General features: G+C 53.2%; 2 protein-coding genes, 1 long non-coding RNA gene, 1 other non-coding gene and 1 pseudogene across 4 annotated transcripts; all 5 read left to right on the top strand.

Moving 5' to 3' along the window:
* The first annotated feature begins 85,634 nt into the window (after positions 1-85,634).
* LOC136115646 (dynein axonemal heavy chain 9-like) lies at positions 85,635-194,544 on the top strand (annotated as a pseudogene).
* Positions 194,545-216,329: 21,785 nt separating this feature from the next.
* On the top strand, positions 216,330-229,469 carry LOC136111824 (uncharacterized). Its single transcript, XR_011742204.1, has 4 exons — positions 216,330-216,739; positions 228,038-228,104; positions 228,176-228,336; positions 228,719-229,469. It is a non-coding gene; the product is annotated as an uncharacterized lncRNA (long non-coding RNA).
* Positions 229,470-251,505: 22,036 nt separating this feature from the next.
* Positions 251,506-260,877, top strand: LOC136111748 (E3 ubiquitin-protein ligase RBBP6-like). The gene is given in 13 exon segments (XM_071818121.1): positions 251,506-251,531; positions 253,395-253,431; positions 254,336-254,380; positions 255,660-255,748; positions 255,861-255,945; positions 256,484-256,623; positions 256,857-257,029; positions 257,558-257,661; positions 258,123-258,284; positions 258,365-258,443; positions 258,778-258,898; positions 259,857-260,643; positions 260,645-260,877. Coding segments are annotated over 13 exon segments (1,917 nt in total). The 3' UTR covers positions 260,714-260,877.
* Positions 260,878-263,879: 3,002 nt separating this feature from the next.
* LOC136111747 (olfactory receptor 6B1-like) lies at positions 263,880-272,123 on the top strand. Its single transcript, XM_071818120.1, has 2 exons — positions 263,880-263,963; positions 271,470-272,123. Exons 1-2 carry the CDS (start codon positions 263,880-263,882, stop codon positions 272,121-272,123), a joined length of 738 nt encoding a protein of 245 aa, XP_071674221.1.
* Positions 266,755-266,836, top strand: TRNAS-GCU (transfer RNA serine (anticodon GCU)). The gene has a single exon. It is a non-coding gene; the product is annotated as a tRNA-Ser (tRNA).
* Positions 272,124-286,631: the final 14,508 nt, after the last annotated feature.

Raw genomic sequence — 286,631 nt, 5'->3', positions numbered from 1 at the left:
GTCGGGTTTGCTCGGGCCCTGTCAGGCTTTGTCAAGCCCTGTCGGGTTTGCTAGGGCCCTGTCGGGCTCCGTCGGGCCCTGTCTGGTTTCCTCAGGCCCTGTCGGGCTCCGTCGGGCCCTGTCGGGTTTGCTCAGGCCCTGTCGGGTTTGCTAGGGCCCTGTCGGGCTCCGTCGGGCCCTGTCTGGTTTCCTCACGCCCTGTCGGGCTCCGTCGAGCCCTGTCGGGTTTGCTCGGGCCCTGTCAGGCTCCGTCGCGCCCTGTCGGGTTTCCTCGGGCTCTGTCGGGCTCCATCGAGCCCTGTCGGGTTTGCTCGGGCCCTGTCGGGCTCCATCGGACCCTGTCAGGCTTTGTCGGGTCCTGTCGGGTTTGCTCAGGCCCTGTCGGGCCTTGTCAGGCCCTGTCGGGTTTGCTCAGGCCCTGTCGGGCTCCGTCGGGCCCTGTCGGGTTCGCTCGGGCCCTGTCGGGTTTGCTCGGGCCCTGTCAGGCTCCGTCAGGCCCTGTCGGGTTTGCTCGGGCCCTGTCAGGCTCCCCTTGTCCTCAGGACTCATTCTCACATCCTGGGCACCCCCCATTGTCCCCAGAGTGCAACTTGTGGGGGTCAGGATTTGGGGTACAGGGTTTGGGGGTGCAGGGTTTAGTGGTGTAGGGTTTGGGGGTGCAGGTCTTGGGGAGGCAGAATTGGGGGTTCAGGTTTTTAGAGTTCAGGGATTTGGGGGTGCAGATTTTGGGTGTTCAGGACCTGGGGGTGCAGGATTTGGGGATGTGGGTTTGGGGTGCAGGGCTTAGGGTTTCAGTACCTTGGGTTGAAGAGGTTTGGGGGGAAGGGTTGTGTACGGCAGGATTTGGGGGTGCAGGGCTTTGGGCTGAATGTTTGGGGGTGCAGGGTTCGCATGTTTAGGAACTGGGGGTGCAGAATTTGGGTTTGCAGGTTTGGGGAATTTTGCGGTAAAGGATTTGGGGTGCAGGGTTGGGGGACGCAGGATCTGAGGGTGCAGCGTTTGGGGTGCAGAGTTAGGGGCTGCAGGATGTGGGGTGCAGGGTTTGGGGGGCACTGTTTTGGGGGGAAGGATTTGCGAGATGCAGGGTTTAAGGGTTTAGAATTGGAGGTGTCGAATTTTGGGGTGCAGGAGGTGTGGGGTTTGGGGTTGCAGGATTTCGGGGAGAATGGTTTGGGGGTGCAAGACTTGAGGGTGCAGGGTTTGGGGGTTTGGGACATGGGGCTGGAGGATTTGGGGATGCAGGATTTGGGGTGCAGTGTGTGGGGGTGCAAGATCTTGGGGTGTACGAGCGTTGGGTGTGGGATTTGAAGGACAATGATTTGGGGCTGCAGGGATTGGGGGTGTAGGGTTTTGGGGTTGCTGCGTTTGGAGATTCGGGATGTGGAGGTCAAGGATTTAGGGGTACAAGGGCTGGTTGCAGGATTTGGGGTGCAGGGTTTGGTTGCAGGATTTGGGGTGCAGGGTTTGAAGTGCAGGGCTAAAGGGGGCAGGATTTGGAGGTGCAAGATTTGGTGGTCTGGGGTACTGGGCTGCAGGGTTTTGGGGTGCGGGATTTGGGGGTGCAGGTTCCATGTCTTTAGGAACTGGGCAGGGAGGGTTTCTTGGTGCGGACTTTTGAGTGCAAGTTTGAGGGGCCTTGATTTTGGGGTGCATGGTTTGGGGGGCAGGATTCCGGGTGTAAGGTTTTGAGGTGCAGGACTTGGGGGTGCAATTTCACGCGTTAAGGAACTGGGGCTGCAGAGGTTGGGGGTGCAGCGTTGTGGGCTGCAGGGTTGAAGGGTGCAGGATTTAGGGGTACAGGTTTTGGGGGTGCAGGAGCTGGGGGTGCAGGCTGTAGGGATCAGAATATGGGGGTGCAGGGTTCTGGGGTGCAGGATCTGGGTGAGCAGGCTGTTAGGGTACAGAACCTTGTAGTTCAGCGTTTAGAGGCAGGATTTGGGGGTGCAGGGCTTTGGGGTGAGGGGTCTGGGGTGAGGGGTTCAGGTGTTCAGCACCTGGGGGTGCAGGACCTGAGGGTTGGAGGATTTGGGGGTGCAGGGATTTGGGGGTGCAGGGATATGGGGTGCAACTTGTGGGGTGCAGGGTTTTGGGTATAGGGTTTTGGGGTGCAGAGTTTTGGGGGAGGTATTGGGGGAGCAGGGTTTCAGGGTGCAAGGTTCAGTGGTGCAGGGTTCTGGGGGTGCAGGGTTTAGCGCCAGAATTGGGGGTGCAGGGTTTGGGATTGCAGGGTGTTGGGGGAAGGATCTGGGGGTACAAGATGTGGGGTAGCAGGGTTTTGGGGTGCAACTTGTGGGGGCAGGATTTGGGGTCCAGGAGGTTGGGGGTGCAGGGTTTGGGGTGTAGGATTTAGTGGAGCAGGGACTGGGGGTGAAGGTCTTGGGGAGGCAGAATTGGGGGTGCAGGTCTTGGGGAGGCAGAATTGGGGGTGCAGATTTTGGCTGTTCAGGACCTGGGGGTGCAGGATTTGGGGATGTAGGTTTTGGGGGGTAGATTTTGGGGTGCTGGGTTCGGCACATGGGTCTGGAGGATTTGGGGGTGCAGGGTTAAGGGGTTTAGGATTTTGGGGTGCACAGTTTAGGGTGCACGTTCTGGGCATGTATGATTTGAGAGTGCAGGGCTTTGGGGTACAGGATTTGGGGTGCAGGGTTTTGGGGTCAGGATCTGGGGGTGCAGGGTGTTGGGGAGAAGGATTTGGGGGTGCAGCATTTTGAAGTGCAGGGTTTGGAGGAGGGAGGTTTTGGGGGTGAAAGATTTGGTGGTTCAGGTTTTGGGGGTGCAGTGTTAAAAGGGTGGAGGATTAGGGGTGCAGGATTTGGGGGTGCACTGTTTGGGGGTGCAGGGTTTAGAAGTCAGGTCTAAGAGTGCAGCGTTTGGGGTGCAGGGGCTTGGGGGGAAATTTAAGGTTGCAGAGTGTGGGGTGCATAGGACTGGGGCACAGGATTTGGGGGTGCAGGGTTTCAGGGTTCAAGATTTGGAGGTGTGGAGTTTTGGGGTGCAGGGACTGGGGGTGAAGGATTTGAGGCTGCAGGGTGGTGGGGGGAGGATTTGGGGGTGAGAGATGTGGGGTGCAGGATGTGGGGGTGCAGAGTTTTGGGAGGCAAGGATCTGGGGCTGCAGGATTTGGGGGTTCAGTGTTTAGGGCAGCACAACCTCGGGGTGCAGGGGTTTGCAGTGAAAGGTTTGGTAGGCAGGATTTGGGGTGCAGGATTCTGGGGTGCTGGGTTTGGGGTACAGGATTTGGTGTTGCAGGGATGGGGTTGAAGGGCTTGGGTTTCCAGGCCTTTGAGGTGCAAGGTTTGGGAGGGAATTCTTTGGGGTGCAGGGTTTGGGGTTCCAGGAGGTGGGGGAAGGACCTTGGGGTGTAGGGTTTGGGGGGGCAGGGTTTTGGGGGAAGGATTTAGGGGTGCAGGGTTTTGAAGTGCAGCGTTTCAGGGGGGCATGGTTTTGGGGGTGCACATGTGGGGGTCCAGGTTTGGGGGATGCAGAGTTTGTGAATGGAGGATTTTGGGGTGCTGGGTTTGGGGCTGCCTAATTTGGGGGTGCAGTGTTTGGGTGTTCAGGACCTGGGGTTGCTGCGTTTGGGAATGCAGGCTTTGGGGGTGCAGGGCTCAGGATTTGGGAGGGCAGGATCAGGGGGTGTAAGATTTCAGGGTTTAGGGGTGCAAAGTATGGTAGGGCTGAATTATAGGGGTGCAAAGTATGGTAGGGCTGAATTTAGGGGTGCAGGATTTGGTATTACAGGTTTTGGGGAATCATGGCTTGGGAGGAAGGATTTAGGGGTGCAGGGTTTCAAGATGCAGGATTTGGGGTGCAGTATTTGGGGTTGCAGGTTTGGGGGTGCAAGTTGTGGGGCGGCAGGATATCGGGTACAGGGTTCTGGGCTGCAGGGTTTGGGGGTGCAGGATTTCAACGTGCAGGGTTCTGGGGTGCAGTATCTGGGGGTCCAGGGTTTGGCAGTGCATTGGCTTTGGGGGTTGAAGGATTTGGGGGTGCAGGGTTTAGGGATGCAGGATTTGGGGGTGCAGGATTTGGAAGTGCAGAGTTAGGGGGCAGGATTTTCAGTGCAGGGTTTCAGGGTACAGAACTTGGTGGTGCAGGATCTGGGGGTGCAGGTTTTCGGTGGGGAATTTGGGGGTGCAGGGTGTTGAGGAAGGATCTGAGGGTACAATATTTGGGCTTTAAGGGTTTAGGGGGGCAGGATCTGGCAGTGCAGAGTTTGGGGACAGGACCTGGGGGTGCAGCGTTTGGGGTTACAGGTTCTGGGGGTGCAGGGTCGAGGGAATTATTTGAGGTGCAGGGTTATGAGAGTGCAGGATTTCTGGGTGCAGAGTTTGGGGTGCTGGGTATGGGGCAGCAGCATCTGGGGGTGTAGGTTTTGGGGGTTCATTCATTTGGGGGGAGGATCTGGGGGTGCAGGGTTTAAGGGTTCAGGATTTGGAGGTGTAGGGTTTTGGGGTAAAGGGTTCTGGGTTGAGGTTTTGGGGTGAAAGATTTGGGGATGCAGTGTTAAGGGGTGGAGGCTTAGAGGTGCAAGATTTGGGGGTGCAGAGTTTTCGTGTGTCTGATTTGGGGGTGCAGGGTCTGGGGGTGCAAGATCCTGGAATTCAGGATCTGGGGGTTCAGGATTTGGGGGTGCACAGTATGGGAGGGAAGGATCTGGGGCTTCAGGATTTGGGGGTGCACTGTTTGGGGGTGCAGGGTTTAGAAGTCAGGTCTAAGAGTGCAGCGTTTGGGGTGCAGGGGCTTGGGGGGAAATTTAAGGTTGCAGAGTGTGGGGTGCACAGGACTGGGGCACAGGATTTGGGGGTGCGGGGTTTCAGGGTTCAGGATTTGGAGGTGTGGAGTTTTGGGGTGCAGGGGTTGGGACTGCAGGGTGGTGGGGGTGAGAGATTTGGGTGCAGGATTTGGGGGTGCAGAGTTTTGGGAGGCAAGGATCCGGGTCTGCAGGATTTGGGGGTTCAGTGTTTAGGGCAGCACAATCTTGGGGTGCAGGGGTTTGCAGTGAAAGGTTTGGCAGGCAGGATTTGGGGTGCAGGATTCTGGGGTGCTGGGTTTGGGGTACAGGATTTGGTGTTGCAGGGATGGGGTTGAAGGGCTTGGGTTGCCAGGCCTTTGAGGTGCAGGATTTGGAGGTGCAAGGTTTGGGAGGGAATTCTTTGGGGTGCAGGGTTTGGGGGCAGGGTTTAGGGGTGGAGGGTATAGGACGGAAAGATTTGGGAATGCAGGGTTTGGGGTGCAGGTTTCGGGGTTCAGGAAGGTAGGGAGGGCAGGATTAGGGGGTGCAAGGTTTCAGTTGTAGGGTTTAGGGGTGCAGAGTTTGGTAGGGCCGAATTTGGGGGTGCAGGATCTGGGGTGCAGGGTTTGGGAAGACAGGATCGGGGGTGGAGGATTTGGGGGTGCAGGATTGAGGGGCAGGGTTTTGGTGCAGGGCTTGGGGTCAGGATCTGGGGTGCAGGTTTGGGAAGAGTATTTTGGGGTGCAGGATTTTGGGTGCCGTGTCTGCGGGGCAGGTTTGGGGTGATCACTGCTGATCCGCACACACTCGCTCTCTCTGGTATTCACCTCCACTCCTGCTCCTCCACCTCCCCACTGTTCTCTCCACCTCCTCTCTTCTCATTCCCACCACACTCTGCACACAGACGCAAGCACTGAGAATGTTCCAGAACACGCTGATCCAAACCCCGCTGGGACCTCCAGGCTCCATGGCAATGTGAAAATGGAGTGTGCCACAGAATCCCTTTGGGTGTCAAACACCTTGAAGGTGCTGGAGTCCAAGCACAACCCCCCGGCGCTGCCCACGGCCCTCAGGAGCTCCTGTGGAAACCCCTCCAGGGATGGCGGCTCCAGCCCTGCCCTGGGCAGCCCGTTCAGTGCCCGACAGCCCTCGCTGGGAGGAACAGCTCCCAGGCTCTAGCCAGAAGCTCACCCAGTACCGCTGGGGCCATCTCCTCTCCTCCTGCCGCTCGTTCCCGGGCAGAGTCCCCGAAGCCCGCTCTCCGGGCGCTCTGCGGGCGGCTCCTGGCCCGGCCGCCCCCCGCACTCCCGCTCTGGCTCCGCCCCAAGGCTCAGGCGGGAACGGCCGCTGCGGCCCGGCCGGTCAATCGCAGCTCGCCGCCTCAGCCCCGCCCCCTCAAACCAGCCCTTGGCCCCGCCCCCTCCCCCCAGCCCCTCAGGAGGAGCCGCACCCGCTGGTGCTGAGTGCGGAGCTCAGCGCACAAAGAGCTGCACAGGGTGAGAGGGGCAGGGGGATTCGAGCTGGGATGGGCGCTGTTTGCAGACGGAACCAAGTGAGGCACGGGCTCTGCACCTGGAGAAAGGAAAAGGTGCAGTGATCACCCCAAACCTGCCCCGCAGACACGGCACCCAAAATCCTGCACCCCAAAATACTCTTCCCAAACCCTGCACCCCAGATCCTGACCCCAAGCCCTGCACCAAAACCCTGCCCCTCAATCCTGCACCCCCAAATCCTCCACCCCGATCCTGTCTTCCCAAACCCTGCACCCCAAACCCTGCACCCCCAAATTCGGCCCTACCAAACTCTGCACCCCTAAACCCTACAACTGAAACCTTGCACCCCCTAATCCTGCCCTCCCTACCTTCCTGAACCCCGAAACCTGCACCCCAAACCCTGCATTCCCAAATCCTTCCGTCCTATACCCTCCACCCCTAAACCTGCCCCCAAACCCTGCACCCCAAAGAATTCCCTCCCAAACCTTGCACCTCCAAATCCTGCACCTCAAAGGCCTGGCAACCCAAGCCCTTCAACCCCATCCCTGCAACACCAAATCCTGTACCCCAAACCCAGCACCCCAGAATCCTGCACCCCAAATCCTGCCTGCCAAACCTTTCACTGCAAACCCCTGCACCCCAAGATTGTGCTGCCCTAAACACTGAACCCCCAAATCCTGCAGACCCGGATCCTTGCCTCCCAAAACTCTGCACCCCCAAATCCTGCACCCCAAATCTCTCACCCCCACCACCCTGCACTCCCAACCCCTGCACCCCAAAACTCCACACCTCCAAATCCTGAACCCTGAAACCTCGCACCCCCAAATCCTGAGCCCCAGTCCTGTGCACCCCACACTCTGCAACCTTAAATTTCCCCCCAAGCCCCTGCACCCCAAACGCTGCACTCTGAGACCTGACTTCTAAACCCTGCACCCCCAGACAGTGCACCCCCAAATCCTGAAGCCCCAGATCCTTCCCTCCCATACTGTGCACCCCCAAATCCTGAACCCTCAGATCCTGAATTCCAGGATCTTGCACCCCCAGACCCTGCACCCCCAAATCAGACACACGAAAACTCTCCACCCCCAAATCTTGCACCTCTAAGCCTCCACCCCTTAACACTGCACCCCCAAATCTTTCACCCCAAAACCTCAACCCAGAACCCTTTACCCCAAAACCCTACACCTCCAAATCCTGAACCCTTAAACCCTGCACCCCCAGATCCTCCCCCCAAATGAATGAACCCCCAAAACCTACACCCCCAGATCCTGCTGCCCCATACCCAGCACCCCAAACTCTGCACCCAGAAATCCTGCACTCTCATAACCCTGCACCTCAAACAATTCCCTCGACCCTGCACCCCCAGAACCTGTAACCCCAATCGCTGCACCCCCAGGTCCTGTCCCCAAACTCTGCACTGCCAGATCCTGCCCCCCTAAACCCTTAAAGCCCAAATATTGTACCCTCAGATCCTTCCTCAACACCCTGCACCCCCAAATTCCCCACCGAAAACCTGCACCCCCAGATCCTGCACCACCAAGTTCTGTGCCCTGAAACCCTGCACTGAAAATCCTGCCCCCTAACTCTGCACCCCCGAATCCTGCACCCCCAAATCCTGCATCCCTAAACCCTACACCCCCAAATCCTTCAACCCCCAAAGCCAATGCACTGCCAAACCCTGGACCCCCAGATACTGCACCCCAGAACCCTGCACGTTGAAATCCTGCACCCCCAAACCCTGCAGCCCAGAACCCTGTACCCGATATCCTGCCGCCCCACAACTTGCACCCCCCAAACCTGCAACCCCAAATACTGCACCCCAAATCCTGCATCTTGAAACCCTGCACCCCTAAATCCTTCCTCCAAAGCCATGATTCCCCAAAACCTGTAATACCAAATCCTGCACCCCTAAATTCAGCCCTACCATACTTTGCACCCCTGTAATTCAGCCCTACCATACTTTGCACCCCTAAACCCTGAAAACTTACACCCCCTGATCCTGCCCTCCCAAATCCTGAGCCCTGCACCCCCAAAGCCTGCATTCCCAAACGCAGCAACCCCAGGTCCTGAACACCCAAACACTGCACCCCCAAATTAGGCAGCCCCAAACCCAGCACCCCAAAATCCTCCATTCACAAACTCTGCATCCCCCAAACCTGGACCCCCACATGTGCACCCCCAAAACCATGCCCCCCTGAAACGCTGCACTTCAAAACCCTGCACCCCTAAATCCTTCCCCCAAAACCCTGCCCCCCCAAACCCTACACCCCAAGGTCCTTCCCCCACCTCCTGGTACCCCAAACCCTGCACCCCAAAGAATTCCCTCCCAAACCTTGCACCTCAAAGGCCTGGAAACCCAAGCCCTTCAACCCCATCCCTGCAACACCAAATCCTGTACCCCAAACCCAGCACCCCAGAATCCTGCACCCCAAATCCTGCCCTACCAAACCTTTCACTGCAAACCCCTGCACCCCGAGGTTGTGCTGCCCTAAACACTGAACCCCCAAATCCTGCAGCCCCAGATCCTTGCCTCCCAAAACTCTGCACCCCCACATCCTGCACCCCAAATCTCTCACCCCCAAATCCTCCCCCCACCACCCTGCAGCCTCAAATCCTTCACCCCCAGTCCCTGCACCCCAAAACTCCACACCTCCAAATCTTGAACCCTGAAACCCCGCACCCCCAAATCCTGTGCCCCAGTCCTGTGCACCCCACACTCTGCAACCTTAAATTTCCCCCCAAGCCCCTGCACCCCAAACGCTGCACTCTTAGACCTGACTTCTAAACCCTGCACCCCCAAACAGTGCACCCCCAAATCCTGCACCCCTAATCCTCCACCCTTTTAACACTGCACCCCCAAAACCTGAACCACCAAATCTTTCACCCCCAAAACCTCCCTCCTCCAAACCCTGCACTTCAAAATGCTGCACCCCCAAATCCTTCTCCCCAACACCCTGCACCCCCAGATCCTGACCCCAAAACCCTGCACCCCAAATCCTGTACCCCAAAGCCCTGCACTCTCAAATCATACATGCCCAGAACGTGCACCCTAAACTGTGCACCCCAAAATCCTAAACCCCTTAACCCTGCACCCCCAAATCCTCCAGACCCATGTGCCGAACCCAGCACCCCAAAATCTGCCCCCCAAAACCTACATCCCCAAATCCTGCACCCCCAGGTCCTGAACAGCCAAAATCTGCACCCCCAATTCTGCCTCCCCAAGACCTGCACCCCCAATTCTGCCTCCACAAGACCTTCACCCCCAGTCCCTGCTCCACTAAATCCTACACCCCAAACCCTGCACCCCCAACCTCCTGTACCCCAAATCCTGCCCACACAAGTTGCACCCCAAAACCCTGCTACCCCAAATCTTGTACCCCCAGATCCTTCCCCCAACACCCTGCAATCCCAAACCCTGCACCCCCAATTCTGGCGCTAAACCCTGCACCCCCAGAACGCTGCACCACTGAACCTTGCACCCCAAAACCCTGCTCCCCCAATCCTCCCCCCCAAAACTCTGCACCCCAAAACCCTATACCCAAAACCCTGCACCCCACAAGTTGCACCCCATATCCCTGCACCCCCAAATCCCTGCACCCCCAAATCCTCCAACCCCCAAGTCCTGCACCCCTAGGTGCTGAACACCTGAACCCCTCACCCCAGACCCCTCACCCCAAAGCCCTGCACCCCCAAATCCTGCCTCTAAACGCTGAACTACAAGGTTCTGTACCCTAACAGCCTGCTCACCCAGATCCTGCACCCCAGAACCCTGCACCCCCATATTCTGATCCCTACAGCCTGCACCCCCAGCTCCTGCACCCCCAAAACCTGTACCCCTAAATCCTGCACCCTTCAACCCTGCAGCCCACAACGCTGCACCCCCAACCTCTGCAGCCCCATTTCCTTAACGTGTGAAACCTGCACCCCCAAGTCCTGCACCCCAAAACCTTACACCCGGAATCCTGCCCCCCAAACCATGCACCCCAAAATCAAGGCCCCTCAAACTTGCACTCAAAAGTCCGCACCACAAAATCCTGCCCCTCCAGTTCCTAAAGACATGGAACCTGCACCCCCAAGGCCTCACCCTAAAGCCCTGCACCCCAAATCTGGCCCTACCAAACCCTTCAGCCCCGCACCCCACGATCCTCCTACCCTAAACCCCAAAAGCCTGCACCCATAAATCCTGGAGCCCCAGATCCTGCACCCGACACCCTGCACCCCAGAACTCTGCACCTCCAGATCTAAACCCTTCAACCCTGCACCCCAAATCCTCCCCAAAACACTCCACCCCCAACGCCTACAGCCCTGAATCCTGCCCCACAAACCCTGCACCCCCAGATCTGTCCCCGAAACTCTGTGCCCCAACAGCATGCACGCTCAAATCCTCCACCCCACATCCTGTCCCCCAAATCCCTCACCCCAAAACCCTGCACCCCAATACCCCAGACCACCAAATCTTGCACCTCCATATCCTGCCCCCTTTAGACCTGCACTTCAAACCCTGCACCCCCAAATCCTGCAACCAAACATTGTACCCCCAAATCCTTGACCTCCACATCCCGAATCTCCAAACGCAGCAACCCCAATACCCTACACCCCCAATCCCTGCAGCCCCAAATCATTGTCCTTCAAATCCCACACCCAACGCTCGTACACCCCCAGATCTTGCACCCCCACACACTGCACCCCAAATCCTGCACCCCCAAATCCTCCAGCCCCACGTCCCAAACCCCCAAACCCTGCACCCCCAGTTCCTGAACATGCGAACCCTGCACCCCCAAACCCGAAGCCCGAAGTCCTGCACCCCCAAATCCTGTCCTACCCAACCCTTCACCCCAAACCACTTCACCCCAAGATCCTGCTGCCCTAAACCCTGCACCCCAAAATCATCCCTCCCAACCCTGCCCCCCAAACCCTGTCCCCGTAAAGCCTGACCCCGAAACCCTGCTCCCCAAAACCCTGCTACCCCCAATCTTGCACCCCCCAACTCTGCACCCCCAGATCCTGCTGCTCCAAACCCTGCACCCCAAATCCTCCAGCCCCATGTACCAATCTCCCAAACCCTGCACCCCAGAACCCTGCACCCAACAACCCCTTCACCCCCAAATCCTGCACCCCCAGCCCTACCCCCTAAACTTTCCACCCGCAAATCCTGCCCTACCAAGCCCTCCACCCCAAACCCCTGCACCCCAAGATCCTGCACCCTAAACCCTGCACCTCCATATCCTCCTTCCCCAAATCCTGCACCCCAAAACACTGCACTCCAAACCACTGCACCCCTAAACCCTGAACCCCCAAATCCTGGCCCCCAAACCCGGCACCCCAAACTCCTGCACCCAAAGATCCTACTGCCCTAAACCCTGAACCCCCAAATCCTGCACCCCTGGAACCTGCAACCCCAGACCCTGTAGCCCCAAATCAGGCCCCGCAAAATCCTGCTCCCCCAGCCTTGCACCCCCAAATCCTGCACCACCTAATCCTCCAACCCCCTAACACAACCCCCTAACCCCTTGTCCCCAGGGTCCATTGTGACACCCTGGGGATCCCCCTTGTCCCCAGGGCCCATTGTGACACCATGGCGGACCCCCTTCTCACTGAGGACCCATTGTGACACCATGGGGTCCTCCCCTTGTCCTCAGGGCCCATTGTGACATCCTGGGGACTCCCCTTTGTCCCCAGGGCCCATTGTGGCACCATGGGGACCCCCTTTGTCCCCAGGGCCCATTGTGACAGGGTGGAGATCCCCCTTGTCCCCAGGCCTGTTGTGATGTCCCAGGACCCCCCATTGTCCCCAGGGCCCATTGTGACACCTTGGGGACCCCCCTTGTCACTGGGGACCCATTGTGACACCATGGGGACCACCCGTTGTCCTAAGGGCCCATTGTGACATCCTGGGGACTCCCTTGTCCCCAGGGCCCATAGTGAAGTCCCAGGACCCCCTTTGTCCCCAGGGCCCATTGTGACATCCTGGGGACCCCCTTGTCCCCAGGACCCATTGTGACATCTTGGGACCCCCCCCTTGTCCCCAGGGCCCATAGTGAAGTCCCAGGACCCCCTTTGTCCCCAGGGCCCATTGTGACATCCTGGGGACCCCCCTTGTCACTGGGGACCCATTGTAAGACTATGGGGACCTCTTCTTGTACCCAGAGCCCATTGTGACATCCTGGGGACCCCTTTTTTCCCCAGGACCCATTGTGGCACCATTGGGACCCCCTTTGTCACTGGGGCCCATTGTGACGTCCTGGGGACCCCCTTTGTCCCCAGGGCCCATTGTGACGTCCCCGGATCCCCCATTGTCCACAGGGCCCATTGTGACATTCAGGGGACAGCCTTTGTCCCTAGGGCCCATTGTGACACCGTCGGGACCCCCGTTGTCCCCAGGGGGCCCATTGTGACATCCCAGGACCCCGCATTGTCCCCAGGGCCCATTGTGACATACTGGGGACTCCCCTTTGTCCCCAGAGCCCATTGTGACACCGTGGGGACCCCCTTTGTCCCCAGGGCCCATTGTGGCATCTAAGGACCCCCCAATTGTGCCCAGGGTTCATTGTAACATATCAGGACGCCCCATTGTCCCCAGGGCCCATTGTGACGTCCCAGGACCTCCTTTGTCCCCAGAGCCCATTGTGACATCCTGGGGAACCCTTTGTCCCCAGGGTCCATTGTGAAATCCTGGGGACCCCTCTTTGTCCCCACGGCCCACTGTGAGATCCTGGGGACCCCCTTGTCCCCAGGGCCCATTTTGAAACCGTGGGTATCCCCCTAGTCCCCAGGGCCCACTGTGACATCCTGAGGACCCCCTTTGTCCCCAGGGCCTATTGTGACACCGTGGGGACCCCCTTTGTCCCCAGGGCCCATTGTGACAACCTGGGGACCCCCTTTGTCCCCAGGACCCATTGTGACATCCCAGGACCCCCTTTGTCCCCAGCCCCATTGTGACATCCAAGGGACCCCCCTTTGTCCCTAGGGCTCATTGTGACATTCCAGGACCTCCCATTGTCCCCAGAGCCCATTGTAACATCCAGGGCACCATCCTTGATCCGCAGGGCCCATTGTGACGTCCCAGGACCCCCCTTTGTCCCCAGGGCCCATTGTGACATCCCAGGACTCCACTTTATACTGAAGGCCCATTGTGACATCCTGGGGACCCCCTTTGCCCCAGGGCCCATTGTGACGTCCCCGGACCCCCCATTGTCCCCAGGGCCCATTGTGACATTCAGGGGACAGCCTTTGTCCCAAGGGCCCATTGTGACACCGTCGGGACCCCTGTTGTCCCCAGAGCCCATTGTGACATCCTGGGTACCCCTTTTATCCCCGGGGCCCATTGTGACATCCTGGGGACTCCCCTTGTCACTGGTGACCCATTGTGACACCATGGGGACCACCCCTTTCTCCCCAGTGCCCATTGTGACATCCTGGGGACCTCTTTGTCCCCAGAGCCCATTGTGACATTCTGGTGAGCCCCCTTTGTCCCCAGGGCCCATTGTGACATCCCAGGACCCCCTTTGTCACCAGGGCCCATTGTGACGTCCCAGGACCCCTCTTTGTCCCCAGGGCCCATTGTGACATCCCCGGACCCCCCATTGTCCCCAGAGCCCATTGTGACATCCTTGGGACCCCCATTGTCCCCAGGGCCCATTGTGACATTCAGGGGACAGCCTTTTTCCCAAGGGCCCATTGTGACACCATTGGGACCCCCGTTGTCCCCAGGGCCAATTGTGACACCATGGGGACCCTCCTCGTCACTGCGGACCCATTGTGACACCATGGGGACCTGCCCTTGTCCTCAGGGCCCATTGTGACATCCTGGGGACCCTCTTGTCCCCAGGGCCCATAGTTGCACCCTGGGGACCCCCTCTTTATTCCCAGTGCCCATTGTGACATCCCAGGACCCCCCTATGTCCCCAGGGCCCATTGTGACACCATGGGGACACCCCTTTGACTCCAGGGCCCATTGTCACATCCCAGGACCCCCCAATTGTCCCCAGGGCCCATTGTGACATCCTGGGGACCCGCCCTTGTCCGCAGGGCCCATTGTGAAGTCCCAGGACCCCCTTTGTCCCCAGGGCCCATTGTGACATCCTGGGGACCCCCCTTGTCACTGGGGACCCATTGTATACACCATGGGGACCCCTCTTTGTCCCCAGGGCCCATTGTGACATCCTGGGGACCCCCGTTTGTCCCCAGGGCTCATTGTGACATCCCAGGACCTCCCATTGTCCCCAGGGCCCATTGTGACATCATGGGGACCGCCTTGTCCCTCTGGCCCGTTGTGGCACCGTGGGGACCTCCTTTGTCCCCAGGGCCCGTTGTGACACCATGGGGACCCCTTTTGTCACTGTGGCCCAATGTGACATCCCAGGACCCCACTTTGTACCCAAGGCCCATTGTGACACCGTGGGGACCCCCCTTGTCCCCAGAGCCCATTGTGACATCCTGGGGACCCCCCTTGTCTCCAGGGCCCACCGTGGCACCGTGGGGACCACCCTTGTCACTGGGCCCCATTGTAACACTATGGGGATCCCCCCTTGTCCCCAGAGCCCATTGTGACATCCTGGGGACCCCCTTGTTCCCCAGGGCCCACTGTGATGTCCCAGGACCCCCCCTTGTCCCCAGAGCCCATTGTGACATCCTGGGGACGCCCTTTTTCCCCAGGACCCATTGTGGCACCATTGGGACCCCCTTTGTCACTGGGGCCCATTGTGACTTCCCAGGACCTCACTTTGTCCCCAGGGCCCATTGTGACTTCCGGGGGACCCCCTTTGTCACCAGGGCCCATTGTGACGTCCCAGGACCCCCCTTTGTCCCCAGGGCCCATTTTGACGTCCCCGGACCTCCCATTGTCCCCAGAGCCCATTGTGACATCCTGGGGACCCCCTTTGTCCCCAGGGCCCATTGTGACATTCAGGGGACAGGCTTTGTCCCAAGGGCCCATTGTGACACCGTTGGAATCCCCGTTGTCCCCAGAGCCCATTGTGACATCCTGGAGACGCCCTTTGTCCCCAGAGCCCGTTGTGACATCTAAGGACCCCCCAATTGTGCCCAGGGCTCATTGTGACATCCCAGGACCCCCCATTGTCCCCAGGGCCAATTGTGACGTCCCAGGCCCCCCCTTTGTCCCCAGGGTCCATTTTGAGATCCTGGGGACCCCCTTGTCTCCAGGGCCCATTGTGACATCCTGGGGACCCCGTTTGTCACTAGGGTCCATTGTGGCACCATGGGGATGCCCTTTGTCCCCAGGACCCATTGTGACATCCTGGGCACCCCCTTTGTCCCCAGGGCCTATTGTGACAGGGTGGGGACTCCCTTTGTCCCTAGGGCCCATTGTGACATCCTGGGGACCTCGTTTGTCCCCAGGGTCCATTGTGGCACCATGGGGACCCCCTTTGTCCCCAGGGCCCATTGTGACATCACAGGACCCCCTTTGTCCCCAGGACCCATTGTGACATCCTGGGCACCCCCTGTATCCCCAGGGCCTATTGTGACAGTGTGGGGACTCCCTTTGTCCCCAAGGCCCATTGTGAAATCCTGGGGACCCCCTTTGTCCCCAGGGCCCATTGTGACATCTCAGGACCCCCCAATTGTTTCCAGGGTTATTGTGACATCCTGGGGACCCCCCTTTGTCCCCAGGGCCCATTGTGACATTCAGGGGACCCCTCTTTGTCCCCAGGGCCTATTGTGACATCCTGGGGACCCCACTTTGTTCCCAGGACCCATTGTGATGTCCACAATGGCCCCGTTGTCCCAAGGGGTCATTGTGACATCCTGGGGACCTCCTTTGTCCCCAGGGCCCATTGTGACGTCCCAGGACCCTCCATTTTTCCAAGAGCCCATTGTGACATCCTGGCAACCCCGCTTTTTCCTCAGGGCCCATTGTGGCACCATGGGGAGCCCCTCTGTCTCCAGGGCCCATTGTGACATTTAGGGGACTCATCTTTGTCCCCAGGGCCCATTGTGACATCCCAGGATCCCCCAATTGTCCCCAGGGCCCATTGTGACATCCTCGGGACCCCCCTTTGTCCCCAGGGCCCATTGTGACACCGTGGGTACCCTGCTTGTCCCCAGGGCTCATTGTGGCATCCTGGGGACCCCCCGTTGTCCCAGGTCCCATTGTGATATCCCAGGACCCCCCTTTGTTCCCAGGGCCCATTGTGACTTCCTGGGGATCCCCTTTGTCCCCAGGGCCCATTTTGGCACCATAGGGACGCCCTTTGTCACTGGGGCCCATTGTGACATCCCAGGACACCCCTTGTCTCCAGGGCCCATTGTGATATTCAGGGAACTGCTATTTGTCCCCAGGGTCCATTGTGACATCCCAGGACACCCCCTTGTCCACAGGGCCCTTTGTGACATTCAGGGGACCCCTCTTTGTCCCCAGGGCCCGTTGTTGCATCCTGGGGTCCCCCCTTGTCCCCAGGGCCCATTTTGACATTCAGGAGAGCCCTCTTTGTCCCCAGGGCCTGTTGTGACATCCTGGGGACCCCCTTTGTCACTGGGGCCCATTGTGGCATCCCAGGACCCCCCTTTGTCTGCTGGTCCCAATGTGACATTCAGGGGACCCCACTTTGTCCCCAGGGCCCACTGTGACGTCCTAGGACCTCCCTTTGTCCCCAGGGCCCATTGTGACACCATGGGGACCCCCTGTTTTCCCCAGGGCCCATTGTGACATCTGGTGGACCCCCTTGTCCCCAGGGCCCATCGTGGAACTGTGGGGACCCTCTTTGTCACTAGGGCCCATTGTGACACCATGGGGACCACCCCTTTCTCCCCAGTGCCCATTGTGACATCCTGGGGACCCCACTTGTCCCCAGAGCCCATTATCACATCCTTGGGACCCCTGTGTCCCCAGGGCCCATTGTGACGTCCCAGGACCCCCCATTGTCCCCAGGGTGCATTGTGACACCGTGGGGACCCCCTTTGTCCCCAGAGCCCATTGTGACATCCTGGGGAGCCCCCTTTGTCCTCAGGGCCCATTGTGACATTTCTGGACCCCCCACTGTCTCCAGGGCCCATTGTGAACATCCTGGGGACCCCTCTTTGTCCCCAGGGCCCATTGTGACATCCTGGGCTGCCCCGTATGTCACCAGGGCCCATTTTGACACCGTGGGGACCCCCTGTTGTCCTCAGGGCCCATTGTGACATCCCAGGACCCCCAATTGTCCCCAGGGCCCATTGTGACACCATGGGGAACCCTCTTGTCACTGGGGATGCATTGTGACACAATGGGGACCCCACCTTTGTCTCAAGTGCCCATTGTGACATCCTGGGGACCCCCTTTATCCCCAGGACCCATTGTGACGTCCCAGGACCCCGTTTGTCCCCAGGGCCCATTGTGACATCCCAGGGCCCCACTTTGTCCCCAGGGCCCATTGTTACAGGGTGGGACCCCCCTTGTCCCCAGGGCCCATTGTGACATCCTGGTGACTCCCTTTGTCCCCAGGGCCCATTGTGGCACCATGGGGACCCTCTTTGTCACTGGGGCCCATTGTGACATCCCAGGACCCCACTTTGTCTTAGAAGGTCACTGATCGGACTACTGGTACATCCTGACTCTGCTTTCTCAATAAACATTGAAGAACACCTGGGGTTTGTTTGCTCCAAGGGAAAACTTCCCTGCCACGGTTCCTGGTTCCCGGTCCTGTTTCCCGGTCCGGTTTGGCTTCGCTATCAGAACAGCTGCTGCCTCCACAGCCGCGCTCAAAGTCCCCGTTGTGACACCGGGATGGCGGGAGAAGGGGGGTGGCGGGGGCGGCAGCGGCGGCGATTGGGGGGGGGGCAGTCGGGGCTGGGCGGAGAAGCGGCGGCTGCTGCGGCTCCTCAGGCAGCGACAGCAGCAGCGATCGGGGGGACGTGGGGGGCGGACAAGCGGCGGCTGCTGCGGCTCCTCAGGCAGCGACAGCAGCAGCGATCGGGGGGACGTGGGGGGCGGACAAGCGGCGGCTGCTGCGGCTCCTCAGGCAGCGACAGCAGCAGCGATCGGGGGGACGTGGGGGGGCGGACAAGCGGCGGCTGCTGCGGCTCCTCAGGCAGCGACAGCAGCAGCGATCGGGGGGACGTGGGGGGCGGACAAGCGGCGGCTGCTGCGGCTCCTCAGGCAGCGACAGCAGCAGCGATCGGGGGGACGTGGGAGGGCGGACAAGCGGCGGCTGCTGCGGCTCCTCAGGCAGCGACAGCAGCAGCGATCGGGGGGACGTGGGGGGCGGACAAGCGGCGGCTGCTGCGGCTCCTCAGGCAGCGACAGCAGCAGCGATCGGGGGGACGTGGGGGGCGGACAAGCGGCGGCTGCTGCGGCTCCTCAGGCAGCGACAGCAGCAGCGATCGGGGGGACGTGGGGGGCGGACAAGCGGCGGCTGCTGCGGCTCCTCAGGCAGCGACAGCAGCAGCGATCGCGGGGACGTGGGGGGCGGACAAGCGGCGGCTCCTCCGGCCGCGGCCAGGACGTGGCTTCGCCGGCACCGGGGCCCGAGACCGCGCGCTGTGGGGCTGCGGGGCGGCTGTGGGGCCGGGGGTCTCCGGGGGTCCCGCAGCGGCCGCTGTGGGGCGGGATGGGGCGGCTGTGGAATTACCTGTGGGGCACTCATGGGGCTGCTGTAGGGGTCTTAAGAGGCATGTCTGGAGCACTTATGGGGCGACTATGGGGCAGGTGCTGGGCTGCTACAGCGGGACCTGTGGGGCACCCAGGTATGTGCACCCAGCACCGCGTGCACGCACACGCAGCTACACACTGATGTGTAAGCAAACACGTGGCCACACACACGCACACTTCCACAAGCGTGCCCAGTCCCATCTATTCACAGAAAGACGTACGTGAAATGTACTGACATGCTTGAGGGTAAACACGTGCGTGGATGTTTGGCACACTGCACACACGCACACTTCTGAACGATGATGCTCCAGCTTTAGCATAAATGGAGCTGACATCAAGGCACTCACATGTGGACAGACCAACGTTTATAGGCACTAAGGCTTTCGCGCACAGGTTCGTCCAAGAACAGGCACATACCTGCAGGCACCCTCCGAACGTGTGTTCTGTGCATTCTCTTAAGGGACGCTAGATGGCAGCAAAGACCATGAAATTATTAACCTCAGTCTAACCCTAGGTTTATGACATTTTTTCTTACTATAGATGCGTTTGATGCTAAAAATTCCCCCAAATTGTAATGAATATGCGATAATTGTGTGAATACAAGCATCGCAAGAGCATCCAGTTTTTGGAGCACTTATGGAACATGATAAAGCCAGGCAGAGCCTGACAAAGCGCGACAGAGCCCAACAGGGCTTGACAGAGCCTGATAGAACTCAACAGGGGCCGACAAATCCCGACAGCGCCTGACAGCGAACAGTGGAGTCTGGCAGGGCCTGACAGAGGCTGTCACAGCACGACAGAGCCAGAGGAGCCTGACAGAGCCCAGCAAACCCGACAGGAATAGACAAGGCCTGGGTGCACAGACCTGGGTGCGTGTGGAAAGGTTTCTGCCTGTTTTCCAGTGAGGAATGGTGTGTGTGCACGTGGACAAACAGAAGGCGAAGCAGCTCGGTTCCAACACTGAAGAAGGCTGCACAGTCACGTAGACACGGGGGCTGCTCCGCTCCTGCTCTCCTGCTCTCTTGCAGGACACAGAGGCCTCAGAGCCCTGTTCAGTTCAGTTCAGTTCCATACAATGTTCACTGACTGCAAGAAAATCCCTCAAATCCCCCACAATGTGGGGCTCAAAAGGGAGTCCCCCTGAAAAGAGGGGGTCACAGTCCAAAAATGCCTGAAAATTCCTGGGGGAGGATAAAACTTATTAAACCCTGTAAATATGAGCGTGAGAATTTCAAACAGAGAGAAGTCTGTCGTTTGTATTTATATATTGCAGAATGGTATTCATGTAGATATAAAATGATTTTAAAATAAAACCCCTTTTCTACTCTGTTATATAAAGGATTTTAGAATGTAAAAAATTTCTGTTGATGGTTTTAAGAATACAAACATCTTATCTATTTGTAGATTAAAAAGTGAAGGACTTGAAAAAGAAAAAAAAATCTAGATAGGAACTTAAAATAGAAAAAAGTGTGAGTAGGCAGAGCTATGTATAATTACTACGTGTTACATAGTCTAAATAGGTAATAAATATCATCTATATATATCCACTCACACCCGTATACATACCTTTAATTTATTAATAAATGTAAATCGATATCCCAGTCTAAATATATATAATTGTAAATATGTCAAAATCTGTAAATTTGAAAAGATACCTGAGTGTTAAAATGGAAGTTTAAATGTATTTAAGTGTAAATAGACACTGGATCAGAGCGCAGCGCGGGAGAAACGGGGACGGGTGATGATAGGCGGAGAGAATGGAAATTGACGTGCTTAGCTGGCCAATCAGATTGCGGAGAGGGAAGAGAAGGGGCGGGCCGCGGGGGAAGGGTTGTCTCGAGGGCTTCCCAATGCGCATGCGCAGAAATGGGCGCTGCGAGGTGCACGGGGCGCTCTCGGCGGCCACGTGCGCGCACCGTTGGAACCCGGAGCGGACTCGCTGCGCCGCTGTTTCTGCGAGGCCCCGGGGAGTGCCCGGCCCGGCCCCGCCCGGCCCGCTCCGCTCCGTCTCAGAGCCGCCTGGAGAGCCGGGTCGGGCAGCCCCTTCTCGGCTCCACCTCTTCCCGAGCTAAGCCACGCCCCCTTGGGGCCGTGCCATGTTGACCGCACCCTCTCCCTACCCCAAGAGGCTCCTCCCATGGGGGCGTGCCCCAGAGAATGCCCGCCCCCAGACCACCTCCCATGGGGCGTGACACAGAGGCTCCGCCCCCCGAGGGGCTCCCCGTGGGCGTGCCCTCTCAGTACCCGCCCCTCGGCACTGACCCCACCCCATGTAGGCGGGGCCACACCCAGCTGCCCCCTCCCATCTGTGACCCATAACCAACCCCATAGCAGCCCTATGGCTGCCCCACAGGTCCCGCTGTAGCAGCCCAGCACCTGCCCCATAGTCGCCCCATAAGTGCTCCAGACATGCCTCTTAAGAGCCCCTACAGCAGCCCCATGAGTGCCCCACAGGTAATTCCACAGCCGCCCCATCCCGCCCCACAGCGGCCGCTGCGGGACCCCCGGAGACCCCCGGCCCCACACCCGCCCCGCAGCCCCACAGCGCGCGGTCTCGGGCCCCGGTGCCGGCGAAGCCACGTCCTGGCCGCGGCCGGAGGAGCCGCCGCTTGTCCGCCCCCCACGTCCCCGCGATCGCTGCTGCTGTCGCTGCCTGAGGAGCCGCAGCAGCCGCCGCTTGTCCGCCCAGCCCCGACTGCCCCCCTCCAATCGCCGCCGCTGCCGCCCCCGCCACCCCCCTTCTCCCGCCATCCCGGTGTCACAACGGGGACTTTGAGCGCGGCTGTGGAGGCAGCAGCTGTTCTGATAGCGAAGCCAAACCGGACCGGGAAACAGGACCGGGAACCAGGAACCGTGGCAGGGAAGTTTTCCCTTGGAGCAAACAAACCCCAGGTGTTCTTCAATGTTTATTGAGAAAGCAGAGTCAGGATGCACCAGTAGTCCGATCAGTGACCTTCTAAGACAAAGTGGGGTCCTGGGATGTCACAATGGGCCCCAGTGACAAAGAGGGTCCCCATGGTGCCACAATGGGCCCTGGGGACAAAGGGAGTCACCAGGATGTCACAATGGGCCCTGGGGACAAGGGGGGTCCCACCCTGTAACAATGGGCCCTGGGGACAAAGTGGGGCCCTGGGATGTCACAATGGGCCCTGGGGACAAACGGGGTCCTGGGACGTCACAATGGGTCCTGGGGATAAAGGGGGTCCCCAGGATGTCACAATGGGCACTTGAGACAAAGGTGGGGTCCCCATTGTGTCACAATGCGTCCCCAGTGACAAGAGGGTTCCCCATGGTGTCACAATGGGCCCTGGGGACAATTGGGGGTCCTGGGATGTCACAATGGGCCCTGAGGACAACAGGGGGTCCCCACGGTGTCAAAATGGGCCCTGGTGACATACGGGGCAGCCCAGGATGTCACAATGGGCCCTGGGGACAAAGAGGGGTCCCCAGGATGTTCACAATGGGCCCTGGAGACAGTGGGGGGTCCAGAAATGTCACAATGGGCCCTGGGGACAAAGGGGGCTCCCCAGGATGTCACAATGGGCTCTGGGGACACAGGGGGTCCCCACGGTGTCACAATGCACCCTGGGGACAATGGGCGGTCCTGGGACGTCACAATGAGCTCTGGGGACAAAGTGAGGTCCTGGGAAGTCACAATGGGCCCCAGTGACAAAGGGGGTCCCAATGGTGCCACAATGGGTCCTGGGGAAAAAGGGCGTCCCCAGGATGTCACAATGGGCCCTGGGGACAAGGGGGGTTCCTGGGACATCACAGTGGGCCCTGGGGAACAAGGGGGTCCCCAGGATGTCACAATGGGCTCTGGGGACAAGGGGTGATCACCATAGTGTTACAATGGGTCCCAGTGACAACGGTGGTCCCCACGGTGCCACGGTGGGCCCTGGAGACAAGGGGGGTCCCCACGGTGTCACAATGGGCCTTGGGTACAAAGTGGGGTCCTGGGATGTCACATTGGACCACAGTGACAAAAGGGGTCCCCATGGTGTCACAATGGGCCCTGGGGACAAAGGAGGTCCCCACGGTGCCACAACGGGCCAGAGGGACAAGGCGGTCCCCATGATGTCACAATGGGCCCTGGGGACAATGGGAGGTCCTGGGATGTCACAATGAGCACTGGGGACAAACGGGGGTCCCTATGGTGTCACAATGAGTCCCCAGTGACAAGTGGGGTCCTGGGATGTCACAATGAGCCCTGGGGACAAACGGGGGTCCCCATGGTGTCACAATGGGTCACCAGTGACAAGGGGGGGTCCCCAGGATGTCACAATGGGCCCTGGGGACAATGGGGGTCCCCATGGTGTATACAATGGGTCCCCAGTGACAAGGGGGCTCCCCAGGATGTCACAATGGGCTCTGGGGACACAGGGGGTCCCCACGGTGTCACAATGCACCCTGGGGACAATGGGCGGTCCTGGGACGTCACAATGAGCTCTGGGGACAAAGTGAGGTCCTGGGAAGTCACAATGGGCCCCAGTGACAAAGGGGGTCCCAATGGTGCCACAATGGGTCCTGGGGAAAAAGGGCGTCCCCAGGATGTCACAATGGGCCCTGGGGACAAGGGGGGTCCCACCCTGTAACAATGGGCCCTGGGGACAAAGTGGGGCCCTGGGATGTCACAATGGGCCCTGGGGACAAACGGGGTCCTGGGACGTCACAATGGGTCCTGGGGATAAAGGGGGTCCCCAGGATGTCACAATGGGCACTTGAGACAAAGGTGGGGTCCCCATTGTGTCACAATGCGTCCCCAGTGACAAGAGGGTTCCCCATGGTGTCACAATGGGCCCTGGGGACAATTGGGGGTCCTGGGATGTCACAATGGGCCCTGAGGACAACAGGGGGTCCCCACGGTGTCAAAATGGGCCCTGGTGACATACGGGGCAGCCCAGGATGTCACAATGGGCCCTGGGGACAAAGAGGGGTCCCCAGGATGTTCACAATGGGCCCTGGAGACAGTGGGGGGTCCAGAAATGTCACAATGGGCCCTGGGGACAAAGGGGGCTCCCCAGGATGTCACAATGGGCTCTGGGGACACAGGGGGTCCCCACGGTGTCACAATGCACCCTGGGGACAATGGGCGGTCCTGGGACGTCACAATGAGCTCTGGGGACAAAGTGAGGTCCTGGGAAGTCACAATGGGCCCCAGTGACAAAGGGGGTCCCAATGGTGCCACAATGGGTCCTGGGGAAAAAGGGCGTCCCCAGGATGTCACAATGGGCCCTGGGGACAAGGGGGGTTCCTGGGACATCACAGTGGGCCCTGGGGAACAAGGGGGTCCCCAGGATGTCACAATGGGCTCTGGGGACAAGGGGTGATCACCATAGTGTTACAATGGGTCCCAGTGACAACGGTGGTCCCCACGGTGCCACGGTGGGCCCTGGAGACAAGGGGGGTCCCCACGGTGTCACAATGGGCCTTGGGTACAAAGTGGGGTCCTGGGATGTCACATTGGACCACAGTGACAAAAGGGGTCCCCATGGTGTCACAATGGGCCCTGGGGACAAAGGAGGTCCCCACGGTGCCACAACGGGCCAGAGGGACAAGGCGGTCCCCATGATGTCACAATGGGCCCTGGGGACAATGGGAGGTCCTGGGATGTCACAATGAGCACTGGGGACAAACGGGGGTCCCTATGGTGTCACAATGAGTCCCCAGTGACAAGTGGGGTCCTGGGATGTCACAATGAGCCCTGGGGACAAACGGGGGTCCCCATGGTGTCACAATGGGTCACCAGTGACAAGGGGGGGTCCCCAGGATGTCACAATGGGCCCTGGGGACAATGGGGGTCCCCATGGTGTATACAATGGGTCCCCAGTGACAAGGGGGGTCCCCAGGATGTCACAATGGGCCCTGGGGACAAAGGGGGTCCTGGGACTTCACAATGGGCCCTGCGGACAAGGGCGGGTCCCCAGGATGTCACAATGGGCCCTGGGGACAATTGGGAGGTCCTGGGATGTGACAATGGGCCCTGGAGTCAAAGGGGTGTCCCCATGGTGTCACAATGGGCCCTGGGGACATAGGGGGGTCCTGAGATGTCACAATGGGCACTGGGAATAAAGAGGGGGTCCCCAGGGTGCAACTATGGGCCCTGGGGACAAGAGGGTCCCCAGGATGTCACAATGGGCCCTGGGGACAAGAGGGTCCCCAGGATGTCACAATTGGCCCTGAGGACAAGGGCAGGTCCCCATGGTGTCACAATGGGTCCGCAGTGACGAGGAGGGTCCCCATGGTGTCACAATTGGCCCTGGGGACAACGGGGGTCCCGATGGTGTCACAATGGGCCCTTGGGAAAAAGGCTGTCCCCTGAATGTCACAATGGGCCCTGGGGACAATGGGGGTCCCAAGGATGTCACAATGGGCTCTGGGGACAATGAGGGGTCCGGGGATGTCACAATGGGCCCTGGGGACAAAGAGGGGTCCTGGGACATCACAATGGGCCCTGGTGACAAAGGGGGGTCCTGGGATGTCACAATGGGCCCTGGGGACAAAGGGGGCTCACCAGGATGTCACAATGGGCTCTGGGGACAAAGGGGTCCCCAGGATGTCACAATGGGCACTGGGGAGAAAGGGGTGGTCCCCATGGTGTCACAATGGGTCACCAGTGACAAGGGGAGTCCCCAGGATGTCACAATGGGCCCCGGGGATAAAAGGGGTACCCAGGATGCCACAATGGGCCCTGGGGACAACTGGGCGGTCCCCAGGATGTCACAATGGGCTCTGGGGACAAAGGAGGTCCCCAGGATGACACAATGGGCCCTGGGGATGACGGGGGGTCCTGGGACGTCACAATGGGCCCTGGGGACAATGGGACGTCCTGATATGTTACAATGAACCCTGGGCACAATTGGGGGGTCCTTAGATACCACAATGGGCCCTGTGGACAAAGGGGGTCCCCACGGTGTCACAATGGGCTCTGGGGACAAAGGGGAGTCCCCAGTATGTCACAATGGGCCCTGGAGACAACGAGGGGTCCTGGGATGTCACAATGGGCCCTGGGGACAACGGGGGTCCCGACGGTGTCACAATGGGCCCTAGGGACAAAGGCTGTCCCCTGAATGTCACAATGGGCCCTGTGGACAATGGGGGTCCCCAGGATGTCACAATGGGCTCTGGGGACAATGGGGGATCCGGGGACGTCACAATGGGCCCTGGGGACAAAGGGGGTCCCCAGGACGTCACAATGGGCCCCAGTGATAAAGGGGGTCCCAATGGTGCCACAATGGGTCCTGGGGAAAAAGGGGGTCCCCAGGATGTCACAATGGGCTCTGGGGACAAGGGGGGGTCCCCAGGATGTCACAATGGGCTCTGGGGACAAGGGGGGGTCCCCATAGTGTTACAATGGGTCCCCAGTGACAAGGGTGGTCCCCAGGATGTCACAATGGGCCCTGGGGACAAAGGGGGTCCTGGGACTTCACTATGGGCCCTGGGGACAAGGGGGTCCCCAGGATGTCACAATGGGCCCTGGGGACAAAGGGGGTCCTGGGACTTCACTATGGGCCCTGGGGACAAGGGGGTCCCCAGGATGTCACAATGGGCCCTTAGGACAAGGGGGGTCCCCAAGGTGTCACAATGGGCCCTGGGGACAATGGGGAGTCCTGGGACATCACAACAGGCCTGGGGACAAGGGGGATCTCCACCCTGTCACAATGGGCCCTGGGGACAAAGGGGGGTCCTGGGATGTCACAATTGGCCCTGGGGACAAAGGGGGTCCCCATGGTGCCACAATGGGCCCTGGGGACAAAGGGGAGTCCCCAGGATGTCACAATGGGCCCTGAGGACAAGGGGAGGTCCCCATGGTGTCACAATGGGTCCTCAGTGAGAAGGGGGTCCCCCATGGTGTCACAATGGGCCCTGGGGACAAGGGGGATCCCCAGGGTGTCACAATGGACCCTGGGGAGAAGGCTTTAGGGGGTTGTGTTAGGGGGTTGGAGGATTAGGTGGTGCAGGATTTGGGGGTGCAAGGATTTTGCGGGGCCTGATTTGTGGCTGCAGAGTCTGGGGTTGCAGGTTCCAGGGGTGCAGGATTTGGGGGTTCAGGGTTTAGGGCAGTAGGATATTTGGGTGCAGGAGTTTGGGGTGCCGGGTTTGGGGGCCAGGATTTGGGGTTGCAGGATTTAGGGGTGCAGTGGTTTGGAGTGCAGTGTTTTGGGGTGCAGGGTTTGGGGAAGGAGGATATGGGGGTGCAGGGTATAGGAGAGCAGGATCTTGGGGTGCAGGGGTTTGGGGTGGGGGGCTTGGTAGGGCAGGGTTTGGGGGTGGAAATTTTATAGGGTAGGGCTGGGGGTGCAGGATTTGGGGGTGAAGGGGTTGTGGGGTGCAGGGTTGTGGGGTGCAGGGTTTGGGAGATCGGTACGTGGGGCTGGAGGATTTGGGGGTGCAGGGTTTGGAGCAGCAGAATCTGGGGGTGCAGAGTTGGGGGGTGCAAGATTGGGGGTAGCAGGGTTTTGGGGAGCAGGGTTTCGGGGTCAGGCTTTAGGGGGACAGGGTTTGGGGGCCAGGGCTGGGAGGGATGATTTTGGGGTGCAGGGTTTAGGTCAGCAGGATCTTGGGGTGAAGGGGTTTGGTGTGAAGGGTTGGGTAGGACAAGATTTGGGGTGCAGGTTTTTAGGGTGCAACTTGTGGGGGTCAGGATTTGGGGTACAGGGTTTGGGGGTGCAGGGTTTAGTGGTGCAGGGTTTGGGGGTGCAGGTCTTGGGGAGGCAGAATTAGGGTGCAAGACTTGAGGGTGCAGGGTTTGGGGGTTTGGGACATGGGGCTGGAGGATTTGGGGGTGCAGGATTTGGGGTGCAGTGTGTGGGGGTGTGTCCTGGTTTTGTTAAAAACAAGTTTCTTTTTTAGTGAATTTGCCTGTCAGCCAAAGCCTTCATGTCAGCTGCATTTTCCTGGAGAACCCAACACATGTTTTGGCAAACCCAGCAAGGGAATGCAAACTTATTGATAAGCACGGATGGACATCTCGCGAGAGGGGCAACGAGAAAACTGATGACTGAGAGACTGACCAACGGTGAATAACATTCCATTCACGTGAATACTTCATATAAAAGCGGGAGATCGCGAGGATCTCGGCCCTTTTCTCCTCATGGCCGACATCAGGAGAGGACCTTGCTGGTCGTCCCTGCGAACGGAGGCCAGTGAGAGACTGAATCCAGCTCTGGTTGGCTGCAGAGTCTGATCCAGGACTTTGGGTGCTGGCTCTGCAGTTGCTGAGACTTACAAGATGGGTTTTGTATATTTGTATCATTTTCTCTGTTCTTATCAGTAGCATCAGTAAAACATCTTGAACTTTTCCAACTCTCTCCCCTCTGTCCTTCTTTCCCTCCCGATCGCCTGTGCTGAGTGGGAAGGGGGGAGAGGGAGGGGCAAAAGGGGGAAGTGGGGGGGAGAGGAGGTTGACAACACATCTGCCAGGGTTTGATTGTCACCCCGCAATCCTAACCCTCGACAGATAATTGGCGCCCAATGTGGGGCCAGAGAACGGGGTAAATTTGGAGATTTTTGGCTTTTCTACTGCTCTGACGTACCTTCCAATTTTCTTGGCACAGTGCTAGCTCATAGAGTTGTGATACTCGCGCGTCTGTTTGATTCGGATATTATTTAGTCGTGATGATGATCCTGTGTGGTTTGGCACTGGTTTATTTCATTATACTGCAGCCGCTAATGAATTTCTACTCGATTTTGCTTTACCTTGAAAAACCTCCAGGAGAGATTAAAGAGCAGAATGGCTCTATATTTGCTAATTGGTCAAGCGAATCTTTAGAAAGGCTGACTAACAATACTTTTGTGTTTTCGCTAGGACAGTTTGCAAATGTTTTAGAGAACTTTGAATATCCTTGGAGCTTTGATAGAACTGTGATGGTGTTATCTGGTTTGCTGAATGTGTGTCAGTTTGTGTTACTGTTAAGAGAAATGAGGTTCAATAGGAGGTTTGCGTCTCTTCTTAGTCCTGAGATTTGCGGTGCGCCTTCGGAAGCTTTAGCAAAAAGCACTCCTGGCCGCTCGAGAAAAGGCAAAACAGCCAAAGCTGCTGCTGCAGCCACTGCCCCCCAACCGCGGCTTCGCAGGCTGAAGCTCCAGCTCCTCCGCATTGCTCCTCTGCCAAGGGCGCTGCAGATAACGTTACTTCTCCAGCCTCAAAGGCTGACAAGGCAGCCCCCCCGCCTTCACACACTGGGCACTGTTGCTGCTGTAACCACAGCAATCACTGTGACAGTCATTCAGACTCTGGAAATGAATCAAATGATGGTGAACCCATATCAGCATCAGTTGCTGGTTGTAAGAAAGTCACTAGAAAGACCACCCGTGCAGCAGGTGATGGCACAGGGCCAACATCAACCCAAGGGGCATCATCAGGGCAGGGAGGAGATGAAGTGACCACCACTCGGTCCTTTTCTCCAGGTGAGCTGAGAGATCTGCGAAAAGACTTCAGTCGTCGTGAAGGCGAGAATATTTTAACCTGGCTGCTGCGATGCTGGGACAACGGGGCAGAAACAATTGAATTAGAAGGTGGTGAAGCCAGGCAGCTGGGATCTCTGTCAAAAGATTCCACCATTGATAGGGCAATTTCAAGAGAGTCTAATGCCGCTACTCTCTGGACCCGACTCCTGCAGCTATGAAAGTCAGATTTCCCTACAAGGAAGATTGTATATCCAAGTTAGGGAAATGGAATACTATGGAGAGAGGTATCCAGTTCCTGAGAGAATGAGCTGTGCGAGAGATCATCTATCTAGGACCAAACAGCCAAGAGGGGACAGACCCAGATAGAATCAATTGTACAAAATCTATGTGGCGCAGATTTGTACAAAGTGCACCACCTGCATATGCTAAGTCATTGGCAGGAATGGTCTGGTCAGCTAGAGGTGCACAAGAAATTAATGAAGTGATTGAGCAGCTCCGGTACTTTGAGGACAGCCTTGCTGGTTCTCTACGGGCTTGTGTCTCCGCTGTGGAGAAACTGTGTGAAAAATCTGATGACCGGTTTGAAAAGCTGTTGCAAGAAATCCAAGAGCTCAGAGCAGACTCGTACCGTTCACGACCTGCACAAACCTATGTTTCAGCTGTTAGGAGAAGGCGTTTCCAATCTCGAGAGAGAGGGCAGAGACAGCCCACAAAAAGAGGTTCACTGTGGTTCTTCCTACATGAGCAGGGAGAAAACATGAACAAGTGGCATGGAAGGCCGACCTCAGAACTTCAGGAACGAGTACGTGAGATAAAAGGAAAAACTCCTAGGAAGGTGGCTGCTCCAGTTTACAAAAGGAGCAGAAGAGATTCTGATGCTCTTGAAGGAACCTCTAATTCACACCCAGAGACTGTGCAAAACAGGAATTAGAGGTGCCCTGCCTCCAACCAGGTGGAGGAAAGGGATAACAGAGTTTATTGGACTGTACAAATACTATGGCCTGGTACAACACAACCCCAGGAGTACAAAGCTTTAGTGGACACTGGTGCTCAGTGCACAATAATTCCTTCTGATTATAAAGGAACGCAATCCATCAATATTGTTGGAGTGACTGGGGGATCCCAGGAACTGACTGTTGTAGAGGCTGAAATGAGCCTAACTGGAAAGAACTGGCAAAAGCATCCCATTGTGACTGGTCCAGATGCTCCGTGCATCCTTGGTATAGACCACCTCAGGAGAGGGTATTTTAAGGACCCAAAAGGGTATAGGTGGGCATTTGGTATAGCAGCTGTGGACACTGAGAAAATTGAACAACTGTCTCATTTGCCGGGTCTTTCAGATGACCCTTCTGTTGTAGGACTGCTGATGGTTGACGATCAGCAGGTGCCAATTGCTACCACGACGGTGCATCGCCGGCAATATCGCACCAGTCGAGACTCTTGGATTCCTATCCAGAAGCCGATCCGTCAATTGGAAAGCCAGGGTGTGATCAGTAAGACCCGCTCACCTTTTAACAGCCCAATCTGGCCAGTGCGTTAGTCTGGTGACGAGTGGAGACCAACTGTAGGCTATCGTGGCCTGAATGAAGTTACAGCACACTGAATGCTGCTGTGCCTGACATGCTAGAACTGCAATTTGAACTGGAGTCAAAGGCAGTGAAGTGCGATGCTACAATTGACATTGCTCATGCATTTTTCTCTATTCCTGCAGCAGCAGAGTGCAGGCCGCAGTTTGCTTTCACCTGGAGGGGCATCCAGTATACATGGAATCGCTTGCCCCAGGGGTGGAAACACAGTGCTACCATCTGCCATGGGCTGATCCAGACCACGCTGGAGCAAGGTGAAGCTCCAGAACACTTGCAATATATTGATGACATCATCGTATGGGGCGACACAGCGAAAGAAGTCTTCGAGAAAGGTGAGAGAATAATTCCTATTCTTTTGGATGCTGGTTTTGCCATAAAACGGAGCAAGGTCAAGGGACCTGCACGAGAGATCCAGTTTTTAGGAGTAAAATGGCAAGATGGCCGTCGTCAGATCCCAATGGAGGTGATCAACAAAACTGCAGCAATGTCTCCACCTACTAATAAAAAGGAGACACAGACTTTCTTGGGCGTTGTAGGTTTTTGGAGAATGCACATTCCTGACTACAGCCACATTGTGAGCCTCTCTATCGAGTGACTCGTAAAAAGAACCAATTTGAGTGGGGCCCTGAACGCCAAGCCTTTGAACAAATGAAGCGTGAGATAACTCATGCGGTGGCCCTTGGACCAGTCCGAACTGGACCAGATGTTAAAAATGTGCTCTACACCGCAGCCGGAGATAATGGACTTACCTGGAGCCTCTGGCAGAAAGCACCAGGAGAAACCCAAGGTCGACCCTTAGGTTTTTGGAGTCGAGGATACAAAGGATATGAGGCCAACTGTACTGCAACTGAAAAGGAGATACTGGCAGCATATGAAGGAGTTCGAGCTGCTTCAGAAGTGATGGGCACTGAAGCACAGCTCCTCCTGCACCTCGACTGCCGGTGCTGAGCTGGGTGTGCAAAGGGACGGTTCCCTCTCCACATCATGCAGCCGAAGTTACATGGAGTAAATGGATTGCACTGATCATGCAATGAGCTCGGATTGGAAGTCCCAACCGTCCAGGGATATTAGAAGTGATTACAGACTGGCCAGAAAGCAAAGACTTTGGGATGTCTGCAGATGAGGAGGAAGTAAAACGTGCTGAAGAAGCACCACCATATAATCCGCTTTCAGAGACTGATAAGCAGTGTGCACTGTTCACAGGTGGATCCTGTCGTCTGTAGGAAAACATCGACGGTGAAAGCTGCTGTGTGGAGTCCCACACGACAAGTTACAGAAGCCACTGAAGGACAAGGTGAATCCAGTCAGTTTGCAGCAGTGAAAGCCATCCAGCTGGCTTTGGACATTGCTGAACGAGAGAAGTGGCCAATGCTTTGTCTCTATACTGACTCATGGATGGGAGCAAATGCCTTGTGGGGGTGGCTACGGCAATGGAAGAAAAGCAACTGGCAGCGCAGAGGTGAAACCATTGGGAACCACGCTGTGGCAAGACATTGCTGCTCGGCTGGAGAGCCTGCCTGGGGAAGTTGGTCATGTAGATGCTCATGTGCCTGAAAGTCAAGCCACCGAGGAACATCGAAACAACCAACAAGCGGATCAAGCTGCTAAGATTAAAGTAGCTGAGGTGGACTTGGACTGGCAACATAAAGGTGAACTTTTCCTAGCTCGGTGGGCCCATGGTGCTTCAGGGCATCAAGGTAGAGATGCAACATGAAAATGGGCTCGTGATCGAGGGGTGGATTTAACTATGGACACTGTTTCACAGGTTATTCATGAATGTGAAACTTGCGCCGAAATCAAACAAGCAAAACAGTTAAAACCTGTATGGTATGGGGGGCGATGGTTAAAGTGTAAGTATGGAGAAGCTTGGCAGATTGATTATATTACACTTCCACAAACACGTCAAGGTAAGCGTTATGTACTTACAATGGTGGAAGCAACCACTGGATGGTTGGAAACATCTGCCGTACCTCATGCTACATCCCGAAATACCATCTTGGGCCTTGAGAAGCAAGTCCTTTGGAGGCACGGTACGCCAGAAAGAATTGAATCAGACAATGGTACTCATTTCAAAACCAGTATTATAGACAATTGGGCCAAAGAACATGGTATTGAGTGGGTGTATCATATTCCATATCATGCACCAGCCTCTGGGAAAACTGAAAGGTGCAATGGTTTGTTAAAAACTACACTAAAGGCACTTGGTGGTGGAGCCTTTAAAAACTGGGATTCACATTTAGCAAAAGCCACTTGGTTGGTCAACACCAGGGGATCAACCAATGGAGCCGGGCCTGCCCAATCAGAAATTCTATGGACTGTAGAAGGAGATAAAGTCCCTGTAGTACACATGAAAAATATCTTAGGAAAGGCAGTCTGGGTTCCTCCTGCCTCAGGCACAGGCAAACCTATTCGTGGGATTGTTTTTGCCCAGGGACCTGGCAGCACCTGGTGGGTGATGCTTAAGGATGGAGAAGTTCGGTGTGCACCTCAAGGGGATTTGATTTTAGGTGAAAATGTGCAATGCTGAACTGTACGATGTGAATTGCCGCACTAACAATGTTTAATAAGTGTCTTTCAGATCAAGACAATGGTGATGAAACCAGCGCTGGCTTCTTCGAGTGGCGCCCGACACCTTCTTGGAAGTTGGTGTCCTTAACCCACCAACAGGGGTCATGAGATGCACTTGGACCATTTTCCCTGCCCTGGGAGACTGTGGTGACAAAATGAACTTAATGAACTTTTCAAAGGATGGTCCACTGATTAATTACTCCTGTGTATATATGTACATATGTATATATATATATATATATATAGTAGTAGTGACTAATTAGATTGTATTGATAGATTGTATTGATAAGGTTTAAGTATTCAGTGAATGTCATATGATAAGGGGTGGAATGTCCTGGTTTTGTTAAAAACAAGTTTCTCTTTTAGTGAATTTGCCTGTCAGCTCAAGCTTCATATTAGCTGCATTTTCCTGGAGAACCCAACACATGTTTTGGCAAACCCAGCAATGGAATGAAAACTTATTGATAAGCACGGATGGACATCTCGCGAGAGGGGCAACGAGAAACCGGTGACCAACTGTGTATAACATTCCATTCACGTGAATACTTCATATAAAAGCGGGAGATCACGAGGATCTCGGCCCTTTTTTCCTCATGGCTGACATTAGGAGAGGACCTTGCTGGTCGTCCCTGCGAACGGAGGCCAGTGAGAGACTGAATCCAGCTCCAGTTGGCTGCAGAGTCCGATCCAGGACTTTGGGTGCTGGCTCCGCAGTTGCTCAGACTTACAAGATTGGTTTTGTATATTTGTATTATTTTCTCTGTTCTTATCAGTAGCATCAGTAAAACATCTTGAACTTTTCCAGCTCTCTCCCCTCTGTGCTTCTTCCCCTCCCAATCGCCTGTGCTGAGTGGGAAGGGGGGAGAGGGAGGGGAAAAAGGGGGAATTGGGGGGGAGAGGAGGTTGACAACACATCTGCCAGGGTTTGATTGTCACCCCGCAATCTTAACCCTCGACAGGGACAAAGGGGGACCCAGGATGTCACAATGGGCCCTGGGGACAAAGAGTGTCCCCAGGATATCAGAATGGGCCCGGGGGACAAGTTGGGGTCCCCCGAATTTCACAATGGGTCCTGGGGACAATGGGGGGTCCTGAAACGTCACAATGGGCCCTGGGGACAAGGAGGGATCCACAGAATGTCACAATGGGCCCTGGGGACAATGGGGGGTCCTGGGACGTCACAATGGGCCCTGGGGACAATGGGGGGTCCCCAGGATGTCACAATGGGCCCTGGGGACAAAGAGGGGTCCCCTGAATGTCACAATGGGCCCTGGGGACAAGGGGGTGCAGTGGATGTCACAATGGGCCCTGGGGACAATGGGGGGTGTCGAGGATGTGAGAATGAGTCCTGAGGACAAGGGGGGGTCCCCATGGTGTCACAATGGGTCCCCAGTGACAAGGAGGGGTCCCCATGGTGTCACAATAGGCCCTGGGGACAAAGTGGGGTCCAAGAATGTCACAATGGGCCCTGGGGACAAAAGGGGTTGCCATGGTGCCACAATGGGCCCTGGGGTCAAAGGGGGTCCCCATGGTGCCACAATGGGCCCTGGGGACAAAGCGGGTGTCCCCATGGTGCCACAACGGGCCCTGGGAGCAAGGGGGTGGCCAGGATGTCACAATGGGTCCTGGAGAAAATGGGGGGTGCCCAGGATGTCACAATGGACCCTGAGGACAAGCGGGGGTCTCCATGGTGTCACAATGGGCCCCAGTGACAAAGGGGGTCCCCTGAATGTCACAATAGGTCCTGGGGACAATGGGGGGTCCTGGGACGTCACAATGGGCCCTGGGGACAAGGACGGATCCCCAGGATGTCACAATGGGCCCTGGGGACAATGGTGGGTCCCCTGAATGTCAAAATGGGCCCTGGGGCAAAGGGGGGTCCGCAGGATGTCCAAATGGGCACTGGGGACAAAGGGGGGGTCCCCAGGATGTCACAATGGGCCCTGGGGACAATGTGGGGTCCTGGGATGTCACAATGGGCCCCAGTGACAAACGGGGGCCCCTGAATGTCACAATGGGCCCTGGGGACAATGGGGGGTCCTGGGACGTCACAATGGTCACTGGGGACAAAGAGGGATCCCCAGGATGTCACAATGGGCCCTGGGGACAATGGCGGGTCCTGGGACGTCACAATGGGCCCTGGGGACAAGGGGGGTCCCCAGGATGTCACAATGGGCCCTGGGGACAAAGAGGGGTCCCCTGAATGTCACAATGGGCCCTGGGGACAAGGGGGTGCCGAGGATGTTACAATGGGCCCAGGGGACAATGGGGGGTCCTGGGACCTCACAATGGGCCCTGAGGACAATTGTGGGTCCCCTGAATGTCACAATGCGCCCTGGGGACAAAGGGGGGTCCGCAGGATGTCACAATGGGCACTGGGGACAAAGGGGGGGTCCCCATGGTGTCACAATGGGCCCAAGTGACAAGGAGGGTCCCCACGGTGCCACAATGGGTCCTGGGGACAAGGGCGTCCCCCAGATGTCAAAATGGGCCCTGGGGACAATGGGAGTCCCCAAGGTGTCAGAACGAGCCCTGGGGACAAAGTGGAATCCTGGAATGTCACAATGGCCCCCAGTGACAAAGGGGTTCCCCATGGTGCCACAATGGGCCCTGGGGACAAAAGGGGTCCCCAGGATTTCACAATAGCACTGGGGACAAAGAGGGGTCATGGGATGTCACAATGGGCCCTGGGGACAAGGGAGATCCCCATGGTGTCACAATAAGCCCTGGGGACAAAGTGGGGTCCTGGGATGTCACAATGGGCCCCAGTGACAAACGGGGTCCCCATGGTGCCACAATGGGCCGTGGGGACAAATGGGGTCCCCAGGATGTCACAATGAACCCTGGGGACAAAGGGTGGTCCTGGGACATTTCAATGGGCGCTGGGGACAAAGGGGGGACCCCAGGATGTCACAATGGGCCCTGGGGACAAAGGGGGGTCCCCAGGATGTCACGATGGGCCCTGGGGAAAAGGGGGGTCCCCATGGTGTCAAAATGGGCCCTGGGGACAAGGGGGTCCCCCAGATATCGCAATGGGCCCTGGGGACAAAGTAAGGTCCTGGGCTGTCACAATGGACCATGAGGACAAGCGGGGTCCCCGGGATGTCACAATGGGCCCTGGGGACCAGGGGGGGTCCTGGGATGTCACAATGGGCCCCAGTGACAAAGGGGGTCCTCATGGTGCCACAATGGGCCCTGGGGACAAAGGGGGTCCCCTGGATGTCACAATGGGCTCTGGGGACAAGGGGGGTGTCGACGGTGTCAAAATGGGCCCTGGGGACAAAGGGCGTCCCCAGGATGTCACCATGGCCCCTGGAGACAATAGGGGGTCCTGGGATGTCACAATGAGCCCTGCGGACAAGGGTTGTACTCACGGTGTCACAATGGTCACTGGGCACAAGGGGGGGTCCCTATAGTGTCACAATGGGTCCTGGGGACAAGTGGGGTCCCCTGAAAGTCACAATGGGCCCTGGGGACAATGTGGGGTCCTGGGATGTCACAATGGGCCCCAGTGACAAACGGGGGCCCCTGAATGTCACAATGGGCCCCGGGGACAATGGGGGGTCCTGGGACGTCACAATGGGCCCTGGGGACAAGGAGGGCACCCCAGGATGTCACACAGGGCCCTGGGGACAATGGCGGGTCCTGGGACGTCACAATGGGCCCTGGGGACAAGGGGGGGTCCCCAGGATGTCACAATGGGCCCTGGGGACAAAGAGGGGTCCCCTGAACGTCACAATTGGCCCTGGGCACAAGGCGGTGCCGAGGATGTCACAATGGGCCCTGCGGACAATGGGGGGTCCTGGGACCTCACAATGGGCCTTGAGGACAATGGTGGGTCCCCTGAATGTCACAATGGGCCCTGGGGGCAAAGGGGGGTCCGCAGGATGTCACAATGGGCACTGGGGACAAAGGGGGGCATCCCCATGGTGTCACAATGGGCCCAAGTGACAAGGAGGGTCCCCACGGTGCCACGATGGGTCCTGGGGACAAGGGCGTCCCCCAGATGTCACAATGGGCCCTGGGGACAATGGGGTTGCCCAGGATGTCACAATGGGCCCTGGGGACAATGGGAGTCCCCAAGGTGTCAGAACGAGCCCTGGGGACAAAGTGGAATCCTGGAATGTCACAATGGCCCCCAGTGACAAAGGGGTTCCCCATGGTGTCATAATGGGCCCTGGGGACAAAAGGGGTCCCCAGGATTTCACAATAGCACTGGGGACAAAGGGGGGTCATGGGATGTCACAATGGGCTCCAGTGACAAAGAGGGTCCTCATGGTGCCACAATGGGCCCTGGGGACAAAGGGGGTCCCCTGGATGTCACAATGGGCTCTGCGGACAAGGAGGGTCCCCAGGATGTCACAATGGGCCCTGGGGACAAAGAGCGTCCCCAGCATGTCACAATGGGCCCTGGGGACAACGGAGGTCCCCACGGTATCAGAATGGGCCCTGGGGACAAAGGGGGGTCCCCTGAATGTCACAATGGGCCCTGGGGACAATGGGGGTCCTGGGACGTCACAATGGGCCCTGGGGACAAGGGGGTGCAGAGGATGTCACAATGGGCCCTGGGGACAATGTCGGGTCCTGGGACGTCACAATGGGCCCTGGAGACAAGGGGGGGTCCCCAGGATGTCACAATGGGCCCTGGGGACAAAGAGGGGTCCCCTGAATGTCACAATGGGCCCTGGGGACAAGGGGCTGCCGAGGATGTGACAATGGGCCCTGGGGACAATGGGGGGTCCTGGGACGTCACAATGGGCCCTGGGGACAAGGGGGGGTCCCCAGGATGTCACAATGGGCCCTGGGGACAAAGAGGGGTCCCCTGAATGTCACAATGGGCCCTGGGGACAAGGGGGTGCAGTGGATGTCAAAATGGGCCCTGGGGACAATGGGGGGTGTCCAGGATGTGAGAATGAGTCCTGAGGACAAGGGGGGGTCCCCATGGTGTCACAATGGGTCCCCAGTGACAAGGAGGGGTCCCCATGGTGTCACAATAGGCCCTGGGGACAAAGTGGGGTCCAAGAATGTCACAATGGGCCCTGGGGACAAAAGGGGTTGCCATGGTGCCACAATGGGCCCTGGGGTCAAAGGGGGTCCCCATGGTGCTACAATGGGCCCTGGGGACAAAGGGGGGTCCTGGGATGTCACAATGGGCCCTGGGGACAAAGGGGGAATCCCCATGGTGCCACAACAGGCCCTGGGAGCAAGGGCATGGCCAGGATGTCACAATGGGTCCTGGGGAAAATGGGGGGTGCCCAGGATGTCACAATGGACCCTGAGGACAAGCGGGGGTCTCCATGGTGTCACAATGGGCCCCAGTGACAAAGGGGATCCCCTGAATGTCACAATAGGTCCTGGGGACAATGGGGGGTCCTGGGACGTCACAATGGGCCCTGGGGACAAGGAGGGATCCCCTGGATGTCAGAATGGGCCCTGGGGACAAAGAGGGGTCCCCTGAATGTCACAATGGGCCCTGGGGACAAGGGGGTGCAGAGGATGTCACAATGGGCCCTGGGGACAATGGGGGGTCCTGGGACATCACAATGGGTCCTGGGGACAAGGGGGTGCAGAGGATGTCACAATGGGCCCTGGGGACAATGGGGGGTCCTGGGATGTCACAATGGGCCCTGGGAACAAGGGTGGGTCCCCAGGATGTCACGATGGGCCTTGGGAACAAGGGGGTCCCCCAGATATCACAATGGGACCTGGGGACAATGTAAGGTCCTGGGCTGTCACAATGGACCCTGAGGACAAGGGGGGTCCCCAGTATGTCACAATGAAGTCTTGGGACAAAGGGGGTCCCCAGGATGTCACAATGGGGCCTGGGGACCAGGGTGGGTCCTGGGATGTCACAATGGGTACCCAGTGACAAGGGAGGTCTCCACGGTGCCAGGATGGGTCCTGGGGACAAGGAGGTCCCCAGGATGTCACAATGGGCCCTGGGGACAAAGAGGCTCCCCAGGATGTCACAATGGGCCCTGGGGACAAAGAGGCTCCCCAGGATGTCACAATGGGACCTGGGGACAAGGGGGTCTCCAGGAACTCACAATGGGCTCTGGGGACAATGGAGGTTCCCCAGGATGTTCAAAATAGGCCCTGAGGACAAGGGGTGGTCCCCATGCTGTCACAATGGGTCTCCAGTGACAAGGGGGTCCCCAAGGTGTCACAATGGGCCCTGGGGACAATGGGGGGTCCTGGGACGAAACAATAGGCCCTGGGGACAAGGGGGTTCCCCACAGTGTCACAATGGGCCCTGGGGACAAAGGGGGTCCCCACGGTGTTACAATGGTCCCGGGGGACAAAGGGGGATGCCCAGGATGTCACAATGGGCCCTGAGGACAAGGGGGGGTCCCCATGGTGTCACAATGGGTCCCCAGTGCCAAGGAGGGTCCCCATGGTGTCATAATGGGTCCTGGGGACAAGGGGGTCCCAAGGATGTAACAATGGACCCTGGGGACAATGGGGGGTCCTGGGACGTCACAACGGGCCCTGGAGACAAAGGGGGTCTCCAGGATGTCACGATGGGCTCTGGGGACAATGCGGGGTCCTGGGACATCACAATGGGCCCCAGTGACATGGGGGTCCCCAGGATGTCACAATGGGCCCTGGGGACAATGGGGGGTCCTGGGACATCACAATAGGCCCCAGTGACATGGGGGTCCCCAGGATGTCACAATGGGCCCAGGGGACAATGGGGAGTCCTGGGATGTCACAATGGGCCCCAGTGACAAAGGGGGTCCCCTGAATGTCACAATGGGCCCTGGGGACAATGGGGGTTCCTGGGACGTCACAATGGGCCCTGGGGACAAGGAGGGATCCCCAGGATGTCACAATGGGCCCTGGGGACAATGGGGGGTCCTGGGACGTCACAATGGGCCCTGGGGACAAGAGGGGGTCCCCAGGATGTCACAATGGGCCCTGGGGACAAAGAGGGGTCCCCTGAATGTCACAATGGGCCCTGGTGACAAGGGGGTGCCGAGGATGTCACAATGGGCCCTGGGGACAATGGGGGTCCTGGGACGTCACAATGGGCCCTGGGGACACAGAGGGGCCCTAGGACGTCACAATCAGTCCTGGGGACAAGGTGGGGTCCCCTGAGAGTCACAATGAGCCCTGGGAAGAGAGGGGTCTCCCAAGGACATCACAATGGGCCCTGGGAACAATGGGGGGTCCTGGGACGTCACAATTGGCCCTGGGGACAAGGGGGGGTACCCATAGTGTCACAATGGGTCCTGGGGAAAATGGGGTCCCCAGGATGTCACAATGGGCCCTGGGGACAATGGGGGGTCCTGGGATGTCACAATGGGCCCCAGTGACAAAGGGGGTCCCCTGAATGTTACAATGGGTCCTGAGGACAGTGGGGAGTCCTGGGACGTCACAATGGGCCCTGGGGACAAGGAGGGATCCCCAGAATGTCACAATGGGCCCTGGGGACAAGGGGGGGTCCCCAGGATGTCACAATGGGCCCTGGGGACAACGGGGCATCCTAAGACGTCACAATGGGCCCTGGGGTCAAGCAGGGATCCCCAGGATGTCACAATGGGCCCTGGACACAATGGGGGGTCCTGGGACGTCACAATGGGTCCCGGTGACAAGGGGGCATCCCCAGGATGTCAAAATGCACCCTGGGGCCAATGGGGGTCCTGCGATGTCACAATTGGCCCTGGGGACAAGGGGGGGTACCCATAGTGTCACAATGGGTCCTGGGGAAAATGGGGTCCCCAGGATGTCACAATGGGCTCTGGGGACAAGGAGGGTCCCCAGGATGTCACAATGGGCCCTGGGGACAAAGGGGGTCCCCACGGTATCAGAATGGGCCCTGGGGACAAAGCGGGGTCCCCAGGATGTCACAATGGGCCCTGGGGACAAGGAGGGATCCACAGGATGTCACAATGGGCCCTGGGGACAATGGGGGGTCCTGGGACGTCACAATAGGCCCTGGGGAAAAGGGGGGGTCCCCAGGATGTCACAATGGGCCCTGGGGACAAGGGGGGGTCCCCTGAATGTCACAATGGGCCCTGGGGACAATGGGGGGTCCTGGGACATCACAATGGGCCCTGGGGACAAGGAGGGATCCCCAGGATGTCACAATGGGCCCTGGGGACAATGGGGGGTCCTGGGACGTCACAATGGGCCCTGGGGACAAGGGGGGGTCCCCAGGATGTCACAATGGGCCCTGGGGACAAGGGCGTGCCGAGGATGTCACAATGGGCCCTGGGGACAATGGGGGGTCCTGGGATGTCACAATGGGCCCTGGGGACAAGGGGGGGTCCCCAGGATGTCACAATGGGCCTTGGGAACAAGGGGGTCCCCCAGATATCACATGGGCCCCGGGGACAATGTAAGGTCCTGGGCTGTCACAATGGACCCTGAGGACAAGGGGGGACCCCAGGATGTCACAATGAAGTCTTGGGACAAAGGGGGTCCCCAGGATGTCACAATGGGCCCTGGGGACAAAGGGGGTCCCCACGGTGTCAGAATGGGCCCTGGGGACAAGGGGGGTCCCCTGAATGTCACAATGGGCCCTGGGGACAATGGGGGGTCCTGGGATGTCACAATGAGCCCTGGGGACAAGGGTGGTACCCACGGTGTCACAATGGGCCCTGGGCACAAGGGGGGGTCCCCATAGTGTCACAATGGACCCTGGGGACAAGGGGGTGCCGAGTATGTCACAATGGACCCTGGGGACAATGGGGGGTCCTGGGACCTCACAATGGGCCCTGAGGACAATGGTGGGTCCCCTGAATGTCAAAATGGGCCCTGGGGACAAAGGGGGGTCTGCAGCATGTCACAATGGGCACTGGGGACAAAGGGGGGCGTCCCCATGGTGTCACAATGGGCCCAAGTGACAAGGAGGGTCCCCGCGGTGCCACGATGGGTCCTGGGGACAAGGGCGTCCCCCAGATGTCACAATGGGCCCTGGGGACAATGGGGTTGCCCAGGATGTCACAATGGGCCCTGGGGACAATGGGAGTCCCCAAGGTGTCAGAACGAACCCTGGGGACAAAGTGGAATCCTGGAATGTCACAATGGCCCCCAGTGACAAAGGGGTTCCCCATGGTGTCACAAAGGGCCCTGGGGACAAAAGGGGTCCCCAGGATTTCACAATAGCACTGGGGACAAAGGGGGGTCGTGGGATGTCACAATGGGCCCTGGGGACAAGGGAGATCCCCATGGTGTCACAATAAGCCCTGGGGACAAAGGGTGGTCCTGGGACATTTCAATGGGCCCTGGGGACAAAGTGGGACCCCATGGTGTCACAATGGGCCCTGGGGACAAGGGGGTCCCCCGGATGTCACAATGGGCCCTGGGGACCAGGGCGGGTTGGGATGTCACAATGGGCCCCAGTGACAAAGAGGGTCCTCATGGTGCCACAATGGGCCCTGGGGACAAAGGGGGTCCCCTGGATGTCACAATGGGCTCTGGGGACAAAGGCGGGTGTCGACGGTGTCAAAATGGGCCCTGGGCACAAGGGGGGGTCCCCATAGTGTCACAATGGGTCCTGGGGACAAGTGGGGTCCCCAGGATGTCACAATAGGTCCTGGGGACAATGTGGGGTCCTGGGATGTCACAAAGGGCCCCAGTGACAAAGGGGGTCCCCTGAATGTCACAATGGGCCCCGGGGACACTGGGGGGTCCTGGGACGTCACAATGGGCCCTGGGGACAAGGAGGGATTCCCAGGATGTCACAATGGGCCCTGGGAACAAGGGTGGTACTCACGGTGTCACAATGGTCACTGGGCACAAGGGGGGGTCCCTATAGTGTCACAATGGTTCCTGGGGACAAGTGGGGTCCCCTGAAAGTCACAATGGGCCCTGGGGACAATGTGGGGTCCTGGGATGTCACAATGGGCCCCAGTGACAAACGGGGGCCCCTGAATGTCACAATGGGCCCCGGGGACAATGGGGGGTCCTGGGACGTCACAATGGGCCCTGGGGACAAGGAGGGCACCCCAGGATGTCACACAGGGCCCTGGGGACAATGGCGGGTCGTGGGACGTCACAGTGGGCCCTGGGAACAAGGGGGGGTCCCCTGAATGTCACAATGGGCCTTGGGGACAAGGGGGTGCCGAGGATGTCACAATGGGCCCTGGGGACAAGGGTGGTACTCACGGTGTCACAATGGTCACTGGGCACAAGGGGGGGTCCCTATAGTGTCACAATGGTTCCTGGGGACAAGTGGGGTCCCCTGAAAGTCACAATGGGCCCTGGGGACAATGTGGGGTCCTGGGATGTCACAATGGGCCCCAGTGACAAACGGGGGCCCCTGAATGTCACAATGGGCCCCGGGGACAATGGGGGGTCCTGGGACGTCACAATGGGCCCTGGGGACAAGGAGGGCACCACAGGATGTCACACAGGGCCCGGGGGACAATGGCGGGTCGTGGGACGTCACAGTGGGCCCTGGGAACAAGGGGGGGTCCCCAGGATGTCACAATGGGCCCTGGGGACAAAGAGGGGTCCCCTGAATGTCACAATTGGCCTTGGGGACAAGGGGGTGCCGAGGATGTCACAATGGGCCCTGGGGAAAACGGGGGACCTGGGACGTCACGATGGGCCCTGGGGACAAGGAGGGATTCCCAGGATGTCACAATGGGCCCTGGGGACAAGGGTGGTACCCACGGTGCCACAATGGTCACTGGGCACAAGGGGGGGTCCCTATAGTGTCACAATGGGTCCTGGGGACAAGTGGGGTCCTGGGATGTCACAATGGGCCCCAGTGACAAACGGGGGCCCCTGAATGTCACAACGGGCCCTGGGGACAATGGGGGGTCCTGGGACGTCACAATGGGCCCTGGGGACAAGGGGGGATCCCCAGGATGTCACAATGGGCCCTGGGGACAAGGGGGTGCAGAGGATGTCACAATGGGACCTGGGGACAATGGGGGGTCCTGGGATGTCACAATGGGCCCTGGGGACAAGGAGGGATCCCCAGGATGTCACAATGGGCCCTGGGGACAAAGGGGGGTCCTGGGACATCACAATGGGCCCTGGGGACAAGGGGGGGTCCCCAGGATGTCACAATGGGCCCTGGGGACAAAGTAAGGTCCTGGGATGTCACAATGGGCCCTGGGGACAAGGGGGGGTCCCCAGGATGTCACAATGGGCCTTGGGAACAAGGGGGTCCCCCAGATATCACAATGGGCCCTGGGGACAATGTAAGGTCCTGGGCTGTCACAATGGACCCTGAGGACAAGGGTGGTCCCCAGGATGTCACAATGAAGTCTTGGCACAAAGGGGGTCCCCAGGATGTCACAATGGGCCCTGGGGACCAGGGGGGGTCCTGGGATGTCACAATGGGCCCCATTGACAAAGGGGGTCCCTATGGTGCCACAATGGGCCCTGGGGACAAAGGGGGTCCCCTGGATGTCACAATGGGCTCTGGGGACAAGGAGGGTCCCCAGGATGTCACAATGGGCCCTGGGGACAAAGAGCGTCCCCAGCATGTCACAATGGGCTCTGGGGACAAAGGGGGTCCCCACGGTATCAGAATGGGCCCTGGGGACAAGGGGGGTCCCCTGAATGTCACAATGGGCCCTGGGGACAATGGGGGGTCCTGGGATGTCACAATGGGCCCTGCAGACAAGGGTGGTACCCACGGTGTCACAATGGGCCCTGGGCACAAGGGGGGGTCCCCATAGTGTCACAATGGACCCTGGGGACAAGGGGGTGCCGAGGATGTCACAATGGGCCCTGGGGACAATGGGGGGTCCTGGGACCTCACAATGGGCCCTGAGGACAATGGTGGGTCCCCTGAATGTCAAAATGGGCCCTGGGGACAAAGGGGGGTCCGTAGGATGTCACAATGGGCACTGGGGACAAAGGGGGGGTCCCCAGGATGTCACAATGGGCCCTGGGGACAATGTGGGGTCCTGGGATTTCACAATGGGCCCCAGTGACAAAGGGGGTCCCCTGAATGTCACAATGGGTCCTGGGGACAATGGGGGGTCCTGGGACGTCACAATGGGCCCTGGGGACAAGGAGGGATCCCCAGGATGTCACAATGGGCCCTGGGGACAAGGGGGTGTCCCCAGGATGTCACAATGGGCCCTGCGGACAAGGGTGGTACCCACGGTGTCACAATGGGCACTGGGCACAAGGGGGGGTCCCTATAGTGTCACAATGGGTCCTGGGGACAAGTGGAGTCTCCTGAAAGTCACAATGGGCCCTTGGGACAATGTGGGGTCCTGGGATCTCACAATGGGCCCCAATGACAAACGGGGGCCCCTGAATGTCACAATGGGCCCTGGGGACAATGGGGGGTCCTGGGACGTCACAATGGGCCCTGGGGACAAAGGGTGGTCGCCAGGATATCACAATGGGCTCTGGTGGCAATGGGGTCCCCAGGATGTCACAATGGGCCCTGGGGACCAGGGCGGGTTGGGATGTCACAATGGGCCCCAGTGACAAAGAGGGTCCTCATGGTGCCACAATGGGCCCTGGGGACAAAGGGGGTCCCCTGGATGTCACAATGGGCTCTGGGGACAAAGGCGGGTGTCGACGGTGTCAAAATGGGCCCTGGGCACAAGGGGGGGTCCCCATAGTGTCACAATGGGTCCTGGGGACAAGTGGGGTCCCCAGGATGTCACAATGGGTCCTGGGGACAATGTGGGGTCCTGGGATGTCACAAAGGGCCCCAGTGACAAAGGGGGTCCCCTGAATGTCACAATGGGCCCCGGGGACACTGGGGGGTCCTGGGACGTCACAATGGGCCCTGGGGACAAGGAGGGATTCCCGGGATGTCACAATGGGCCCTGGGAACAAGGGTGGTACTCACGGTGTCACAATGGTCACTGGGCACAAGGGGGGGTCCCTATAGTGTCACAATGGTTCCTGGGGACAAGTGGGGTCCCCTGAAAGTCACAATGGGCCCTGGGGACAATGTGGGGTCCTGGGATGTCACAATGGGCCCCAGTGACAAACGGGGGCCCCTGAATGTCACAATGGGCCCCGGGGACAATGGGGGGTCCTGGGACGTCACAATGGGCCCTGGGGACAAGGAGGGCACCCCAGGATGTCACACAGGGCCCTGGGGACAATGGCGGGTCGTGGGACGTCACAGTGGGCCCTGGGAACAAGGGGGGGTCCCCAGGATGTCACAATGGGCCCTGGGGACAAAGAGGGGTCCCCTGAATGTCACAATGGGCCTTGGGGACAAGGGGGTGCCGAGGATGTCACAATGGGCCCTGGGGACAAGGGTGGTACTCACGGTGTCACAATGGTCACTGGGCACAAGGGGGGGTCCCTATAGTGTCACAATGGTTCCTGGGGACAAGTGGGGTCCCCTGAAAGTCACAATGGGCCCTGGGGACAATGTGGGGTCCTGGGATGTCACAATGGGCCCCAGTGACAAACGGGGGCCCCTGAATGTCACAATGGGCCCCGGGGACAATGGGGGGTCCTGGGACGTCACAATGGGCCCTGGGGACAAGGAGGGCACCCCAGGATGTCACACAGGGCCCGGGGGACAATGGCGGGTCGTGGGACGTCACAGTGGGCCCTGGGAACAAGGGGGGGTCCCCAGGATGTCACAATGGGCCCTGGGGACAAAGAGGGGTCCCCTGAATGTCACAATTGGCCTTGGGGACAAGGGGGTGCCGAGGATGTCACAATGGGCCCTGGGGAAAACGGGGGACCTGGGACGTCACGATGGGCCCTGGGGACAAGGAGGGATTCCCAGGATGTCACAATGGGCCCTGGGGACAAGGGTGGTACCCACGGTGCCACAATGGTCACTGGGCACAAGGGGGGGTCCCTATAGTGTCACAATGGGTCCTGGGGACAAGTGGGGTCCTGGGATGTCACAATGGGCCCCAGTGACAAACGGGGGCCCCTGAATGTCACAACGGGCCCTGGGGACAATGGGGGGTCCTGGGACGTCACAATGGGCCCTGGGGACAAGGGGGGATCCCCAGGATGTCACAATGGGCCCTGGGGACAAGGGGGTGCAGAGGATGTCACAATGGGACCTGGGGACAATGGGGGGTCCTGGGATGTCACAATGGGCCCTGGGGACAAGGAGGGATCCCCAGGATGTCACAATGGGCCCTGGGGACAAAGGGGGGTCCTGGGACATCACAATGGGCCCTGGGGACAAGGGGGGGTCCCCAGGATGTCACAATGGGCCCTGGGGACAAAGTAAGGTCCTGGGATGTCACAATGGGCCCTGGGGACAAGGGGGGGTCCCCAGGATGTCACAATGGGCCTTGGGAACAAGGGGGTCCCCCAGATATCACAATGGGCCCTGGGGACAATGTAAGGTCCTGGGCTGTCACAATGGACCCTGAGGACAAGGGTGGTCCCCAGGATGTCACAATGAAGTCTTGGCACAAAGGGGGTCCCCAGGATGTCACAATGGGCCCTGGGGACCAGGGGGGGTCCTGGGATGTCACAATGGGCCCCATTGACAAAGGGGGTCCCTATGGTGCCACAATGGGCCCTGGGGACAAAGGGGGTCCCCTGGATGTCACAATGGGCTCTGGGGACAAGGAGGGTCCCCAGGATGTCACAATGGGCCCTGGGGACAAAGAGCGTCCCCAGCATGTCACAATGGGCTCTGGGGACAAAGGGGGTCCCCACGGTATCAGAATGGGCCCTGGGGACAAGGGGGGTCCCCTGAATGTCACAATGGGCCCTGGGGACAATGGGGGGTCCTGGGATGTCACAATGGGCCCTGCAGACAAGGGTGGTACCCACGGTGTCACAATGGGCCCTGGGCACAAGGGGGGGTCCCCATAGTGTCACAATGGACCCTGGGGACAAGGGGGTGCCGAGGATGTCACAATGGGCCCTGGGGACAATGGGGGGTCCTGGGACCTCACAATGGGCCCTGAGGACAATGGTGGGTCCCCTGAATGTCAAAATGGGCCCTGGGGACAAAGGGGGGTCCGTAGGATGTCACAATGGGCACTGGGGACAAAGGGGGGGTCCCCAGGATGTCACAATGGGCCCTGGGGACAATGTGGGGTCCTGGGATTTCACAATGGGCCCCAGTGACAAAGGGGGTCCCCTGAATGTCACAATGGGTCCTGGGGACAATGGGGGGTCCTGGGACGTCACAATGGGCCCTGGGGACAAGGAGGGATCCCCAGGATGTCACAATGGGCCCTGGGGACAAGGGGGTGTCCCCAGGATGTCACAATGGGCCCTGCGGACAAGGGTGGTACCCACGGTGTCACAATGGGCACTGGGCACAAGGGGGGGTCCCTATAGTGTCACAATGGGTCCTGGGGACAAGTGGAGTCTCCTGAAAGTCACAATGGGCCCTTGGGACAATGTGGGGTCCTGGGATCTCACAATGGGCCCCAATGACAAACGGGGGCCCCTGAATGTCACAATGGGCCCTGGGGACAATGGGGGGTCCTGGGACGTCACAATGGGCCCTGGGGACAAAGGGTGGTCGCCAGGATATCACAATGGGCTCTGGTGGCAATGGGGTCCCCAGGATGTCACAATGGGCCCTGGGGACAACAGGCGGTCCTGGGATGTCACAATGGGCCCTGGGGACAAAGAGTGTCCCCAGGATATCAGAATGGGCCCTGAGGACAAGTTGGGGTCCCCTGAATTTCAAAATGGGCCCTGGGGACAAAGAGGGCTCCCCAGCATATCACAATGGGCCCTGGGGACAATGGGGGGTCCTGGGACGTCACAATGGGCCCTGGGGACAAGGAGGGATCCACAGGATGTCACAATGGGCCCTGGGGACAATGGGGGGTCCTGGGACGTCACAATGGGCCCTGGGGACAAGGGGGAGTCCCCAGGATGTCACAATGGGCCCTGGGGACAAAGAGGGGTCCCCTGAATGTCAAAATGGGCCCTGGGGACAAGGGGGTGCAGTGGATGTCACAATGGGCCCTGGGGACAACGCGGGGTAGTCCAGGATGTGAGAATGAGTCCTGAGGACAAGGGGGGTCCCCATGGTGTCACAATGGGTCCCCAGTGACAAGGAGGGATCCCCATGGTGTCACAATAGGCCCTGGGGACAAAGTGGGGTCCAAGAATGTCACAATGGGCCCTGGGGACAAAAGGGGTTGCCATAGTGCCACAATGGGCCCTGGGGTCAAAGGGGGTCCCCATGGTGCTACAATGGGCCCTGGGGACAAAGGGGGGTCCTGGGATGTCACAATGGGCCCTGGGGACAAAGGGGGTGTCCCCATGGTGCCACAATGGGCCCTGGGAGGAAGGGGATGGCCAGGATGTCACAATGGGTCCTGGGGAAAATGGGGGGTGCCCAGGATGTCACAATGGACCCTGAGGACAAGCGGGGGTCTCCATGGTGTCACAATGGGCCCCAGTGACAAAGGGGGTCCCCTGAATGTCACAATAGGTCCTGGGGACAATGGGGGGTCCTGGGACGTCACAATGGGCCCTGCGGACAAGGAGGGATCCCCAGGATGTCACAATGGGCCCTGGGGACAATGGGGGGTCCTGGGACGTCACAATGGGCCCTGGGGACAAGGAGGGGTCCCCAGGATGTCACAATGGGCCCTGGGGACAAGGGGGGGTCCCCTGAATGTCACAATGGGCCCTGGGGACAAGGGGGTGCAGAGGATGTCACAATGGGCCCTGGGGACAATGGGGGGTCCTGGGACATCACAATGGGCCCTGCGGACAAGGAGGGATCCCCAGGATGTCACAATGGGCCCTGGGGACAATGGGGGGTCCTGGGACGTCACAATGGGCCCTGGGGACAAGGGGGGGTCCCCAGGATGTCACAATGGGCCCTGGGGACAAGGGCGTGCCGAGGATGTCACAATGGGCCCTGGGGACAATGGGGGGTCCTGGGATGTCACAATGGGCCGTGGGGACAAGGGGGGGTCCCCAGGATGTCACAATGGGCCTTGGGAACAAGGGGGTCCCCCAGATATCACAATGGGCCCTGGGGACAATGTAAGGTCCTGGGCTGTCACAATGGACCCTGAGGACAAGGGGGGACCCCAGGATGTCACAATGAAGTCTTGGGACAAAGGGGGTCCCCAGGATGTCACAATGGGCCCTGGGGACAAAGGGGGTCCCCACGGTGTCAGAATGGGCCCTGGGGACAAGGGGGGTCCCCTGAATGTCACAATGGGCCCTGGGGACAATAGGGGGTCCTGGGATGTCACAATGAGCCCTGGGGACAAGGGGGGGTCCCCATAGTGTCACAATGGACCCTGGGGACAAGGGGGTGCCGAGGATGTCACAATGGGCCCTGGGGACAATGGGGGGTCCTGGGACCTCACAATGGGCCCTGAGGACAATGGTGGGTCCCCTGAATGTCAAAATGGGCCCTGGGGACAAAGGGGGGTCCGCAGCATGTCACAATGGGCACTGGGGACAAAGGGGGGCGTCCCCATGGTGTCACAATGGGCCCAAGTGACAAGGAGGGTCCCCGCGGTGCCACGATGGGTCCTGGGGACAAGGGCGTCCCCCAGATGTCACAATGGGCCCTGAGGACAATGGGGTTGCCCAGGATGTCACAATGGGCCCTGGGGACAATGGGAGTCCCCAAGGTGTCAGAACGAACCCTGGGGACAAAGTGGAATCCTGGAATGTCACAATGGCCCCCAGTGACAAAGGGGTTCCCCATGGTGTCACAATGGGCCCTGGGGACAAAAGGGGTCCCCAGGATTTCACAATAGCACTGGGGACAAAGGGGGGTCGTGGGATGTCACAATGGGCCCTGGGGACAAGGGAGATCCCCATGGTGTCACAATAAGCCCTGGGGACAAAGGGTGGTCCTGGGACATTTCAATGGGCCCTGGGGACAAAGTGGGACCCCATGGTGTCACAATGGGCCCTGGGGACAAGGGGGTCCCCCGGATGTCACAATGGGCCCTGGGGACCAGGGGGGGTCCTGGAATGTCACAATGGGCCCCAGTGACAAAGAGGGTCCTCATGGTGCCACAATGGGCCCTGGGGACAAAGGGGGTCCCCTGGATGTCACAATGGGCTCTGGGGACAAAGGCGGGTGTCGACGGTGTCAAAATGGGCCCTGAGCACAAGGGGGGGTCCCCATAGTGTCACAATGGGTCCTGGGGACAAGTGGGGTCCCCAGGATGTCACAATAGGTCCTGGGGACAATGTGGGGTCCTGGGATGTCACAAAGGGCCCCAGTGACAAAGGGGGTCCCCTGAATGTCACAATGGGCCCCGGGGACACTGGGGGGTCCTGGGACGTCACAATGGGCCCTGGGGACAAGGAGGGATTCCCAGGATGTCACAATGGGCCCTGGGGACAAGGGTGGTACTCACGGTGTCACAATGGTCACTGGGCACAAGGGGGGGTCCCTATAGTGTCACAATGGTTCCTGGAGACAAGTGGGGTCCCCTGAAAGTCACAATGGGCCCTGGGGACAATGTGGGGTCCTGGGATGTCACAATGGGCCCCAGTGACAAACGGGGGCCCCTGAATGTCACAATGGGCCCCGGGGACAATGGGGGGTCCTGGGACGTCACAATGGGCCCTGGGGACAAGGAGGGCACCCCAGGATGTCACACAGGGCCCTGGGGACAATGGCGGGTCGTGGGACGTCACAGTGGGCCCTGGGAACAAGGGGGGGTCCCCAGGATGTCACAATGGGCCCTGGGGACAAAGAGGGGTCCCCTGAATGTCACAATGGGCCTTGGGGACAAGGGGGTGCCGAGGATGTCACAATGGGCCCTGGGGAAAACGGGGGACCTGGGACGTCACGATGGGCCCTGGGGACAAGGAGGGATTCCCAGGATGTCACAATAGGTCCTGGGGACAAGGGTGGTACCCACGGTGTCACAATGGTCACTGGGCACAAGGGGGGGTCCCTATAGTGTCACAATGGGTCCTGGGGACAAGTGGGGTCCTGGGATGTCACAATGGGCCCCAGTGACAAACGGGGGCCCCTGAATGTCACAATGGGTCCTGGGGACAAAGGGGGGTCCGCAGGATGTCACAATGGGCACTGGAGACAAAGGGGGGCGTCCCCATGGTGTCACAATGGGCCCAAGTGACAAGGAGGGTCACCACGGGGCCACGATGGGTCCTGGGGACAAGGGCGTCCCCCAGATGTCACAATGGGCCCTGGGGACAAAAGGGGTCCCCAGGATTTCACAATAGCACTGGGGACAAAGGGGGGTCATGGGATGTCACAATGGGCTCCAGTGACAAAGAGGGTCCTCATGGTGCCACAATGGGTCCTGGGGACAAAGGGGGTCCCCTGGATGTCACAATGGGCTCTGGGGACAAGGAGGGTCCCCAGGATGTCACAATGGGCCCTGGGGACAAAGAGCGTCCCCAGCATGTCACAATGGGCCCTGGGGACAAAGGGGGTCCCCACGGTATCAGAATGGGCCCTGGGGACAAAGGGGGGTCCCCTGAATGTCACAATGGGCCCTGGGGACAATGGGGGGTCCTGGGACGTCACAATGGGCCCTGGGGACAAGGGGGTGCAGAGGATGTCACAATAGGCCCTGGGGACAATGTCGGGTCCTGGGACGTCACAATGGGCCCTGGGGACAAGGGGGGGTCCCCAGGATGTCACAATGGGCCCTGGGGACAAAGAGGGGTCCCCTGAATGTCACAATGGGCCCTGGGGACAAGGGGGTGCATTGGATGTCACAATGGGCCCTGGGGACAATGGGGGGTGTCCAGGATGTGAGAATGAGTCCTGAGGACAAGGGGGGGTCCCCATGGTGTCACAATGGGTCCCCAGTGACAAGGAGGGGTCCCCATGGTGTCACAATAGGCCCTGGGGACAAAGTGGGGTCCAAGAATGTCACAATGGGCCCTGGGGACAAAAGGGGTTGCCATGGTGCCACAATGGGCCCTGGGGTCAAAGGGGGTCCCCATGGTGCTACAATGGGCCCTGGGGACAAAGGGGGGTCCTGGGATGTCACAATGGGCCCTGGGAACAAAGGGGGTGTCCCCATGGTGCCACAACAGGCCCTGGGAGCAAGGGGATGGCCAGGATGTCACAATGGGTCCTGGGGAAAATGGGGGGTGCCCAGGATGTCACAATGGACCCTGAGGACAAGCGGGGGTCTCCATGGTGTCACAATGGGCCCCAGTGACAAAGGGGATCCCCTGAATGTCACAATAGGTCCTGGGGACAATGGGGGGTCCTGGGACATCACAATGGGCCCAGGGGACAAGGAGGGATCCCCAGGATGTCAGAATGGGCCCTGGGGACAAAGAGGGGTCCCCTGAATGTCACAATGGGCCCTGGGGACAAGGGGGTGCCGAGGATGTCACAATGCGCCCTGGGGACAATGGTGGGTCCCCTGAATGTCACAATGGGCCCTGGGGACAAAGGGGTTTCCACAGAATGTCACAATGGGCACTGGGGACAAAGGGGGGGTCCCCATGGTGTCACAATGGGCCCAAGTGACAAGGAGGGTCACCATGGTGCAACGATGGGTCCTGGGGACACGGGCGTCCCCCAGATGTCACAATGGGCCCTGGGGACAATGGGGTTGCCCAGGATGTCACAATGGGCCCTGGGGACAATGGGAGTCCCCAAGGTGTCAGAACGAGCCCTGGGGTCAAAGTGGAATCCTGGAATGTCACAATGGCCCCCAGTGACAAAGGGGTTCCCCATGGTGCCACAATGGGCCCTGGGGACAAAAGGCGTCCCCAGGATTTCACAATAGCACTGGGGACAAAGAAGGGGCATGGGATGTCAAAATGGGCCCTGGGGACAAGGGAGATCCCCATGGTGTCACAATAAGCCCTGGGGACAAAGTGGGGTCCTGGAATGTCACAATGGGCCCTGGGGACAATGTGGGGTCCTGGGATTTCACAATGGGCCCCAGTGACAAAGGGGGTCCCCTGAATGTCACAATGGGTCCTGGGGACAATGGGGGGTCCTGGGACGTCACAATGGGCCCTGGGGACAAGGAGGGATCCCCAGGATGTCACAATGGGCCCTGGGGACAAGGGGGTGTCCCCAGGATGTCACAATGGGCCCTGAGGACAAGGGTGGTACCCACGGTGTCACAATGGGCACTGGGCACAAGGGGGGGTCCCTATAGTGTCACAATGGGTCCTGGGGACAAGTGGGGTCCCCTGAAAGTCACAATGGGCCCTGGGGACAAGTGGGGTCCCCAGGATGTCACAATGGGCCCTGGGGACAATGTGGGGTCCTGGGATGTCACAATGGGGCCCTGTGACAAACGGGGGCCCCTGAATGTCACAATGGGCCCTGGGGACAATGGGGGGTCCTGGGATGTCACAATGGGCCCTGGGGACAAGGAGGGATCCCGAGGATGTCACAATGGGCCCTGGGGACAATGGCGGGTCCTGGGACGTCACAATGGGCCCTGGGGACAAGGAGGGGTCCCCTGCATGTCACAATGGGCCCTGGGGACAAGGAGGGATTCCCAGGATGTCACAATGGGCCCTGGGGACAAGGGGGTGTCCCCAGGATGTCACAATGGGCCCTGGGGACAAGGGTGGTACCCACCGTGTCACAATGGGCTCTGGGCACAAGGGGGGGTCCCTATAGTGTCACAATGGGTCCTGGGGACAAGTGGGGTCCCCTGAAAGTCACAATGGGCCCTGGGGACAATGTGGGGTCCTGGGATGTCACAATGGGCCCCTGTGACAAACGGGGATCCCTGAATGTCACAATGGGCCCTGGGGACAATGGGGGGTCCTGGGATTTCACAATGGGCCCTAGTGACAAAGGGGGTCCCCTGAATGTCACAATGGGCCCTGGGGACAATGGGGGGTCCTGGGACGTCACAATGGGCCCTGGGGACAAGGAGGGATCCCCAGGATGTCACAATGGGTACTGGAGACAAAGGGGGGGTCCCCATGGTGTCACAATGGGCCCAAGTGACAAGGAGGGTCCCCACGGTGCCACGATGGGTCCTGGGGACAAGGGCGTCCCCCAGATCTCACAATGGTCCCTGGGGACAATGGGGTTACCCAGGATGTCACAATGGACCCTGGGGACAAAGGGGGGTGCACAGGATGTCACAATGGGCCCTGGGGACAAGTGGGGTCCCCAGGATGTCACAATAGGTCCTGGGGACAATGTGGGGTCCCCTGAATGTCACAATGGGCCCTGGGGACAATGTGGGGTCCTGGGATGTCACAATGGGCCCCCGTGACAAACGGGGGCCCCTGAATGTCACAATGGGCCCTGGGGACAATGGGGGGTCCTGGGACGTCACAATGGGCCCTGGGGACAAGGGGGGGTCCCCAGGATGTCACAATGGGCCCTGGGGACAAAGAGGGGTCCCCTGAATGTCACAATGGGCCCTGGGCACAAGGGGGTGCCGAGGATGTCACAATGGGCCCTGGGGACTATGGAGGGTCCTGGGACCTCACAATGGGCCCTGAGGAAAATGGTGGGTCCCCTGAAGGTCACAATGGGCCCTGGGGACAAAGGGGGGTCCGCAGGATGTCACAATGGTCCCCAGTGACAAAGGGGTTCCCCATGGTGCCACAATGGGCCCTGGGGACAAAAGGGGTCCCCAGGATTTCACAATAGCACTGGGGATAAAGGGGGGTCATGGGATGTCACAATGGGCCCTGGGGACAAGGGAGATCCCCATGGTGTCACAATAAGCCCTGGGGACAAAGTGGGGTCCTGGGATGTCACAATGGGCCCCGGTGACAAAGGGGTTCCCCATGGTGCCACAATGGGCCGTGGGGACAAATGGGGTCCCCAGGATGTCACAATGAACCCTGGGGACAAACGGTGGTCCTGGGACATTTCAATGGGCCCTGGGGACAAAGGGGGGACCCCAGGATGTCACAATGGGCCCTGGGGACAAAGGGGGTCCCCTGGATGTCACAATGGGCCCTGGGGACAATGGGGGGTCCTGGGACGTCACAATTGGCCCTGGGGACAAGGGCGGGTCTCCAGGATGTCACAATGGGCCCTGGGAACAAGGGGGGGTACCCATAGTGTCACAATGGGTCCTGGGGAAAATGGGGTCCCCAGGATGTCACAATGGGCCCTGGGGACAATGTGGGGTCCTGGGATGTCACAATGGGCCCCAGTGACAAAGGTGGTCCCCTGAATGTTACAATGGGTCCTGAGGACAGTGGGGGGTCCTGGGACGTCACAATGGGCCCTGGGGACAAGGGGGGGTCCCCAGGATGTCACAATGGGCCCTGGGGACAACGGGGGGTCCTAAGACGTCACAATGGGCCCTGGGGCCAAGCAGGGATCCCCAGGATGTCACAATGGGCCCTGGACACAATGGGGGGTCCTGGGACGTCACAATGGGCCCCGTTGACAAGGGGGCATCCCCAGGATGTCAAAATGCGCCCTGGGGCCCAGGGGGGTCCTGCGATGTCACAATGGGCCCTGGGGACAAAGGGGGTCCCCTGGATGTCACAATGGACTCTGGGGACAAAGGGGATCCCCACGGTATCAGAATGGGCCCTGGGGAAAAAGGGGGGTCCTGGGATGTCACAATGAGCCCTGCGGACAAGGGTGGTACCCACGGTGTCACAATGGGCCCTGGGCACAAGGGGGGGTCCCCATAGTGTCACAATGGGTCCTGGGGACAAGTGGGGTCCCCAGGATGTGACAATGTGTCCTGGGGACAATGTGGGGTCCTGGGATGTCACAATGGGCCCCAGTGACAAAGGGGCCCCCTGAATGTCACAATGGGTCCTGGGAACAATGGGGGGTCCTGGGATGTCACAATGGGCCCTGGGGACAAGGAGGGATCCCCAGGATGTCACAATGGGCCCTGAAGACAATGGGGGGTCCTGGGACATCACAATGGGCACTGGGGACAAGGGGGGGTCCCCAGGATGTCATAATGGGCTCTGGGGACAAGGAGGGTCCCCAGCATGTCACAATGGGCCCTGGGGACAAAGGGGGGGTCCCCAGGATGTCACAATGTGCGCTGGGGACAAAGAGAGTCCCCAGCATGTCACAATGGGCCCTGGGGACAAAGGGGGTCCCCACGGTATCAGAATGGGTCCTGGGGACAAGTGGAGTCCCCTGAAAGTCACAATGGGCCCTGGGGACAAAGGGGGGTCCTGGGATGTCACAATGGGCCCTGGGGACAAAGGCGGTGTCCCCATGGTGCCACAATGGGCCCTGGGAGCAAGGGGGTGGCCAGGATGTCACAATGGACCCTGAGGACAAGCGGGGGTCTCCATGGTGTCACAATGGGCCCCAGTGACAAAGGGGGTCCCCTGAATGTCACAATAGGTCCTGGGGACAATGGGGGGTCCTGGGACGCAACAATGGGCCCTGGGGAAAAGGAGGGATCCCCAGGATGTCACAATGGGCCCTGGGGACAATGGGGGGTCCTGGGACGTCACAATGGGCCCTGGAGAAAAGGGGGGGTCCCCAGGATGTCACAAGGGGCCCTGGGGACAAGGGGGGGTCCCGAGGATGTCACAATGGGCCCTGGGGACAAAGAGGGGTCCCCTGAATGTCACAATGGGCCCTGGGGACAAGGGGGTGCAGAGGATGTCACAATGGGCCCTGGGGACAATGGGGGGTCCTGGGACATCACAATGGGCCCTGGGGACAAGGAGGGATCCCCAGGATGTCACAATGGGCCCTGGGGACAATGGGGGGTCCTGGGACGTCACAATGGGCCCTGGGGACAAGGGGGGGTCCCCAGGATGTCACAATGGGCCCTGGGGACAAGGGCGTGCCGAGGATGTCACAATGGGCCCTGGGGACAATGGGGGGTCCTGGGATGTCACAATGGGCCCTGGGGACAAGGGGGGTCCCCAGGATGTCACAATGGGGCCTGGAAACCAGGGGGGGTCCTGGGATGTCACAATGGGCCCCAGTGACAAAAGGGGTCCCTATGGTGCCACAATGGGCCCTGGGGACAAAGGGGGTCCCCTGGATGTCACAATGGACTCTGGGGACAAGGAGGGTCCCCAGGATGTCACAATGGGCCCTGGGGACAAAGGGGGTCCCCACGGTATCAGAATGGGCCCTGGGGACAAGGGGGTGTCCCCAGGATGTCACAATGGGCCCTGCGGACAAGGGTGGTACCCACGGTGTCACAATGGGCCCTGGGCACAAGGGGGGGTCCCCATAGTGTCACAATGGGTCCTGGGGACAAGGGGGTGCCGAGGATGTCACAATGGGCCCTGGGGACAATGGGGGGTCCTTGGACCTCACAGTGGGCCCTAAGGACAATGGTGGGTCCCCTGAATGTCAAAATGGGCCCTGGGGACAAAGGGGGGTCCGCAGGATGTCACAATGGGCACTGGGGACAAAGGGGGTGTCCCCAGGATGTCACAGTGGGCCCTGGGGACAATGGCGGGTCCTGGGACGTCACAATGGGCCCTGGGGACAAGGGGGGGTCCCCTGGATGTCACAATGGGTCCTGGGGATAAGGAGGGATTCCCAGGATGTCACAATGGGCCCTGGGGACAAGGGGGGATTCCCAGGATGTCACAATGGGCCCTGGGGACAAGGGGGTGTCCCCAGGATGTCACAATGGGCCCTGCGGACAAGGGTGGTACCCACGGTGTCACAATGGGCACTGGGCACAAGGGGGGGTCCCTATAGTATCACAATGGGTCCTGGGGACAAGTGGGGTCCCCTGAGAGTCACAATGAGCCCTGGGAAGAGAGGGGGTTCCCACGGACATCACAATGGGCTCTGGGAACAATGGGGGGTCCTGGGACGTCACAATTGGCCCTAGAGACAAGGGCGGGTCTCCAGGATGTCACAATGGGCCCTGGGAACAAGGGGGGGTACCCATAGTGTCACAATGGGTCCTGGGGAAAATGGGGTCCCCAGGATGTCACAATGGGCCCTGGGGACAATGTGGGGTCCTGGGATGTCACAATGGGCCCCAGTGACAAAGGTGGTCCCCTGAATGTTACAATGGGTCCTGAGGACAGTGGGGGGTCCTGGGACGTCACAATGGGCCCTGGGGACAAGGAGGGATCCCCAGGATGTCACAATGGGCCCTGGGGACAAGGGGGGGTCCTGGGACGTCACAATGGGCCCTGGGGACAAGGGGGGGTCCCCAGGATGTCATAATGGGCCCTGGGGACAAGGGCGTGCCGAGGATGTCACAATGGGCCCTGGAGACAATGGGGGGTCCTGGGATGTCACAATGGGCCCTGGGGACAAGGGGGGGTCCCCAGGAAGTCACAATGGGCCTTGGGAACAAGGGGGTCCCCCAGATATCACAATGGGCCCTGGGGACAATGTAAGGTCCTGGCCTGTCACAATGGACCCTGAGGACAAGGCGGGACCCCTGGATGTCACAATGAAGTCTTGGGACAAAGGGGGTCCCCACGGTGTCAGAATGGGCCCTGGGGACAAGGGGGGTCCCCTGAATATCACAATGGGCCATGGGGACAATGGGGGGTCCTGGGATGTCACAATGAGCCCTGGGGACAAGGGTGGTACCCACAGTGTCACAATGGGCCCTGGGCAAAAGGGGAGGTCCCCATAGTGTCACAATGGACCCTGGGGACAAGGGGGTGCCGAGTATGTCACAATGGGCCCTGGGGACAATGGGGGGTCCTGGGACCTCACAATGGGCCCTGAGGACAATGGTGGGTCCCCTGAATGTCAAAATGGGCCCTGGGGACAAAGGGGGGTCCGCAGGATGTCACAATGGGCACTGGGGATAAAGGGGGGGTCCCCAATGTGTCACAATGGGCCCAAGTGACAAGGAGGGTCCCCACGGTTCCACGACGGGTCCTGGGGACAAGGGCGTCCCCCAGATGTCACAATGGGCCCTGGGGACAATGGGGTTGCCCAGGATGTCACAATGGGCCCTGGGGACAATGGGAGTCCCCAAGGTGTCAGAACGAGCCCTGGGGTCAAAGTGGAATCCTGGAATGTCACAATGGCCCCCAGTGACAAAGAGGTTGCCAATGGTGCCACAATGGGCCCTGGGGACAAAAGGGGTCCCCAGGATTTCACAATAGCACTGGGGACAAAGGGGGGTCATGAGATGTCACAATGGGCCCTGGGGACAAGGGAGATCCCCATGGTGTCACAATAAGCCCTGGGGACAAAGTGGGGTCCTGGGATGTCACAATGGGCTCTGGGGACAAGGAGGGTCCTGGGATGTCACAATGGGCCCTGGGGACAAAGGGGGGTCCTGGGATGTCACAATGGGCCCCAGTGACAAAGAGGGTCCTCATGGTGCCACAATGGGCCCTGGGGACAAAGGGGGTCGCCTGGATGTCACAATGGGCTCTGGGGACAAGGAGGGTCCCCAGGATGTCACAATGGGCCCTGGGGACAAAGAGCGTCCCCAGCATGTCACAATGGGCCCTGGGGACAAAGGGGGTCCCCACGGTATCAGAATGGGCCCTGGGGACAAAGGGGGGTCCCGTGAATGTCACAATGGGCCCTGGGGACAATGGGGGGTCCTGAGACGTCACAATGGGCCCTGGGGACAAGGGGGGATCCCCAGGATGTCACAATGGGCCCTGGGGACAAGGGGGTGCCGAGGATGTCACAATGGGCCCTGGAAACAATGGGGGGTCCTGGGACGTCACAATGGGCCCTGGGGACAAGGGGGGGTCCCCAGGATCTCACAATGGGCCCTGGGGACAAAGAGGGGTCCCCTGAATGTCACAATGGGCCCTGGGGACAAGGGGGTGCAGAGGATGTCACAATGGGCCCTGGGGACAATGGGGGGTCCTGGGACATCACAATAGGCCCTGCGGACAAGGAGGGATCCCCAGGATGTCACAATGGGCCCTGGAGACAATGGGGGGTCCTGGGACGTCACAATGGGCCCTGGGGACAAGGGTGGGTCCCCAGGATGTCACAATGGGCCTTGGGGACAAGGGGGTCCCGAGGATGTCACAATGGGCCCTGGGGACAATGGGGGGTCCTGGGATGTCACAATGGGCCCTGGGGACAATGTGGGGTCCCCAGGATGTCACAATGAAGTCTTGGGACAAAGGGGGTCCCCAGGATGTCACAATGGGGCCTGGAAACCACGGGGGGTCCTGGGATGTCACAATGGGCCCCAGTGACAAAAGGGGTCCCTATGGTGCCACAATGGGCCCTGGGGACAAAGGGGGTCCCCAGGATATCACAATGGGCCCTGGGGACAAAGGGGGTCCCCACGGTATCAGAATGGGCCCTGGGGACAAGGGGGTGTCCCCAGGATGTCACAATGGGCCCTGCGGACAAGGGTGGTACCCACGGTGTCACAATGGGCCCTGGGCACAAGGGGGGGTCCCCATAGTGTCACAATGGGTCCTGGGGACAAGTGGGGTCCCCAGGATGTCACAATGGGCCCTGGGGACAATGTGGGGTCCCCTGAATGTCACAATGGGCCCTGGGGACAAGGGGATGCCGAGGATGTCACAATGGGCCCTGGGGACAATGGGGGGTCCTTGGACCTCACAGTGGGCCCTGAGGACAATGGTGGGTCCCCTGAATGTCAAAATGGGCCCTGGGGACAAAGGGGGGTCCGCAGGATGTCACAATGGGCACTGGGGACAAAGGGGGTGTCCCCAGGATGTCACAGTGGGCCCTGGGGACAACGGCGGGTCCTGGGACGTCACAATGGGCCCTGGGGACAAGGGGGGGTCCCCTGGATGTCACAATGGGCCCTGGGGATAAGGAGGGATTCCCAGGATGTCACAACGGGCCCTGGGGACAAGGGGGGATTCCCAGGATGTCACAATGGGCCCTGCGGACAAGGGTGGTACCCACGGTGTCACAATGGGCACTGGGCACAAGGGGGGGTCCCTATAGTATCACAATGGGTCCTGGGGACAAGTGGGGTCCCCTGAAAGTCACAATGGGCCCTGGGGACAATGTGGGGTCCTGGGATGTCACAATGGGCCCCAGTGACAAACGGGGGCCCCTGAATGTCACAATGGGCCCTGGGGACAAGGGGGTGCAGAGGATGTCACAATGGGCCCTGGGGACAATGGGGGGTCCTGGGACATCACAATAGGCCCTGGGGACAAGGAGGGATCCCCAGGATGTCACAATGGGCCCTGGAGACAATGGGGGGTCCTGGGACGTCACAATGGGCCCTGGGGACAAGAGTGGGTCCCCAGGATGTCACAATGGACCTTGGGGACAAGGGGGTCCCGAGGATGTCACAATGGGCCCTGGGGACAATGGGGGGTCCTGGGATGTCACAATGGGCCCTGGGGACAATGTGGGGTCCCCAGGATGTCACAATGAAGTCTTGCGACAAAGGGGGTCCCCAGGATGTCACAATGGGGCCTGGAAACCAGGGGGGGTCCTGGGATGTCACAATGGGCCCCAGTGACAAAAGGGGTCCCTATGGTGCCACAATGAGCCCTGGGGACAAAGGGGGTCCCCTGGATGTCACAATGGACTCTGGGGACAAGGAGGGTCCCCAGGATGTCACAATGGGCCCTGGGGACAAAGGGGGTCCCCACGGTATCAGAATGGGCCCTGGGGACAAGGGGGGTCCCCAGGATGTCACAATGGGCCCTGGGGACAAAGAGCATCCCCAGCATGTCACAATGGGCCCTGCGGACAAGGGTGGTACCCACGGTGTCACAATGGGCCCTGGGCACAAGGGGGGGTCCCCATAGTGTCACAATGGGTCCTGGGGACAAGTGGGGTCCCCAGGATGTCACAATGGGCCCTGGGGATAATGTGGGGTCCCCTGAATGTCACAATGGGCCCTGGGGACAAGGGGGTGCCGAGGATGTCACAATGGGCCCTGGGGACAATGGGGGGTCCTGGGACCTCACAGTGGGCCCTGAGGACAATGGTGGGTCCCCTGAATGTCAAAATGGGCCCTGGGGACAAAGGGGGGTCCGCAGGATGTCACAATGTGCACTGGGGACAAAGGGGGTGTCCCCAGGATGTCACAGTGGGCCCTGGGGACAATGGCGGGTCCTGGGACGTCACAATGGGCCCTGGGGACAAGGGGGGGTCCCCTGGATGTCACAATGGGCCCTGGGGATAAGGAGGGATTCCCAGGATGTCACAATGGGCCCTGGGGACAAGGGGGGGTCCCCTGGATGTCACAATGGGCCCTGGGGACAAGGGGGGATTCCCAGGATGTCACAACGGGCCCTGGGGACAAGGGGGTGTCCCCAGGATGTCACAATGGGCCCTGCGGACAAGGGTGGTACCCACGGTGTCACAATGGGCACTGGGCACAAGGGGGGGTCCCTATAGTATCACAATGGGTCCTGGGGACAAGTGGGGTCCCCTGAAAGTCACAATGGGCCCTGGGGACAATGTGGGGTCCTGGGATGTCACAATGGGCCCCAGTGACAAACGGGGGCCCCTGAATGTCACAATGGGCCCTGGGGACAATGGGGGGTCCTGGGACGTCACAATGGGCCCTGGGGAGAAGGAGGGATCTCCAGGATGTCACAATGGGCCCTGGGGACAAAGAGGCGTCCCCTGAATGTCACAATGGGCCCTGGGGACAAGGGGGTGCCGAGGATGTCACAATGGGCCCTGGAGACAAGGGAGATCCCCATGGTGTCACAATAAGCCCTGGGGACAAAGTGGCGTCCTGGGATGTCACAATGGGCCCTGGGGACACAGGTGGTCCCCAGGATGTCACAATGGGCCCTGGGGACAAAGTGGGGTCCTAAGATGTCACAATGGGCACTGGGGACAAAGGGGGTCCCCATGGTGTCACAATGGGCCTTGAGGACAATGGGGTCTCCCCAGGATGTCACAATGGGCCCTGGGGACAAAGGGGTGTCCCCTGAATGTGCATAATGGGCCCTGGGGACAAAGGGTGGTCGCCAGGATGTCTCAGTGGGCCCTGGGGACAATGGGGTGTCCTGGGATGTCACAATGGGCCCCAGTGACAAATGGGGTCTCCACGGTGTCACAATGGGCCCTGCGGATAAAGGGGGTTCTCCAGGATGTCACAATGGGCCCAAGTGATGAGTCCCCACAGTGCCACTATGGGCCCTGGAGACAAGGGGGTCCCACGGATGTCACAATGGGCCCTGGGGACAAGGGGGGTCCCCAGGATGTCACGATGGGGCCTGGGGACAACGAGGGGTCCTGGGACGTCACAATGAGCCCTGGGGAAAAAGGGTGGTCCCCATGATGTCACAATGGGCACTGGAGACAGTGGGGGGTCCTGGGATGTCACAATGGGCCCTGGGGACAAAGTAAGGTCCTCGGCTGTCACAATGAGCCCTGAGGACAAGGGGGGTTCCCAGAATTTCACAATGAGCACTGGGGACAAAGTGGGGTCCTGGGATGTCAAAATGGGCCCTGGGGACAAAGGGGGTGCCCACGGTGTCACAGTGGGCCCTGGGGACAAGGGGGGTCCCTTAATTGTCACAATGGGCCCTGGGGACAAAGTGGGGTCCTGGAATGTCACAATGGGCCCAGAGGACAAAGGGGGTCCCCATGGTGCCACAGTGGGCCCTGGGGACAAAGGGGGTCCTGAGACGTCACAATGGGCCCTGGGGAAAAGGCGGGGTCCCCACGGTGTCACAATGGTCCCTGGGGACAATGGGGGGTCCTGGGATGTCACAATGGGCCCCAGTGACAAAGGGGGTCCCCATGGTGCGACAACGAGCTCTGGGGATAAAGGGGGTCTCCAGGATGTCACAATGGGCCCTGGGGACAAAGGAAGTCCCCAGAATGCCACAATGGGTCCTGGAAAGAAGTGGGGTCCCCACCGTGTCACAATGGGCCCCGGGGACAAAGGGGTCCCCAGGATGTCACAATGGGTACTGGGGACAAAGGTGGGGTCCCCATGGTGTCACAATGGACCCAAGTGACAGGACGAGTCCCCACGGTACCACTATGGGCCCTGGAGACCAGGGGGTTCCCCGGATTTCACAATGGGCCCTGGGGACTAGGGGGGGGGGGTTCCCTCGGTGCCACAATGGGCCCTGGGGACAAGGGGGTCCCCAGGATGTCACAATGGGCCCTGAGGACAAATTGGGGTTCTGGGATGTCACAATGGGCCCTCGGGACAAAGGGGGTGTCCATGGTGCCACAATGGGCCCTGGGGACAAAGAGGGGTCCCCAGAATGTCACAATGGGCCCTGGGGACATTTGGGGTCCCCAGAATGTCACAATGGGCCCTGGGAATAATAGGGGGTCCTGGGACGTCACAATGGGCCCTGGAGTAAAGGGGGGTCCCCAGGATGTCACAATAGGCCCTGGGGACAAAGAGGAGTCCCCTGAATGTCATAATGGGCCCTGAGGACAAGGAGGTTCTCCACGGTGTCACAATGGGCCCTGGGGACAATGGGGGGTCCTGGGATGTCACAATAGGCCCTGGGGACAAAGGGGGTCCCCACGATTTCACAATGGGCCCAGGGGACAATGGGGCATCCTGGGACGTCACAATGGGCCCTGGGGACAAAGGGGGTCCCCATGGTGTCACAATGGCCCTGGGGATAAAGGGGGACCCCAGGATGTGTATAATGGGGCCTGGGGACAATGGGGGGTCCTGGGATGTCACAATGGGCTCTGGGGACAATAGGGGGTCCTGGGACGTCACAATGGGCCCTGGAGAAAAGGGGGGGTCCTGGCATGTCACAATAGGCCCTGGGGACAAAGGGGGTCTTCAGGATGTCACAATGGGCCCGGGGGACAAAGGGGGTCCCCAGGATGTCACAATAGGCCCTGGGGAAAAAGAGGGCTCCCCAGGATATCACAATGGGCCCTGGGGACAAAGAGGGGTCCACAGGATGTGCACAATGGGCCCTGGGGACAAAGGGGGCTCCCCAGGATATCACAATGGGCTCTGGTGACACAGGGGTCCCCAAGATGTCACAACGGGTCCTGGGGACAAGGGGGGTCCCAAGGATGTCACAATGGGCACTGGAGACAAAGGGGGGGTCCCTACGGTGCCACGATGGGCCCTGGGGACAAGGGGGTCCCCAGGATGTAACAATGTGCCCTTGGGACAATGGGGGCTCCTGCGATGTCACAATGGGCCCTGGGGACAAAGGGAGGCCCCAGGATATCACAATGGACCCTGGGGACAAAAGGGGTCCCCGGGATGTCACAATGGGCCCAGGGGACAACGAAGCATCCTGGGACGCCACAATGGGCCCGGGGAAAAAGGGGGGTCCCCAGGTTGTTCACAATGGGACCTGGGGACAATGGGGGTCCTGGGATGTCACAATGAATCCTAGGGACAAAGGGGGTCCCCAGGATGTCACAATGGGCCCTGGGGATAAAGGGGACTCCCCAGGATGTCACAATAGGCCCTGGGGACAAAGGGGGTCCCCAGGATGTCACAACGGGCCCTGGGTACAAGGGGGGTCCCACCCTGTCACAATGAGCACTGGGGACAAAGGGGGTCCCCAGGATGTCACAATGGGCACTGGAGACAAAGGGGGGGTCTCCACGGTGCCACAATGGGCCCTGGGGACAAGAGGGTCCCCACGGTTTCACAATGGGCCCTGGGGACAAGGGGGATCCCCGCCCTGTCACAATGGGCCCTGGGGCCAAAGGGATCCCCAGGATGTCACAATGGGCCCTGGGGACTGCGGGGGGTACTAGGATGTCACAATGGGTCTTGGGGACAAAGGGGGTACCCAGGATGTCACAATGGGCCCTGGGGACAATGGGGGGTCCCTTGAAGGTCACAATGGGCCCATGGGACAAAGAGGGTGCCCACGGTGTCACAGTGGGCCCTGGCGACAAAGGGGGATCCCCAGGATGTCACAATGGGCCCCGGGGACAAAGTAAAATCCTGGAATGTCACAATGGTCCCCAGTGACAAAGGCGCTCCCCATGGTGCCACAATGGGCCCTGGGGACAAAGTGGGTCCCCAGGATTTCACAATGAGCACTGGGGACAAAGGGGGGTCCCAGGATGTCACAATGGGCCCTGGGGACAAGGGGGGGTTCCCATGGAGTCACAATGGGTCCTGGGGACAACGAGGCGTCCTGGGACGTCACAATGGGACTTGGGGACAAAGGGGGTCTTCCACAGTCTCACAATGGGCCCTAGAGACAAGGGGAGATCCCCAGGATGACACAATAGGCCCTGGGGACAAAGAGGAGTCCCCCTGAATGTCACAATGGGCCCTGGGGACAAGGGGGGTCCCCATGGTATCACAATAAGCCCTGGGGACAAAGTGGGGTCCTGGGATGTCACAACTGGCCCCAGTGACAAAGGGTGTCCCCATGGTGCCACAATGGGCCCTGGGGACAAAGAGGGTCCCCAGGATGTCACAATGGGCTTTGGGGACAAGGCGGGGTCCCCAGGATGTCACAATGGGGTCTTGGGACAAAGGGGGTCCCCAGGATGTCACAATGGTCCCTGGGGACAATGGGGGGTCCTGGGACGTCACAATGGGCCCTGGGGACAAAGGCGGTAACAGGGTGTCACATTAAGCCATGGGGACAAGGGGGGTCCCCAGGATGTCACAATGGGCACTGGGGACAAAGGGGGGTCCCCACGGTGCCATGATGGGCCCTGGCGACAAGGGGGTCCCCAGGATGTCACAATGGGCCCATGGGACAAAGGGGGTACCCATGGTGTCACAATGGGCCCTGGGGACGACTTGGGGTCCTGGGATGTCACAATGGGCCCCGGTGACAAAGGGGGTCCCCGTGGTGCCACAATGTGCCCCTGGGACAAAGGGGGTCCCCAGAATGTCATAATGGGCACTGGGGACAAGGGGGGTCCCCAGGATGTCACAAGTGGCCCTGGGGATAAAGGGGGTCCCCATGGTGCCACAATGTGCCCCTGGGACAAAGGGGTCCCCAGGATGTCACAATAAGCCCTGGGGACAAGGGGGGTCCCCAGGATGTCAGAATGGGCCCTGGGGACAACGCGGGGTCCTGGGATGTCACAATGGGCCACGGGGACAAAGGTGATCCCCATGGTGTCACAATGGGCCCTGGGGACAAGGGGGTCCCCAGGATGTCACAATGGGCTCATGGGATAAAGGGGGTACCCACGGTGTCACTATAGGCCCTGGGGACAACGGGGGGTCCCCACGGTGCCACGATGGGTCGTGTGGACAAGGGGGTCCCCAGGATGTTCACAACGGGCCCTGAGGACAAAGGGGGTCCCCACGGTGTCACAATGGTCCCTGGGGACAACTTGGGGTCCTGGGATGTCACAATGGGCCCTGGGGACAAAGGCGGTCCCCAGGATGTCACAATAAGCCCTGGGGACAAGGGGGGTCCCCAGGATGTCACAATGGGCACTGGGGACAAAGGGGGTACCCACGGTGTCACTATAGGCCCTGGGGACAACGGGGGGTCCCCACGGTGCCACGATGGGCCCTGGGGACAAGGGGGTCCCCAGGATGTTCACAATGGGCCCTGGAGACAATGGGGTGTCCCCAGGATGTCACAATGGGCCCTGGGGACAAAGACGGTCCCCAGGATGTCACAATCGGCCCTGGGCACAAAGGGGGGTGCACATGGTGTCAAAATGGGCCCTGGGGACAAAGGGCGTCCCCAGGATGTCACAGTGGGCCCTGGGGACAAAGTGGTCCCCATGGTATCAGAATGGGCCCTGGGGACAAAGAGGGGTGCCCTGAATGTCACAATGGGCCCTGAGGACAAAGGGGGGTCCCCAGGATGTCGCAATGGGCCTTGGGGACAATGGGGGGTCCTAGGATGTCACAATGGGCCCGAGTGACAAATGGGGTCTCCATGGTGTCACAATGGGCCCTGAAGACAAAGGGGGTCCCCTGAATGTCACAATGGGCCCTGAGGACAATGGGGGTTCCTGGAACGTCACAATGGGCCCTGGGGAGAAAGGGAGGTCCCCAGGATGTCACAATGGGCCCTGGAGACAATTGGGGGTTTTGGGATGTCACGATGGGCACCAGTGACAAAGGGGGTCCTCATGGTGCCACAATGGGCCCTGGGGAGTAAGTGGGGTCCTGGGATGTCACAATGGGTCCTGGGGACAAAGGGTGATCCTTTGATGTCACAAGGGGCCCTGGAGGCAAGGGGGTCCCCAGGATGTTACAATGGGCCCTGGGCACAAAGGGGGGTCCCCATAGTGTCACAATGGGTCCCCAGTGACAAGGGGGTCCCCACGGTGCCACGATGGGCCCTGGGGACAAGAGGGGGTCCCCATGGTGTCACAATGGACCCTGGGGTCAAAGGGGGTTCCCAGGACATCACAATGGGCTCTGGGGACAATGGGGATCCTGGGACATCACAATGAGCCCTGGGGACAAGGGGGGGTCCTGGGACGTCACAATGGGTCCTGGGGACAAAGCGGTTCCCCAGGATGTCACAATGGGCCCCGGGGACAAAGCAGGGTCCTGGGACGTCACAATGGGCCCTGGAGACAAAGGGATTCCCCAGGATGTCACAATGGGCCCTGGGGACAAAGGGGGTCCCCACAGTGTCACAATGGTCCCTGGGGACAAAGGAGATCCCCACAGTGTCACAATGGGCCCAGGGGACAAAAGGGGGACCCCAGGATGTCACAATGGGCCCAGGGGACAATGGGGGGTCCTGGGACGTTATAATGGGCCCTCGGGAAAAAGGGGGTCCACATGGTGCCACAATGGGCCCTGGGGACAACGGGGGTCCCAGGATGCCACAATGGACACTGGGGACAAGGGGGTCCCCAGGATGTCACAATGGGCCCTGGGGACAACGGTGGCTCCTGGGATGTCACAATGGGCCCTGGGGACACAGGTGGTCCCCAGGATGTCACAATGGGCCCTGGGGACAAAGTGGGGTCCTAAGATGTCACAACGGGCACTGGGGACAAAGGGGGTCCCCATGGTGCCACAATGGGCCTTGGGGACAATGGGGTCTCCCCAGGATGTCACAATGGGCCTTGGGGACAAAGGGGTGTCCCCTGAATGTGCATAATGGGCCCTGGGGACAAAGGGTGGTCGCCGGGATGTCTCAGTGGGCCCTGGGGACAATGGGGTGTCCTGGGATGTCACAATGGGCCCCAGTGACAGATGGGGTCTCCACGGTGTCACAATGGGCCCTGGGGATAAAGGGGGGTCTCCAGGATGTCACAATGGGCCCAAGTGATGAGTCCCCACAGTGCCACTATGGGCCCTGGAGACAAGGGGGGTCCCCAGGATGTCACGATGGGGCCTGGGGACAACAAGGGGTCCTGGGACGTCACAATGAGCCCTGGGGAAAAAGGGTGGTCCCCATGATGTCACAATGGGCACTGGAGACAGTGGGGGGTCCTGGGATGTCACAATGGTCCATGGGGACAAGGGGGGGTCCCCAGAATTTCACAATGAGCACTGGGGACAAAGTGGGGTCCTGGGATGTCAAAATGGGCCCTGGGGACAAAGGGGGTCCCTTAATTGTCACAATGGGCCCTGGGGACAAGGGGGGTCCCCACGGTGTCACAATGGGCCCTGGGGACAAAGTGGGGTCCTGGAATGTCACAATGGGCCCAGAGGACAAAGGGGGTCCCCATGGTGCCACAGTGGGCCCTGGGGACAAAGGGGGTCCTGAGACGTCACAATGGGCCCTGGGGAAAAGGCGGGGTCCCCACGGTGTCACAATGGGCCCTGGGGACAATGGGGGGTCCTGGGATGTCACAATGGGCCCCAGTGACAAAGGGGGTCCCCATGGTGCGACAACGAGCTCTGGGGATAAAGGGGGTCTCCAGGATGTCACAATGGGCCCTGGGGACAAAGGAAGTCCCCAGAATGCCACAATGGGTCCTGGAAAGAAGTGGGGTCCCCACGGTGTCACAATGGGCCTTGGGGACAAAGGGGGGTCCCCAGGATGTCACAATGGGCCCCGGGGACAAAGGGGTCCCCAGGATGTCACAATGGGTACTGGGGACAAAGGCGGGGTCCCCATGGTGTCACAATGGGCCCTGGTGACAGGACGAGTCCCCACGGTACCACTATGGGCCCTGGAGACCAAGGGGTTCCCCGGATTTCACAATGGGCCCTGGGGACAAAGGGGGTGTCCATGGTGCCACAATGGGCCCTGGGGACAACGAGGGGTCCTGGGACGTCACAATGAGCCCTGGGGAGAAAGGGGGGTCCCCACCCTGTCAGAAGGGACCCTGGGGACAAGGTGGGGTCCTGGGATGTCACAATGGGCCCTGGGGACAAAGGGGGTGTCCATGGTGCCACAATGGGCCCTGGGGACAAGGGGGTCCCCAGAATGTCACAATGGGCCCTGGGGACATTAGGGGTCCCCACGGTTTCACGATCTTAACCCTTGACACCCCCCAACTACTGGGTCCTTAGGGTTACTCCCGGGTCCCTCCTGAACTGAATCCCCGCCCGAACTCCTGGGTCTGATAGAGGGCACGAACATTTTAAGGGTTAACAAAACATAATTGGGTGCCCACTAACGAGCCAACCCTTTAGGGCTGAGCCACACGAGCCCTTAGTTCAGAGCTTTAGGTGAACTCATGGTAAGGAAACCAGAACCCAGCAGTGCCAGGATCAGGAGTTTTACGGCACCAGCTGTGAACTCGAGGGGACGAGAGAACCGAGATTTACAGCAAAAAGGGGGTGCCAGGCTGGGTTCAACCGACCTGGAGCTTGGGTCCCAGTCCATTCAACACAAGGAGCCAAACCTGAGGAAGCTGAAGGAGCCTTCATCCAAAGACCCCTCCTCCAGAGCACCAGGTGGCGCCGCGCAGGCGAACAGGGGGCGTCCGGGCGGAGACTACGGCAGTGATGAGCGGGAAAGGTTCTGGATGTGTGCGGGCGCTCCGGGGTCGTTGGGACACGAGCACCTCGCTGTATTTAAACGCAGCTCCTGCCGCTCGGAGCGGCGCACGAGGGGTGGAACCATCGCTCCCCTTGCGCCCGACGGCGAAACGAACGCAGCTGCTCTGGAGCCCTGCGGGGTGTGGAGGTTCATGGCTCCGGAGGCTGTAAAGTTGTTTCTGCGCCTCCGTTCCCCTCATGCCCCCCCATTCCCTTCACGCCGACCCCCAATCCACCCCCCACCCGACCCCCAGCTCCCCCCAAACCCCGACCCCCAGCTCCCCCCCCACCCCGACCCCCCAATGCCCCCCCCGACCCCCAATTCCTCCCCACACTCGCCCCCAATGCCCCCTCACACCGACCCCCAAGGCCGCCCCCGCACACCAACCCCCCAATTCCCCCCTCAAACACCGATTCCCAATGCCCCCCCACTGGACCCTAATTCCCCCTCGCACTGACCCCCAACGCCCCCCACACCAACCCCTAATGCCCCTCACATCGACCCCCAAATCCTCCCCACACTGACCCCTCAAATCCTCCCCAGACCGAGCCCCAACTTTTCCCCCACACCGAGCCCCAATTCCCCCCACAATGACCCCCAATGCCCCCCCCACGCCAGACCCCAATTCCCCCCCACACCGACCCCCAATTCCCCCCACACTGATCCCCAATGCCCCCCCCACACCGATCCTGATTCCTCCCCACACTGACCCCCAATGCCCCCTCACACCGACCCCCAAGGCCCCCCCTGCACTGACCCCCCCCACACCGACCCCCCAATTCCCCCCTCAATCACCGACCCCCAATCCCCCCCCACTGGACCCTAATTCCCCCTCGCACCGACCCCCAACGCCCCCCACACACCGACCCCCAGTTCCTGCCCCCCACACCAACCCCTAATGCCCCTCACATCGACCCCCAAATCCTCCCCACACTGACCCCTCAAATCCTCCCCAGACCGACCCCCAATTCCCCCCACACCGAGCCCCAATTCCCCCCACTGACCCCCAATGTCCCCCCCCACACCAGACCCCAATTGCCCCCCACACCGACCCCCAATTCCCCCCACACTGATCCCCAATTCCCCCCCTCACCCCGACCCCCAATTCCTCCCCACACCGACCCCCAATTCCCCTCACACTGACCCTCAAGGCCCCCCCTGCACTGACCCCCCCACACCGACCCCCCAATTCCCCCCTCAATCACCGACCCCCAATCCCCCCCACTGGACCCTAATTCCCCCTCGCACCGACCCCCAACGCCCCCCACACCAACCCCTAATGCCCCTCACATCGACCCCCAAATCCTCCCCACACTGACCCCTCAAATCCTCCCCAGACCAACCCCCAACTTCCCCCCCACACCGACCCCCAATTCCCCCCCACACCGATCCCCAATTCCTCCCCACACCGACCCCCAATGTCCCGCTCACACCGACCCCCAGTTCCTCCCCCACCGCCCCCCAACTCCCCCCTCACACACCGACCCCCCCAATTCCCCCCTCACACCGACCCCAAATCCCCACCCCCACACTGCCCCCCAAATCCCCCCCTCACAGCGACCCCCAATGCCCCTCACACCGACCCCAATTCCTCGCCCCACACCGACCCCCAATGCCCCTCACGCCAACCCCCAGCTCCCCTCACAACCTCCACCAAAACGGCGGCGCCTCCCTCTCCTCCCTCCGCCTTTTCCCGCCACACACCCCCGGCACGTGACGCCGGCGAGGGGGCGTGGCCGTCGAGGAGGGGGCGTGGCCGGCGGGGAGGGGGCGTGGCCGGTAGGGAGGGGGCGCGGCCGGCGGGGAGGGGGCGTGGCGGGCGGGGAGGGGGCGTGGTCGCGGCGCCGGCGGGCGGGAAGCGCCGGGGCGGGAAACGCCGGGTGAGGCGATCGCGCCCCCTCGGGTCCCTCGTGTCCCTTCATGTCCCATCGTGTCCCATCGTGTCCCTCGGGTCCCTTCATGTCCCATCGTGTCCCATCGTGTCCCTCGGGTCCCCTCATCGTCCCCTCGTGTCCCTCGTGTCCCCTCATCTCCTCAGCACCCCCGCTGGAGCCCGCCCGTCCCTCCCCTCCAGGAGAGACCCCGGGGCTGGGGCGGATCCGCCATCAATCCCCCCACAGACTTTTTCCCTCTTTCCTCCCCCTTTTCCCTCTTTTCCCTCTTTCCCCCTTTATCCCTGTTTCCCCCCTTTTTCCCTCCCCCCCCTTTTTCCCTCTTTTCCCTCTTTCCGCCGTTTTTCCCTCTTTTCCCTCTTTCCCCCCTTTTCCCTCTTCCCCCTTTTTCCCCTCTTTTTCCCTCTTTTCCCTCTTTCCCCCTTTATCCCTGTTTCCCCCCTTTTTCCCCCTTTCCCCCCTTTTTCCCTCTTCCCCCTCTTTTCTCCCTTTTTCTCCCTTTTTCCCTCTTCCCACCCTTTTCCCCCTTTTCCCTCTTTCCCCCTTTATCCCTCTTTTCCCTCTTTCCGCCCTTTTCCCTCTTTCCCCCCTTTTTCCCCCTTTTCCCTCTTTCCCCTTTATCCCTCTTTCCCCCCTTTTCCCCTCTTTTTCCTCTTTCCCCCCTCTTTCCCCCTTTTCCCTCTTCCCCCTTTTTCCCTTTTCCCCCCTTTTCCCTCTTTTTCCTCTTTCCCCCCTTTTCTCCCCTTTTCCCTCTTCCCTCTTTTCCCTTCTTTTCCCCCATTCCCTCTTCCCCCCTCTTTCCATCTTTTCCCTCTTTTCCCCCTTTATCCCTGTTTCTTCCCTTTTCCCCCCTTTTCCCTCTTTCCTCGCTTTTTCCCTCTTTTTCCCTCTTTCCCCCCTTTTTCCCTCTTTCCCCCCTTTTCCCCCCTTTTCCCTCTTTCCTTGCTTTTCCCACTTTTCCCTCTTCCCCCCTTTTTCCCCCTTTTCCCTCTTTCCCCCCTTTTTCCCTCTTTTCCCTTTTCCCCCTTTTCCCTCTTTCCCCCCTTTTTCCCTCTTTTCCCTTTCCCCCCTTTTCCCTCTTCCCCGTTTCCCTCTCCCGTTTTCCCGTCCCTCCTCCCATTCCCATGCAGCCCAACCCCTTCCCCCTTTTCCCCAGAGCAGTTTTCATACAGATCCCCCCTTTCCCCCCAGCCCCGAACCCCCGGGGGTTTCTCAGCATCAGCAGCCACTTCACTCCCCCCCAATTTAACTCTTTGTGTCCCTTTTCCAGGCTCTTTGGGAGCCCGGGTGTCCTGGGGCCGCTCTGGTTTTTGCTCCGGGGTGTTTGGAGCCCGGTGACCATGGACCTGTTTCCCTTGGGCGACGAGCTGCGTGGCTTTGCCCAGAGCCCCGGGCTGCTCTGCGGGGAAGCGCTGGACCTGAGCCTGGAGCCCAGTCTGAGCCTGGAGCCCAGTCTGAGCCTGGAGCCCGACCTGAGCCTGGAGCCCAACCTGAGCCTGGAGCCCGACCTAGAGCCCAACCTGAGCCTGGAGCCCAACCTGAGCCTGGAGCCCGACCTGAGCCTGGAGCCTGACCTAGAGCCCAACCTGAGCCTGGAGCCCAACCTGAGCCTGGAGCCTGACCTAGAGCCCAACCTGAGCCTGGAGCCCAACCTGAGCCTGGAGCCCGACCTGAGCCTGGAGCCTGACCTAGAGCCCAACCTGAGCCTGGAGCCCAACCTGAGCCTGGAGCCTGACCTAGAGCCCAACCTGAGCCTGGAGCCCGACCTGAGCCTGTAGCCCAGTCTGAGCCTGGAGCCCAGTCTGAGCCTGGAGCCCAACCTGAGCCTGGAGCCCAACGTGAGCCTGGAGCCTGACCTGGAGCCCAACCTGAGCCTGGAGCCCGACCTGAGCCTGTAGCCCAGTCTGAGCCTGGAGCCCAGTCTGAGCCTGGAGCCCAACCTGAGCCTGGAGCCCGACCTGGAGCCCAACGTGAGCCTGGAGCCTGACCTGGAGCCCAACCTGAGCCTTGAGCTCAGTATTTACTAATGATCAGTATTTACTAATGATGGTCAGTATTTATTAATGATGATCAGTAACTATTAATAACGGCTAGTATTTATTAATGACGCTCAGTATTTATTAATGAGGGTCAGTATTTATTAATGATGATCAGTATTTATTAGTGGTGATCAGTAATTATTAATGACGCTCAGTATTTATTAATGATGGTCAGTATTTATTAATGACGATCAGCATTATTAATAAGGATCAATATTTATTAATGGTGATCAGTATTTATTAGTAACAATCAGTATTTATTAGTGATGGTCAGTATTTATTAATGGTGATCAGTATTTATTAATAACAATCAGTATTTATTAGTGATGGTCAGTATTTATTAATGGTGATCAGTATTTATTAATAACAATCAGTATTTATTAATGATGGTCAGTATTTATTAATCGTGATCAGTATTTATTAATGATGGTCGGTATTTATTAAGGACAATCAGTATTTATTAATGATGGTCAGTATTTATTCATGACAATCAGCATTATTAATAAGGATCAATATTTATTAATGGTGATCAGTATTAATAATGATCAGTATTTATTAATAGCAATCGGTATTTATTAATGATGGTCAGTATTTATTAATGGTGATCAGTATTTATTAATAACGATCAGTATTAATGATGATCAGTATTTATTAATGATGGTCAGTATTTATTAATGGTGATCAGCATTATTAATAAGGATCAATATTTATTAATGGTGATCAGCATTTATTAATAACGATCGGTATTTATTAATGATGGTCAGTATTTATTAATGGCGATCAGTATTTATTAATGATGGTCAGTATTTATTAATAACAATTAGTATTTATAAATGACAATCAGTATTTATTAATGACGGTCAGTATTTATTAATAACGATTGGTATTTATTAATGACGATCAGTATTTATTAATGATGGCCAGTATTTATTAATGATGATCAGCATTATTAATAAGGATCAATATTTATTAATGGCGGTCAGTATTTATTAATAACAATCCGTATTTATTAGTGATGGTCAGTATTTATTAATGGTGATCAGTATTTATTAATGATGGTCGGTATTTATTAAGGACAATCAGTATTTATTAATGATGGTCAGTATTTATTCATGACAATCAGCATTATTAATAAGGATCAATATTTATTAATGGTGATCAGTATTAATAACGATCAGTATTTATTAATAGCAATCGGTATTTATTAATGATGGTCAGTATTTATTAAGGACAATCAGTATTTATTAATAACGATCAGTATTAATGATGGCCAGTATTTATTAATGATGGTCAGTATTTATTAATGACAATCAGCATTATTAATAAGGATCAATATTTATTAATGGTGATCAGCATTATTAATAAGGATCAATATTTATTAATGGTGATCAGCATTTATTAATAACGATCGGTATTTATTAATGATGGTCAGTATTTATTAATGGCGATCAGTATTTATTAATGATGGTCAGTATTTATTAATAACAATTAGTATTTATAAATGACAATCAGTATTTATTAATGACGGTCAGTATTTATTAATAACGATTGGTATTTATTAATGATGATCAGTATTTATTAATGATGGCCAGTATTTATTAATGATGATCAGCATTATGAATAAGGATCAATATTTATTAATGGTGATCAGCATTTATTAATAACGATCGGTATTTATTAATGGTGACCAGTATTTATTAATAAGGGTCAGTATTAATGATGATCAGTATTTATTAATGATGGTCAGTTTTTATTAATGGTGATCAGTATTTATTAATAACGATCAGTATTAATGATGATCAGTATTTATTAATGATGGTCAGTATTTATTAACGGCGATCAGTATTTATTAAGGATCACAGTCTCACAGTATCACAGTATGTTTGGGATTGGAAGGGCCCTGGAAAGCTCATCCAGTGCAATCCCCCCATGGAGCAGGAACACCCAGCTGAGGTTCCACAGGAAGGTGTCCAGGCGGGTTTGAATGTCTGCAGAGAAGGAGACTCCACAGCCTCCCTGGGCAGCCTGGGCCAGGCTCTGACACCCTCACCAGGAACAAGTTTCTTCTCATCTTTCAGTGGAACCTCCTGTGTTCCAGCTTGATCCCATTGCCCCTTGTCCTATCATTGTTTGCCACTGAGAAGAGCCCGGCTCCATCCTCATGGCACTCACCCTTTATATATTTATAAACATTAATAAGGTCACCCCTCAGTCTCCTCTTCTCCAAACTAAAGAGCCCCAGCTCCCTCAGCCTTTCTCCATAAGGGAGATGCTCCACTCCCTTCATCATCTTTGTTGCCCTATGCTGGGCCGTCTCCAGCAGTTCCCTGTCCTTCTTGAACTGAGGGGCCCAGAACTGGACACAATATTCCAGATGGGGTCTCACCAGGGCAGAGTAGAGGGGAAGGAGGACCTCTCTTGATCTACTGACCACCCCTCTTCTTATACACCCAAGGATGCCATTGGCCTTCCTGGCCACAAGGGCCCAGTGCTGGCTCATGGGCATCCTGTTGTCCACCAGGACCCCCAGGTCCCTTTCCCCTACACTGCTCTCTAATAGGTCATTCCCCAACCTATACTGGAACTTGGGGTTGTTCCTGCCCAGATGCAGGACTCTACACTTCCCCTTGTTAAATTCCATCAGGTTATCCCCCGCCCAACTCTCCAGCCTGTCCAGGTCTCTGATGGCAGCACAGCTTCCAGTGTCAGCCACTCCTCCCAGCTTCGTGTCATCAGCAAACTTGCTGATAGTACACTCAATTCCCTCGTCTAAATCGTTAATGAATATATTGAATAATATTGGCCCCAGTACTGACCCCTGAGGCACTGCACTAGGTTCAGGCCTCCAAGTGGACTCCGCACCATTGACCACCTCACTACTCTATTGTCTACACGACACCTCCTCAACTTAGCGGTGAGGATGCTGTGCAGACTGTGTCAAAGGCTTTACTGAAGTCAAGGTAGACCACATCCACCGCTCTGCCATCATCCATCCACCTTGTCACATTCTCATAAAAGGCTGTGAGGTTGGTCAAGCATGACTTACCCTTGGTAAAGCCATGCTGACTGCCCCTAATGACCCTCTTATCCTTGACATGCCTTGGGATGACACCAAGGATAAGCTGTTCCATTACTTTCCCAGGGACAGAGGTGAGGCTGACCCGTCTATAATTACCCGGGTCCTCCTTCTTGCCCTTTTTGAAGCCTGCAGTGACATTTGCTTTCCTCCAATCCTCGGGCACCTCTCCCGTTTCCCAAGACTTGGCAAAAATGATGGAGAGCGGTCCAGCAATGACTTCAGCCAGCTCCCTCAGCACCCGCGGATGCATCCCATCTGGGCCCATGGATTTATGGATGTCCAGACTACTTTATTGTTCCCTAACCCAGTCCTCATCGACTAAAGCAAACTCCTCCATTAACCTGGCTTCATCCGGGGTCTCAGGGGTACAGGGTTCCCCAGGACAGCCTCCAGCGGAGTAGACAGAGACAAAGGCGGCATTCAGCAATTCTGCCTTCTCTGTGTCTTCTGCCACCAGGGCACCCACCTCATTCATCAGTGGGCCTACATTGCCTCTGGTATTAGTTTTATCTGCTATGTATTTGAAAAAGTTCTTCTTGCTGTCCTTGACCCCTCTCGCCAGCTGTAATTCTAAGGAGGCCTTGGCTACCCTAGCTGCCTTCCTGCATCCTCTATCAGCAGCCTTATATTCCTCCCAAGTGGCCAGTCCCTGCTTCCATGACCTGTAAACTCTCCTCTTCTGCTTGAGCATACCCAACAGATCCCTATTCAACCACGCAGGCCTTCTGGCTCCCTTCCTCGACTTCCTACGTGTGGGGATGCTCTGATCCTGAGCATGGAAGAAGCAATCTCTGAATGCAATCCAGCTCTCTTGGGCCCCTTTTCCTTCAAGCAGTCTTGCCCATGGGATTTCCCCCAGCAATTGCTTGAAAAGGCCGAAATTAGCCCTGCCAAAGTCCAGGGTTGCAATTCTACTTGCTATTCTGTTCCTGCCACACGAGATGCTGAACTCCACCATCTCGTGGTCACTGCAACCCAGGCAGCCCTCGACCTTTACTGCTTCGACCAGACCCTCTTTGTTAGTGAGGATGAGATCCAGCAGTGCACCTCTCCTGGTTGGCTCCTCCACCATCTGCATGAGGAAGTTATCATCAATGCGCTGGAGGAACCTCCTGGGCTGTGCTGGCTGGCTGAATGGTCCTTCCAGCAAACATCAGGGAAGTTAAAATCACCCACAACAACCAGGGCCTGTGACTGTGAGGCCACTCTCAGCTGCGCATAGAAGGCCTCATCAACTTCCTCAGCCTGATCTGGTGGCCTGTATTAGACACCTACAACAGTATCACCCCTGCCAGCCTGTCCCTTGATCCTGACCCATACACTCTCAACTCGTTCCTCGTCCGCTCCTGGGCAGAATTTACTACATTGCAGTTGCTCTCTCACATAGAGAGCAGCTCCACCACCACGCCTGGCTGGCCTGTGTTTCCTGCTGGCAGAATGTCTCACAGCCCCCACTGAGGAGGGCAGGGGGTGGGAGATGGGAGCGCGTTTCAGTTTCCAGATCCCAGGACAGAGCCCAAACCATCCTGCCCTTGAAATCCCATTCCTTGAGCTGCACAGCTGGTGGGCTTCTGTGGACAATCATGTTAAAAAGCATCCTTCAAGTGTTTGTGTAATACGTCTAGGAATGTCAGTTTTTAAAGAAAAATAAAAGTTTAACAGGCTAATATTTAAATATCTGTAAAATAGTACTCTGTATCCGTGATAGCCCCTCTGGCAATGACAATTAAATAGATATTTGCACTATAAGGCATGATACGCCACCCACAAGCAGACATCTAAGTGGTTCAGATGAAGGGTGGTCTGGCAAACGTCACCTTTGTGTCCCCAGGTGCACGGACACTGCTCATGTGCCTCTGCAGAGAGTGGCAGGAGCTGGATCCCCTTCTCGGGACAGACTCCTTCCAGGAGAGACACAGACACAGGGGGAACTCATCAGGTCGTTACAGCATTTCCCTCGGCATCAGTTTTGACACATTGGGTGCTGTCCTGTGACTGCCCTTTCTGCACAAATGATCATAAAGAGACAACCATTTAGTACAGCATGGTCATGAAGGGGCTGTTATGGACAAGAAAGCTCACCATGAACTCTGGAGAGAGCGAGGAAATTTATAAGAAGCACCAGGAAGAACCAAGAAGCTCGAGGCCTCTTCTGAAGAGCGGGAGGCCCTGAGCAGCCGTGCTTGGCCATGTGTAGGTGTGGGAGAGGGTCAGGGCATGTCAGGGAGAAGCAGTGAGATGGCCGATGGCTTCAGTGAACCCTTCCAGCCATGTCTGAGCCCAGAAATGGAAAGCAGTTGATGTCTGCAGGTGGAGGAGGAACAGGAGGAAGATTTTCCTGGGAATATGGAAGGAAGAAAGGCCTCTCTTGGGCTGATCATGTATGGCAGTGTCATTTCCATCCTGGGGGCATGGCTGTGCCTGGGAGATGGGGAATGGCTGCTGCTGGGGTGTTTGTGCTCAGCCATGGCCCATGAGCTGACCCTGCTCTGCTCCTCTCTTACACTGCCCACGCTTGGATGGACCTCAGGAATCATCCATGAGCCTGGTGGATCCATGAACCTCCTGGAGTGATGGGTATGGATCCAAATAGAGGATTCAAGCAAGTTTGGGACTGGGACATTGAGGTGATTGGTGACCATTGCCAGATGTATGAAAGAAGCTGGATGAGTTGTGAGGAACTCACAGGCATTTGCAGCTCCACAGAAAACCAGAGCCTTGCACTTAAAACAACAGCACAGAAAACCCACCCCAAAACACAAAACACTCACACTGACCACAGGAAAAGCCTTGGAAAACACTGGAGAAAAATCTACCAGGTCCCAGGGGTCAGGGCTCAGCCATTCTGGTGATGAACCAGCATCAAGGGCTCACATGGCATCAGAGCCACCTCCACACGGCCCTCACCACCTGTAACCAGTGTCTCCAAGTCTTTCCTTCACCGGTCTCCAGGGACAGGGACCTGCACTGGTTGTTTCCTTCACAGCTGTGTCAGTGATGGCCCTTCGTGGGGTCCCACACACCCTCAGAAACTTGGGGTTTGCTTCTGCCTTTCACTTCATGAGAGGTTTGTTCGTTGTTTCAGCATCTGCAGTTCAGGATCATGGCAGCAGAGGGCTCATGAACATCTGAAATGCTCTTACAAGGCAAGGCTCTGTGCATCTTTTTCCTAAAGGCTTCAAGTCTGTTGTTGATGATTAGGGAGATTTCAGAAATAGTAAAACAGAGAGCATTTCCATAATAAATAGCAATAAAGCTAAATTTCTTCTATTTCCTTCCATGCTCAGTTTTCATTTTCTGTAATGGTGTCTGAGTATCTGAGTTGCCTCAGGTCACCCTGACTTGAGCCCCATCCATTGCTGGGTTTTCTCCAGACTCCTGAGTTTCGGAATGAACTCCCAGGAGACCTTGCTGGTGAAGATGGGGGCAAAGAAGCCGTGAAGAACCTCAGTCCTGTCTGATTGTACTCTTACAAAGTTCAGCAGGAGGCCCACGTCTCTTGTTTTAAGGAAACTGTGTAAGCTCGTCTTGCTGCCTTCATTCTCCCCTGCAGCTATGAAGTTCAGATCAGCTTTGGCATCATCTTTACATCGATGGACAAGGTTTCTGAATTCCTCCTCTGCAGCTTCCCCTGCTTCCACCTCCTGTGTGCTGCCTTTTTGTCCTGGAGCTCCATCAGTTCAGATGAGCAGCCTCACAAGATAAATGCTTCTTTTCATGGGTTCTCAAAGAAATCATTCTTGTGCTTGGAGCAGCCTGTCCTGTAAGGCTGCTCTGGTTTCCTGAGCTTCTTCACCTTTCAGGCCTGCTTCCACGTAACCACCTCATCTGCCATCCCCCAGTACGTCAAAGCCTTCTCTGGAGCCCACCAGCCTGTGCTCTGCTGCTGGCCTTCCTCCCTCCCCTCTGGTGACTGGGACCCCACTGTTTCCTGGTCACAACAGCCAAGGTGGACACTGACGTTCACATCCCTCACCAGCTCTTCCTTCTTGATCAGGAATAGATCCAGGTGAACATCACCCCTATTGGCCCACCAGGCAGACATGTTAAGAAGTCGGCCCAAGATCACCTCCTGGCCAGTGAGTGTCAGGGTCATTACAGTTCTCCATAGGAACCTGCTCATTGACTGGAGACATCCTAAGGTTGCTGACAGAAGATGTTTTCCATTTCTTCTCCACGGTCAAGTAATTTGTAACATCCAACTGGATGTACATGGCTAAGTCTTGGAACTGGGAGTGAGAGTGGCTGGGCACCTCACCTCGCTGACTCCTGAGTCACCCATGTCAGGAAGACGTTGTCAATGAGCTCCAAAACCCTCCTTGTCCCCAGCCAGGAGCCTGGGAGGTGTGGGACCATAGTCCTGCCCTTGGCCTTGCACAGCCCCACATCACACTGTCCAGGAAGGGCCCTGGGCAACGTGTGAGGGACAGGATCTGCCTTCCCAGGGCTGGGGGTCAGGGCTTGGCCCTTTGGTTAATGAAACACATCCAGGTTTACTCAGCATCAGAGCCACCTTTCACTTCATTACCCTTTGTTCTGCTTCAAGTTTTCTGTCCCAGCTGCCCTGGGGATGGTTTCTCAGCTGTGTCCCTCAGTGGGATTCTTTAACATTACAGGAAACTTTGAAGTTTAGATCTGAGTTTGACTTCTTCAACTTGCCCTCAGGGTCTGAGGTTCATGGACTCAGCACCAAAGCCACCAGAGGGGTCATTAAAGTGCCTTGGGCTGCTCCTGTGCTGCTGGGCTGGGCTGGGCTCCTGGGACAGAGGGAGCTCCTGGCAAGCGGCAGCGCTGCAGAGAGACAGCTCTGCCCAGGAGCAGCTCCTCTGCACACGCAGCAGGGCTGAGGGCTCTGCCTGGGGATCTCAGGGAGATGAGCAAGGCAGAGAGAGATTAAAGGTGGTCAGGACTGGGAGGATGACTGAGAGCTCACTGGAGGAGAAACCTTTGCAGCCCTTGCCATGGTAAGTCTCTGGGGGCAGGGCAATGCAGCTGTAGCTCCTGGAGGCATCTCCTAAAACTGGTACAGGCACAGCTGGTGGGATCTGTAAGGAGGGGGCTCTTGTCAGGCAATGTTGAACAGCTGTGAAGCTGGGTGAGCACCCAGGGGTGCCCAGGGCTGTCCTGCAGAGCAGGGTCCCTGCACCCCAGGGCTGTGCCAGGCAGGGACTCTGCCGCCTGCCAGGGTCAGCGCTCAGCCTGCCCGGGGAGATCCCATGGCAGCAGCTGTGGGTGGAAGGAGCGACCCCCGGCAGGGCAGGCAGGGAGCTTGTGGGGTTGGAGGGTGCTGTGTGGGTCAAGGCTGCTCAGAGCGCCAGATCAACCCCACGGACATGGCAGAGAGTCCTTCTGAACAAGGACATCAAGACAGCAACAGCTGCAAGGGAAGGAGTCTGTGCTTTCAGTTTTCCACTCTTGGTTGTCTGGGTGTGCAGTGGGAGATGGGGATTTATTTCTCTCTTTGGAGAAGACACTGAGACCCCAGTTCTCGTTAGGACTTGTCTGAGCTGCTCCTGAGCCCCTGCACACACAGAGCTGCCCCTGGGCAGTGCCAGGCGGTGTGAGCAGGACAGAGCTGAGCACACAGCGGGTGGGACGGGGTCTGTGACACGGACAGGGAGCAGACCCAGGGACAGAGACACAGCTGCAGGAGCACAGCCATGGGCAGGAAGAGTTAACTGCTACCAGAAATGCTGGGGACAGGATTTCGGAACCTCTCTCACATCCCCTGCAGTGCAGACACATTTCCCAGTGCAACCCCTGATCTCCTCTCCTCTCCATCAGAGCCTCTGCCCCGAAGCCATGGGGTCCAGGTCCTGAGTCTCCACCTCAGCAGCTGGACCTCCAGGGGAAGGGTTCCTGGAACGTGAAACACAAAAAAGGTGCTAAAAGTACTTGCTCTACAGTGTCATTTCATGAGTGGCAGCAGCACAGTCGGGTAAGGAGAAGGTTCCACAGCATGCCCGTCTGCCTTTCTGTCCTTGCTTTATTTCTCAGAAGCACTGCAGTGTTCTTCCCTGTTTCTCCACCTGTTCCTGGAGCTCTTGCTCTCTGGGGTTGGGGTGGGACATGCAGCTGAAATATTCCCATGGTATGCATGGTCTTAGGAGCAAAGCACCGTGACTCAGCCTAAGTAGATCTGCCGCTTATTCTTTTGTACTGCCAGCAGATTGTGGAAGTAGAGTATAAAACCCATCCTTATGGAGAGATCTTTGCATTTTAGGCTTAGTCTAAGTAAGTGGGACCGGCGGGCAAGGACTGAACCGGAACGGCGGGGCGGTTGGTCCTATGCAGGGACAGGAGCTGGACGCGACCGAGCGAGCCTCTCGCGGGTGGCTGCGGGACAGTGTACGCGACTCTACGAGTCGAGCTTTTCGACCCTCGCGATCCGTGCACACGCTCGGCGAGTCCGTGTCTGGAGTTTCGGGGCTCGCGCGTGGCGTGGGGATGCGGGTTTCGTGGCGGTGTTTTTTTTTTTTTTTGGTGGGGGTTTATTTCGGCAGGGGCGGCGGGGTCGTGGTGGTGTCGTCGTGCCCCCCACCCGCACCTGCCGCCGCCGCCGCCGTATAATTTCACTTCGTGTTCCGGCTCAGACTGCACGGCGAGCACAAACACCCTGCCCCCCGCCCGCACCCCAAAGCGCGGTCTCTCCCGCCCTCGCCTTGCCCCCCGCCCCCTCCGGCCCACCCGCGGGAAGGGCCGGAGGGGGTCGGCAACTGCGCGCGCCGCGCATGCGCGCTCTCCCCGCCGCCCGGCAACCGGCCCCCTGCCCCCCGCCAGGTGCCCAACGGTCAGTCGCTCGGAGTCAAGCCCGTCGGGCGGGCGGTCGCGGGGAGGCCAGCGCGGGAGCGTCTTGCCGATCGGCCGAGGAACCCCGCGCGCGGGTAGGCAGGGAGGCAGGCGGGCCGGGACGGGGAGACGGGGACGGGGACGCGGTGTCTCTATGCCTCCCCGGGGGGAGGCAAAGCCGCTGGCGGGGTCCGTTTCTTCTTCAGCCCGCGGCCGGGGCGGGCAGCGGGCCGAGGGACCGAGCGAGCGAGCCACCGAGGAAGAAGCGCGGGAGGCGGCAGCACGGGCAGGTGAGGGGGTTAGGCCTCCGACAGCGGGGCTGAGAAACCGCGGGACGCCCGCGTGCCCCCCCCCCCGCCGTCCACCCCCCCCGCCGTCCACCCCCCCCGCCGTCCACCCCCGTCCACCCCGGGCACGGAGCCGGCAGGGACGCCCCGGCTTCCCGGGGGGGAGGCGAACTCGCTGGCGAAAGGCCGGGGCGGGGGGTGGGGAGGAACTCTGGGCGGGGATGGGCGGCCGGGCTCGCTGCGGCGGACTGGGGCGGGCAGGCGGTGGTTGGGGCCGGGGAAGGCCGCCGCCTGTGCTCTCATTGCCCCTCCTGGTACAGTGTTATTTGGAGCACAGAGTTTAGGGGATGGACAGTGAGCAATGAACGGTTATAGAGTTGAAAAGAAAAATGACCCTATCTAAAGGACAGTCTCTCCCAGGGTGTGAGTCTCTGCAGTGCAACCCTTTGCTAATTGCAAGGCAGAGAGCAGATGATTCAGTAAGTGGGGTTTATGGACCACAAATAGACATTAGTAGAAAAGATGCCCTGGGAAGGTTCAAAATATATGGAGGTACAAATGCCTGGGTAGAATGGATCAAATATATGGTGCAAAGCCTAAACGAGCAATTGCTATGCCTGTGCGGCAGGAAGGCCTGTGGCCCAAGTGGTACCCTTCCCTCTGGGGTGGAGCGAAGATTGACAGGGGATGGAGTGCGTCTTAGCCTTATGCCAAGACTCTACGGCATGGAGAAATAAGTCGTGTCATACTCTCTCCCTCCTGTTTCCAGCTTTGCAGGGAAAAATATCAAAATCCCCCTGGCATTTTCAGGAATAATTGGAAATCATACTGCCTGTCTCTCACGACGCGGCAGGAATGATACCAAGTTCCTAGGAACATGAGTAGGTGTGCAGAGACACGGGAAGTTGGTCCTCATATGTCCTCAAATGCTTCTTGAGTGGATCTTTGGTGGTACTGTGGGAAGATGACACTTCATTCCATTTTACCCCCACTGGGAAGGTACCTGTGACGTCGTACAATTGGAAATTCCTTTTACCCTGGCATTTGAACCCTGTGATCCATCAGGGCAACAGAAAAAGGAGTTGAGGGCTTTCCTCTGATGACAGGGTTTATTTCAATTAGATTGGGGTCCCCAGAGGAGTCCCCAAGGAACACAAAGCAAGAAGTCAAGTTAGCTGCGGGTTCTGAGTCCTTTTTGTTTTGGTAGGTAACTACAAACAAGAATGTAGACGGGATAAATAACATTTATTTATAAGTTATACTAGACAAGCAGTTAAATGAATCACCAAACAATTAGATGCTACTAGTAGAATGGCATGGGAAAATAACATGGTCCCAGATAGGATGTTGGCAGAAAAAGGTGATATATGTCTAACCACAGCTTCAGCAGAAGAATTGGCTGAGAATTCAGGTGTAGATAGTCCACTCATGGGATTGTTAGAATCTTGGTTTGTAATATTGAGAGAAATTACTTCTTTAATCGAAGTAACAGAAGCACTGATTTCTATAGCGTGCTACATCATTCCGTGTCTGCGAGGACTTGTTCAACACCTTATTGGACAGCTCTATCAAAGCAAGTGCCTTTAGGGCCACTGCCATGCTCAGATAAAATGATCCTGCTAAAAGAAGGGGGGTGGTGCTGGCAGTGTGGGACAACAGCCTGCGTGCTTCAGGGTGGGGGCAGCGGCTGGTTCTGTAGTTAACAAAACAAGAAAAAGGCCCCTCCCGTCATGGGGTTGAAGTTTCTTCTGTCCAGGTTTTCATTAGTGTTGCCCCCATATCTACCAAAAATTCTACTTGTTTGTTCTTTTGGGTTTCTTCTTCCCAATGCGGGAAGCACCACCCAGGCTGGTCCCCCAGAAGGACCAAAAGGTGACTGTGAAAAACAGAGTTTTCCAGGTTGCGCCCGGGTTACCCTCCGTGGTGTTTCGCAGGCTTTCTTCACTCTAGAATGGCGAATCCAGGCATTCTGTTCTCTGATATTGGTAGCAGTCAGGGGGTCTTGAAATGGACCTTCCTATTATGGTTTCAAAGTTTTCTGCAAAAGACTTCACATACTCGTCAGTAAAATGTGGCCCTCAATCAGAGGATCTAACAGCTGGGCCTCCAAGCCTTGGTATTATTTTGTGTATCAGTGTTGTAGTCACCTCCTAAGCTTTTGCTGTCCTGGTAGGGAACGCTTCTGGCCAACCTGAAAAAACATCAGTTAATACCAACAAATATCGGTACCCCCCTTTTCCTGGGAGTTCTGAACAATCAGTTTGCCATTGTGGTCCAGGCCCATTCCCTTTCCCCATTTGACCCATTTCTAGCTTGGGCATATTTTTGGGATTAGTCTGGAGGCAAAGATCACACCGCTGTCACCTCTTCCACAGTAACAGACAAATCTCTAGCTCCTGTCTCCCTAATCAAATGTTTGCGTAGTGGTTCTAGTCCCCAAGGCCCCTTCTTCTGCTCTTCCCTTCCTAAAGGCCAAACCAGGTGGGAGAAAGCCCCACTGTGTTTGCTTTTTCAGGAGAAAAATAAGTGCTAAAAAGCCACTTTGGGGGTGCCCAGGTGGATCCAGTGGTATCCAGACCCCCCCCAGAGGGAGCATCCCCCAGCACCCCCAAGTCCTTCGCAGGGCTGCTCTCAGGCCCTCCATCCCCAGCTTGTGTGATACCCGTGGTTGCCCGGGGCAGCTGCGTCTCCCAGGCGAGCTGGGTCCCGCCCCGGCCCGCCCCCGGCTCCTCGCAGTGTCCCTTCCCCCGGGCAACGCGGCTCTTCCCCGCAAACACCCGCCGGTGCCGGCCGGATGGAGCAGGCGGTGGAGCCGGTGCCCGGCGCCGAGCGGCTGTGCCGGTGCGCGGCGCGGGGGCTGGGGGTGCCGGCGGAGCGCTGGGAGCGCTGGGCAGGCGGGGAGGCGGCGGGGCCGCTGCTGCGGAGCTTCCTGGCGGGGCCGGCGGGGCCGGCGCTGCTGCTCTGGCGGGGCCCGGCCGGGGAGCTGGAGCTGGGGCCGCCCCCGCCGCCCCCCGCCGCCCGCCGCAAGGGGCTGTTCTTCCTGCGGGCCCCCGGCGCCGGCCCCGGGGAGCTGCTCTGCGGGGACCTGCCCGCCGATGCCCTGCGGCACTTTGCCGCCCTCGTGGAGGAGGTGAGGATGAGGGGCCACGGGGGCAGGCTCAACAGGAGGAGAAATTTGTTTGCTGGGAGGTGCCAGAGCCTGGCCCAGGCTGCCCAGGGCGGGTGTGGAGTCTCCTTCTCTGAGACATTGAAACCCGCCTGGACCCACCTGTGTGATCTGCTCTGTGACCCTGCGTGAGCAGGGCTTGGACTGGGGGATCTGCAGAGATCCCTTCAACCTAACCAGGCTGGGATCCTGTGAGGCCTGGGCAGCCCCGGAGGTGCAGAGGGAGCCCTGGCACCCATGAGTACCGGGTGCCCCTCGCACATGGCAGCGGGGAAGGTGTCCCCTCCTACAGACAGGCTCCTTGGCCTCCCTCCCTTCTCTGCTGATGCACTTGTACCCTTAACTCTGCCCTTTGCAGTACCATGGACGGCTTTAGAACTCATATAAACCACCTGAATGCTGATCCACATCAGCTCTGTCTATCAGTGGGGTCCTTGTGGGACTGATGTACCCACAGGTGCTGGAGGGGACATCTGCAGGTCACCTACTCCAAACCCCTGCTCAAGCAGGGCCATCCAGAGCCAGTTGCCCAGGGCCATGTCCAGGTAGCTCTTCAGTATCTCTAAGGATGGAGACTTCACAACCTCTTTGAGCAACCTGGGCCAGTGCTCGATTACTCTCATAGTGAAAAAGTGTTTTGTGATGTTCAGGAGCCTCCTGTAGCTCAGTGTCGGGTTATCTCAGGTGGGCTGATGTTTTCTTAAAGAGATCGTCAAGAGGTTCGAGTGCTTTTGCTTTGCTGTGTTATTAGCCTGAACTAGACAATGTTGTTTCGGTTTATTCCTGATGGCTCCTCACCGGGAGAAGTCTCAGGAATGAGGCTGTAATGGGAAAGCAGAGGAGCTGCTGGATTTGAGAAGCTCTGATCATGATGTTTGGTATATTAAGATGGTGACTGATAGATTGGATTCCCAAGAGCAGGCTGCCAGACTGGTTATCCTGGTTTTGTGAGAAAACACATGATTTATACGGGGAGCTTTTGTTTTGATGAGCCCCGTGGTCTTGCGAAGTCTGCACAAACAGTGGTTTTGCATCACGGCTGGCCAATAGCATTGCAAGCACCGTCTGCTATGGGTAGATGGTGGGGTAGGAACACTTTGGCAGATCCTGTTAAATCCTGTTTTCTGAATGCCTTTGGGAGCCGGGATTGTGCGTCCCAGCTGCGTGTTTGCAGGCTTTGCTCTCCCCTGTGCAGACATGCAGTATTTCTGCAGGGAGCAGATTGTGCCTGGTTTTCATCCTATTTTCCTCTCAAGCTTCACTTGAAGGCAAAAGCAGCAGTGGTGCTGGGTCAGGCAGATGGGGTGGGTCTGCGTGAAGGTGAAAAAGGTCTTGAATTTCCTGGGGTTGGGGTCGTGTGTTCCTCTGCCCACACTTTGTCTTTATTCAGTGAGGGGTCACAGCTGGTGACCTTGTCCACTTGTTGCTTCACTCCTGCGGTGCCGAAGGGAACACACCTGCTCTGTGGGCTGGGGCTTCATCCTGAGTCCAGTTATCATTTTAACAGTCAGAAAGAAAATGAACGGCTATCATTTGCCTGGTTACAACATCACTGGCATTAGCAGTCCACATGCTTTAAGTAATAGAGACACATCTTGCTAATAATGCAGCTAAAACTGCTGAAGGTGAACTCGTCAGCACCTGCCCGTGTGTTCCCTGGGGTTGTGCTCCCCCTTCCCACGGCTCCCTGGGCACGAAGGTGGCTGGTCGGGTCTTCTTCGGGTCTACAGAGCCAGCCACAGTTCCAAAGAGTCTTCAGCATCCTGGGACAGCACCATGGAGGTGCTGAGCTGCTTTATTCCGTTTCAATTTTATGTCCATTTGCAGCTATTTTTATGCCTTTAGTCACCTCCCCCCCTCCCCTACCCCCACCCTGAGTCCAGTAACACAAAGGGCTGTTGTTTGTCACTAGGGACAACCTGGCTTTGTTAGGCTGTTGCCACAGGCTGGTCCCAGTGCAGAGCCAGCCAGGATAGGTGACAGACACGGTGTTGCTGTCACAGCTCAAACAAGCCAAAAGCAGCTCAAATCTGGGCAAACCCCGACCAGCCCCACAACCCCATGCTGCCGGGTCAGTAAAAGTGCTGATAAAGGCAAAGCTCCTGTTTGGTGGGCTGCAGCTGGGACCTGGGGGACCCTCACCACCAGTGTATCCCAGGGGGTACCAGCAGACCTTCCCTTGCAGCACACTGAGCTCAGCCCAGCCCTGGCAGGCTCAAAGGGCAGCCTGACGGCTGTGCCCATGGGCAGGGACATGGGGACCAAGCACCGGGGACAGTTGTGAGGGCAAGGGACAGCAGCCCATGGGGCCATCTCCAGTTGCGGGCTTGAAAGGCTGGGAGAGCCTGGGGATGGGGCTGCTCACTTTGCCTACTGGCTTCCACCCTCCTTGGCTGCTTGGATTTGGGGAAAAGGGTGTTCTGCTGTATAAAGTGGGCCTGTAGAGATGCCCATTCATCATCAGCTGCCTCTATTTCACATGGGAACTGCTTGAGACAGCAATGAATATGGGTCTCCAGGCTTGGCCAAGCACAGACCTCAGAGCCTGGTGGCCCGTCCGTCTCCTGCTGCACTTTTTTCTCCATTGGTCTTCCGTGACTCCCGCTGTAGGTGATCGTGCCCATCCTAACGAACAAGAAGAACCATCAGGGCTGGCCACAAGTGGTGTCACAAGACATCGTGCGTCATGTCCACAACCTCAAAAGTACCATTTTCACAGTTGTTGGCCAAGTAGACGGCAAGACCTTGCTGCCTCTCCCAGCTGGCTCAGAGGGAATTGAGGACATTGATCTGGAAAATGAGAAATCGTGAGTACCACCCCAAAATAACAGGTTCTGGAAGGTCCAGAGAAGCAGATGCGTTTGTACATCAAGTTGTCATCGTGTCTGGGCTGCGTGCGTGCCCCTGTGGAACCCCAGGAGATGTGTGGGTGCAGTGGAATGAATCACTCCTCAGACAGGACGTGGTGCGGGTGGGATTTTGTGAGAAGTTACTGCTTCCAAGGCAGTGGGGTGACCTGTCCTCAGCTTCCCAGCCCACTTGGTGGTGTTTCTTGCTGAATTAAGTGAGTTAATGACTGCAGGGCTGTAGAATATTTTGAGGGAGAATGGTATGGGGAGAGAGAATCTTGCTGGATGTGTGAGTCTCCAGGTCAGATCCTGAACCTGAATGGATCTGATGTGACAATGACTGGCTGTGCAGAGAGGTGGCGACTGGCTCTTCATTTCCACCATTCACTTTATGAACAGTGTTGTTGCCCACACTGCTGCAGACATTCAGCCATTTTCTCCAGAGTGTAATTCCTATATTAAACCAGTGACAAAATCTTATGGGGTTTGATTGTTTTGTGGTTTTGAAATGTGAAACCCTGTAAAATCCAGCTGCCCACACGGCCATTGGAAGTAGATCCAACTGAGCAATGCACATCAACAAAGTTAATCACGTACTCTGTTTACTACAGCATGGAACGGATAGATAAATCTCTGGTGTATGCCATGGAGTCGGCCATCATAGACTGGAGCCACCAGATCCAGGAGGCACTGAAGAAAGAGTCTTCAGAGCCTCTCCTGCAAGGCAGCAATCCGAACCCGAAGGTGGAGCTGGAGTTCTGGAAGAACAGGTACCCAGAGCAGCCTGGCCAGTGCATGGTGCCCTGTGGTGCTGGTTTTGTGTAGAGGGAGAGTGCTGGTGGTGGAGCTGCTAATTCCATGAGTTGAGAAGAACAGGCCACTTGGGGTTCATGTAGGCTTCAACTAAGGAAAATTGCTCCCGCACAGAAAATCATCATGATCTGCAAAGTGCCTGGGAGGTCACTGGGCAGCTGGCTGTGTTTTAACTTAGCCCCACCACAGAGGCTACACCTCAAGGGACTTTTTTCAGAAATGCCCTTTACAGAATCCCAGGCTGGTTGGGCTGAAGGGCCCTCTGCAGATCCCCCAGTCCAAGCCCTGCTCACGCAGGGTCACAGAGCAGATCACACAGGTGGGTCCAGGCGGGTTCGAATGTCTCAGAGAAGGAGACTCCACACCCGCTCTGGGCACTCTTTCGTCACTGTTCACTAGGAGCCATCCACAGGAGTAATTGCTGATGGACACCTGCTGGGGGCTGTCTGGAAATGGTGCATCTCAGCTGGCTGCTGTTCATCTGTCAGGGCCGGAGGGGCTTTAGATGCTCAGGAGCCTGGGAGTGGTATTTCCTCCTGCCCTTTGAAAACCTTTGTGCTGTACTGGTTCAGGCTGACTCGGGGCAAAGCCCTGCTGGCTGGAGAGCTGTTGCTAATGCCTGCAGAAACACGATGGCTTTTTTTCAGCGATGTTCTGTCAGTAGCAGAGCTGCTGTCATGCTGAACTCAGCACTTTCTGTCCTGTAGGGTTTGTCTGTGCCTCATGCAGCTTTCTCCCATTTCCACAGTCCATGTGTAGCTGGAGGAAGCCCTGAATCAGGCCCAGGGGAAACAGATGATGTTGGGGGACAGCTGATGACCCGGTGTAGGTGGGTAACATGGCCACCAGCATCCTGGTGTGCATCAAGAACAGTGTGGCCAGCAGGCCCAGGGCAATGACTGTCCCACTGTACTCAGCGCTGGGGAAGCCAAACCTCAAATCAGTTTTGGGCCCCTCAGGCCAAGAAAGACCTTGAGGTAGTGGAGTGAGTTGAGAGAAGGGAATAGAGCTGGTGAGGGGCTGGAGCACAAGTGTGATGGGAGTGGCTGAGGGACCTGGGGGGTTCAGCTGGAGAACAGGAGCTGAGGGGAGACCTTCTGATCTCTGAACTGCCTGGAAGGAGCTTGGAGCCAGGGGGGGTCGAGCTCTGCTCCCCAGGAACAAGCGCCAGGATGAGAGGAAACGGCCTCAAGTTGCGCCAGGGGAGGCTGAGGTTGGATATTAGGAAACATTTCTTCCCAGAAGGGGTTGTGAAGCATTGGAACAGGCTGCCCAGGGCAGTGGTGGAGTCACCATTCCTGGAGGGGTTGAACAGTCACAGAGATGACATTCTCAGGGACACGGGGCAGTGCCAGGGGTTAGGTTATGGTTGGACTCGATCTTGAGGGTCTCTTCCAACCAACTGATTCTGTGATTCTGTGTCTCGGTTGCTGTAGGTGTGATGACCTGGAATGCATTTACAACCAGCTGACAACGAGGAAGGTCAGGAACATGATGGAGCTGCTGGAGAGAGTTGAGAGCAGCTACATCCCAGCCTTCAAAACCATGCTAATGGATGTTGAGGCAGGTGAGATGCTGGGGCAACTTTACCACAGTGCTGGCTTCTGGCCTTTCTTCATGGCCTGGTGTGACTGATTTCAAGCCAAATCTTTCTAGTTTGTGAATTGAGACTGGGCTGCTTGTGCTTGAGTCTAGGCTTTTGTTTCCAGGCTGGGACAAGCTCCATCGCTGGTCTGTTGAGCCAGACTCTTGCCAAAGTTCAGGGTGAATGGGTTTGGGAATTTATTCTGCTGTAATAAAGTGTTTGCATTACTCTAACAGGACTCACCTCAACTTCCACCAGCTCCTCTGGTGTTATTATGCAGGAACGGGAGTTCAGACTAAGAGGACAGATCTTGTACCTAAGACTGCTTTGTTAGAGCGCTGCTTCTCAGGCTTTGGCCACTGCAGCCCGAATTTCCTTGCTTTGCTTTGCTTAGGGGAGTTGAGCGCAGCCCAAGGAAATATTGCAAATCCCTGTCTGTAGTGAAAAACAGTGTAGTCCTGCTGGTCTGTCCCTGCAGACCAACACAGCTGGACATCCATGTCCAACCCAGCTGCTCTCTGGCACAATGAAACCATCTAGACTGTGTTAGCTGTGCACGTGCTGGCAGAAAACACTGTTCTTCACCACTTCACGTGCAAACATTGAATCTCTTAAGGATCTGTGTCACACTCTGCATTGTGCAGTTTAAATGGGCTGGAGAAACACCCCTTATATAAGGAGCCAAGGGTTCATTGTTAAACTAATTAATACTTTAAGGGTTTAATCAAAATACAACAAATATTTGGTTTTAATCCGGCTACAGCGATACTAACCCTAATTGGATAATTTGGACTATAATTGTTAATTTCCATTACAGCGCAGTTCAGATTTGTGTGCACCTGCTTTTAAGTCTCTGCCCCTTTCCCTGGCATTGTACTGGTGTGGCTGCTGTTGGTGGATTTGCTGGGAGGGTGATGCTGATAGTGGGAGTCTCTTCTTCCTTGGTCTTGGGCCTTAGGGGTTATTTTTGCATGCATTCAAGCACTTCTGTCACTTCTTGTTGGTCCACAGGTTTAATTGCACAACGATCTGGTTTTATTAATGCTTGCGCTCTGGGGTAATTCTTCAGGGTAAAACCACACAGCTGTACAGAGCTAAGCTAAAGCTTTCGACGAGTCAGACATCAGTTGCTTTACTGTTGACAGGTTTTCTATTACAGTCAGGACTAGTGGGGCCGTCGTCATCTGCCCGCTGGACAAGGAGTTGCTTGAGCCAAAACTGAGCTAAAAAGGGCTCAGGCCAAGGCTGTACAGCCTGTCGTGCTGTACAGCAAGGCCATGGCTCACAGCCATGGCAGCACTGTATTTTTGGTGCTGTTGGGCAAATTCCGTGTGACTTTTTAGCAGTTGTGGACTCAGGCTCTCCACGAAGCCCTGTCCCAGCTCCCTGTCCCCTGCCATCACATCAGCTTATTTCTGTTCTGGTTACTGCCGCAGGTGAGTGATGTTCACGAGTGAGTGACCTGCAGCACACAGGTGGCTGAGGGTGCTCAGTGCTTGTCAGGACAGTTTCTTTTCCCAGGCACTTTTCCATGTGGTGAGGCCAGCACCTAGCTGGGAACCCAGCACACCGCAGCTGGGTGGTTCTTACCGCTTCTCACGTCTCTCAACACAGCTTTGACTGAAGCTCAGGACGTTCACCTGCACCTGACACCCCTCAAGCGCCGCTTGGAAGACGTAGAGAGGGTTGAGTTCAGCGAGGTGAAGCCTTTCCTGCTCCCCCTGCTCCACGTGGTGTGTTTGATCTGGGTCACCTCCAAGCACTACAACATGCCCGTGCGGATAGTGGTGCTGCTCCAGGAGATCTGCAACCTTCTCATTGAGCAGGTCTGTGGCTGTGATGCCTGTGTTTGCAGTCCCCTGTGTCCCCTCTCCCCTTCTTCCTATTGTCCTTCCCTGGAAAAGTGATTCTTTAGGCAACATTTAACTTAATAAACAGGTTCAAATGTGTTCAACACAAGAAGTCCTTGTTTTCCATGATGGCAGAAGTGACCTCTCAGGTGTGATTTTGCTCTTCCAGGCCCTGGTGTACCTGTCTCCAGAAGACCTTCTGAAAGGGGACATGGAGGAGAGCCTGGGCAAGGTGCGAATGGTGCTCGGTATCCTGAACATGTTCAAAGAGGCATTTGAGGAGAGAAGGGAAAAACTGCACATGTATTATGAACCAGGCCAAGAAGTGAGGGAGTGGGACTTCAGCTCCACGATGGTGTTTGCGAGGCTGGACACCTTCCTGAAGAGGCTGGAGATGGTGGAGGTGAGACTCTGGTCTTGAAAAACATTGCAAACCGTCAGGAGAACTCTGTAGCCAGGAGATCACTTGCTGGCATCTTTCCTTTCTATAGCTTCACCTGATACCAGGGAATGGGGCCACTCTTTTGCTGTTAGGTCTCCTGTTACAGCGAGTCTAAGACTGTGTTTTACTATGTCCTGCTCAGTGCATATGTAAGCTGGTCAGGTTGATAGGTGTGTTTTTTGCTCTCAGGAGTCCCGTTGGACTCCTTGCTCCTGTTGGGGCAAGAAAAGGAGGATTACTGGAGGTGTGGTTTGCACAGCTGTAAATAAAGGAATGTAATCTCCCAGGTCTCCTGGTGCCATCAGAGACAGATTTAGGTTATGGTTGGACTCAATGATCTTAAGGGTCTCTTGCAACTGAAATGGTTCTATGATTCTATGACACCCTAGAGCTGGGTCCTGCCTGTCTTGGAGAGGCCAGATGGCAGGATCCCCTTGGCTGTGCCACGTGGGCCTGGGGAGGAGCAGGGACACGTTCCTCACCAGGTTGTCCCTTCGCATCGTCATATCCATCAAACTGGGGTGCTGTGGCTCAGGGGTGTCCCTGTTTGCCAGATCTGTCACCTGAGGCAGGGACATTGGGGTGTCATCCCTGAGCTCCCAGTGTGGCCAAGGGCTCCTTGAGCCACAGGAGATGTTCTGCAGAGAGCAGGTCTGAGTGTGAATGTGGGAGCTCCCTATGCTCTCCTTACCACATGGCTGTGTCTGGAGACCACAGACATACAGACACCATATGTACCTGTTATACAGACACTGTATATACCTCTTATACAGATACTGTATGTACCTCTTGTACAGACCTTGCATGTACCTGTTATCTCTCACGTGGCTAACCACACACATTCATCTGCTCTCCACACACATCCCAAATGAATTTCTTTGTTGATTGTTGCTGCGTTCTCAGTGTGTAGGGTTGGATGGCCAGTGTACAGGTTGCTGGTGTTTGCAGTTTTACTGCTTTAAATGTGCCATATACTTTTATGTGTTCCTTAATTAACTATGTTGAAAACTGTCATGGCTGGTGCCTATTTTAAAAGTATTCATAATGATGGTTTCCAGTAGGGTTTGATGTGAAATAAACCAAATTATGCTGGTCAGTGTAGAGAGGAATATAAATAGACACAGGAATAACTGCAGGTTATCATGAGGACAGTGTTGGTGACAGGTTTACTGGGACCCTGTAAAGGCTCTGGGGCACTGACTGCTGGGATTCCATGGATGCCATGGGCACACTGTGGATATGGGCTGCAGACAAAAGCCAGTGGGGAGGTTTTGAGCTGGGGCACTGTGCGTTTTGACCAGTGTCTGTTTCCTCCTTCCGTGGCTGTCCCACACTCCAGGGACAGTAGAAGCTGCAGTATCTGGAGTCAGAGGGAGAGCCTGCGGAGTGAGCTGTAAAACAATAATTAAAAGCATAGTGCACACCAGCCTGTTAATGAGGAAAACTGCTGCATCTCTCTCCGTCTCAATTTCCCCTCATCACTTCATTTCAAGCAACCTTGCAAGACAAAGCAAGGGACAACTGGTATTTCCACATTATTTTTTTGCCTTACTAGGTATTTGTTCAAGCGGATGTGCTGGTGTGTCGAAGTGAATATGAATGCATATGTGCATTTGTTTTCGAATTTTCATAAAAGCTGCAGTTACACTGGTGCATGGGTAGCCCATGAGCACGTGAAGAGGGAAGGATCCCTTTCCTTTGGTTCGTTGCACTGTTTCATATTACGTGTCTGTGGTAAAACCTGCTGCCCTGCTCGGGTGGCCCCAGGACAAGTGCAAGCAGAGAGTGGCCACCAGTACATTCCTGTGCACATTTCTCCTGGTCCTCTGAGACAATGGATGTTCAACCAGCCCTTACTTGGCCCTACCTAGGGAGACAGATGAGGTGGGATGGCAGCAGAGCTGCCCAGTGCTGCCACCACCACTGGGGGAGCGGGACATTTTCCCAAGAGGTGACACTGCCAGGCTGCAGAGGATGGGAAGGGAAGGGAAGGGAAGGACCCGTGTGCCACCTCAGCAGAGAGGGCCAGCGGGGCAGGTGCTGCAACAGCCACTTGGACACGTGGAGGTTTGACTGCGCAGGAGCTTTGGACAGTTTGGGTACCTGTAAACATTAGAAATCTGTCCTTGGTTAATACCTATAAAATTGGGATTCTTAGCTATGCTGGATGACATATAAGAGTCTCATATCCTGCTTTGGATCTGTCCTTTAAATACACTTAAAAGCGATTTTACAGTTGTCATGGTATTTCTAGTGGCTGCAGCAGGTCTCACTGGGCAGGGACGTGTTATGAGCAGCCACTGATGCTCAGGACAGGCAGATCAGGCTCCCCCCTTCCCATCCCTGCCACCCAGCCTGAGCACCAGCGCTGTGCTTGGGAAGGTCCCTCAGCAAGTGCAACTCTGTCGTGACAGCTGTTGTCATCTTCTTTTGTCAACATCATGACCTGTGTCTCCCTCCGTTGACTTTGAAGGATCTCCTGGCAACTTCCTTGGACTTGATGAAGCTGGAGAAAATTGAATTCAGTGGGATTAAAGGGAAGACCCTGGGCCAGCAGGTCCTGGACATGTATGAGGAATTCCAGGAGGCATACAAGGTGTTTTCAGAGCGAACCTATGACTGTCTTGACCTGACCAACACGGTAGGTGGGACCAGTTTGCGGGAACATCAGGAACATGTGCATGTTTCCAAAGCAGCAGTTTCCTGCTCTCTTCTTCCCAGCTCTTTCCTCCTTTCATTATGATCTGATCTGGTACTGGAGGGAACAGGGAGCCGCTGGCCTTTCCTGCAGAGATTTGGGACTTCTTGCACGTCTATATCTAACATATCTTGCTAGATCAGCACCTTAGATCAGTGCAGCTGGGAAACTGGGATTTCCATGAGTTATGCACAAGCTTTTGCTGTACATGGTGCTTGCTGAGGTATAAGAGCTATACCAACACCCACATCTCTTTGCTTTCCTGCTCTTGGTATTTACCATGTTTCCCCAAAAATAAGACCTACCCCAAAAACAAGCTATAGCATGATTTTTCAGGATGCTTGAAATATGAACCCTATTCAAAAAATTAGCCCTAGTTACAGTTCATAAAAAAGTCAATTTAAATAGGGTCCAGGCAGCTATACATGTAAAAAAGTAAGCATCTTTTGCAGCAAAAATTAATATAAGACTCTGTCTTAGTTTTGGAAAAACAAGGTAGTTTGCCTGATGAGGGCCAACTCAGATCATCTCTGGGATGTGTTCGCTCCTACCTAGATGAACACATGGCATCTGGGGCTCTCAGAATTCAAGGATGCTCTATTTTATTATCAGTAGTGCTTTAATTAAAGGAATATTCCCAGCCCTCTGGGACCTGCCTGGTGTGGGGATGGGTGGCTCGTGCTTTGCTTCCTGCAGCTCCCAGTACATCTCTGCAGGGGGTGGCACGTCCCCAGTGTTTCTTGCTGGAAAGCTGCTTGCTCCATAGCACCCCTCCTTCAGCAGGGCAGGCACAGAGGAGAGGTGACAGTGGCTCTGCAGGAGGTGGCTTGGGTTTGGTGACCCCATGGCCATTTGTGTGACTCTGAGTCATGTTTGTTCTTTCAGTGCTCTAGTTTTGCACCCTCTGCCACTGCTGGAGCCGTTTTTTTTAGCTAAAACATGGCATCTGGATCTGCTGGAGCTCAGCAGTAGCAATAGTAAAAGCTATTTCCTTGCACTTTGTCCTTTGGAAAAGAGACACATGACCTCATTTTTAGTGGTTTTGTCCAAGCTAGAACAGAAGGACTGTCACGGACTGTCAAGTTCAGTCTTTGATTTGGACTCTTTTACGTGTAGGAAAACAAATATAGATGTTACTCTTGAAGTTCAAAGGATTTATTACAATTGAAGCAAGAAAAGCAGTGCAAGAAGATGATGGAAATTACAGAAACCCAGTACTGTTGAGTTTGAAAAGGACCTCTGGAGATCACCCAGTCCACCTTCCCTGCTCAAAGCAGGCTCAGCTAGAGCAGGACTGTGACTGGTCAGGTGAAATATCTCCAAGATTACCTATGTCCAAGTGTGGAGACTCCACAGCCTCTCTGGGCAACCTGTGCGAGTGTTTTGAAACTGCCTCACTCACAACCAGCTCACCATGGAACCACAGGCTTGTTTTGACTTGAAAGTAGGTTGGATTTGGGACTCAGCAGGTGCATCCGTGGGTTTTCTGGATGATGGTGTGGTCTTCAGGCCAAGTGGTGGGGGAGAGGGTGTGGAAATAGTCCATCTTGCCTGTAGGCTGAAGATAGTGCCATGTGGGCTGTGGAAAGCCCTCAGGACCAAAGGGTCCCTCCCAGAGAAAGGGCCAACATCTCAGCCATGGGACAGCACAGAAATGTTCTCAAGCTTCATGAGGACTTTGCCACGTTGCGATGGCTGAAGATTGGCCAGAGGAGTGGCTTAGTTCACGGTGAATAAGAGAGGGCATCTCTGGATCGAGGAGTTACAGGTACCTTCCTAGTGCCATCTTGCAGCCTCACAGCTTGTGTTTTGCCTTTGTGCAGGACTTTGAGCAGGATGCCTTTGGTTTCCAGCAGAAAGTAGAAGACATGGACCGTCGGCTGGGCACCATTTTCATCCAGGCTTTTGATGACGCCTCCAACTTGGACCACGCCTTCAAGGTTTGTTTATCGCTCCCTTGCTCTTCCCTAAAAGGGAAATCAGGGCACCCGGCTCGGTGAGAATCACGCTGAGGAGACCAGGCAGTGCTGGAGCCACAGGCACATGGGGCTGGTGTTTGCTGGTGGGACAGTGGGACTTGTAGCTTTTGGGCTGCTCTTGGTTTGGGATGCTCAGGCTGGTGGGTCCCTCACAAAGCTTTTGGATGCCAGGAGATATATTTGTGTCTCTCTCTGCAAGTCGGGGGAAATCATGCTTTTTCTAGGATTTCCTGGTGAGAATTGATATTGTTAGTATCAATTTGTTAATATTATTAATACATGGATCTGTTTCAGTTTTGGAAACAGGTTTTCTAGAAACAAAGCTGGTTTATTTATCAATTAATCTATCTTGCAGAAATAATAAATGGTATTTTTTTAAAAAAATCAATATAAGCATTTGTAGAAAAGACTTTAGCAAGTGACAGTGTTTATCTTTGTAAGTTTTTTGAAAAAAATAGAAAATCTTGAAGCATTTGAAGAACAACAGTTGGAATGTGGTCCAACCCCAGAGAAAGTCTGAGAGGCCCCGTAACAAAGGGAGCAAATTTCCTTTTTCCAAAGTGCCCATCGGTGCGGACAGTATTGAAGCCTCTGGGCTGGGGAGGAAGGTCCCAGCTGATCTCTCTGCAGGAGTCGGGGTTGTAAATTTTTCCCCTCTTCTTTTCCTGCGTGTTCACCCCAACAGCTGCTGGACATGTTCGGGAGCCTTTTGGAGCGACCGGTAGTCGCTGCAGATGCTGCTGGCAAATACTCCGTCCTCATCAGCATGTTCAGCAGGGCCCTGGACCACGCCAGGCTGATCTACTCCCGGCACATCCAGGCAGAGCTGAAGCTCGGTAGGTAGAACGTGCTGAGTAAAATGGGTTTTACAGGGAGTTTGATTGAGATTAATTTGGGGGGGAAATGATTTATTTTTCTAAGGAACCCAAAACTTTACAAATTGCAGATGTTTTCAGCCTCTGTAGCTCCTAGTGGCAATGGAAATGCCTGGGAAAGCTCTGTTCTTAGTATTAAAGCAAATAATTGGTTAGCAGTAAAAATACCCTTTTTCAAATGTGTATGCATGATATGTGACTGGGAATGGAGACACATGCTGAGCTTTTCTCCCAGCGAGGCTGTGACAGGAGGTTTCTCTCCACATTTGTGTGCTGCCTCCAACACCCCATGGGACCTGCAAACCCACTCATGTGCTCCTCAGAATGAATTTATTTTGTTTCCCTTACAATGCTTAAAATGCAAAGTATGCGAGTGGGACTTTGTAACCAAGGGTTTAATCAGCCTTTTCCAAGTTTATTATTCCCCGTGACTGTTGGCACAGGGGGGAATGGGTGGATTTCTATCAGATTATGAGGATTCAAGTGTGTCATTTTGAACAATAACCTATTTACTTGCCTCAGAAAGATCATACTGGAACGAGACAAGTCCTGGACTGGAGAGAATCATGGAGAGAATCATTTGCTGTGAATTTGTGGTTATTGTTCTGTGGCTGTTAGATAAGGCGGACAGAAGTAACTCCTGGTCAGAAATCCCTATGTCAGTGTTTGTGAGGGGCGGGGAATGTGTCCCAGGCAAGGGACACCTCACGTCAGCTCAGGTTTGGACATAGTCTGGGCTTCTCGTTCGATCTCAGCTCCTTATTCAAGATCCAGAGGCACTCGCCTTGGTCACAGACCTACATCAGTGTGGCAGATGTTGGATTTAAGGAAGGAAGCTGGGAAATCAGAGCAGTTTTCTGCAAATGAGGTTCTGTTGTTGCATCTTTGGGGTTACAAGTGCAGTGTTCAGTCAAATGCTGTTCCAATGTGCCCTCCCCAGGATCCCCCCCTGTGCACAAGAACGTGCCGCCGGTGGCTGGAGCGCTGCGCTGGGCGCAGGAGCTGCGAGCGCGAATCCAGGTGCCGTTTGATCACTTCAGGCACATCCCACATCTGTGCGTGTCTGTTCCAGCTAAGTTGCTTTATGACCACCTTGCTATCTTCTCTGTAATCAATCTGATTTTCTTTCTGTGGTGAACATTATCCCATGGTTATAGCTGAAATAATTCTTAGTCAAAGAGGTGTGAAGTGGTTGCACTGGTGCTTTTCAGCTTCCTTGTGATCATTATTTTTTTTAAGAAACTCATTCACTGGATTTGTTTTGAAGCGATTAAGAGGCACAGTGGGCTATTCAGCTTTCAGACATAGTTCCCGGGTTGCAATTGAAAGAGGTATCAGAACCTTTCCTGCTGCAATCCCACTCAGCATGTTCTCCAGGACCTCCTCAGCTGCAAGTCCTGGTTCTGGCATCATCCAAACTGTGAATAGCAGAGAAGTGCTGGGCTGGACTCAGCTGAGATGGATCGATGGAGCTGGGTTTGCATGTTGGGGAGCAGACGAGCATTTTGTTGGGCAGAAGAAAACTTTCTCAGCGTTAAACAAAGGAGCCATCTCCCAAGATCAAGGAAAGAAACCAATGCTGGTATATTTATCACCCAAATGCTTGTTATAACGGATGGTGTCAGGGAAGTATGGCCTCATACTCACAGCTGGCACCACATGAGACAACATTTAAGAGCTCTGTAAGCAAGGCAGTGTTGGACTTATGACAACTGAGGGTGTTCTAGGGACTGCACCTGGTAGCTCACAGGAATGGCTTCACGTGTGCTGGTCAGGATTCTGTGTAAATGGATCCACTTTTTTAATGTACTTGACCAAAATAACTTGACCGTCACTGTACCATGTTTGTAACCTTCTCTCACTGTATCTTGCCATTAAGTGTCTTTAAGTGCACAGTTATTCTGCAGCAGCAAAGACATTGGTGCAATGAAACAAACTCTTGGGCTGTTCCCAGCACAGAGCCCAAGTTATCATGTCTGATTTGAACCTAAATGGCAAATTTTTGTCCACCATGAAGGACCCAGATCTGCATTTCACACTGATTTTCTGTCCTCTGTTTAGAGTAGTTAATAACATGCTCTGCAACGGTGGTGACATGATGCTGTTGAAAGGGAAAAAGGATTAAAAAGGAGAAACAAAAGTGGTTTTGCTGGGATTTACTTGGATTTGCTCAGAGGACTTGTTTACTTCCAGCAGGTTTCTCAGCACTTGCCCAGCGGTGACTGCTCAGGCGCTCCTTTTTTCCAGCTTTTGGTTAAGTTAATTCAAGTTTTGTCAATATGTCCTCCAAAATCAACAACCATCTTGAGGAAAACTTGGATATTGTAGATGAAACAGTGGGGAAAAGACAGCATGATAAGAATTCCTCTGGCCTGCTGTTCCCTGGGCTGTACAGCCCTGGCAGCGTGGCCAGGGCTCTGCCTCCCGCACTCTGGGACACCTTTGCTCTTCGGTTTGAGGGGCATGAATTGGGCACCGCCAAGAGCTTCATCTGCCGGGAGCCACACTCTGCTTCTTTCTGTGCCTCTTTGACCTCAGAAAGTGGTGGCTGGTGAGCAGAGGTTGCCCTGCTCTGTGCAAACACCGGAGCATTGAGTATGTTACGGAGACCAGTGTTCCTCCAGCAGCTCTGGGCCCTTGTTCTTCCCCCAGGACGTGGTTCTCATTTGCCAGTTGCCATGCAAACACCCGCAAAAGGGCGCACTGGGGCTTGGAGAGCTTTTGTGCAGTGAAATGGTTTTGGGCGATATGGTGGGGTTGGAATGTAAGATCCCCAGCCAGGCTCTGCCTGCAAGGTGGTGGGTGGTTTTGGGAAGGGGTAAATAGAGACTGCAGCCTCACAGGGCTAAATGTAACGCTGAGCTTGTCTGTTGTGCCACCAGCTGCTTGGACTCTGCTGGAGGAAGAAGGGTGATAGAGAAGTATGAAGAAATGATCCAGCTGCTCGACAGGTAAGTGGTGGCTCAGGCATGACTGTAACTATATGAAAAAAAGCCAAACCTTATAGAATCATAGAATTGTTTTGGTTGGAAGAGACCCTCATGTCCATCCATTAACACAACCCTGGCACTGCCCCGTGTCCCTGAGAACCTCGTCTCCACGTCTGTCCACCCCTCCAGGGATGGTGACTCCACCACTGCCCTCGCAGCCTGTTCCAATGCCCGACAGCCCTTTGGGGAAGAAATGTTTCCTATTATCCAGTCTGAACCTCCCCTGGTGCAACTTGAGGCCATTTCCTTCTCCTTCTCTAAAGCACCTTTCAGCACATTTGCAAGCCCAGGGCCTGAGAATGTCTCTTTCTAAGCCAGAAGGAATTTTGTGATGAGAGAGGAGGAGGAATCCTTTGCTACACACCACAGTCTTTCTGTGATATCTTGAAATGAGAAGTTTGCATGGAGGGACAGGGGCTGTGCAGCCCAGCAGAAATGTTGGAACGAGATTCTTTTGGATGTAGCAGATGCTGTGGTAGAAAACCTGAGCTGACCAGAAGTCTCAATCCACTTGTGCCCATTCACAGTGTACTTACCGTGGCTGTAATGTGTGTATTCCACAAGTGGGAGTGGGATTCGTTGCACCTCCCTTAATATCTTAATGTTTGATGCTAAAACTGAACTGATTGCTCTGAGCTTTTGAATGTTTGTCCCCAAATTTGAATCCTCTGCTAAGAATGGTACTTGGGGGATCTTTGTTTTCCTGACTTGATGCTGTCACTGGTTTTCAGGTGTTTGTCTTTGAAGCCAAGATCTTTATGGAGGTGGTGTGGGTGGGTTTTAAATATTCCTTGATGTTCTTCAGCCCTCAGAAGTGGACTTGGCTTTTATTTGGTTCTATGTCTTGGTGTGCGGGCTTGGCAGCTACGTGGTGGATGTTTTAATTTGTTTGTTTGTTTTTCGGCAGGTATCAGGAGAAGCTCTATGCAGACTGGTCCCAGACAGTCTCTGGAAAATCACAGTACAACCTTACTCAACCGCTTATCCGGCGAGATCCAGAAACCAAACTGATCCCAGTTAATTTTGATCCCCAGGTAAGAACTAGCTTTCCTGTCTGCCGGAGGGCACGTCTCCAAGCTGTGCCCCACCGTGCATGGCAAGTCTGGTGGGATCGCTACTAGATCTGTTCTGCTGAGGTCCCTGGAGCATCTGTTATGGGTGACATGAATTAACCATCCCCTTTGTGGGCTCTGTCTCCTGGTAAAATATCAGGATTACAGTTTAAGCAGCGCAGATTGTAATTAAAGCCAGAAAGTCTGTGAGTAGCCAGATGTTAACTGGTGTCAACATCTCCAGAGCAGGTTGGTTTGACGCTGGTGTGGGGAGCGTAGGAGCATCATCCTACAGACGTGGGTTCGTGTTATGTTTACCTGAAATCTGAGCTTCCTGAAAGGGTATAAAAATCCCAGGAAAGGTTTGTTTTGTTACTTCAGTGTTGTGGCTGTTGGATTTCCTTAATTGTGGTGCAGGAGGCTTCCAGTAGGTCTCTGTTCCCTAGGGCTGCCCTCTCCAGCACAGGGAGGCCTGACCATCCCCCTGCCCAAAGCAGAGGCAGGGTCCAAGCCAGCAGAGTGCAGAGGTGGATTCAAAGGTGCTGGGGCCTGATGAGAGCTGGGGCCTCTCAAATGTGAAATGCCATTTGCTGCGGAGGTGCTGAATCTCAGGGGCCTGGGAAAACATCAAACACTTCCCCCTTTCCCTGGGACTTGCTGCTGTTAGAGAAAAGTGTTGAGGTTCCAGAGCTCATTCCAGCTTGGCTCTCAGACAAAGGATTTGTCCAGCTCCTTGGAATCTCCTTGCTAAGGTGGGAAGCAAATGGCCCCAGGGGATGTTTTCCACCCTTCACCCTGGTGCCAGGGTTTGGAGCCTGTGACGTGCTGAGCATGTTCTCAGCTCCAGTCTCTGAGTGCTTCTGCGCTGCTCTCAGCTTTCCATACTGAGGACTGCCTCATGTCCTCAGGTGCCTGCTTAGCAGCCCCTTCATGCCCTTCAGAGCAGATAGGAGCACCTCATTTTGCCTAAAGGGAGGATGTATTTGCAACCCTTCAACATTAAAGAATCTTCCAGAGCTCACCTTCCATGGAGGAGAGGGAAAGAGGGTAAGACATCCTTGACACCATGGTGGGGATGTCTCAGACATTCCAGTGCATAAAAGGGAGGGGAGTTTGGTTCTATCTCACTTGGCCTCCTGCTCCCTCAATCCCCTGCTTTTCCCTTCCTCCCATCCCATCCTCTTCCATCCACCTCCTCAAACTGCTCCCTTCACCCTTCTGCGCTCCGTCTTTCTTTCCTCTTCTTGTCATTGTGGACATAGTCACTTTAGTATTGTAGATACTCCTCACCCCTGCCATTGCCCATACAATATACTGAATTTCTGTCACCCAGCCAAAATGTGCCGTTTCAGGAGCATTTTCCCTCTCACAAGCCACTAAACTGAGCAAAGATTTTTTTTTTTTGTCTTAGAAGTGATATATTGCGTTGGAAGACCTTGCTGCTCCGTTTGTTGCAGGGACCCACTTCTACTTGGGTTTATAGTTTAATAACCCACTCAATCCCGTTCCATCACAACTCAAAGATGCTTTTGGTTGTGCCTCCTCCTGCAGGCACAGTATTGCTGAAAGACTGTATTGATGAGGATAGCTGAGAAGACCAGAGATCATCATGGCTTTTAGAGGCTGCACAGGGTTTGCTGGCTGGGTAGTTAACAGAGCTATATGTCTTTGATTGGGAAGCAAATCAGAGGCAAAGATCAATGGGAGGGAGATGGTCTGGACTAGGAGGTGTCCAGGCCCTTCTCAGAGCGTACTGCTTTGTGAATAAAACAGCAGGAACCCCCTAAGATCCCCAGAATTGACGGGAGGGTGTCTACCAGGTGAATGGGGAGGATTGTCTCACATTCAGCTCTCTGCCTTGTTTCTGCAGCTGGTGTCGGTGCTGAGGGAGCTGAGCTACCTGTCTGGCAGCCGCCTGGGAGCCATCCCACCCACGGCAGCAGAAATCTATTCCTCCAAGGAGTCATACCGGCAGCTGGCGGCCAACTTGGAGCTGATGGTGAACAGATACAACAAGGTCCTGAAGACAGTCCTGGAGGTCGAATACCCTCTCATACAGGAGCAGCTGTGGGATATTAACTTGAAGCTGAAGAAGGCAGAAGAAACACTCAACTGGAAGATGGAGGGTGAGCTAGCTCTGTGTTAGGGCAAAAGAGGCCGTACAGGATTTCACAGAATCCCAGACTGGTGAGGGCTGAAGAGACCTCTGGAGATCTCCCAGTCCAACCCCCCTGCTCACGCAGGGTCACAGAGCAGATCACACAGGTGGGTCCAGGCGGGTTTCAATGTCTCAGAGAAGGAGACTCCACACCCGCTCTGGGCAGCCTGGGCCAGGCTCTGGCACCTCCCAGCAAACAAGTTTCTGCTCATGTTCAGATGGAGCCTCCTGTGTTTCAGTCTGTGCCCGTTGCCCCTCACCCTGGTGCTGGGCACCACTGAACAGAGTCTGGTCCATCCTCTGACACCCACCCTGAGATATTGATCCCATTGATCAGATCCCTCTCAGCTTCTCTTCTCCAGCTCAACAGCCCCAGCTCTCTCAGCCTTTCCTCAGAAGAAAAATGCTCTAGACCCCTCAGCATCTTGGTAGCCACCGCTGGGCTCTCCCCAGTAATTCCTTGTCCTTCTTAAACTGGGGTGCCCAGAACTGGACACACCACTCAGATGGGGCCTCACGAGTGCAGAGCAGAGGGGGAGGATTCACCTCCCTCGACCTGCTGGCCACACTCCTACTCACGCAGCCCAGGTACCATCAACCTTCTTGGCCACAGGGCACATTGCTCATGGTTAACCTGCTCACTTGGGTCTCATCAGATTCCTCCCATGTCCCCAGCCTCCATCACCTGGTTCCCAGTGACAGTTCACAGCAGGGCAGGGGACTCTCCAGCAGAGCCAGCACTGGGGAGACAAAGGGCAGCCCCCAGCCTGCCTGCTCCTTCCCATCTTACCTTGATCTGCTTGGGCTGGGGACAGGATCCTGATCCCTTCAGCTTCCCTCTGGGCTTTTGGGGAAGAGAGGCTGCCCTGTAAGCAGTGATGCTGAGGAAACGGCAAGATTGGGGTTTGTGAGAGCTGGCAAGGCTGGGGTTGAAGAGTCTGCTCCCTGCCCGTGCCAGCCCAAGTGACCCACTGTGTGGTCATGTCCCTGTGTCCCCAAGGTACTGCTTTCTCCCTGAGTTGTGCAGGGACTGGGACCCCTTGGCCCAGCCATCTGGCTTGGGACAGACTTCTCCCGGTGGGGGCCAGGGCCACCTCGTTATCCTTTCCAGCCAGATGAAATACTGTGGTTAGTGGTGAGGTTTGTGCACCGTGACTTTGGGATGATTTAACCAGTGTTCTTGCTTGATCAGTTTTAACTGCAAAGCAGAATGGAGGAAGACAATTTGTTTCCTCTTGGTGAAAGCAAACTGCTCGCTGTTGGAATATATATTTCTGTCATCAGGCTTGTGGTATGAACAGGAACAAGTGTCCTCCCTTGGGAACTTGCAAAGCAGAATTCCTCATGCTGAAAAACTCTTTCTCCATTGCACAACAAAGATGAAGGGACTTTCCTGCAGATGAAGTTCCCTGAATCTAAATGCAGCCCTCGCTGGTACCTTGGGCTGTCACAGCCTGTGTTTGTGGGGCTGTGGGTCCCTGCTCTAGTGACAGTGGCAGGAACACTCAGCCTGTTGTCCTTGTTCTCTCTCTGGTAGCAGATTAAATCTGGGTACGGGAAAGGGGGAAGTGTCAGACGTCCCCACGGTGCTGGTGCTCCTGGCAGAAAACAGAGGCTGCAGCTGTACCATGGATTGTTGGGGTAGGAGGGAGCTAGAAGTGACTCTTTTGGTTGAGGTGGTAAGTGTCTTGTGTTAATGATGGGTGAGAAATACATGAAACCGTGGGGGAAAAGTCTTATGGAGAGTGCACAAGAGCTTGGCCATGCAGCTCTGAAAAAAAGTAGTCAATCATCTCATTTTTTACCAGGTGTCTGGGATCACATCTCCATGGTGATGGATGATGTCCATGACCTCGAGCAGAGGATACAGAAAGCCAAAAACAATGTTGAGGAGATCCAGACCATCGTGGGATCGTGGGCGTCGCCCATATTTGTGAGAAGAGATTGTAAAAGAGAATCGCTGCTGAGCCTGGAGGACTGTCAGGACCGCCTGGAACGGCGTTACAGCCTTGTCCGAGAGTCAGGGCAGAGGATTCATCTGCTGGTGAAGGTGAGGGGGGACCTTCTCCAGGGGTTTGTTGACTCTTCATAGGCTCTGGGTGTCTCTCCGCTCTGGTGAAAATGTCCAGAGCTGCTTCACCTTAAAATTAACTCCCTTAACTCGTTTGAAAAACTTACCTGTTGTTGATGAAGGAATACTTTGATGGGTGAGCTGGTACAGCTGAGTGTGCGGGGCTGCTGACCAGGCACCGAGTTTGGAGCAGGAGTGGGAGCCGATGCAGCCCAGTCTGGCTCCCAGTCCTGGTTCTTGTGAAGCCACTAGAGGGGAGTCGTGCATCAGGCTTTGGGATCCTGCTCAGAGGAAAAACTCCTCCGAAATATTCACCTTAAAATGGAGAGGCAGCTGGCTGTGGCTGACCTTTCTGCTTTAGGCTTGTTGTTCCTCTGTGGGAGCAGGAGGTGACGCTGTCAGTCCAGGGAGAAGCTGAGTAACAAGAAAAAAGCTGCTGTCTGAACCCTGGGTTTTTTCCAGTGGCTTTGCCAGAGCTGAGAGTCCTCTTTGCAGAGCAGGAGAAAGCCCAAATCTCTGCGCCTCACCTGCCCAGAGGTTTTAGCGTGTCAGGGACAGCACCTTGGCTGGAAGGCAGATGGATTTTAGGTCCAGCCCACTCCTGAGGGTCACCATCTGGCCTTGGACTCTGGAGAGACTGGGCTGACCCTCTCTGGGACACTGAGCCCTTGTTGCTCACCTTACTTCACTGTCTGCACTCAGCCTTGGGCTTCTAACCCACTTCTGTACCCTCTGAACCCACGGCGAGGATTTTACTATGCCCACGTTGTCCTGCTGCTACAGCTGTGACAGGCTCAACCACCTCCAGCTACACCCAAAAGATGGGAACACTTCCTAAATTGACCGGAGAGAACATGGGGCTGTGGCCAAGGCAGAAGGGCTGGCACCGCTGCTCTGGTGGCTCACAGGGCAGGACCAACTGCAAAGCAGCATGAAGGTCCTGGGGAGGGAAAGGCACCGTGGCCCAAAATAGGATGTCCCCATGCCTCTGTCCTGCTGTGCTGGTCAAACCTGGAGGAACAGCAGCAAAGGGGCCAAGAGCTGGTCTGCTGTGTTTCCCTTGGGTGTTCAGGTCTTCTTTTGAGCAGGTGAGTCTTGAGGCTGCTGAGAGAAGAGCACAGAGAGTTTGGGTACGTGCACCCACAAGCACAGGCAGGACAGTGAGATGCTGGCTTGCATTGCCCTTTTGCACCAGGATGAGGCCTCTGGAGTAAAGGTTCAGTAGAACACCAGTGACAAGGGGGCATTGTCAAATACAAGGGCATGGGACGGTGAAGAGGGGGTGGTGCTTTCAAATGGGCATTCCCATAGTGTTCAGTCCTGTGAAGTTCCCCTTTCTCTTGTGTCAGCAAAATGTGGAGGTGAGTCTGCAAGGCACCAGAGCCCTGGCTTGCTCTGTTAACAGTTTAATCACTCAGCGTTGATGTGTAAAGTTGGGGAGCAGCAACTCTGGGTTGACTCAAGCCCAATTGGCAATGCCACTCTATCTTGAGGAGGCTGAGGCCAGACCTTCTTGCTCTCTGCAACTGTCTGAAAGGAGGTTGGAGCATGGAGGGGGTTGGTCTCTTCTCCCAAGTAGTAAGAGATAGGATGAGAGGAAGTGGCCTCAAGTTGCACCAAGGAAAGTTCAGATTGGATATTAGGAAAAAGTAATTCACAGAGAGGATTGTGAAGCTTTGGAATAGGCTGCCCAGAGCAGTGGTGGAGTCACATCCCTGGAGGTGTTAACAAATGTACAGATGGGGTTCTTAGGGACATGGGTTAGTGGTGGAGTTAGGTTATGGTTGGATTCGATGATCTTGAGGGTCTCTTCCAACCAGAATGATTCTATGATCTCATGTGTGCCAAGCTGCCATGCCACTGGGAATGGCACCCTCTCCTGTGTCCCCAGAGATGAAATACAGCCGGCTTTGAACCCCTGGCAGCAGACTGCAAGCTGGACCTTACGTTTTTTTTGAGCCCGTGCCTGTGTTGAGAGCCCCTGGCAGGCTTAGGAGAAAGAGCCCTCAGAGGGCATAGCAAGGCCGGAACAGGATCACGGCAGAGCCTGGGAGGTGCAGGGGATGGATACCCAGGCTGGTCTTGTGGGTGTGGAAGAGGAGACGCAAGAAGGATGGGGCCATTCTGTGGCCTAGAAAACCGTGAATTTCCTGACTGTGAACTTGCCTGGAGGTAAGGAACGCAATAAGCTGAGAAGGGAGGCTGTAAGCCAACCCTTTGTCTTCTGATCCCAATCTTTAACTATTTTCACTTGGTTTATTTAAAAACCCTTTTCTGAATTTTAAAGTTCTCTTGTTTTGAGATGACCATTTGTAGGGCAGAGGTGTAAGCAGTCCACTTGGAAGGACTCATCCACCCAAGGTAACATTATACAGGCCACAAGGACTGAGGCTTCATGCATTGGGATGAGCCTTTGGCCCAGGTCTGCAAAGCACCCTTGAGCCCTTTGGCCTCAGAGAAGAGGGAGGAGAAGGTTGCAGGGCTGCTAAGTCTCTCACGCACTCCATTTTTACCTTGTGATTATTTTGAGTTGCTTCAGATGACAAAGCAGCCCTTGACAGAAGGAGAAAATTGTGGCCATGCTACCAGCAGCAACATCCGTCTGTCTGGTTTCTCACCCCCCGCAGGGCTGGTACCTGTGTGCTCATTGCCATGAGTCCTCAGCTGTGGGCAGCTCTTGTAGGACAGACTCAGCCCCGCTGTATTTCAAAGTGTCGTCTTTTTCTTCCAGGAAAACCAGAGCCTCTTACTTGCAGACCCAGCATCTGACATCTGGAAGGCCTATGTGGATTACGTGGATGAGATAGTTCTGGATGGATTCTTCACTGCCATTGAGTGCTCACTCAAGTACCTCCTCGAAAACACAGGTAACTGCTGGTTCCTCAGCTCTGGCCGTGATACCATCTTCAGTCTCACCAAAAGGAAGTTTCTGTTTTGTGCTTTGACTTGTGGTGGTCTTTCTACTCTGCCTCTTGCATTGTCTACAGCAAGTGCTGGAGGAGCCTCCAGACTCAGAGGGTAACTCTGTCCCCTGGTCACTGGAGCAAAGCCTTGCTCAAGGGAAGGGACAGAGATGACTGTGCACCATTTGCTGGGATTTGTGAACAGACAAAATTGAGGCATCATTCCAAGTCTGTTCTTGGGCATCAGCCATCTCCTGACCTCCCATGCACAAAGCATCAAGGTGACACAACCTTTCGTTTGTGGAGAGTCTCAAGAGTTGGTTCTGTGGATGAAAGACATGAAAGAAAAACCTCCATCACTGAGGAGTGAGGAGAGGGGTCACCAAAGCAGAGCTCCTGCCTAAGGCTGCCACGGAGGGTCACTCTGCTGAGAGCAGCTGTGTCCAGCTAAAGCACATCTTCAGAACGCTTCCCTCCTGGATGTGGAGGCACACTGAGCTGGAGAATTGCATCCAGTTCCTCACCATCTTGTTAAAAACAAGCACAGAATTTCACATTTGTGAAACCAGTTGGTGTTTTATTTTTTCATGCCTTTCTCCACTAAATTAAAGAGCCTCTTGGTTCCTGTTGTTTTTCTCCTCTTTAAGTACTTATGCGCTGTAATTGTTCAGCTCTCAGACTCCCTTTTGATTAGCTGAAGAGCCTGGTCTCTTTAAGGCTTCCCTCCACAGCATTTTTCCGGTCCTTAAATCACTTGTGTCTCATCTGTTCTCCAGTATCTCCTGTGGGTACCAGAACACCAGCTGGTTTGGCAGCCTCCCCTCTGCGTTGTATGCAGACACAATGTCACTGGACCCAGCGAGTGGGTGTCCCACCTGCCTGGTGTCCCTGTGGGGCATGTGTGTGTCTTGTGGTGGGATGTTAGTGGTGGCTCTAGATCACTTTTCTCCCCTTCAAAAATAACCTGGCACCTCTGTTCTTCCCTACCAGATCCCAAGGCAGGGCTTCCTCCCCTGTTTGAGGTGCAGCTGGATTTGGTGATCCCAGATTTGATATTTCAACCCTCCTTGGACCCTGGCACAAACGATGGCTTCTACGACGTGGTGGAAGGTCTTCTCAACGACATCTACCAGATCTCATCGCTGGTGCCCAGGCTGGCTGAGCACAGCGGCTTCCTCCACCACCAGGTCCGTGGCTGTGGAGCTCCCTCACGCTGTGTGGCAGTGAGGAGGTGCCACGCTGCCCCTGCATCACTGCGAGCTCCTCTCCTCTTCTCTCCAGGCTGACATGGAGGACATGGCTGACCTGGCCGACATGCGCCATGAGCTGATGGGGCGTGTGCAGGCCGTGATGGCGGCCTGCTGTGATTACCGCAGTGCCTTCGACCACTACTCCTACCTGTACGGGGAGGACAGAAAGGAGTTCTTCCGCCAGTTCCTCCTCTACGGGCACATTCTCACTGCGGCAGAAATCGAGGCCCATGCAGAGAACGGGGTCCCTGAGTCACCTCCCACGCTGCAGCAGTTCCGAGAGCAGATTGACTCCTACGAGAAGATCTATGAGGAGGTGAATCGCATCGCGCCCATCAGCGTTTTCCAGAGTTGGATGAAAGTTGATGCTCGGCCTTTCAAAGCGTCTCTGCTGAATGTGATTAAACGGTGGAGCTTGGTGTTCAAGCAGCATCTCATGGACCACGTCATGCACAGGTAGGAACCGTTCTACCTCTTCTTCCCAGAACCAAAGTGGGTTTCTCTTGTGTTGGCTGGGCTTCATCATTTCACACTGATAAGCAAAAGGCTAATACAGGAGCAAGAGGAGGGGGCACACACCCCCTGCCAGCTCCATCGCATCTCTGCTAACTTTCATCCCCTCGTCTCTGCTGGGAGCAGCTGGTCCAGCTGAGTGTGTAAAGTGCAAACAGTTCCACGAACTCGGTACCATCGACATCCTGCGAGCTGATGCTCCTACGACCTACTGTGTGGTGTTGGACAGGATGTCTGTTTGTCTGTTCATCCTGGTCCAACTAATCTAATCTCTTCTAGGGCTCTATGCTTATTTTGTTGAATTTGCCATCAGTAAAGCTGCATTAATGCCATGAGATACTTGCTCCGTTTCTAAATGCAGTGCTCTTTTGAGTGCACTCTTTGTAAAAAAAGTAATTTGGGTTGCCTGGCATGAGCAGTCATGGGGAGGCAGTTTCAAGGTTACAAAAAGGAGGAGCTTTGGATGTAAGTTTTGAATTAACATGTGTTCCCTGCTCTGAATAGCTGCTCAGCCGCCTGGTCTCTGCAGGATGATGTGTTAGGTGATTTATTTGAGTAGTAGCAGCTGAAGGATGCCACAGGGCTTGGATGCTTACGAAGAAATATTTACAGACATATGTACTAGTGAAGGCTGCTGCGTGTGGTGGCTGCTGTGATCTCTTGTGTTCTTTTCAGCACGATAATTCCTGTGCAAAGAGGTTTTTGCATAGGTTAGAACAGGCATTTAGGAGTTCTTATTAAGAGCTCCTGACTCAGCAGTTTAGTCTTTAATAGGTGAAGTGTTTAGGGCTATGTTTTGGTCCAGCAGCATCCACAGAATTTAAGCGGGCACTTCAAAAGTAAGCGTTTTGAGAAGGGAAGAATGGAAAGGACCAAAGATCCAGGAGCCCATCAAGCTCTGCTAACAGTGTCCAGCAGCTGGTGAGATCAAGAAGCAGGTAGGGAAACTTCCCCCAAATAGTCTCCTTGTCTCTAACCATTCATACCTGAGGACTTTGAGAGTCATGGGTTGTACCTTTGTATCTAAAGACCTGGATGGATTTTTTTTCTCCCACAAATGTTCGGTTGCTTTTCTGAACCGCTGTGAATTTTTAACATCTGCATCCTTCTGCAGCAGAGACTTACCCTCTGAAATAAGGCAGCGTGCGAAGAAGAATCCCTGTTTGTTGTAGCTTTACAACCTACCAGGTTCATTTGTTGAATTCTTGTATTGGAAGAGATGACATGAAAACTGTCCTTTCAAATTCACTCTCTTCAGACCACAGACCCGAGCTCACAGGTCTCCCTTATAGAATCATAGGATAGAGTCATAGAATCTGTTTGGTTGGAAGAGACCATCAAGATCACAGAGTCCAACCATAACCTGACTCTGGCACTACCCCATGTCCCTGAGAACCTCATCTATATGTCTATCCAACCCCTCCAGGGATGGTGACTCCACCACTGCCCAGGGCAGCCTGTTCCAAGGCCCGACAGCCATTTCTGTGAATAATTTTTTTCCTAATACCCAATCTGAACCTCCCCTGGAGAAATTTGAGGCCATTTTATCTTATCACTTGCTACCTGAGAGAAGAGACCAACCCCCTCCATGCTCCAACCTCCTTTCAGACAGTTGCAGAGATCAGGTCTCCCCTCATCTCCTGTTCTCCAGGCTGAACAGCCCCAGCTCCCTCAGCTGCTCCTCGTAAGACTTGTGCTCCTCAAATGCCTTTTCTCCAACCTGTGAAGTCCCAACCCATTTATCCGTTCCTCACAGGAAGCTGTACCACATCTATGGATCCCTGTGAGCATGAACTGTGGCTCTGATGCCCTCAGCATGTTGCCATGTGATGGGCAGAGTTAGCCAGGCCTTTCCCTCTCCGTGCCAGTCCAGCTGCCTGGATGATTCCGGTAGGAACTGCTCTCATTTGGTGCTTTCCTGTTTTGTGTTCTACAGCTTGTCTGACCTGGACGAGTTCATAAAAACTGCTGACAAAGGTTTGAGCAAAAAGGTTGAAAAAGGCGATTATGATGGTTTGGTGGAGATCATGGGGCATCTCCTGGCCGTTAAGGAAAGGCACAGTGTCACCGATGCCATGTTCGAGCCCCCGAAGCAAACCGTTGAACTGCTGAAGACGTATGAGCAAGAGCTGCCGGAGGAAGTCTATAAGCAACTGGAGGTGGGTGAAAAGCTGCGGTGGACACGGCGGTTTGCCAAGTAGCCAGCGTCAAAGAGTATGAGCTTAAGAGCATTGCAGGAATATTTAAAGCCCCACTCCCTGTCATTAGAGGGCCTCAGTGGATAGTATTTTACTATTGTGGGATGTGCCTTAATAGCTCTAAATTTTGGAGTTATATTGAGGTTTTTCTTTTAAAGCAGAGATTAAGCCTTTTGTTATGTGTGAAAAACATAGAATTGCCTGCTCCAACTCTCAGCGATTACTCTTGAAAAAAATTAATGCATTTTCAAATACATCTGTTAATTAGTTTGAATTTTAATTATTTTTAAATAAGCCAGTTCTTGGCAACTGTGGAGATGGGAAGGATAATGTTGGCAGAGGAGTCGCCTTCTCATAGGACTTCAGTCCTCCACTAGGTCTATAACACCCAATCTGCTTGACCCAAAGGACATCGCTGGGAGCACGTTATGAAAGTATTTCAGCACCTTTCCACATCTGGCCCTGATGAATCAATTTTTCTTTGGGGAATTCTTCTCATTTCTGGACAGGGGACCATGAGGTGAAGGTTGGAAAAGCCTGTGGGATGCCCAGCCAGCCTTGGGGAACTGGCAGCAGTCACCATGTTACGGTGGAGGAGCGTGTGGCTGCGTACTGATGGATACCCCTTAGTCACGGGGCGTTGTGTGCAGAGGGCTCTGTGTAGGACACCAGGTTTAAGGCAGAGCTTTTTGGGGAGAAGTTCCTCCCTCTGCTGCAGGCTTGGATGGGACCTGAGCGGGGTTCAGCAATCCCCCAGTTTTCTGCTGGTGCAGCCGTGATCCACGGATGGTTGTATCACCAAATCTGACACGGGTAAGGGTCCTAAAGATAACTGGATTCCTACAGACACCCTGAAAAACAGAAGAGCTGCATTAAATGAATGTTTTGGCTGCTACAGCAGCTTCAGTTCAGCATAAAAAATGGTGCTATGGGGAACCCAGCTCTGCTGATTCCTCTGCCCAAGAGCTGCTTGCTTGGTGCCTGTTTGTGCGTGTAGATTTGAACAACTGATTTATTTTTCTGACAGAAGAAATGAGGTATGCAGGGCAGCCATTCAGATGGAGGAGATAACAAAACAGTTTCGTTCTTTCTGGCAACTGACAGCAACACATAGTTGAATAATTCATTCACTGCTGTACACAGTAGGAAAACCAAAGTAAGTTCCTCCAGGTACCGCTCCCTTCATGGCCATGAAGATGGATGGGCTGGAGCTGATAGTTTGTATGAGAAGGACAAGGAAGCAGCTCCATGTGTGCCCTGCTATGGTCATGGATAGTGATTTCTACAGAGACTGGAACATGAAGTGCCAGAAAGAGACCCCTCAGGAGGGACTGGCCCTGCTCTGGCCGCCTCTGCTGCCTCCAGGTTATTTCGCTTCTTTGCATAGTGTTGGTGCATCTCCATTAGTCTTCTCAACTATGTGCACCGGGATGAAAAGAAGCCCAAAGTCTTTCCTGTAGGCTGGCACAGTACCTGGGGAAGTGGGAGAGCAAAGCTGTGGGACTTGAGGACAGCAGAGCCCTGGCTGGTGTCACTGTCTGGGGTGAGGATTTGGCTCGAGAAGTCTAGTGAGAAGAGAAGAAATCAAATCTCTTTCTAAATAAAATCCCAGGTGCAAAGGGTGGATTGTTAGCAGTGCTGTGCACCAGCAGCTTGGATGCAGTCCTGAGAAAGAAACTGTCTTATTTAGTACTAATATTATACAGGCAGGCTGGAGGGATTTGCCCCAGAAAGCTCTGTAGAAGTCCTTCTGGCATAATATCTTCTGCTCTAAGAGCTGGCTGGAAATTTCCCAGGCTCTGTTTCTTAATTAGCTCTGGGAAGCCGGACGATCTGATGAACTTGCATCCTCAGCCCACCCTCCTGCCTCCAGCCAGCTCTGGGTCCCGCTGGGCTCGGTGTCAGGAGAACTGTGCTCTCTCAACCACCGAGCCATCCTGGGAGCCCAGGATCTGGTCTGGGACCCTTCTTCTGAAGTTATTTAACATGTTTTTACAATCAGAGCAGTCAGTTTTAAAGTCTCAGTCTTCATTCGTCTTCAAAATTGTGGATAACTGCTAAGTTTTATCCCAAATTGTGTTTAGCTTTTGCATCACAACAAAACTTCCTTGCAGTTTTAGGCATGGAATCTGTTGCTTTTCCTGTTCTGTGATTGTCCGTAAACAGATCAGTCACATCTTATATCAAATAGCAAATACTGCCTACCGTCATTTAAATTTTGCTTGCAGGAGCTGCCAGAAAAATGGAACAATATAAAGAAGCTGGCGATAGCTGTGAAGCAGCATGTGGCTCCTCTGCAGGCGAACGAAATGACAGTTGTGCGCAAGAGCTGTGCGGCGTTTGATGTTGAGCAACACAGATTCAGAGAGCGATTTCGGAAAGAAGCACCGTTCAGGTACAGTGAAATTATAACATCAGAGAAGCCCTGAGGAAGAAAAGCTTCATGGGATCATCTCGGAGTGTCCTGAGGATGTGTTCTTGAACCCTTGCATACATTTCCTACCTGCTCACGGTGTTGTATCTGTTATGCCCTGGGTGTTTTGTCCCTGCAAACACTGTAAGGTGTTAGCAAGAGATTCAATCTGGATGCTGAGTGCACAATATTGCTTAAAGGGGTTGTCAGCAGTGCCATGTGGCTGCACCATCAATGGGTACTATAGATGTATCATGTCTGCTTTGTGTCTCAGAGGCACCATTTGTTTTATGTTTTCTTTAGAAGTTGTTACAATATCACTTATGAAGAATAAACATTTCTTTCTAGGTTTGACACCAAAAAGCCTTATCAACTGCTGGATACAAAGCACATTGAGATTAAACAAATGGAGTCAGCCATGACCTCGATTTATGAATCAGCTGGTCTGTTTGAAGTCATAGTGCCAGACTATAAACAACTGAAGCAGTGCCGAAAGGAGCTGTGTCTTCTCAAAGAGCTCTGGGATATGATCTCCCTTGTGGGCACTTGCCTTGATGACTGGCAGACCACCAAATGGGCGGATATTAACGTGGAAAACATGGATCTGGAGTGTAAAAAGTTTGCAAGAGAGATTCGGAATTTGGATAAGGAGGTGAGGGCGTGGGATGCTTTCACTGGGCTGGACAGCAAGGTGAAGAACATGCTGACGGCCCTGAAAGCTGTGGCAGAACTTCAAAATCCCGCCATTAGGGAAAGGCACTGGAATCAGCTGATGCAGGTGACGGGTGTGAGGTTTGTGATGGACTCGGACACCACGCTGGCTGACCTCCTGAAGCTCAACCTCCATAACTTTGAGGATGAGGTTCGTGGCATTGTGGACAAAGCGGAACGAGAAATGAGTATGGAGAAAGTCCTGAAGGAGCTAAAAATGAGTTGGAGCACCATGGAGTTTCAGTATGAGCCTCAGCCCCGGACGAACATCCCGTTGCTGAAGTCAGAGGAGGAACTCATAGAAACTTTAGAAGACAACCAGGTGCAGCTGCAGAATTTAATGACATCCAAATGTATTGCTTTCTTCTTGGAGGAAGTGTCCATATGGCAGAGGAAGCTGTCCACAACAGATTCCGTCATTTCTCTCTGGTTCGAAGTGCAGCGTACGTGGTCTCACTTGGAGAGCATATTCATAGGCACAGCTTCCTAAGGTATGAAATCCCAAATCCTATTTTTCCTGTGTGGAAAGCGTTGAAGAAGAGCCTCCATTACACAGAAGAAGGTTGTCTATGTTGCCGTGTTCCCCCAAGCAGGACTGTTCTCTTGCTGCATTGCTTTCTTGGAGGCTCCCTTAATGCTACAGCAGTTTCCCCAGTGTTGCCCCAGGATGTTTTTGTACTGTTGGTTGTGCCTGAACCCTGCTGAGAAACTGTTTTTCCTCCCCTCCACCATTGCACAGCAGATGCAGAGTTCCTGGAGGCTGAGCAGGAGGCTGCTGGCTTCCTTCAGTGATACAGGCATGTTCCCTCTTTCCTTGGAGGGGAGAAGACGGAGATAATTACTCAGATGGTGCAAATTGTCAAATCAGAGCTGGACCAGGCAGCTTTGCAGTATCCGCTTCCCTGCCTCCAGTGCTGGTGCAGCAGGAGAGCAGCTCTTCTCCCACTTCAGCTTCAGAAAATTGAGCAGAGTTGTCACTGATGCCCTCCTCAGGGTTGTGACCTCCTCAGGGCTGTCTTTGAGTCCAGCTTCCAGTCTTATTCCCTATTCTCTTGATTATTTAGAAAATCTTCCAAGCTTGTTCCTGGCCCCGCTGGACCACTCGCAGCCCTGTGGAGGAACCTGCCTTTCACTCACGAGTGACCCACAGTTGGCTGTGTGACCCCCGTCCCTGTTCACGAGCAGCATCGCTGACAGCACCACTGTGGGACGAACACCCACGAGGGGATGTGCGCAGCCCATTGACCCCTGGACAACACACTGTTCTGTCTCCAACCCTGCACTCTGCTCTGCTTGGACTGTTCCTCCATCTGCTTCAGAGAGCACGCTGTGCTGAGTGTCCTGGGGGCAGTTTTTGGCCCCTCACACCAAGAAAGCCCTTGTGGTGCTGGAGCAAGTTGAGAGAAGGGAATGGAGCTGGTGAGGGGCTGGAGCACAAGTGTGATGGGAGCGGCTGAGGGACCTGGGGGATTCAGCTGGAGAACAGGAGGTGAGGGGAGACCTTCTGATCTCTGAACTGCCTGAAGGGAGCTTGGAGCCAGGGGGGTCGGGCTCTGCTCCCCAGGAACAAGCGCCAGGAGCAGAGGAAACGGCCTCAAGTTGCGCCAGGGGAGGCTGAGGTTGGATCTGGGGAACAATTTCTTCCCCAAAGGGCTGTGGGGCATTGGAACAGGCTGCCCAGGGCAGTGCTGGAGTCACCAGCCCTGGAAGATGTATAGATGAGGAACATGGTTTAGTACTAGATTTAGGTTATGGTTGGACTCAGTGATCTCAATGGTCTCCTCCAGCTAAATGATTCTATGATTCTGGGCACACCTCGCTCACTGGGCAATATATACAGGTGCTGATAACCAGTGCCCTGAGGCTGTACCATGTGCCAGCAAGCTCTTAATATCCAGGAGCTATCTAATGTCAGGTATGAAATTGCATCATGATTTACATTTGCATCCTGCTGGGCAGCTGTCTGCATCTCAGTAGCTGTCTGGCAGTGGTATGAACCATAGAACCATAGGATGTCCTGACTTGGAAGGACCCATCAGGATTGTCAAGTCCAACTCCTGTCCCTGCACAGGACACCCCACAATTCACCCCATGTGTCTGAGGACATTGCCCAGTCTCTCCTTGAACACTGTCAGGTTGGGCTGTGACCCCTCCCTGGGAGCCTGTTCAGTGTCCAGCACCTCTGGGTGAAGAACCTTTTCCTCATGTCCCACTGACCCTCCCTGGCACATCTTCTGCCATTCCCTGGGTTCTGTCACTGTCACAGAGAAGAGCTCAGCCCTGCCCCTCCTGCTCCTGCTGAGGAACCTGCAGCCCCATGAGCTCTGCCCTCAGTCTGCTCTGCTCCAGCTGAGCAAACCCAGGGACTTCAGCCGCTCCTCATACGGTTTCCCCTCCGAACCCTTCACCAAGTTCATGTCCCTCCTCTGGACACCCTCCAGTAGCTTTATCTCCTTTTCTCCTGTGTCCCCAGCCCTGCACACAGTGAATGCTGCAGGTGAGGCCGCCCCAGCACAGAGCAGAGCGGGACGATCCCCTCCCTGCCCGGCTGGCCGTGCTGTGCTGGATGCACCAGGACACGGGGCCCTCTTGGCTCCAGGGACACAGGTGGCTCAGTCAGCAGCTTCTCTTCCGTAAAAGAAAGACTGAAGCTCAAAGTCTCTGTAGCTGAGCACCCTCAGGATGCATCCAGGGCTGGGGGGATGTGCTGACAGGCTGTGGGATGCTCACCTGGAGCTGGATCTGTGGCGTGAGTGTAGGGAGGGCTCAACCTTCCAGATGGAGCCTTGCTCCTGGGGCTGAACACAGGGTAGCGTGGAAGTGTTACCTGGACTGCTTGGAACACTTGTTCAGTGTCCCGCCTCACTTAGGAGGCCTGACCTGGGAAGAAGGGAGGAGCAGAGATGTTTTGAACATAGCTTGCTTTATTCTTCAGTGTTTAGCTCCAGAAATTCAGAGTCCCTGTTAGATATGGAGCATAATTGTTGATGTGGGCCTCCGGTGCTGACATGGGGTTTCCATACCCTCATTGAAGGCAAGGAAGGGCTCTCCTCTACAAGAGTCATCATACCCGTTTTGTGGATGGGTGTTGGGATTCCTGTGCTGTAGCAGGAGGGGAGGAGTGCACTCACATGAGGCTGGGAGCCTTTCCACGGTGTGGGAGCATCTCCTGCTGCTGCAGCCAGGGAAACTTGGTACTTCACCTGGACATGGGAGAGAGAGATTTATGAGGTTTTCCAAGGGGAATTAAATCCCATGAAAATGGTTGGTCCTAGACATTGCCTCCTGCATGGAGCACTTTATCCACAACCCCTTTGGGATACAGTGCCAAGAAGGCAAGTGCCTGTTTGCAGACTAGTTTCAGGCAAGTCAGTGGAAGAGCCATTCTGGAATGGTGGAGGGGTCCCTGTCTGCACTGGACAGAAGGTTTTCCCCTCAACCCAAAGACAGCACCCAGAGGATGGAGACCTTTAGCACAAAATCCATGTTTTACCATGAACATGTTTGTGTTGCTTTTTAGGACTCCAAACGCTTTGAAGGGATTGATGCGGACTTTAAAGAACTGGCCTATGAAACTCAGAAAACCCCAAATGTGGTTGAGGCCACCAATAAACCAGGTCTGTCCCAACAGCTGGAGGACATTCAGAGTAGGTAGGTACAACTTCAGTCCCAGGATTTTGTCAGAGACTGGGATCAGCTCTAATAAGTTGGTTTAACCTGTGCTCCAAGGCTTTCCTTCTGGACTGTGCGTTCTTTGCATTCACACATTGAGTCTTTTTATTCATGATCCATCACCCTGAAGCCCCCAAGGTGGATTCTGGCTTTGCGTATGTGCAAACTCTTATCTTGAATATTGATTTGCACACATACAAAGCTAGGCACTCAGTTGGTTTTAATAACATGTGGCCTCACTGCCACCCCAAATTTGGTGTCTTAAATATCTATTTAGCAGTCCAAGCAGGGATATCTGCAGCAGAGCTGATCCCATGTGCTTTAATTAACAAAATTATCTTTGTGTGTGTACCCTTCACAGACGGTATAACTAAACTCCCTGAGAAAGACCTTAATGTCCAGAGATGGATACAGTTCTCACCTAACATATGAGCTACTCTACCTGGAACACACCTAACAAGTTAACGTGATAGCTGTTGTGTCAGTAATAACTATCCATTTAAAATAGAGATCTAATTTTACTTCCTAAACAGATAAGGCCCGTGTTCCCCACAGAGGACTAACTGCATGTTATTTATGAACTTTGAAAGCTCAGCAGCAGTTTAACATGTAAACACTGAGAGATTCATTTTAGAACGGAGCAAACAAGTTTCTTTTCAGGCTTCACAAGCACAAAAAGCTGAGTAGGTTTGAATCAGACTTTAAAATGTGCTCATTAGAATAAAAGCAGTTTTGGAAACTTTCATCCTAGTGTGAAATCACCTGTGGCAGTTGAGAGCTTGTCTAAAACAGTAAGTCAGACTGCAAAGCCTTTCTAGCCTCTTCTTCCACCTGTGTTTCTGCTTTTTGGTGAGGATTCTCTGACTCTTTGTCTGTTTGACCCTTGGGAGTGGAGAGAGATCTATGAGTTACTATGTGCTTTGTTATCTATTTGGAAAATGCTGTAAAGGACCAGCCTGCAGGCTCAGCTCATGTCTGGCATTTCCCCATGGGAGGGGAGAATCTGCTCGATAACCCAAACTGTAGCACGACACATTAAAGGATATTCACCCGCCTGTCCTGGGCTCTATTTTTCTGCTCTTCTCCCCAGGTTGTCCCTGTGTGAGAAGGCTTTGGCTGAATATTTGGACATGAAAAGATTGGCCTTTCCCAGATTTTACTTTGTTTCTTCAGCAGATTTATTGGATATTCTTTCCAATGGCACCAACCCACAGCTGGTAAGCCTTGCACTATGTCACCTTCACATTTTCCAGCTGTCAGTAATGTCAGGGTGGAAGATGCTGTCTAGGGACTCAGCTGTAGCTTATCCTTTCTTGAGTGCCTTTTCTCCCACCCTCACTTGGATTAACAAGAACTCTTTCACTGCTGGCCTTCATCTGTCGTCTCTGAAAGGCAATGCGCACACTGTATGTTGTCCCATCTGTCCCTGGTGATGCTTGCAGATGGTTCTGAAAGCACTGCACAGAGCAGAGCTATGTTCTTGATACCATAAAAACAGTGGGTTTGTTTCTGCTGGGATACAGTGAGGTTGGGGGAAACCATTTCTTGAGGATCTCAGCCAAAACTTGTTGCTGAGCTTGGTTCCCCAAGCTGGGATGCCAGCAAACAGCATCTGTTGTTGAAAGAGCCACAGACCGGTCATTCAAATGTGACAGTGTTGACAACCGAGGGCTTGGAGACGTCTCTGTTTTTAGGCAGAGGAGACATCTGCTAGTCAGCCACTTCTTCCTTCCCCCATGCAAAGGTCTTTGGGATGGCCTGTTTACAGGGGAAGAGCAGAACACAGCCTGGAAGAGGTAAGACAGCTGGTGGTCAGACAGTGGCTGTGGCCAAGGCAGGACTTCCTTGGGTTGCCACCCACCCCTGCACAGCTCTGCTTGGCCTTGTTTGGGACGCATCTTTTATTCAGAGGTTGGTGCATAAAACCAGTCAAGACGTTCACAGCAAAAGGCGAGTGTTGGATGATGAACAAAGTCCTAATTCTGTCTTTTGGTAGCGAGTATTTTCACTTTCTTCAGGCTTTCCACCATTTTCAGTATTGATGTGAGCACAGGAATGGAGCAGGTTTGCATGTGTATTTGGAAATGCTGTTGTTTCCCTCTAACCTTTAACGCTGCTTCTATCTGTGTCTGCTGCTGGGTGATTTCAGCCCACAGAGTATCATAAATACATAGTTGATTGATATTTAAAATGAAGAGGAAAAAAAAAACACAGGAAGCAAAGATACTGTGTTGAAATGCTCTGTTGAGTAAGAAGAAATTCCTGGTGTTTTCTGTTATTCAAAAGTATTTGCAGTAAAATCAAAGTAAATGTCAAGCAGTATCATACATAGATACACTCTCAGCCTTCCCAATGTAGTTTCAAAGTCTGATGATTCCTAAAGGAGGATTAAATACACAATGACATTATCCTCGTGAACTGGGTGCTGAACTTGTGCAGATTCAGGTGCGCTCGGGCTCTGGCAGCAGGATCGCAGCAAGTGCTGGGGTTGTGTCCGAACCCTCCAGACTGGACAGGGTCTGGGAAGGGGCAGCTGGGGATTTGTGACCAGAAGCTTCTACATGTAAGAAAAAGTTTCTACGGTTTACTTACGGTTTGAAAAGAGATAAGCTTATGGCCTCAAGATACGCTTAATGGCCTCAAGTTGTGCCAGGGGAGGTTCAGATTGGATATTGTAAAAAAATTCTTCCCAGAAAGGGCTGTGGGGCATGGGAACAGGCTGCCCAGGGCAGTGCTGGAGTCACCATCCCTGGAGGGGTTTAAAAGACATTTAGACGAGGTTCTTAGGGACATGGATTAGTGCCAGAGCTAGGGTATGGCTGGACTTGATCCTGAGGGTTTCTTCCACCCAAAATGATTCTGTGATCTGGGGGGATGCTGAGTGCCCTGTGCTTCTCAGAGTCACTTAGCACCTCCCCGGGTTTGGCCCTGCTTGTATGTGTGTGAGAAGCTGCGTCCACTTGCAGCACAGCTCATGAGAGGGAGGGTTGTAGTTCTTTGTGAGTCAGTGAGTCAGAATTAGATGGACAAATCCACCTCCACCCTTCCTTCTCTGAAAGCATCAGAGCATTGGGCATCTCACGCAGAATCCCAGAATGTCAGGGTTGGAAGGGACCTGGAAAGCTCATCCAGTGCAATCCCCCCATGGAGCAGGAACACCCAGCTGAGGTTCCACAGGAAGGGGTCCAGGCGGGTTTGAATGTCTGCAGAGAAGGAGACTCCACAACCTCCCTGGGCAGCCTGGGCCAGGCTCTGCCACCCTCACTGAGAAGAAGTTTCTTCTCGTATTTAAGTGAAACCTCCTGTGTTCCAGTTTGAACCCATTCCCCCTTGTCCTATCACTGGTTGTCACCGAGGAGAGCCTGGCTCCATTCTCCTGACACTCCCCCTTTATATATCTGTAAACATGAATGAGTCCCCCCTCAGTCTCCTCTTCTCCAGCTCCAGAGCCCCAGCTCCCTCAGCCTTTCCTCACACGGGAGATGCTCCACTCCCTCCAGCATCTTGGTGGCTGCGCTGGACTCTCTCCAGCAGTTCCCTGTCCTTCTGGAACTGAGGGGCCACAACTGGTCACAATATTCCAGGTGTGGTCTCCCCAGGGCAGAGCAGAGGGGCAGGAGAACCTCTCTGACCTACTGACCACCCCCTTCTAACCCACCCCAGGTACCATTGGCCTTCCTGGCCACAAGGGCCCAGTGCTGGCTCATGGTCACCCTGCTGTCCCCAGGACCCCCAGGTCCCTTTCCCTCATTTCTCATCTCCCCTATGGGAGTTTTTCTACCTCTCTGCTGTAATTGAGAGAGGCAGCTCCTGTCTGGGACTGCTTTGGGAGCTTCCCCTTTCTGTGGGGACGTCAATCCTAGGAGAATCTCACCTTCATTGGCGTGGGGCGCGCAGTGATGCAGTTGTGTGTTACGCAGTGGTCTGGAAGAAGTGCTGGTGACCTGCTCAGCTCCCAGCAGGCAGATGCTGATGTTGAGAGCCCACAGCATCTCCCTGTTGGCTTTGCAGACTCAGATGGAGGTGAACAGGAAAGAACTGAATTATTCTTTTCCTTCTGGAAGAGTGCTTTTGGTGAACATGGTTGTTCTATAGGAGGTCTGGGCTGTTTATCATAGGTCTTAGGCAGAAATAAAGATCTTTCTTCTCCATGAAAGAGAATTTAGGATATTTCACTAGCACAAAATCAGTTTCTAGTAGTGGAAAAACAGGAAAGTTCATAGTGAAGAAAACTCCACGTTGTGCTGAGAATAGGATGAGGTGGAGAAATGGCTACAGACTTCTCATCACTACATGTAGGGAAATTTGGGGTAGGAGTCATGAGGTGTTTCAATGTTTTCTATTCTTTTGCTCTGTATGGAAGATTTCCCAATGGAGAAACATGATTTATTAAGGCATGTCTGTTTTCTAAATTACGTAGAAATAGGTGGAAGTATTACAAGAGACAGCAAGAGGCTTTTGTTGGCAGTATGTTGGCCACATTTGAGAAGATGTGGTGCTACCTAGATATCCAAGATATTTTGTTAACATGATTTTGCTTGTGACATGTATAGTGATCTTCATTCCGCTCGTCCTATCTCGGTTGCTTTATTTATACAACCCGTTTTGCAGGTGCAACGTCATCTTTCCAAACTCTTTGACAGCTTGGCCAGGATGAAATTCCAGCTGGACTCTGAGCAAAAGCCAACCAAGGTTGGCCTGGGAATGTACAGTAGAGAGGAGGAGTCCGTCAGCTTCAGCGAGCCCTGGGACTGCAGTGGGCAGGTGAGAGGGAAGTCCTTGTCTATCAAAACTGTCCGGTGGAGTCTGCTCCCCTGCCCCTCGTGTGAGATCCCTTGCCAAGACGTCATAGAGCTTCACTGCTCTCCCCTGGTGCATGAGAAAAGCTGGAAGAGGTGGTGATTTAGTACCTCCTTACACCACAACCTTTCGTGTCACTCTGGATAGGTCCTCACTAAGGGGGGACGTGGATGTCGCAGTCCACTGTGAGAGAAAGAGCTGTGCCATTTTTCTGACTAGGTTTTTAATTTGATTTTTTCTAAGACCTTTTGAAGGTTAGTCTTAAAGCTTGCTACAAATATCCTCGGTGAGGGAGGGGATGCAGACTGAAAAGAGACTAAGCTATTCCATAGTACCTCTGCACGGGTGTGTTTGGCAGGAGAAGGCCTTTTACCTGTTTCTCAAGTCTTCATTATTTCATACCACGAGTGAAAGTATGAAATGTAAGAATCAAGCTACTGCTCAGCTTATCTATCCTGGTAGTTTCACCTTTCTGCACGGTCTATTACAGGAAGCTAAAGTACGTAATACCGGCTACTGAGCTCCCCAGCAATGGAGCTTGCTGCGTTCAGTCTGTCTTCTTGTTGAGGGCTTTGCCTGTGAAATATGAAATTCAGCAGGAATTGTGTTCCCAAGTTCGGCAGCATCTTTCTTCTGCTGCTGGCAGACTGCCCACGTCCCACCAGGGATTCTGTCATGGCCTGGAGGTGGAACACACCTGACCAAATTATTCATTGACGGAGTTCATTTTGGTTCCTCCTGTAGCTAGAGTTCAAGAAAAAAGTCTGTCTTCTGTTCTTGGTGTCTGGAAGTAGATGCTAATCCTACAGTACCAGAATTAGCCAAATCTACCCAGTCTGAAGGAGGCTGTGAGGTTTGGTTAACTCATAGAATGTCCTGAGCTGGAAGGGACCCACCAGGATCATGGAGTCCAAGTCCTGTCCCTGCAGTGACAACCCCACAGGTCACCCCGTGTGTCTGAGGACGTTGTCCAGTCTCTCCTTGAACACTGTCAGGTTGGGGCTGTGACCCCTCCCTGGGAGCCTGTTCAGTGTCCAGCACCTCTGGGTGAAGAACCTTTCCCTCATGTCCAGTCTAAAGAGAACTGAGATGCTTGCCTCATTTCCTATCTTCACTAATTACCAAAGGCACTTAAGAAGAGCAAATGTGTTACTGGGATTTAATCTCTTTTCCAGGTTGAAGTCTGGCTCAGTCATGTACTAGACAGCATGAGGGCTACTGTGAGAGATGAGATGACAGAAGCCGTCATGGCTTATGAGGAAAAACCAAGGGAACAATGGCTCTTTGGCTATCCTGCCCAGGTATCTGCCACTGCTTCTTATCACCACTCAGGCTGGCTCGTGGAAAGGTAGCTCTTGGGTTCCCCATCAGTCCTGCCCTTCCCTTCTTTCAGCAGCTGTGGACAGGCATGTTTCTGGCCTCCACCTTGCTGTCCAGGAGAGAGGGAGGATGAGTTGTCCTTTATCCTGGCGGTCTCCTGATGGAGTTTTCAGGCTGAGCTCCATGCTCTGGTTGGGGCTCTTGGTTGGGTGACAGAGCCCAGGGGCTTGGGCAGTGCAGTCTGTACAGCCAGAGCAGTGAGAGGTGCAGCAGGAAGGCAAAGTGGTGAGGCCTGATAAGAGTGAAGAGCCCCTCAGATGCACCTCTGACAACCTCGTGGTCTCCAACTCTTCCTCCTCTGCTGTGTCAGGCATGTGAAAGGTGCTGATTTACTTATAACTAGCTGCTAAATGTGTCTATCACTGATATGGTGTTTTAAATGAATGTCATGGAGCAGATCCTTGTTGTACTGTCTGCTGTGACTACTGTATGAAAAAATACTTAATTTCATGTCACGGATGTTTCATCCTTGATCTCCCTGTGGATCCGACACTCTTGAACATAAGGAAGCTTTGGTATTTTCCCTGATACTGAACCAGCCTATTTCCCTAGGTGGCGCTTTGCTGCACCCAGATCTGGTGGACAACCGAGGTTGGGATTGCCTTTGCCAGGGTGGAGGAAGGCTACGAGAATGCGATGAAGGAATAGCACAAGAAGCAAGTGACCCAGCTGAACACCCTCGTTACCATGCTGATCGGGCAGCTCTCCAAGGGCGACAGACAGAAAATCATGACCATTTGCACCATCGACGTGCATGCTCGGGATGTGGTGGCAAAGATGATAGCACAGAAGGTTGGTGTTGGCAGTTCAGCACAGTTCTGTGGGTGCTGGAGAGGGGGCTTCAGGGGGCCCAACCACTGGCCATTCAGATCACTGCCGGTCTCAGTGGGAGGCGTATGACTAAATTTATTTCTACAATGTTTGTAGTAAGTGTGCAGAAAGCCCCTGTAAGCCTGCAGAGCTGTGCTGTGTCATGGCCCTGCAACACCAACTTGTAGTTGCTGCAGATTCACACCAGGAGTGAGAGCGCGGCACTGCGTCCTGGTGCCAAGACATGTGCTGGTGGACGATGGTGGTGTGTTGGGAGGCTGCTGGACTCAGTCTCAGTTTTGACTTTAGAAAGTAAGAAAAAGCATTCAAGCTTTGTTCTTTGTAGCGTCCTTTGTCTGGTGTGGGGCCACAGGGACTTATGTGGGACTCCCTTCTCCTGCAACACCTCTCCCACACTACTCCCCTGTCCCTGACACCATGCCAAGTGTTTAGCCTTGCAGGTGGGTGGGAAGATGCCCTGAATGTATTGGGTTGTGGCTCTTCCCTCATCTGTGTCATCTCAGAGGCAGCCAGGCTGCTCACAGGGTTTCTGTCTTCAAGGCTCAGCTGGGCTCAGTGGTGCCTCGGTCCAGCCTGGGGTGAAGTGATGCATCTGGACCTGCCTGCTGGTTGTGCAGAGAGCGCTGGCCATGCCTGTCTTTGTCCACCTGTCCCCAGTCTGTTTCCTTGGTGCTGTCTGCAACCTCTTCCTTGTCTAGATGGCCTCTGCTCCTTCTCTCACTCTGGTTGCATTATGAGACCTTCTTCATGACTTGCTGCTTTTTAAATCTATTCAGGAGTCTTTTTGTAAGGCTCTTTCTCTTGGCCATTAATTTTTTCCTCTCCCACCAATGTGGTCACTAATTTGGTTCCTCCCCTTTACTGATGGGAGATGGGGAGGTGACATTTCTCACCGCATTGCAAGGAGGCGGCCTTCCTCACCACACCTGCCTTGCAGTGAGGACCAGTCATCCCCCATGAAAATTTTATAGCAGTCGCTATTTTGGCCCCCGAGCTGCATGTGTCTGGCATCCCCGGCCTTCCTGTGATGGTGTTTGTGGGTGTGTTGCAGGTGGACAATGCCCAGGCCTTCATTTGGCTGTCACAGCTCCAGCACAGATGGTCAGATGAGGAACGGCACTGCTTTGCCAACATCTGTGACGCCCAGTTCCTGTACTCCTATGAATACCTTGGCAATACCCCTCGGCTTGTGATCACTCCGCTGACCGACAGGTAAGTCCCTGGGACACAATGTCATAGCTGGGCTTTGCCACACAGGTAGAGAGAGAGATGCCAACCAAAGATGGATTTAGTTCAGACACCTGTATCCCTCTTGTTCTGTCTCCATGTCCCAGCACTCCAGTGGTCGAGCTCTAACTCTTATCTGGTTTTTGGTGGTACCCTCTGGGGAATTTGTACATCAGATCCCTGGGTGGGATTCAGCTCACACATTAAAACACTTGTGGGTGTCTTCCTGTGCACAAGATGTCCACAGTCCATAAAGCTGGTGAGTCTAGAGAGCTTTCATCCCATCTTGAAGCAGACATCTACCTGGTTGCCTCAGTGGGGACACCTAGGGTTACTTGAGATACTCTGTGTTGTCCCACCTGGCTTCCAGCTGCCAATCCAGAAGTATAAAAGTCTCCTATGGACCCCTTGTCATATCTCTCCACCCTATGTGACATTTCAGCAACCAAGAGCATCTCAGGTGGCTCTAGTCACCTGTGTTAGTCAGCTGCGTCAAGCCCCCAGGTATCATCAGGTTTTGTTGGCTATATTGACTACACCTCTGTGGCTTATACAGGTAGTATAGATACTCACATGTGGACACCACCCCAGTGTCCATCATCAACATGATGGAGAAACTTTGGGACTTGCTGCAGCTTTGAGTTGGGTTCACTCATAGGCCACCTGAGCAGGTTTCTGTCAGTGACAGGTCTTCCAGAAAAGCTGTCCTTTTCTCATACTGCCTGAGATGTGCCCAATATCCATGAGTTGTATGAGGATCCAGAGAGAACACAAGCTGGACATGAAGAGGTTTGGGCAGACCTTGGTGGAAGATGAGTATCTCTTGGAGAAAACAGAGCTGAGCAGAGGTGGTAATTAATGCCAAGAAGGCTTTCAGCTCAGACATGACCCCTGCTCACGTACAGCTTTTCAGAGGAGAGGCTCTGCTGAGTGCAATGCTCTAGTGCTATTGCCCTGCAGCCCACAGTTGACCTATTGGACGTATTTCCTTTTTTCATTCATCATTCACTGTGAAAGATGTTACATCACCCTGACCCAGTCACTGCACCTGACCATGAGCGGAGCACCTGCAGGCCCTGCGGGCACTGGCAAGACGGAGACTACGAAAGATTTGGGGCGAGCCCTGGGCATCATGGTGTACGTGTTTAACTGCTCCGAGCAGATGGACTACAAGGTATGGCTCCCACCTCGGCTGCAGTGCGGTCACATGGGGCTGGGGATGCTCAGGGCCCGAGCAAACCTGAAGGATGAGAGTAATCCAATGGTACCTGGGGTGCATTAGGAGAGGTATGACCAGCAGGTCAAGGGAGGTTGTTCCTTCCGCTCTGCTCTGCCCTGGTGATGCCACATCTGGAGTTGTGTCCAGTTCTGGGCTCCCCAGTTTAAGAAGGAATAACTGCACAGAGTCCAGCAGTGGGCTACAAAGATGCTGAGGGGTCTGGAGCTTCTTTCTTGTGAGGAGAGACTGAGAGAGCTGGAGCTGTTGAGCTGGAGAAGAGAAGCTGAGAGGGATCTGATCAATGGGATCAATATCTCAGGGTGGGTGTCAGAGGATGGACCAGACTCTGTTCAGTGGTGCCCAACGCCAGGGTGAGGGGCAACGGGCACAGACTGAAACACAGGAGGCTCCGTCTGAACATGAGCAGAAACTTGTTTGCTGGGAGGTGCCAGAGCCTGGCCCAGGCTGCCCAGAGCGGGTGTGGAGTCTCCTTCTGTGAGACATTGAAACCCGCCTGGACCCACCTGTGTGATCTGCTCTGTGACCCTGCGTGAGCAGGGCTTGGACTGGGGGATCTGCAGAGGTCCCTTCAGCCCCACCAGGCTGGGATTCTGTGATCACCTCTCTCCAAATCCCTGCTACACTCCTTTAAGCTGAATGCCTTTTCCTTCTCCTCCCGTTCCTTCTCTAAGATTTGCACAAGGTTCTTCAGGAGGCAGAGACCCGAACTATCTTCTCTGCCTCATTATGCATTTCCCTTCCTTTCTGGAGTTAGATTTCATGTGTAATTCTTCAAAAATGTTGGTCTGTTCAGTTGAGACCAAGGCTGTGCTGATAGTTGGACCCTGGTCGTTTCTTCTCGGCGTGCTCGCGACCTGGCAGCCCCTGGCACGGGGAGGGACCTGTCCTGGTTTTCTCAGGATCCTCTCCCAGAATAAACCCAAAACATAGTGAACCTTCAGCCGCTACAGAGCACTGAATCATTAGGCTGAGTCTTGCTCTCTGCCAGTCTGGCACGGTACAGTGATTTTGGTAGCCTCGGATCATATTTCATTTAGCTTATGGGCTCTCCCAGGAAACGGGACCATCAGTAATTCAGCACAAGTGACCTTTAAATGAAACTGGTGCACAGATATATCGAGAAAGTGCAATTAGCAGATAAAGTGGCAAGCTGCGCAGAGCTATAAATATTATAATTGAGTTGTGCCTGCTGTTTCCATGCACTTTTCTAAATACCCACAATAGACTGTAAATTGCTATAAATAAACAGGCTGGGAAATAAAATCAATTTTTTGCTGGAGTTGATTCCATTTATGATTTCACTCCTGTAATCTTTGTTTTTGTTTTGTTTTTCCAGTCTTGTGGGAATATTTACAAAGGCCTTTCCCAGACGGGAGCCTGGGGCTGTTTTGATGAATTTAACAGGATCTCAGTTGAGGTCCTTTCTGTGGTTGCTGTACAGGTGAGTGGAGAAACACTCGTAAATAAATACAAACAGAGCAGAGCCATTCTGCAGTCTTTGGAGCAAGGGTAAAAATGGCAATTGCATATTGCCGGTTTCAGTTCTGTGTATAGGCAGGTGTGGGATTAGATCTCAAGATTAATCACATGAATATCACAGCACTGCCAAGGTGTCGCAGTTACGTGCTGCAAAGATATTTGTCACTTTTCTTGCCCCAGTTACAGCATTTGTGCCAAGACAATTCTTTGTAGCATCTTTTCCCAGACCACTACGCACCATGGCTCTGTACCTGTTCCTCCTCAGGAAAGCACTCGTGTCATTAATCTGCTGTGAGATAATTGCAGCGCATCGTTTCAAGACAGAGAAGCTGCCTTGACTTGCGGCTGCTCAGTCTGCAATGTAGGGAATAATTTTCACAGAGGGGAAGAGGGGTGTTTGGGGCAGATCCGCTGGACTTCTGGGGGTTCCTTATCACCCCTGGTCAGGCACAGGTTGTGTGTCATACTCAGGAAATGGGAATACATTCAGGATTAATTTTCTTAACCTGTCTCCAAAACTATATGGCTGTGGATTTAGTTCTGGTGTCTGTAACGACAGCTCTGCCAAGTGGCTTTGGAAGGTATTCCTGGCCAACTGGCACCATTCCTTGGAGGAATGTGTGCAGCCCCGTGGTGCTCCCAAAAGCCAGTGTCAGCTGGTGACACTCGGGAGCTGGAATCTGGGGCAGATCTGCGGCCCTTGCTGACGCGCTTGCCCAGGGTACCCTGACACCGTGGGATTAAACCTGGGACAGAGCTATTGGAGCGGTGCCCAGCTGGGCATGGGTGTTTCCCCTGGCGAATGGTTTCTCATCTCCTCTGTAGTTTAGCTGCTCAGTGCATTGTGTTGGTGAGTCTCGTGTGAAGCGCAGCAGCATCCCTGGAGAAGGGCTGGAAGGGAGACTGGCCTCCCCATCGTGCCAGAAAGTCCTGTGCTCTCGTGCTTATATATATAATCTGTCACTTCGCGTCCTCCTTCCCCTCCTCTTACCAGCCCATGAGGAAACCTGGCATTATTTTATACAGGGGAAGCCTTGGGGGGCTTCAGTGCGGAAAACTGAGGTGCCAAAGTGCCCAAGTTCTTCAGGATCCAACTGTCAGCTGAGTGCGTGTTTTAGGATCCTAATATCTGATTGAGGTGCTGAATTGTTCCTGGACTCCCTTTTGGGCTCAGTGTTACAGAAAGATATAAAGCTCAGAAGTTTCTACACTTCTGTAAATGTTTCGGTCAAAGACATTGTTCTTAACCCCTCCATGAACTCCTCATTCTTCTCATCTGTTTCACTCATAATTGGTACCTTATGTGGCATCCCAGAGAAGCCCCAGGCAGGTACAAGAGTTTATGTATCATTCCCTCTCAATTTCTCTTCCGTCAGGTCCTAGTTTAAAGTTGTCATTGAAAAAAAGTCTTTGAGGATCTTGAAATAAAAAGGGAAGCTGAACAAAAGAAGCCCAGGAATGACTCAACTGCTAATGGTTCCCTGGCTCCTGGCTGGAGCGTGGCAGCTGAAGAAAGCGGCACGGCCGTCGTTCCATCATGGTGTCTCCTGGCTGCTATTAGGAGTGTTACCGTGGCGATGTTTAATTGGCTGTCTTACTCATGCAGCTGATGTCGATATGGTTCCTTACAGGGAAAAATTCGATTAATTGCTTTACTTTGAGATGGCAAACAGTAGTGAGGTTAGAGCGGTGAATAGAGAGAGATTTGCCCCTCGCTGAGGTGCTGTTTGCAGAGAGGTGAACTCTTCGGAAGGAGAGGAATGAGCAGAACAAAGCTGCAATCAGGCAAATATAAAAAACAATATAATATTAGTGAGTGAAGGTGTTAGGAGAGGTTTTACAGCTTCTGCCTTCTGGTTTTGGTTTTAAATCAAACATCTGATGTCCCAAAATCTTTAAAAGTGATACCAAGTGGTCAGTTTACAACTGAGCTGAGGCCAAGCTTATTGGGAGGTGCTACCCCTTCTCTGGGCCTGGTCAGGGAACGGAGCAGGCACAGGAGGGTTTTGGGATGTCCTGAAGAGCAACGCTGTGTGGGGAGAGGTGAGATGGGTAAAGGGAATAATGGGCCCATATTGTGATAGACTTTGGGGAGTGCGTTTGGGTGTTGGCTGTGTTGTGGATACCTGTACTGCCCTGTGTCTCTCTCACACATCAGACCTCTGCTGGGCTGGCTGGTTCAGAGATGGTGGAGCCTCTGGTGGTGTTTTTGCTGTGAGATGTGCTGAGCAGTGTCCCACAGGTGATGTCAAAAGCCAAGGTGAATGCAGGCAGTGCTGGGGACATTTCCCGCTCCTGAGTTGCTCTTCCTGACCCACGTTCATCATTGTCTCATGGAGCAAAGGTGTGAAGTCTTGCAACTCCTTTGCATTTTGACTTTCCACTCTCTTCAGCTCTTTTTTCTGCTTTGCCAGAGTTTGACTGAGATGGGAAATTGATATTGCCATGCTGATGTACTCCAAACAGTGTATAAAGCTTTATGCTGCCGGTAAAAAATAAAACAGTGATTAGCCCCATTTGTCACGAGGCCAAGAGTAACGAAGGAAGCACCGTTGTCTGATGTGTTTTTCGTAAGTGAACGCTGATACTATAGTACTGTCTTGATTTCTAGGTGAAGAGCGTGCAGGATGCAATACGGGAGAAGAAGAAATCCTTCAATTTTCTTGGAGAAGACATCAACTTAGTACCATCAGTAGGCATTTTCATCACCATGAACCCTGGTTACGCAGGGCGAACAGAGCTACCTGAGAATTTAAAAGCTCTCTTCAGGTGAGTCCAGGTCAGGGTTTGTGACCTGGCAGAAACTGTCTTTTGGAACATCCAGGCTCGACCTCATGTCCTTGGGGAATTCACTTGCACAGGGCATTCGCAGGTAGTTTAAGCCTTGCACAACAGGCCTGGGTCTGGGCACGCACAGGCAGGGCAAAGGAGCTCTGTCCCTTGTCGTGGGGAAGGCAGAGGGTGACCTGGCTCGTAAAAGAAGGCCTAGAAGATGAAGCTGCAAATGCGCTGCCTGTAAGACCTGTAGTCAAGAAATACTTGTTCTGCAATGCCTCCTCACCTGTCATTTTAGGCCGTGTGCGATGGTTGTGCCAGACTTTGAGCTGATCTGTGAAATTATGTTGGTGGCTGAGGGATTCATCGAGGCCCGGGTGTTAGCCAGGAAGTTCATTACTCTCTACCAACTCTGCAAAGAGCTCCTGTCCAAGCAGGTGAGCCTGATTCTGTGGCTGAGTGGTATGATGAATCTCCAAAATCAGCAGAAACATGGCACTGTGCTGCTCAGCTCCATGGCTAACGTTTCACAGCTTTTATTTAATGACTGCATTTGCACTGGCTGCTGGGGGAGGAGAGGGTTGGTGATCATCGGAGCAATAAAATTTTCAGACTGCTTTACTGGAGCATCTGCAGGGACAAAAGCATTTGACCAGCTGCATTAATGGGAGACCTTTCAGTGAGTTTAAATGACACCATGTTTGGGGTAGTATTCAGTGACCTTTTGCTTTCCAGTCTCTTCCTATTGATTCTCCTGCCTGCAAAGGGTGTATGGTGTCCCTCTCTGAGTTCAGCCTTAGGCTGGTTCCAGGTCTTGTTAGAGTTACTGTCAGTGCAAAGCAAATCAGATTTTTCCTTGTCATTATTTGTGTAGATCGAAGCTGGGTCCAGAGGAGACCTGAATCAGGATTCCTGATGATACAAACCTGATCTTGGCTGTGCCAGCATGAGGCTGGGTGGGATATGCTCTGTCGCAGAAACTTGGTGCTGTGCCTTGAGGGGCCTGGTGGAAGCCATGGCCTCCCACACAGAGCAGTCAGCTGTCGAGCTGTGCTCTGGAGGGTGTTAACAGGACAGAAATATGAACAGTTGTTTGTTGGCTTGAGAGTTCTTCTCATGCCGTTTTGTGGTACTTTTTCAGCAATGTCTTTACTGACCCCTTATTCCTGGACCTCCTCTGAGACCAAACAGGCTTGTCATCTTGTGATGGGCAGGGTGGAGAAACTTGGGTCTTTGGGGCCTCATAATGGACTAACAAGCCTTTCACCTTGGTGGCTCCTGCAGATGCAGGGGGCTGGCTGGCCTTGCTATAGGTGCTTTATGATTTAGGTGAAACAAATTGCTTTGGTCTCTGGAGTGCAAATCCTGCTGCTGTCTTACTGCCAACTGTGAGCCCATGTGATGGTCTGAACAGCTGAATTATTTGACTCTTTAATACTGTCCCTGACGGGAATCTCACCTACTGAGATGGAAACCAGGTCACTCAGGCTGGAGAAGGTCTCTGGCCACAATGCAAATAACAGATTTAGATGTATTTTCATTGCTTACTAGTCTGGCAGTTTGGGAATGGTGGTTCTTCACCCTACATGGTACTGTCTAAGCATAAACTCATGCCTCTTTTTTTTTCTTCCTCTGGTGTAGGATCACTACGACTGGGGCTTGCGTGCCATTAAGTCAGTGCTAGTTGTTGCTGGCTCCCTCAAGCGAGATGGCCCAGAGCGACCCGAAGACCAGGTTCTGATGCGCTCTCTTCGTGACTTCAACATCCCCAAGATTGTGACGGATGATGTGCCGGTGTTTATGGGGCTGATTGGGGATCTATTCCCTGCACTGGATGTGCCTCGGAAGCGTGACCTGAATTTTGAGTCGTTTGTGAGGCAGGCTGTGCTGGACCTCCGGCTGCAGGCTGAGGACAACTTTGTGCTCAAAGTAAGACCAAGAGATCTTCTGCTACACCCACATCGCCATCAAATCATTTGGGTTTTCTCAAACAGCTTTGCTTCTACAAAGAGAGCTCTGCACAGCATTGTCCTTGCAGGCAGATCTCGCTGGAGGGCAGTCAGCTGTGCTGGGTCTGAGGCAGTTGCACCTGCTCCTGAAGTCAGCACTGGATCAGTCTCTGGGCTTCCAAAGGGGCCAACTTTTGTAGGCTCATGAAAGTGTAGCCCCTGGAGAGCAGGGCCTCATCAGGTGGTGGTTGTCAAGTATAAACAGCGCTGAAAGTTTATCTGCAGGCTGAGGATTTCACCCATTGTGATTAGAGTGGCTGGACCAAACTCAATTGTCAAATCTGCTTGTGTCTCAGGGTCACGTCTTTCTAAAGAGGTGGCCCAGTGGGACCTGTTTTATAGACCTGAACTTCAGTTTGGCATCTTTGTCTAAAATTTGGGAGTGTTTTTCTCAGGTGGTGCAGCTGGAGGAGTTGCTGACGGTCCGGCACTCTGTCTGCGTGGTGGGTAACGCGGGCACGGGCAAGTCTCAGGTGATGAGATCCCTGAACAGGACTTACCAGATAATGAAGCGACGTCCTGTCTGGACAGACCTCAACCCCAAGGCAGTCACCAATGATGAGCTCTTTGGCATCATTAACCCAGCAACAAGAGAATGGAAAGACGGTAAATGTCATTTCATGTCTGAAATATGTAGATAAAGACGGGTATTTTTAATGAATTTCCCGAGCAGCAGCAGGGTGACTGGTTCTTCATGTGCAGGTCTGAGAGCCCAGGTGCTTGTCTGCTGCCTACAGCCACATGACAGTTTGTTGTTGAAAGGATACACAGGATGTTTTAGCTCTTTGATCTTCAAATGGGAAATATAGCATAAGCCTACTTGATCCTATTGCCCTAAGAATAATTTTAATGCCCATTAATACCAACACTTACCAGTTCCTAAGTGGGGCAGGCAGGTTTTGGGAGTTGGCTGGACCAGTGATGGAAGAGATGTCCCTCCTGCACTGTGGTGTGCACTGGGACCCCAAAAAATGTCCCATCCCCAGGTTTTCATTGCTGATAGCACGCACAGCAGCCTTAACGTCAGTTTTTCCACTCAGTATGGCTGCCCGATCTCTGTAGCACACCAGCGTTTGCCAAGCTGTTGATCCTGCTTACTCCTGAGGAACATTTCAAACTTGCTGGAAGATTACAGAAAATCTGGAGTGGAAATGTTGAGTTGTGACTGATACATAAAGGCAGCTTCGATTTACGTGTGCGGCGGGTTTGGGAGGTGTGGGGGAGGTGAGGGAAGACATTACCATGAATCATCCACAGCAGCAGATGAGCTGCCACCCACCTCCCCTGGCCCCGCCATGGACCCTTCCCGACCCCCTGCTTTGCTCCAATGCCAGGTTAATTTCTTTCTAATTGTAATTAGGGAGCCTAAATCAAAGTGGCAGAGGGACGTGCAGGGTACAGCCTGAACTGTGCAGACTGGCTGCAGCAGTGGCTGCAGATCGAGGGCAGCGGTGACACCGAACAGCAGGAGGGACATTTTACAGGTGACTGTCCAGTGGTTTCTGGCCTGCGATGGTTTAAATGAAATAGTGGCACTCCTCCCTGAGCTTTCAAGGCAGATATTTTCTGCAGTAACCATTCCTGAAAATGTTGTTTCATGTTGTCAAAGACCAGCAAGGCAATCTCCACCACAGCCTAGCAAGAGGTGACCTGTTCCCTTACAGATCAGCCCCTGCTTTTCCGCTCCCCAGTTTTATCCTGTCACATTATCAGAAGTTGAAAAGGTCCTACATGTTAGGTGGTAAAAGGTCCCATATGGGAATCCCAAAAGTGTTCTTTGCAGAACAAAACTCTTCTTTTAAACCCCAAGAGAGCCGTGTGCTGTGGATGCACAAGGTCAGGACAGAGGCGCTTTCCTCTCCCCGCTGCCGCGGTGTATCCGAGGGAAGCCCTGATGCCCTGAGACAGCAACTGTTTCTGATGCTAATAATGTCGGAGTGGTTCCCAAGGCGTGTGTCCAACACGTAAGGAACTGGCTGGAGGCAGAGGCGCTGAAGCGTTATTTTTGTTGACCCGGTCTCGGGATCACACACCTGTTCCAGGTGAGCCGTTCTGCATTTGCTGAGCACAAGCTTTGTCTTCAGTCAGATGGTGCCACTAGCTGTTCCTGATCTGGATCACAAAGAAATAGCTTGTCCTGGAGAAAAAAAGAGAAAAAAAAGAGTTCTTGTCACAATTCACTGGAAGAGAGGCTTTTTTTTAATGTTTGCCTGATGTTTTCTCATGAAGACCAGCATCTCCCGAGGTATTTTCACATGTAGAGGAGAGCAATAGTTTTGTGGAGTTTTCATTTGCTCTGCAGTGCTGCTGCTCTATTCCCAGCCTTCGTGGTCTTCTTAACATTCATTATTTACTCCCCTTGAGACTCTGTATCCTCTCTCTCCTTGATTTTACCAACATTTTGTTCTGTCATTCAATGTCATTCTGTGCTTGTTCTCCCCTCAGTCTCACTAAAGCCATGACCCAGCGTTTAATGCATCTTGATTGCCCTGATATACTTTGAGCCACAAAAAAATATTTATAAGGATTTCCTAGGCATATTCAGGTGGTTTTCTCTGCATTGTATAACTCATGCCGCCTTTTGCCTTTGAGTAGCTACTCTACATTTTTCTTATCCCTTATGATTCTCGGTGGGAATGAAGCTCGTGCGTAGGTCTGCAATCATTTTCAGTAGTGATAACTGAGAACCCTTTTTTCACTTTAAAGCAAACTAGAACCGTATTGTGATATAGTAATATTTACGTATAGGCACATAGAGTTTTGCATGTTTGAGAGGAAAGCATTAATTAGAGTAATTTTTACTGTGTTGCTGGAGAAAACCGTTAGAGCAGGTGTCAAGTTCAGTGTTCATCACCATCTTCCTGTCACCCTCCCAGGCCTGTTTTCATCAGTCATGCGAGAGCTGGCCAACATCACGCATGACGGTCCCAAGTGGATGGTACTAGATGGAGATATTGATCCAATGTGGATTGAGTCTCTTAATACTGTGCTGGATGATAATAAGGTAATGAATATAAGTTAAAGAAGGAGATATTCTTTGACTGCATGGCATGGTTCAGCCTAAAAATGCAGATGCTGAAATAACACCTCCTAGAATAATGCGGTTGTGTTTCTTCAGATACACCAAACAATATCACATATAGAAAATGGTGCATGAGGGGAAATAGCTCAAATCATGGTTTCATTGTAATTTCCCTTCCTGGAACTGGGCTCATGGATAATCACAGATGTCCTGATTGTAACTCCAGGCCCTTCAAAAATAGGGTGGGGTCATAATTCCACACCTTTTTCCGCCGCTCGAAGGGAGTGCTGTTCCTTTGAGTCATGGAAGACAGTTCTACTACCTGCTGGAAATCAGCTGCATTCCCTCAAGGAACTGTGCTGGCAGCAACCAAGCTTTTTAGTGCAAAGTGCTGAATGCTTTTCATTCCTGTTCCTGGGGAAGATGTCATTCTGTCTGTCTGTCTGTCTGCCCAATGCAGGTGCTGACCCTGGCGAGCAATGAGAGAATCCCTCTGAACCCAACGATGCGGTTGGTGTTTGAGATCAGCCACCTGCGCACAGCCACCCCAGCAACCGCGTCCCGAGCGGGTGAGTCCTGGCCTGAGCTCCGCACTGGGATTTGCCGTGAACCCAGGAGGATCTCGTGCCATTAACCAGTCTTCTGTTGGCCAACTTGACTCCTGTTGCAAGTACCCAACCTGAGATCACAGCGGCCGTGGGTGGACAGGGCAGGTTTCTGACAGACAAACTGAGGATCCTGACCCCAAATGCACATGTGGAGCTGTCATCATCCTGGAGATTTACCCAGAGCACTCTGGCTGTTGGTGGGTGATCATGGCTTCAGCGTTGCTGAGTGCTCCTGTTGTGCAAAGCCCTTTGGATGGACTTTATGAGGAGAAGGACAGTATCTGTCTCAAAGAGTTCTTGATCTTCTGAAGAAGTGCATGAAGTATGGGAGAAGGGAATGGAGGTGTCCCCTAGTTCTACACATGGGGAAATGGGGCCCAGAGCAATGAAACTGCTCAGACAAGACAATGTTCTGAATTTAGGGCAAGGTCATGAAAAGCGCCGTGGTTTCAAGGGTGAAGTTTCTTCACTGTTCATGTTTCTACTCTGCAGTGGGGCAGGAAAAGGGGGCAGGTAATGGGACGTCCCGTCATATTTGATAGGGTTTTAGTTGTGTGAAAGTACCTGGTAAACTCTGCTGGAAGAAAGGAACAGTTTCTGCTATGTCTTTACTATATGTTCTCTCTTACCCTGGGCCTAAAGGGATCCTGTACATCAACCCGTCGGATCTGGGCTGGAATCCTCCAGTGAGCAGCTGGATCGACAGGCGAGAGATCCAGTCCGAAAGAGCCAACCTGACCATTTTGTTTGATAAGTACCTGCCCATTTGCCTGGACACCCTCAGAACAAGGTACCATCTGATGAGTGATTGTGTCACCCGTGGTGAGGGCATGGGGACACCTGCCACTGTCCAGCCCAGCTGTGCTGCGCTGGGTTGTGCTGCACATGATCCTCCTTGCCCCTGGAAGCCCTGAGCATCATTGGCTTAAGCTCAGAGAACCAGCAGGGCGAGGTGGGCAAAGTGACGCTCCTGCCTGTATCGTGTTGGTCAGATCTGGTTTTCATCTGATTTTGATTTGATTTTTATTGTATTTCCTGTATCAACTCTCTATCTCTTGGAAAATAATTCCGGCAGATCCCAAAGAGAAAGCTTTTCAGCCTCCTGATGTGTCAGGCTAGACCTGAGCCCACTCCACAAGTTATTTTTCATTAAGAACTTGGGTATTTGGAAGGGTCCTAGTGCTTCTTGGCTTGATTTGGCTTTAAAGCAGTGTCCACAGGGAAGTCATGTGGTTCTTGCTTATCATCATGTGAAACCATTCTCTTTCTCATACTGTGGTGAGGACTGGCCAAAGTAGAGTCCCAGAAAACTTAAGGGAGCATCTCCCATCCTCTACTTGCTTCCTATAGTTGCACTTTCCTTTAAAAACAAAAGAAAAATCAGTGAGCATGGGAGATGTCAGCCAAAAGGGGGATGTGTCAGAAGGGTCTGGAATCAGGACTTAAACATTGTGCTAGGGAACTTCTCTCTGTGGGACCAAGTTGGTTTTGACTGTTGGTAGCAAAGTCAATCGGACGTTTCCCATTCTGTTTGCTGAACATTGTCTCAGAGCGTGAAATCCACGGGATTAGCTGCAGGCAACCCTGAGCTGAGTGTTTTGGTAGCTTGCTTAATTCAGAAATCGTAGAACCAACCTTTCAAATAGCTATAATTACTTTATGGAGGACTTCAGTGCAGCTACAATATTAGTTTGGAATTCTGTAAGTGTAGCTTAAATGAATGTAAAATGGCAAGATGAAAGGGTTTATTTTATTACTCCTCTATTTGACCGCTTTTGAACTCATCGTGCTCGCAGGAAATCATTGCCTTTAGCAAGTCTTCCATTCTGCTTCTTTCAAGAAGATCAAAGTTTTAAAATGCTTGAAACTTCTGATTATTGTTATTACTTGTATATGTGCCGGTGCCAGCGGGTCTGAGTGTGAGAATGGGTGTTCTCTTTATTGTACCTGGGAATAGGACACGTACCGCTGACAAGCAGAATGCCAGTGTTCTGAAAGAGCATTTCTAGTCTTCCTGGGTTGTGATGGACGTATTGCTTTCTAATTTCCATCCCTTAGATTTAAGAAGATTATTCCCATTCCTGAACAGAGTATGGTTCAGATGTTGTGCTACCTCCTTGAATGTCTCCTGGCAGAGGAGAACACACCTCCTGACTGTCCCAAGGAGCTTTATGAACTTTACTTTGTCTTTGCTGCCGCCTGGGCCTTTGGTGGATCAATGTTTCGAGATCAGGTAAGACGGAAGATGCCTCTTCAGCATCTTTCACACAGTTTGTTTGTGTGGTTTTGTGTTGTTTTGATTTCTTCATACTTTCTGAAACATAGTGCTATGCCAGTAATGCTGTTTTCCTGGGGCTCTCATATAGGTGATAATAAACTAGAAACACAACAATTCCTTTTACGAAAGGCCTCGTTATCCAGGGTGTAACACCACCGGAGAACAGCTGAGGGGTCAGTGGTAAAGGTGGAGGGATGTTTGCTTATGCAGATGCATTTCACTGGGGAGAAACATAAGGTTAACTTATAGAAGCCTGTGGATGTGCATAATGTGATCAAATTAAGACTGATTTATCAGATGGATGTATCAGTGGAGCAGTCTTTCAGCCTTCTGACTGCACAGGTAGACGTGCTACACAACACAAACCAGCCGGTGTTTTGTCACCAGGGCAGAGCAGAGCCGGAGGAACAACCTCCCTTGACCTGCTGGTCATACTTTTCCTAACGCACCCCAGGTGCCATTGACTTTCGTGGCCACAGGGGCACACCTACTCTTGGGTGGTTGCATCCCCTAGTCAGAGGACGCCTTATCCTCAGATCTAAAGTGTGTAGTCCTGATGTCTGGGTCTGCCCACACTGCACTGCTGTCAAGGGCTTGGAGATCCACGTCTGATCTCCGCTGGGCTTGTGTCAAACTCTGTGTTGTCTGGACTATGCGGGAGGTCTCTCCACGAATGTAACACCAGACACCCCTCCCCAGCTCGGGTGGAGGCACTGCCGTTCTTGATGGCTGCTCAAGTGCTCCCAGGGGTCTCTTTGTGTGTTTTCATGTACCTTAACGCCAGACCTAGAGTGTCTGCTGGTCTCTTCAGATTTGCTCCATGCCAAGGATCAGATGCTTCAGGAAGTGCTGAACAACACAGCTCAAGCTCAGCTGGGTGCTCACTTGGTGCCATCACACCTTGTGACCATTGAATGACCTGTGCGAGACCAGCTTCCTTGGTCCTTGTGGAGCCTCCATTTCCCATGTGCCAGCTGGGAAATACTCAGCCTTAGTGTTGCCAGTCTAGGATGACTTAAAGAAACAAAACAAAACACAATAAAGCCTGGGAAGCACTACTTGTCTTTGCTTCAGCAGTACAAGCGCAAGTATGCTGGTGTGCGGTGCTGTGGCAGCTGGCCGCTGTGTTCCCCGTGCCGCACAGTCAGTCTCGGGTGCATCAGGCCGGGCTCCTGCCTGCGGTAGTGGCTCTGGGTGGGCTGCAGGAGCAGCTGCAGGCACAGCGACCCTCCGGGAGGCTCCGCCGGGAGCCTGGCTGTGCGTTACTGCCCGCGATGCTCTGTAAATGTCAGAGCTGAGAGTGCGAGGATACAGCAGTCCGAGCAATGGGGAGCCTGATGAAAAATGATCCAATATAAAATCTGTTTATTGCTTTCCACCGAAGGTGCCCTTCGCGCTGACCTTTCGCGGCCGAAATGTCAGGAGAAACAGTCTGGGAGGCTTCCCACTACTCGGTGCTTGTTGGTGGGTAGCGGGGCCCCTGTATAAAAACAGATGATAGATTTGCCATTTCCTGGCTCTGAAATTAGCGGTAATCCATATGGGGTTTTTATTAAGGAAGTGGTTTGAATTCCACACCGTTCTGGCAATAGAGCTGGGGCTGGAGTGGCTCCATTTAACCGCGGGGTCAGGGAGGGCGGGCAGCGCGGCACAGCGCGCTTGCAGGCGGTCTGGCTGTGCGGGGTAAGGGCACCCTTGTGGGAAAGCTTTTAGCAGCCACGCACGTCCCGCTCCACTGCGGGCGACTCTGCTGCCGCTGCTGAGGAGTTATAACAACAGGAGAACGGAGAATTACAGGGATTCTGCCTCTCTGAATAGCATGAGTCTGCAAAATCGTGGATACTATTAATGTGTTTTTCAAATCCACTGGTCTTTTGAGGGACTGTGGCTCAGGAGGCTTTATGGAGGACACTTGGTTCAGTTCAGCAACAAACCCAGGTTTCCTTATGGAGGCCGAGCAGCCTATGGACAATGTGTTGGTGACCCCACATTGTATGGCTATGGGGAGGAGAGACCCCCAGACACCCCAGGAAAAACTGTGCTGTTAAAACGGGCTAAATGATGCGTCCGGTATTTCACAAACATCTTTCTCACAGCAATTTTCCTCTCCTCCTCCCCTCCACCTCTCTCCAGTTCCCATTGTCCACATGGGAAGGTGTTTGGGCAGAATGGCTGGCCCAATGTCATACAGGAGACCTAGGGCAGAGGAGGGGACTAAGCACATTTTGTGAGTCCTGACCCAGCATCTAAAGCAAAACTGTCACCCCAGTTGAAAAAATTCAGATGCTCCAAAATCTCCATGTGTAGAAAGATACAATGGGGAAAAGCAAGGAAACGGGTGCTTTGAGGGGAATGTGGCAGCGCAGAATCACGGGGGTCAAAGGGGCAGCCCCTCGCTGCTGCTTTGGTGCGCTGGTGTCTGCAGTCCTGCTTGTCTGAAACGTTGTGGCTTGAAAAGAAGCCAGAAGACAACAACTCACTCTGAATAGAGTGGTGTGATTGATGAGGAAAGGCTTTGGTATGCATGCTGTGACTGACCATGAGCACAGATGTAGACGGATGTTGTGTCCTTGTCTGTTGGAAGAAGTAGGCACCAAGAATCAATCAAGCGGTCTGTTTAGTCATAGGCACGTATTTCTCTTTTTCAAATTGATCCATCTATCTAGTCTCAGACATACCAAGAGTGATCAACACAGAGGATGAATTATTTAGATGAATAAATAGGACTGATGAGCAGAAATGAAGGAAATGAAAAATTAGGCTTAATAGCAGGAAAAATGATAAGAACTTTATGCTGTGGAATATATTTTAAGGACTAATCCCGCTCTGGTGGACTGGGATAGATAACATTCTCCATTACTAATTAATTGATCCAGATTAGTGTATTTTCTCCACTTTTTGTCTTATAGCTTGTGGACTACAGAGTGGAGTTCAGCAAGTGGTGGGTGGCAGAATTCAAGACTATCAAGTTTCCCTCTCAGGGCACAGTCTTTGACTTCTACATTGATCCAGAAACGAAGAAGTTTGAACCTTGGTCTAAACTTATTCCTCAGTTTGAATTTGATCCAGAAATGCCCTTACAGGTATGTGAACCTTGCACGTGTTTTGTCTGGGAAGAGCACATGCATTTTAGTGGCTGTATGCAGGCATTTCAATTGAAGTCTCCGTCGAGGTCAAGCACTTCATAATAAGAATGGCATTCCGTCCTGGTTTTGTTAAAAACAAGTTTCTCTTTTAGTGAATTTGCCTGTCAGGTAAAACCTTCATATCAGCTGCGTTTTCCTGGAGAACCAGATCCATGTTTTGGTAAACATAGCAATGGAATGTGAGGTTATTGATAAGGACAGATTCGCATCTCGCGAGAGGGGCAATGAGAAACAGGTGACCAAGAAACTGACAAACAGAGTATAACATCCCATTCACGTGAATACTTCATATAAAAGTGGGAGATCACGAGGATCTCGTCCATTTTGCTTATGGCCGAGATTAGGAGAGGACCTTGCTGGTCGTCCCTGCGAACTGAGGCCTCATGACAGACTGAATCCAGCTCCGGTTGGCTGCACAGTCCAGTCCAGGACTTCAGGTGCCAGCTCTGCAGTTGCTGGGGCTTTCAAGATTGGTTTTGTATATTTTGTATTATTTTCTCTATTCTTATTAGTAGCATTAGTAAAACATCTTTAATTTTTCCAATTCTCTTCTATCTATCCTTCTTTCCCTCCCAATCACCTGTCCTGAGTGGGAATGGGGGAGAGAGAGGGGCTGAAGGTGGGGGAGAGGGGGCTAACAACACATCTGCCATGGTTGTATTGTCACCCCACAATCAAAACCCTTGACACATTCTTTATGAAGTACAACTCAATTACCCATCTTTCTTTACTGTACTTTGACTGTGAAGACTCATCCTCCATCCATCTTCCAGAGCTGAGTGATGTACACGAGGCGCAGGCTCAGAGACACCTATGAGCCAGGGCTGGTGTGCCCAGGGTGCGGGATGGAGGTGCGTTTGGCCTGCAGAGAGAAGCAGGATGTGGGACAACGTAGTGACAAAGTCCCTGAGACACCATCTCGTCATTCTGCGTGGCTGAAAATAGGGTTGTTTATATGATTTGGACGAAAAATGAGAGTTGCTGCAGGTAGTGAATTGCGTTTGCCAGCTATGCCTTTCTTTCCTTTTAGAGGTGCCACAGTGAGCAGATGACTTGTAAAAATTGTTACCATTTTAGCAAAATGTGTGTTTGCGGGGAGATCCAGATGTTGCTCTCAGCATCCCGCTGTCATTGTTTCGTCTGTACAGATAGTTTGACTTGAATGGTTGGTAGCAGTGTATTGTTCCCTTCCTAGCGCCATCTAGAAACTCAGGTCACCGCACTCATTCCTGGCTCTCCCAGTTTGATGTCTCCTCAGAACATGGCAGTGGGGTGGTGCCACAGATGGGTACACTTACCTGCTCGTTTTGCCCCTCTCAGGCTTGCCTGGTGCCCACCACCGAGACGGTCCGTGTGCGGTACCTCATGGACAGGCTCCTGGAGCGCCGGCGCCCCGTGATGCTGGTGGGCAACGCCGGCACGGGGAAGTCTGTGCTGGTGGGGGACAAGCTCTGCTCACTGGATACAGACGCCTATGTGGTGAAGAAGGTCCCGTTTAACTACTACACCACCTCTGCCATGCTGCAAGGTAAGACAATGGCTGAGGTGTGGGACTTCTGCCTGGCAGGTCACCAAATTCCTGGGGTGTCCGTCGGGGTTTGGAGCTGGGTGTGCACTGTGGGCACTGCACTGGCACCCACTGACTCTTAAATCCCACTGTGAAACTCACTGGTCCGCAGACTCCTGGTTTTATGGAAAATGGCATTTCCCAACATGAGGGATTGAATTCTGAACACCACGACTCTGGTTCAGGGCTGTGCAAAGCACACACTTAAATCTGCTGCTGTTCTCTACAGCACACAGCTCGTACTTGACTTGAGGTGTGTCTTTAATACGCTTGAATTTAAGCCCGTGCTGAATAGAATGGGTTGCTTGGCTGGGATCTAAGCTGTCCTCAGAGTGCAATGATGGGAATTGCATCCCAGTTGTCAGTGAGGACAGTGCTAATGGGGATGTGCAGGTGCTGCTGGTTCCTGGGCTGTCCCCCGCATCCTGATGCAGCCCCGTGTGCTCCCACGGAGCGGGTGCCACATCCCACCGCCCCAGGGGACACGGCTGCTGACCCTGGGAGGCTCTGACCTGGGGAAGCCCATGAGAATATCTTTGATGAGGATTTTGGCACATCAGTGAAAGATGAAGTTTGAGACCAGGATAAGGTCAGTTCTGCTGTGTAGTCTTTTCACAGATGAAGAGAAAGAGGGAATTGTTGAAAAGTGACTCATTTTGGAATGGTATTTTCACTTTCAGTTGACCTAAAGAGAGAGGATAATTTTCTACATGTATTTATTAATCAGGAATGAAACAACCTTGCTTGTTTTGAGTTGAACAACAGCTGTGGGTCACTGTAAACCAAAATAACTTCCTTTATGGAGTTTGGTCTGACCCAAGTGTCCTGAAATCCCTTTACTCCCTCTACAGGACCAGCACCAGTGAGACCAAGGTTTTAACCTTCACCATGTGGGTTTTTCCTGGCCAGGTGGCCCTGGGGCGAACACGCTCACGGCCACGAGCATCACAGCCCCTGTCTGTGCTCTGCTGGGCTCCCGACACTGCAGATGTTTTAAGGAAGGTGTCAGAGTTTAAAGTTGCCCTGTGGGACTGATCCGCTCGCAGAGGTGACAGCACAGGCTCAGCCCACGCTGTGTCACCTGGGGCTGTGTCGTGGAGTCACGGCAGCTTTCTGGGGCAGGTCTGAAGGGTTTTGGGTCTTGCTAGTGTGTGATGGCTGCAGTCTCCCTCCTCCCTCCCAGGTGCCCCTTTGCTTTTTTCCCTGTGTTGGGGTCTCTGCAAAATGCCCTTGAGCTGCTAAATGGGCTGAGCTGTCTGGCAGTCTGTCTGTCTGTCTGTCTGTCTGTCTGTCTCTCTGTCCAGCTGCCTGGGTGGGGGACAAAGATGCTGAGGGACCTAGAGATTCTTTCTTATGGGGAGAGACTGAGAGCTCTGGGGCTGTTGAGCTGGAGAAGAGAAGCTGAGAGGGATCTGATCAATGGGATCAATATCTCAGGGTGGCTGTCGGAGGATGGAGCAGACTCTGTTCAGTGGTGCCCAACGCCAGGGTGAGGGGCAGCGGGCACAGACTGAAACACAGGAGGCTCCATCTGAACATGAGCAGAAACTTGTTTGCTGGGAGGTGCCAGAGCCCGGCCCAGGCTGCCCAGAGCGGGTGTGGAGTCTCCTTCTCTGAGACATTGAAACCCGCCTGGACCCACCTGTGTGATCTGCTCTGTGACCCTGCGTGAGCAGGGCTTGGACTGGGGGATCTGCAGAGGTCCCTTCAGCCCAACCAGCCTGGGATCCTGTGATTCTGTGAATGTGCAGCCGTTTGTCTCCAGCTGGATGGGCGAGTGTGTGCAGGTGTTATTTGTACAGGCAGACCTGGCACCGTGTCCCTGGTCATGCGCTGTGGGCTGAGTCAGTGATTTTCTTCCCCTGCACAGAGGAGCAAGTTGTCTTGTGTGTGGATGAAGATGTGGTGGTGAGATTTGCATTGAGAAGCATGATTTATACTGCTTGGCCTGGATCCCTGCTGCTCATTTTTTAGAGTTAATTTGTCCCTTTTTGTGTAGTTTGTCACTTGGCTGCTTTATTCTTTTCCCCAGCAGGCACATCTTTAAATTTGTAAAACATGGGCACAAAGTAATTTTGGATTTTTTCTTACTTAAAAAAGATCCTAACCTGAGTTCCAGTAGTTCCTTAGACAAGGTGCCTGTTGCTGCAGAGATGTATAAGATGCAGCCCTTAGGGGAAGCAGAGTTGTTGTTCAACCCATCCCTGCATCCTGTGGCTTCCAGAAGCGCCGTGTGCACAGGGGTTAAAAGGAGCCCAACACTCTCTCTGCCTGAACCTGGGGCCAGTTTGGGGATTTTCTGTAGTTTATTGTGACTAAATACCACATTCTGTGGCATTTGCCCTGGGCCTCGCTCTGCTTCGTGCCCTCTTGGGCCTCTGCCCCTCCATCAGATGTAGCCCTGACTTCTGTCATTCAGAGAAATTGCAATAAATCTTGTGGTTTTTTTGTTTGGGTTCTTTTTTTCCCTCTCCCTTGCTCACCAGCCAGAAGGTACGAGGTGTCCAGACTGTTTCTTTGAGGTGCTGGTTTGAGTATGTGTCAGGATCTCACACAGACACACCGCCCCTTATTATTATTGTGAGATACGGCTTTGAATTAAAATACCACTTCCACGAACATGTCACTTGATCCCCAGTGATTGCATTTCAGTGTGATGAATCTCTTGCATACTTGTTTAACCTCAAAAAGGGCTGATTTTATATGTTAATTAGGGACTAATTAAATTTAAATTAAATGCTTATTTGAAACACTTAATTTAACTTGCTACCAGAAATTTCAAATATTGTGGTTTTATTGAACGGGGAGAGAGGCTCCGCTGAGGGAAGATTCATCATTTTTCGTAGCACAATCCATTCCTTTGTGCAGCAACTGTCTGTGACAAGAAATCAGCTGCGTTTTGAGTGGTGAGCAAGGCAAGCTGTCTGCAGTGCACCCAAGCAGGAAAAACCCAGCGTTTGGAAAGGTCTGTGATCTGAAACAAACCAACGGAATATAAATCTTCCTTAACAACTTTTGCACGTGATAATAAATGGCTTAAAAAAACTCCCAGTCCCGTTTACATTTGCCAGTCTTCCCTAATTACAAAGAATTGCTGCTTACCGTGTGCTGCTTTATAGCACCTTATAGGTCTGTTGCCAACCCAAAACTGCTAATGAAACAAATTCTTCGAGTAAGCACAGGGCAGAAAACCCACCCGGGGTCTGGGCAGAGGAGCGTTGCTTCCGTTTGCTTTTCCACTTACTGAGACAGTAAAGGTTGCCTGGGCTGCAATCAGAGGAATCAATAACCTATAGAACATGATGTGCAGCGACGTGGGGTGATTTTTATTAAATATCAGCCCAGGATTATAAATATTCCCCACGTTTTATGAGCTAGAGCAACATATGACCCCAGCCTTCTGCTAAAACAAATTAAAGTCTTCCAAGGCTTTGAAATGCGAAACTGTTCTCTCCGTGCTTTCCTTTGCGTGTGCGTGACCCTACTTGAAACTAGGTGGTAATTTGACAGCTCGTGTTGGAATTAAGTCTTGTCACATTATCTGGAGGGTTGGGTAACGCTGGTGAGAAGATCAGGGAACTTATGATTATTTGATGCATTTAAATAAAAGTGTCATGTTGGTTGTTCTGAAGATGTCCAGGAATTTGGCCCTGAGATCGCCTATTTTTGTCTAACAGGGTAAAAGATGCATATATTCACAAAACCAGCAGCTTTGCTCGTGGGCTTCTGTGCCCACAGCATCCATCTCCCTTTCTCCATCGCAGCGCCCAGTGCCTGCTGCCCTGGCCACGCTGCAGTTGCCGCATCGCCGGGGCAGGCAGCAGGGGATGCTCACTGCTCTGGCACAGCCACCTCTGCAAGCAAGATTTCGTTTAAACAATTATGCAGAAGAGATTCAAAAGGCTTTATCTTGCATGAAAAGCTCTTGTTTGCTCTGAGGTAGACATGTTTTGTAGCAGACGAAGTTTGTTGTATTTTTGTTTGGAAGGAAGAGTTGAGAGCTTTCTGATTTAAGTCAAACCAAAGTGCTGACCAAGGGTCCCTGCAGGGCTCCCAGCTGCACTGTAGAATCATAGAATCAGTTTGGTTGGAAGAGACCTTCAGGATCATCGAGTCCAACCGTAACCCAGCTCTAGCACTCTAGTCCCTGAGAACCTCATCTCCACGTCTGTCCAACCCTCCAGGGATGGTGACTCCAGCACTGCCCTGGGCAGCCTGTTCCAATGCCCCACAGCCCTTTGGGGAAGAAATTGTTCCCCAGATCCAGCCTCAGCCTCCCCTGGTGCAACTTCAGGCCGTTTCCTCTGCTCCTGGCGCTTGTTCCTGGGGAGCAGAGCCCGACCCCCCTGGCTCCAAGCTCCTTTCAGGCAGTTCAGAGATCAGAAGGTCTCCCCTCAGCTCCTGTTCTCCAGCTGAACCCCCAGGCCCCTCAGCTGCTCCTCATACAGCTGCAGCTGGGGGACATCTCAGCTCCTTGAGGGGCCGCTGTAGCTACACACAGCACAGCATTGAGCTGGGCTGAGAAATCATTTTTATTTTGCAGCAGTTGCTCTCCCAGTAGATGAGCTTTGCACCTCTGCCTCCCTACAGGTATGCTTGAGAAACCTCTGGAGAAAAAGGCTGGTAGGAATTATGGCCCTCCAGGTACCAAGAAGCTCGTGTACTTCATTGATGATCTCAACATGCCCGAGGTGGACGCTTACGGGACAGTGCAGCCCCATACGCTGATCCGGCAGCACCTGGACTACGGCCACTGGTAGGAGCCTGCTTGGGCTTGGTTGTCGGAGACCTTTTTGTTCAGCTCCAGTGCTGGGGAGTGGGTTTGAGAGAATCTCAAAGCGTGGGTCCCTCTTCCCATTGCATACTGCTGGGCTAGAGCTGGTTGGGAGGCTCTGGGTGAACTGAGAGTTGAGCACCCTCAGGGCTTCCCCTGTCCCCAGCAAACAAATTCACTTAGAATCACAAAACGTCCTGAGCTGGAAGGGACCCGCAAGGATCATCGAGTCCAGCTCCTGTCCCTGCACAGGACAACCCCACAGTTCACACCGTGTGTCCGAGGACGTTGTCCATCGCTTCTTTAATACCGCTTGATTGCTTACTCATAGCTGGGTTGAGAGGAGCTTTGCTCTGCTCTTGCTGTGGCTTGTGACTGTGGTCCCAGTGCAAAGCCTGCGAGGGGAGCGCGATGCTCGGCCTTGCTGCCCCGCGACGCTGAGAGCAGAGGCGGCTGTGGATTTGGCCTCAGCTGGGGTGAACCCCCCTGCTGTGAGCACCTAACATTGTCTTCTGTCAGGCAGCAGCAAACAACCATTATCTAGGCAGAGGTGATTTGAAGGAAAAGCAGTGACTGTTTTGGAAGGAGATTGGTGTGTTTTACACTTTAGCCAGCAGCTCTGTGTGGGACATGAATATTTGCATCTCTCCACAGGGAATACAGGGCAGGGACGCATTGCAATTTCCACTCTCCTCAGCTGTGTGCATGCCTGAGCTCTGCCAAAAGCTTCCGAGGAACAGAGACAGTGGAGCGGAGGCAGAAATCTTGGGCTGTGGGTGTCAGGGAAGTCAGGCAGATAGAGGGTGAGGGAGCTGCGAGGGAGCGTTGGAGGCACAAGGGGCTGCAGCGAGGAGTGGGGGGATGCAGTGAGGCGCAGAGGGATGCAACGAGGTGTGGGGGATGGAGTGAGGCATGGGGGATGCAGCAACGTACAGGGGATGCAGCGAGGTGCGGGGGGATGCAGCAACGTACAGGGGATGCGGCGAGGTGCGGGGGGATGCAGCAACGTACAGGGGATGCAGCGAGGTGCGGTGGGATGCAGCAACGTACAGGGGATGCGGCGAGGTGCGGTGGGATGCAGCAACGTACAGGGGATGCGGCGAGGTGCGGGGGGATGCAGCAACGTACAGGGGATGCGGCGAGGTGCGGGCGGATGCAGCAACGTACAGGGGATGCAGCGAGGTGCGGGGGGATGCAGCAACGTACAGGGGATGCGGCGAGGTGCGGGCGGATGCAGCAACGTACAGGGGATGCAGCGAGGTGCGGGGGGATGCAGCAACGTACAGGGGATGCAGCGAGGTGCGGGCGGATGCAGCAACGTACAGGGGATGCGGCGAGGTGCGGGGGGATGCAGCAACGTACAGGGGATGCAGCGAGGTGCGGGGGGATGCAGCAACGTACAGGGGATGCGGCGAGGTGCGGTGGGATGCAGCAACGTACAGGGGATGCGGCGAGGTGCGGGGGGATGCAGCAACGTACAGGGGATGCGGCGAGGTGCGGGGGGATGCAGCAACGTACAGGGGATGCGGCGAGGTGCGGGGGGATGCAGCAACGTACAGGGGATGCGGCGAGGTGCGGTGGGATGCAGCAACGTACAGGGGATGCGGCGAGGTGCGGGGGGATGCAGCAACGTACAGGGGATGCAGCGAGGTGCGGGGGGATGCAGCAACGTACAGGGGATGCAGCGAGGTGCGGGCGGATGCAGCAACGTACAGGGGATGCAGCGAGGTGCGGGCGGATGCAGCAACGTACAGGGGATGCAGCGAGGTGCGGGCGGATGCAGCAACGTACAGGGGATGCAGCGAGGTGCGGGCGGATGCAGCAACGTACAGGGGATGCAGCGAGGTGCGGGGGGATGCAGCAACGTACAGGGGATGCAGCGAGGTGCGGGGGGATGCAGCAACGTACAGGGGATGCAGCGAGGTGCGGGCGGATGCAGCAACGTACAGGGGATGCAGCGAGGTGCGGGCGGATGCAGCAACGTACAGGGGATGCAGCGAGGTGCGGGCGGATGCAGCAACGTACAGGGGATGCAGCGAGGTGCGGGGGGATGCAGCATGCCATGGGTCCCCTCCCAGACACATCGAGGCCTTCTGCCCATGTGCTCAGCAGTGCCCACTGGGCACTGTATTGCATGCAGGAAGTTATCATCTCACCAATATAATAGGCTCAGGTAGGATCTCTCAGCAAAGCATATTTTATTAACGATTTTGCAAGGTCGGGTGTTCCACCTAAAGGTAGGCACACAAAACAGGGCAAAAAGCCACTGCTTATATCCACCCCTAATCCCAACTGCAAATTCCCTCCCCAGTTCCCCGTTGGTTGGGTACGGCAGGGTTTACAGACTACCTGACACTTCCTAGCTGCCAAGGCTCAGTTTACCTGTCTCACGACTCCATTCTAATAACCCTTCCCATTATTTCTTTATTTTCATTGAAGGTGTGTTTTCTTGACTGTCTGAATTTTAACCACTGGAATGGTTTTCAATTCCTCCACACCCGCTCTGGGCAGCCTGGGCCAGGCTCTGGCACCTCCCAGCAAACAAGTTTCTGCTTGTGTTCAGATGGAGCCTCCTGTGTTTCAGTCTGTGCCCGCTGCCCCTCACCCTGGCGTTGGGCACCACTGAACAGAGTCTGGTCCATCCTCTGACACCCACCCTGAGATATTGATCCCATTGATCAGATCCCTCTCAGCTTCTCTTCTCCAGCTCAACAGCCCCAGCTCTCTCAGTTTCTTGTCACAAGAAAGGTGCTCCAGATCCCTTAGCATCTTTGTAGCCACCGCTGGACTCTCTCCAGTAATTCCTTGTCCTTCTTAAACCAGGGAGCCCAGGACTCCCTGTCCTCCCCCGGCAGCAGCAGCCTGCTGACCCTTGTCATGTCCCACCTGGCGCTATGGTTGGGGGAAGTGTGACTGAGATTTGTCAGTCCCCTGGGTTGGAAAAAAGTACATACAATCCTGAAGGTCCACAAACAAAAGACCTTTATTTTTTGTAGCTTGGTCCAGTTGGCAAATGACTCAGTGGCAGAAGGATTTATGTTACTTAAGCTCAATCGATAAACAGTTTAGCAGCGAAAAGATTCACATGAAAGAGTTTTGTGGCACAAGTGGGGCTCTAAACCTTATGTTACTGTATTACTCACAAAAAGGAAGGCAAAGACATAGGAATATAGGAAGGAAAGAGAGAGGAAGAAAAGAAGGGGAAAGGAAGGGGGAAGGAAATGGGAAGGGAAGGAAAAGGAAAGGGAAAGGAAAGGTCTCACCACCCTTAGGGCTCCGTGGTGTGTTTGAGGGGTTTGTAGTCTCAGGTCCAGTTCCTATGCAGGAATGCTTGGGTCTGTAGTCAGGGTTCAGCACCCTGTGGTGTGTGGTTCGGTTCCCGTGGTCAGCCCGGTGGGTGGAAGGGTCCCCAGGGTGGCACCCTGCCCGTGCTGGCACAGGTTTTATAGGGTTTATAGCCCTCGGGATCACCTGGGCTTTTGTGCAGGCGTCACTGGGGGTGATTGTGGAAGATGGGCGAGGCCCGAAGGGTCTCTCAGCCTGGGCCTTGACACCGTGTCGGGCCTGTCAGCGCACAGGCTGCGTGTCCTTCAACACAGCACTGCCTGTGTCACCCAGCCTTTGTCTGTGGCTGTCACCTCGGCCTTGACATGTAAATCACCATTCACCTGCTCACGATGGCCCGTCTCCCATGACTGGGTGTTGCAGGGCTGGGTTTGCCACAGTGTTTGAGAGTCACCCTTGTAGTCTCTCACACCCTGTCCCGGGTTGGGATCAAACCAGAGACACTCCTGCTGTTTTCTGCCATTTCCATGCAAGTGAAGAGTATGGCCCAGGGGCTTTGCTCAGTGCTTATTACTGATAGAAATATTAGCTACAGGTTGTTGAAGCTGAAGGATTTCCACCAGGAGCAGGACTCGCGTGTGCCAGGCCGTGTACAGATAGGCCGGCAACCTGGGCCTGGGCCTCGTCTTGGCAAGACGCAGAATTTGACCCCCTGAAGACAAGCGGCCTCTGGCAGCCCAGGGACACGTACTGAGAGAGGCAGTGGCCGTGGTCACTGTGCTGCTGCTTGTGTTTTGCCCGAAGGTACGACCGGACCAAGCTGTCGCTGAAGGAGATCACGAACGTGCAGTATGTGTCGTGCGTGAACCCGACGGCGGGGAGCTTCACCATCAACCCTCGGCTGCAGGTAAAGCCCTGCACAACGGCAGGTGCATCGCTGGGTTTATTTTGGGGTGGATCATTTAAACGTGAGGTTAGAGGACAACCACTGGCAGATCCTGCTGTTGTTTTATCAGTACAAATGGCACGAATCTGTCGAGTGACTGTGATTCCTAATAGTGAAGCACCGAACTGGGTCCCTTATTCCCTTGTTTGTTTTTCCTCGCATTCTGCAGCTCCGTCAGAGGAGGAAGTCAAAAGTTGCCAGCCAGCTTAACACCTACTTTCAGGACAACCTTCTGGTCCATACAGGCAGATTTTGCCTTCATTTAGCTCGTATTTAGCTCTGAAGCATGGTGCATTAACGCCGCCTGCTTTCCAGAATTGTCTGATGCAGCTGTCAGTAAAAAGAGGTGTGGGGGAGAAACCCAAACGAAGAAAACAGACAAAACTAAAAAAAACCCAAGCCACACCAAAACACAACAACAACAAAAACCCCAACAAACCCCAAACCAAGCAACCAAACAAAACCAACAAAACAAAGAACACCAAAACCAACCAACCAACCAAATCCCCCCAAAAACCTAACCGAACAAAAAAACCCCAAGCCAAACAAAAAGCAGTTCAAGCGCTGCTGATAACAGAAGATTTGGGAAGAGATCTTAAACATTAGACTTTGATTTTTGGGAGCTGCCAACCGATGGAGGGACTGGGTAGCAGTGAGCAAAATTCATTTCATCATGGAGAAACCTAATGACCAGAGTCAGCTTGGACCCTGGCTCCTCTTCAGCAAGGTGTGGAGTTAAAATGAAGTGTCCCATGGGCAACTTTGCAAGTTCCAAATTAGTAAAGAGGTCCTCTGGGAGATGGCACCTTCCAGGGGCTGCTCTTAATAGAGACAGTGACTGGGCTTTGTCAGAGGTCGGTGGGACCTTCAGAGCCCTTTGGCTCTTCAATGGACTGCACTTCCAGTGTAGCATTGGTGAGATGCAGTTGAAAATCCCTGGTTTAGTGAGCAGAGTGATGTCACTTCCCACCTGAGCTCTGCTGGCAAACTGGGAGAGGGAAATAACCTTGTTCAGGTGGACTGCAAATCAGAGAATCCTAGAACAACCCAGGTTGGAAGGGACCTCAAAAGATCATCTGGTCCAGCATTTCATGGGAAAGGGAGCCTAGATGAGATTATCACAGCAAATCCCCAAGGGCATTTTGCTTGAAAGGTGTTTTTCTACCTCTCTGACCTTTCCATGCCTTCCTTTCTCTCCCTCAGCGTCACTTCTGTGTCTTCGCGCTGTCCATCCCTGGGCAGGATGCCTTGTCCAGGATCTATAGCACCATTTTAACGCAGCACCTGACAAGTGGGAATTTCTCGGGGGCTGTGCAAAAATCAGCTCAGCAGCTGATTGCCCTTGCCCTGGGGCTGCACCAGAAAGTAGCCGCTACATTCCTTCCAACAGCCATCAAGTTCCACTACATTTTCAACTTGAGAGACTTCTCCAATATCTTCCAAGTAAGTGCAGTTGCTGTCCTGTGGGACTTGAAGCTTGTCCCGATGCTACAAGAGGCTGCGGAGCTGTGTTCCTCTAGCTCTGGTGGGCAGAATGCAGTCTCCTACCTAAAAATGACACAGCACATGTGTGCCCTGAGTAAAGTGGGTGACCTTAGGCCATTCCTTAATTCCTTGTTAGTTTTGGATGGATTCCAGAACCATTGCCCATGGCTTTGAGAAGCTTAGTTACTTTCCAGCCTCTTGTGGTCAGCGGGGAGGGATGAGTAGTTCCAGATGGATGTGCAGGTTTGGGGTGGGTTGAAACGCCCTCTGGCTGTAGAAGGGACCAGCTGAAGGGAGCTTTGGGCTTCCGACTTCAGCACTTAAATGACTGATGGTGAGTGCGATGGAGCTGCGCTCATCTTTGGGAGCCTCAGTTCCACACGTGTAAATGTGGGGATTAATGGCACTGTTCCACCACACAGGCAAATTATTTTATTGTACTGAAGCAGGTGGTGGATAGTTAGTGGGTTACTGGCCCTGAAGTTAGATCCAGCTTAGCTTGTTGGCCTGTACTGGCATGTCCTCTTAGCTTCTTGATGGTCAGATGCTCAGTATGTGCATGAAGGGTGGCATTTAAAAAGGTGATAATTGAATCAAACCCAGCTTTGACTTAATTGCTAAAACTGAATTTCCACCAGAGCCAGTTCTGTACCAAGGGGAAGTTGTTCAGATTTAGAAATATTTTCTTCCAACAACGGAGAGACTTTTTTTTCCCCTGAAATCTCATACTTTGAAGCAGTAGATATTACTGCTCAAAGAGCCTTTCAGAGTTTAAGGCTGATTAGTAAAATTTGAGAAGGTTCTCAGCAGCCGAATCGAGAGGTTTGGAACACCATAAACTCTTGTAGAACCCCGGTTTGTAACTTGTTGCTGTCCTTCTTAACACCTGTTCTCCTAAGTACGTACTGAAAGTTTGGTGCCTTGTGGTCTGGTCCATCACACAAGAACTGAAGTAATGACGTAGTGGGAAATGCAAAAACAGGGCCTTGAAAAAGTTAATAACTCTTTTGTGCCAAGAAAGAATCAGACCTGTCACTTATGCTCAGCTAAACATCAGCAGCTTTTGATGTTAGATGTGGGTCGTGTTAACTCCTGACTTCTAGTTAATCTGTGCTTTGAAAGGCAGAGAGAGAAAAGCAGCATTTCCATGGGAAGCTTTAATTTTAACTGTAACCTGCTTGAAAGGTGCTCAGGTTGTGGGATATTAGGAAATGTCCTGCCAGGTCTGGATGCTGGGGCAGGAGCAGCGACTGAGCTCAGGTGTTGTTTTGTTTATCGCGTGGCTTCAGGAGTGGGGGAGTCTGGCTCCTGGGCTTCATAATGTTTATTTAAATAGTGGTCCAATTTTTCTTGAAATCCTTCCGTACCTTTTGGATTCATTCTTGATTATTCCTTCACATTAAATATTCTTGAGTTTTTGAGATCTCCTGATATCCTGTTTGTCCCTACGGGAACACAATTTTCTTCCTGAAATTGAGTGTGAAAGAAGCTCTGGACTCCGGGAATGCATTTCCATGTGTTACTTTCATTCAATCTTCATAAACTCATAATTTAGCTCACACTCTCTTGTCCAAACCCTTCTTGTGCAGTGCTAGCTTCAAAGTCAGGTCAGGCTGATCAGCCAAGTTTTGAATGTTTCCATGACTGGAGTTCCCATAACCTCTCCGACCCTTGTCACACCACTAAACCCACTCCACGGTGAAGCTGATATATTTTTATTTCAGTTGGAATTTCCCTTCCTGCAGTTTGTTACCTCTTGTCCTTTTGCTATACACCTCCAAAAAAAATTGGCTCAGTCTTCTCTATAACTCCCTATTAGGTAGTTGTAGACAGAGTCAAAGAATCACAGAACAGTTTGGGTTGGAGGGACCTTCCCAGCTCCCCCAGTGCCACCCCTACCATGAGCAGGGACATCTTCACCAGCTCAGGTTGCTCAGAGCCCCATCCAGCCTGGCCTGGGATGTCTCCAGGGATAGAAACAGAATTAAAATTCCCCTTCACCTTTTCCCCGAGCTGAACAAACCGATTTCTCTCAGCCTTTCCTTGCATGTCCTGTCCTCCACCATTTTATGACCTTGGTGGCCTCCGTTGAACTCGTTCCAGTATGTCAATGTCTTTCTTGTCCTGGGGGCCCCAAAAGTGGATTGAACCTCACACAGCTTTTGTCTGCCTGTCAAGGTCCTTCCCTTTGCGTTCTGCGTGGTCAGTGCCAGCTGCAGCCCTGCTGGGAGAGCACTGCTGGCTCCCGCATGGAGACACCCACTGCCCCGGTACCAGCCCCTGCGGAGCACTGGAGCTCCAGTGAGACCTCGGAGCCTGCTGGGCCAGCCAGTTCTCCACCCACCTTCCAGTCTACCATGGCCCATGACCCTTGATATGATGCTAACTGGGAAAAAAAAAAAAAAGATAAAGGAATAAACAACCCCCTTTTCCTGGTTAGGGACATGTGAGTTTCCTTAGCTTGTGGGCAGATGGAGAACTGGTGGATGTAGCTCGGTGCATGTTGCCTTTTTCAAATTCCTTTTAATCCCAGACAAGCAATCAAACACCGCCTGCACAATAGCTGTGTGTGTGAAGGGCATTGGGAGATTGTTGTTTTACCGACTGTTCTGTAGTTATACAAGCAGCCAATGACAACTGTTAAAGGCACAAAGCACGTAGAAATTGCAGCTGTGGAGGGGTCAGCCCCTGGACTTGCTGCCGCTGTGCTGTGATACTGCTGGCTCTGCACAGGTCCTTAAAATGGCTCCATTTGCAGCCTGTCCAGTGGCTCTGTTGTTATCTCACTATTATATACATACTGTTATATACATAATATATTATATATTAATACTGCATCTACCAACCTTAGAAGCCCAGCTTGATTCCCTTTGTCAAAACTGCCTGACAGCTCTTATGACAAGGAGTCCTGTGCTAATTACCTCATTACAAAACACTCCAAGAACTTGTATCTTAATTGCTGCAGCTAATGAATTTGGACATTGTACGCATGTGAGTGTTGCACAGAACAAGGAAGACGGCCCCAAATCAAGTCAGCAATAATTCCTTTCAACAGGTACAGGTCCTTACTGCTCTCATGTTTTCCCTTCTGCACCCAAGACCCATTGCCACCTGGCTCCAGCTGGTCAGGCTGATGTCTGCGTTGCTTGGAGCGAGGGTTCAGCTGAAGGTGACTCCAGGTGTTCACTACAAATGATGGCAAAATAGCAGAGAGATTTGTCAGGTATTGGTGAAACCAAAGGGAAAAGAGCAACCTATACACCCAGGGGTAGGAGGCTCGGCAGGCAGCAGTGGATTGACTTTGTCAAGCACTGTTCATGTTTGTCCTGACTGATTGGAATGATCGTCTCTGGGGGTCTGAGTATCTTCAGTGGGATTCCCTTTTGCCTGGCGAGTCGCGTCCTCTCCCCCAGCAGAGAAAAATGGGCATTTCTGTCTGTAGTGCATCAGCTCTTCCTCATGGACAAACACGGAGAAGAGCTCAGAGGAACTGTGTTTCTGAAGCACCTCATTCACTGGAGGTGAAAGGAGTCCAAGGTGACTGTCCTCTTGTCAGACATCAGCACTTTGCAGATCTAAGGTGGGATTAGGCTCCAGTTCAAGGTGCTCAGATTCAGGTAGGTGAGGATATCCAGGTTCATCCGAGGCTGTGGAGGCCAGAAGGGTGTCCAGCGCCCCATCAGGGACACAGGTGTGGTTTCACTCTGTTGCCCAAGTGTGGGTCTCTAATGCTTTTTGAAACATGTCAGGATATCCAGCCTGGGTTCCAGCGGCTGTTCAAGGACACAGGTGTCTTCTTCTGTTGTGTGGGTTCCTGTCTGAACTGCTTGAGCCATGTTGTTTTCCAGGCTGCCCTGGCTGTACAATAGGTTTCTCCTGAGATGAACCATCTAGTTGTGTTGACTTGGGAAGGCTGTGGGAAATTCCACGTATCCCTACAGAACAATGATTTTCATCCACTGTTCTCATTTGATTTTTGTCTCTGGACATCACCTTCAGCTGGAAAACACTAAATGCCTCAGCATTACAGAATCCCACATAATCCCAGCCTGGTTGGGTTGGAGGGACCTCTGGAGATCCCCCAGTCCAAGCCCTGCTCACGCAGGGTCACAGAGCAGATCACACAGGTGGGTCCAGGCGGGTTTCAATGTCTCAGAGAAGGAGACTCCACACCCGCTCTGGGCAGCCTGGGCCAGGCTCTGGCACCTCCCAGCAAACAAGTTTCTGCTCATGTTCAGATGGAGCCTCCTGTGTTTCAGTCTGTACCCGTTGCCCCTCACCCTGGCGTTGGGCACCACTGAACAGAGTCTGGTCCATCCTCTGACACCCACCTGAGATATGGATCCATTGATCAGATCCCTCTCAGCTTCTCTTCTCCAGCTCAACAGCCCCAACTCTCACTGAGTCTTTCCTCATCAGAAAGATGCTCCAGACCCCTACCAAACCATCTAGTTGTGTTGACTTGGGAAGGCTGTGAGAAATTCCATGTATCCTTGCAGAACAATGATTTTCATCCACTGTTCTAATTTGATTTTGTCTCTGGACTTCACCTTCAGCTGGACAGCATTAAATGCCTCAGCATTGTACTCAGTGCTGCTGCTCGTCTGGCGTCAGCTGGCCAAGGGTGAAACTTTGGTTCAGGCCCTCAAGTAGAGATAAGCTGGTCTGTCCTATGTGACACCAGGGTAATGTGTGTGTTGTGGGGGGGTTTGGCTCCCAAAGGGGAACATGAGTCTCCAGGGAGGTGGCGACTGGCAGAAGGGCTGTGGGTGAAGAAGGGGGATGAAGAGGGGAAGCCAGCACTGGGCATGGTTCCTCTGCTGAGTACACAAACACATTCGGGTCACTGCTGACCTGGGAACACACCAGGGTCTGGGCTGAAGGATGCTGCTTCCTGATTTTTAAAAAGAATAACAAGGAACCTCAAAATCTATGACCATCTTCAGCCCCCTGGGCTCGTGGCTGGTTTTAAATGACTACAGAAGGCTCAGCAAGTACCGTAATAATTTGTAATAATCTAACTTTAATTTGCTGTCACGTTTCACTGGAAATATGAGGAGGGGCTGGAAACCACAGTCAGGGATGACAGGCAAGAAGGGGCTGGAGCAGGGTTAGGCAAGGTCTGCAGGAACGGCAGCCTGGCTCCTGGTTGTTGTGAGTATATAATTTACTGTTACTGATGTTACTGCTGCAGGGGCAAGGTCACCCTTCAGTCCTTTGTAATCCTTTGGGCTCATCAGAAGGTATTATCTGTTACTTTCGCTCTGTAGTGGGTCCCGTCTGTGGTTCAAGTCCGACACTACTTTGTCTTGCACTTCTACAGCACCTTTTCGTGCCTCTGGGTCCCACCATGCACTGCAGAGTTAAATTGATTGGTGCGCTCCAAGCAATTTACCCTTGATTAAAGCAGACAGGTCTCTGCAGTGACAGAGTTGTGGATTATGCTTTTTAAAAATACATTCCCCGCTGGCTCCCACCAGAGAAAGCCCTGCTGCTGTCTTTCTTTCCATCTGAAAGGGTTACCATGGTATTATGCTCTAAATTATATCTGTCATCTCTGTAAAATAATAATCATAGACCCAGCAGGGTTGTATTTTGCTTTTTATTCCTATTTCTAACAAGATTTTGAAGCAGCATGTCACATTAAGATCTGTGGCAGCTGGGGAAGAGCAGGCTCTCTCCTCCTGACAGCCAGACAGCAGCGGGGGCTCCGGCGTGTCCTGCTGCTCCACGTCGGCTCCGCTGCCAGTGAACTCCTCACTCCTTTGCATGGGGAGGGATTTCCATGTTCACCCTTGGTTGAGCTCACTAAAGAGCCCTGCAAACTTCAGGCTTGAAGCACCGAAATGCACCTTGTGTGTTACGTGCTGACATTGTGGCTGAGTTGGGAATGACGGCGGCGAGATGGGCGCAGGGTCAGCAAGAGTTTGTTTTGTGCCTTGGTCTGGCACGGTTGTTTGGCACAGCTTTACCTTGGGTTTGGCTGGCGTGTGGTTACCTGAGCCAGTCTGGTTTCACAGCTTCCCCCTCCTTCTCTCTTCCCATCTCTGCTATTTTTCTTCCTAACAGAGATCCAGGTGCCAGCAGCTGCTCTATCGCACATGGCAACCACGGTGCTATGGAACAGGCTGCCCAGGGCAGTGGTGGAGTCATCATCCCCGGAGGGGTTTGAAAGGTGTTTAAACAAGGTGCTTAGGGACATGGTTTCATGCTAGAATTAGGGTATGGTTGGACTCGATGCTCGTGAGGGTCTCTTCCAGCTGAAATGATTCTGTGATTCTATGCAGTGCCAAGGGGGTGACTGGAGCCTCTCGTCAACCCTCCCTGATATCAGAGCAGATTTAAAAATTGGCACTTTAAATAGGACTCTTGAGTTTGTGGCCCACACGCTGTTGTTGTGTTTGTCATTGTTTTCATGTCACCGCTGCTGAGGCAGCTCCAGGCTCCCCAAGAAGAACGTCAGGAGAAAGGAGAGCAGGTGCTTCATCCAGCAGTGCAGGACAGCTAGAAAGGGGTCGCTATGCTGCACTAGTTAGTATAATTTTAAATGTTATTTAGACTGCAAAGAAAAAGTTATTTATTTTTCTTGCCTGGTCTCCAGGGATGGTTCATCCACCACCTCTCTGGCCAACCTGGGCCAGGCTCTCACCACCCTCAGGGGCAGCAATTTCTTCCATATCTAGAGCGTCCCCGTCGCTCTCTGGGGACGCAGCTGGTTGCCGTGGCAGAGCCTGGTAGCTCTGCTGAGAGGAGTCGGGAGAGTCGGGTCTGTAAAGTGAAGGAAGGGGAGATGTTCAGGTGTTAAGTTAATAAACTGCTTACAGATTTGTGAAACGTGGATTTTCTTCCCTCTGAGCCTTACATTTGCTTGCATCAAGAACACAACTTTTGTGGCTTGGAGTGTCTTTAGAGTGACTTTTTTTTAGGACCTGGTGGGTTTCACCTTATTCTCTTTGAGTCATCAGCTCTTCTCACTATCTTTTCTCTGAAATAAATAAAATAACAGCTTGACAGCTGTAATGACAAATGTGAAACCCAAATGATTTGAGCCATGATCCATCGAGCTGAGATGGCCTGCTTTACATTGCTTTTAATACATTTTATGTTTTGTGTGTAAATAATTAGATGTTAGGAATAAAAACTGTCTGTTTAATACATGCCATTGAAAACCCTGGGTGCTGTTAATAGGCTTAGTAATAGGTGACACCTCTTTGAAATATAATTCTTTTATGCATTTTAATAGAGTTCATGGTAAACATGCTGTGATAAGCAGACAGAAACTAATATTTCCTGCAGCCAGAATGCACCTAATTAAAATTAATTGATTTTAGAAAAAAATCATCACCGCTAAGATGTCCAAACTATCTTCTTCTTGACAAAGCAGCCGTGCTGTGGTGTTGGGATGCAGAAACCCGCCCGTCGGGCTGGTGTCTGACCCTACGCACTCTTGGAGATCAGGCTGCGCTGGGGATGCACTTTGGCTATTAAAATTGGTGTAATATATACAATTGCTTTGGGAAATTGGAGGTAACGAAGGGCACGTTCTCCAGGGGCTTCTTCAGAAGTTTATTTGCAGGTTGTTACAGTAACTCTGCATTTTGAGTGATTCAGCCCCATTCAGCCTGGATGCTGGGGAGACATCAGGCCCTTCAGGTCAAGGTGGGGTTTACTGCTGGTCTCTGCACCCCACAGGGCCTTCTGTTCTCTACCCCGGAATGTCTGCAGCACCCCCAAGACCTGGTGAAACTCTACCTGCACGAGTCAAACCGAGTCTACCGGGATAAGATGGTTGAAGAAAAGGATTATGGTACCTTTGATAAAATCCAGCTGGAGACGGTGAAGAAATTATATGACGTAAGTGTTGAGGTTCATAACTCTGATAATAACGTACGTGCTTACAGGAAAAAGGTTCCTTGGGCAAGAGAAGTTTGACCCAAGGTCTGCCAGTCTCTCACTTGCATGGAGTGTGATGCTCTTGGTGGGACACCAGGAGCAAAATCTCTGTCAACTGCTTCCTGGGCTGCCAATGTTGGTATTTGGGTGAATGATGCTCTCCCTAAGGGCACCGGGGAGAGGAGATTTCGGCTCTGTGAATTAATTAAATTATTTTATTTAAATGTCTTGAGTCTTGTGGCAAAAGCAAAAGAGTCAGATCCCCAGTCTTGGTGGGAGTAAAGTGAGATGCAGGCACAAATCCCTAGTGCTTTCCTTTTTTTCCAAAATATCTTCCTGATGGAAGCTCTAGACCTGCTTTGCTTCAGTCCTGTCATCACCCGGCAGTGTTGCCATTGGAGTCCTGCAAATATCACAGTAACGCAGACAGTGCTTTTTCCTCTGGCTGTTAATCATTGTCCATGCAACAGTGTCATGCTGTAGCTGTTGCTGTGGGGCTTTTCTTGTGCTCACATTTTCTTAAGGTGATGAGTTCTTGTGATTTACAAAAGGTCCAGAGCAAGTATTGGGGCTTTATCCTTTCCCTTTCCTTCCCTTTTGTCGCTCTTTCCCCTTTTTCAACACACAGGTGCAGCTATATGGACATTTTTTGGAACACTGTGCTTCACTTGGAAAGATGACATAGAGCTGCAGTGTTTTCTCCTTTACTTCTTATATACCTTTTTTAAAAATTATTTTTAAATTTGACAGGACATTGAGGAAACTTTAGAGCAGACCAAGCGAATGAACATTTATTGCCATTTCGCTAAAGGCGTTGGAGAACCCAGCTACAGGCCAGTTCCGACCTGGGAGGAGCTGAACAAGATCCTTGTGGAAGCCTTGGACAGCTACAACGAAGTCAACGCTGCCATGAGCCTGGTGCTGTTTGAGGACGCCATGTGCCACGTGTAAGGGAGTTTTCTGTCTTTATGCTCTCATTGTAGCTTTTATCCGTGCAGATTGTTTCCATGGAGGTTTCTGGAGGATGTCGGTATCCATTATTAGAGCAGAAGGAGCTGGAGGTGTGCAGAAGCTTCATCTGCCCACGTGGTGTGTCCTGCACAAATACTGCCCTGCTTCTCCAGCTGCTGCTGGGGGGATCTTTTGACACTGTGAGGATGCGGGGCTGTCGGATGGAGGGTCAGCATGCTGCTGGTCGTTTGAAGTCTGGTTGCTGTTACATCTTTGGCCCTTGATGCTCTGCATACGGCACAGACGTTTATTGTACATGACATTGATCAAGTGCTTTTTGTCTTCACTTGACAGCCAGCCACAGAACTAGTTACACCAGGATGTCCCTAAATGCTTTCACAACTGGGTTAGAGGCACGTTTACACAATTCTCAGTGGGATTTTCAAATGTATATAATGTGAGATTACGTGAATTCAGGCTACTAGTTTGAATGGACTGAGGCACTTAAATTGCCTGGATCCTTTGGAAAGCCTGCTTGCATTCCGATGCCTGGAGGTCCAGCTGGATTCCCTGTGGAAACTGGACACGTGGGACTATATGAAAATAGCGAGCCTCCGTTGATCATTATGAAGCTATTTACATGCCTGTGGTATGGATCGTGACACGTACCTCCAGCTCTTATACATGATTTAAATGCTTGTTGGGAATTCCACAGAATCACAGAATCCCAGAATGTCAGGGGTTGAAGGGCCCTGGAAAGCTCATCCAGTGCAATCCCCCCATGGAGCAGGAACACCCAGCTGAGGTTCCACAGGAAGGGGTCCAGGCGGGTTTGAATGTCTGCAGAGAAGGAGACTCCACAACCTCCCTGGGCAGCCTGGGCCAGGCTCTGACACCCTCACCCCGAACAAGTTTCTTCTCAGATTTCAGTGGAACCTCCTGTGTTCCAGTTTGCACCCATTGCCCCTTGTCCTGTCACTGGTTGTCACCAAGAAGAGCCTGGCTCCATCCTCCTGACACTGCCCCTTTCCATATTGATCCCCATGAATGAGTCCCCCCTCAGTCTCCTCTTCTCCAGCTCCAGAGCCCCAGCTCCCTCAGCCTTTCCTCACACGGGAGATGCTCCACTCCCTCCAGCATCTTGGTGGCTGCGCTGGACTCTCTCCAGCAGTTCCCTGTCCTTCTGGAGCTGAGGGGCCACAACTGGACACAATATTCCAGGTGTGGTCTGATTTTTGGGGGCTGAAATGCAGACCTGGCCTCAGATAATTTCTGAAGATGAACCTCCCCTGTAAATCATAGTTTTAACTGATTTTGCCTGGAAACATTGTATCATGAAGAGCAGGTTTGTGACTAAGCTAGAAGGAAGCTGCTGTCCTGCTGCACGCTTGTGTGGGTGATTTCAGGTTTGCTGGACCTGGTAACCTAATGCAGTTACTCTCATGCAAATTAAAAAAATACATATATATATATAAATTTCTACTCCTTTTAACTAGCTGTTTAACCAGTTCTGTTCTAAGAGCTCAGCAATCTGTTCCTTTTGCGGTGCAGCGTGCTGGCTGTGCTGGGGCATGGCTTCCCTTATAGTTTGGGCATTTACTTCTTTGTATTAATGAGTCATATGCAACCTGATGTCCATTGGTGTTTCTGCTTGCAGAAAGGTGACAGTAATTTTAATCTTGTGCTTCTTTTGCACTTTACATAAATTGGGATTTTCAACAAAACCTGTCAGTATCCCTCCAGTTAATATTGTGAGTAATCGGGAAGGCGAGGTTTGAGTATTCAGCATGATTTTCACTGGAGCTGAGTGATTTCGATTCAGCGCATTTGGAAATTGCGTTTTGCTGAAACACACAAATTATTCCATCTCCAACAGCTTATGGATGACATCTTGAATTTGTTGTGAAGTTTCTGTTGGGAAAAAAAAGTAAGGGAGTTAATGTATGTGGGGAGGTGGGGGATATGGGTCAGTCACCTCCTGACCCGGGGCTCATGGTGCCCATTCCCAACGCACACCCCGTGCCCTTACTTTTGGGGACAGCCAGCTAGAGAATGAAAAGCAGGAACATTCCAGCTCTCCACACAAGCTGGATTGCTATTCTGGGTTTAATTTCACAATCTGTGGGAGTCTGCACATAGATCATAAGACGCTTGAGTTGTAATAAAGCAGTACAGTATTTCTTGCAGTCTTATTTGAAAAATTAATTAGATTAGTCTAGGAAAATACTCAGTTAAGTGAGTTGAATAAAGGCAGTGATGTCAAGAGGGGAATGGTGCTTGCATTTCAGACACCTGACAGTGAGGTTTTCACAGGTAGGATCCTCTAAACCTCCCTCACTTGGGATTTTAACGTGGGGATGTCAGCAATTGCTTAAAGAGAATAGACTGGGGGCAGAGCTCACTGTGCAACTCTCAAGGACAAGTGAACAGACCTGAAAAACAATAGCAAGTTCATTTTAAGTGTGACAAAATCTCACTCTTAATGGTGGCTTGGATAAATAATGTTGGACTGTATTTTCCAGACAGGTATTATGCTATTCCAGATGTATATGAATATGCTTTAATGCATAGCAGGACCCTTCACCTGAACATGAACCCAAAATGCTTTGTGAAGAGGAACCTTCACTGGAGAGGTGCACCAGAGCCATGAATTCTGTTCTCACTATTTGCATGTCCATGTAATGTGTTTTTTCCCTTGTCCTCCCTGCAAAGACATCCAGGCCTTCACCTTAAAATATTTCTATCCAGCAGGACTTGGCAGGTGGAAAAATATTGGACACAGTTTGAATCGCCACCAAACTATTTTTTTAATCAGCTACGTCCTTTGTTTGGGCCTCAGCAGAGATGGGGATTGATTGCTGACATGTCTCTTAGATTGACATTTTTCATCCCATTCAGACTACGGTTTCCTAGTGATTAAAATATATATTGAAAAGCAGTGGGCAGAGAATAAGAAAAATACTCTTATTAATGACAGATTTTATATGCTTCAATTTAGTTGCCGCATCAACCGGATCCTGGAGTCCCCCCGAGGGAACGCTCTCCTGGTCGGCGTGGGTGGAAGCGGGAAGCAGAGCCTGACCAGGCTGGCGGCCTTCATCAGCTCCCTGGAGCTTTTCCAGATCACGCTGAGGAAAGGGTACGGGATCCCTGACCTGAAGGTGGGTGACTCCTGGGGCTGAGGTGGAGCGGAAGGGAATAAAAAGCAGAACTTGCCCTGAAAACTTTGGGATCCCCAATTTAAGAAGGACAAGGAATTACCAGAGGGAGACAAAGATGCTGAGGGGTCTGGAGCATCTTTCTGATGAGGAAAGACTCAGTGAGAGTTGGGGCTGTTGAGCTGGAGAAGCTGAGAGGGATCTGATCAATGGATCAATATCTCAGGGTGGGTGTCAGAGGATGGACCAGACTCTGTTCAGTGGTGCCCAACGCCAGGGTGAGGGGCAACGGGCACAGACTGAAACACAGGAGGCTCCATCTGAACATGAGCAGAAACTTGTTTGCTGGGAGGTGCCAGAGCCTGGCCCAGGCTGCCCAGAGCGGGTGTGGAGTCTCCTTCTCGGAGACATTGAAACCCGCCTGGACCCACCTGTGTGATCTGCTCTGTGACCCTGCGTGAGCAGGGCTTGGACTGGGGGATCTGCAGAGGTCGCTTCAGCCCAACCAGCCTGGGATCCTGTGATTCTGTCTTGTTGCGTGTTGAATGACGCCATTGTGAAGACAGTAAAAAGCTCCAGAGACTATATGGGACTGCAGAGAGGAGCAGTGCTTCCCAACACATCTGTGGGGTGCAGACAGGCCTGATGTCCCCTGCCAGCCCTCTGAGCTGGCCAGACCCAACAACATCCCAGCCCAAGGCTCAGAGTCAGCGCTGGGCTCCGATGATAAACCCCTGGTGTGGACATTCAGTTAATGCTTGTTCAAGAAACCGTATTTGACTATTATTTCTAATTAAACCAAGATGTGGTAATTAGCTCATCTGTGAGGTGCCTGTTGTGGAGTGATTTGGAGGTGGAAAAGGAGCAGGAGAGAGCAGGAGGAGAGTTCCAAAGTCGTATCCAGTCCTTCCACCAGGATTTTGTATGAGGGAGGGACTGAGGGGATGGTGGATGGTTCACTATAGAGAACAGGTGCCTGTGCTTATATCTATGCGCAGGCTAGTGAGCACAGAAGTTACAAATCAACATTGTAAAATATCGTTGAAATGATTTTCAAGTATTTTAGCTGCTGGCAAAAGGATTCTCATCAGAAATGTTGTAAAAATCACAACCTCAGTAACTTCACGCCATTCTGCTCGGGAGATGCGATGGCCAATGAACCCTTGCCTTCCTTCCCCATCAGAGGCAGGGCCTGATGACCTGTAGTTGTGTACAGGTTGTTTTTGTCATGTTTTTGTCACGTCACACAAGCCTGATCCTCCATCCATTGGGTATTTTCAACTTTCCTCTGTGTTCTTCAGCCCCACTCGTACAATTTTCTAGCTCCTACCTGCCTATTCATTGAGAAAACCTGTGCTCCCATCTAGGAATATAGCTTGAAACCAGCATTAATAAACTTGTTTTCAAAGCATGTCTTTACTTCTGTCTGTGGAGGTGGAAGATAATTTGATGTTCCCTTCACTCTCTATTCATTTTCAAAGAGTTTATGAAATATGGAGTCATCTTTTTTTCTTCGATATGGAAGAGCAGGATGGTGACAGATTACCCTGTCTGGCATTGGCCCCTTGTGCTGTTATAATTGATCTAATTCAAATTTCCAGTGATGGAAGTAACAAATGATTCTTTTTGAGGGAGCGTGTGTATTTGCTGAATTTCTAAGAAAGTTTCTGGAACACAGGCCAGTAAATTCCTTCAGTGTCTCCCGCATGCCTTGTATCCTGCTTGGAGGGGCAGGAAGGAAATGATGGAGTTTGAGCGGGATGATGGCGTTTTTCCCATCTCATGAACAACTTGGATTTCAAGAAGTTGGTGTCCTTCATCAGGAGGACACTGTGTCCTTCATCAGGACACTGTCCCCTTTGAGGTGAAACAGCTTTTCCATATGAGCGGTTTCTCTGTCAGCATCACTGCACTGAGTGGGACACTGAAGGGCGAGTCCCTGCTCAGACTCTGGAAAGGAATAAAACTGAAAACATCCCTGTTTGCACAAGGTGTCCTTCTCCTTTCTTCACAAGCAGAAAGAAATGTGTTGCAGCACCTCAGGAAAAAAAAAGAAAATTCAGGTATAGTTGTGAAATCAGAGAAATCTACAGCATGGGGACACCAAGGTCCAACATTTTCAGTGGCTGCTGTCCCTCCCAGTCCCTGTGGTGCTTTAATGTCCCCGTATAGTGACTTATTGTGCCCACAGTAAGCCTTTCTGAACTCCCAGGGCAGCCTCCACAACCAGGGACTGCACTGATGTCTTTAGCCACATCCATTGACCTCCAGGTGTTCCAGCTACAAGCATTTCCCTGTGTGTAGCGGTGCTGGCCAGGGCTTCTTTCTCTTTTTTTTGTGTTACACAGACCTGGCCGTAACGTCAAGTCTTACTGGGTAAAGTCTTACAATGATGACAGCGATAGACTCCCCCATATAACCTGGCAGACTCAGCCATGAAGATGGAGAGTGGCCAAAGTGCAGTTTCACGCTAATTAATTGCCATTGCTTTATTCTTGGTTAATGGGAAGATTCTGAAATATCCTGCTTGTAGATGTGGTACCTACCTGAGTTTTGCAGAATGGAGGTGCACCCCCTAAGTCCTCTTGCTTTTCAACGTCCAGGCAGACCTGGCAAACCTGTACCTGAAAGCCGGTGTGAACAACATAGGCATCGTGTTCCTGATGACCGACGCTCAAGTGGCAGATGAGCAGTTCTTGGTGCTGGTGAGTGACTTCTTAGCATCAGGTACCTCTGTCATTGCTTGATTTCCCCTTTCCCCCTTCTCAGTGTGGTTGTGCTCATGGTAGCATCTGTGGTTTTAGAATATACAGAAGGGCAATATATGAAGTGAGCTAGAAGATATGTGGGTTAAGTTCTGGACTAAAAGCCATGATAAGGTCTCCTTTGTGAGGATGTACTCCATCATCTGATAGTTTTTCTTTCTCTGATGTTGTGTACCTAGTTTTTCCATACTTCATGGTATACTCTCTACAGTTAAGAGACGTGTCTGTTGTGACATTGCAGCTGAGGACAGAGCCCAAGGAATGTATCAACAGATGAAGAGTTTGACCTGTGGATCTCATGCATCCACACTCTAGTTACCTAATAAGGTTTTTCCTGGCTGGAATATTTGACTGCAAGTTGGTGGATGGTACAAAGCCACCAAATGACCGTGTCTGTGTGCGTCACCTAGCTGCTTGTCCCATTGCAGTCCTTTTCCTCTTTGTTTTTCCATTAAAGTTTTTGAGTTGTTGCTTGCCCAAACAATTGCAGAATAGCCAGCCTACACACAGATGCTCTGTTTCGCTGCAGAACATGGCATGAGTATGTGTGGTGGAGCACTCCCCATGCAGGGCGCACTGCAGCTACAGCGCACATGGGAGCGTGCGGCTGTGTCACCGTGACCGCAGGGGGTAACCCAGCCTGGGCATATTCCCCAGAGTCCCTGGAAAATCACTGCTACCAACTGCATGATGCTTTTTTCCTTATTTATGAGTCAGGAGTGGGAAGACTCCAGCTGGTTCGGGTGACCTCTGTGCATGGTGAGGACTGGAGAGTTGAAAGCACAGGGAAGTGATAGTTTGTGCGAAACTCCAGAGTTGACATATGTGGCTGTAAATTGGCCAGATGGTTTGAGCAGCAAACAATCTCTGCCTGTGATAAATTTGTAATCAGGAGTAAAGACAGGGGTTGTTGTGGAGGCTGGTGAGTAGCTCCTGTCACCTGTGTAGATGGCACAAATATCTCATGACATGAAGTGAAGCTCTGCAGTGTCCTGCAGCAAGGGGCAGGCCAAGCAGCCTGGTTTGGGATGTCCAGGTCATTTTGCGGTGGTTCAGAAAGGTGTCACATTTCCTGTAGCTGCTATGTGGGGAAGAGGGGACAGATCAGAAGTCCTCACTCAGGGTCTGGGGAGGCAGCTCAGAATTGTGGCTGGACTGAGGACTGAGGAAGGGACCATGGGAGGGACCATGACAAGTGTAACAAGGGCAAGTGCCAGATTTTGCACCTGGGACACAGCAACCCTGGCTGTACAGACAGACTGGGGGACGAGATGCTGGAGAGCAGCTCCATGGAGAGCTCTGGGGGTTCTGGTCAGTGGCAAGTTGAACATGAACCAACAGTGTCCCTGGAGCCAAGAGGGCCCCGTGTCCTGGTGCATCCAGCACAGCACGGCCAGCCGGGCAGGGAGGGGATTGTCCCGCTCTGCTCTGCGCTGGGGCGGCCTCACCTGCAGCATTCACTGTGTGCAGGGCTGGGGACACAGGAGAAAAGGAGATAAAGCTACTGGAGAGTGTCCAGAGGGACATGAAGCTGGTGAAGGTTTGGAGGGGAAACCGTGTGAGGAGCGGCTGAAGTCCCTGGGTTTGTTCAGCTGGAGCAGAGCAGACTGAGGGCAGAGCTCATGGGGCTGCAGGTTCCTCAGCAGGAGCAGGAGGGGCAGGGCTGAGCTCTTCTCTGTGACAGTGACAGAACCCAGGGAATGGCAGAAGATGTGCCAGGGAGGGCAGTGGGACATGAGGAAAAGGTTCTTCACCCAGAGGTGCTGGACACTGAACAGGCTCCCAGGGCGATGTCACGGCCCCAGCCTGACAGTGTTCAAGGAGAGACTGGGCAATGTCCTCAGACACACGGTGTGAACTGTGGGGTTGTCATTGCAGGGACAGGAGTTGGACTCCATGATCCTTGGGGGTCCTGTCCATGTCAGGACGTTCTGTGGTTCTATGACCTCCCAAAACGTGACCTAGTGCCACCCAGCGGGTGCTGCCTGAGGGCTCTGGCTGCTTCCCGCTCTCTGCAGGCTTGTTTTTCTTACTTGTTTCACTTCTTTCCATCACCTAAGGAGCTAGAACAGAATATATATTTTAGACTCTCTTATAAACAAGCAGATATCTGATTAGTGTATTTTCCTAAGTAATTAGTGCTCATATTGACAGTATCTCACTCAATAATAATGATTTCAATCAAATCAGAAGCCAGAAGGGAAGTGAATAGGTGATAAATTAAGTAACCAGAAAAAAAAGAAAAATTGGCTGGTTATGTTTTTGGCAATCAGTTGCATAACTATTAACTTTAAAAAGTTTTTAAAAGATTTCTGACTTTTAAAATGTTTTGGTGATGTGGGAGTTATTTTACCAGCACTGGCAATGGCATTGAACAGCTGCAGGAACGGTACAGGTAACTAATTGATTTGCAAAACTGAAATTATTTCATTATTGTGTATAGCATATGAGGTATTTGCGATTTTTTTTTGTAATCTAATCAGCACTGTCGATCTGACAAAAATGGACTTTCTGTACTTTGGCTTTATTCTGTGTTTGTTTAGCTCACACTTTTATGAGAAATGTTGCTCTCACAAGGGCTTATTTTTTAGCAGAATGATGTTCTGTGCCACTTTGCTGCTGCTGGGGCCTATGGGCGCCTGGCACAACGATTTTTCTCAAGGAAGGGTTTTCCCCAAGGCCCTGAAGAGGGAGGCACCTGCTTCACTTTGCTCTGCGACTGCAACAAAATCCAGACCAGTAAACCCAAACCTGCCTTCTTCTCAGGTGAAATCCCTGATCTCTTCCCCGATGATGAAGTAGAAAACATAATCAACAGCGTGAGGAATGAAGTCAAAGGCCGAGGGCTGGTGGACTCCAGGGAGACTTGCTGGAAGTTTTTTATAGAGCGTGTTCGACGGCAGCTGAAGGTGAGACAGGCTGGGGGAGTTCAGGTCTTCGCCATGTGCCTTGGTGCAGGAGCATGGGGTGAAGATGCTTTGGGCTGCCTGGTAGGAAGGTCAGACCGCAGCCTGAAAGGCTTTTCTGCCTGTTCATGATGAGAACTGTGATGCACTCAGCAAGTAGTACTGAAGTGCAGGAAATGCTCTCTGTTGCCATCACTTCTTGGGTGTTAGAAAGCACTATGGAAGTTGAGAACGTTCTCTTTCAAGAGCTGAGCAGGACCAGCCGCTCCCTTTTCAAAGCCGGGCACAGGGGTGCATCAGGACGAGGTCTTGCTGCTTGAAAGAGCTGCTGAAGGGATCAGTGTTCATGTTGTTGGGGTTCCATTGCCAGAAGAAATGAAGTATTATGTTAAAAACAGAGTGCTGGAAACTGAGTGGCATGCAATGTGCCTACAGGATTTCTTCCAGCACAGCCCATAATCCAGCATAGAAAGGCCTTATGAATATGTCCAAAAGATCCCAGAACAGTTTCAGGACTATTTCCCATGTGTGCTCAGCTCACGGGGAAAGCACAGTGAGGCGCACAGGAGAGTGAGACTGTTCCAGAAGGTGTTTACCCCTCTGCAGCGCTGTTCACTGCTGCCGGCACAGGGCCAGGAGCTGGGGAGGGCAAAGAGAGAAGCCTTGATCTTTGCTCAATGAAAGCATGTCCTCCTCCTTACTGCTCCGTTTGTGTTGGTGGGACACGGTCACTGAGATAGGGTGGCCCGTTGCTTTTTTGATGTGGGAAGGTACATGTTTAGGATGGGGAACAACTGGAAAATTAATTTTTGAGGGAAAATTTGAGGACCATGCCACAGTGTAGGTGCCCAAGGAGAGGGAATGCAGTCCTGCTCTTTCCCTCTCTGGGTGTAGAGGGGATTTTCTGATGAGTCCTGATGCTGTTTTGTGACTTTTCAGCATCTTGGTTGTCTTCTGCCTCCCGTCCCCTCATGGATCTATTCCTGTTATTGTGGTGCACTGGAAGGGCAGTGTGAATATGATTTACTTGAGGCTGATCCCTTCTCTTTTTTCTACCCTTCTCCTTAACCGTGTGTTACAGCAGATGGATGGGGTCAGCTAGGAAGTATTATTTATGCTTATAAATATCTCCAGGGTGGGTGTCAGAGGATGGACAGTGGTGCCCAGCGCCAGGGTGAGGGGCAACAGGCACAGACTGAAACACAGGAGGCTCCATCTGAACATGAGCAGAAACTTGTTTGCTGGGAGGTGCCAGAGCCTGGCCCAGGCTGCCCAGAGCGGGTGTGGAGTCTCCTTCTCTGAGACATTGAAACCCGCCTGGACCCACCTGTGTGATCTGCTCTGTGACCCTGCGTGAGCAGGGCTTGGACTGGGGGATCTGCAGAGGTCCCTTCAGCCCAATCGTCTGGGATCCTGTGAAGAGGCTTTTGTACATGGACAGCTTCCTGAAACTTGCCTGGCCCTGACAGAAAAACGTAGAGGTGCCCAAGGCATATGCTTGAAGGTGCAGGAAGGATTTCTGTGTGTCTGTCCCCATGCGCAGTGGCCATGGCAGAGGAGCAGGAGCTCTAAGTTCAGCTACCTCTTCTGAAATGGAAACTAAAGTGGGTTTGTTACAGGCAGTTCTTTTGTGGCTTCTAAAAAACAGATCATGATGGAGGTGTTGACCCACTATAGCGACATCTGAGCTAACAGCAGCCTGTCCTATGACACTTGCTAAGGTACCAGCCAGGGCTAACAAGTGGGAGAGGGATGATGCACTGAGTGAGATACACTGCTTCCCAAGCTGGTCCTTGCTCACATGTTGCTACTTCATTGCATGGTGGCATCTTGTCCATGTCCTTCTTTGTGGCCAATTAACAAAGCTTATATGGATTTATGAGCCACAGCGGGCTCACAGGAAAAGGGCTGTGATGAACAGTAGTGGTAGGTTTTGGTTCTTGGGTCTTATCTTGCTGTTAAAGCTGGTTGTGAGGCAACAAAGAGGAAAGGTACTTTGCCTTGTCCTGACTTTACGTCCTTCCAGAAGGAGTTTCCTGCTGGCAAAGGCAGAGCTTGTGCTGCCAAGAGGAGCTGTGGGCCAAGCGGCTGTGGGGCAGGAGGCTCCCAGCCTGCAGGAAAGGCAGGGGATGAGGGAAGGGATAAGGCTGGAGGAAGGAGAAATGGTGCAGGGCAGAGGGGATGCTGGGCAAGGGAGTAACAGCCCCTTGACCAGGCCCCAGAATAATGCAAAGAGAGACCCCCAGGGGCCCACATACACTGCACAATTTGCTGCAACTCAGAAACTTTTAGCAGCTGGACTGAAATAAAAGCCTGAAAAGCAAAGGACCTGCTGCACAAAAATGCAATGAGTAGGGAAAATATATTCATAAATGCTTTTATTTCTGTTCTGCTTTGTTTTGAGGTTTCTCTATTCAAAAAATGTCTCACTCTGATAAAAGCAGATTTTGAGTTTGAGCCACCTCGACTCTTTTCAATGCTGCTTTCGGGGAAACAGCCCAGGTGGGCCTGTGGTCCTGCCAGGAGAATTTAGATCCATTCACTTTAATTCCTGGTTGCACCACTTGAATACAGATGCCAGTTCCCTGCTGGGCAAAGCTTTGTTTCACTGCTGAAGCAGGGAAGGGTGGTTTTATTAAAACCCAGCTTCAAGCTTGAAAGTGTGCCAGGCTTCTGCTTTTGACCATGGCAATGTTTAACACCACTGCTTGTCTTTATTGCAGAGAAAAAATGTGTTCACTGCCACATTACGTTTTTTTCCATGCCAGGCTTGCTGGCCTGAAGTGCAAGGGCTCAAGGACTGAGGTTGCTGTAACCTCAGCCGGTGCTGTGAGATCTTCCATTCATGGAATCCCAGCCTGGTGGGGGCTGAAGGGCCCTCTGCAGATCCCCAGTCCAAGCCCTGCTCACGCAGGGTCACAGAGCAGATCACACAGGTGGGTCCAGGCGGGTTTCAATGTCTCAGAGAAGGAGACTCCACACCCGCTCTGGGCAGCCTGGGCCAGGCTCTGGCACCTCCCAGCAAACAAGTTTCTGCTCATGTTCAGATGGAGCCTCCTGTGTTTCAGTCTGTGCCTGTTGGAAGTGGATGGAAGAGCCTGAGCTGGGCTGTGCAGCTGGAACCCCATGCCTGCTCCTGGCTGTGTCTTCTCACGTTCTCCTTCCCTGGGCTCTGCAGGTTGTGCTGTGTTTTTCGCCCGTGGGCAGCAAGCTCCGTGTCCGCAGCAGGAGGTTCCCTGCCATCATCAGCTGCACGGCCATAGACTGGTTCCAGGAGTGGCCGCAGGAGGCCCTCGAGTCTGTCAGCCTCCGCTTTCTGCAAGAAACAGAGACCGTGGAGGTGAGCACCTCACCCACTGGCATCTGGGGCTGCCATGGCCGTGCCTGGGTTTGGGTTCCTCTGCGGGGGGTGCTGGTGGCAGCCAGGTGTGACATGTCCCTCTGCTTGGTGCAAGCAGTGCCTCTCGCGATGGGGACAGCACTGCAGGGACAGCACTCACCCAGGACATCTGGGTGACCGTTCAGAGAGGAATTGCTGGTAACTCTCTACTGCTTTAGGATGAGAGAAAATGGCCTCAAGTTGTGCCAGGGAAGGTTCAGATTGGATATTAACTAAGGTTTCTTCCCCAGAGGGCTGTCGGGCATTGGAACAGGCTGCCCAGGGCAGTGATGGAGTCACCATCCTTGTGGAGGGGTTAGACAGAGATTAAGTTCTTAGGGCCATGATTTAATACCAGAGTTAAGTTATCGTTACACTTGATGTTCTCAAGTGTCTCTTCCAACCAAAATGTTTCTATGATGCTAATTAACTTAAGCAAAGCAGGTTTTTCAGAGAGGGGCACAGCCCTCAGCTGAAGCATGGCCGTGGGCACCATGTTGTGTTTGTGCACTGATAGCACTGCCAGACACACCACTGCTTTGCAAGCAAGAGCGGCAGCTTACAAATCGGTGCAGGAAATAACCCAATGCTTATGGTTATTGCAGGGAACATGGGCTTTGCTCTCCACAGGCGTGTCTGAGCGCCTGTAATTCTCAAGGGCAAAATTATGTCAAGTTCTCATTGATGACAACCTGCTGCTAGACTAAAAGAGATTCAGTTATGTTTATTTAGCTTTTCTGGGCAGGATTTTTGTAGAATAAAGTCTACAATGTTTCTTTTTATGTGTGTGCTTTCCCTATTTGTAGAGGAGAAAAGCCCAAATTTATGCTTGAAAGGCTGTTATTTTATAGAGCTTAATGCTAGAAAAATTGCTTGGAATAAGATAAAATATGAGATAAAAAGATATAAAAAGAGGTATACAGTACATGAACAGACAAAGTTATTTTAGAGATAACAAATGAAAAGGGATCAACTTAGATGTTCCAGCCTGGATTTTGCGGCAGCAGAATAAAATGTTAATAAATTCCTTTGTATATGGCACAGATCTGCACTACATATAGTTGTTCAGTTTGAAATATTTTCTCCTTGTCTTCTCATCTTACTTTTAGGATTCAGTGAAAGATTCAATAAGCAAATTCATGGCCTATGTCCACACAAGTGTCAACGAGATTTCGCGATTGTATCTGAGCAATGAGCGACGATATAACTACACCACTCCAAAGTCCTTCCTTGAGCAAATCAAACTCTATCAGAATTTGCTACTGAAGAAGGGCAAGGATTTAAAAGCAAAAATGGAGCGGCTGGAGAATGGCCTGGAGAAGCTCAAGAGCACATCTGCACAGGTAAGCAAACCCTTGGGGTTAAAAGCTGATGGGTTTTCGTGTTTCTCTGTTAGAGGCATCTCCTCATCCTGGTTTGAAGGAGAACTTTACCGGCTGGAACTGTGCAGAGTGTAAAATTTGCACTAGATCCTGGCTCTAGTCTGGTGTGAACTGGTTCTTTGAGGAGCAGGAGTTGTGTCTGTACTGGAAAGGAGAAGGGGAGGGATGTATATTCAGTCCCTGCTGCTGGGGTGGTGCCAGTCCCTGGTGACAGATCACAGGAACTGAAATGAGATAGGGATCCAACTGGCTATGTACATCTTTTAATTATTATCTTTCAGTTGTGACAAAATACCTTATAAAATAGAGGGAGATCAGTGATTTTTGGAGTAGCATCCAGGGGATCTACAATGACTTCAGCAAGAATCCTTTTAAAACATAGCTGATGGTCATTTTTCCTTGCATTATGCTGTCCATCTTTGAGGGAAACTACTGCGTGTCTGAAATGTAGACCAGCCATCCCCAAATCGCCCTGCTAAGGACCAGCACTGGCACTCTTGTGCAGTAAAGACTGGATGTTGTTCTGAGTATTTCACAAACCCCTCTGTAGTGACTCAAACTGCCTTTCAGAGCTTTGCTGTCTACACCAGTTGCTAGCTCCCGTTTTTCTCTCCATTTCATATTCTGTTAACTGTTTCAAATGTTCTCTTACAAGCTTCTGCTGTGGCAAATGGACCTCTCCTGAAGCTGCTCTGAGGAAATGCAGGGGGTTGGTGGGCATGAAGGACTAGCGGGTTCACTCCCTTCTGCCTATGTGCTCTGGGTAATGCTGCTGACACAAACAACGTCTGTCGTGCTCAGAAGGGTATGTGCCTCGCTGGAGGGTGATGTATGGGCTTTATTAGTGCCTCTTGGCTCTGAGAGCCTGCGTCTCACTTGAGCACTTGCTTTCTTCATGGTGCAGGACAGGTCTTTGAGGACACAGAATGGGAGGGGGCATGTTTCATGTCCCCTTTGCAGGTTCTGTCATCTCCTGCGGAAGGATGGGGCTGCGGTTGAACAGCCAGTAGCAGAGAACACCAGTTAGAACCAGTGATGTCAACCAGAGCGACCTCACACCCACCCTACCTATGGGGGGAAATCATTTTGCTGACCTGTGCATTGCTGCTGGTTTTGGTGGTGTCCCAGTGATGGAAAATTTGTGTTAGGTCTATTTTTTATTGCAAGCAACTAATATGAAACCAACCTTTTGAGGGGAAACAAGTCCCTGCAGTGTCGGTCAAACATGGGAACCTTTTGTATTCTTCAGTTGTATCTGCATATAGGTGTTTTGTTGGCAAGGGTTCTCTGACCAGCCACAGAAGAGGTGCTGAGGAGTGGTGGAGGGCTGGGGAGGAGATGGGGAGCCACAGCACCTTGGGGTCTTGTCTATTTTACTGTTGCGAGAAGGATAAAAGGAAGCGATGTTCATATCTGGTTGGAGTAAGGCTGGGTGAGAAACGCCTGTTTGTGAGGTTCCTGAAGATGCAGAGCAGTGAGGAGAAATGTGTCAAATTTGAATCTGAGATTAGCACTGGGGGCCTAAAATTAAACACCTGAAATATCAGATGTGTGCAATAGTCAAAACTGCTGCCGAGTTGAAACAAGGGTGTGGATATTTAGCAGTAGTGAAAATCATACCAGAACGTTCAATCTTGTCTGAACTTTACACTCACCCATGGTTGGTCCTGGTGCTGAGGAGCTGACGAGTCTTATGTCTCAGGTGTGTCATCTCCAAGCTGTGTCGTGGTGCTTGAAAGTGATATGTTGTGGGTTGTTTTGGTTTTGTTTTTTTCTTTAAATTTCAAAGCAAAGGTGGAGGATTTCGATACCTGGGTGTGGCCTTACGTCTGAGGACTAGTGCTCCTGTCACCGGGATTCTCCAGTTTCCTGCTGCTTGGATGCCACGACAAGTTAATTATGAGTTTTATGCATTTCTATAGACCTTCCAGTGTGGCCTCAGCATGAGGGAGCTGTTGTGCAAATAGTTGCGGGGTACATTTTGACTTAACCATTCCAACTTCAAAATAACCTCTTCCCCCTCCTTTGACTTGTTTCCCCTCTCCACCCCTCGTCCCTGCTCTGGACAACTTGATACTGTTGACCAACTTTTCTTCTAAAGAAATGTTTTCCATTTCCTATGTTTCCTCACCATCTTTCCCTGAAGACAGGGACTGTCCTCAGTACCCTGAAAAGCAGGAGCCGGCTTCCAGTTATTAGGACATAGAAGACTTAGGAAGATGCATGGGATGAGTAATTTGTTTTTCCAAGTGATGTTCACCATGAAGAGGTCAGCGCTCTGTTCAGAGCTCATTGCTGAGTCATTTTTTGGATGACCTTGGTTAATATTGCATCACTGGATTCCAGATCCAAGTCTTGCTTGCTCTATCAATTAGTCGCTGACCTTTGTGATGTATTTTGTGTTCTTGAAACAAAGCAGGGAAAATGAGGTAAAATGAGTCTTCTGGGAACCTGCCCTGCAGGTTTTCTGTTCTTTAATAATTCTTCTTGCTCTGTCCTGGTTGAGTGTTCATGGGTAAGAAGACCAACAAGGCCAATATCCTGGTGGGGGTTTGTTACAGCCCACCCAACCAGGATGAAGAGGCAGGTGCAATATTCTGTGGGCAGCTGGGAGAAGTCTCCTGATCGCCAGCCCTTGTTCTTGTGGGGGACTTCAACCCACCAATGTCTGCTGGAAATACCACACACAGAGAGATTAATAGTGTTCTCTCCTCACTCTGGGGTGATGGTCTGCTGTCATTTTTCCTGCCACCTCGGTCTCTCTTTGTACAATTATTCTTGAAGTGTTACCCAAAAGTTTCCGAAGAAGCAGCAAATAGCTCTGTGTGCAAGCTGCCACCCTTTTTGGTGTGAGAGAGGGGAAATCTGAGTACCTGGTTACCGTGACGTTTGTAGAAAGAGGAGAATTTTTCATGCCTTTATTCCTGGCGTTGCTGTGCCAGGGACGGCTCCGCAGGCCACCCATGGGAGCGCATTAAATATTTCAGCTGTGCCTTCCCGAGGCGGCGGTGTGAGCCCGCCCCGCTCAGCGCTGTCTCATCAGGCGTTTTCATGTCTGGGCATCAGGCTGTGTGGGAAGGGAGGAGAAATGGATGTGACAGACTGGTTTTGCTGTGGAAACGAGCCTGACATTAAAGGAAACTTGTTTGATGTGTTGAGGGGGTGCAACTGGAGGAGTGAAGTTCATAAATCTGCATTCCTGGTGCTGCCCCCAGGATACCACTAAAGAGAGTGGATTTAGTTGTTTAGGCGTAGCTCCTGTTTCTCTCTTTCCACTGCACAAACACTATTAAATTGTCCCTGTTCAACTGTGTTTGAGCTGTAGCCTCACTGGGGAAGTGTGATTTGTTTCCTTACACAGGTGAGGGAGGCTGGAGGTCAGCAAACGTCCCCCAGATGTGGCGAGGTCTGTTAGCAGAGGGTCCTCAGCTCCCACTTGGATCATTTCCACTGGGAATTTAACGTGTTGCCCAAGCCAAACTGGGCAGTAACACACACCTTCACAGTAACACACACCTCTGGCCTTCCAAATGTTTCATTCGGGCAAAGCCCCAACTGAATTTCTTGATTTTAAAATCCTGACAGTGTTATAGCAAGTCATTTACCCTTCCGCTATTACATGTGCTTGGCTGAAAGAAGGTTTTGTCAGAACATTTTCTGTTCTCAGGGGCTGTGCTGAGGGCTGAATTTACATCAGCTGTTGAGTGCTGGTGGGTTTTAATCCCTCACTTGTTTTGTTGTGGCCACGTAAACCCCTAAAGCTCCCATTCATGTCTATATCCAGCACATCATTTTTGGGCAGAAGCTCACAAGCCATATCTGCTATCAGTGAAGCCTCCCACTTCAGTTTCCTGCAATCCCCAAAGATGTGGAGCTGAACAAGAAGCTGCTGCTGAGTTTGCTGAATGAAGGGATTACATGCTCCTGAAGGCTGGAGTCATCTGGATTTACAGTTGCGTCTTTGCCCAGGTGAAAACAGCATTGTAGTGCTGGGCAGCAGGAGGTGACAATGACTGAAGCGCACAAAGAGACTTCTAAGAAACCGCCCTCCACTTGAAGCTGATGCCGAATGTCAATAGCTTCAGTTTATATGATTGCAAATCTTGCTCTCTCTTCTGGTATAAAAATGGAATTATCAACAAAAGCAAGTGTCTGACTTCCCTTCTAGTAAGTACTTTTATGTAGGTAAAGATGTATTGAAGGAGCATTAAGTAATCCTTTATGCGCCTGACCTCAGGACAGGGAAAAACTCCATGGTCTGCACAGAGCCTGTGGAAATTAATCGATACGGTGCTTTTAGAAAGAGACTTTCTGTCTTGGAGTGAGAGCCAGTGTGAGCTGCCCCACCATGTGAGCGCTCCAGCCTGTTGCTGAAAGTGCTCCTACCTTACGCGTCTGAGTAGCTGCTTGGTGGAGCTGCTACCACTGCTGTGCCTCGAGGCTGCCAGCTGAATGGGGGATCCCTTCTCAAGCTCATTTGACATCACGAATTGGAACAGAAGTGTGATGGGAGCGGCTGAGGGCCCTGGGGGGTTCAGCTGGAGAACAGGAGCTGAGGGGAGACCTTCTGATCTCTGAACTGCCTGAAAGGAGCTTGGAGCCAGGGGGGTCGGGCTCTGCTCCCCAGGAACAAGCGCCAGGAGCAGAGGAAACGGCCTCAAGTTGCGCCAGGGGAGGTTGAGGTTGGATGTGGGGAACAATTTCTTCCCCAAAGGGCTGTGGGGCATTGGAACAGGCTGCCCAGGGCAGTGCTGGAGTCACCATCCCTGGAGGGCTGGACAGACGTGGAGATGAGGTTCTTATGGATGTGAGTTAGTGCCAGTGTAGGTTAAACAGTTGAACTTGGTGATCTTAAAGGTCTTTTCCAACCAAAATGATTCTATGATTCCACAATGTAAAGTCCCTCAAGCCTTGGGCGTCTGACAAGGGCTGTATGTGTCAGCAGATCACAGTCATGATGTTTGTGGTGTGAAAAATGCCCTTAGTGCCACAAGTCTGTAGGACCTGATGGTTGTAAGGGAACTGATGGGCATCTTCTTCTGCCGTGTGTGTGCGGGGTGCGGGGGGGAGGAGGTGTGTTGCAGGGTGTGCCTGGCAAGCAGGGGGTTCCTGGTGCACAGGACCTCCTCAAAACCTGCACGTGGCAAAATAACACCTGCTCTGTTCTGTAGGTGTCAAGGCTGAGAAGAGAAAGAAAGCGTAGCTGAATTGTAGTGCGTCATCGCCACTGCCAAACACATATGTACAGTGCATGCGTGCCTCTGTTAGAGGGGACGTGATGTGACACCAGATCTCGTGTTCAAAGAGAGGTGACAGCTGGGTGTATTTGGTTTTCTGATGAGAACAGCTTGCTGCAAGTGCCTGGCCTATGGTGAGGCTCCTGATTGCACAAAGGCAATCCCAGGAACAGCTGAAATGAAAGTTTCCACCTGCTTCCCATCAGATCATACTCAAAGCAGCATTTGCATTGCCCTGGCACCTCAGTCCTCTTTCCAGGCAGGGAGCAGGGCTGGGACAACCTCAGCAGCTCCATCTGCTGATGGGGTTTCTCCCCTGCTGGGTTCCTCACCGCTCGCAGGCTGCTCCACTGTGTGCACCACACACACCGACCCTGACCCAAGCAACCATGGGCAAAGGAGAGCAGCAAATCTTGCTAACAGCTAGAATACCACTTTTCTGTGCTACCGTGGCATTGCTTGCTTTGCCCACAGGCCCTCTGTGCTTTTGAGTGCTGCTCAGCCCCTCCGGAGTGTGACCCTGTGCTGCTGTGCAGGGCAGGAACAGGTTGGTGCATGTCTGTGCTCCCACATGTGTTTCTTCCCTCCAGGTGGATGAGCTGAAGGCCAGGCTGGCAGCCCAAGAAGTGGAGCTGAAGCAGAAGAATGAGGATGCTGACAAGCTGATCCGGGTGGTGGGAGTGGAGACGGAGAAAGTGAGCAGGGAAAAGGCGATTGCTGATGAGGAGGAGCAGAAAGTGCCCAGCAGGTTATGACAGACCCAGCACAGAGCACCTGCAAAATCAAAAAAATGCAAAGCCAGATGTGACAGTGAGTTTGAAAACTTAGGAAATCAGGTTTTAGAGACAAAAATGCCCTTTATCTCTTGCAGTGCAATTTGTCTGCGGGCTGTTCCTCAGCACCTGCATCCCCTAAGGAGTGCAGGACGTGGAACTCGGGGGATCTGATGTTTCGACATCCTCATCTCATTTTGGGAGGAGGGAAGGAGGAGATGAAGGCACAGCGACTCCGGGACTGCCTTCCCCTGCCCGTGGGTCTCTGCTTGGCACAAAGCACTTGCAAGAGGAGGCAGAGTTGTCTCTCTGGGCAGCCTGTGCCCGTGTGAGAAGGAGGATGGTGCTTGGCCAGTGCTGCTCAGTCTCCGCACAGGTTACAGAGAGCAGAAAACAGTGACAGTATCAAAAGCAACAAACTTGCCATGCAATTGCCTGCAAGGAATATCCCCCTGGAGATGGTCCAGAGACATCTGAGGATGCCATAGTGGTTCCTGAGGCAGGTGGCACTCGGTGTCAGTGTCCTGTCTGGTTTCCATCCTGGGGATACTCCAGTGTGCAGAAGAAGAATTTAGAGTGATATAAGGTTGTAGCATGGAGGGTGTTGATCTCTTCTCCTGAATAGCAAGCGATAGGATGAGAGGGAATGGCTTCAAGTTGCACGAGGGGAGGTTTAGATTGGATATCAGGAAAAATTTCTGAATGGAAAGGGTTGTCAAGCATTGGAACAGGCTGCCCAGGGCAGTGGTGGAGCCACCATCCCTGGAGGGGTGGAACAGATGCGGAGATGAGGTTCATAGGAACATGGATTAGTGCCAGAGTCAGGTCATGGGTTGAACTTGATGATCTTGAGGGTCTCTTCCAACCAAAATGATTCCATGATTCTGTGATTAAAATGCAACAGATTGATGCCATCAGGGAAAAGGGCAGAGCTCCTTTTACATGGTACTCAAGTTCATCAGCGTGGCGCTCACCATGGGCTTGACTTGTCCTCTTCCCGTGGCGCCAGAAACTCTCACAATAGGGAAGGAAACCAGGCACCCCATGCTGCCCAGGGCTTCCTCCATCTCCTGACCAGGACAGCATCATCCTCCCCTCCACCCAGGGCAGTGGCGTCCCCGTTCCTGTCATGCCGTGAAGTGTTCACTTCCTAGGGAAAGAACAACAGCACCCACTCAGCATCCCATTGCCAGCAAGATGCAGGCTGTGAAAGACAGGCTGCTTTGCCAGAGCCCCCCAAGCAGCACCCCCAGCACACGGGGGCTCCGGAGAGGCCACATCGTCCGTGCTGCTCCCGGCTGAGCTGAGCTGGGTGCTGGGGACACAGGAGGGAATGTCGGGCTGCTCGCCTGTGCTCACGGTTGGCTCCGTGTCATCGAGCATGTTAATTAGAGACGTTTCACACTGGAAATGCACACAGCTCCCAAGGGCCTGTTTCTGCCAGCTCGATGATTCAGAAAAGCTCAAAGCAAACGAAGACACATTTAGGAATAGATTCATGGCAGATACCTTTATCTAAAAAATGAATGCTCAGAAGTACCAGACTCTCGCACCTTGCTGCCACAGATAGAAACTGATAGAAGCAGAACATCAGAGAAAATAGATTAAAAACTATTCAGAACTGATAGAAACAGGAGCTGACTGAAACTCATAGATTTTCCTTAAACCAGTGTTGAAACAGCCCTTATCCTTGTTTTGACAACAGCGTGTCATCTGAGCACAGCTGAGTTACCCGCGCTGGTTTTTCCTATGCTAAAGCTAAATCGCGTGTGCGTGGAGACAAGATTTAAGATGTCAGCAGATCAAATCCTCAGCACTGCTTTATTGTCACAGTTGCAAGGGTGTTAGGAAATAGGTGCTTTCTCCGCAATTCACCTTTTTTTAACTTAGGTTAAGATTCATCCCACTTTCTGTTAGGGACTCACTGAAGCTGCCTGTGTTGACAGTGGAGGAGGTGGATTAGCTGATTTTCTTGTGAGGGGACTGTCTGTTCACCCCAATGACTGCCATCCTGCTAAAGGTGCTTTGTTTAAGTGCCTAAATTTGGGCTGGATGATGGCCCCAGGGGTGCACACAGATAGTTCAACAAGACCTCAGTGCAAGGGTGTCTGGCACAGGGAGTAGTTGAGCACAAAGAGAAGAGCTTCAAGGCAGTTTTAGAGGGGCTGGGGGCAATTTGAAGAGGTTATTATTTGGAAAGTTTTCCTTTTTCCTTATCCTGATCTTCTGAGACGGCAAAAAACCTCCTGCAGCAGGGAAAGGGTGGGAGTGTGGGGAGGAACATGGGGCTGGGCTGGTCCGGGTGCAGGGAACTGAGCACATGTGCTGCAGACATGCACAGCGGTGATTTAGAGGCAAGAATGTTTGGGCTGGAAGAAACCCAATTTATCAGATTGATAGCTTGGGAGCCTGACTCTTAGTTGCAAAGTAGAAAGCAAACCCATTAATTTTTGTCCAACAACCTTGTTTTCCCGTTTTCAGAAGAATCTGACGGAGCTGAGGTCCTTTGGCTCACCACCTTCAGCTGTCAGCAATGTCACCGCAGCCGTGATGGTGCTGATGGCCCCAGGAGGAAAGATTCCCAAGGACAGGAGCTGGAAAGCAGCCAAAGCCGCCATGGCCAGGGTGGATGGCTTCCTGGACTCCTTGATCAAGTTCGACAAGGAGAACATCCATGAGAACTGCCTCAAAGCCCTTCAGCCCTATTTACAGGATCCCAAGTTTAAACCCGAATTTGTGACCACCAAGTCCTTGGCGGCGGCCGGGCTCTGCTCCTGGGTGGTGAACATGGTGCGGTTCCACGCTGTGTTCTGCGAGGTGCAGCCCAAGCGGCAGGCTCTGAGCAGGGCCAACGCCGAGCTGGCGGCTGCCCAGGACAAGCTGGCCAGTATCAAGGCCAAGATTGCTGTAAGTGCTTGCCCTTCGGTGGGAGCAGTGTAAGGGAAAGGGAGCTGGGGGTCCTGGGGACAGCAGGGTGACCATGAGCCAGCACTGGGCCCTTGTGGCCAGGAAGGCCAATGGTACCTGGGGTGGGTTAGAAGGGGGTGGTCAGTAGGTCAGAGAGGTTCTCCTGCCCCTCTGCTCTGCCCTGGGGAGACCACACCTGGAATATTGTGTCCAGTTGTGGCCCCTCCGTTCCAGAAGGACAGGGAACTGCTGGAGAGAGTCCAGCGCAGCCACCAAGATGCTGGAGGGAGTGGAGCATCTCCCGTGTGAGGAAAGGCTGAGGGAGCTGGGGCTCTGGAGCTGGAGAAGAGGAGACTGAGGGGGGACTCATTCCTGGGGATCAATATGGAAAGGGGAAGTGTCAGGAGGATGGAGCCAGGCTCTTCTGGGTGACAACCAGTGATAGGACAAGGGGTAATGGGTGCAAACTGGAACACAGGAGGTTCCACTTAAATACGAGAAGAAACTTCTTCCTGGTGAGGGTGTCAGAGCCTGGCCCAGGCTGCCCAGGGAGGTTGTGGAGTCTCCTTCTCTGCAGACATTCAAACCCGCCTGGACCCCTTCCTGTGGAACCTCAGCTGGGTGTTCCTGCTCCATGGGGGGATTGCACTGGATGAGCTTTCCAGGTCCCTTCAACCCCTGACATTCTGGGATTCCGTGACTTGTCACACTGGTCACTGCCTGGGGAGAAATCCTCCACTTTGGAGCAAACTGCTTCTCTGTGCTCACGTGTGGAGTGGGAATCCAAAGATTTTTTTTTACTGCTGCTCTCTACATTTCATCTGTTCTTCGCCAGCCTTGCTTACACCTTGAAAGAAAGGCTAATTAATAATTCTTATTATTCCCACCTAGTTTTTCAAAACGTATTTTACCTCTACACCTGGGTCCTCAGGACACTCATTGTCTCAAACCAGTGTGTTCCTGGGGGGGAAGAGGAACCGGAGGCTCATTCAGAGCACTCACAGCATGTGCTGGGCTGGCTCCCTGCGCTCGGTCCCCGATGATGGGCGTTTTTTGCAGGATGACGACTGCTGAAGTACGAGGCTAAAAGTTTGTCCCTGCACAGCTCCCTGATGGCAAATCTTGTGCATCATCCTTATTTAGTTTTTTGCTAATTAAAAAAAAAAAAAGAAAAAAGGCAGCGCAGCAGGGACATCTTTACCCAGCCTGGCCTGGGATGTCTCCAGGGATGGTTCATCCACCACCTCTCTGGCCAAGCTGGGCCAGGCTCTCACCACCCTCAGGGCAACAATTTCTTCCTCATGTCCAGCCTGAATCTCCCTCCTTTAGTTTAAACCATCACCCCTTGTCCTATCGCAACAGGCCCTGCTCAAAAGTCTGTCCCCATCTTTCTTATCAACCCCATTGACGTATGAAAAGGCCACACTAAGGTCTCCCCGGAGCTTCTCTTCTCCAGCTGAACCCCCCAGCTCTCTCATCCTGTCCTCCCAGCAGAGCTGTTCCAGCCTCGGATCATTCCTGTGGCTCCTCTGGCCCCGCTCCAGCAGGTCCATGTGTGTCCTGTGCTGAGGACCCAGAGCTGGACCAGCACTGCAGACAGCAAAAAAACCCCACAAAAAACCCAGACAAATAAGTCAATAAAATCAAAATACGTAAAAAATATTGACAAGTAAGTAAAAATATTGACTTATTTTGGAGCATGTGCCCCGAAACCTGCCTTTTCTTAACATGCTGTGGATCTGGCATCCTCCATGAGTGAAGGATCCTGTGTGTCTGTGCCTTCGTACCGACACCACAGTGTGTGCAAAATCCCCTTTAAAAATCAACATGTGTTGTCAGCTGGGCTGACAGTTCTGTGTTGAAATATGCGGCTTTGAGATGTGCACTTAGAGAGGGGCAGCGCTGTTCCTGCAGCCCAGCTCGTGCGAGGACTCATCTGTTCCATCTTCGTTTTAGAAAATATATAGCTCTTTTGATGCCTCCTAGGCTTCTTAAAATGCTTACTACACTTTTTAACTAAAAATATTAAAGAAAAGGCTGCAGATTCCTCCAGTAGCCCCTTCCTGCTGCAGAGGTGGGCACAGCACCTGGAGCAGGGCTGGATTTAGAGCTATTTAGCCTCTAATTCTCCCATCTCAGATGTGAAATACAGCACTGGGAAACATTTTTTTATCCCTTTATGGTTCTTGTTTCTGAAGCTTTTAATGTCTGAGCTTTTTCTCTTCTTTCTTTTTTTGAAGAAGTGGGATTTGGTTAAGGAAGTGGCAATCCCCCCAATCTTTGGGGGGATTACTGGTACCTCACCAGCATGCGCTTGCAAAACTGATTGGTTTAGGTGAGTTTTCCCCTCTGCAGGTGGGTAATGACACACTGCTCGGCGCAGGGCTGGATCTGTAGGGATATCCCTGCTTATCAAACTGTGATATCTTGGATACCTTCATTGACGTGAGGCTGATTCATACCTGCTCACAACAGGGCCCTGAGCTGCTGCATATCTATTTTTAGGAATAAATTAGACTATTTGGATTTTCAAAAATACTTATCACTTTGCCTGGGAAGTAAGGTCACTACAAATCTGGGGAGGGTAGATATAGAAGTGAGAGCTGTCCTCCCAGCTGCACACAGATGTGTTTGTGTGTTACTGCAGAGTGGGTCTGGTGGGCATTGCAGCTCTGACCTGTTCTCACAGCTCACGCTCATGTATCAGATTGTGCTTGTGTAATGGGGTTTTATATATAGGAGTGTACGTATGCACACACATTCATGTACCTGCAGGGACAGAAACTTTTTGTGTTATTAATTCCAAGACAGGTCAAGGAGGGAGCGCTTTGTGTTTTCCAGTATCCTGGAGAGCTGCAGATACTGGAATGGAATGGAATGGAATGGAATGGAATGGAATGGAATGGAATGGAATGGAATAGAATAGAATAGAATAGAATAGAATAGAATAGAATAGAATAGAATAGAATAGAATAGAATAGAATAGAATAGAATAGAATAGAATAGAATAGAATAGAATAGAATAGAATAGAATAGAATAGCCCCCCCGCAGTGAATATAGAATAGAATAGAATAGAATAGAATAGAATAGAATAGAATAGAATAGAATAGAATAGAATAGAATAGAATAGAATTGAATAGAATTGAATAGAATAGCCCCCCCGCAGTGAATCACCCCCTGACAGCCGGGCAGGACAGGGGTCCCGGCCCCGGTCCCACCGCCCCGGGCGCTGAGCAGGCAGCGGCTGCAATAAATGGTGATGGGCAACCAAGTGCCGGTGCGGTCTGAGTGGGGGTCCCTGGGGCAGGATGGCAGAAAGCCCCGCTGTGTTTGCTTTTCAGGAGAAAAATAAGCGCTAAAAAGGCACTTTGGGGGTGCCCAGGTGGATCCGGTGGTACCCAGGGCCCCCCCAGAGGGAGCACTGGCAGCAAACCGGTGGGCACCAGGGCAGAGCCAGCAAAGGCCCATCCTGCACCCCGGGTGGGGCTGAGGTGTCCATGGGCTTCAGAAACACCCCCTGGGACTAACTGGGGGGACGGGGTGAGGGGGTAACCAGGGGGCTGTGCAAGAAGCCGGGCTGACTGTCGGCAGCCGGAGGAGGGGAGCGCTTTGCTCTGGGTCGGGGGACCCAGAACTGGGGGGACGCAGCAGCTCCGCGCCCCGCCCCGGGGGGCCCACAGCCCCATGTCGCAGCACTTTGCAGCCGCAGGAAAGCGCCCGGCACTTCCGGTTGATGGGCGCTCTGGTCACGCCCACAGCCCTCGGCTGACAGACGTTTAGTGAAACGCCTGGGAGCGGAGAAGCTTCTGGAGCACTGACCGTATACGGGCCCAGCTCGGATTCCCTTGGGCTTGACAAGGAGGCTGTGGGACCTTCCGGCGGTTTCGGTGCGGGGCTGCGGGCGGAGCGTTGTCCTCAGACTGCGGACCCTGCGGGAGCTCCCCGGGCAGAGCCCCCCCCGCCCCGCCGGCCGGTGGTTGTGTCTGCTGGGGACCCTGCGGAGCCGCCAGCTTTCGTGAGTGGGGATGTGCCTTTGGAATTGTCATTCAAAGGGTAGATGAGCACAGCTCGGCTTCAGCCAGGACGCCTCTGTGCCTTTAGTTTTTGTTTTTCCCTCACCTTCCCTTTCGCGCGGAGCGGCCCGGCCCGGGACGGGGGGGTGTGGGTGTGTGTGCTGAGGGAACACCTCGTACCCAGCAGCCTGCTCCGTGCCGCTGCTCCTTGTCCCTGCATTTATATACGATACACAAATGTAAAGCAAACGGGGGGGGTGCGTGGGAGCAGGAGCGGCTGGGGGCTCCCGGGCCGGGCCTGACGCCTGCAGCGCCTCACGCTTTCCCGCTCCCGTCGCGCCGCCATCTTCGGCGCGGGCAGTGAAGCCGCCGCACTGAGGCCGTGCCTCGTGCCGCCAGGGAGGAGGGGAGCTGGTCGCTCTGGGAGCCGCTCTTGGGAAGCGGGCGGCGCACCCCGCCGAGGAGGGGGAGTTAACGTCCTTCGAGTCCTCCTCCTCGGGTACCGGCGCCGTTCGGGCGGTGGCTGATGAGGTGTCTGTGGCGGGGCGGGGAGAGCGCGGCCGCTGTGCCCTCACTAGAGATGGCGGCGGGGCGGTCTCTGGCGCGGACAGGACGGCGGCCGCGGGGAGCGGCGCTCCAGCCCTATCTGTGATAATAAGAATTAAAAGTGTGTGGGGAAGGAATATATTAGTGGAAGATTCCCCAGCTTATTTATTAGAGACAAACGTTTTACAGGCTCTGGGTGTGGAAGCACAGTTACTGCCTGGGGGGGTGATAAGGAGAAAATTTGAGAGCTATTCTATTACCTGGAAGTTTGTGTTGGTTTTGGCCAGGGTGGAGTTAATGTTCTTTGTGGTACCTAGTATGGGACTATGTTTTTTGATTCGTGCTAAAAGCAGTGTTGATAATACAGAGATGTTTTTGGTACTGTTGAGCAATGCTTGCACAGGGTGGCCTGTTCTGCCTCCCACACTGCTCCACCAGCAAGTGGGCTGGGGGGAAGCGACAGCCAGTGGCACACTTATCTAAGCTCTTAGAGCCAGTGTCTTGAGTGTGTGCAAACTGCAGCAGTCACCGCTCTTCTGGTGAAAGAAAGCAGGAAATTAAACCCTGCTGCTTTCCTGAGGAGAGATGACAATGGGCTGCACCTCCTCATAGATGGGACTTCAGGGATAATTCAGGGGAAAAGACACAATGGGTGTGCCATCGTTGAAGGTGTGAGTGGTGAAATAAGAAACGGGCAGGTTACCTAATAACTGGTCAGCTCAAACATGCCAGCTATACGCTGTCAATCAGGCACTGCAAATGTTAGATGGAACAGAAGGTACCATCTGTAACGGTTCTAGATATGCATTTGGAGTAGTGCACACCTTTGGGAAAATCTGGGAAGAATGGGGTCTAATTAATAGCAAAGGGAAAGAATTGGTTTGTGAAGAACCAGTTGGACAAGTGTTACATAATCTGATGTCACCAATAGAAGTGGCTGTAGTACATGATGTCCATTGGGACATCAGAGGGGAAACTCCTTTTGTGTCAGGGGAGATTGGTTATCAGATGAAATGGCCTGAGAAGCAGCCTTAAAACCTGAAGTGATAACTGTAAGTTATCTCACGCTTGAGGTCCTGGCCTCACAGGAAATTCCAGTTTTTGATGAAAAATAAGAAGAAGTCCTCCAAGAATTAGGAGCCAGGGAACAGAGTGGGAAATGGGTACTCCCAGATGGTAGAGAAATGTTAAATAAGCAAATCATGAGGGAGGTATTAGCGATTCTACATCAGGAGAGTTATTGGGGAACACAAGCAATGTGTGACGTAATACGGGAATTTATACTATAGCCAAGCAAATTTGTGAAAGATGGGTGGTTTGTAAAAGAAGAAATAAAAAGGCACTTAAAAAGCAGCCTGCAGGAGGGCAGGGTCCAAGTTTACAACTCTCTCAAAATATTCAAGGTGATTTGCCTGTAGCTGGTCGAATTAAATACATACTAGTGTTGGTTGATCACCTTGCCAGCTGGGGAGAAGCTTTCCTCCTGAGCACTGCCGCAGCAGCAGTGGTAGCAAAAGTTTAAGAACAGGTGGACCTCCACAGTTTGAAACTAAGGATTTATTTCTCAAAAACTGTATACTCGGGTTGTCTTGCCTATCTTCTCTCAGGCACAAGGCCGTCTGGCACAAACTCTGCCTTTAGAGTTTTCAGCTCACAAGTTTCAGCCTGAAAACTGGGTCCTGGTCAAATCCTGGAAAGAAACGGAAGCTTCAGCCAGATTGGGAAGGAGCATTTCAAGTTCTGCTGCTCACCGAGACAGTGGTACGACCAGCTGAGAAAGGGTGGACTCATTAGACACGGATTAAAGAGCCAATCGAACCTCCAAAGGACAATGACGAGTGGCAAGTATTGACAACTGATGACCCCCTTCGACTAAAGATACAGAGATGAAAATGAAATGAAACCTTTGGGGATTGTTAATCCTGTGTATGTAGAATTTACAAATGGGTTACTTAACAAACGTCACTGAAACTGAAGGTTCCCTAACAATTTGAGTAGATGATTGCCACATCCTTAACTGTGGGGATGTACAGAGCTAAAGAGAATGGAGTTATGAAAAGAAACGTGTCCAAGGGGACTGAGTCTAAGGATGATTTAAAGAAGTGCACAGTTTTTGTTACTGTCTCTCATTGCCCCTCCTGGTACAGTGTTATTTGGAGCACAGAGTTTAGGGGATGGACAGTGAGCAATGAACGGTTATAGAGTTGCAAAGAAAAATGACCCTATCTAAAGGACAGTCTCTCCCAGGATGTGAGTCTCTGCAGTGCAACCCTTTGCTAATTGCAAGACAGAGAGCAGATGATTCAGTAAGTGGGGTTTATGGATCACAAATAGACATTAGTAGAAAAGATGCCCTGGGAAGGTTCAAAATATATGGAGGTACAAATGCCTGGGTAGAATGGATCAAATATATGGTGCAAAGCCTAAACGAGCAATTGCTATGCCTGTGCAGCAGGAAGGCCTGTGGCCCAAGTGGTACCCTTCCCTCTGGGGTGGAGCGAAGACTGACAGGGGATGGAGTGCGTCTTAGCCTTATGCCAAGACTCTACGGCATGGAGAAATAAGTCGTGTCATACTCTCTCCCTCCTGTTTCCAGCTTTGCAGGGAAAAATATCAAAATTCCCCTGGCATTTTCAGGAATAATTGAAAATCATACTGCCTGTCTCTCACGACGCGGCAGGAATGATACCAAGTTCCTAGGAACATGAGTAGGTGTGCAGAGACACGGGAAGTTGGTCCTCATATGTCCTCAAATGCTTCTTGAGTGGATCTTTGGTGGTACTGTGGGAAGATGACACTTCATTCCATTTTATCCCCCACTGGGAAGGTACCTGTGACGTCGTACAATTGGAAATTCCTTTTACCCTGGCATTTGAACACTGTGATCCATCAGGGCAACAGAAAAAGGAGTTGAGGGCTTTCCTCTGATGACAGGGTTTATTTCAATTAGATTGGGGTCCCCAGAGGAGTCCCCAAGGAACACAAAGCAAGAAGTCAAGTTAGCTGCGGGTTCTGAGTCCTTTTTGTTTTGGTAGGTAACTACAAACAAGAATGTAGACGGGATAAATAACATTTATTTATAAGTTATACTAGACAAGCAGTTAAATGAATCACCAAACAATTAGATGCTACTAGTAGAATGGCATGGGAAAATAACATGGTCCCAGATACGATGTTGGCAGAAAAAGGTGATATGTGTCTAACCACAGCTTCAGCAGAAGAATTGGCTGAGAATTCAGGTGTAGATAGTCCACTCATGGGATTGTTAGAATCTTGGTTTGGAATATTGAGAGAAATTACTTCTTTAATCGAAGTAACAGAAGCACTGATTTCTATAGCATGCTACATCATTCCGTGTCTGCGAGGACTTGTTCAACACCTTATTGGACAGCTCTATCAAAGCAAGTGCCTTTAGGGCCACTGCCATGCTCAGATAAAATGATCCTGCTAAAAGAACAAGAAGAAAGAAAGAACAGCAAATGCATAACTCCAGAAGAAAAACGTGAAATTGTGTTGTCTAGGCTTGAAGCCACCTATACAACTGTATCATAAGAAAATGCAAAACCTCCTCCATTTCAGTCCTGCAGCTCAGCACTAGTTTTTCCTCTTCCCTCCCTTTGTCCTGCTCCCTTTGCTTTCTCCCTTTGTTCCATATCCTTCTGCACAAAACCACCGTGACTCAGCCTAAGTAGATCTGCCGCTTATTCTTTTGTACTGCCAGCAGATTGTGGAAGTAGAGTATAAAACCCATCCTTATGGAGAGATCTTTGCATTTTAGGCTTAGTCTAAGTGTCTCAAGTAGCCGGGGTTTTTGATTGGGCCTAATCCATCAGGTCTGATGGCTTTCCTCCTCGTCTCCAGATGAATGTGGTAGAAAATATAAAGCAAGGAAACGTCCTTTGGCCCAGCCTTGCCTTATTTCCTTCTCATCCTGTTCTCTGTCCCAGCCTCTCTCACTAAGCCCTCGTCTGGCTGCATGGGGTGCTCGGCTGCCACACCCAGCTCTCCTTTTCTCACTCTGCAGGTGACAGGGACACAGCCGGACTTGGTGTCAGCTCAGCAATTTCTCAGTTCCCCAAAGAAGCTGAATTCTGCAAATTGCTGCTGTTGCTCTTGAAATGATGTCATCAGGTGGGTGTTTTGGTGTAATACACTGAAAACCAGAGCAGAAATGCTGAAATATTCCCATGGTATGCATGGTCTTAGGAGCAAAGCACCGTGACTCAGCCTAAGGAGATCTGCCGCTTATTCTTTTGTACTGCCAGCAGATTGTGGAAGTAGAGTATAAAAACCATCCTTATGGAGAGATCTTTGCATTTTAGGCTTAGTCTAAGTGTCTCAAGTAGCCGGGGTTTTTGATTGGGCCTAATCCATCAGGTCAGATGGCTTTCCTCCTCGTCTCCAGATGAATCTGGTACAAAATATGTAACCAAGGAAATGTCCTTTGGCCTAGCCTTGCCTTGCATTGCCTTATTTCCTTCTCATCCTTTTCTCTGTCCCAGCCTGTCGAGGGTTAGGATTGCGGGGTGACAATCAAACCCTGGCAGATGTGTTGTCAACCTCCTCTGCCCCCCACTTCCCCCTTTTGCCCCTCCCTCTCCCCCCTTCCCACTCAGGACAGGCGATCAAGAGGGAAAGAAGGACAGAGGGAAGAGAGTTGGAAAAGTTAAAGATGTTTTACTAATGCTAGTAATAAGAATAGAGAAAATAATACAAAATATACAAAACCAATCTTCTAAGTCTCAGCAACTGCAGAGCCAGCACCCAAAGTCCTGGATTAGACTCTGTAGCCAACCGGAGCTGGATTCAGTCTCTCACTGGCCTCAGTTCGCAGGGACGACCAGCAAGGTCCTCTCCTAATGTCGGCCATGAGGAAAAAAAGGGAAAAGGGGCGAGATCCTCGTGATCTCCCACTTTTATATGAAGTATTCACGTGAACGGAATGTTATTCACCGTTGGTCAGTCTCTCAGTCATCGGTTTTCTCATTGCCCCCCTCGCGAGATGTCCATCCGTGCTTATCAATAAGTTTGCATTCCCTTGCTGGGTTTAACCAAAACATGTGTTGGGTTCTCCAGGAAAATGCAGCTGACATGAAGGCTTTAGCTGACAGGCAAATTCACTAAAAGAGAAACTTGTTTTTAACAAAACCAGGACATTCCACCCCTTATCATATGACATTCACTGAATACTTAAACCTTATCAATACAATCTATCAATACAATCTAATTAATCACTACTACTATATATATATATACATATGTACATATATACACAGGAGTAATTAATCAGTGGACCATCCTTTGAAAAGTTCATTAAGTTCATTTTGTCACCACAGTCTCCCAGGGCAGGGAAAATGGTCCAAGTGCATCTCATGACCCCTGTTGGTGGGTTAAGGACACCAACTTCCAAGAAGGTGTCGGGCGCCACTCGAAGAAGCCAGCGCTGGTTTCATCACCATTGTCTTGATCTGAAAGACACTTATTAAACATTGTTAGTGCGGCAATTCACATCATACAGTTCAGCATTGCATATTTTCACCTAAAATCAAATCCCCTTGAGGTGCACACCGAACTTCTCCATCCTTAAGCATCACTCACCAGGTGCTGCCAGGTCCCTGGGCAAAAACAATCCCACGAATAGGTTTGCCTGTGCCTGAGGCAGGAGGAACCCAGACTGCCTTTCCTAACATATTTTTCATGTGTACTACAGGGACTTTATCTCCTTCTACAGTCCATAGAATTTCTGATTGGGCAGGCCCGGCTCGATTGGTTGATCCCCTGGTGTTGCCCAACCAAGTGGCTTTTGCTAGATGTGAATCCCAGTTTTTAAAGGCCCCACCACCCAGTGCCTTTAGTGTAGTTTTTAGAAACCATTGTACCTTTCAATTTTCCCAGAGGCTGGTGCATGATATGGAATATGATACACCCACTCAATACCATGTTCTTTGGCCCAATTGTCTATAATACTGGTTTTGAAATGAGTACCATTGTCTGATTCAATTCTTTCTGGCGTACCGTGCCTCCAAAGGACTTGCTTCTCAAGGCCCAAGATGGTATTTCGGGCTGTAGCATGAGGTACGGCAGATGTTTCCAACCATCCAGTGGTTGCTTCCACCATTGTAAGTACATAACGCTTACCTTGGCGTGTTTGTGGAAGTGTAATATAATCAATCTGCCAAGCTTCTCCATACTTATACTTTAACCATCGCCCCCCACATAAGGACCCCCCATCTAAGGACCCCCCAGTTGTGCCCAGGGCTCATTGTGACACCATGGGGACCCCGCTTGTCCTCAGGGCCCATTGTGACATCCCAGGACCCCCTCGTTGTCCCCATGGTTCATTGTGACACCATGGGGACCCCCCCTTGTCTGCAGGGCCCATTGTGACATCCCAGGACCCCACTTTGTCCCTACGGCCCATTGTGACACCATGGGGACCCCGCTTGTCCTCAAGGACCATTGTGAACATTCAGGAGACCCCTCTTTGTCGCCAGGGCCTATTGTGACATCCTGGGGATCCCCCCTTGTCTGCAGGGCCCATTGTGACATCCCAGGACCCCAACCAGCACAGAGTCCCTGTGGGACCCTCCCTGCCCCCCAGCCTTGTGCCACACGGCCCCATCCCAGGGCACGCTTTGAGCCTTTGGGCCCGTTTCAAATCAAAGCTGGGATTGCTTTGGCTCTTTGGGCCACTTTTGAGCTAAATCTGGGCACATTTGTGCCCTTTGGGATCGTTTCTGCCTATATCTGGGAGTTCTTTGGTTTTCCAGTTTTGTTTATACGACAAGGGGTGTTCCCACAGTGCCACAATGGCCCTGGGGACAAATGGGATCCCCAGGATGTCACAATGGGCCCTGGGGACAAATGGGATCCCCAGGATGTCACAATGGGCTCTGGGGACAAGGAGGGGTCGTGGAATGTCACAATGGGCCCTGGGGAAAAAGGGGATCCCCAGGATGTCACAATGGGCCCTGGGGACAAGGGGGGGTTCTGGGATGTCACAATGGGCCCTGGGGACAAAGGGGGGGTCCCCAGGATTTCAAAATGGGCCCTAAGGACAATGGGGGGCCCTGGGACGTCACAATTGGCACTGGAGACAAGGGGGGGGTCTCCAGGATGTCACAATGGGCCCTGGGGACTAAGAGGGGTGCCCTGAATGTCACAATGGGCCCTGGGGACAAGGAGGGGTCCTGGGATGTCACAATGTCCCCCTGTGGACAAAGGGGGTCCCCATGGTGCCACAATGGGCCCTGTCGACAAACGGGGTCCCCAGGATGTCACAATGGGCCCTGGGGACAAAGAGGGGTGCCCTGAATGTCACAATGGGCCCTGTGGACAAGGGGGGGTCCTGGGATGTCACAATGGGCCCCAGTGACCAAACGGGTCCCCATGGTGCGATAATGGGCCCTGGGGACAAAGGGGGTTCCTAGGATGTCACAATGGGCTCTGGGGACAATGGGGGGTCCGGGGATGTCACAATGGGACCTGGGGAAAAAGGGGGCTTACCAGGATGTCACAATGGGCTCTGGGGACAATGGGGGGTCCGGGGATGTCACAATGGGACCTGGGGAAAAAGGGGGCTTACCAGGATGTCACAATGGGCCCTGGGGACAAAGGGGTCCTAAGGATCTCACAATGGGGCCTGGGGACAAAGGGGGGTCCCCAGGATGTCACAATGGGCCCTGGGGACAAAGGGGGATCCTGGACATCACAATGGGCCCGGGGGACAAGGGGGGTCCCCAAAATGTCACAATGGGCCCTGGGGACAAGAGGGGTCCCCACGGTGTCACAATGGGTCCTGGGGACAAAGTGGGTCCTGGGATGTCACAATGGGCCCCAGTGACAAAGTGAGTCCCCAGGATGTCACAGTGGGCCCTGGGGACAAAGGGGGGTCCCCAGGATGTCACAATGGGCCCTGGGGATAAAGTCGGGTCCTGGGATTTCACAATGGGCCCTCGGGAAAATTGGGGGGTCCTAAAGATATCACAATGGGCCCTGTGGGCAAACGAGGGTCCCCAAAATGTCACAATTTGCCCTGGGGACAACGGGAGGTCATGGGACGTCACAATGGGCCCTGGGGACAAAGGGAGTCGCCAGGATGTCACAATGGGTCCTGGGGACAAAGTGGGGTCCTAGGACGTCACAATGGGCCCTGGGGACAAGAGGGGGTCCCCTGAATGTCACAATGGGCCCTGGGTACAAAGTGGGGTCCTGGGATGTCACAATGGGGACAAACCGGGTCCCAAGGATGTCAGAATAGACCCTGGGAACAACGGGGGGGCCTGAGATGTCACAATGGGCCCTGGGGACATAGGGGGGTCCCCTGAATGTCACAGTGGGCCCTGGGGAGAATGGAGGGTCCTGGGATGTCACAATGGGCCCTGGGGACAAAGGTGGGTCCCCACGGTGTCACAATGGGCCCTGGGGACAAAGAAGGGTCCTGGGATGTCACAATGGGCCCTGGGGACAAGGACGGGTCCCCAGGATTTCACAATGTGCCCTGGAGACAAGGGGGGGTCCCCTGAATGTCACAATGGGCCCTGGGGACAAGGTCGGTCCTGGGATGTCACAATGGTCCCCTGTGACAAAGGGGGTCCCCATGGTGCCAAAATTGGCCCTGGGGACAAGGGGAGTCCCCAGGATGTTACAGTGGGCCCTGGGGACAACAGGGGGTCCTGGACGTCACAATGGGCTCTGGAGACAAGGGGGGGTCCCCAAGATGTCACAATAGGTCCTGGGTACAAAGAGGGGTCCCCTGAATATCACAATGGGCCCTGGGGACAACGGGGGGTCCTGGACGTCACAAAGGGCCCTAGGGACAAAGGGGGGTCCCTAAAATGTCACAATGAGCACTGGGGACAAGGGGGGATCCTGGGACGTCAGAATGGGCCCTGGGTACAAAGGGGGTCCCCACGGTGTCACAATTGGCCCCGGGGACAAAGTGGGGTCTCTAAGATGTCACAATGGGCCCTGGGGACAAGGGGGTCCCCAGGATGTCACAACGGACTGTGAGGACAATAGGAGTCCCCAGGATGTCACAATGGGCCGTGGGGACAAAGGGGGTCCCCAGGATTTTACAATGGGCCCAGGGGACAACGGGGGGGGTCCTGAAATGTCACAATGTGCCCTGGGGACAACGGGGGGGCCTGGGATGTCACAATGGGTCCTGCGGACAAAGGGCGTGCCCAGAATGTCACAATGGACCCTGGGGACAAAGGAGGTCCTGGGATGTCACAATGGGCCCTGGGGACAAAGGGAGTGCCCAGAATGTCAAAATGGACCCTGGGGACAAACGGGGTCCTGGGATGTCACAATGGTCCCTGGGGACAAGGGCGGTCCACACAGTGTCACAATGGGCCCTGGGAACAAGGGGGCTCCCCAGGATGTCACAATGGGCACTGGAGACAAAGGGGGAGTCCCCATTGTGTCACAGTGTGTCCCCAGTGACAAGGTGGGTCCCCACGGTGTCACAATGGTCCCTGGGGACAATTGGGGGTTCTGGGATGTCACAATGGGCCCTGGGGACAAAGGGGGGTCCCCCGTATATCACAATGTGCCCTGGGGACAATGGGGGGTCCTGGGATGTCACAATGGGCTTTGGGGACAAATGGGGGTCCCCAGAATGTCACAATGTGCCCTGGGGACAATTGGGGTCCTGGGATGTCACAATGGGCCCTGGGGAGAAAGACGGTCCCCAGGATGTCACAATGGGCCCTGGGGACAAAGGGAGTGCCCAGAATGTCAAAATGGACCCTGGGGACAAACGGGGTCCTGGGATGTCACAATGGTCCCTGGGGACAAGGGCGGTCCACACAGTGTCACAATGGGCCCTGGGAACAAGGGGGCTCCCCAGGATGTCACAATGGGCACTGGAGACAAAGGGGGAGTCCCCATTGTGTCACAGTGTGTCCCCAGTGACAAGGTGGGTCCCCACGGTGTCACAATGGTCCCTGGGGACAATTGGGGGTTCTGGGATGTCACAATGGGCCCTGGGGACAAAGGGGGGTCCCCCGTATATCACAATGTGCCCTGGGGACAATGGGGGGTCCTGGGATGTCACAATGGGCTTTGGGGACAAATGGGGGTCCCCAGAATGTCACAATGTGCCCTGGGGACAATTGGGGTCCTGGGATGTCACAATGGGCCCTGGGGAGAAAGACGGTCCCCAGGATGTCACAATGGGTCCTGGGGACAAAAGGGCTCCCCACGGTGTCACAATGGGCCCTGGGGACAAACGGGGTCCCAAGGATGTCACACTGGGCCCTGGGGACTTGGGGGTCCCCAGGATGTCACAATGGGCTCTGGGGACAATGCGGGGTCCTGGGACGTTACAATGGGCCCTGGGTACAAAGGAGGTGCCCACGGTGCCACGATGGGCCCTGGGCACAAGAGGGTGTCCAGGATGTCACAATGGGCTCTGGGGACACTGAGGGGTGCCCAGGATATCACAAGGGGCCTTAAGGACAAGGAGGGGTCCCAGGATGTGACAATGGGCCCTGGGGAAAAAGAGGGGTCCACTGAATGTCACAATGGGTCCTGGGGACAATTGGGGGTCCCCTGAATGTCACAATGGGCCCTGGGGACAAAGTGCGGTCCCCAGGATGTCACAATGGGCCATGGGGACAACGGGGGGTCCTGGGACGACACAATGGGCCCTGGAGACAACGGGGGGGCCCCAGGATGTCACAATGGGCCCTGGGGGCAAAGGGGGTCCCCAGGATGTCACAATGGGCTCTGGGGACAATGGGGGGTCCTGGGATGTCACAATGGGCCCTGGAGACAATGGGGAGTCCTGGGATGTCACAATGGGCCTTGGGGACAAAGGGGGTCCCCACGGTGTCACAATGGGCCCTGGGGACAATGTGGGGTACTGGGATGTCACAATGGCCCCAGTGACAAAGGGGGTCCCCATAGTGCCACAATGGGCCTTGGGGTCAAAGGGGGTCCCCACGGTGTCACAATGGGCCCTGGGGACAATGTGGGGTACTGGGATGTCACAATGGCCCCAGTGACAAAGGGGGTCCCCATAGTGCCACAATGGGCCCTGGGGACAATGGGGGCTCCCCAGGATGTCACAATGGGCCTTGGAGACAATGGGGGGTCCTCAGATGTCACAATGGGCCCCATAGACAAATGGGGTCCACACGGTGTCACAATGGGCCGTGGGGACAAAGGGGGTCCCCTGAATGTCACAATGGGCCCTGGGGACTAGGGGGTCCCCACTGTGTCACAATGGGCCCTTGGGACAAAGTGAGATCCTGGGTTGTCACAATGGGCCCCAGTGACAAAGGGGGTCCCCATGGTGCCACAATGGGCCGTGGGGACAAAGGGAGTCCCCAGGATGTCACAATGGGCCCTGGTGACAAAGGGGGTGTCCCCATGATGTCACAATGAGCCCTGGTGACAATGGGGGGTACTGTGACGTCACAATGGGACCTGGAGACAAGGGGGGGTCCCCAGGATGTCACAATAGGCCCTGGGGACAAAGAGGGGTCCCCTGAATTTCACAATGGACCCTGGGGACAAAGGATGTCACAATGGGCACTGGAGACAAAGGGGAGGGTCCCCACGGTGCCACGATGGGCCCTGGGGACAAGGGGGTCCCCAGGATGTCACAATAGGCCCTGAGGGCAATGGGGGGTCCTGGCATGTCACAATGGCCCCTGGGGACAAAGAAAGGTCCCCAGGATGTCACAGTGTGCCCTAGGGGACAATGGGGGGTCCTGCGATGTCACAATGGGCCCTGGGGACAAAGGGAGTCACAGGATGGCACAATGGGCCCTGGGGACAAAGGGGGTCCCCAGGATGTCACAATAGACCCTGGGGACAGCGGGGGCTCCTTGGCCGTCACAATGGACCCTGGGGACAAAGGGGGCTCCCCAGGATATCACAATGGGCTCTGGTGACAAAGGGGTCCCCAGGATGTCACAACGGGCCCTGGGGACAACGGGGGGTCCTGGGACGTCACAATGGGCCCTAAGGACAAAGGGGGTCCCCATCGTGTCACAATGGGCTCTGGGGACAAGGGTGGTCCCCAGGATGTCACAATGGGCCCTGGGGACAAAGGGGGGATCCCCACGGTGCCATGATGGGCCCTGGGGACAATGTGGGGTCCTGGGACGTCACAATGGGCCTTGGGGACAAAGGGGATACCCAGGATGTCACAATGGGCCCTAGGGACAATGGGGGGGTCCCCATGCTGTCACAATGGGCCCAAGTGACAAGGAGTGTACCCACGGTGCCACGATGGGCTCTGGGGACAAAGGGGTTCCCCAGATGTCACAATGGGCCCTGGGGACAACGGGGGGTCCTGGGACGTCACAATGGGCCCTGGGGACAAAGGGAGTCCCCAGGATGGCACAATGGGCCATGGGAACAAAGGGGGTCCCGAGGATGTCACAATAGGTCCTGGGGACAAAGAGGCGTCCCCTGAATGTCACAATGGGCCCTGGGGACAAGGAGGGTCCTGGAATGCCACAATGGGCCCTGTGACAATTGGGGGTCCCCATGATGTCACAATGGGCCCTGGGGACAAAGGGGGGGTCACAAGAATTTCACAATAGGTCCTGGGAACAATGTGGGGTTCTGGGACGTCACGCTTGGCCCAGGAGACAAGGGGGTGTCCCCAGGATGTCACAATAGGCCCTGGGAACAAATGGGGGGTCCTGAGATGTCACAATGGGCCCTGGGGACAAAGGGGGACCCAGGATGTCAGAATGGGCCCTGGGGACAAAGTGGGGTCCTGGGATGTCACAGTGGGGCCCAGTGACAAAGGGGTCCCCATTGTGCCACAATGGGCCCTGGGGACAAACGGGGTTCCCAGGATGTCACAATGGACCCTGGAGACAACGAGGGGTCCCTTCAATGTCACAATGGGACCTTTGGACAATGGGGGGTCCTGGAATTTAACAATGGGCCATGGGGACAAAGGGGGTCCCCAGGATGTCACAATGGGCACTGGGGACAAGGGGGTCCCCAGGATGTCACAATGGGCCCTGAAGATAACAGGTGATCATGGGACGTCACAATGGGCTCTGGGGACAATGGGGGTCCCCATGGGGTCACAATGTGTCCCCAGTGACAAGGGGGTCCCCATGGTGTCACAATGGGCCCTGGGGACAAGGGGGGTCCCCACGGTGTCATAATGGGCCTTGGGTACAAAGTTGGGTCCTGAGATGTCACATTGGGCCACAGTGACAAAAGGGGGCCCCATGGTGCCACAATTGGCCCTGGGGACAAAGAGGGGTCCCCTGAATGTCACAATGGGCTCTGGGGATCAAGGGGGGTCCCCACGGTGTCACAATGGGCGCTGGGGACAAGGGGGTTCCCCATGGTGTAACAATGGGCCCAAGTGACAAGGAGGGTGCCCATGGTGCGACGATGAGCCCTGGAGACATGGGGGTCCCCCGGATGTCACAATGGGTCCTGGAGACAAAGGGGGTCCCCAGGATGTCACAATGGGCCCTGGGGACAACGGGGGGTCCTGGGATGTCACGATGGGCCCTGGGGACAAAGAGAGTCCTCAGGATGTCACAATGGGCCCTGGGGACAAAGGGGGTCCCCACAGTGTCACAATGGGCCCAGGGGACAACAGGGGGTCCTGGGATGTCACAATGAGCCCTGGGGACAAAGAGAGTCCTCAGGATGTCACAATGGGCCCTGGGGACAAGGGCGTCCCCAGGATGTCACAATTGGCCATGGGGACAAAGGGGGTCCTCAGGATGTCACAATGGGCCCTGGGGACAAGGGGGTCCCCAGGATGTCACAATTGGCCCTGGGGACAAAGGGGGCATCCCCATGGCATTACAGTGGGTCCAAGCAACAAGAGGGGTCCTCACGATGCCACTATGGACCCTGGGGACAAGGGGGTCCCCCGGATGTCACAATGGGTCCTGGGGACAAACAGGGTCCCAGGATGTCACAATAGGTCCTGGGGACAAGGGGGGGTCCCCAGGATGTCACAATGGGCCCTAGTGACAAGGGGGGTCCCCAGGATGTCACAATGGGCACTGGGGACAAAGAGGGGGTCCCCATGGTGTCACAATGGGCCCAAGTGACAAGGAGGGTGCCCATGGTGCCACGATGAGCCCTGGGGACATGGGGGTCCCCCGGATGTCACAATGGGCCCTGGGGACAATTGGGGGTGCCCAGTATGTCACAATGGGCCCTGGGGACACAGGAGTTCCCACGGTGTCACAATGGGCCCTGGGGACAAAGTGGGGTCCTGGGAAGTCACAATGGGTCCCAGTGACAAACGGAGTCCCCATGGTGCCACAATGGGCTCTGGGGACAAAGGGGGGTCCCAGGATGTCACAATGGGGCCTGGGGACAATGGCGGGTCCTGGGATGTCACAATGGCCCCAGTGACAAAGGGGGTGCCCAGTATGTCACAATAGGCCCTGGGGACAAGGGGGGTCCCCAGGATGTCACAATAGGAACTGGGGACAATGGGGGGTCCTGGGATGTCACAATGGGCCCTGAGGACAAAGGGGTTCCCCAGGATGTCACAATGGGTTCTGGGGACAATGGGCGGTCCTGGGACGTCACAATGGGCCCTGGGGACAAAGGTGGGTCCTGGGATGTCACAATGGGCCTGGAGACAAAAGGGGTACCCATAGTGCCAAAATGGGCCCTGGGGACAATGGGTGGTCCTGGGACGTCACAATGGGCCCTGGGGACAAGGGGGATCCCCACCCTGTCACAATGGGCCCTGGGGACAAAGGGGGTCCCCGAAGGTGTCACAATGGGCCCTTGGGAGAAAGGGAGGTCCCCAGGATGTCACAATTGGCCCTGGGGACAAAGGGGGTCCCCATGGTGCCACAATGAGCCCTGAGGACAAGGGGAGGTCCCCATGGTGTCACAATGGGTCCCCAGTGACAAGGGGGTCCCCCATGGTGTCACAATGAGCCCTGGCGACAATGGGGGGTCCTGGGGACAAGGGGTTTAGGGGGTTGTGTTAGGGGGTTGGAGGATTAGGTGGTGCAGGATTTGGGGGTGCAAGGCTGGGGGAGCAGGATTTTGGGGGCCTGATTTGGGGCTACAGGGTCTGGGGTTGCAGGTTCCAGGGGTGCAGGATTTGGGGGTTCACGGTTTAGGGCAGTAGGATCTTTGGGTGCAGGAGTTTGGGGTGCCTGGTTTGGGGGCCAGGATTTGGGGTTGCAGGATTTAGGGGTGCAGTGGTTTGGAGTGTAGTGTTTTGGGGTGCAGGGTTTGGGGAAGGAGGATATGGGGGTGCAGGGTTTAGGGTGCAGGATCTTGGGGTGCAGGGGTTTGGGGTGGAGGGCTTGGTAGGGCAGGATTTGGGGGTGGAAAGTTTAGGGGGTAGGGTGGGGGTGCAGGATTTGGGGGTGAAGGGGTTGTGGGGTGCAGGGTTGTGGGGTGCAGGGTTTGGGAGATCGGGACGTGGGGCTGGAGGATTTGGGGGTGCAGGGTTTGGAGCAGCAGGATCTGGGGGTGCAGAGTTGGGGGGTGCAAGATTCAGGGTAGCAGGGTTTTGGGGAGCAGGGTTTAGGGGTCAGGTTTTAGGGGGACAGGGTTTGAGGGGCAGGGTTGGGAAGAATGATTTTGGGGTGCAGGGTTTAGGGCAGCAGGATCGTGGGGTGAAGGGGTTTGCTGTGAAGGGTTGGGTAGGACAGGATTTGGGGTGCAGGCTTTTAGGGTGCAACTTGTGGGGGGCAGGATTTGGGGTTCAGGGTTTGGGGGTGCAGGTCTTGGGGAGGCAGAATTGGGGGTGCAGGTTATTGGAGTTCAGAGATTTGGGGGTGCAGATTTTGGGTGTTCAGGACCTGGGGGTGCAGGATTTGGGGATGTAGGTTTTGGGGGGGCAGGGTTTAGGGTTTCAGTATCTTGGGTTGAAGAGGTTTGGGGTGAAGGGTTGTGTACGGCAGGATTTGGGGGTGCAGGGCTTTGGGCTGCAGGGTTCGCATGTTCAGGAATCTGGGGGTGCAGGATTTGGGTTTGCAGGTTTGGGGAATTTTGCGGTAAAGGATTTGGGGTGCAGGGTTGGGGGACGCAGGATCTGAGGGTGCAGCGTTTGGGGTGCAGAGTTAGGGGCTGCAGGATCTGGGGTGCAGGGTTTGGGGGGCACTGATTTGGGGGAAGGATTTGCGAGATGCAGGGTTTAAGGGTTTAGAATTTGGAGGTGTCGAATTTTGGGGTGCAGGAGGTGTGGGGTTTGGGGTTGCAGGATTTGGGGGAGAATGGTTTGGGGGTGCAAGACTTGAGGGTGCAGGGTTTGGGGGTTTGGGACATGGGGATGGAGGATTTGGGGGTGCAGGATTTGGGGTGCAGTGTGTGGGGGTGCAAGATCTTGGGGTGTACGAGCTTTGGGTGTGGGATTTGAAGGACAATGATTTGGGGGTGCAGGGATTGGGGGTGTAGGGTTTTGGGGTTGCTGCATTTGGAGATTCGGGACGTGGAGGTCAAGGATTTAGGGGTACAAGGGTTGGTTGCAGGATTTGGGGTACAGGGTTTGGTTGCAGGATTTGGGGTGCAGGGTTTGAAGTGCAGGGCTAAAGGGGGCAGGATTTGGAGGTGCAAGATTTGGTGGTCTGGGGTATTGGGGTGCAGGGTTTTGGGGTGAGGGATTTGGGGGTCAGGATGTGGGGTGGAGGATTTGAGCGTGCGTGCTGTTGGGGCACAGAGTTTCGGGGGACAGATCTGGGGGTGCAGGGTTTGTGGGGCAGGATTCAGGGCTGTAGGCTTTGGGGGTGGAGTGTTTTGGGGAGGATTTGGGGTGCAGGGTTGAAGGGTTTAGGATCTGGAGGTGCAGAGTTCTGGGGTGCAGGGTGTTGGGTGCAGGATCTGGTGTTCCAGGATTTATGGGTGCAGGGTGTTGGGGGCTTAGGGTAGGAGGATCTTGGGGTGCAGGGCTGAAGGGTTTGGTATGGCAGGATTTGGGGGTGCAGGGCTTTAGGGTGAGGCTTTGGGGGTGCAGGTTTCATGTCTTTAGGAACTGGGGGAGCAGGATTTTGTGGTGCAGATTTTTGAATCAAGTTTGAGGGGCCTTGATTTTGGGGTGCATGGTTTGAGGAAGCAGGATTTAGGGTGCAGTGTTTGGGGGTGCAGGGTTGGGTAAGGAAGGATCTGAGGGTGCAGGGTTTGAAGTTTCGGGACTTGGGGGTGCATGATCTTGGGGTGTACGAGTTTTGGATGTAGGATTTGAAGGAAAATGATTTGGGGGTGCAGGGTTGGGGGTGCAGGGTTTGGGGAGCCAGGGTGAGGGTCAGGGTTCTGTGGGGCCAGGCTTGAGGAGGCAGAATTTTGGGAAGCACAGCTTGGACAGCTAAGTTTGGGGTGCAGGGGTTGGGAATTCAGGCTTTGGGTGTGAAGAGTTTCGGGGAGCAGGGTTTGGGAGTTCATGATGTGGGGATGGAGGAATTGGGGGTGCAGGGTTTGGTGGGCAAGGGTTTGGGGTGCCTGGTTTAGGGTTGCAGGATTTGGGGGTCAAGGGTTTGGAGGTGCAGGGGTTTGGGGGGCAGGATATAGGGGTGCAGGATTTGAGGGTGCAGGGTTGTGGAGTGCAGAGATTTAGGGGTGCAAGATATGGGCTTGTATGGTTTTGGGGTGTAGGTTTTGGGGAGGGAAGATTTGGGTTGCAGAGTTTGGAGGTGCCAGGTTTGTGGTTGCAGGTTTTAGGGGTACAGGGTTTGGGAGTTCGGGACGTGGGGCAGGAGGATTTGGGGGTGCAGGATTTCCAAGGTCAGGTTTTGTGTATGCAGGGTTTGGGGGGAGGGTTTGGGGGTACAGGGTCCACATGTTTAGGACCTGGAGGTACAGAATTTAAGTGTGCAGGGGTCTGGGGTGCTGGGTTTTGGGGTGCAGGATCTGGGGGTGCAAGGTTTGGGGGTGCAGGGTTTGGAAGCACAAGGTGTTGCAGTGCAGGGTTTGAGGTTTCAAGATTCAAGGTTCCAGGATTTGGGGGTGCAGTGTTAGGGGGTGAATGCTTTCGGGGTGCAGGGTTTGGGGGTGTATGATCTGGGGATGAAGGGTTCCAGTGTGCAGGGTTAGGGGGGAAGGATTTGGGGGTGTAGGGGTTTGTAGTGCAAGGTTTGGTTCCAGGATTGATGGGCACAGGGTGTTGCGGGTTTAGGGTAGGAGGATCTTGGGGTGCAGGGCTGAAGGGTTTGATAGGGCCGGATTTGGGGGTGCAGGGCTTCAGGGTGAGGTTTTCGGGATGCAGGTTTCATGTCTTTAGGAACTTGGGGGGTAGGATTTTGGGGTGCTGGGCTTTGGGGTGCAGTGTTAGGGGGCAGGTTTTGGGGTGCAGGGTTTGGGGGGCAGGTTTTGCGTGTTCAGGAACAGGGGGTGCAGGATTTTGCGATGAAGGGCTCTGCGGTTCTGGGGTTGGCCTGCAGGGTTTGGGGTGCAGTATTTTGGGGTGCAGGGGTTTGGGGTTCAGGACCTGTGTCTGCAGGGTCTTAGGGAACAGGATTTCAGGGGTGCAGGATTTGAGGGGCGGCGGCCTTGGGGGCCTTGAGGATGAAGGATGTGGCAGTGCAGGATCTTGGGGTGCAGGGTTTGGTGGGCAAGGGTTTGGGGGTGCCTGATTTAGGGTTGCAGGATTTGGGGGTCAAGGGTTTGGAGGTGCAGGGTTTGGGGGGCAGGATATAGGGGAGCAGGATTTGAGGGTGCAGGGTTGTGGAGTGCACAGATTTAGGGGTGCAAGGTCTGAGATCGTTAGGTTCTGGTGTGCGGGTTTTGGGGAGGGAGGATTTGGGGTGCAGGGTATAAGGGTTTGGGATCTGGAGGTGCAGACTTTTGGGGTGCAGGCTGTTGGGTGCAGGATCTGAGATTCCAGGATTTATGGGTGCAGGGTGTTGGGGCTTTAGGGTAGGAGGATCTTAGGGTGTGGGGCTGAAGGGTTTGGTAAGGTCAGATTTGGGGGTGCAGGGCTTTAGGGTGAGGCTTTGGGGGTGCAGGTTTTGGGGGTGGGGTATTTGGGGGTACAGGGTGTTGAGGAAGGATCTGGGGGTGCAATATTTGGGCTTTAAGGGTTTAGGGGGGCAGGATCTGGCAGTGCAGAGTGTGGGGACAGGACCTGGGGGTGCAGCGTTTGGGGTTACAGGTTTTGGGGGTGCAGGGTTAAGGGAATCGTTTGAGATGCAGGGTTATGAGAGTGCAGGATTTCTGGGTGCAGAGTTTGGGGTGCTGGGTATGGGGCAGCAGGATCTGGGGGTGCAGGTTTTGGGGGTGCATTCATTTGGGGGGAGGATCTGGGGGTCCAGGGTTAAAGGGTTCAGGATTTGGAGGTGTAGGGGTTTGAGGTGCAGGGTTTTGAGGTGCAGGGTTTGGGGGTGCAAGGTGTGAGGGGCAGGACTAAGGATTGCACGGTTTTGGCGGTAGGATTTGGGGTGTAGGGTATGGGGTGTAGGAACTGGGGGTGCCTGATTTGGGGTGATCACTGCTGATCCGCACACACTCGCTCTCTCTGGTATTCACCTCCACTCCTGCTCCTTCACCTCCCCACTGTTCTCTCCATCTCCTCTCTTATCGTTCCCACCACACTCTGCACACAGACCCGACCACTGAGAATGTTCCAGAACACGCTGATCCAAACCCCGCTGGGACCTCCGGGCTCCATGGCAATGTGAAAATGGAGTGTGCCACAGAATCCCTTTGGGTGTCAAACACCTTGAAGGTGCTGGAGTCCAAGCACAACCCCCCGGCGCTGCCCACGGCCCTCAGGAGCTCCTGTGGAAACCCCTCCCGGGATGGCGGCTCCAGCCCTGCCCTGGGCAGCCCGTTCAGTGCCCGACAGCCCTCACTGGGAGGAACAGCTCCCAGGCTCCAGCCAGAAGCTCACCCGGTACCGCTGGGGCCGTCTCCTCTCCTCCTGCCGCTCGTTCCCGGGCAGAGTCCCCGAAGCCCGCTCTCCGGGCGCTCTGCGGGCGGCTCCTGGCCCGGCCGCCCCCCGCACTCCCGCTCTGGCTCCGCCCCAAGGCTCAGGCGGGAACGGCCGCTGCGTCCCGGCCGGCCAATCGCAGCTCGCCGCCTCAGCCCCGCCCCCTCAAACCAGCCCTTGGCCCCGCCCCCTCCCCCCATCCCCTCAGGGAGGAGCATGGTCACCCTGCACCCCCAAATCCTGAACCCCCAAATCCTGCACCTCAAATGCTCCACCCCCTTAACACTGCACCCCCAAAACCTGAACCACCAAATCCTTCACCCCCAAAACCTCCCTCCTCCAAACCCTGCACTTCAAAATGCTGCACCCCCAAATCCTTCTCCCCAACACCCTGCACCCCCAGATCCTGACCCCAAAACCCTGCACCCCAAATCCTGTACCCCAAAGCCCTGCACTCTCAAATCATACATGCCCAGAACGTGCACCCTAAACTGTGCACCCCAAAATGCTAAACCTCTTAACCCTGCACCCCCAAATCCTCCAGACCCATGTCCCGAACCCAGCACCCCAAAATCTACCCCCAAAAACCTACATCCCCAAATCCTGCACCCCCAGGTCCTGAACACCCAAAATCTGCACCCCCAATTCTGCCTCCCCAAGACCTGCACCCCCAATTCTGCCTCCACAAGACCTTCACCCCCAGTCTCTGCTCCACTAAATCCTACACCCCCAAACCCTGGACCCCCAATCCCCTGTACCCCAAATCCTGCCCCCACAAGTTGCACCCTAAAATCCTGCACCCCAAATCCTGTCCTACCCAACCCTTCACCCCAAACCCCTTCACCCCAACATCCTGCTGCCCTAAACCCTGCACCCCAAAATCATCCCTCCCAACCCTGCCCCCCAAACCCTGTCCCCCTAAAGCCTGACCCCTAAATCCTGCTCCCCCAAAACCCTGCTACCCCCAATCTTGCACCCCCAGATCCTGCTGCTCCAAACCCTGCACCCCCAAATCCTCCAGCCCCACGTACCGATCTCCCAAACCCTGCAGCCCAGAACCCTGCACCCCACAACCCCTTCACCCCCAAATCCTGCACCCCCAGCCCTACCCAATAAACTTTCTAACCCCAAATCCTGCCCTACCAAGCCCTCCACCCCAAACCCCTGCACCCCAAGATCCTGCACCCTAAACCCTGCACCCCCATATCCTCCTTCCCCAAACCCTGCACCCCAAAACACTGCACTCCAAACCACTGCACCCCTAAACCCTGAACCCCCAAATCCTGCACCCCTGGAACCTGCAACCCCAGACCCTGTAGCCCCAAATCAGGCCCCACAAAATCCTGCTCCCCCAGCCTTGCACCCCCAAATCCTGCACCACCTAATCCTCCAACCCCTAACACAACCCCCTAACCCCTTGTCCCCAGGTCCCATTGTGAGATCCCAGGACCCCTCATTGTCCCCAGGGCCCATTGTAACATCCCAGGACCCCCGCTTGTCCCCAGGGCCCATTGTGGCACTATGGGGACCCCCTTTGTCACTGGGGCCCATTGTGACATCCCAGGACCCCACTTTGTCCCCCGGGCCCATTGTGACATCCCAGGACCCCCCATTGCCCCCAGGGCCCATTGTGACATCCTGGGGTCGCCCTTTGTCCCCAGGGCCCATTGTGTCGTCCCAGGACCCCCCATTGTCCCCACGGCCCATTGTGACATCTTGGGGACCCCCTTTGTCCCCAGGGCCCATTGTAATGTCCCAGGACCCCCCATTGTCCCCAGGGCCCATTGTGACATCCTGGGGTCCCCCTTTTGTCGCCTGGGCCCATTGTGACACTGTGGGGATCCCCTTTTGTCCCCTGGGCCCATTGTGACACTTTGGGGATCCCCTTTGTCCCCAGGGCCCATTGTGAGATCCTGGGGAATCCCTTTCTCCCCAGGGACCATTGTGACATCCCAGGACCCCCCATTGTCCCCAGAAGCCATTGTGACATCCCGGGGACCCCCCTTTGTCCCCAGGGCCCATTGTGACATTCGGGGGACCCCCCTTTCTCGCTAGGGCCCATTGTGACACCGTGAGGATCTCCTTTGTCCCCTAGACCCATTGTGACGTCTCAGGACCCCCCGTTGTCCTCAGAGCCCATTGTGACATCCTGGGACCCCCCTTTGTCCCCAGTGGTCATTGTGAAATCCTGGGCCCTCCTTTGTCCCCAGGGCCCATTGTGGCACCATGGGACCGCCTTTGTCACTGGGGACCATTGTGACATTCCAGGATTCCACTTTATACCCAGGACCCGTTCTGACACCGTGGGGACCCCCTTTGTCCCCAGGGCCCATTGTGACATCCCAGGACTCTCCATTGTCCCCAGGGCCCATTGTGACGTCCTGGGGACCCCCCTTTGTCACCAGGGCCCATTGTGACGTCCCAGGACCCCCCGTTATCCCCAAGGCCCATTGTGACATCTTGGGGACCCCCCTTTGTCCCCAAGACCCGTTGTGGCATTCTGGGGACCCCCAATTGTCCCAGGGCCCATGGTGACATTCCAGGACCCCTTTTGTCCCCAGTGCCCATTGTAAAATCCTGGGGACCCCTCCTTGTCCCCAGGGCGCATTGTGGCACCATGGGGACCCCATTTGTCTCCTGGGCCCATTGTGACATCACAGGACGCCCCTCTATCCCCAGGGCCTATTCTGACACTGTCGGGAACCCCCTTGTCCCCAGGGCCCATTGTGACATCCCAGGACCCCTCATTGTCCCCAGGGCCTATTGCGTCATCCTGGGGATCCCCCCTTGTCTCTAGGGCCCATTGTGACGTCCCAGGACCCCTCGTGTCCCCAGAGTCCATTGTGACATCCTGGGGAACTCCCTTTGTCCCCAGGGCCCATTCTGCTGTTCAGGGGACCCCCCTTTGTCCCTAGGGACCATTGTGACATCCTGGGGATCCGTATGTCCCCAGGGCCTATTGTGGCACCATGGGGACCCCTTTTGTCTCCAGGGCCTATTGTGACATCACAGGACGCTCCTTTGTCCCCAGGGCCCATTGTGACAGGGTAGGGACCCCTTTGTCCCCAGAGCCCATTGTGACATCCTGCAGAGCCCCCTTGTCCCCAGAGCCCATTGTGACATCCTGGGGAGCCCCCTTTGTCCCCAGGGCCCATTGTGACATTCAGGGGACCCCTCTTTGTCCCCAGGGCCCTTTGTGAAAAACCTGGGGACCCCCTCTTTGTCCCCAGGGCCCAGTGTGACGTAACAGGATGCCCCATTGTCCCCTGGACCCATTGTGACATCTTGGGGACCCCCTTTGTCCCCAGGGCCTATTGTGACATCCTGGGGACTCCCTTTGTCCCCAGGGCCCATCGTGACACTGCGGGTACCCCCCCTTTGTCTCCAGTGCCCATTGTAACATCCTTGGGACCGCCCTTGTCCCCAGACCCCATTGTGACACCATGGGGACCTCGCTTGTCCTCAGGGCCCATTATGACATTCAGGGGACCCCTCTTTATTTCCAGGGCCCATTACGAAATCCTGGGGACCCCCTATTTTTCCCCAGGGCTCATTGTGACATCCTTAGGACCCCCTTGGTCCCCAGAGCCCATTGTGACATCCTGGGGAGCCACCTTTGTCCCCAGGGCCCATTTTGGCACCATGGGGACTCCCTTTGTCACTGGGGCCCATTGTGACATCCCAGGAATCCCCTTGTCCCCAGGGCCCATTGTGACATTCAGGGTACTCCTCTTTGACCCCAGGGCCCATTGTGACACTATGAGGACCCCCACTTTGTCCCCAGGGCCCATTGTGACACCGTGGGGACCCTCTTTGTCCCCAGGGCCCACTGTGACATTCCAGGACCCAAATTGTCCCCAGGGCCTATTGTGACATCCTGGGGACCCCCCTTGTCCCCAGGGCTCATTGTGACATCCTGGGGACGCCCTTTGTCCACAGGGCCCATTGTGACATCCTTGGGACCGCTATTGTCCCCAGAGCCCATTGTGATACCGTGGGGACCCTGGTTGTTCTCAGGCCCATTGTGAGATTCAGGGGACACCCCCTTGTCTCCAGGGTCCATTGTGACGTCCCAGGACCCTCCATTGTTCCCAGGTCCTATTGTGACACTGTGGGGACCCCCTTTGTCCCCAGAGCCCATTGTGACAGGGTGGGACCCCCCTTCTCCCCAGAGGCCATTGTGGCATCCCAGGCCCCTCCCTTGTCCCCAGGGCTCATTTTGACATCCTGGGGAGCACCCTTTGTCCCCAAGCCCCATTGTGACATCCCAGGACCCCCCATCGTCCCCAGGGACCATTGTGACATCCTGGGGACCTGCTTTGCCCCCAGGGCCCATTGTGATGTGCCAGGACCCTCTTTGTCTCCAGCGCCCATTGTGACATCCTGGGGACCCCCCTTATGCCCAGAGACCATTGTGATATCATGGAGACCCTCCTTTGCCCCAGGGTCCATTGTGACACCGTGGGGACGCCCTTTGTCCCCAGGGCCTATTGTGACACCGTCGGGACCCCCTTTGTCCCCAGGGCCCATTGTGATATCCTGGGGACCCCCTTTGACCCCAGGGCCCATTGTGACACCCTGGGGACGCCCTTTGTCCCCAGAGCCCATTGTGGCACCATGGTGAACCCCTTTGTCACTGGGGCCCATTGTGACATACCAGGACCCCACTTTGTCCCCAGGGCCCCCTGTGACACCGTGGGGACCCCCCTTGACTCCAGGCCCCATTGTGACATCCTGGGGACCCCATTCTCACCAGAGCCCATTGTGACATCCTGGGGATGCCCTTTGTCCCCAGGGCCCATTGTGGCACCATGGGGATCCCCTTTGTCCCCAGGGTCCATTGTGGCACCTTCATGACTCCTCTTTGTCCCCAGGGTCTATTGTGACATCCTGGGTACCCTCCCTTGTCTCCAGGACCCATTGTGACGTCCCAGGACCCTGCATTGTCCTTAGGCCCATTGTGAAATCCTGGGGACCCCCGCTCTGTCCCCAGGGCCCATTGTGACATCCTGAGGACCCCCTTTGTCCCCAGGGCCTATTGTGACATTCCAGGACCCCCCCTTGTCCCCAGAGCCCATTGTGACATCGCAGGACCCCCCATTGTCCCCAGGGTCCATTGTGACATCCTGGGGACCCCCTTTGTCACCAGAGCCCATTGTCATATTCTTGGGAGCCCCCTTGGTCCCCAGGGCTCATTGTGACATCCCAGGACCCCCCGTTGTCCCCAGGGCCCATTGTGAACATCCTGGGGACTCCCTTTGTCCCCAGGGCCCATTGTGACATCGCAGGACCCCCCATTGTCCCCAGGGCCCATTGTGACATCCTGGGGACCCTACTTTGTCCCCAGGAACCATTGTGACATCCTGGGGACCCCCTTGTCCCCAGGGCCCATCGTGGCATCGTGGGGACCCTCCCCTTTGTCTCCAGTGCCCATTGTGACATCCTTTGTCCTCAGGGCCCATTATGAGATTCAGGGGACCCCTCTTTGTTTCCAGGGTCCATTATCAAATCCTGGGGACCCCCTATTTGTCCCCAGGGCTCATTGTGACATCCTAAGGACCCCCTTGGTCCCCAGAGCCCATTGTGACATCCTGGGGAGCCCCCTTTGTCCCCAGGGCCCATTGTAACATCCCAGGACCACCCTTTGTCCCCAGGGCCCATTGTGACATCCCCGGACCCCCCATTGTCCCTAGGCCCCATTGTGACATCCTGGGGACCCCTTTTGTCACCAGGACCCATTGTGAGATTCCAGGACCCCACTTGTCCCCACGGCCATTGTGACATCATGGGGACCCCCTTTGTCCCGAGGTCCCATTGTGACATCCAGGGGACCTCCTTTGTCCCCAAAGTCCATTGTGACATCCTGGGGACACCTATGTCCCCCGGACAAATTGTGAAATCCTGGGGACCGCCCTTTGTCCCCAGGGCCCATTGTGACACCGTTGGGACCCCCTTTGTCTCCAGGGCCCATTGTGACATTCACAGGACCCCACTTTGTCCCCAGGGCCCATTGTGACATCCGGGGGACCCCCTTGTCCCCCGGGCCCATTTTGGCACCATGGGGACCCTCTTTGTCCCCAGGGCCCATTGTGACATCCTGGGGACCCCCTTTATCCCTAGGGCCCATTTTGACATCCTGGGAACCCCCTTAGTCCCCAGAACCCATTGTGACATTCCAGGACCCCCCTTGTCCCCAGGGTCCATTTTGGCATCCTGGGGACCCTCCTTTGTCCCCAGGACCCATCGTGACATTCAGGGGACCCCCCTTTTTCCCCAAGGCCCATTGTTACACCCTGGGGACCCCCTTTGTCCCCAGGTCCTGTTGTGATGTCCCAGGACCACCCATTATCCCCATAACCCATTTTGAAATCCTGGGGACCCGTCTATGTCCCCAGGGTGCATTGTGACATCCCAGGACCCCTCCTTGTCCTCAGGGCCCATTGTGACATCCTGGGGACCCCTTTGTCACTGGAGCCCATTGTGACATCCTGGGGAGACCCTTTTGTCCCCAGGGCCCATTGTGACACCGTGTGGACCCTCCTTGTCCCCAGGGCCCATTGGGACATTCAGGGGAACCCTCTTTGTCCCCAGGGCCCATTGTGACATCCCAGGACCCTTCCTTGTCCCCAGGGCCCATTGTGACATCCTGGGGACTCCCATTGTCCGCAAGGCCCATTGTGACATCGCAGGATCCCCCTTGTCCCCAGGGCACATTGTGACATCCTGGGGACCCCCTTGTCCCCAGGGTCCATCGTGGCAGCGTGGGGACCCCCCCTTTGTCTCCAGTGCACATTGTGACATCCTGGGGACCCCCCTTGTCCCAAAAGCCCATTGTGACATCCTGGGGAGCCCCCCTTTGTCCCCAGGGCCCATTGTGACATTCTCGTGACTCCCTTTGTCCCCAGGGCGCCTTGTTACGTCCCACGACCCCCCTTTGTCCCCAGGGCCCATTGTGACGTCCCACCACCCCCCGTTGTCCCCAGGGCCCATTGTGATATTTTGGGGAAAGCCCTTTGTCCCCAGGGCCCATTGTGACATCTTCAGGACCCCCCAGTTGTCACCAGGGCCCATTGTGACATCCTGGGGACTCCACATTGTCCCCGGAGTCCATTGTGACATCTAAGGACCCCCCCAATTGTTCCCAGGGCCCATTGTGATATCCTGGGGACCCCCTTGGTCACTGGGGACGCATTGTGACACCATGGGGACCCCCTTTGTCCCCAGGGCCCATTGTGAAATCCCAGGACCCCGCTTTGTCCCCAGGGCCCATTGTGACATCCTGGGGACCCCCCGCTGTCCCCAGGGCCCATTGTGGCACCATGGGGAACCCTTTGTCCCCAGGGCCCATTGTGACATCCCAGGACCCCACTTTGTCCCCTGGGCCCATGGCGACACTGCGGGGACCCCGCTTTTCCTCATGGACCATTGTGATATTCAGGGGCCATTTTTGTCCCCAGGGCATATTGTGACATCCTGGGGACCCCCCTTGTCTCCAGGTCCCATTGTGACATCCCTGGACCTCTCATTGTTCCCAAGGCCCATTGTGACATCCCAGGACCCCCCCTTGTCCGCAGTGTTCATTGCGACATCCTGGGGAGCCCCCTTTATCCCCCATTCTGACATTCTGGGGACCCCCTTTGTCCCCAAGGACCATTATGACACCGTGAGGACCCCCTTTGTCACTGGGGCCCATTGTGACATCCCAGGACCCCACTTTGTCCCCAGGACCCATTGTGACACCATGGAGACCCCCCTTGTCCCCAGGGTCAGTTGTGACATTCAGGGGACCCCTCTTCGTCCCCAGGGCCCATTGTGACATTCCAGGACCCCCCTTGCCCCCAGGGCCCATTCTGAAATTTTGGGGACCCCCTTTGTCCCCACGGCCCATTGTGACACCATGAGGACCCCACTTGGTCCTTAGGGCCCATTGTGGCACCTTGGGGACCCCACCTTTGTCTCCAGTGTACATTGTGACATCCTGGAGACCCCGCTTTGTCCCCAGGGCCCATAGTGACACCGTGGTGAGCGCCTTTATCCCCATAGCCCATTGTGACAGCGTGGGGACTCCCATTGACCCCTGGGCCCATTGTGACATGCCAGGACCCCCTCATTGTCCCCACGGCCCACTGTGACATCCTGGGGACCTCCCTTTGTCCCCAGGGCCCATTGTGACATCCCAGAACCCCCCATTGTCCCCAGGGCCCATTGTGACACCATGGGGACCCCCTTTGTCACCAGGGCCCATTGTGACATCCTGGGGATCCTCTTTGTCCCCAGGGCCCATTGTGACATCCTGGGGACCTCTCTTTGTGCCCAGGGCCCATTGTGACATCCCAGGACGCCACATTGTCCCCAGGGCCCATTGTGACATCCTGGGAAACCCCCTTGTCCCCAGGGCCCATTGTGACACCGTGGGGACCCCCCTTGTCCCCAAGGCCCATTGTGACATCCTGAAGACCCCACTTTGTGCCCAGAGCCCATTGTGACATCCTGGGGACCCTCTTGTCCCCAGGGCCCATTGTGACACCGTGGGGACCCCCTTTATTTTCAGGGCCCATTATGACATCCTGAGGACCTCCTTTCTCCCAAAGACACATTGTGACATCCCAGGACCCCCATTGTCCCCAGTGCCCATTGTGACATTCAGGGGACCCCCATTGTCCCCAGGGCCCATTGTTACATCCTGGTAACCCCCTTTGTCTCCAGGGCCCATTGTGAGATTCTGGGGACCCCCCGTTGTCCCCTGGGTCCATTGTGACACCATGAGGATCCCCCTTGTCCCCAGGGCGCATTGTGACGTCCCAGGACCCCTCATTGTCCCCAGTGCCCATTGTGACACCATGGGGACCCCCTTTGTCCCCAGGGCCCATTGTGGTACCATGGGGACCCGCTTTGTCCCCATGGCCCATTGTGACATCCCAGGAGCCCCCATTGTCCCGAGGGCCCATTGTGACATTCAGGGGACCCACCTTTGTCCTCAAGACCCATAGATACAGCGTGGGGACCCCCTTCATCCTCAGGGCCCATTGTGACACCAAGGGGACCCCCTTTGTCCCCAGGGCCCATTGCGATGTCCCAGGACCCCCTTTGTCCTCAGGGCCCATTGTGACATCTTGGGCACCCCCCATTGTACCCAGGGCCCATTGTGACATCCTGATGTCCCCCTTGTCCCCAGGGCCCATAGTAACATCATGGGGACCTCCCTTGTCACTGTGGACCAATTGTGACGTCCCAGGACCCCCCATTGTCCCTAGGGCCCATTGTGACACCGTGGGGAGCCCTCTTTTCCCCAGTGCCCATTGTGAAATCCTGGGGACCTCCTTTCTCCCTAGGGCCCATTGTGACGTCCTAGGACCCCCCGTTGTCCCCAGTGCCCATTGTGACATCCCAGGACTCCAGTTTGTCCCCAGGGGCCCATTGTGACTACCATGGTGACCCCCCTTGTCCCCAGCACCCATTGTGACATTCAGGGAACCCCTCTTTGTCCCCAGGGCCCATTGTGACATCCTGGGGACCCCTCTTCGTCCCCAGGGAGCATTGTGACATCCTGGTGACCCCATCTTGTCCCCAGGCCCCATTGTGACGTCCCAGGACCCCCCATTGTCCCCGGAGTCCATTGTGACAGTATGGGGACGCCCTTTGTTCCCAGGGCCCATTGTGGTACCATGGGAACCGTCTTTGTCTCTATAGCCCATTGTGACATCCTGGGGACCCCCTTGTCCCCAGGGCCCATTGTGACATCCTGGGGACCCCACTTGTCACTGGGGACCCATTGTGACATCCTGGGGACCCTCCTTTGTCTCCAGGGCTCATTGTGATACCGTGGGGACCCCCCTTGTCCCCAGGGCCCCGTTGTGACATCCTGGGGACACCCTTTGTCCCCAGGGCCCATTGTGACATCCCAGGACCCCACTTTGTCCCCAGGTCCCATTGTGACATCCTGGGGACCCCTCTTTGTCCCCAGGGCCCATTGTGACATCCTGGGGACCCCCTCTTGTCCCCAAGTCCCATTGTGACATCCTGGGCACCCCCCATTGTTCCCAGGGCCCATTGTGACATCCTGGGGACCCACCTTTGTCCTCAAGGCCCATAGTTACAGCATGGGGACCCCCTTCATCCCCAGGGCCCATTGTGACACCGTGGGGACCCCCCTTGTCCCCAGGGCCCATTGCGACATCCCAGGACCCCCTTTGTCCTCAGGGCCCATTGTGACATCTTGGGCACCCCCCATTGTACCCAGGGCCCATTGTGACATCCTGGGGAACCCCTTGTCCCCAGGACCCATTGTGACATCCTGGGGACTCCACATTGTCCCCAGAGTCCATTGTGACATCCTGGGGACCCACCTTTGTCCTCAAGGCCCATAGTTACACCGTGGGGACCCTCTCTATCCCCAGGGCCCATTGTGACACCGTGCAGACCCCCCTTGTCCCCAGGGCCTATTGTGACGTCCCAGGACCTCCTTTGTCCCCAGGGCTTATTGTGACATCCTGGGCACCCCCCATTGTCCCCAGGGCCCATTGTGACATCCTGGGGACCCCCTCCTGTCCCCAGGGCCCATAGTGACACTGTGGGGACCCCCGATTGTCCCCTGGACCCATTGTGACGTCCCAGGACCCCCTTTGTCCCCAGGGCCCATTGTGACATCCTGGGCACCCCCCACTGTACCCAGGGCCCATTGTGACATCCTGATGTCCTCCTTGTCCCCAGGGCCCATAGTAACACCATGGGGACCACCCTTGTCACTGTGGACCCATTGTGACATCCGGTGGACCCCCCTTTGTCCCCAGGGCCCATTGTTACACCATGGGGACCCCCCTTGTCACTGGGGACCCATTGTGACATCCTGGGGATCCTCCTTTGCCCCCAGGGCTCATTGTGACACCATGGGGACCCCCTCCGTTCCCCAGGGCCCCGTTGTGACATCCTGGGGACACCTGCCGCGATTGAGAGATGGGACGCAGTTTGGTGCAAACAAAATGTCCGCTTTATTCGTTTGCTTTACGTACATTTATACTTCTCCTCAGCACCGTGCTGTGAGCTGATCGGTGTTTCTGTCCGTGCGGTGCAGGCTGATGGGTTCACACTGTGCACCAGACATGCACAGAAGGCTGTTCTAGGACATTTTCTTAAACTGTTGCTACCTCAACCCAAGCAGTCTTCCCTGTGCAAAAACAAGAGTCCCCTTTTACAGGACAGCTTTATTAACTTGTGAACCTTATCTAAACATGAAATCAACACTCTCCATTCCTTCCAATTAAGATTCTCGCCTCTATCCTTCCCATGGCCTGAGACCAACAAGTTCCAGCACATCTCCTTTTACCAGTTGGTAAGTGCTGGGAGTTTTGCTGAGGGCTGCCAAATCCTGTCCCACATAGCCCATGTTGTTAACTCTTTCAGAGCAGGTTGTTCAAGAGGTGTCAGCATCCACGTACAGAGCCTGCGCATCAGCCAGGCAGCAAAGCCACCGTTACAGAAATGCAGACGAGGCTCTTGACCAGCTCCTTGAATCCAGATATCAGCGTGACGTGTCTGCTGAGATTCCCGGGAACACCTAAACTGTAAGTGCAGAGCATGCGAGTCCTCTTTGGGTATCCTGGTTCATCTCCTGACCCATGTGGTGCTTCAGGCTGTGAAGAGAATCAAAACCAGCCATTTGACTGGGGTAGTTCAATTTACCACGTGTCACACAGGGCAGATGAAGGGAGCTCAGGACTCCAGACTCTGCTGCACAGCTGGCACTGCAGAGACTGGAGATGCAGGTGACAGTGTTGTTGAGAATGAGTTCCCTGTTACTGCTATTAGTGACAGTACCACTGTTCAAAAGCATCCTTCAGAGCATATCAGTTTCCCCTTGGCTCCAAAGCTCAGCCTGCTCAGAGTTTGACAGGATTGCTTCAAACCCCTGTGACCCAAATCTCTACAACTGTCTCTCCTCAACAGCCTTTTACCCCAGGAAAGGGAAAACTCCCAATGCAGGCACCAAACCAGCGCCCAACCTGCCTGGAGAGCCAGGACAGCTGTGCCACACAACAACCGCCCTTGAAGAAAGCTGCGGGTAGTGGGAATTTAAATGGTTTCAAACCAAATCATGGAATCATAACATCATAGAATCATTTAGTTTGGAAAAGGGTGGTCTAGGAAAAGTCACCCTTTGTGTCCCCAGGCGCACAGACACTGCTCATGTGCCTCTGCAGAGAGTGGCAGGAGCTGGATCCCCTTCTCGGGACAGACTCCTTCCAGGAGAGACACAGACACAGGGGGAACTCATCAGGTCGTTACGGCATTTCACTCGGCATCAGTTTGACACACTGGGTGCTGTCCTGTGACTGCCCTTTCTGCACAAACGATCATAAAGAGACAACCATTTAGTACAGCATGGTCATGAAGGGGCTGTTATGGAGAAGAAAGCTCACCATGAACTATGGAGAGAGCGAGGAAATTTATAAGAAGCACCAGGAAGAACCAAGAAGCTCGAGGCCTCTTCTGAAGAGCGGGAGGCCTGAGCAGCTGTGATTGGCCATGTGTAGGTGTGGGAGAGGGTCAGGGCCTGTCAGGGAGAAGCAGTGAGATGGCTGATGGCTTCAGTGAACCCTTCCAGCCATGTCTGAGCCCAGAAATGGAAAGCAGTTGATGTCTGCAGCTGGAGGAGGAACAGGTGGAAGATTTTCCTGGGAATATGGAAGGAAGAAAGGCCTCTCTTGGGCTACTCATGTATGGCAGTGACATTTGCATCCTGTGGGCATGGCTGTGCCTGGGAGATGGGGAATGGCTGCTGCTGGGGTGTTTGTGCTCAGCCATGGCCCATGAGCTGACCCTGCTCTGCTCCTCTCTTGCACTGCCCACACTTGGATGGACCTCAGGAATCATCCATGAGCCTGGTGGATGCAGGAACCTCCTGGAGTGATGGGTACGGATCCAAATAGAGGATTCAAGCAAGTGTGGGACTGGGACGTTGAGGTGATTGGTGACCATTGCCAGGTGTATGAAAGAAGCTGGATGAGTTGTGAGGAACTCACAGGCATTTCCACCTCCACAGAAAACCAGAGGTTTGCAGTTAAAGCAACAGCACTTGACATAAAACCCAACGCCAAAACACAAAACACTCACACTGACCACAGGAAAAGCCTTGAAAAGCATTTGAGAAAAATCTACCAGGTCGAGGGGTCAGGGCTCAGCCATTCCGGTGATGAACAAACATCAAGGGCTGACATGGGATGAGAGCCACCTCCCCATGGCCCTCACCACCTGTAACCAGTGTCTCCAAGTCTTTCCTTCACCAGCCTCCAGGGACAGGGACCTGCACTGGTTGTTTCCTTCACAGCTGTGTCAGTGATGGCCCTTCGTGGGGTCCCAAACACCCTCAGAAACTTGGGGTTTGCTTCTGCCTTTCACATGATTAGAGGTTTGTTCATTCTTTCAGTAATACCGCCCGGCAACACTGCCCGGTAATACTGCCTGGTAACACTGCCTGGTAACACCGCCTGGTAACACTGCCCAGTAATAGCGCCCGGCATCTCAGCGCCGCTGCCACAGGAACAAAACACCCCACGAGGAACGACCGAGGGCTCAGCCGCAGCTCCACTCTGGTTTTGAACGCTCCCCAGCACAGGCTGATGGCCGCACTGTAACACACAGAGGCGAAGGGGGAACCTCCCCCTCCCACATCCGAAACTCCGTTTAGAATATAACGAGATTTTACCAAGAACGTATCAAACATTAACGCGATAGGATCAGACAGCACATCTATACCACACTGTCACCTGAAATGGGACTTTCAAAGCTGCTGCTGTGGTGTCTCCATTGCTGACGCTGTGTGAGCCGACGCAGGCAGGCGGCAGAACAACGAGAGGCCACAGGTGCAACACAAAGAGAAAATTGTCACCCCATGCCATGGCTTTGGCCTAAAAATGGGCATGGGCATGGACTTTCTCCACTGCCTTCATTAGAGATGGTAAGAAATGAGGCTGGCGATACTGACTGGGAGCGGCTGCTGTTGTTACCACTCGTATCTGCTCCGCCAGGCGTTCGGGTACCGATGCCGTGGGTACTGATGCTGTGGGTACGGCTGCTACGCTGAGCCAGTGGAGCTGCTCGGTGCCCAGCCAGAATACCTTGACACTGTTAAAAATAAAAGCTTATCAGGTGGCTGCTCTTGTCTAGTTTGCAATTTCTTTAAATGCAGTAATGCTGAGGGGCTTTAGGGTTTCATAAAACTATTTAAAGAAGACAATTTTCTTCATGACACAACTGCCTGCTCTCCTCACCTTGCATTTCATCCAGGTAGCTGATGCAGAGCCATGCCCTGTGGCGGGACGAGTCCAGGCAGTCACTGGTCAGAGAGACCAGCAGTCTCACCAGGGAGCCCAGCTGCCGGCAAGGGCGTCCTCTCTGCAGGGAGAGCAGCAGGACAGCGGTCACAGGTGCCCCAGCCCCCGCTCCCCTCGGCCGCCCGTCCCGCTCCCTGAGCAGCAGCCGCGCAGAGGGGCCGGCAGGAGCTGCCCAGGAACCCAGACCCAGCACCCAGCCGGGCAGGGCTGCCTTGCGGGGCCAGGAACGGCGTGGGGGACACCAGGGCGCGTGGGGGTCCCTGCTCACCGTGAGCTCAGCTCGCTCCTTGCAGGCCCTCAGCACACGGGCACAAACCCGCAGGGCTCTCTCCCGCTCCCATGCTCTGTCGGAGCCCAGCCAGTGCTGCAGGACCTGGGGCAGGGTGCATTTCTCTCACAACAGGGATCTTCCTCTCCTGGAGATTCCTCTCCGTCCTTCTCTGGCCCCTTCCGGGCACGGCCCCCAGCCCCACGGAGCCCTGGCCCTGCAGCCTCCGCTGCCTCGCTCTCTCCAGCCGACCCTGCCCTGGGCCAGGTGCTGCTTCCCTGCCAGCGTGTCCCCGCTCCAGCCTTCCCCGGGCTGCTGTCACCCAGCCCATGGCCGGCTCTCGGCTTTCCCTCGGGCAGCGACCACTTCTCTGCCCGGCCTGAGGCCGCAGTGGCCGGCGCTGCTGTGCCCCAGCTCAGCCCCCGACTGGACACACTGCCTCAGGGCGAGGGGCCACAGCCCTGCGTTCCGTAGGAAAGGGGTGTCCACCTGCTGTCACCCGCTAAAGCCTTGGTTCCCTGCCCCTGTGACACTTTCCCCATGGCTACTCACAAGGATCACATCATCCAAGCCAGCCGAGGGCTCCTCTGCCGCCAGGAGAGTCTCGATGAGGTGGCCCAGATCTTCAACAATTCTCCTGTGCAGAAGCTGGAAGCAGGAGAGGAGAGCTGAGGTTCTGCGTCACGGGGGCTGCCAGGGCACACCGAGGGGATCCTGACCCGGGGTGGCAGGCACGGCCCCGTGGTACCTGCATGTTCAGAGCTGCCCGCACCGTCCTGCCCCTCTTCATCCCCTCCTCGGAAGGAGCGGACAGGACAGCCCGGCAGCACGCTGCCAGCAGGCTGCGGTTCTCCTCCCTGCTCAGCGCGGGCCTCAGCTTGCTGGTCAGAGGAAAAAGGAAGAGAAAAGAGAAAGGGGATTTACCAGCCCTCTCCAGAGCGGCTCAAACCACGCCTGGGCTCCTCCTAATCGAGGGCCCCAAACCCAACACCCCCAGCCCCTGCCAGCAAGCGCTGCCCTCAGCTCCAGCAGCTCCTGCCTCCCCCCGGGCAGCAGCAAACCCCCCCCCCCCATTTTAAGGAACCCCTGGGGCTCAGGAGACACCCAAAACGGGGAGCACCCTTCCACTCCACAGCCCCAGCAGCTCAACACCACTGGGGCTGCCCTGGCCAGCTGGGATGGGGCACACGGGGAGTCCCCAGAGCCGGGAACAGCCCTCACCTCAACTCCTCCAGGGCCTGAAACACTCCGTACACCAGGGAGTCCCCAGGCTCCTCCTTGATCCAGTCCTGCAAGTCACAGAGACACAGGCGCAGAGTTGTCAGTGGGCATGGACATGGGACGGCCCTCCTGCCTCCCCCGGGACAGGCTCTGCTGCCAGGCCTGGGCAGACACTGCCCCGTCACCCCACGGCTCCCCAAAGGCACCGAGGGAGGGACCCTGCTCCACAGCCACGCTGCACCCCAGGGCCCCCCAGTCAGGACACAGCTCCAGGAGCTCGCGTGAAGCCCAGAGACCATCGTCCCTCTGGGGAAAGTGCAGCCCAAAGCTCCCCCGGGTGACTGTCCCTGCTACAGGCACTCACCAGCAGGGTCTGTGTCACCTCCTGCTTCGAGGACAGCTCAAAGCTGCCAGCATCACCCACAGCCTGGATGGCAGAGCTGACCTCAGTGACACTCTGCACCAGGGCGAGCTTGAGCTGCATCTCCTGAGGGCAAAGAGAGCAAAGCACCCCTTGAACTCTCTGCAGGGCTGAGAGGCGGAAGAGGACTATGGCCAGGGGGACACACAGGGGTTAGCATCTGGATGCTGAGGACAAACCCTTCCTTGGGGTATCTTTGGAAAGAGTTTGTCCATCTTGGTACATCCCTGCCCCAAGGGGCTGGAATGAGGGCACCCAGCTGTCCCTGTCCCTGCACGGCTTGTGCTCCTACCCTCTGTGTGACTCCGCAGAGCCGCAGGATGGTGCCCATGATCTCTCTATCCACACGGGCGAGCAGCTGCTCCCTGGGGGCACGCAGAGCGATGCCGCTGTACACGCACATCAGAGCAGCACGCGTGGCCTGAGGTCCCTCTGTGCCCTGCGGCGGCTGTGCCTGTGACAACAGAGATGCCCCCAGACATCAGCCCCGGTCCCGCCCCGCACCCTCACCATCTCCTTCCTTCCCTGGGCACCTCCCGGCAGCTCCTTGAGCTGCGAGCTCCGGGGCCGGGAGCTGTTCCCGTCCTGCAGCCGAGGCTCTGGCACGGGATGGGGAGCAGGGAGCAGCCAGCATCGCACACACTGCTGGCGGATTTACCGCTGTCCTTCCCAGCACATCTCAGGGGCCCCAATGCCTGGACATCCCCTCTGAAACACAGGTCTTGGGCAGCTCTTACAAGAGGGCTGATATAAACACAGCTGCCACAGTTTGGCTACAGAAGGTGTAGTAGTGAAAATAAGGTCGAAAAGAGGAAAGCCAAAGAGCAAAACCCTGGATCCTTTACCTTCCAGCCCGTGGAAGTCTCATAAAACCTGTCTCTGGTAAAACTGGTCACCATGTCCAAGACCAGGTTGAAGTGGGTCTCAGCAGCATGGGACACCACAGAAATCATCCCCTGCAACCACACGGAAATGGGGAGTGGGCTCCAGCCCCGGCACTCAGCCATAGCCAGTGACAATGGCCAGGCAGGACGTTGCAATAAGGGGGAAAGAGCAGCGATGGGCACATCAAGGAGGTCTGGAGCAGGGTCAGGACCAGATCTCCCTCTGCACCAGCAACAGGCAGAGGATGCTCAGGACATGAGCATCACCTCACCTGGGTCTCAGAGAGCTCCACAGAGTCTGTGTCCTGGAGGAACCTCAGCACCTGCCCTTGGACATGGCTGAGGTCCCGACAACCTGCCAGCGCTGTCCCGAGAGCCTTGTAGAGGAAAAGCTGAAAGAGAGGAGGTTGAGCCCAAGATGCAGTCACAGCCCGACCTGTTAGGAGAGGGCTGGCCCCAGACTGACCCGACTCCCCCCGGAGCAGGCGAGGCTGGCCGCAGTGCCAGGCCGGGGCAGCACGGGGGAAGCGCAGTTTGGGGGTGAAGCAGCGAAAACTGCCGGTGTGGGCAGAGTCCTGGTGTGGGGTAGGAGACAAACCTTCTCCCAGGAGCCGGGGGCAGAGCTGCCCAGCTGCCGGCTCAGCTGCTGGCTCAGGCCCACGGTCCAGGTCTTGTCCTCAATGAGCTCCAGGGACGCTCGCAAGAACTGGGGGGAAGAGGAAAGGAAGCGGGTGTCCCCCTGCCCTTGGCCAGGGCCCTTCCCACACCCATGTGTCCTGGGATGCTGCTGGGGGAGAGCTGCTGGAATGGCAGTGTCTCCCCCTGCCAAGCCCAGCCTTCTTTTCACCAGCTCCCCACAACTCTGTCTGCTCCCTCTTCTCCCCGTCCCTTTGTGACACCCCCCGAGGATGCTGTACCTTAAGCACATGCTGCTCCCACTCTGCGGAGTCCAGGGAGCACTCGGCTCTTCCTAGAAAGCAAGAGGAAGCAAAAGCTCTGCTGCTGTTCAAGCTCACACCAAAGAAGAGCCCGGTGGTCTCCTCTGCGGTCAGACCTCCCAAAAGTCCCAGGCCATCAGGCTGGAAAGGGCCCACAAGCACCTACGCCAAAGCCCTTGCAAGACCACAGGCACAGGAGGGAACCCAGGGGTGTTTGTCAGAGCCACTGGATTCATGCTGGGGAAGGTCACGCTGACCATGGCTGAACCCACTGTGTGACCGCTGGGAAGCTGCCCCTCCCTCCTCTCCAGCCTCTCCCCTCACCCACACTTTACCTGCCAGGTGCTGCAGCAGGAGGGGGATCTCGGTGGCCCACGCTGTCCCCAAGGCCCCGCAGATCCAGCCCTGCAGGGCCTGCAGCAGCTGCAAGGCAGCGACTGCGCGGTCGCTGCTGGTGTGAGGAGCTGCCGCCAGCACCTGGGTGAGGGCAGGAGAGATGGGTCACCCCTGCCACCAGAGCCATCCCCGAGACAGGACTGGGATCCCCGAGAGGCTCGGGCAGGCTCGGGAGTGCTGCCAGAAAAGCTCTTTCTTTCCCCAGGGCCCCGCTACTCACCAGCAGTCGAGCCAGCAGCGCCTGGGGAGCCGGCAGCCGGGCTGCGGGGAGGGGGAAAGGCTGGTGAGATGAAGAGGCCCCGCTGTGCCCTGACCCTCGTACCTCCCGTGGCCCACACAGGGCTGAGAGCAGCTGCACGGCCACAGTGCTGGCCCGGGGGCTCCCCAGGCTGCCCCGCATGGGGGGATGAAGGCAGATCCAGCATGGCCAGGAAGGAGCCCCGGCTCCCCAGGAGCCTGAGCCTGACTCTGCCCTTTGCTTTTCCTGGGCTCCTGCTCAGGGTTCGTGGGGCACAGGGAGACACAGACTGGTCTGAGCCCCTTCCAAACCCAGCAGCACTCCCTGGGGCTCCTACCTTGCTCCTGCGAGCCCACAGCATCGGGCTCCTCCTCTTCCTCGCATCCCGCGCTCTCCCGTCTCTCCAGCAGGGCTCGCAGGCAGCGGGACAGCGGGATCAGCAAGCCGCTGTACTGGGCTGGCACCACGTACTGCAGCAGCCTGGGCCACAGGAGCTGCAGAGAAGAACCGAGCAATTCAGCACATCAGCATCTCCACTCGGCTCCAAGATGTAAAGAATGGTCTACATTTCCCTGAGCCTCGTGTGCTTCAGCACACGTGAGGGGAGAGGTTCAGGCCATGAGGAAGAGCAACGGAAAACACTCTGAAGGCAAGAAGTGGCCACAGCAGCAGGCCAGAGGGCAACTTACTTGGGACATCCCTCTCCGAGTGACATCCAGCGAGCCCAGGATGTCCACGCACAAGGACTGAAGAGCCCTGTCCTCCGGCGGCTCCCAGGCAAAAAGGCCTCCTGCCGCCTGCAAGACAGACTTGGCAAAACCTCCGTTCCTCTCAGCTCCCGACCGACCAGGCTCAGGCACGGCCCCACCACTGCTGCTGCACCAGCATCCCGGGAGCAGCGACCTCCCGAAGGAGAATCTAGAAGCCCTTCCCTTTGCCCTGCTCCCAAAACAGCCTCCTGGAGCCCTGGAGAAGAGTGGCACACACCCATCTCCCAGCAGCCAGACGCTCCAGCCAGAGAGGGAAGATCCTTGGCAAGCCGGCAGGAGGCTGGGCCATCCCTGGCCTTCATCTCCTGGGTGCCCGGCTGGAAACACTCACCGCAGGGGCTGCCGCGCAGCCTGTCCCCTTGCCAGAAGGGATGTGGGCCCCAGGCTGCTATGGGATGGGCAGGGCGTGCTTTGGAGAGCCGGGGCATGAGAACACCACAGAAAGCTCCTCTAGCCAGGCCCACCTGTGTGCACGGGCTGAGCTGGGCTGATGGCCCATCAGCATTTCGGGACGGATGATGTCCTGTTCCCACAAGTCTGCCCCTCCCTTCACAAGGCAGCTTTGCTGGAGGTGTGTGTGGGCACAGTTCAGCCCGTGGGGCGTGCAGGCAGTCCCGGGTGGCGTGTCCAGGTGCAAACCCACGTCACCCCGACATCTCCACCACCATGGCACAGCCCTGTGGAGGCCGCTGCGATGGCCGAGCTGGCACCAATGGCCCTGCGGTGTGGAGCTCTCCATGGGCAAGGGCGCCTGCAGGAGCTCTCAGCACGGCCCCGGCACCGGCCGAAGCCCCGGTGTCCTGCTCTGTCCTTACCAGTCTGCCCGAGCTCCGGCTGTACTCGCTGAAGATGTGCCCCACCACATCCCATGGCCAGCAGCTCTGGGAGCCGGAGCTGAGCAGTTCCCGGATGAACTCCAGAACTGCCCTCCGCACCTGCCGGGGAGAGCGTGGTTATCAACCCCTGTTCCAAACCACAGGGAAGCCGCCTGCGCTTGGCAAAGCCTTTGTGGCTCACGGGGAGACGATGAGGGCACGGCAGAAGCTTCTGCTGCTGCCATGGCCTGGTCAGGCTCTGCCCCGAGGGAAGGGGTTTCTCGGCCTTCCCTGGCAGCACTGTCCCTTCCCAAAGCAGCTCACCTGGGCGCTGGGGTCGGTGCACACCAGCTGCACGGCTGCCACCACCTGGGGCAGCTTCTGCCTTGCTACAGGATCTGGAAGAGACACAGAGAGGTGTGTTGAGGCAGAGCCTGATGGCAGAAGGATCCCTTGAAGCTTCCAAGCTTCACATACACTGGTGGGACAGAGAAGCAGGGCCTGACTCTGAATTCACAGCAGGCAGGGGTGTGCCCAGAGTGACTCTGTTTCTAGAGGCAGGGCTATTTTACAGGCACCGAAAGCTCTGGTAACGCAGAGAATGAGAGAAATGGCACTGGTACGAGCATCTCCTGTGCAAGCTATCCACTCGTGTCACTGAGCCTGGAGCATCGTCCCTGGTGGGCCCCCATTTCTAACTGCTGGGGACAGCTTGAGCATCATCACAGGGTGTCAGCTCGGCTGGGGGACCCGCTCTTTGCAGCTCCTCTCGGGTGCAGCTGCACCACTTCCAGACCATTCCAGCATTCAGCCCAGCAGCCCCAGCCCCTGCCGTGTGTCCCCGGCCCCTGGCACTGACCGTCAGAGCGGGCCAGCTCTCCCAGCAGGCTCAGGGTTGACACACGCTGGGCCTCGCTCCCCTGCCTCAGCTGGGACCGCAGAACAGCTGCGGGGCAGGTTCGGGCTGCAGGGAAGAAATTGCACTCTGCATTAGCAGGCGGCTGCCCCTGGCTGCCGAGGACAGGGACAGAGCTGCCACGGCACAGGGACATCGCCCCGTCCCCTCTCCTTACCCTGCAGCGTCATGAGGCGGGATGGCTTTGCCTTATGGGCTGGGCCAGGCTCCTCAGTCACACCAGGGACCTGTGGGAACAAGGGTCGTTTGAGAGAAATGTGCATCGGCCTTGAGAGGGACTGGAAAGAATTGGTGCTCTCTGCCTTCCTCCCCTCCCTTGCTCCTCCTGCAGTTTGGCCGAGAGGGAAATCACTGTGGGAACCAGGCTGCCCCTCCACCCCCTTCCAAGCACAGAATCACAGAATGTCCCGAGGTGGAAGGAACCCACAAGGATCTTGAGTCCAACTCCTGTCCCTGCACAGGACACCCCACAGTTCACACCGTGGGTCTGAGGACGGTGTCCAGTCTCTTCTTGAACACTGTCAGGCTGGGGCCGTGACACCTCCCTGGGAGCCTGTTCAGTGTCCAGCACCTCTGGGTGAAGAACCTTTTTCTCATGCCCAACCGACCCTCCCCAGCACATCTTCTGCCATTCCCTGGGATCCCAGCATTGCTCCTCCTGCCGTCTTAAGGCTCCTCCATGGCCCCTGGCTCGCACCCTGGCGTGCTGGTCTGCAGCTGGTCCTGGCGGAGGGACACCCTGCCCTGCCCCGCAGGCTCCCCTTACCTGGCGGTGCCCAGTGGTGCGGGTGGCGAGAGCTGAGCCCCGTGGGGTTGGGGTCTGACCTCCCCCCAGCATCTGCAGTACGTGGCCGAGGTTCTACAAGAGAACGGGGAGGGGAGAGGAAGAGGAGGTTAAAGCCAGCGCAATGCTCCAGGGAAAGGAGAAGCCCAGCAGAGCTGGGAAGAGGGGAGCCCCTGATGTCAGCTCCCAGGGACATCCCCAAACCCTCCCACCCGGGGTCCTTGTTTGCCCCCCTCAGAGCAGCACCAGAGGGTCTCTGCCCTCTGCACAGGGACACTGCTGACAACTCCGATTCGTAGAATCATAGAATCATTTTGGTTGGAAAAGACCCTCAAGATCATTGAGTCCAACGTTACCCCATCCCTGGCACTACCCCATGTCCCTGAGAACCTCATCTCCACCTGTTCAACCCCTCCAGGGATGGTGACTCCACCACTGCCCTGGGCAGCCTGTTCCAATGCCCCACAGCCCTTTCCAGGAAGAAATGTCTCCTCCTGGCACTTCCCACTCGGACCTTGTCCCTCACTGGACGGCACTGGACGTTACAGCAAAGCTCTGCCCACGCATAGGGCCTCAGGGAGGTGCCAGTGCCTCCCTCCCCAAGAAGATGAACACCAGGGACTCTCAGTTCCCCCTGTCCCCTCCATTGCTCTTTTCTTGCCCAAAGAGCCCAGGAAGCCTCAGGCCTCCTCTGCTCTCCCTGCTCCTTCTCTAAGGGCTTCCCAGCTCCCCTGGCACCCCACAGCCCCCCAGCACCGCGTGGCACTGGCACAGACCCGCCAATCAGCCACACCGGACCCTGCGCGAGTCCTCACCTCGGTGACCCGGGAGGTGTCCTGGACCCGCTGCTGCTGGCGCAGGAGCCGGAGGAGCTGCTCCCGGGCACGCTGACAGTGCCGCTGCTCACACACAAGGACACCAACCATGGCAGCCACCGCACCCAGGACAGCCCGATTATCCTGGGGAGGGAAGGGAGAGGCTCTGCTTGGGCGGCTGAAGCTCTGCCTGGTGCTCAGCACGCCCTGGACACCAGTCTGCCCTTCCCAATGGGAGGGGTTCCCTTTCCCTTCTGCCCCATGGGAGAGGGACTCCAGAGCAGAGCCGCCGTTTCCCCAGGCTGGTAGCCCAAGGCCACAGGACTCGGTTGCTTCTCTCCAGGGAGCCCCCAGCCCCAGGCACAGTGCCAGCAGGCTCCCCACTCGGGGGCTTTCCCCCCAGACCCCTTCCCTTCCCTGCCTCCCTCTGCTCCACCCCACGGGGCACAGACGGACCCACTGCCATGGACACCCCCTCTGCAGCCCCAGCTGTGGGAAGCAGCACCTCTCACCTGTTCCTCCTTGCAGCCCAGCCAATTTACCACCGCGTGATGGAAGAGCGGGTAAATGTCTCCACAGAGCTGTGCTGCCCTGCTGCGAGGAAAGGGGCGGCGCTTCTGGCTGCACAAGTACACGGTGATGCCCTCGGACCATCGCTCCAGAACTGCACCAGGAAAGGGAAAGGACAAGGGAGCACATGGGAGTCTGCAGCAGGGAAAGGTCCTTGCACCCTCGCCCAAGCCTGCTTTACGTACAGCCCCAGGCTCAGCAGGGCCCAGTCCAGGACCAGATCTGGATCCGAGGACAAGCTGTGCTCTGGACGTGTCTGGATTCTAAGACCCCGCTGTTTCTCACCTCCCCACCGCACCTGTTCCTCCTCAGTGGTCCCTTTGCCTCCAGCATTTGCCACCACAGCCCCTTCCCTTCCCACATCGTCTGCTTTCAGTGCAGGGACTTCAAACCCCAGGGGAGAGCAGGGGAATCACAAAACCACAGACTGGCTGGGTTCCAGGACCTCTGCAGATCCCCAGCCCCACCTGCTCACGCGGGGTCACAGAGCAGATCACACAGGATCCCAGGGGGTTTGAATGTCTCAGAGAAGGAGACTCCACACCCGCTCTGGGCAGCCTGGGCCAGGCTCTGGCACCTCCCAGCACACAACTTTCTCCTCATGTTCAGATGGAGCCTCCTGTGTTTCAGTCTGTGCCCATCGCCCCTCACCCTGGCGCTGGGCACCACTGAACAGAGTCTGCTCCACCCTCTGACACCCACCCTTCAGATATTTACCAGAATAAATAAGGTCCCCTCTCAGCCTCCTCCAGGCTGAACAGCCCCAGCTCTCTCAGCCTTTCCTCAGAAGAAAGATGCTCCAGACCCCTCAGCATCTTCGTAGCTCCTCTTTGTAAGGAACAGAAGCCACAGGAAGGGACCCGGGAGCTCCTGACGTGTCCTGCCCACAGAAACCTCCCAGGCTTCCCCCGCTCCTCTGCGCACTCAGCAGTTTGGGATCCCGGCTGGGCTGACACCCACCACCTCTCCTCTAGGGTCACATGGAGCCACCAAAGGCCACCCAGCCCCTGCGCGGGCCCTGGCCGAGCTGACACTCACCCCCGCAGATGGTGCGCAGGGTCCGGCCGCTCCCCGCCCGGCTCAGCGTCCTGCGCAGGGCCAGCAGCGTCGCTCCCGCGAAGGGGACACAGCGCAGGGCTGCAGAGAAGGGACAGAGGGACCCAGAGGGTCAGTGGCACACAGGGGACACCAGGGTCCATCTCTGGCAAGGCTGGAGCTGCTGGGCCGTGTGGGACACACCGGAGGGCGTGGGGAGGGTGGCCTTCCCGAGGGGGACACGGGGAAGCCCTGTGGGGAAATAGGGGGGACAGTGGGGGACAGAGACCCTGCGAGTTTGTCTCCAGTGGGGTCCTACTGTCCAAGCACCAGGACTGGGCTGGTGAGGCAGAGCTGCTGGTCGGTCCTGGCACCAAGCGAGGAGGCACGGCAACTCCAGAGTCCCCCCGGTTCAAGACAGGGCATTTAGGGAGGGGGGATCCCTTCTCCCTGTTATCACAGACCCCTGCCAAAACCAGGAGGCTGCATGTGCCGTACCATAGCTGCCAGCCATCTTGCCCAAGGTGACGAGCACAGCCTCATCAGGGACCTTCCCCACCACCTTCAGGTGGCTCTGCAGCTCAGCCATGACGAAGTAGAAGTGGGTGCGGGCCAGAGCCACCAAGAAGTCACTGGCGGCCATCTTCACATCATCCATCGCACCCTGAAAAAGCGCCGCATAGAATTACAGAATCATTTTGGTTGGAAAAGCCCCTCAAGATCATTGACTTCAACTGTTAACCCAACCCTGGCACTGCCCCATGTCCTGAGAACCTCATGTCCGTCTGTCCAACCCTCCAGGGATGGTGACTCCAGCACTGCCCTGGGCAGCCTGTTCCAATGCCCCACAGCCCTTTGGGGAAGGAATTGTTCCCAGATCCAACCTCAACCTCCCCTGGCGCAACTTGAGGCTGTTTCCTCTGCTCGGGGCGCTTGTTCCTGGGGAGCAGAGCCCGACCCCCCTGGCTCCAAGCTCCTTTCAGGCAGTTCAGAGATCAGAAGGTCTCCCCTCAGCTCCTGTTCTCCAGCTGAACCCCCCAGGGCCCTCAGCCGCTCCCATCACACTCGTGCTCCAGCCCCTCACCAGCTCCGTTCCCTTCTCTCAACTCGCTCCAGCACCTCAAGGGCTTTCTTGGTGTGAGGGGCCCAAAACCGATCCCAGGATTCGAGGTATAGCACAGCATTCAAGAAGTAACATTGAGCCTGACGCCAGCTCTTGCTCAGTTAGAAACAACCCCAAGTCCACTTCTCTGCACAGCTCTGTCGCCTCTTCAAATTCTGTCATGAGGAGTCCCCAGAGCTCCTCTCTGAGGACCTCCCTGGGTCTGAATAACCGAGGAACATCCCTGTATTTCCCCAGAACCCAGGGATGGAGGCACGCTGCTTTGGTGGCCCTGTTGGAGAACAAGCTCACCTGGGCTGCTCGCAGGTCACCCGAGGCCTCTGCGATGAGGCGGTTCACGACACCACTGGGCAAGCAGCCATCCTCTCCCTGCAAGGCACGCTCCAGCTCCCGGTACGTGTCCACCCGGTCGCCCTGGGGACAGACCACCAAGGGCAGTGATGGGACTCGTTTTGCCCTTGTTCCCAGGGAGCCACCAGAGAGACCCACTGTCCTCCAAACCGTCTGTGGGACACGGGCATGAGGTACGAGCTGCAGGCTCAGGAGAGCCACGGGCAACGGCAAGATCTTCTACGGCAGCTCTGAGACAAGCAGAGAGCCAGAGAGGGACACGGACCCCACCAGGGGAAGAGGCCGTGGGGGTCACTCCTGAGGACGGGGAAGGTGGCGGTCAGAGGGAAGGTGCCAGGCGGGCAAGGGGAAGGCGTGGGGACCAGTCCCTGCCCTGAGGGGGAGAAGCCATGAGCACCCTGCACCCGGTGTTGCTCCTCGCACAGGCAGGAGCCCCGGGCTGCTGGGACAGCTCCAAACCAAAGCTCAGGAGGGGCCTTGGGTACCTGGGGAAAGGCAGTGGGGAGAAGCTGGGGCTGATGGCAGAGGCCCTGCCCTGCCCAGGAGAGAGCTGAGAGCTCCTGGGGACAGGAGGGAGGGAGCAGCGACATTAGTCCCACCTGAGCGGCAGGATCAGCGCTTGGGGACACAGCTTGCAGGGCAGAGATGCCATCGGACAAGATCCCTCTCTGCCATGGCCCTGGGGAAGCCCAGGGCGTGGAGGGGAGCCCTCACCCCCCACCTCACCTCACGGTCTTGCAGCTGTTTCAGCCGAGATGTCCCAATGGCCACAAAGGTGTCGACAGCCTCAGGGACAGTCCCGGTTGCCCGGGCTCTGTCCTCAGGACTGGAGGCTCTGAACGGGGGACACACGCACGGACAGAGAGCTGGAAGGAAAGAAGGAACTGGTATTGCTGGCCGCAGAGCTTCCAGCAGGGGGGTGAAGGTCTCCCCAGCCTCCCCAGCACCACCAGCCCATGCTGGGCTGGGCTGGCAGGAGCAGTCGGTGGGATGAGAGGTGGGAGTGTGCCCCTCGCTGCAGCACTGGGCAGACCCCCTGGGGGACTGGGCCCAGTCCGGGGTCCCCGGTGCCAGGACAGCAGCGACGTGCTGGAGGGAGCCCAGCGCCGGGCTGAGCTGGGCAGGGATGGACACGGGGCTCTGCCAGGGGGCCGGGAGGGCTGGGGCTGGGCAGCACCACAAGAGCCGCTGGGCCAGGCTGTCTCGGAGCCATCCCAGGCTGCTCCATGGAGGGCAGGGACAGGACAGAGCCCTCAGGGAGGTGCCTGGCAGCAGGACGGGAGGGGAGGGCACGGGGACGCAGCCCCCAGCACCTGGAGGGACAGTCGCTGCCTCAGCCTCCCGCCAGCCCCTCACCTCGGAGCGCCCTCATCCTCCTCATGGCTGCAGATCTCCCAGATCAACGCTCTCCTCTTAACAGGTTCTCCTCCCTCAAACTCCACAAGAAACCAAGGCAACACCAGCCCCAGGAGGAGGAGGTAGAACCCAGACATTGTGACCTCACCGCAGGGCACGGTGCCTGGCCCAGGGCTGCGGTGGCACAGGGACACGTGCTGGGGACACACCGTGGGGCAGGGACCAGACAGGACCAGAGCAGGAGGAGTCTCTGGCAGGTCCCAGATGCAGCAGTTTTCTCCAAAAGAGAACAATCACGTCAGGTGGCTTCCCTGGAGGAGTCTGGGGCTTCCACCTGGGCTCTCAGCTTCCTATAGGAAGTGAGGTGACTGTGCGAGTACCTGGGAGGAGTCTTGGGTGGGTCCTGCAGGACAGAGTTTCCACGCAGAAAGAAAAATCACCTCGGGTAGATTCATTGGAAGAGTCTGAGGCTGCCACCCAGCATCTTCTGTCCCTGGAGCAGAGGTCAAAATACTCCAGGAGGTGCCTGGGAGGAGTTTCGGGTTCTTCCCAGAGAAGCGAGCTTCTAGCGTGAGAAAAGTCATCTTCGGTAGCTTCCTTGGAGGAGTCGGGGGCAGCGAGCTGGGATCTCAGACAGTGAAAGCAGAGCTCAAACAGCTGCAGCAGAGTCTGGGAAGAGTCTCGGTGCGTTCTAGAGGTCAAAGCTTCCTGCAGAAGAAAAAGGTCTTCTCCGGTAGCTTCTGTGGAGGAGTCTGGGGCTGGTACCAGGATCCTGGGGCACTGTCCGAGGAGCTCTTGAGTACCCAGGAGATGCCTGGGTGGAGACTTTGGGTGGATCCTGGAGGAGAGAGATTCCTACAAATAAAACCATCCCAGGCAGCTGCCTTGGAGGAGTCTGAGGCTGCTGCCCTGCATCTCAGATGCCTAAAGCATCTACCAGCACACAGTCACACAGGACAGAGATCAGGGTGTCAGCATGATTTTAGCAGCTGGACTAGTAATTCTGATCCGAGACAAAAATCAATAAACCAGCGAGTGACTCTGAATGTTATTTATTCTGTAGAAAAGATCAACTCACAAGCTTTCCTCAAAGACTTTCACCTTTTCACAGCCCTCTGGCGGTTCACGCCTGAACTTGTAGCTGTTGTTGGGTTTTGGTGAGGCAGCATATTTGGGCAAGGGAGAATTATTCCCATTCTCTGCAGGAAGAGAGCATCTCATTGCTTCAGTGTGCCACACTAGGGAAAAACACAACAGCTATCTTTACATGTCCCCCAAATTGAAACCCACATCGTTACCAATGTTGTAAAATTAAGGAACGTTTTCAGTCACCTCGAAGTTTTCATTTGCAAACAGGTTTTCTTATCTCAATCCCTTTCCTCCTTCCATTTCCCCTCACAGCATTTTTCAGGCTCCTCTGCAATCTCTGTCCATTCCTGGCCACCTCCTGTTTGTAACCGCAAACCTGAATCTGCCGTCCTGCGCCACCACCACCTGGCCAAGGAAACAGATAGAAATCATATTCTTAAAAACAGAACAAGCTGACGTGGAATTATGAAATTCTCCCAGTGTATCTCAGCAGATTTCTGGTAACAAGAATGATTTGAAACAGACAGTTAAGCTTTGACGGGTGCCTGCACGAAACGCTGGAACGCTGCCCGTTTCGTCTGAAATAAAAACAAGGCCTGACGCAAGCAACAGGACTGGCCCATTTCTGCTGTTCCACCTGTTGCTGTGCACTCTCGATTCTTCAACTTGTTCACAGTACTTGAAGAATCTCTTATTTAAAACCAAAAACTTGTCTGGGAAGCACATTCCTCAGTCACATCTACGCAGCTCCAATTACAGAGCACCACATACGTGTGCACACGGAGTCTTTGGAACAATCCAGAAAAAAAAAGATCACTTACAAAGAAAAAAGCATTGCACCATTTCTCCATGGATGTGGGAAACAAAGTTCCTCCTTTACTACGTGGTCATGCACGTAGCAACGGGTTAAAGTTAAGCACTGTTAAACTTTTAGTGTTACACAGTACCTTTATCTCTGGAATCAGCGAGAAGATCACCTGTAGAACATGGACTTTCTTCACTGCCTTTGTTCGAGATGGTAAGAAACGAGGTTGGAGATCCCGGCTGGGAGCGGCTGCTGCCGTTACTGCTCCTGTCTGCTCCGCCGGGCGTCCGGGTACCGATGCTGTGGGTACCGATGGTGTGGGTACCCATGCTGTGGGTACCTATGCTGTGGGTATCGATGGTGTGGGTACCGATGCTGTGCGTACCTATGCTGTGGGTATCGATGGTGTGGGTACCGATGCTGTGGGTATCGATGCTGTGCGTACCGATGGTGTGGGTACCTATGCTGAGGGTACCCATGCTGTGGGTACCGATGCTGTGGGGACCGATGCTGTGGGAACGGCTGCTACAGAGAGAACGGAGGCGCTCGGTGCCCAGCTGGAATATCTCGAGGCTGTTAAAATAACAGGGGGAGACGGCTGCTCTTGTCTAGTTTGCAATTTCTTTAAATCCAGTAATGCTGAGGGGTTTTTTGGGTTTCACAAAATGGGTTGGAGTGGAAATTTTTATCCATTACACAAGATCCCAACGTAAAATAAGTCAGGTTTGGAAACTAAGGACGACGGTTTTCGGGATGTCACGGATCACAGGCTTGCTCGGGTGGGAAGGGACCCTCCTGAGCTCGGCTGGTCCAAGCCCGGCTCAGGCAGTCTGTCCTGTCCTGAGAGCCGTCCTGGCTGCGCCGGGGTTCAACATCTGCACAGACAGCGATTCCACAGCCTCTCTGGGCAACTTGCTCCGGGTTTGAGCAGCCTCGCACAGTTCAAAAAGATAGATTTGAAAAGTGGTTTTCTTGCGTTCGCATTGTTTTTAAGTTTATGCCCTTTTGTTCTTGCCCTCTCATGGCGCCCCAGGAGTCCAGCTCCCTCCTGTTCGTTCTGCACGTCAGATATTGACACACATCGATAAGATCCCCTGAGCTTTCTCTTCTCAAGGCTCAACAGTCCCAGCTCCCTCAGCCTCTCTTCACAGCAAAGACGTTCCAGGCCCTTAATCACCTTGGTGGCCTGTATTTCTGATACTTCATTACTAAATTTACCTCTAAAAACACCTAACAATAAAATTAAAGTTAAAAACTGGCAAGTTGTGCTTCAACTGGGATGGGGCAGTTCAGCACGGGCAAAGGGAAGAAAAAGTTCCTACAGAAAGTCCCAAAACAGACCTTTTGTCTTTCCCCGTTTTACTGAGATTTCTTATCGGAAAATAAATTACATCCCATTAATCACAGAGGAAAAGGTTCAGGTTCAAGATTTACCTCTTTCCCGCATTTTGCTTTCCAAGGGATCTTTCAACAACCTTTACTAAAGAATTACTTAGACTTCAGCAAAGCCTTTGACGCTGTATCCCCAGCATTTTCCTGGAGAAGCTGCAGCTCATGGCCTGGATGGTGTCTGAGGGTCACCAAGGGCAAGTGCCGGGTCCTGCCCCTGGGTCACAGCAACCCCATGGACGCTGCAGCTGGGGAGGAGCGGCTGGAAAAGGACCCGGGGCTGTTGGTGCCAGCGGCTGAACGTGAGCCAGCGTGTGCCCGGGGCCAAGGGGCCACAGGACCCTGGCTGGGACCAGCACTGGTGTGGCCAGCAGGCCCAGGGCAGCGACCGAACCTGTGCTGGGACCTGGGGAGGCCAAACCGCCAACCCTGGGGGCAGTTTTGGGCCCCTCAGCTCAGGGTTCAAAATGGCAGCACCAGAATCACCTCAGGGCTCAAAATGGCGGCACCAGGGGTGGCGGGATCACCTCAGCGCACAAAATGGTGGTGCCAGTGGCACCAAAATCACCTGAGGGCTCAAGAAAGGCCTTGAGGTGCTGGAGCGAGTGGAGAGAAGGGAACGGAGCTGGTGAGGGGCTGGAGCACGAGTGTGATGGAAGCGGCTGAGGGACCTGGGGGGCTCAGCTGGAGAACAGGAGCTGAGGGGAGACCTTCTGATCTCTGAACTGCCTGAAAGGAGATTGGAGCCAGGGGGTCGGGCTCTGCTCCCCAGGAACAAGCGCCAGGAGCAGAGGAAACGGCCTCAAGTTGCGCCAGGGGAGGCTGAGGTTGGATCTGGGAACAATTTCTTCCCCAAAGGGCTGTGGGGCATTGGAACAGGCTGCCCAGGGCAGTGCTGGAGTCACCATCCCTGGAGGGCTGGACAGACGGACATGAGGTTCTCAGGACATGGGGCAGTACTGGGTTAACGGTTGGACTTGATGATACGAGGGTCTCTTCCAACCAAAATGACCCTATGATGCTCTGAAAGGAACATTGCGTGCATGCCTGTCATCATTTTTTTAATCTTTCTTTGGATTTTCTTTCTGGGAGAACACATTCCTGCACGTGTGTTCTCTGGAGGGCTGGAGGGAATAGAATTCAAACTGATTCTGAGGTTGCATTCCAGTACCTTTCATATTCCAGTAACTAGGGCTGTTGAAATGAGAGGGGGATGTACCAGAGGGGGATTTTGTCTGTTCTTCAGGAGTTCAGAGACGTTCTTTGCATTTTTTGGTGCTTTTTCTTGATCATTTGACTTGATTATCCTAGTATTTCAAATGGCTACCTGAGGATTTCTGATCAAAAGAAAAACAAGAATAAATGGTCAGCACGAAATCGTAAGATCTGAAACAGAAAACATTACTGTGCACACATTTTCCTATGGGGATAGAAGAAAAGCTATAATGTACTCCAGCAGCCGTTTGAAATGCTGAGAAACACTCCAGTGACACCTAAATAGATCCCCCGTTTTCACTGTAATACTCCAGCTCTGAGTGGAGCCAGCAGAACATGGAGATCCAGTAACACCTCACCAGACCGTGCTGAGTTCCCAATAAAACCTCCTGAACTCATTACAACATCCACTTCCCATCCAGCATTTTTGTCAGTCTGTAAGGCACAGGAGCACACAAACCACTTCCACTGTCACCTCAGCTGAGAAACGCTCGACAAAGTGGGTGCAAGATCGCAGTGGCCAAGCAACACGATCACAGACACGGGCAAGACCTCACGTGTAAGCAAATGAAGAGCTCAGTGTAATACACAGCCAGCTGCACACCCGCTGTTCCTCGCTTACAGCAGCTGCGAGAGCTGAAAGCGTTTTATTGTTACTGTTTTCAACCCATCGCTGGGTTGGGGTTGTTTGTTTGTTTGTTTTTCCCGAGGTTGAGCTGTACTAAACAACTCGGCTGACCTGGCAGCGAACTGTGCTTGTGCTCCAGCTCGTGCTGCGGGTTCTTCTGCAAAGCAGCAAACAGCAGAAGCCCAATTCAGCCCCGTGTTCCACAGCTGAGCAGCTCTGAACCCCCTGGTGTTCATGGATGTTTGAATACAATTCGGTGAGCAGTGCCTCAGCGCAGTCTCTCAGCTTAGAGAAGGGAGAGTGGGAAAACAGGCTAAAGAAGAGTTCCTATTGTTTCAGCATTAAACAAATACAGATGGCTGATCAAAAGAGACGAGAGAGTTTCCCAAGTTGTGAGATGCATTTGTTGAGTGCGATAAGAACCCATCCAATTATTTACTCTCATTAAAATGAATCCAGAACACAACTTCTGGTGCATTAAGCACGATGCACGCACAGTGCATCACAGGTCAGACACACCGGATGGAGCTTCCCCGTTCTGCAACATAAGGCCACAAATCAAATAGTCTGGAGAAGTAAATAATTCGGGAAGAACTGCTTGTCTCAGAGGATCACAGGCAGAGGCCCCGGAAAGATTCTCCAGAGAGAGGACTCATTTCTGCAGTGCGCTACTATAATCTGGCAAATGCCATTTGCGAGCATGTAGGTCTTCTATAAAAACACAGCATCAAAGCAATGCAAGAAAATATGAAGTCCACGTACTCTTGGATTTGCAATACGTGCTCCTCCCGTGACCCAGGCCATTAACACACTTCTTGATCCTCCCCCCGCTATCCAGTGCTGCTCTACTGCTCTAATGGAGCCCAACTTGCACTGTGCTAACAGGCCTCGCTGCTGCACGGAGGATCACCCTTCTGTGCACTGGAGAGAGTTTGGGCCACCAAGAGACAGAAAACTGCAGCCGTTCAATGTTGCTGCCACGCCAGAGACGGAACCTGACACACCAAGCGATGCCCACAGGGCTCAACTGGATTGTTCCACCGCGCCGGCTTCCGACCAAAAGCTGCCCTGTCCACACGCCGTGCAACGACGTGATTGGTTACAGCACGTGCTACCCAGTAACGTGATTGGCTGCATGCGCTGTCCACGCGCTCTGCACGCGCCTGTCGGCGATTGCTCATTGGCTGGTCCCTTCTTACAGGATTCCTTTTGTCTCTTTGGTCTCCGGCTTCACCTTCCGGCCGGGCTGGCGACGACCCCATCCCCCCGGGGGGCTTTGCCACTGCATCTCCCCCTCTTTCATTCAACAGAATGTTCACAACACGCCGTACTGTGCTTTGAAGACCATGCGAAACACAGGGTAAGAATATTAAAGCTAATTCAGTTACAGTTAACAAGAACAGACCTGTTCTCAACATTCCTTTCAACCAAACACAGCATCCATCCCAAAAAACCCACCATCTTCTGTTATTTTCATGTTCTGCATTCTCTTATCTTTTTATGTAGAGATTCTGAAAGGTCTTTGAAGTTCAAAGAGCACATCCCATCGAACTTCACAACCGTGGCCATGGCCAATAACAAACCATTAATCGCTGCTCTGTTTTGCAAAGCTCAGCACCGGCTGCATCCGCTGCTGAAAGCGACCACACGGCTGAGGGTCAGGGCCCTCACCACTGCAATCGGTCTCTTCTTTGCTGGCCAGCCAAGGCCTCACCCACTGTGCTGAATCCACCCGTTGCTATGGTTACCTGTCCAAACACAAGCACATCCCCTTCCCCAGGTGATCAGTGACACAGGACCTTCCCACTGCTGTGTTATCGGATCAAACACACGGACCTTAGGTACTTCTTCGGAAAGATCTTTGACATTGTTGACACGGTGCATAACAACAGGTTCCGCTTCAGTCTCACTTTTAGGATTAAGACAGTTCAGCACATACGATGCCTTCACCAAAACCTCCTCTGGACCCACACCAGTTCCCCTTGTCTGTTCAGAACGGGCAAAAGGCTTTTCAAGGTGCGTGTGCACGCTCAGTAACTGCCTGGCCAGCAGAGCTATGAGGGACTCCGAACGGGGGTGGCACCTTCCACGGGACGAGGAAGGTTGCAGGAGTGTCAGAGCGGTATGCGGGGCCATTATCTGTTTGATCTGGGTAGGAACTCCCATGACAGCAAAGGCTTGCAATCAGTGACGCTTTCCCGCTTTTGCGTTCGCTGAGGTCAAAGCTGTAGCCACAACAGTCCTGAACAGCTGTCTATGGACACACCAATGTACTTTTGTCGGCCAAACGCTGCAAATTCAGTAATATCAGTTTGCCATGACTGACCTGGCTGCGAGCCCCGAGGATTCGCTCCCTTTCGTTGCAGAGGCGCCATGCGGGCACAGGCAGGACAACTGCGGTAATGGATCCAGCTTGTTCCTTGGGAAGTGCAAACTGCTTTGGGAGCGATGCTGACGATCGATGGAAGAACTCGTGAGCTTGTCTGGCTTGTTCAACAGGAGGTAAAGGACTTGGTGGTGCAGGATCTGGGGGTGCAGGTTTTCGGGTGAGGAATTTGGGGTGCAGGGTGCTGAAGAAGGATCTGGGGTGCAATATTTGGGCTTTAAGGGTTATGGGGGGCAGGATCTGGAAGTGCAGAGTTTGGGGACAGGACCTGGGGGTGCAGCGTTTGGGGTTACAGGTTTTGGGGGTGCGGGGTCAAGGGAATTATTTGAGGTGCAGGGCTATGAGAGTGCAGGATGTGTGCAGAGTTTGGGGTGCTGGGTATGGGGCAGCAGGATCTGGGGGTGCAGGTGTTGGGGGATCATTCTTTTGGGGGCAGGATCTGGGGCTGCAGGGTTTATGGGTTCAGGATTTGGAGGTGTAGAGTTTTGGGGAACGGGGTTTTGGGGGTGCAAGGTGTAGGGTATGGAGTGCAGGAACTGGGGGTGCCTGATTTGGGGGATCAGGGTTTGGGGATGCAGTGTTTTGAAGTGCAGGGTTTGGAGGGAGGAGGTTTTGGGAGTACAAGATTTGGTGGTGCAGGTTTTGGGGTGCAGTGGTAAAGGGGTGGAAGATTAGAGGTGGAGGATTTGGGGGTGTAGGGTTTGGGGGTGCAGGGTTTCAGGGTTCAGGATTTGCGAGGGCAGGATTAGGGGGTGCAAGATTTTGGCTTTAGGGTTTAGGGTTGCAGAGTTTGGTACGGTCGAAATTGGGGGTGCGGGATATTGTGTTGTAGGGTTTTGGGGTGAAGGGTTAATAGGGATGCAGAATCTCAGGTGCAAGATCTGGGTTTCAGAGTTTGGGGGTACAGGATTTTAGGGTGCAGGATTTGGGCATGAATGCTTTTAGGGTGCAAGGGGTGCAAGATTTGAGGGTGCAAGGTTTGGGTGTCCAAGATTTAGGGGAGCAGGATTTCCTTTGCATTCTTTGTGAGGCGTTTCAGTGTGCTTTAACCTTTTTAACGGATATGAGTTTACAGAGGCATTCAGATTGTATCTTGCTTATTAAAGCGGCTGTTAATTTTTGTTGTGATGGGGTAGACTTGAATGGATCTGACTCAAAGCAGATTTTTCGGCCTCTGTTTCCATGGCTGCACTTTTAGGCCCACGTTTTTTGGCCTAAAACTTTAGGCCTACATTTTTAGGCTTACATTTTATAAGCCTACATTTTTAGGCCTGATTTTTCAGGCCTACGTTTTTAGGACGTGAGGTCCGAACTCCGACAGCGGTGACTCTTCAGATGATTTAACTGTTCCTGGGGTTGGTTGTTCTGAGACCCAAGTTTAGATCCCATTTCCTGGACACGGAGGGATTCCTCGGTTTACGTGTTTGCTTTGATAGTAAAGACATTGGAGCATGAGCTTGGAATTTGTTCCCATCCGGGCAGAGTCTCATTCTCAGTGTTTGACTGTTCCTTCCGCTGGGCTGAGGGCGGATAGAGCAGGTATTCGTAGGCCCCAAATCTGAGGTGTTTGCACACTAAAGAAAAAGATCAAATAAACGTGAAAGAACGAAGTGACAGATCAATGAGTGTGTGGAATCTCAGCAAGTTTTCAAGTGTCATAAATATTTCCTAAAATATTGCAGTGCTTTCAATGTCACTTTAAAGCACTTAAAGCAGTTTCTGGCATCAGAGTTTATGTATAAGAATGAATTTCCGCATTCCTGAGGCAATCAGAACCTAAGGTTTTGGTGTTCAGGTTTTAGAATCTGGTTTCACTGCTTTCTGTTGGGTCCGGATGCTTCATTTAAGTTCTGATCACCTTTATTTCTCCTTCTAGAAGTCAGCAGGAGCCAGTGAGCGGAACATCTAAAGCCGTATGTAAAAACATTATCTCACCCTTTCTCCTACACACCACGCTGGATTTTAACCAACGCAGCCTTGTATGAGTTTCCCAAGCATTGACATAATGTATTTTCCAGTAAATGTTGTAAATATTGGCCTCAGCAAGGTAGAAAGTGAGTCACGCCGCTGTTGTGAGGACACTGCTGTGCAGCTCCGCGATTCCTTGTCGTGCCTTAAATACTTGGGGATTTGTTCCTAAAACCGTGTAATTGCAGCGATTTTGTTGGGGCCCCTCTGAGTGCAAAAATGTCTGTAATAGATTGCCATGAATTTAAATATCGTTGCTACAGAGCTATGAATTTACCTTTGGGAAAGGGGTGGTGTTTTTCTTCAGGTTTGCAAACACTCATTGTGCTGCTCCAATATTATATAAATGAGAAACACAAGGAAACACTTGACTGGTAAATGGTCTGGATCTGGATTTGCTGCTCAGGTCGAATACTCTGTGTCTGTTACGTGGTTTATATATTTTGTCTTTATTTTAATGTAAATTGCATTTATTCTATTCCAACTAATTCGGATGGGTTTTTATTTCTTGAAAACAGTTATTTTTCTCTTTTTTTCTTTTTACTGGCAAGTGTAGCAACACAAACGCCGTGTTCACAAATACAGTTTATTTGGCTTTTTTTCCATGCTTCTGTGTGGGGGATTGGACTCGATGATCTTTTGAGGTCCCTTCCGATCCCAAACATGCTGTGATACTGTGATGCATTTCAAAGCAGAACTCAGTGTGGTAGGAATAAATGGCTGGAAAGCTCGCCCGTGATTGTGGAACAGTAAGGCGACGCCATCTGAATTCGTCACAGCTGTTTTGTGCTGCTGTCCCACTGTTTCTTGAATGTACCATTGAATACGTGTTTAATTCTTTGTGAACAGATCGATGACTCTCCTGCGCCTCTTTCTCTGGCACAGCTTATTAAGGTATTACAATAGAATGTAAGGTATATATTCTTGCCAAATAGGAAGAAAACACTGTTTTTAATAGTGTTTTTGAATCTTACACGGTGACCTATAGAGCTGGACAAGTCTTGTAGTTGAACAATATTGGATTTAATATTGGATAATTTAGCGTCTTTATTTTACCTTTAAAATGTGTGTATATTTGGATACTGTCCTGTGATCTCCCAGCCCCAACACCACGTTGCAGAATCGCTCATCTTCAAGATGCAAAGAAGCGGCACTTCAGAAGCTGTTTTTACTGGTTTTCTTATGTTTCGTTACTTTTGTGCTGGAAACTAACACAATTCTCACAGAATAATTCAATTACGGACGTTTCAGGGGGGGTTGCAACAGCCAGAGCAGAAGCGTTTCTGTAACACGGACGATTGCACAGTGATGTCTGAGTTTCCAGGCTGGAGTTCACTTCCGAGAAATCTCTTCCCACTGGGAACTTCTTCCCTCTCTCGCTGCAGAAATCAAATCACGTACATTCAGGAAAAAAATAGCTTGGGAGGCAATCCTTTCCTTTTCAAAGGAAATCTAAATCTGAATTCGAAATGTGTCCTTGGCTCTGGAATCTCATGTGGAATTTTATGCTAAAATGGGAAAAACTGTCCAAGTGTGTGTCACACATTTCAGCTTTTGAGGAAATTTAAGTGTTTCAGAAAATGCAGGACAATACCGTAAAGCTGAGTGCAGACTGGCTCAGCATGGAGGCAACGCGTTGCAGAAAGTTTTCTGCTTTGTGATTCTGATGAAGTAAATGCCATATTTGAATTACAGTCTATTCCTAGTCATGTTTTGTGGGGTTTGGATGTGTTATGTAACTGTTTGGGTTCTATTAGTCAAGTATCTCTCAAGTTTTCTGTAAATGTTACTGGAGATGGTTTCATAGATTTTGATCTGGATTCAACATTGAGAAAAATAACGTGTATATGAAAGAACAATTTAATAAAAAATTGAACGTAGCTGGTTGATTTGTGGACAAAATCCTATAAATGCACATAAAAACAAAACCAGGAGTGGTTGATCTGAACGACCTTGACTGTCCAAATAATTTCCATCTTTCTCAATGAAATGGACAGCGGAGATCTATCTTCTCCTTCAAATTACCTAGCGCTTAAAAATACTGGATAATGCAGATTTTTCTACACGTAGCTCAGAAGAAAATGGGATTAGTTACAGAGGTACAAACAGAGCCGAAAGTTTTGAGTTCCAAGCACGTAACGTGTCTGTCACCCGTTAATTCCCCGTTGAACAGACGGCCAACCTGGCTGAAGCCAACGCTTCTGAAGAAGACAAAATAAAAGCCATGATGATCCAGTCCTGCTGGCAATACAATCCAGCCACGTGAGTGCTGCTCATGTCAGATCTCCTCTCTGAAGATGATGGAAAACTTGTCGAGGCATTTCCTTTGGCAAGGGTGACGCTTCTTTCTTTTTTTTCCCCAAAACACTTGTAGTTACATGAAGACCCCTCCGCCATCGTACACTTGTTTCCGCTGCGGAAAACCCGGCCACTACATAAAGAACTGCCCGACAAAAGGGGTAAGACTGGGGGGGGCTTCTGCTGAAGCTTTTTAAAAATCTTTTCATTTTCAATTTTAATATTATCGTATTCCCTTTTAATATTATCGTAGGAAGAATTGTTTCTCTTGGGGCGAAATGCAGAGGTTGTGCAGCAAAGCTGCAAAGCCCTTCGAAATACAAGGCAACCTGGAATTCTAGATGTACTGTTTTCTTTTTTCTAGGTCACAGACAATAGATGTGGCTGTAGATCATCCTCTGTGATCCTTTATGCCTCTTGATCCATTTCAGTATTACTGGCAGTTTTTCCATTTTGAACTCTTTTCAATGACATTTTGCAGTGTTTAGGATTCCGTACAAACGGAGATGTTTCTGTTGACCCCACCTGTTGGATATTTGTGTGTTTTCATTCCACAAGTCTTTTGTTGAATATTCACGCAACCCTCACGCTTGGCAAAAGGAGAGGATTAAAAGCTTTTGCTAGTTAAAATGGTCATTGAAATGTCGTTTGAAGCGTGGGTCTCCAGGTGAGAGACGTCTGCATTTCTGTTCCTAACAGGACAAAACTTTTGAGCCCGTTCCCAGGATTAAAAAGAGCACAGGAATTCCCAGGAGTTTCCTGGTGGAGGTTGAAGATCCCAGCACCAGGGGCGCGATGCTGACAAACACCGGAAAATACGCAATACCGATAATTAACGCGTAAGTACGGGATTAATTGGACTGACCCGAAGGGCAACGAGAGGAGCCCCGTGAGAGTGTGAGAGCGGCAACGCCAGCAAGTTGTGCGGCACCTGTAGTGATGGGGGAAGAAGCGTTGTCACCGTCCCGTAACCTGGAAATTCCGTCTCTTATCTCCCTTTGACAAAATCCAAAGCTTGGAAAAGCTTTCCTTTGCCCATCTTATTGCCATCTTATTTTCCACCCCCCTCCAGGGAAGCTTATGCGAGAGGGAAGAAGGAAAAACCTCCATTTTTACCAGCGGAACCGCCCTCCTCCTCCTCAAACCAGGACCCTGTTCCCGAGGAGCTGTTGTGTCTCATTTGTAAAAACATAACGACCGATGCCGTCATTATTCCCTGCTGTGGAAACAGTTATTGCGATGAATGTAAGTGTTTGTTAATGCCAAGCATCACACCTGCTCTTCTGAAAGTAGAAATAGAAGAAAGAAATATCATGTAAAATATCAGAAAAGAAGTATAAGAAATAAATATAATCCGCATTCTTCTCCCTGAGAGGGTTGGTTCGAACCTCCAGAACTCAAACCGACCTACTCGTGGTTTTTGAGAGGTGTTTTATTCCTTGACCTTGAGGTTGGTGACTTCTTGCTGGATGAGAAGGTGGAAAAAAGACCAGGCAACACATCCAGACACAGCCTCGTCTAATGAGACCAATTAGCACACCAGGACACAGCCCCGTCCACATCTTCAAATGCTGCAAGAGCAGAATATCAAAACTCGGTAGCTATTTGCTGCATGAGAGAAACTTTTCACACTATTGAACATTTAGAGCTTCATGCTCTTCATTCCAGACCATATTTCATCATTAATCATCTAAGTGCTTTTATAATTGATTAGAACCCACAACATGTCCTTAGTTTGGCTAAAAATACTTGGGTGGCTCTAATTCTTCACAGGTATCAGGACAGCGTTACTGGAATCTGAGGAACATAAATGCCCAACGTGTCACCGGACGGATGTTTCTCCGGATGCTTTATTTGCCAACAAGTTCCTACGCCAGGTAACGCGGTGACTTTTACATGAGCTGTTTGTAAGAAAAGGCTGTGTGTAAAAAATATGGATTTACATCTCCTTAAGCAAGGCTGAATTGCTTAAGGCTGAATTTCCTGTTCAGACCCATTATCTGTTGTTCCAGAAGGTACAACTCTAAATTTAGGGACAGTCTGGCCAGTTCAGGTCACAGTTTTGTTTAGTGTGATTGTTTCACATTCAAATTCGGTGTTAGCACGAAGGACTTCAAATACCAAAGTATTCAATAAAGGATGGAACACCAATCCTTAACGTCCATGTTTAATGTGACACGTTCCTATCTCTGGATGTTGATTTATTTCAGCTTTGATGGCATTTGCAGGAGCGCACAAGTGATTTGACTCCGCAGAGGCTTTTGTGTGGAGATCTGGTGAAGTTTCTGGAATATATTCTGTAACGTCACCTTTCTGTAAATGGTTTCTCTGCCTCTAGGCTGTGAACAACTTCAGAAATGGAACTGTCTACACAGAAAGGGTCCGTAAGCAGCTCTGGCAGCAGCCGCCGCCACTGGTGACACCTCCTGCTGCTCCGGTGACAAACGCGGAACTTCCCAGCTCTTCCTCTCTGCCCATCCGCAGTTTGTCAGCAGAGAAGGTGAGGTTTACTGCAATATACACCATGAGTTTTGGATTTCAGTAGGGCTTCTTTTCCATGTGTTTGCATTTATTCCCCAGGACTATCAGGTTCCTGCTCCGGCACAAGCGGCTTTACCACATCTCCTGGGCCCCCAAGGACAACCAACCCCCCCAACCGGTAACTATAACCTTAGAAATTCTTTAAAAACCTTCTCTTCAGATAAACTGAAAGGGATTTTTTCTCTCTCCTCTCCCCACTCCAAAAGATCCGCCAATGAGAGCCAGGGCAATGTGCTCAGCAGGTGACAAACCAGCCTGGGAGCTGTGAGTATCGTACAGAAATCTTGGGCCTTGAGGTGATTCCGGTGCCCCTGGGGCCGCCATTTTGAGCCCTGAGGTGTGGGGCCCAAAACTGACACCAGGATTCAAGGTGTGGCCTCTTCTTGTATTGACCATGCTTTGGTTTTTTGGTGTCTTTTCGTAATGAAGTTCAAACTGTAATTGTAATAAAGGTCAAACTTATTTTAACAGGGAGGAGGTGAAGTCGAAACCTGATGAGTTTACAAATTATTTTGTTGAGGAATTGATGGACTATGAAAGGAGTCCAAAGGAGCGTATGCGTTCATTTTCCAGGTAACTGCTTCATGTGTCCTTAATGGAGAAGCAGAGTGTCTGGAAGAAGCCGGGGGAGTTCCACTCCACGTCTGTGTCACTGGGTGGATTGGGTGGCTCCCGGGTTTGCAGTGACAGGAGTTTCCTGCGCGGGTCACAGCTCAAATTGGGTCAGAGAAACTGTCCTCATTTCATTTCTTGTTTCTCTCACGTGGCTACCCAGAGAGATTTTACCCTGGACTGCAGACTGGTGGCTTCCACTGGTCATTGTTGACATGGTTAAATTTTTCTTGGGAATTAAAAGGTCAGACTTGTTTGTAAAGAAATCTTCAATTGGTGAAGGACTTTGAGAGGAGGAATGATGGTGATGAACATACAGGGAATCATGTGAAATGATTCTTTAAAAAATGATAAAGGAAAAGCTTGTGGAGAAAAAACTCAGGGCAGGTGATGTTTCCTGTCCCCCAAAATCCCTTGGGCAGGAGTCTGAAGAGCTCTCTATTAGTCATGGTGCCAGGTTCTGTCCTCGAGAAATGGCATTGAGTCATATTTCCAGAGTTTAGAAGCTTTTAGAGATGATTTTATCAACATGTGGTCACTGTTCCTGGTCAGAGCTCCAAGTATGTGCAAGATTTTGCTAGGACACCTGGCTGGAAGTGTTGATTAAACAGTGTGGAGGACTAAATAGTGCACAGGATTAAATAGCATATAGGATTGCAGTACAAGTGCTTTGCGTCCCCTACAAATTGCCAAATAAGTCGTGAAGTTAAATAGACTAGACTGGCAGTTTAAAATCGAGCGTGACTGTCCTCAGGCTAAATCACGTTTTCTTGCTATTTGATCCTGCACTGTAGCCCTTGGGACTTGCTCTCTGGAGGGGGAAAAAAAAACAACTAAACCAAATCTGAGAGGAAAAAAACTGGGGAGAGTGACTGCTTTGAAATAATGTAATTATTCTTCTGTGTTGTGCTTTTTTAAGGTCCAAGTCTCCCTGTAGTGCTTTGCCTTACCCTAGAAGTTCGTACACCCGCTGCAAGTCGCGATCAGGCTCTTCCTGCACTCGCTCCAACTCTCGATCACGGAGTCGTTCCCGCTCCCGTTCCCACTCGCCATTGCCATCGTCTCCAAGAAAAGGCAAAGGGAAGAGCTGTAACGATCGTTCTAGGTCAACGTGGCGTGGTGATCACCACTCATGGTCAAGGTCTCCAGTATTTAGAGGCCAGTCTGGCACTCAAAGGACAACACCTCAAGGGGAAGGACAAAGGGAGTATTTTAACAGACACACAGCGGTTCCACGATATGGTATGAAAGCTGCCTATGGCCGATCGGTTGAATTCCAGGATCCATTTGAAAAGGAAAGATACAGAGAATGGGAAAGGAACTATGGAGAATGGTCTGGAAAGTCTGGCAAGGGCTGTGCTGCTGGTGCTCAGCCTGGACTTCCACCGAACAGAGAGAACTTTTTTCTAGAGAGGTTTGATCCACCTGAGAGCAGACGAGAGATTTTGCCTTACGCTTGGGGACATAGGGAGAATTATCCTGGTGGGCACAGCCATGAAAATCATTGTATAGCTGGAGATCACCCTGAAAAACCTTCTGGAAGAGAGCACCATGGCATGGAAAATCCAACAAACTCAAAAGAGAAAGAGACGAAAAACCCACTGGGAGATGACAGAGCAGATAAACAGAGATTCCAAGGGAAGAGAAGAAGAGAGGGTGAGAATGAAGGTTTTCCCAACGCTGAGCTGTTTGAAGATGCAAAAAAACCCAAGAGAGCCAGGTAGAGCAGAAGATGTTCAAACGAACATCAGAAGCTTCGATTCTGTATTATTGTAGTGGTTTGGTTATAGTCCATCACTATTCGTTGATTCTGATTTGGGGATTTGCTCCAATTAGATGGCACTTTGACAGTGGTGTTTAATTCAACTTTGACTGAGTTTGTAATGGCTTTAATCTTAGTAACACAAGTCACGTTTTCTTCTTTACAGTTAATGAAAATATAAAGATACTTTTTTCAAACAATAAACTACTGATGATAGAAAGAAACCTGGTTTGGTATGTTTGTAATTAGATGTCTTGCATATTGAAAGCCACGTCAGGTCACTGGAAATTAACAATACAGCAGACAGTTCCCTTGGACAGTTGTTTTCTTTCTCACCTTTGATGCATCAAAAAGCACAAGAAATGAAATAAAAGAAAAAAAATCTGGGAAGGTAAAAATAAAGAGAGGCAGCAGTTGTTAAAGATATAAATGCTTTAAAATATGCAACAGCCAAGTAACAGGAACATCCCCTATTGGTGAGTTTGACTAAGAAATAGCAGAAGGTGGCTGACAAATTCAGGGGGCAGCAAAACATTTCCCTCTCCATGTTTTAAGGACTCTCAGTCTTTGAAATGAGACCTGAGAGTCCTCTACGTGTTTTCCCCTCTCCAGCTCCCAAGTAAAATTTTTATCCCTTCATCCTCATGTTGTTGCCATCCAGCTGTGAAGAATGAAGGATTGAGAGTGAACAGTGAAGGAGTAGATTTTTGGGAGGGGTTGGAGGGCGGGTGTTGGAGGGAAGAGCTGTTTCTCCTTCTGCAGCAGGCTTAGTGGACGCTGGCATGAGATATCATGTCATTGACTTCTTTACAGGTGGTTATTCAAGCAAACATAAAACCCAGCCTAAGAGTGGAGCACATGATGTGGAGATGTGGGCCTTTTGGCGTGCTGACACCACAGCCGCAAAAACGACTGTTTGAGAGAAACACATCTAGAGCTCAGCAGGTTTCCTGAGCTGGATTCAGTTCTTGCTAAGCCTGGTTTAAGGCTGCAAAACCAGCCCAGGTGCTCTCAGGAACAGCAGGCGTGTGCATTGCAGAGCGTCTCCACCCCATGCTGAACAAGGATGGGGTAAGACAGGCGCCCCTCTGGGAAATGCACTCAAAGCCTGGTGAAAATGCTGAATTCAAGGCCCCACTGAATCGGCTGCTGGTCTCCCTGTTGGGGGGAGTAATTTAGGGTTCTGTTTACTGCAGAACAATGTTTAGATTTCTTAGAGAGAAGCGCGACTTAAAAGAGCTCGGTGGCGGGATCGGTGTGTTATTCACTGCATGGGGGAAATATGCCAAGGCAAATGTTGCTCACAGTATGGACCCTTGAGGGAAACCACTCGTTCCTGGTTTCCAGTGAGACACTGAGCCACTGACCATTCCTCTTCGGACACAGCCATCCAGCCAACTCCTTATCCATCTGTCCAGCACATCAATATCTCACCAATTTATAGGTGGGGGACCATATCAAAGGTCTTACAGACAGTCAGATGACATTTGTAGGTCTGCCCTTGTTTGCTGATGCAGTCACACCATCACAGGAAGCCACCAGAACAGTCAGGCATGATTTACCCTTGGTGAAGCCTTGTGAGCTGTCTCTAATCACCTCCCTGTCTCCCTTGTGTTTCTACAAATCTTCCATGAGGATCTGCTCCATGATCTGACCAGGCCCAGAAGTGAGGCCAACAGGCTTGTAGTTCCCAGGGTTCACTGTTTACCCCTTTTTAAAAACAGGCCTTATATTCCCTTTTCCATTCACTGGGACATCGTGTGATCCAGGAACACCTTGATAATAACACCATCAGTGGGATGAGTAAAGGACTCTGACACATCAGATGTCATCGGGTGCTTGAGTCTGAACAACTCACTCCTGATCTCCATTTCCGTGGGAGATGAGACCAGCAGCTCCATGGAGCAGGTTGCCTATTGTGTGCCCACCTGAACAGAGGCAAAAGGAATCCCACCTCCTGTGGGTCTGTGGCAGCCACGGGAAGGAGCTGAGTGTCCTTCCAACCCCAGGACTACAAACCCAGGATGAGGTGCCTCAGTTGACTCAGGTGAATCCTTTCCCTCCGTGGGGATAGAGGAGATCCCTCCCTGTCCCTACCTGGGTGTCCTGTTGTCCTGGTTTGTTAACAAGTTTCTCTTTCAGTGAATTTGCCTGTCAGCTAAAGCTTCATATCAGCTGCATTTTCCTGGAGAACCAGACACATGGTTTGGTAAACACAGCAATGGAATGAAAACTTATTGATAAGCATGGATGGACATCTCGCGAGAGGGACAACGAGAAACAGGTGACCAAGAAACTGACCAACGGAGTATAACATCCCATTCACGTGAATACTTCATATAAAAGTGGGAGATTATGAGGATCTTGTTCCTTTCCTTTTTCCCTTTTCCTTATAGCCGACATTAGGAGAGGACCTTGCTGGTCGTCCCTGCGAACTGAGGCCAGTGAGAGACTGAATCCAGCTCCGGTTGGCTGCAGAGTCCAGTCCAGGACTTTGGGTGCTGGCTCTGCAGTTGCTGAGACTTACAAGATTGGTTTTGTATATTTTGTATTATTTTCTCTATTCTTATCAGTAGCATTAGTAAAACATCTTTAACTTTTCCAACTCTCTTCCCTCTGTGCTTCTTCCCCTCCCAATCGCCTGTGCTGAGTGGGAAGGGGGGAGAGGGAGGGGCAAAAGGGGGAAGCGGGGGGAGAGGAGGTTGACAATACATCTGCCAGGGTTTGATTGTCACCCTGCAATCAAAACCCTTGACATTGAGTAATATTTGATATTTCTGTCACATTTGATCTTTAGATCATATTTACTATTTCTATAATAAACATATAAACTTTTTCCGACTAATTTTTGTCTGGGGTTAGTCTATTTTCTTCTCTTAGACTTCATCACTGCTTGGCAGTCATGGTTTGTTATTACATCTCACACCGCTTCTCTCACTCTCTCCATCCCTTTGACCATTTTAACTGTTCTTCACCTCTTCCAGCTCCCACAGCTCCTCTACAGACCTGTGAGTCTGACCTCGGTGCCCAGGAAGGTCATGGAGCAGATGATCTTGAGTAACATCACACAGCACATACAAGAGAACCACGTGGTCAGGCCCGGTCAACACAGGTGTATGAAAGGCAGGTCCTGTTTGACCAACCTGATCTCCTTCTATGACAAGGTGACCCAACTAGTAGATGAGGAAAAGGCTGTGGATGTGGTGTACTTGGGCTTCAGTAAGGCCTTTGACACCGTACCCCACAGCACCTCCTGGAGAAGCTGCAGCTCGTGGCCTGGATGGTGCATCTGTGATGGATAAAGGAAAGGCTGGAGAGCCAGGCCCAAAGAGTTGTGGTGAACGGAGCCAAATTCAGTTGATGGTCGATCAAGAGTGGTGTCCCCAGGGCTCAGTGTTGGGGCCAGTTCTGTTGAATCTCTTTATCAATGGTCTGAATGAGGGGATTGAGTGCACCCTTAGTAAGTTTGCAGATGACACCAAGTTGGGTGGAAGTCTTGATCTGCTGGAGGGTGGGATGGCCGTACAGAGGGATCTGGACCGGCTGGATTGTTGGGCTGAGGCCAATTGTATGAGGTCTAACAAGGCCAAGTGCCGGGTCCTGTACTTGGGTCATAACAACCCCAGTCTACTCTGCGGGCTCGGGAAAGAGCGTCTGGAAAGCTGCCTGGCAGAGAGGGATCTGGGGGTCCTGACTGACAGCTGGTTGAATATGAACCAGCGTGTGCCCAAGTGGCCAAAAAGACCAACAGCATCCTGGCTTGGATCAGGAATAGTGTGGCCAGCAGGACTAGAGAGGTGATTGTTCCGCTGTACTCGGCACTGGTGAGGTCAAACCTTGAATCTTGTTTCCAGTTTTGGGCCCCTCGTCATGCGAAGGACATTGAAATACCAGAGAGAGTGCAGAGGAGGCGACAAAGCTGGTGAACGGTCTGGAGCACAAGTGTGATGGGGGGCGGTTGAGGGAGCTGGGGCTGTTCAGCCTGGAGAACAGGAGGCTGAGGGGAGCCCTTATCACTGCCTACAACTGCCTGAAAGGAGGTTGGGGCATGGAGGGTGTTGGTCCGTTCTCCCAAGTAGTGAGTGACAGGACAAGAGGAAATGACCTCAATCAGCGCCAGGGGAGGTCTAGATTGGATATTAGGAAAAAATTCTTCACAGAAAGGGCTGTCGGGCACTGGAACAGGCTGCCCAGGGCAGTGGTGGAGTCACCATCCCTGGAGGGGTTTAGAAGGCGTTTGGACGAGGCTCTTAGGGACACGCTTTAGTGCGAGAGTTACGTTAGGTTACGGTTGGACTCGATGAGTCAGGGGGTCTGAAAGGGCCCGACAGCTGATGTTCTCTTCTCCCTCCCACTTCTGCAGGGTTGTCTCCCTCCGCAAGACGTCGTGCTGCAGCCCACGCCCGCCAGCTGCCTGCGCCCAGCCCCGCTTGCCAACAGCTGCAAGGAGCTGTGCGCCATCCAGTGCGCCGACTCCAGCGTCGCCATCCAGCCCCCGCTGGTCCTGGTGATGCTGCCAGGCCCAGCCCTCAGCTCCTTCCCTCAGAGCACAGCTGTGGGATCCACCACATCGGCTGCTGTGGGGAGCTCGCTCAGCTCTGCCAGTGTGCCCCTCGCTTCTGGGGGCTCCCTGGCCATGGGTGTTCGGGCGTCTGGGCCATGGGCTCTGCGGGCCTCTGGGACGGGGCAATCTCTTACGCTGAAGCCAGCGGATTGCCTGCCCACGGTCAAGCGCTGGGAGCCTGGAGCAAACCCTGCAGCCAGCCCTGAGAGCACGGCCGTGGTCTGCAGAGGAGTTGGGCTCCCACCGCTCCCCCTGCAGGAAGGGGCCTGCACGGGCCTTCTGCCTCTTCCCAGGGAAGCCTCTCTCTTTCACTGTCTTCCTCTGCTTGACTGCATGCTCCCCATTAAATCCTTCCTCCCTTCCTCCCTCCTTTCCTCCCTTCCTTCCTCCCTCCCTTCCTCCCTCCCTTCCTCCCTCCCTTCCTTCCTCCCTTCCTTCCTCCCTTCCTTCCTCCCTTCCTTCCTTCCTTCCTTCCTCCTTTCCTCCCTTCCTCCCTCCCTCCTTCCCTCCTTCCCTCCTTCCCTCCTTCCCCCTTCCCTCCTTCCCAGTGGGTAACACATGATTGCCAGAGCCTTGAAGGGAACTGGAAAAGCAGCATGCCTGTTGGGGAGGTTTTCCTTCAGATGGCCGCATTTCTCTGAGCTTTCCTCAGCCTCCAAACTGCGTTGCTCAAGCTCTCGTCTTTTCCATTCCCCTTTGTTTTTCTCATTAAAGACAGTTGGCATCAGCTCTGCAGGACACTCCTGTTTCACCCTCCCCTCTTCTGCAATGCCAGCCAGCTGAGAACCCAGAACAGTTCCTTGGTAAATGACAGGTTTACCCATGGTTCCTGGCCTTGAGAGAGCCCCGTCTTTTGCCCCTGGCATCTCACAGCGCTGGAGGCGAGGCCAGGTGGAGTGAGAGCTCTTGTGGAAGGAGCCCCGTTACTACTTGGCACACCTCGAAAGCCACAAAACAAAGTGTGATGTAAGCCTGAAAACTCATAGAACCTCCCTGAGTGGAAGGGTTCCCTGGAGGATGATCTGTTCCAAGGCTTTGTGGGGTAAGGAGCCTAGATGAGATTTTCTAGCACGCTGTCCAATCGCATCTTGAAAAGCTGAAGTCATGGGGACTCTGGCACCTCCCTGGAGAGGCTGTGAATTCCCTTGGAGGCACTGAAGCGCCCCAGGGTGACTCTCCCGTGTTCCTTCCTGGGAAGGTGTGTGGGGCTGTGCTGTTCAGTCATTTCCTGATGTGAATGTTGAGACCTGTTTCCCAAAGGCCCTCAGAGCTCAGCCCAGCTACTGTGGGAGAGGGCCAGTCCCCAGAAGGCAAAAGCTGGAGGTTGTTTCCTTCCCTGCCGTGTCCAGCAGGATAAGAAGGTGCGGGCATCAGGAGCAGCCACCGCCGGAGCGGCTGGAGCTGCAGCTGGACCCGGAGCCAGAGCAGCAGGCGCAGGCAGCGCGAGATCAGGAGCAGCGGCAGCGGCCTCAGGAGCAGCAGCCGTGTGCTGGTGAGGTGGCCGAGTGGTGAAGGCGATGGACTGCTAATCCATTGTGCTCTGCACGCGTGGGTTCGAATCCCACCCTCATCGGGCACTTGGCGGTGGCCAGAGCTCCTGAGTGGGAGCAGCCTGACGTGTGTCCCCAGTGAGCCTTTGTTTTAAGACCAGAGTTGCCTGAAAAGACCTTGCAGGTGGCTCAGGACTCACCTCCACACCAGCGAGAGGAATAGGAATGGGAAAGGAAGATCCAGGGAACTCACAGGACCGTCAGCCTCTCCTCAGCCCCTGGGAAGAGAGAGTGAAACATCCTCAAGTACTTTCCAAACGCAGGCAGCACAGGAAGCTGGTTGGAGTAGTAAAGCAGAAAGCTGCAGTCCTGCTGAACCGCTGGTAGCCGCCTACAGTGAGCTGACCAGCATGGTGGAGCAGAGAAGAGCAGAGAAGGTTGTTCACCTCCCCATCAGTGAGGCTCAACCAGCCACGGAAAAGAGAAAGAAAATACACGTAAACCACTTTCTGTCACAGAACATATTTCAAATAAGGTTTTTTTATTTTGTTTAATGGGAGGCATTGGTCTTATCTGTTCTCAGAATCTCAGAATCACTGGGACTGCAAGGGACCTGCTGATATCCTTTAGTCCAAGCCAACTGCTCCGGCATGGTCACCTTGACCTGGTTGTGTAGGACACAGTCCACTTGGGTTTTGAGCATCTCCAAGGTTGGAGACTGCACAACCTCTCTGGGCGATCTGCTCCGCTGTACGACACCCCCACGCCTCCCGGTAAGGAAGTGTTTTCTGCCTTTGAGATGGAATTCCATAGGTTTTAATTTGTGCCCATGGCATCCTGCACTGCCAGTCGGTGCTACCGGTGAGAGTCTGGCTGCCTCTTCATTCCCTGCCCTTTGTATGGGGACAACCCCGGCTCCCATGGCCTCCCCTCGCGCTCCAGACACACAAACCCTCTACAGCTGTGGGACAAAGCGGGTCCTGCAGGGCAGACCCGTGTGGAGGCCGAGCAGCCAGAAACCCCCCTGCCCGAGGGATGTGGGGCCTGGGGGTCAAGGGCAACTGTTGTCTCCACAACAAGGTTTGCTGCCCAGTTCACAGTTTGCCCAATTGTAGCACACAGAGATGAGATGTTATTTGTTACAGGGTTGTGCAGGTCTGGGTGCTGGAATAAAACCAGCACACGAGAGAGAAAGGTAACAGCCACTATGTACAAAACGTTACCATCCTCAGGGGAGCCCTGCAGACCTAATTGGGACCTAAGCGGGAATCCACTTCAATCCTTGGCCTGTGATGACACAAACAGAACCTTTTCCCCAGGTTATCAATTGATGTGGCCTTTTCCATTAACTAGTGATTTGACCATAGCCAATGTAGGTTCTTTGTGATTTGGCATGGTTTTGGGTCATACTTGCAAAGTATTTCATCACATACAATGCTTTTGACAATTGGTTTTGTGGTGTTTTCCCTACTTCTCCCCACCCCAGCCCCCTTTTTCCTTTTTTAAACCAACAAACAAACAAACAAACAAAAACTCCGGAATCAGATACGTGCATTGGATCTTGACTATGTACTCAAAATCACAAATCAAATTTAGAGGTTCCTCCTTAAAAAGCTCTAAGTAATTTAAAGCTGTGCCAAGTTCTGCTAATTGGGTTGAACCTTCAATAACTTTTACAGAATGATGCCAATCGTTATCTTCACACCAAACCACTACAGCTTTATGAGACTTCCCAGAACCACCAACAAAAACTGTGCAAATATGTAGGATCAGACCAAATGCAAGTATGGCCTATGCCTGGTGTTAAAGACTTGCAGGTTCTGCAGCAATTTACATTTATACATACCAAAAGCTGTGCTGTTAAGAAAACCAGCAAGTGCAATTTACAAAGACATAGATTACAAATTTAAAAAATCAGAATTAAATTTCACAACTGGTACATATATGACAAAAGGATCATGGCCTATTAAGACTTAAATTCATTCCCTACATTTTCTTGATCAGAGTGACAATTGGTGTATAACAGTCAGTATATCAATCTGCTAGCAATCTCATCATACTGTCCCACAGTAGCCACAGGTTATTTCATAGACAAATCTGCAAGTCCAGTCAAATGCAGTCAGCCTGTAAGGTTGTCATAAATTTATTCTTCAAAGTTTCTAACTCCATTTTGGCTGTCATATTTATCGGATATTGTTTTCCCTTACCGGATCAAAGTCCTGTTTCAGATCTATCAGTGTAGTATTTGCTTTATCGAAACATTGGCTGTTAATACTGGTGGAAATACAGCATTCGAAATTTCCTTGGAGATTTCTCACTTGCACAAGCAGATCTGCACCATCTAAGCAGCTTCTTGTAGGACATGCAACTAAACAGAATTCTCAGAAAACGTTATTTGGGCTTACAATTTACTTAACACATCTTGACCCAAGAGAGGTATAGGACTTTCTGGCAACTACAAGAATTCATGTATTAAAACTTTGTTCCAAATTTGGCATTCTATTGGTCTCAAAAAACGACCTTTCTTTCGTTCTCTTCCATGTCCTCAAAAACTAGCATGGTGAATTTACTTAAGAAGTCTCTTACAACCAGCTACCACAGAATAAGTCTATTAAAAATAAAAAAATTGGTTTAATTTCCCAGCTTTATTAGAATTATGGACCCACTGGCAATGCCTTTAACTTTCAGCCTCAGACTCCTTGATGCAGTATTACAGTTCTCTAGCAGTAACATTGCTGGGGGGGGGATAAAACCTCCCTCTCGGCCCCATCTGGGATGGCAGAGTCGTCTTCTCTGGGTGACGCGTCCACACTCTGGTGCTTCAGCTGGTGACAGCGGGAGCTGCATTAGAACACAGGGTTACTGCTCTGCATGTTTTCCTGGTTTTCCTTCCAAAGGAAGCTGTGCTGCACATGGCATTGGTATTTATCCTCACATATGATTGATAGTATATATATATGTATGATATTTCACTGTCTCTGGAGGCAATTTTGTATCCAGATAGGTCCAACGACATTTAATATCGCATTGCGTGCCTATCTAGAAAATAAAGTCTGCATTCTCAGTACGTATGGCAGACACAGCTACATAGGTGTCTGTTTCTGGGTTTCTTAAACACGGACCAGCTCTTGCATCTTTACTGTTTAAATGTGGAAACTGAAGGAGACTTTTTAAAAAAGAAAAAAAATCATTCTCAGAATGTGCCTTTTCATTCAAAATAAAACCACAGAATTCCCAAACATTTCAGTAAATACAATTTCTACTTAGTCTTGTCTTTCTAATGCATTTTAGCAGCAGAACACTCATTCTGTACGAGGCACGACGTATTTTCTGTTATGGTCTTTATTCCCCTGATCTCATGCCAGACTCTGTTTCTCCTACATGTGATTATACATAGAAATTAGCATCTGGAGGTAATTACTGGAGATCATTAGAGATAACAACCTTCCTCTTCCCTTTCATTTCTCTGATTGGCAGACGACTTGATCAGCTCAGTGCTTATGGTATAAGGGAAGCTTTCCCAGCAAAGACAGCGAGTCCTTTGAAGGAAAACCTCTCAGGTGGGTCAGAGAAGATCCATCTGATCCACTGCTCGTTACTGGAGTTTAAAGGCCACAGGCATGGCTGGAAATCCTGAACTGGTAAGTCAGTCTTCATGTTTTCTTACAGTACCAGATGAATAGATCAAGAAATCATATATCAGTTACAGTGTAAATGATTGGGCTGAATCCTTCAAAAAGCAATTCTTCTTGATTATTGCATCCAATACATTTTCACCATGTAAACCGCCAGATGTATAGTGAGGGAATACACTTGTAAGTCAAGAATAATGGCAAAACACATCAAGTTTTTCAATTAAATTCTCTATCCTGCTCGCCATTTCCTGGATTCTTCCGTTTCATGTTTAGAGACAGAAACTGCCAAAGCTCCGTTCCTTGATTCCAGTCAGATTTGTCATCCCCTCACTAATAAAAAGACCACACGTGTTCAGGGGATGAAAGGAAATAGCTGAAGAGTATATTACTGTTCTGGATAGATTAATGCATCTTTGGTACAACATGTTTTTCTCTCATGCATACACAAACGTGCATATATTAATGAGCTGTAAAATGTAAGAGATTGGAATGAAGTATGTTTATGTGTTCATTATTTGCTCCCATTGCCCTTAAAAGCAGTAAGAATAAACCTCACCTCCTCCACCTTAAATCATTTATGGTATGGACAACTACTTAAAGGTTGGTAAAGGATCACTAAAATGTCCATGAGGAGAAATTGGCATTTCTAGAGCACAAATAGGAGATGTGTTTTGGAAGGAGACATGTCCATATACAGTATTACAGTCTAGGCTACAAATGCTCAGTCAATGTCTCAAGCAGATATCCACTGCGTATGAAAGGAATCCAGAGCAAAACAGCCAAGAGGAACGTGCAAGATCTGCTCTAAGTTACTGGCTGGACAGCTGTCTGAATCAGAGCTGAGAGCAAACTGAAACAAGAAAGAATTCTTCTGTCACAGACGGGTGTTTAATACAAGCCAGAGGAACCACCCACTGCAGGATCTGGTCTTTAGATTCAGTTCAAAGTTCTTCCTCAAACGTGAATTCCTGAAATCTGTAGCTAAGGGATTTGTGATCTCTGTAGCAGTCTCTCCCATGACCATCGCTGCTGCCACTGAAAACACAAAGGTGGATAATTTCCTATTAGGAAATGAAGGAAGTCACTTTACCTGATCTTTCTGGCCACCTACATGGTAACAATCACTGAGAATGCCGTTATTATCTTTGTGGTGAAAAGGAACCGTCACCTCCAAAAGCCCATGTATTATTTCCTGGGGAACTTGTCCTTCCTGGAGATTTGTTATGTCTCAGTAACACTGCCCAGGCTTTTGCTTGGGTTCTGCTCCCAGAGCATGACCATCTCATTCTCCAGCTGCATGACCCAGTTATACTTCTTCATCTCCCTTATGTGCACTGAATGTGTCGTCTTGGCTGCAATGGCCTGGGACCGCTATCTGGCTGTGTGCCATCCCCTGCGCTATCCAGCCATCATGACGCACAAGCTGTGCCTTCAGCTGTTGATTCTCTCATGGGCAGGAGGCTTTTCCATCTCCTTGGTCAAGGTGTCTTTAATTTCACAGCTCACGTTTTGTGGCCCACACGTCATGAACCACTTCTTTTGTGACATCTCTCCCGTCCTGAGCCTTTCCTGCACTGACGTGTCCCTGAAAGCATATGCATGCATACCTTATCACTCATTAGGGCAAACAGATTGGATATATAATGCTACGTATCACAATGTGAAAGGGATCAGGTGTCATTTGAGATACGCTGGGATATTCCAGTCCTCCATTTGCCACATCAGAAGAGTGTAAGTCTCCCATAGATAGTGTTCTATCTTCCAGACCTCTGAGACACACTAGAATATCTCAAATGATACGTAAAATATGTGTTTAAACACATGAATGATGTTATGAGAGTAAGATTCAGCTTCAGATGTCTTAAGTGTCTAAAATACAAAGTCAATAATGAATAATTTAACTGCCTAGAGATCAGTGTCTAGTGCCATTTGAGATACTCCATGGTGTCTTTTCTAGCCGCCAGCTGTAACTACAGAAGGTTCTGGATATTTCTTTGGTGTTGAGTCATATCTGTTGGTATGTGCAATGGCTTCAAATAGTATAAGATACACTAGAGGACACTACCTGCTGATCTCTATGTGTTGGGCCTTAAATGTCTAAACTGCCATATGGTAGATGATGGGGATCAAGTCATTGCAGTCGGTAGGGTGCAGTGAAATCCAGTGATCAGTAACCAGTGATGTTCCTCAGGGGTCAGTTCTAGGGGCAGTTCTATTCAATATATTTATCAGTGATCTAGTGCAGGAGCTGAATGTATGGTTAGCAAATTTGCTGATGATACTAAACAGGGAGGTTTAGCGGTGACTCGCTGAAGGGACAAGGAGGTGGATAATCAGAGCATTAGGGACTCATCAGTGACATGAAATTTAACAAGGCCAAGTGCTGGATTCTGCACCTGGGATGGAGTAACATAAGGCACAAGTATAAAGTAGGAGTGTCTGGAAAGTAGATCCCTTTCTGCAGGAAAGGGATCAGGGGGTGCTGGTCTGCACCACTCTGCAGCCTGCAGAGGACCCCACACTAGAGCAGGTGGGTGTGACCTGAAGGAAGCAATGATCCCATGGAAAGCCCTCCCTACAGGGTCTTCACCACAGGCTGCAGTGGAATCTCTGCTTCAGCGTCTGGAGCACCTCCTCCCCTCCTCAGCTGTTGGTTTCTGCATATGTGAGCACATACGCAGGCACATTGCCATAAGAGCCAGAGGCCACAAATGCATTGCAAAGAGCAAGTTTTATCTTAGTTACCTCGCTACCAGGGGGTCTCTGAAGTAGCACCTGAGCTCCCGGGCAGAGGTGACACCAGCGGGGACGCAGGTGCTGCAGAATTCAGCCCTGGTAGAAGATCACTGGGCCTGCTGAGCTCGCCTGTATTTCAAGGCTTCGGGCAGGCGCAGCCTCCCGCTCTTTCTCACAACAAAGCAGGAATCTCAGCCATAGTGATGAGGTGCCTGGAGTTTCTCACAGGCCTATGTTATCTAACACAGAGGTTCTGCTCGTCAAGCACACAAGGTCAGTAAAACAATTAGTGTGATGTATGTGCTTTTTCTACAGACAGCTGCAAGTCACTTGAGCGTATTTACATTTAACCAACCTCCTCGCCAAATCTTGGGCTACATTCACATACAGCATAGTTGTTTCTCTCACATATACTCACTCCTCTCAGCTCCTGTTGCAGAGGTTTTTACCCTTTCTTAAACACAGAAGCATAGAATGATAGAACGTACTGAGTTGGAAGGGACCTACAAGGATCACTGAGTCCAACTCCTGCCCTTGCATATGACAACCACAAAATTCACACCATGTGTCTGAGGTTGTTATCTAGTCGCTTCTTGAATACTGCCAATCTTGGGGCCGTGACATCTCCCTGGGGAGCCTGTTCCAGTGCTTCACCACCCTCTGGGTGAAGAACCTTTTCCTAATGCCCAACCTAAACTTCCCCTGGCGCATCTTCCTGCCATTCCCTTGGGTCCTGTCATTGGTTGCCAGAGAGAAGAGTTCAGCACCTGCCCCTCCTCCTTTCCCTGTGAGGAAACCATAGACTGCGATGGGGTCTCCTCCAGGCTGAACAGACCTGGTGACTTTAGCTGCTCCTCATACACCTACTGCTCTAAACCCTTCAACAACTTCATAGCCCTCCAGTAGTTTTATATCCTTTTTACACTGTGATGCCCAGACCTGTGCACAGTGCTCCAGGTGAGGCCACACCAGTGCAGAGCAGAGGGGGACAATCACCTCCCTCACCTGGCTGGCAATCCCCGGGACATGGTTGGCTTTTTAGCTGCCAGGGACACTGGTGGCTCATGTTCAACTTGCTGTTGACCAGAACCCCCAAATTCCTCTCCCTGGAGCTGCTCTCCAGCATCTTGTCCCCCACTCTGTCTGTACAGCCAGGGTTGCTGTGTCCAAGGTGCAAAATCCGGCACTTCCCCTTGTTAAACTTCAGGTAGCTGGTGACCGCCCAGTTCTTCAGTTTGCCTAGATCCCTCTGCAGGACCTCTCTGTCCTCAAGAGTTTCAACAGCTCCTCCCAATTTTGTGTTATCAGCAAACTCAGTTATTCCCTCTAGTCCTGAGTCTAAGTAATTTGTAAAGACATTGAAGAGTGCTGGCCCTAAGATGGATCCCTCTGGAACCCCTCTAGTGACTGGTCACCAGACCGACATAACCCCATTTACTAGAACCCTTTGAGTCCAGCCCATCAGCCAGTTGCTCATCCACTGCACTGTGTTTACCCAGCTGTATAGAATCACCACGGTCGGAAGAGATTCTCAGGATCATTGAGTCCAAATGTTAACCTATGGATGGGTTTCTATTAGATGGAGATTTGTTACTGAACTAGCCAGGCCCAAAGGAATTTCAAGGCCACCTCGGAAAGCTGAAAACAGGAGCTGCTGTGGGAGTGAGGCAGTTCTAGAATAACAGGGCCTCAACAAGACGTAAATCAACAGACCTATCAGCAGTGAGACTCCAGCACGTGGACAGCTCGTGAACATAGATGATATCCAATTAGTGAATGCATGATTGGAGCGTGGACGCGTGATCAAAGAATAGTTGCATATATAAGGAGACCTGTTTCTGTAATAAATGGCTTTGCGTGATTCATATTGAATCGGAGTGCAGAGTCCTTTATTCGTTCCAACATTAACCCAACTCTACCACTAAACCATTTCCCTAAGAACCTTGTATAAATGCCTTTTAAACACCTCCAGGGATGGTGACTCCACCAGTTCTCTGGGCAGCCTGTTTCATGGCTTCACCACCCTCTCCATGAAGAATTTTTTCCTGATATCCAATCTAAACCTCCCCTGACTCAACCTGAGGTGATTTTCTTCTTGTCCTATCACTTTCTACCTGGGAGAAGAGACCAACGCCCTCCATGCTACAACCTGCTTCAGATAGTTTTAGACACTGATAAGGTCTCACCTCAGCCTCCTTTTCTCAAGGCTAAACAATCCCTGTTCCCTTAGCTGCTCCTCACAAGACTTGTGCTCCAGGTCCCTCACCATCTTTGTCGCCCTTCTCTGCACTCTCTCTAGTACATTAATGTCTTTCCTATTATGAAGGGCCCAAAACTGAACACAGGGTGCTGGACATCTTATCAAGGAGGATACCGTGACAGACAGTATCAAAGGTTTTACTGAAATGCAAAAAGATCACATCAACAGGCTTCCCTTGGTCAACTAGGTGGGTAACCTCGTCATAGAAAGAAATTAAGATGGTCAAGCAGGACGTTCCCCTCGTGAACCTGTGCTGGCTGGGACCAATGACTGCATTGTCATTCATATGTTTTTCAGTAACTCCCAGAACAATCTCCTCCATGATTTGGCCAGGCATAGAAGTGAGGCTGACAGGCCTGTAATTGTCAGGGTCATCCCTGTTGCCCTTCTTGAAGACTGGAACAACGTTTGCCAGCTTCCAGTTAACTGGGACCTCTCCCAGTTCCCAGGAGCACTGAAAAATCATGAAGAGAGGTCTCATTATGACATCAGCCAGCTCTTCAAGCACCCTTGGATGAATCCCATCAGGCCCCATTGTAGGGATCTAGTTGAAGTACCAAACAGCACACAAGTTCTGAATTGATTTGGAATTTATTGATCATGCAGCCATGGTTCACTAACCCAGGGCTATGGGGGCCCCCAAGTCCATCTTTGGTGTGGAAGACCAAGGCGAAGAGAGCATTAAACATCTCAGCTTTGTCTGTGTCCCTGTTTGTGAGGTGACCGTGATTATCAAATAAAGAACCAATGTTATTTCTGGTTGCCTTTTGCTATTAATATGTTTTTCAAAGCCCTTTTTATTGTCCCTCACAGTACTGGCCAGTTTCAACTCTAACTGAGCTTTGCCCACATGAATTTCCTCCCTACAGCAGTGAGTGGAATCTCTGTAGTCCCCCATGACCCCTGACTTTACTTCCACTGACCATCAACATTCTTCTTTTGCTGTCATTCAAGAAGAAGATCCTTGCTCAGTCAAGCTGTCTTTTTGCCTTGCCTGCTTGACTTTTGACATTTTGGAATTGCCTGGTCCTGTGTTTTTAGGAGGTGGTACTTAAAAAGTGACCAACAGTGATGGACCCCAGCACCTTCGACAGCAGTTGTCAGAGACTCTGCCACCACTGCTGGTTGTGTCAGCTTGGCCAGCAGTGGGTCCTGAAACCAGCTGGAACTGCTCTGTCTGACGTGGGGATAGCTTCTGGCATCTTCTCACAGAAGTCGCCCAGCAGCTCACCCCCACCACCCCACTACAAAAACCTTGCCACGTAAACCAAATATAACCATTATTATTACCCTGTGTCCTTTATCCCAGGTCTTTTATGGATCCCCATTTTGTTTCTCATAGTCCTGAGATACGTATCTTCCTTGTTGTGTTCTCAAAGTGCATGAAATACTGCCTTAGTTTATTTACTTGGAGATGAATTTAATCACATCACAAAAATGTCTGTTTTCTCTAGTGAAATGATCAGCCCAGGTGTACATTTACATTCGCTTTAAAAACACGAGTGATATGAATTCCATGATTGTGTGGCTGCATGCAAGGGAAAATATTTTTAGATGCAGATATAGTTTAAAATAGACAAGGGAGCAGAGAGAGAGATGATGGATTGTACTAGTAAAATAAATTACCATGACCATTCAGACCTTGATTTTTGTTTATTTTTGTAATTTCAGCAATTCTCCATGAACATCAGAGATCTTTTTGTTTATTTCTTTTTCATTATTCAGAGGGAAATTATAGAACTTTTTCCTCGGGTGTTTTTTACACATTAAATAGCATTCTGATTTAATTTTAGACCAAAATCAACTGTTTTCAAACATCATGAAAGGAAACATTGAAGGGTTATGTTTGCTTACTGTTAGTTTTCATTAAGGCTTTCTTTTGAGAATAAAGTTGTTCCATTAAAAAAATGTATGTCTACCAACCAGGAGAAACCCCATCATATTGTGTGCTCATTCAAAAAAAGTTTAGAATAAGTCTTCCTGAAGGAAATTTTTTCCTATGACTACACTGTCACTGTGCAGGGAATCAGAAGTAACAATAAACTAATTTTATTTCTTACCATCCAGCAAAATCAGGTTGTATTGAGTTTACATAGGAAGGTTTTGTAGCAGGGCCCGGAGTGGGGGAGCTGCAGGGGTGGCTTCTGTGAGAAGATCCCACAAGCTGTCCCCATGGTGGACATAAGCCAGCAATGAGCTCTAGAGCCAAAGAAGGCCAACAGCATTCTGGGTTGCATCGGGAACGCCACTGTCGGCAGGTAGGAGATGATTCATTCCTTCTGCTCACCACCAGTGAGACCACATCTAGCATACTGTGTCCAGTTCTTGCTTCCCAAGTGTGACATAGTCACAGTGAAGCAAGTCCAGAAGAGGATATTGAAGATTATTAAGAGGCGGAAGCATCTGACACATAAGGAGAGGCTGAGAGGGATGGCATTGCTTAGCCTGGAGAAGACTCAAGAGGAATCTCTTCAAAATACAAATGTCTGTGTAAATATGTGATGTGAGGCTGTAAAGAAGATGGAGGCAGACTTTTCTAGGTGATGTTCAGTGAACAAACAGGGGCAATTGTCCTAAGTAGAAATACAGGAAACTCTGAACATAAAGAAAAGCTTTTATACTGTGAGCATGATTGAATACTGGAATAAGTTGCTTAAAGAGGCTGTGGAGTCTCCATCCTTGGACATACTCAAAACTCAACTCAAAAATGTCCTGGGCAGTCTCCTTTAGTTGATCCTGCTTTGACCAGGGCGGTTGGACTCAGCACCATCACAGGTTCCATCCAACCATGAACATTCTGTGATTCTTGTCTTGAGGAGACAGAAGATTTTTTTCTGTGGATAGGTCTGGAAATAATGTTCCAATATTTGGGACTAGAGAAGATTGACCTCACTTGCAGAAATAAATTTACTTTTCCCAGCTTGCAATTCAACATACTTGACACTACCATTGCAAAAGTTATTTTTCCAGTTCTAAGCAAAAATACAATATGAATGGCATACAAAGGTCTTCTATAGAGGTGATTCACCTCCATTAGCTATAAAATGTCTTTCTGCTTCAGTGACTCGTCTCCCTTATCAGTATTTTAGCAGCTGGGATTCTCTGTTTAACTTCTTGTGGCTGATGGATTAAATGAAAAGGCTTTCTGACCTTGAGAATAGCGGGATTTCTGGGTCCCACCTGTGCTCACAGTACAGAGAGAAAGTTTGAAGCTGAAAGTGGTTCCTGAAGTGCAAGGGCCTGGTGCCGTGTCAAGGGAAGCCCATTACAGTGGCTTTTCTGAGTTACCTGTGCAGGTCCCCAGTGAGTAGCTGATCTTGCAGGGTTTCATTTTCTCCTTTATTTCTCTTTCCAGAGCACTAGCAATGGTTGGGAAAGGCTTTATTGAGTATTTCTGCAGATAAATGGGGCATTTAATTCCTACAGCTGAAGTTCCCCTTCCAGTTCTTAGAGAAACAAAAGCTGATCTCATTAGAAAGGCATCAAGGCTGAACCAGCTGTTTTATTTGGTGTTAAAACACAATCAACATCACTTGGCTACTTGGATGTGACCAGGTTTTTGGTATAAAGACTTGGTAGTTTCTGATATTTCTGCTGTTCCACAGCAGGAAGAAGGAAGAAAAGGAGGAGGCTGCACCTTGAATTCTGGGGTCAGTTTTGGGCCCCTCGAGACAGGAAAGATCTTGAGGTGATGGAGCAAGTTCAAAGAACAGCAACGAAGCTGGTGGAGGGTCTGGGGCACAGGTCTTATGGGGGGTGGCTGAGGGACCTGGGGTGTTTAGCCTTGAGAAAAGGAGGCTGAGGGGAGACCTTCTCACTCTCTGCAACTGCTTGAAAGGAGGTTGTAGCATGGAGTGTGTTGGTCTCTCCTCCTAAGTAGCAAGTGATAGGACAAGAGGAAACGGCCTCAAGTTGCAGCCGGGGAGGTTTAGATTGGATATTACCAAAAATGTCTTCCCAGAAAGGGTTGTCAGGCATTGGAACAGGCTGCCTAGGGAAGTGGTGCCCTGGAGGTGTTTAAAAGACATGATGTGGTGTTTAGTGTCATGGTTTAGTAGTGGACTTGGTAGTATTGGGTTAACAGTTGGACTCAATGATCTTGAAAGTCTCTTCCAACCAAAATGATTCTATGATTCCATGATTCTGGTTTAGGCACTTTGGTTAAAAATGTCTGCATTTGGACAGCTTAATTCTACCATATTGGTCTGTGTATTTACTGAAGCGTTGACTCCTGTGGTGTTGTGTCGTAAGAACTGAGTTTTTATTTCACCTGATATGATCTGCAGACTATTTTATTATTAATCAAGACTAAAATTCCTGACCAACATTCTAGCATTTGGAGCATTCCTGAGATAAGATGGATATATTTGACTGTGTTTCTCCCTTGTTCAATTAATTCAGTGGAATTTAACAAAGTTAACAGTGTTAACTGTGTAGAGAAATGAGATTGCTTTGTTCAATGGATAGGAAGAAAAAGACCTGGTATAGATGTATATACAAGGTCCAGAGATGTGTGACCACAGTGATGTGGGAGACACAGGTAGAAAGACATTTGTGATGCTCTTGACTGCAACGACTTCTCAGTTTTGCTAAAGCTCCATCATGATGGTGTCTGTGCTGACCAATCTGACTACTTGAGGTACATCACAGTAGAAGTTGTCCAGCTCTTTAGAACCACAGAAAGACAGTTGAAAAATGTTGGCCACTTGAAAAATAGAGTGAAGGAAACTCCCTTACTCAACTAGCAGTCATACACACACCATCCAATTAATCACAATTATGTAATGAAATCTATGGAAGATAGCCACTTAACAGTTGTAGGCTGTGACAGTGTCCTGGTTTTGGCTGGGATAGAGTTAGTTTTCTTCCTAGTAGCTGGTGTAGTGCTGTAGTTTGGGTTTAGGATGAGAATAATGTTGGTAACACACAGATGTTCTAGTTGTTGCTGAGCAGTTCTTACACTAAGGACTTTTCAGCTTGTCATACCACCTGCCAGCAAGGAGGCTGGGAGTGCACAAGAAGCTGGGAGGGGACACGGTTGGAGCAGTTTACCCCAACTGACATAAGGGATATTCCGTACCTGATGACATCGTGCCATATTAACTAAGGGGAAAGTTAACTGGGAGGTCTGCTGCTCGGGGACTGGATGGGTGTTCATCAGTGGATGGCGAGCAATTGCATTGTGCATCACTTGTTTTGTATATTCTTTCATCATCATCATCATCATCATAATAGTAATAATAATAATAATATTTTTCCCTTCCTTTTCTGTCCTGTTAAACTGTTTTTATCCCAGTTCCTTCAGCTGCTCCTCATATTGAGTGCTGACTCATATTCAACCAACTGTCATCAACACCCACAGGTTCTTTTCCACCAGGTAGCTTTCCAGCCACTCTTCCCTGAGCCTGTAGCATTCATGGGGTTGTTGTGACTCAGGTGCAGGACCTGACACTTGGCTATGTTGAATCTCATACAATTGGCCTCAGCTCAACAATCCAGCTGGTTCAGATCCCTCTGTAGAGTGTTCCTACCCTCAAGCCAGATCAACACTCCCACCCAATTTGGTGTTGTCTGCAAGCTTCCTTAGGGTGCACTCGATCCCCTCGTCTAGATCACTGATAAAGGTGTTAAAGAGAACTGGCCCCAATACTGAGCCCTGGAGAACACCACTTGTGACTGGCCACCAACTGGATTTGACTCCATTCACCACAACTCTTTGGTTCTGGCCATGCAGCCAATTTTTTACCCAGCGAAGTGTACACCTGTCCAAGCCATGAGCTGCCAGCTTCTCCAGGAGAATGCCATGGGAAACAATGTCAAAAGCTTTATTAAAGTCCAAGTACACAACATCCACAGCCTCATCCACTAAGTGGGTCAGCTTGTCATACGTAAGAGGAGATCAGATTGGTGAAGCAGGACCTGCCTTTCATAAACCCATGCCGACTGAACCCAGTCACTTGGTTGTCCTGTACATGCTGTGTGATGGCACTCAGTTTTATCTGCTCCATAAACTTCCCCATAACTGAGGTCAGACTGACAATCCTATAGTTCCCCAGATTGTCCTTCCAGCCCTTCTACATGTGTGTGGGAATATAACAGAAGATTGGAGAGAATTGTAAATACGCTCAAGAGACTGCAGCTGGTGTGTAGAAAAACACATATATCACACTAATTGTTGCTTAGCCTTCTGTGCTTCACAAGTAGAACCTCTGTGTTTAGATAACATAGGCCTATGAAAGTCTTAACAGCAGCTTATTGAACACCCTTGAAATTCCTGCTCTGCTGCAGGCAAAGATCAAAACAACTGCACCTCTGTGAATCCCTGATGCACAGGTGAAACCAGCAGGCTTGTAGATCTAGCAAGGACAGAGCTCTGCAGTGCCTGTGTTCCTGCTTGTGTACCTCTGCCCAGATGCTCAGGTGTTTTTTGAGAGATGCCCTGCTTAGGGAGGTAATGAAAATAAATTTAGTGTTTGCATTGTATCTCTTGTTTGTGGTTGTTCCTGAAACCTGCCTGTGACAGCTCACACAATGGGCATCACTGGTGGTTTGTTTGGGAGGAGTTCTGGTGAAAAGAGGGAAGTGTGAAGGTAACGAAAAGCAGGTTGAGAAACAGAAGAAGCCGTAAGTGAGATATAAAATTGGGTAAAGAACACAGGAGGCAAGGATCTTTCAGAAGTTGGAGTGCGCACACTTATGGACAGCAATGAAACTGATCCGGGGATCCAAGTCCCCTTGACTGCCAGAAGGAAAACTCTTGGGTAACCCTCTGGAGCTTCCATCATGACATTGTACAAAAGGCTTTTTGGGGAAGGATGGGGAAAGGAACTATGGGCTTGAACCCTAATTTTAAGTTGTTTAGGGAAAGGTTTATAATTCAATAGCAATCATGCATTATTAATTACCTCTAAGGGTGAAAATTAGTATCTTTCATGTGTAATAGTGTGCAAAAGTATATAATTTTAAATTCAAATTTAGGACATTGATAATATGATTCATTAGTTTTTTAGCGGTATCTTGCTTAAGCAGTTATGTTGTAATTTCTTACATCAGTTATGTCTTGAGCGTGCAGTTTGCAAGGGGAGAGTCAAACTGAAATAGCATGGGTTTAACCTAGACACATATTAGTTACTTCAATACAGATAACACATGAACTGTATATATTTTTGCATGTACTGTATAGACTTGTAGGTAAGATTAATGTGATCTGACTAAAGGGTGAATTCAGGCTCTGTTTCAAACAAATTTCTTAGTAAAATATCCTGTCATCTCAGTGATAAATATATTGGTTTAGACACACATATGTCAAAAATGTCTTAGTGCTGTTTAATGTTTAATGACTGGATCAGGGTAAAAATGCTGAACAGACTAAGTAACTGTACTGCCTATATTTCTTGGTTTGGCTTCGTTTGGTTTGGTTTGGTTTGGTGCGTCAGTTGTGGAGTTATTTTCCTGTTTAGATAAAATGAATCTTAAAAATGATGAGAGAAACCACAGCACTTTTTCACAGATTAATCCAACAGGGTTCTTCAAGCATGTCATATACAAAGGAGCTTAATTTGTTTTCTTCATGGAAATAATAATTTAATTTTAAAGTAACTGTTTAAGGTACCAGCTGTGTGTGTTGACTCTTGTCCTATTCCTGTACAGTCCACAGAAAAGTCCGGTTCTATCTTCCCTACACCCCTCCTAGTAGGTAGCAGAAGACAGAAATATGACCTTCCCTGAGCTGCCTTATTTTAAAAAAATGAACAAACATGGTTCTTTCAGTGTCTTGGCATACATTTTATCCTTCAGCCCATTAACCATCCTGGTGGTGCTTGCTGTACTCTTGTATGTGTGTGTCTTTCTTGTCCTGGAAAACACTGGACACAGTACTGCAGATGGGGTCTTCAAAGTCCTAAAAACACATGAAGAATCACTTCCCTCACCCTTCTGGCTACACTCCTTCTAATACAATCTGTGTTGCAGTTGGTCACTGTGGCAGGATGCAAACCCCCCTCTCTCCCCCTCCCTCCTTCAGCATGGAAGGCGCAGGCACATCTCCCTCTTTCTCTGCTGTTTCAGGCTGACAGCTTCTTTTGTTTGGCCCCAGAGCACCCTGGCCAGGGCCGTTAGGAGAAGGCAGTGCCGAGGCGCCAGGGAGCCGCTGGGCACCTGTGACCAGTGTGGGGGATGTTTGGAGGCTTCAGGGGCACCCACAGCTGGTGTGGGGGTGCAGAGAAGCTTCTGGAATGCCCACAGTCAGATCTGATCAGCCAATAAAAACGGGACTCTCGTCGAGACTCCGCCCATTGTCGCGGGTCTCTCGGAGCACGAGTGAGATGTTGCTGCCAAGAGCCCCCCCAGGATGGAGACTCCGCTTGCCTCGCCACCACGGGTGTGAGTGAAACTGCTCCTCGCAGGACTGCGAGTGTATTTATCCTTTACATGCATATGTGCACGTGTAACTTTCCATGCTCAATATGAGCACGTGTAAAATTAATCCTCACATAATCGCGGGTGTATTTTCCTCCCGTACTTCCACATGAGCACGTGTAACTTTCTGCGCACATTTGCACGTGTAACTTTCCGTGCTCAATACGAGCACGTGTATAAATATTTCCTCACACAATTGTGAGTGTATTTTCCTCCCATGCTTCTACATAAGCACGTGTAGTATTCTGTGCACATTTGCACGTGTATTAACCCTCGCAGGATTGCGAGTCTATTGTGAATTTACCATCGCAGAATCATGAGTGTACACTTTCTGTACTCACTATGAGTACGTGTATCTCTTTACAATAACCCCACACCGTGTTCATGCGGTGTGTGCTCCTCCGGGACTCAGGGACGGCTCCGGCATTGTTTTGGTGAAGCCACGTGCATGCACTCTGTGGCCCTCCTGTTGTATTAGTTGCTACCCCTTAATAATTTTCCTCAACTGATATCTGAACCTGTGTTTAGGTCACTTTTGGAGTGCTAAAACCCTGTTTCTCACCGGTTTAATAAAAGTTGGTTTGGACCCTGTTGTCCCTTACACGAACCTCGGGGTGCCTCCGTGACAGACACCTTTGCTGCAAAGGCACACTGCTGACTCAGCCTTAATTTGCTGTCTACCGGGACTCTCAGGTCCATTTCTGCATGATTAGGGGACCTGTGTGCAGTCCTTCATGACCACAAATAATAATAAAGGAACAGAAGAATTGCTTTAAGCAACCTAAAGGAGTACTTTTTTTTCCTCTTTTCTCTTTTCCCCTTCCCAGACAGAACGTTCTCCATAAATGTTGAAAATAATCACACTGCAAAAAGTGTGTTTATTTGGTTCGGATTTACTGATCATTCGAACCTGCAAAGGTTTGCTGTTTGTGGTCCTCTTTACCATGATCATTATGGGAACGGTCTCACTGCCCTCATGACAATGAAAGACTCTTTCCTGTTGTGCTGATATATATTTTTTTTTTGAGGAACTTTTCCTTATTGGAGACACGTTACATGTTGGTTCCCCTGCCAAAGATTTGGTCAGCTTCCCGATGGAAGACATTGGTTGTCCTGCCTGGATAAATTTCATGGTTTTGCTTGGTACTGCAGGATGCCTCCTTCTGGGTGCCCTGATCTGCATCCTCACATGGCCATCTCTGGCCTGCTGCAGTACAAACTGATCATGAACAAAGAGCTCTGCACTGAACTGGAAGCCAGATCATGGGTGATTATCATCCCAGTCCAAGTGAGACAGATGTGTTTTCTTTATCTTTCTGTGGATCTCATGAAATTAATAATAATTAAGCATTGTTCATCAATAGCTAAGAAGTGCGTTATCAACACTATTTTAGTCACAAATCCAAAACACAGCACCACCTTCTTTTATGAAGAAAATTAACTCAATTCCAGACAGAGCCATTACGTTCACCATCCTGACAGCCACAGTCACCTCTAGAATCGTCAGGGTGGTCTGGAAGATGTTGTCTTCCACAAGGAAAATCTAGGCCTTCTCTACCTGTTCCTCCCACCTGAGGGTAGTGACTTTATTCTGTGGCTCTGCCACTGCTTGTGTAGTTAAAACCCAGACTTAAAGAAGATTTTGATCTGAAACATAGGGAAGCTATGTCTAGAGGACTAGTTAAAATTGCAGAGTGCATTTAACCAATCAAAACTGTCTCTGAGTTGCTTTCCAAAGAGCCCCTTACTTCTCAAAGACAAATCAGAAAGCACGATTTTGATGTTCTGCTACCTGCACCCAGCTCCTCTTATTTCCCAAAACCAACCATAACAATTAAGGGGAAAAGATTGTGACCAACTGTGCCACAAAATAGGCTGGGAATAATCAGGTGTTAACTTCAATATCTACAATAAAAAGTGATGTATCTGAGCCAATTGCTTTAGCCTCCCTTTACAGTCAAAGAGGAGAAACAGTCCAATTTAAACCACGATTATTCTCACCTACCTGAGGATGATCTTAAACACCTTGTAGAAGACCTTGTCACTGAGCATGAAAAGAATCTAGACAAATGCCTCAAAAAGAGGTGTCTACGTTTTAGATATCTGAAGGCAAGTGAATTAATCCAGTCTCCAAAAGAAGTCTTGGAAGCAACATTTCTTAGTTCTGAGAATATGAAGAAACCTTTAGAAAGTATCATGGATGGAGGTGGTATTCATAACATGGAACTTTAGCAGTTAAAAAGTAGGTTACTTCCCTCGGCAATAATAAGAGACTGCAAGGAAGCTCAGAGCAATGAATTTACTGAAGTTACCCTTTTGCTGATCTTTAATCTGGAGTTCAAAAGCCAGAGCAATGGGAAAAATACTGTGATACATATGTAGCCCTGGAAATATGTGATGAAGTGAAATTATTAATCTCATGACAGTAATGATTTAAACATTTTCTAGAATTTATCCATGGAGCATTTAAGTACAGTCAGTGGTAGGTTTTTATGTCACAAATGTATGAAGTCATTTATCTGCACATTAGCTCAGTCACACTCCTGGAAATAAATTGGAAATAGGTTGGAAATGAATTCCAACTCAATTGTATGATTTTTGGCCCTGAAGTTAGGTCTCTGAGAACTGTGAAAACATGAGACTTACAACAGAGACAACTGTGAAATCAATTTCTTATTCCTGAAAGAGGTCAAGAGCACATGTATTCATGTATCAAAGCCTTGCAAGACGAAGTACTTACATCAGGCTTTTCTTCTTCGCTGATTTTCAAGAGCTACTGAACTACAAAGAATTTTTTTACTCCTGCCTATGGGAACTGATGGTTCATCA

The sequence above is a fragment of the Patagioenas fasciata genome, chromosome 22 (genome assembly GCF_037038585.1).
Source record: "Patagioenas fasciata isolate bPatFas1 chromosome 22, bPatFas1.hap1, whole genome shotgun sequence".
Lineage (NCBI taxonomy): Eukaryota > Metazoa > Chordata > Aves > Columbiformes > Columbidae > Patagioenas > Patagioenas fasciata.
The sequence above is the reverse complement of the archived record's forward strand: the minus strand, read 5'-3'. Positions and strand labels throughout refer to the sequence as shown.

Bases quoted from the DNA above. Each gene is read 5' to 3' on its own strand.
- LOC136111747 (XM_071818120.1), top strand. From the start codon at position 263,880: ATGAGGAAAAGGCTGTGGATGTGGTGTACTTGGGCTTCAGTAAGGCCT. The intron at 263,964-271,469 runs GCAGCTCGTGGC...AAATGAAGGAAG, and splicing joins CAGCACCTCCTGGAGAAGCT to TCACTTTACCTGATCTTTCT.